Source organism: Tachyglossus aculeatus, chromosome X4 (assembly GCF_015852505.1).
Source record: "Tachyglossus aculeatus isolate mTacAcu1 chromosome X4, mTacAcu1.pri, whole genome shotgun sequence".
Taxonomy (NCBI): Eukaryota; Metazoa; Chordata; class Mammalia; order Monotremata; family Tachyglossidae; genus Tachyglossus; species Tachyglossus aculeatus.
This window is the reverse complement of record NC_052098.1, coordinates 33,938,416-34,226,773: the sequence shown is the minus strand read 5'-3', so window position 1 is coordinate 34,226,773 and position 288,358 is coordinate 33,938,416. Positions and strand designations below refer to the sequence as shown.

Sequence of the window (288,358 nt, the reverse complement as noted above, 5' to 3'; positions counted from 1 at the left end):
GATTGGGTGGTAAAGTATCTCCTCAATCACTTTTTAAAATGAGCTAATCTGAGAAACGGAGAAGTGAATTCATTTTCCCAGGGTCAGAGAAAGTCCCAGATGCAGAACCTAATATTTTTAGTTGACTCCTGTTACCACTGGAACATTCTTTCTGCCTTCTGCACCAACTTGGCAAATCTGTTATTTTTCTTCCTGGCCTTACCTCCTAGAATTTTTAATAGTTTTATACAGCTATTTTTGAGAGTGACACTACTTAGAGACATCCTAGCCATTCATGGAAGCATGGCTGAAAAGAGCAAAGTGAGACTAACAAATAACTCATCTTCATTGTGTGCACTCATACAACCTTATAGAAGGTGGGACACCACAACAAATTTAAACATGGTATGGAACTTGATGCCCCATTGTCACAAAACATTGTCAATTTTCCCAAAGCCAAGTTGTCCTTTTCTGTTTTGTTTTCTCCTTCTTTGTCCATCTGTGCATTATTGGGCAATGTACTGCTTAGGTAACAGAATTCGTGACAGCATTAATCCTGCGTTGCCCATGAAAATATTTTGCTGATGCACAACTTCTGTTTTCTTCATGTTCTGTGCCCAATCTGCAAAACGATTCAAAATCATTTTCATGCTTTCTTGTGCATATGATTCAAGAGCACAGATGTCACCATCCATTTAGCAATCCCTGAATGATTATCTCTAAAACCTTTGACGACGTCTGGGGCCTCTCGAGTTGAAAGAATTCCCCTCCGGTTACTTGGAAACACATTCTGACTCCAGCTTCCATATCTCTCACTGTATCCTCAGGCACAGCTTCATGCCATACTTGAGTAGAACTGGATCTACCCCACAGTCCGGCTTCACTCAAGTGTCTTGAAGTAGCCAAAGGATCTTGGTGAACTTCCCAGGGCAGTGCAGGTATAACAAGAGGCCTGTTTGATGATTGTGTCAATGTAGAGGTCCTACTTTCATTTCCTGCACTTTTCCTCCACTTGTTGCACTGCAAAGATCATATCTGGTCTGCTGGTCTTTGAAGCCATACTGCAATTCAAGTAGTGTGTGGTTGAAGGCCTCCCTTTTGTTACACTCAAGAGACATCATTCACACATTTCTTGCTCTGTTGCAAGTTAACTCAGTTTTGTCAGAATGTGTTTTGGATGGATTGTGACAGAAGAATTTAGGAATGTTCTGACAATGCCCATCTGTCTGGATACAGCACAACATGGTGTCAGAAGAAAGTGTTATGTGCATGTGCGTGACATTGCGTACAAGGTGATTATTACAAACTGAGTTGTTCTTAATGTGGGGCTCTGGAAGAATAAAACCCCCATGTTAAAGTAGAACTAGGGGTATGGTTTTAACCTCTGAGTCGTTTTAATCAAACCATACTTGAGATGTCTTCTTGCCCTAACACAGTCGTGATGGCTAGCTGACTGTTTCAGAGAAGCCCCCATTAATATTACCATCATGGTTATTATTATTATGACATTTGTAAGCACTTAGAATGGACCAGACACTTCTGCACTGTTCACATGACATCACTTAGGGCTGGAGTGTGTTGTTCCAGTAGGTCTGCAATGATGTATTCCCAGAGAATCCAGCTGGTTTCTTCATTCTCCAAGAGCTTGATGTATTTCTCTTATTCATAAGATGGAAGATAGTCTCAGTCTCCATTTCACAGATGAGGTAATCGAGGCACGGCAGGCAAGTGGCAGAGCTGGAATTAGAACCCAGGCCCATACTCTATCTACTAGGCAACACTGCTTCCCTATATATCATAATTTTTATTTCTCTTTGCAATTTGTCAATATTGGGGCATATGCACTGAAGATGGTGGCAAAATTATTTAGCTTTAGAGGCAAGCATAGTATCGAGTCAGCACTTATGCTTCTGGGAAGATTCAGGAGGCCAGAGACAAAGGACTACCATTCCACCCACAGTTTGGAATAGCTTCAGTCTCTCACTATCTTTCAGCACCCATGTTCACGCTACTGCTAAACTCCGCCAATTCTTCCTACCCAACGTGTCCTAGATCTACCTTTTCCTTTTCCACCCAAACAGCTACCACTCTGGTATAAAATCTGGTCATATCACAGCTAGATTATTATATCAGTCTTCTTACTGGTCTTCCAGCCTCCAGCCTCTCTCCCACCAATAAATACATATGTCACTCAGCACACATCTCTCCACTCCTCAATGGCCTCCACTGGCTTCCCATTTCCCTCCAAAAAAACCAAAATCTCCTCAGTTGGCATCAAGACCCTCCACAAATTTATCCTATCATACATATTTGTTCTTGCCACCACTACACCCCATCTCACTCTCTTCACTTCTCCCAAAGCAAGCTTCTACCCATACTTCACACTGGAGTATCCTCCTTCCATCATGCTGTTACCCCAGCTTGAAGTTACTTCACTCTCAAATATACCACAGTTCACCCATATTTAAAGCTCTCAAAATCCCAACTCCACCAGCAAGCCTCCCCCGATTTATTCCCTGTACTCCAATTTATAGAAGCCCATCAGGCATCTCTAGAACTTAAGTACTTATTTATACCCTTCCCCAGCCCTTTTGTATTATGTGTATTCAGCTGTATGTACACAAGGATTTATTTTGATCTGCTATTTAATCTACTAGATTGTAAACTCGAGGGCAAAGATCATGTCTACTTATTGTACTATCCTCTCCCAAGCACTTAGTATGTTGCTCTGCACAAATCAAAAGGTTACTAAATACCGCTGATTGATCATGTTATTTGTAAATATTTTTCTGTCCAACTCTTTCATTAGAGTGTGCTTACACTGTGGGCAGGGAACACGTCACTTTGTTTAGTACTTCCCAAGATTTAGTACAGTGCACTGCAACCAGTTGACAATCAATAAATACTATTATTACTACTACTACCACTAGTTCACAAACAACAAGCACTGTCCTTTGTGGATGACTGTGGTTTTCATTGTCAAGTTGCAACTCAGTGTTCTGTGATACAAAAAATGATCATTGTATATTCATTGGTTTCTTGTTTGCTATTCAATCCATCAGTGGTATTTACTGAGTGCTTACTGTGTGTAGAACACTGTACTAAACACTTGGGGGAGTAGCCCATTGTGGGCAGGGAAAGTGTTTACGAACTCTGTTGTATTGTACTCTCCTAAGCATTAGTACAGTGCTTAATAAATACCACTGATTGATTAAAGTGCAAAATGTTCTCTGCCCACAGGGAGCTTACAGTCTGGAAGCTATTGTACTACAAAATTAAAATTCACCAGGCACGGTCTGTTTTAGAGCCAGTTTTGAGTTTTTGTAGGCATGTTATGTTGAAGACACCTTTCCTAGCCCTCTCCCTCATTCAGGTGAACAATGTCTTCCTAAATAATGCTGTTCACACACCCACAGTGTCTCCAAATGCCCCTACTACTTGAGTAATCTAACGCCCAATATCCTGGGCCACCTACAAGCATAGGACTTTTGTTTAAGATAGGTTAGGGGAGATCCTACCATCAGTAGGGCATATGCTTAAATTATCTTTACAATAGTAGTGACAATTCACACAGACCCCTCCACATCCTGCACCTTGTGTGGCTGGTCATCAGGAGAGCAAGATGACACATCATCATCATCAATCGTATTTATTGAGCGCTTACTGTGTGCAGAGCACTGTACTAAGCGCTTGGGAAGTACAAGTTGGCAACATATCAAGGTTAGAGGCACAGTTTGAGACAGAACATTACTGTCCTCTCTCTGCAGCAGCAGATCCTACTATGCCCTTGTCTGCTTATCACACCATTATTGATGCTGGGACTCACTTGTGCCATAAAAACCACTGGGGTCTTTTTCCATCTACCAGAGGGATATTTTTATCAAAACTATTTAGCTGAGCATGTAGATCTTTGGAAATCAATTTCACCTGTAGGTGAATTGGACTGGTGCATTTACAGCACCAAGTGCAGCAAAAATACTCAAATTTTTCCAGTTGATGATAGATACTGTAATCACTATTTATGAACATTTTAAGAACTAAAAATTGCATAACATAGCACTAGCCATAAAAATATGAAAAAGTGTAAGGTCTTATAATGAAAGGGAAAGCAGCAATACAAACATTTCAATTTACAATAAGTCAGAGCAGTGTGGCCTAGTTGAAAGAACACAGGCCTGGGAGCAAAATATCTGGGTTCTAATCCTGACCCCACCCCTTGCCTGCTCTGTGACCTTAGGCAAGTAACTTAACTTTTCTATGCCTCAGTTTCCTCATCTGTAAAGTGGGTATTCAATACCTGTACTCCCTCCTATTTGACTGTGATCCCCTGAGGGAAAGGGACTTAATTATCTTTTATACACTCCAGCTCTTAGTATAGCACCTGGCACAGAGTTAAAGCTTAAAAAATTAATAATAACAATGATGATAATAATAATCCTACTCTGACTAAATTATCACAGATGCTCTCTCTCAATTTAGAGAAGATGCCACTCAAAGAAGATGTCCTTCAGACTCAAAAAAGGTAAGTGAAATTTACCTATTAGTGCAAACGTGACTGTGGAGGTGGAAGACAACGTGGGACCCACGGTCCAGGCTGCATTGTGCACACAACAGACACTCTACCCAACAGAGAAGGAACAGAGCATACAAATTTTATACTGAAATGCTCATCACTATAGGAAAACACAGGAAGACTAGCCAAGTCTCACAGCTCTGGTTCAGAGGAAGAGGAGCTTATGTTCTCTCCCTCCATATTTCCCTCCTTCTCTCTTTAAAGGCTGGGGGATTCTTCTCCAAAGATAAGGCTTTGCTTAGATCAATAAATCAGTGGTATTTATTGAGTGCTGTGTGCATAGCACTGTACTAAGCTCTTGGGAGAGTTCAATACAATAGAGTTGGAAGACAGGATCTCTGCCCTCAAGGAGCTTATAATCAGAGGAGTTTACAATCTAGTAAACAATCACTACAAGACTGGAGATAGAAATTATGGTATATCAAAGTTTCTTTCTGGTTAAGTGTGCAAGGATTTTCTCCATCAGTTCCGAACTGACAATCACTGTTGCCTTTTTGGGAAAGGGCTTTTGATCATTAATGACCCGATCATTTTTCCTAGAAGTTATCTCTTTGTTCCTCCTCTGTCCCCTTTTGTTACTCTTACGTATCACAGTAATTCTTAAGATTTCATCTCCAGCTCTGAATCCTGTCTGTCTCATCTTATTGCCTTGGATCAACATACTGCTATTTTCCCATGGCCCAGGCTTTTCTGGGTTTTCCTAGGCCTGTAGCCATATAGCCTGACAATCCAAGTTTCCTTTCCCAGCTTTGTATCTAGTAGGAATTGTACAACCTCGGGAAGCTGGTTAACTGAAAAAGCAAAGACATTTTAGATGGGAAACTGGGAGTTGGGAAGGGGGAAAAGGCAAAAAAGGGAAACCTATAAAGCAACCTATAAAGCAAAAAAGGGAAACTATAAAGCTGTATCCAAGGCAGACTTCAGCTCCACCCACTCTCTGTTCTCTAATATTCCTATCTGGGGTTGGGAAAAAAGCTGTAGCCTCTAAACAAATAGGCCCTTTCTGATGGAAACCCTCTCAAGCCTTCAAGCAGCTTTAATCCCAGAAACCCCGGAGGTGATCTTCTTTAAACCTCCAAGGCATTTAAGATAAGGAGAAAGGTGACAGTGAACTAGTATGAAATAGATGCTGTCTGAAAACAATGGACCTAAAATATTTTTACTTTTTTTTCAAAAATTCAATCAAAATCCCGAATAAATTGCACCATTACCTAGCAAATTGTTTCCTAACACACTGTAGTTCATCATCTGCAGATACTGTCAGAGCTTGATGTTTGAGTCATTATGCTTATGGTGTTTAATTTTTAACGATGCAAACCTTATGAATGATAGACCATAATTCCTCTCCAAAACCCAGAATCTGATACCTAATCATTGTTCTCTTATTTCATTTGTTAGCGCTACATGAATCAGAAAAGTGGCTCTGAAAATGACATTTCCACCAACCAAGCTCATTCTCTCTCAGGGATCTCCAGATTAAATGGGGTTCTGCATGTACAGATTTATTACTCTATTTTACTTGTACATATTTACTATTCTATTTATTTTATTTTGTTAATATGTGTTGTTTTGTTGTCTGTCTCCCCCTTCTAGACTGTGAGCCTGCTATTGGGTAGGGACCGTCTCTATATGTTACCAACTTGTACTTCCCAAGTGCTTAGTACAGTGCTCTGCACACAGTAAGCGCTCAATAAATACGATTGAATGAATGAATGAAAGTCAAAAGGAGATTTTTTTTTGCCTAATAGCCACTATTACAAGCTTAACCCAAGATCTAGAAAAATAAAGCAGTGTGGCTCAGTGGAAAGAGGCTGGGCTTGGGAGCCAGAGGTCATGGGTTCTAATCCTGGCTCTGCCACTTGTCAGCTGTGTGACTTTGGGCAAGTCACTTAACTCATCTGTAAAATGGGGATTAAGACTGTGAGCCCCACATGGGACAACCTTGATTACCTTGTATCCCCCCAACGCTTAGAACAGTGCTTCGCACATAGTAAGCGCTAAACAAATATCAACATTATTATTAAAGCATTACCATTTGCTTCCTTCCAGGTGGTACAAATTCAAGGGCCTGGGCAATATGCTCTGCACAGGGAATGATCTGAGGAAGGCTGATGGATTTTTCCCCAAAGGGCAAGATGGTACCCTTTGCAAACTTCCCTCAGGGCTCAGCTGCAATTTCTCTCCTGATGGTCCAGCTGGTTCAGAGACAGGGCTTCAAATAGGCAGCAGCTCAAAAGATGCAAGGCCTTTTTCTTTAGATCGGGTACCTTTTCAAATTATGATGAAAAGAAAGGGCGGAGAAAAGCACCTTCAGCTGCAGGAAGAAGAGGATCTAGTCTTCTCTTTTCTTCTTCATGTAGGCAGACTGGCCATACTAGCAGCATGGTCCAGTGGAAAGCACTTGAGCCTGGGAGCCAGAGGACCTGGGCTCTAATCCCTGCTCCTCCACTCATCTGCTGTGTGACCTTGGGAAAGTCACTTATCTGGGCCGTAGTTCCCTCATCTGTAAATTGGAGATTCAATACCCCCCTAATTACTCTGAAAGCCCCATGTGGGACCTGAGTATCCTGTATCTATCCTAGTGCTTAGTATATGCCAAGCACCATAATAAGCTCCTAACAAATATTATTATCATTATCATTATGTAGTCTGTGTCACTTTTGGCTTTTCACCTGGAGAAAACTAAGAATGCTGTGATACAATGGTCCAAGAAATACAGTTTATCTCACTTTACACCAATTCATTTTTGTGGGTAAGGGAATGTGTCAATCAACTCTGTTGTCACATACTCTCCCAAGTGCTCTGCACACAGTAATTGCTCAAAAAATACCACTGATTGATTGATTACATCATTTGGGGGATGTAACCTAACTACTTCCCCCTTTTCTTTTGAAAGCCTAGGTTTAACTGATATCTATTCACTTAGCATTGGCTCATCTCACAAAATGCCCCCAGCATAAAGCTAAGGACACCTGGAAGTGAGAAGCCTTAATTATTCAATTTCAAGTTGCTCCACTGACCACTGGAGTTCTTTCTGTGAGGTTCGATTAAGGTCAATCTATAGAACGAATGTGGTCCTCATAGTCAGTTGTCAGTATTTGTTCTGGGGACCCTGATTGCATTCCCTTAAATAAAATAATGCTCAGACAGATGAGGCTAGATGGTTCAAGAACCACACTTTCCAGTGACTCCCTCTCACCCCCATAGCAACTTCAACCGAGTGGGTGCTATAAATGTTTCCTTTCCCAAAAGTTTACATAAACTTTTGATATATTCTGATTGGTTGTTAAACAAAAGATCAAAATCAATTGGGAAAAGGGAAAGGGGAAAGAAAGGACAGCTCTAAGGAAAAACAAAGGATTCAAAAGCTTGGGGTCTTCAATTTTAGCTGAACACCCCAGGGAGCTGAACAATACACAAACTGGATTAGCAGTCCCTGAATAACTGAGACTTTCATATAATGTCACCACCATTCAACTCTCCAAGACTCTACAAGCCCTTTCCCAATATTAGTTCCCAGGCACAACTATAGAATAAACACATAGCCATGAATACTGTCATTTAATGGATTTTTTAAAAAAAAACTGAGATGAGAGTAAGAGGTTCAGGCAAAAGAGAAAAATCACACAAAGAATAAATTTGGATGCAATAATAGAGCTCAAGTCTTCTGCAACCAGTTTCCTCTCTAGCCAGCACACTAAAGGAAGAAAGCAAAAAACCACCATTGAGTCACCCACAATTCATAGAACCTTTTTTACTCTTTGCATATCAGCTCTTTCGGGGAAGCAATTTGTATTTCTTATATCTCTTGATCAACCAGAAGATCTGGAAAAGTACAAAAATTCATTTCGCTTACTTTATCTCTCTGTTTATATTAGATTATCGGCCCTGTCAATCAGTTTTCTTTTAAAGCATTAATAATAAGCAAAGACATTGTTTATTGTCCAGGATCTGCATATACAACATTTAATATCCCAAGACATGTTATCTCAAAGCTGTTTATGGAGAATACATTTCATTCCCAAAGGGCAGTGACACAGAAATAAATGCAACTTCCCCACCACCTGAACAGCCCATGCAGCCAAGAGCTTTTCTTGTTGCTGTTGATGTGAAATTTCAGTAACGGTACAACAGTATCAGTGAATTAGTTATTATCAGTGAATTAGCAGACCAAAACCCATTCCCTGCTGTTTGCTGATTGTTTTCTTTCAAAATGCATCTTATTTAACTGATATTTTCAGAGAAAGGGATACTGGAGTTTTAGAACTTTCTACTTTACACTTCCCTACAAACTTCATTGCTAATGTTCCAGTACGCAGATAGTTCCCTTATTGCTATAGGGGAAAAAAGGAGTTCTTTTTAGCAAAAGAGCTGAAGTGCTCTTAATGCAGCCTCAGAGAGCTGGTAGATAGGAGGACAAATATCAGTGTACATGTTCCCCCATCCAGCACCATCTACTTTACCACTCAGCTGTGTAGAGTGGGTTAGAAAAAGCATGGGGGAGGTCCGTGGTCACTGAAACTTGCCTTGTCCCAAACACAAAAGAATCTCTCATAGTTGATTTCCAAGAGGGAGAATGATGCCTGTTTTGCAGGAATACAAGTCTAGCTCAAACAAGGTTGTTGATACTGTTGAACCAGCTACATGTGTGATTTAGTATTTAAAGCGGCAAAGAAAAGTTGCCTTTCAGATGGTTATGGAAGCTTCTGGCCATAAGGAGAGCAATTTTCTGCATGAAAGGGGCATCAACCTGATCTGGAAGGCAAATTCAGGAGCAAGAAAGGAAAATGAGAGTGCTTTTTTCCTTCTGCCCTCAGGAGGCTCCTTTACTCATGCCCTCCCTTGGGATGATAGGAGATTTAGACAGAGCATGTGTGAACCTCTTTGGGTAGTTTGGAAGAAAGGGATTAAGAAATTCAGTCTGATTCTGAAATCATATTAATGTGCGGGGGGCAGGGAGGGCAATTCAACACAAAAATAGTCCTTTGCTGAGAATAATGCATTCCAAGGGGTGTTTTTGTCTATCAATCAATTATTAATACTAATTTATACTGAGCTTCTACTGTGGGCAGAACACTATACCAAGTGCTTGGGAGAGTACCATAGAGAGCAAAAACAACCTCTGCTTTCAAGGAATTGACGTGCTAATGGAGAACAGTCGTAGAATAAGTTACTGATAGGAGGAAGAAGTGCCAATTCAGCAACATTTGAAGGTTGATACATACACAAGTATGACTGGAATGGATAAGTGCTAAGGTAGGGCAAAAGAGCTGAGGTGAGAGTTGGAACAATGTAGCATGGGGAGAAGAAAAATTACTTAAGAAAACTCCCACACAAATGAAATTTCAGAAGGGCTTTGAAGTTGGAGAGAAGTGAGGTCTGGTAGCTGTGAAGGAATTACATTCCAGGCAGAGGGAAGGGCATGAGCAAGAGGTTGGCAGCAGAAGAGATAAGAGCAAGACATCGTGAGTAGATTAGCTTCAGAGGAATGAAGTGTGCAGAAGGCGCATACAACTCATTTGAGGTGTTCACAGAGGAACTGGAGGAGGGAGATAGTGGGGTAAGAGGAGTGACTGGATGGTGGAGTAGGGTCCAGAGAAGGTTTCTTTCAGGATAGGCTCCTGATTTTCCCTGCCTGAGCAGGACCAGGAGGGACTCCAGAAATTGCAGTGTGATCTTCACAGATTTCATATAGCTTTGAGCAGTCGTATTTATTGAGCGCTTACTATGGGCAGAGCACTGTACCAAGTACTAGTTGGTAGACATGTTCTCTGCCCACAATGAGCTTACAGTGTAGAGGGGGAGACAGACAATATAAATATGTACATAAGTGCTGTAGGGCCGAGGGAGGGGTGAATAAAGGGTGCAAATTCAAGGGCAAGGGCGACACAGAAGGAAGTGGGAGTTTGGATTGGACTCTGGACAACTGGGCATCAGCACCGAAAGCCTCCTCCTACTGAGCTACAAGGAGCCTGAAACTCTGTTCCTCAGGCCACATTATCCTATTGCTCTTATTCTATTTATCACCGCCCTTGTCTGGGATATTGTCTTTGTGTTTTATTGTTGCTATTTTTCCTCATCTGCCTGTCACCAAACTCTTTCTTTCCCAGACGGTCTTAGATTGTGAGCCTCCTGGGGGCCAGGAACTGTATGTAATTCCCCTCTGTGTGTTTTTCCCAGTACATAGTACAATGCTTTACAACTAGTAGCCATTTAATACATTCTATTTCTACTAAAACCAAAATTAGATAGCATTTCCTGGGGTAGAGAGTGGTCCATAGGGTGAAATACAGATGGAGGAGGATCACAATAGAGTGAGGACCATTCCACTGGGCAAGGTCGTCTTTTTTGGTGACCTTTTTTGGTGACCTTGGAAAGTGAGTTGCTGTGGAGTAAAGAGGGAGTGGAAAAAATCTTGTTGGGGGTTAAGAAGGGAGGTGGAGGAGAGGGTTGAAGAGATGATTCCTGTGGTCACGTCTAGCTCTGACCCTGACGACCTCTCCAGCTATCAGCTCATTTTCTGGCTCTCAATCCTGCACTCTATCCAGATGATCACATTAGATCTGTTTTTTTGTGCATGCAAGGAGCTACACTATGCCATTATGAATTACTATTTAACACTTCTCACAATAGCAACAATCACAAATACTGTAGTAGATGGAGATCTTTTGCATGTGCTAAAGTAACGCATGCATGTACTGGAGGACATTTGTCAAGGTAGATAGAAAATGGAGGGAGAAAAGTGTTTCATCTTTTACGATAAGGACATTTTCTTGCTAAGCAAACTGCACCAGTGATTATTTCCCAAAGCAATGAACAGGTTCGAGGTCCTGTATTATTGAACTTTAATTAGGAGCCTCATGTGCATGTATTTTAAATGTTAATCACTACTCAGTGAGCTGGCAGAATAGACTAGGTCATACACAACCTTCTCACTTACCTGAAATCTGTAGCCATCTCTTTCTGTAAAACTGCAAAGGGCAGTTGGGTGGATGGCAAAAAAAAAAAAAAAAAAAATTTGCCAACCCAAGGGAGTAGAATAACTGTGACATTCAAATTATTGGAACTAAATTTGTTTGGCCCGTTGGGACTACAGTATTGGTGCTTCATTGTTTACAGAGCAGAGAACAACCCCTGGGAAGGAAAGAAGGCAGCACATAAGAACTGTCAAGACTAGCAAATTGGCTTTTGTTACTGCTGCTTTGGGTTCCCCTTACTTGTTGAGACTAAGACAAGGCTGAAAAGTCAGGGTTTCCTCAACTCCCTGCTCTTGTTTTGATGAGTAAGGACAAACACTTGAAAAGTGCAGTAATACAAGGTGCTTGAAGACAGAAATTGTTTCCTCAAAGTGTTTTAATCATGTTTTCGAAAACCACTTCCTTTGGTGGCCTAATCACATAAATCATAGTAAAAGGTTAAAGACGAAGTTCAATTGCACCAAATTATGTGTGATGGTTTCTCTGAAATGGATTACTTTCTATTAAAGGGTGAACCCATTCCGCTAAATAACTGTGTTCTTTGGGTAGCCTCTGGACTACAGCTTTTGATATCCTGTCACACTTAATGTGTACAGATGTCTGCTTTGGGAAGCTTGGGTATTTTCTTTTTATATTGAACTCTATTTCCATAGAATGTCATTGTGTATCATTGGAGCTATCTGGCAAGAACTAGTTTGTGTAGAAGAAAAAGTAATGATCTAATTCTCTCTGCCTCCTCCCCACTGAAGGCCCTAGGTCCCGCTGAAGCTATAAAGGTGGAGCTGTCTAATAGTTAGCACACCAGTCCTGGTATCTGACAGGTTGAGTTCATTTCCTGGCATTAGCCTTTGCTTTGCCACCCCAGGAATGGAACTTCTCTGAGCTTTCACTATCTTATTGTTAAAAAAGGGAGTTTCTTCTGCCTTTGATTCCACCTTCTTAGCTCCCTAGAGGTTATAGTAATAATCTCAGAATTATAGGAATAGAGTCCGGCAGCGATATTTGGACATCTAGTTCATTCTGCTTCCTTCCTGGCAAAATACTCTTGCTTGAGCCTGATTTGAAGCTTAGTCAAAAGTCAGCCAAACCCTTTGGGGAGATCTGTTATGTTTAGAAAGAAATGAGATGTATGTGCCTGTGAGTGACATGAGGAAAGACTTTAGCCAGTGAACAAGAAATCAATCTTCTCCAATTTCCATTGTGGACACGGGAGGAGCATAAGGCTCAAGGTTGGGGGAAAATCTTTTTTCCCCCTAGCCAATTAATCAATTTCTGGGAACATACCTGAAGCAATAACAATTCATTAATACCCTTTCTTCCTCCCGTAATAAAAGGTGTTTAAATCATCCTGGGTTTGGGTGCAGTCTCCCCTCAACTCTTTAGCTAATGATTTCATTTCCCAGAATCCATATCTTAGTCACTCAAGGGATACTAAACAGGATCATTCAATCATATTTATTGAGCTTACTGTGTGCAGAGCACTGGACTAAGGATCATCATCCTTCACTCATATCTCAGGGCATAGAACCTTAGGGCAGAAAAAACCTAACAAAGTTATGGAGCCCACTCCCAGAAAGGGCTCTATTAGTGACTCTTTCTACCCCTTTCCTTAAAAAAAAATCCCAGTAAGGGCTTTTGAACAATTTTCCTTGTTAATTCATTGCAGGAAATTATAATTTTTATGGTCAATAAGTCTCTTTTTTCTGTCTCACCTGATGTCCTTTGAGCCAAGCTAAGCCAAAAAATGTACAGCGTTCATTTAAAAAATAGCAACATGGACCTGTGAAATGTTCACCCAAGAACATGAGATGGTTCAGGAATTGATCCTTCTAGTAAAAACAGCCATTCCCCTGTTAAGTTGTAAGTTCCTCAAGGACAAGGATCTTGTCTGCTAAATCTGTTATACTCTTTCAAGTGTTTATTACAGTGCTCTGCCCATAGTAGGTGTTCAATAAATATTATTGATCACGTGGACATACCATTCTTAGAGTAGTACTGTCCAATCGTTTAAGAATAGACAACAGTCTATCCCAAGTGGTTTAGTCATCCTCTTACCTATATAAATCCCAGTGATTGATATACATTTACACTCATTCCTGCCAGAACACATGTTTTTACTATGCATTTTTGTCTAGAACATCATTAGGGAACAAGAAATTAGCAACACAAGCCTGTTCGGATACAGCACATTGTAGTGTTAGGCAAAAATGTTCTAATGTGCATATGTGAAAGAGAGTGAAGAGGGGAGAGAGGCTGAAGGAAGGAGAGCCCTAAAGGAAGCAGCTTGAATAATACAAAACTGTTGCTATCATCCAGCTGGGAGATGATGAGAGTTCACACCAGGATATTGGCTGTAAAGGCAGAGAGGAAAGGGCAAATTGGTGAAGTATTAACATAACAGTTTAGATTCCTATAAGTTGAAGGTGCTGGTTGGGCATCCAGGTAAAGATGCCCTGAAAAAAAGAAAGAGGAAATACAAGATTGTAGAATAATGAGAGGTAAGGGCTAGAGATGTAAATCTGGGAGACAGTGCACAAAAGAAGCGGTTAATAACATGTGAGCTGAGAAACACTCAGAATGAGAGAATGTGGAGTGAGAAGGCCCAGAACCCAAGCTTGAGGCACAAGGAGAGAAATGAGAGCCAGCAAAGGAAATTGGAAAAGGGAGATAGGATGAGAACTTGGATACTTCATCTGTAAAATCAAGGATTTAGGAATAAGAAAGGATGTTCACACTCTTACTCCCACCTGGAAGGCACATCTCCTCCAAGAAGCCTTCCCTGACTAAACCCTCCTCCTCTTCTTCCATTCCTTTCTGCATCACCCTGACTTGCCCCCTTCATTTATCCTCCCTCCTATCCCCACAGCACGTATGTATATATCTGCAATTTATGTTTATTAATAATAATAATAGCATTTATTAAGCACTTACTATGTGCAAAGCACTGTTCTAAGCGCTGGGGAGGTTACAGGGTGATCAAGTTGTCCCAAGGGGGCTCACAGTTTTAATCCCCATTTTACAGATGAGGTAACTGAGGCCCAGAGAACTTAAGTGACTTGCCCAAAGTCACACAGCTGACATTTGGTGGAGCTGGGATTTGAACCCATGACCTCTGACTCCAAAGCCCGTGCCCTTTCCACTGAGCTATGCTGCTTCTCAGCATATTAATGTCTGTCTCCCCCTCTAGACTGTAAGATCATTGGGGGCAGGGAATGTGTCCGTTTGCTGTTGTATTGTACTCTCCCAAGCACTTATTACAGTGCTTTGCACTCAATAAATCAAATCTGCCAGGCCACAGCTCACCCTTCCCATCTTCAAAGCCCTTCTGATATCCGGAGGCTTTACCAGATTAATGTTTCTTCTTCTCAGGTCATAGCCCAGAAGCAGCATGGCATAGTGGCTAGAGCATGGACTTTGGAGTCAGAGGGCCTCGGTTCTAATCCCAGCTCTGCCACTTGTCTGCTGTGTGACCTTGGGCAAGTCACTTCCTTAGGCCTCAGTTACCTTATCTGTAAAAATGGGGATCGAGACTGTGAGCCCCATGTGGGACCCAGGGACTGTGTCCAACCAGATTTGCTCGTATCCATCCCAGCGCTTAATAAGCACTTAAATACCAGAATTATTGTTATTAACAACCACATCAGCACTTTTTCCTATTTTACTCTCCCAACCACTTACTGCACACAGTAAGCTTTCAGTAAATACTATTGTTTGATTGCTGTAATTGTGACTTCATTGTTATTAAATATGAGAACCTAAGATTGAGACGATGAGTTCATTAACCACTCCGTCTTTAAGTCGGTCCTTTCAATAAGAGATACAAATCTAAAACATATTCTAATTATTTACCCCCTACCCTATAAAGATTTTATACAACATATTTCTGCAAGATTAAGTCTCCAAAAATGGTACTTTGCACTCACAAAGCTTCAGTGGATCAATGAATCTCAAATGGCAGACCAAAGAAATATTGTATTGTCTTTGTTTTCCATAAGGTGGCAACTGAGGCAGAGCATTATGTGTTTCTCATAGTCAAGGAGCAAAGCTGGAAACAGAACCTAGGAATTCCACCTATACAACCAATATACTAGGGAGGCAACATGATGTAGTGGAAAAGCAAAGCTCTAATGAGAGTTTAGAGGACCTGGATTCCAGACCCAGGTCTGGCACTTGCCAGCTCTGTGGCCTTGTGTAAGACACTTTAACCTTTCTAAGTCTCCGTTTCCTCATCTGCAAAATAGGATTAATAATGCCTGTCTTTCCCTCAGAAACAGAGATGTTGTGGGAACAAAAATGAGCTGAGAATGTGGAAGTGCTTCGTGTAGAAAAACACTATAGAAAAATCAAGGTATCATTATCAAGGTACTTGGGTTAGCATTGTCATCGTTAGTCTTACAGATTGTGGACTCCCAGGCACAGAACTCTGAAGATGTCTTCCTGGCCATCGTAGCATGGTGGCTGTGGGCAAGGGGATGGAGTATCCCAAACCTGTCTGATCCTCCTCTCATCAGTCTGTCTCGGGAGCTAGGGTGATGACAGGGTTTCTCAACCATTTCCTGACAGCAGCTCTACTGCATAAGCTGAGCTCTGGTTGTCCAGGCACTAGTTCCGTGAACTGGGGAGATAGAAATGACTCTGTTCCTATTTTGGTCCTGGGGACATGCAGCTCTCAAGCAAAATGCTCCTGTGATACTACAGGTATCAATCAATGATATTTATTGAGTGCTTATTATGTGCAGAACACTGTACTAGATACCAGGGAGAATACAACAGAATTACTGGACACACTCCCTGCCCATAGTGACCTTACAGTCTAGAGGGGGAGACAGACTTTATTATGAATAAATAATTCATAATATATAATTTAAAGATATGTACATAAGTGTTGTGGGGTTGGGGCAAATATAAAATGTCCAAAGGTCACAGATCTAAGGGCTCAGATGACGCAAAAGGGAGAGTGAGCTGGGGAAAATATGTTGCCGATTTAATAATAATGATGGCATTTATCAATCAATTAATCAATCGTATTTATTGAGCGCTTACTATGTGCAGAGCACTGTACTAAGCGCTTGGGAAGTACAAATTGGCAACATATAGAGACAGTCCCTACCCAACAGTGGGCTCACAGTCTAAAAGGGGGAGACAGAGAACAAAACCAAACATACTAACAAAATAAAATAAATAGGATAGATATGTACAAGTAAAATAAATAAATAAATAGAGTAATAAATATGTACAAACATATATACATATATACAGGTGCTGTGGGGAAGGGAAAGAGGTAAGATGGGGGGATGGAGAGGGGGACGAGGAGGAGAGGAAGGAAGGGGCTCAGTCTGGGAAGGCCTCCTGGAGGAGGTGAGCTCTCAGCAGGGCCTTGAAGGGAGGAAGAGAGCTAGCTTGGCAGATGGGCAGAGGGAGGGCATTCCAGGCCCGGGGGATGACGTGGGCCGGGGGTCGATGGCGGGACAGGCGAGAACAAGGTACGGTGAGGAGATTAGTGGCGGAGGAGCGGAGGGTGCGGGCTGGGCTGTAGAAGGAGAGAAGGGAGGTGAGGTAGGAGGGGGTGAGGTGATGGAGAGCCTTGAAGCCCAGGGTGCTTTCTATGTGCAAAGCACTGTCCTTGTACTTCAAGCGCTTAATACAATGCTCCGCACACAGTAAGCACTAAATAATTACAATAGAGTGAATAAAAAAAAGGGTTTAATCAGGGAGGACCTCTTGGATGAGATATAACCTAAGACTGTTATGAAGGTGGAGAGAGTGGTGATCTGACATATATGGAAGGGGAGGGCATTCCACACCAGTGGGAGGATGTGGGAAAGTGGTCAGCAGCAAGACAGACAAGATCAGGGCACAGAGAGTAAGATGGCACTAAGGGAGCTGGGCTGCAGTAGGAGATGAAGTAGGATGGGGCAAGCTGCTCGAGTGCTTTAAACACGACGGTAAGGAGTTTGATGTGGAGCTGGATTGGCAGCCATTGGAGGTTCTCGAGGATGGTGGGGCAGTGGGGGAAGACATAGAATGAATGTTTCTGCTGAAAAACAATCCTTGCAGCAGAGTGAAGTGCAGAGAGACGAAAGTCAGGGAGGTCAGCGAGGAGACAGATGACCTAGTCAAGTGGGATAGGGTCTGTGCGTAGATCAACGTGGAAGCAGTTTGTATGGAGAGGAAAGGGAGATTTTTAGCAATATTGTGAAGGTAGAACCAACAGGATTTGGTTGACAGACTGAATGCATGGGTGGAATAAGAGAGTATCGCCAAGGTTACAGGCTTGTGAGTTAGGGAAGATAATGGCAGTGTCAACCATGATGGAAAGACAGGAGGAAGACAGGGCTTAGGTGAGAAGGTAAGTAGTTCAGTTTTTGATATGTTGAGTTTGAGGAATTGGTGGGATATCCAGGTATGGATGTCCTGAAGGCTGGAGGAAGTGTGAGACAGGTAGTAACTTGCTCTGGTCATGTTTAAGTAAAGTGCTGTGTGACCCACTAGTAATTCACCAGTCCCTAATGATTTAACATCCAAGTGTCTTTGCTGCAAGCAACATGTTAAAGATCCCTGTTTTACAAGTTAGATGCTGCTCCATTTAGCCCAAATTAAAAACTGAATTCACCTTTTCAAAAGTAAAAATTGTATAAATTGCAAAGGTGGGACAGGAACTACAGAACTTGCAGCTAGCAGCATCTCTCTGCTGATGTTTCACTAATTGTAATGTAGACTTAGCATAGAACCATAATTATTATCAGTTAATTAGGACATTAAAATGTATCTTTGATAACACTACTGGCATTTAATCATGTAACAGGTAACTTAGGAATGCTATTAAGGGGATACATGACTGCAGCAAACTGTAATTAAATTCCTTTTTGTTTCTGATACACTGATTGTGATAACAATTTTGCAATTAATGCACAGATGACATGAAAGTGAAGGTCATATAAAATGAATATTCTATAGAACAATTACCCATTTCAGTAAAGTGTCTTTCATGCTTAATTCAATGAGGTAAGCCAAAGGAAAATGGATCAAGTGGTTAATTATTCTTGGGCTTATTCATTTTGTAAACCAGGTCACCATAGACTTGGTTGAGGTTTTCAATGTAGACTCTACTAAGTGCCAACCATGAGAAGGTGTTTATAGCATCAGGCTAGTTCTAGGCTTGAGGCACAATTCTCTATGTTGGACATTGTGAAACACAGGGCAAATTCCTACCAGCATGGCTCTGTATAGTAGTTAATGCTGGATAAAACAATTTCTGAGAATTGTTCCACCATTAGCCCTCTATTAGCAAGGCAAAAACTCCTCATTCTCGGCTTCAAGGCTGCCCATCACCTCGCCCCCTCCTACCTCACCTCCCTTCTTTCCTTCTACAGCCCAGCCCACACCCTCCGCTAACCTCCTCACTGGGCCGAGTTCTCGCCCATCCCGCCATCGACCCCCGGCCCACGTCCTCCCCCTGTCCTGGAATGCCCTCCCTCCGCACATCCGCCAAGCTAGCTCTCTTCCTCCCTTCAAAGCCCTACTGAGAGCTCACCTCCTCCAGGAGGCCTTCCCAGACTGAGCCCCCTCTTTCTTCTCCCCCTCCCCACCCCCCGCCCTACCTCCTTCCCCTCCCCACAGCACCTGTATGTCTGTACAGATTTATTACTCTATTTTACTTGTCTACATTTACTATTCTATTTTGTTAATATGTTTTGTTGTCTGTCTCCCCCTTCTAGACTGTGAGCCCATTGTTGGGTAGGGACCGTCTCTATATGTTTCCTACTTGTACTTCCCAAGTGCTTAGTACAGTGCTCTGCACACTGTAAGTGCTCAATAAATATGACTGAATGAATGAAAGGAAAGCAGTGTGGGATACAGCACGGGCCTGAGAGGCAGGAGGATCTGGGTTCTAATCCCGGCTTCACCTCTTGTCTGCTGTGTGACCTTAGGCAAATTTCAGTTCTCTGTGCCTCAGTTACCTCATCTGTAAAATGGGGATTAACACAGTGAGACCCATGTAGAACACGGGCGAAGTCCAACCTGGTTACCTTGTATCTATCTCAGCATTTAGGACAGTGTCTGGCACATAGTAAACACTTAAATCTCAAAAATCTCCAGTGGCTACCAATCAATCTGTGCATCAGGCAGAAATTCCTCACCCTCGGCTTCAAGGCTGTCCATCACCTCGCCCACTTCTACCTCACCTCCCTTCTCTCCTTCTACAGCCCAGCTCGCACCCTCCACTCCTCTGCCACTAACCTCCTCACCGTGCCTCGTTCTCGCCTGTCCCACCGTCGACCCCCGGCCCACGTCATCCCCCTGGCCTGGAATGCCCTTCCTCCCCACATCCGCCAAGCTAGCTCTCTTCCTCCCTTCAAGGCCCTACTGAGAGCTCACCTCCTCCAGGAGGCCTTCCCAGACTGAGCCCCCTCCTTCCTCTCCCCCTCCTCCCGCCCCCCGTCTTACCTCCTTCCCTTCCCCACAGTACCTGTATATGTTTGTACATATTTATTACTCTTTATTTATTTTACTTGTACATATCTATTCTATTTATTTTGTTAATATGTTTGGTTTTGTTCTCTGTCTCCCCCTTCTAGACTGTGAGCCCATTGTTGGGTAGGGGCTGTCTCTATATGTTGCCAACTTGTACTTCCCAAGCGCTTAGTACAGTGCTCTGCACACAGTAAGCACTCAATAAATATGGTTGATTGATTAAACCCCCCCAAAAGGAGGAAACTGAGCATAAAGGGGTGGCAAAAATGTCCACCAAAGGGTCTGTTACCCTGTACTTTAATCCCATACTTCACAGTCTGGGAATGATTTGACCCCTCTTCAGCTGTATCATTTCTCTACACAGAGAGAGGCTCCAATAGGGAATAGGCAGGGTTGTATTGAAAGGAAGGATGTAGCCCTGAAACTAAGCAAGGACTGGTGACTACTCTGGTATGAGCCCAGCTGAGGAAGAGAATTCCCTGTTCCCCTGCCCATCCAAGAAGGTACCTATTCAGCATCATTGTGTCCCCTCCGTTGTTCTGAATGGCAGTCAAAAAGTAAACACAGGATCATGGAAAGAATCCCCCACCTGCCCAAGGTACTTAGGGATGAGAAATTCTAGTTCTTTTTCCATAGGGCACAGATTTGCTCTTAGCCTTTGGGAATTCACATAAACTATGATTTTTCTCGGACCTATGGATTCTGAAGTGTGGGCCCAGGTTGGGCCAGCACTGAGCAAATGCAGCCATTGACACCTTAATGATGGTCTCTAATTATCTACCTTTGCACAACTTGGAATACTTGAATGATCAGTCCTACAGCACAGGTAACTCCTTTGTTTCCTTCATTACTCTGTTGATGCACATAAGGAGCATGTACTGACGTTCAAAACGGAGCACCAGGCTAGTCTCCTCAACATCTAGAGAGCTACGGACACACCACCAGGAGGACAATGTCATACCACGTGTCCGGGCTGGGATTTCCAGTCAGTGGAAAGAGCACGGGCTGTGGAGTCGGAGGCCATTGGTTCAAATCCCGGCTTCGTCAAGTGTCAGCTGTGTGACTTTGGGCAAGTCACTTAACTTCTCTGTGCCTCAGTTATCTCATCTGTAAAAGGGGGATTCAGACTGTGAGCCCCCCGTGGGACACCATGATCACCTTGTAACCTCCCCGGCGCTTAGAACAGTGCTTTGCACATAGTAAGTGCTTAATAAATGCCATCATTATTATTATTATTATTATTATATTGAGCCATTTCAGGCCTGATCTTGTCTGAGGTTGTAAGGGTGTGGGGGCTGTATAACTGTACTTTGTTTTGGAAGATGATGCTGAGAAGTAGCATGGCCTAGAGGAAAGAGCCTGGGCATAGAGGACCTGGGTTCTAATCCTGGCTCCACCACATCTGCTGTGTGACCTTGAGCAAGTCACAACTTCTCTGTGCCACAGTTTCCTCAACTGAAAAGTGGGGATTTGATCCTCCTCCTTCCTAGAGTCCCATGTGGGACAGGGACTGTGTCCAACCTAATTAACGTGTATATCCCAGCACTTAGAATAGTGCTTGACTCCCAGGTGTTTAGTAAAGTGCTCTGTACACAGTAAATGCTCAATAAATGATTGATACATAGTAAGCCCTTAAAATAAATAATAATAATAATAATGTCATTATCCTAGTGAGGAGGAGAGTCTATCCTTGCAAATGAGTGTGACTGGAAAGACTAATGTGTGACTAACACTTCCTTCTGCATTGTTTGCCCATTATCCTTGCTGCTCTAATATCCCCTACAGACCCTGTCTCTGTTTTATCCCAATTTGTGCAAAGCCTTTCTTTGCTCAAGGAGAGCAACTGCTCTCCTAAATACTGCCCACCAGGATCGTCTGGCTGCTCCAGTTATCAAATCAATCAATGGCATTTACTGAGCACTTATTGTGGGCAGAGCACTGTATTAAGTGATTGGGAGAGTACAATATAATTGAATAGACATGATCCCTACCCATAAGGAGCAGTGTGGCCTAGTGGATAAAGGATAGGCCTGGGTTCTAATCCCAACTCCGACACTTGTCTGCTGTGTGACTTTGGACAAGTCACTTCACTTCTATGGCCCTCAATTACCTCATCTGTAAAGTGGGGATTAAAGCCATGAGCCCCATATGGGACACGGACCATTTCCAACCTGATTAGCTTGTATCTACCCCAGCGCTTAGTACAATGTGCTGTACACATAGTTAAGTGCTTAACTAAAACATAAAAAGGAAGTTTACAGTGATGTACCAATAGAGAAGCAGTGTGGCTCAGTGGAAAGAGCACGAGCTTTGGAGTCAGAGGTCATGGGTTCAAATCCTGGCTCCGCCAATTGTCAGCTATGTGACTTTGGGCACGTCACAATTTCTCTGGGCCTCAGTTCCCTCATCTGTAAAATGGGGATTAAGACTTATGAGCCCCCTGTGGGACAACCTGATCACCTTGTAACCTCCCCAGTGCTTAGAACAGTGCTTTGAACATAGCAAGTGCTTAATAGATGCCATCGTTATTAGTCATGTGCTCTGACATGCTGTTTGAGACAGTGTTTCACTATATCTCTAAATTGCTTATTCCCCTCTGAAGTTCGCATCTGGAGAGTACTCTACCAGTCTCCACTACAGGAGGGAGAGTCAAGCAGAGACATATCCATTCCATTCCTAACTTGGGCAGTGGCTAGCGAGTGGAAGGCAACCTGTTACAAGTCAAAACTGACCAGTGCTGGTCAGCAGCAGCATGGGAGAGAGTCAAGGGCAGAGATTTAAGTTTACTGCGCCGAAGGAGGCAATGGTAAACCACTTCTGTATTTTTACCAGGAAAACTCTATCGTTACGCTACCAGAACGATGGCAGATGGAGGTGGGGCGTTCTGGGAGAGATGTGTCCATGGCGTCGCTATGGGTTGGAGATGACTCGACAGCATAAGACAAGACAAAGTTACATCAGCCCTCTTTCAGTTCCCCACACAAGAGCTGCTCGGATATCCCGGTGTCATCCATTCTCCTTTCATCCCCACCACAGTGTAGTGTTGTGAACGTTTCCAGAAGGGAGCGGGAGAAGAAAAAATGAGGATGTAGTCAGGGAAGGCCTCTTGGAGAAGATGTGATTTAATAAGGCTTTGAAGGTGGAGAGAGTAGCGGTCTGTCAGAAGTAAAGAGTGAGGGAGTTCCAGGCCAGGTGCAGTAAGCTCTTGGGAGAGTACAATACAATAGAGGTAGTAGATATGATCCCTGCTCTCAAGGAGCTTACAGTCTAGTGAGTTTACAATTAAACTTCTGAGTTGCTAGTAAAAACCTTTGGCTATGGGTAGGGTTTCCTAGACATAGGCTGATACAGAACTTCAGTTTTCTTCACACCTACCGTCTGTTCATAACACCGTGCCAAATGACTTAATCATTTGCACTTCTTAAGTATGTACCTCCAGAGTACAGTCAACAGCATACTGCAGTTCCTGGATAATTGTCTTAAAGTCTCTTGATGATACTCATTGCCTCTTGAAAATTGTGCTCCCTGACCACCACCCCCAACACACACACACACACACACACACACACACCCCACTACATTAGTTAAGTGACCAAAGAATTCCTCAAAACCATTCACTGATCAACAACGTGTTGCAGTATGGAGTGGACTTGACCTTCTTGAGTGTGGGCATTGAGCCATTCAGGCAGATGGATGAGTGTATAGATTGCCAAGAGACAATGTGTAAATATGTGCACCAAGTGGGAATGTTTAAGAATCATTTCGCTTGAATTTGATCTGTGAGTCTGAATCCTTCAATGCACAAATTAAAAGGCAGTGTCAGTAATCCAGCACTAGGCCAGCCTCATTTTGAACAACATGAATAAGTATGGGTTCATTTCTACAGGACAGAGTGGGTCATAAAGGGGACAGACAAACTCTCCGTTGGGATCTCTTCCTATCCTTTTGTAATTTGGTAGAAGCCAAAACATGTTTTCATGTCCCAGCTGGTGTTTTGCTAAGTAGGTTATTAGAATGCAGAGCCATGCTCTTTGGCTATTCCTATACAAAAAAAAAAAAAAAAGAAAAAAAGAAAAAAAGGGGCACATAACATTTGATCAGGAACACTTATTTGCTAAGAAGTTTATGCAGTCACAAAAATTAAACACATTGCAGAGAATTTTGAACCCCCTTAACTCATGGGCTGGGACCCTCCTCATGATACCAAATCCTTTAAAAGTTGAAAAGGATACAATTCAGTAGTCAGGAGAAACATTCTCCTGCCCAGGGCTTCATTTGTAATCAAAAAGGCACTTGGGCTCAAGTAATCACAGAGTTTTACATTTTAAGTTTGTAATGACTTGGGAATATGCAACTGTATAATTGTCTGTAAAGTGACAATACTGCGACAATGTTATAATACGTTTATTTGAAGGAGCAGCCTGTTTGCACAGTATTGTAGAGTGTTTAATGTTTACCAACCTAAAATATACATTTTATTTTTACTTTGATTATTAGAAAGATAAGTTAGTGGGGCTGGGGTTATGAACTGTCAAATCCAGAGGTGCCAGGGCTATGAAATGGAAATTCTAAAAGGTGCCATCCCTGACTCAACTTGGCCCAAATTAAGAACTGCTCCTGCCTATTTTTTGCCAGTAGGGTGAGTGATAATTAGAAGGACTTCAGAAGAAGAAAGCAAAGTACAAATAAGGGTAGATTATTCGTGACAGCATTAATTTCAGACTAACAATATCAGCCAAATTTTGTCAGTTCTATCTCCACAAAATTTCCAGAACCTGCCTCTTCCTTTTACTTTTTTTTAAATGGTACTTGTTTAAGCACTATTAACAAAGCACCACACTAAACACTGCAGGAGATAAGATTAACAGGCTTGACAGAGTCCCTGTTCCACATGGGGCTCATAATCTAAATCAAAGGGAGGAGGATTCAATCCCCATTTTACAGATGAGGTGACTGAGGCACAGAGAAGTTAATCAATCAATCATATTTATTGAGCACTTACTGTGTGCAGAGCACTGTACTAAGCGCTTGGGAAGTACAAGTTGGCAACATATACAGTCCCTACCCAACAGTGGGCTCCTGCTGTGTGACCTTGAGTCAGTCAAGTCCCTCATAGACAGTGAGTCAATCATATTTATTGAGTGCTTACTGTGTGCAGAGCATTGTACTAAGCACTTGGGAAGTACAAGTTGGCAACATATAGAGATGGTCCCTACCCAACAGTGGGCTCACAGTCTAGAAGGGGGAGATAGAGAACAAAACAAAACAGATTAACAAAATAAATAGAATAGCTATGTACAAGTAAAATAAATAAATAGAGTAATAAATATGTACAAACATATATACAGGTGCTGTGGGGAAGGGAAGGAGGTAAGACGGGGGGGATGGAGAGGGGAGGAGGGGGGAGAGGAAGGAGGGGGCTCAGTCTGGGAAGTCCTCCTGGAGGAGATGAGCTCTCAGTAGGGCCTTGAAGGGAGGAAGAGAGCTAGCTTGGCGGATGGGCAGAGGGAGGGCATTCCAGGCCAGGGGGATGACGTGGGCCGGGGGTCAATGGCGGGACAGGCGAGAACGAGGCACGGTGAGGAGATTAGCCGCAGAGGAGCAGAGGGTGCGGGCTGGGCTGTAGAAGGAGAGAAGGGAGGTGAGGTAGGAGGGGGCAAGGTGATGGAGAGCCTTGAAGCCAAGGGTGAGGAGTTTCTGCCTGATGTGCAGGTTAATTGGTAGCCACTGGAGATTTTTGAGGAGGGGAGTAACATGCCCAGAGCGTTTCTGGACAAAGACAATATGGGCAGCAGCATGAAGTATGGATTGAAGTGGGGAGAGACATGAGGATGGGAGATCAGAGAGGAGGCTGATGCAGTAGTCCAAACGGGATAGGATGAGAGCTTGAATGAGCAGGGTAGCGGTTTGGATGGAGAGGAAAGGGTGGATCTTGGCAATGTTGTGGAGCTGAGACCGGCAGGTTTTGGTGATGGCTTGGATGTGAGGGGTAAAGGAGAGAGCAGAGTCGAAGATGACACCAAGATTGCGGGCCTGTGAGATGAGAAGGATGGTAGTGCCGTCAACAGTGATGGGAAAGTCAGGGAGAGGGCAGGGTTTGGGAGGGAAGACAAGGAGTTCAGTCTTGGACATGTTGAGTTTTAGGTGGCGGGCAGACATCCAGATGGAGATGTCCTGAAGGCAGGAGGAGATGCGAGCCTAGAGGGAGGGGGAGAGAGCAGGGGCAGAGATATAGATTTGGGTGTCATCAGCGTAGAGATGATAGTGGAAGCCGTGGGAGCGAATGAGGTCACCAAGGGAGTGAGTGTAGATCGAGAACAGAAGGGGACCAAGAACCGAACCTTGAGGAACCCCCACAGTAAGGGGATGGGAGGGGGAGGAGGAGCCTGCAAAAGAGACTGAGAATGAACGACCGGAGAGATAAGAGGAGAACCAGGAGAGGACGGAGTCTGTGAAGCCAAGGTTGGATAGCGTGTTGAGGAGAAGGGGGTGGTCCACAGTGTCGAAGGCAGCTGAGAGGTCGAGGAGGATTAGGATAGAATATGAGCCGTTGGATTTGGCAAGCAGGAGGTCATTGGTGACCTTTGAGAGGGCAGTTTCCATGGAATGTAGGGGACAGAAGCCAGACTGGAGGGGGTCGAGGAGAGAGCTGGTGTTGAGGAATTCGAGGCAGCGCGTGTAGACAACTTGTTCAAAGAGTTTGGAAAGGAATGGTAGGAGGGAGATGGGGCGATAACTAGAAGGTGAGGCGGGGTCAAGAGAGGGTTTTTTTAGGATGGGAAAGACATGGGCATGTTTGAAGGCAGAGGGGAAGGAACCAGTGGAGAGTGAGCGGTTGAAGATGGAAGTTAAGGAGGGGAGAAGGGACGGAGCGAGAGATTTCTGAGATGAGAGGGAATGGGGTCAGAAGCACAGGTGGCCGGAGTAGCACTTGAGAGGAGTGAGGAGAGCTCCTCTGAGGGTACTGCTGGGAAGGATGGGAGAGTAGCAGAGAGTGTTGAGAGCCGGGGGGTTGGAGAAGGTGGGGGGAGTGACTTTGGGGAGGTCGGACCTGATGGATTTAATTTTATTAATGAAGTAGGAGGCCAGATTGTTGGGGGTGAGGGAAGGAGGAGTGGGAGGAACCGGGGGCCTAAGAAGGGAGTTGAATGTACGGAAGAGCTGACGGGGATGATGGGCATGGGTGTCAATAAGGGAGGAGAAATAGTTTTGTCTGGCAGAGGAGAGGGCTGAGTTAAGGCAGGAAAGGATAAACTTGAAGTGAACGAGGTTGGCATGGTGTTTAGACTTTCGCCAGCAGCATTCGGCAGCTCAAGCATAAGAGCGAAGGAGACAGACAGTGGCGGTGATCCAGGGCTGTGGGTTAGTGGTACGAGAGCGGCGAAGGGAAAGGGGAGCGAGTAAGTCTAGCTGAGTCGAAAGGGTAGAGTTGAGAGCAGTAATCTGATCGTCAAGACTGGGTAGAGAGGAGAGGGAGGTGAGGTGGGGTGTGAGGCGCTCAGAAGGATGGATGGGGTCAAGAGAGCGGAGATCTCTGTGAGGGAGTAATATGGATTTACAGGGGAAAGGAGTGTGAGTGAGGAGGCAGGTGAGAAGATTATGATCAGAGAGAGGAATTTCAGAGTCCCATGAGGTACAGAGACTGTGTCCTACCTAATTCATTTGAACCTTCCCCAGCACTCAGAAAAGTGTTTTAGCCATAGTAGGCCCTTAACAAATACTAATTAAAAAAAAAAAAGGTGAAGGGCCAGAATTAGAACACAGGTCCTGCGACTCCAGGCTTGGGCTCTTTCCACAATCCATGCTGCTTCCTATCCAAACAGCCACTGCACTATTCTAGTGACTTGTCATAACCTGGCTTGACTACTGCTAAGTCTTTGTAAAAGCACAGCTCCATTCATTATTCAGAATGAACAATTCCATTCCAAAGGGAAAGGGCTTTCAACAATTGAATGCATGTCATTGCCTTTTTTTTTTTGGTAAAGGGTGTGCAGTGACTGGGACAGGATCCCGTTCCTTTCCCCACCTTGAATTCCTGAAACTTTTTTCCAGGATGTGGAGTGAGGGATCAAGAGAAGCCCTGCAAGCAAAATAAAAACCCTGAGAGTTGAAATGCCACAAATCTTTTTTCTTCTTTCTCTAGCTTGGGTTAACGGATGCCTAGCTTTGGGGTGAATCCTTTCAGATTTATATCTCAGCTCCGCAACATTGCCAAGATCCGCCCTTTCCTCTCCATCCAAACCGCTACCCTGCTCGTTCAAGTTCTCATCCTATCCCATCTGAACTACTGTATCAGCCTCCTCACCGATCTCCCATCCTCTTGTCTCTCCCCACTTCAATCCATACTTCATGCTGCTGCCTGGATTGTCTTTGTCCAGAAACGCTCTGGGCATGTTACTCCCCCGTCTAAAATCTCCAGTGGCTACCAATCAACCTATGCATCAGGCAGAAACTCCTCACCCTCGGCTTCAAGGCTGTCCATCACCTTGCCCCCTCCTACCTCACCTCCCTTCTCTCCTTCTACAGCCCAGCCCGCACCCTCCGCTCCTCTGCCACTAATCTCCTCACCGTGCCTCGCTCTCGCCTGTCCCGCCATCGACCCCCGGCCCACGTCATCCCCCTGGCCTGGAATGCCCTCCCTCCCAACATCCGCCAAGCTAGCTCTCTTCCTCCCTTCAAGGCCCTACTGAGAGCTCACCCCCTCCAGGAGGCCTTCCCAGACTGAGCCCCCTCCTTCCTCTCCCCCCTCCTCCCCCCTCCATCCCCCCTGCCTTACCTCCTTCCCTTCCCCACAGCACCTGTATATATCTGTGTACATATTTATTACTCTATTTTACTTGTACATATCTACTCTATTTTATTTTGTTAATATGTTTGGTTTTGTTCTCTGTCTCCCCCTTCTAGACTGTGAGTCCACTGTTGGGTAAGGACCGTCTCTATATGTTGCCAACTTGTACTTCAAGTGCTTAGTACAGTGCTCTGCACACAGTAAGCGCTCAATAAATACAATTGATTGATTGATTACCAGTCAAGGCCTTTCTACAGGAAAGGGAGATTTAATAACTGTGTCAATTAGCATCTCTCAGTACTTACTCTGTATAGCTATGATGTTCTGGTCCCTAGCTGCCTCCCCCAGCAATAGGAAAAGGAGAAAAGACTGACATTAGGCAGGTGAAATTGATCCAGCAATGCAATGCATAAATTAAAAAGAGCATTACAGTTCCCTGGCCAGGATGAAAAATGCTTCATACCTGAAGCAGAGGGGACTTTTTTTTGGTCTTTGTGGGCTTATCCAGGTGTAGGTTCTCATTTCCAAATGCTCACTTGTGTCATTTATCTCATCGCCCTACTATGTTCCATTTACACACTTATTGGTTTGACTTTTCAAAGAAGACTTTCAGAAGTTTGCTCTGCCCTACTCAAATGAGAAAGGTTAACCCATGCCAATAATTTTGCATATCATCCATGCACTCTTTTTTATTCATTAAACATTTCTATTTCTGTCAAGCAATTGGGAATTGTCTACATTTAACAGTTTAATGCATTTTGCAGTCACTGATATAAATTAATGTAAATGAAAATAAATTGGGTATTATGCCCAGTAGGGAAAGCACCCCAGATTGTATCCCTCATCTAATATGCTGTCTCAATCAAAGCATCACATTTGTAATGCAGAACAGCTTGCTCTTACTGTGGTGAAAAACACACCATTAGTGGCCATTTTAAGGGTGTTTTGCAAAGGGAGAATTCACATTTACTATTGCAGTCTGGTAATTGGTGTCCTCTATGTGGTATTAGGCTAGAACATTTTTCCAAAAGATTCAGTTGAGGAAACAAACAAACAAACAAGGAGGTAAGCCTCCTTTCCAACCTCCCAACCTCCTACCTCTCCCCACTTCAGTCCATACTTCACTCTGCTGCCTGGATTATCTTTCTACAGAAATGTTCAGGGCATGCCACCCCCCCTCCTCAAAAATCCCCAGTGGTTGCATATCAACCTCTGTAACACACAAAAACTCCTCACTATTGGCTTCAAAGCTGTCTATCACCTTGCCCCTTCATACCTCACCTCCCACAGCCCAGCCCACACACTCCACTCCTCTGGTGCTAACCTCACTGTGTCTTGATCTTGCCTGTCCTGCCATCGACCCCTGGTCCACATCCTACCTCTGGTCTGGAATACCAGAGGTCCCTCCTCTAATCCGCCAAAACAATCACTCTTCCCCCTCCCCCCCACCAAAGCCCTACTGGAGGTTCACCTCCTCCAAGAGGCCTTCCCAGAATAAGCCCCCTTTTCCTCAGCTCCCCCTCCCTTCTTTGACACCTCAACTCACTCCCTTTGCTCCCCTCCCCCCAGCACACACACACACACACACACACACATCTCAATAATTCTATTTATACTGATGCCTGTCTACCTCCTAGACCGTAAACCCGATGTGGGCAGGGATTGTCTCTTTATTGCCAAATTGAACTTAGTGCTCTGCATACAGTAAGTGCTCAATAAATGATTGAATGAGCACTTTGCTGCTCTCCTACTACAACCCAGCCAGCACACTGCACTCCTCTAATACCAACCTACTCCCTGTACCTCGCCATCTCACCGCCAACCTCTCACCCATGTCCTGCAACACCCTCCCTATTCATTTCTAAGGAGCAGTGTGGCTCAGTGGAAAGAGCACGGGCTTTGGAGTCAGAGGTCACGGGTTCTAATCCCGGCTCCACCACTTGTCAGCTGTGTGACTTTGGGCAAGTCACTTCAGTTCTCTGAGCCTCAGTTACCTCATCTGTAAAATGGGGATCAAGACTGTGAGCCCCACGTGGGACAACCTGATGACTTTGTATCCCCCCAGCGCTTAGAACAGTGCTTTGCACATAGTAAGTGCTTAACAAATGCCATTATTATTATTCTGACAATTACTCCCCTCACCGTCAAAGTCTTATTGAAGCAACATCTCTTGTAAGAGGCCTTCCCTGATTAAGCCCTTATTCCTCCTCTTCCACTCGGATTTGCTTCCTTTATTCACTCCTCCCTCAGCGCTTATATACACATCCTCTGAAACTAACCTGCTCTCTGTGCTTCATTATCATTTCTGCTATTGCTGACCTCATTCTTGTGTCAACAGAAGGGGGTGGTGAGGAAAGGTTTCTTCCCACACTGGGTGGCAGAGAGGGAAGAGGCCTCCTTGCTCTCACCAAGAGCCCAGGAGCTCTAAATTTCAAAATTTGGCTTCTGGGAAATACTACGGCATCACCTGGAAATCTTTAAGATTTAAGGAGGCAACTTCTCTGACGGACTGCTTAAATGCCATCCTTCTGGGAGGCTGAAGAATGGATTAGGTGACTTCTTGAGATTTCTTTCAACCTTATGACTTTGAAAAAGCTATTTTTTTGTCCTTCACATATTTTGATTTGTATAAAGAATTACCAATATTTTCATGTCCCTGTCAATTGATGGAATTCATAGGATTCTAGTGGCAGTGCTCCCTGTTATACCAGAAAAGGGAGTTGAAATCCTATAACCTTGAAACCTGAATGTGACTTGAAATCATCCCCTATGAGTCCTCTTTCCTTCCTTTGATCCATTGGACTTTCCAAGTGGCTAAGTACAATTTTACTTCTATTCAGCCAACTAAGGTCTTCAGCAGAACCCATAAATCCACCTATAATTTATTAAAGACTTTAACAGCTCTCCATTCAAACCACTTCACTTGGAATGTTGTTTTAAAAAATAACCTTGTCACTGAGAATGAGAGGAAACAAATAATGGCCACAATAGGTTCAGAGCGACTGCATTTAAGCATTTAAGCTCTGAAATGCCTAGTAAGGCTTCAAGGCTGACAGGGTGAATGGAACCATGCTTCACCCCAGCCAATGAAATGGGTGTCCATGGACTGACATTAGGAATGATTCCCAAGTGACTGTTTACCAATTACTTAAAATTGACAGTTTCAGCACTCCAAATAAAGAACTGGAACTTTCCCAAAGCAGTCTGAATATCTGTAGAGCCATGGATACCTTTTTAATCGTAAGCGTACTGTGTGCAAGAACATTTATTAGTTCTTAATGGTGTGCATCGTCCTTTGGGAAATAATGTTTTATGAGCATCCTACATGATTCCTGCATACCCAATAACTCAACTCTGAAACAACACATTGATATTTAGTTGATGTGGCTCAACAGTGAATGATACCACAAACTGAAAAGGATCTATAACTCTTGTAACTTCTTAGAGCCTTATTATCTGACTGATTTAATAATAACTCTTGTAGAAAGCAGTGTATTACCAGGTGCTCTAGTATATTACTGGAATCAGTGTTTTCCACAGAAGTCAAACCAGTTACCTTGGAGAAATTAAGCAACTGGTAACAAAAGCTGTCTAGTTGAGTGTTTAGTGAAAACCTGGACCCTTTTAAGAGGTAGGAGAAGGTTTTGGCTCTTCTGAGACAATGAAATCATTTTGCAAAGGTCTCCCAACGAATGCTTCTCCCCCCTCAAGTAACACCCAAGCAATCCCAGATCTTGAAAAACATGATGATGAGTTTGATGATCTAGACAAACCACTCCCACCACCACCATTTATGGCTCCACTGCTAGTTGGAAGGCAGTGGTAGAAATGGAAACAGTTTTCCATATAAATCCTACCTAAATTACAACCAAAACACTGAGATAGTGAGTTCCAACAACTGTACTTGCTGGTATTTTTTGTTCTCCCTCATTTCCACCACTGACCCTTGTAAGTTGAACGTGCGTATAATGTTTATTTTTCCCCCAAGGGCTTTTGCATGATTTTTTCCCCATTTAATTCCTGCCCTGAAGGGAGCAATACATCTTATTTAGGAGATACTTTAGCCCTTTGGTGGGATAGGGAGGCTTTCTAGAAATCAAGAGTCCCACCGCATCCACAGCTCTTCAGGGTGCAGAATGGCTAAGTGGGCACCTCTGTGTCCAGATGGGATGCTGGAAACCCCTGGAAAAGCAGAAAGCTTGTAGACCTCTGGGGAGAAGTGTTGATGCTTCACTAGGGGTAATTAGGTCAGATACAGCCCCTGTCCTCAACAGGGTGAACAGTCTAAGTAGGAGGGAAAATAGGGATTTAATACCCATTTTACAGATGAGGAAATGTAGGCACAGAAAAGTCAAATGCTTTGCCCATGGTCACACAGCAAGCAAGTAGAAGAGCCAGGATTAGAGCCTATGTTCTTTCCACTAAGCCATGTTGTTTCTCTTCCCTGAATCTTTAAATATAGAGTCACCTTGTTCCCCATCTTCAAATGGCATCTCCTCCATGAGGCCTACCGTGACTAACCTGTCATGTCCCCAATTACCTGCCCTTCTTTCTGCACCATCAGTGCACTTGTCTGTACCCCTTAAGCACTTTACTTCTCTCTGCCCCAGCCCCTCATCACCCTTAAGAACTTCAATAACCCACCCTCAGCCCCACAGCATTCATGTACATATCCTTATTCTCTGCCATTTCCCCATCTGTAATTTATTTTAATGACTGCCTTCTCCACTAAACTGCAAGTTCCTTGTGAGCAAGGAACGTGTCTACCAACTCTCTTGTAGTGTACTCCCCCAAGCCCTTGGTACACACTAAGAGTTGAATAAATACCACTGATTAACTGATCCAAGAGGCATTAGTGCCAGCATCCTTGGAGTCTGAGCAGCAAAGGATGCAAGATTCATTCAACAAACTAAATTCTGGAAAATGTGCTTTACTAAATCAGAGCACAAAGACTGTCTTTCACTACCACTGTGAAAGTGGGGTTCCACTTTAAGTAGGACTATCATCAGTTTACCATGGATTGCTAGGTTATCTCTATTTTATAGATGAGGCCTAAAAAGATTAAGAGACTAGCCTGTAATCAGGCAACAGGATAACAGCAAAGCTGGGATTAGAAGCCAAGTTTCTGACATCCAAACCTGGGTTTTTTCAGCTGCTCTGAAGCGGATAAAAGTTTGCTGCCCTTGCTGTTCCATATAACATCATTACATTACACTGAGTGTGCATGCAGCATAACCTAAATGACACCATAAGAAGTCCATTCAATCCCCTAAACCTAGAGCATTTATTCAGGGTGACCCCAGACCCCCACCCCACTTACTCCAGAACCATTGAATTCCCCTCCTAGGTCCCTGTTCAGGCAGATTTTGCTTCAGATTTTTAAACACCACCCATGCAACAATATACTCTAAGACAATTGTGTCCTTCATGACAGCCCTGCACTTGTGCCCCCAAAATGTGAGTCAGGTGTTTTATAGCATTCTGTTCTACCTTTGCAACATTGCTAAAATCTGCCCTTTCCTCTCCAAACTGATACCATGTTGATCCAAGCACTTATCCTATCCTGCCTTGACTACTGCATCAGCCTCATCACTGACCTCCCTTTCTCCTGGGTCTACCCACTCCAGACCATACTTCACTCTACTGCATTGATTATTTTTCTAAAAATAAATTTTAAAAAAATTAAAAAGTAGAAAAAAAAAAATCAGTCCAACCTTCCCCACTCCTCCAATGGCTGTCCATTCACTTCCACATCAAACAGAAACTCCTTACCAGTGGCTTTAAAGCACTCAATCACCTTACCCCAACCTACCTCACCTCAATCTCCTTCTACAGCCCAGCCCACACCTTCTACTTAAGTGCCAGTTTACTCATTGTGCCCCAATCTCATTTAATCTTACCACCAGCCCTCTTCCCATGATCTCCCCCTAACCTGAAACCCCCTCCCCCTATAGATACATGCACACACAGACACCCCCAGACCACCAACCTCCCCAACTTGAAAACATTAAGGTCACATCTCCTCCATGAGGCCTTCCCAGATTAAATCCTCTTTTCCAGCACCTTCTCCCTTCCACATCATTTATGCACTTGGATCTATGACCTTTAGGCATTTGATATTTGCCCCAACCTAAACCCCACTGCATTTATGTACATATCTAAAAACTATATTTTATAAATTATTTATTCTTCTTAACATCTGTCTCCCCTCCAGACTGTAAATTTGTTGTGAGCAGGGAGAGTGTCTGCTAATTCTGTTGTGCTCTCCCAAGCACTCAGTACAGTACTCTGCACCACTGGTTGATTATAGCTGATGATGCACATTTATTGCTTGCAGCTCTAACAAGAATCGCAACTTGAGTCAGGTGCACTACGTTTTCTTGCTGGCTGAAACAAATCTGGATCAGCTGAAGGATTTCTTCCCACCCCCCCCCCCCACCCCCGCCACTATGTGTTTACATTTGTCACACAGAAATGAAACTGCCTCCCAAGGGACAAATGAGCAAAAACATCCAAGACAAAAAGGAACTGACAATATAATATTAATAACTATGGTACTTGTTAAGCACTATGTGATAAGCACTGGGGTAGATACAAGATAATCAGGTCAGGCACAGTCCCTGTCCTACATGGGGCTCAGTCTTAATCCCCATTTTATAGATGAGGGAACTGAGGCTCAGATAATTTAAGTAACTTGCCCAAGGTCACAGAGCAGACAAGTGCTCTATACACAAGGCCATGCTGCTTCTCACTCTGACTCATAATGAAGCTATAATGTTACTGGTACATTTTCAAAAAAAGACTTGAAATATTGATGATAGGTCTCATTAAATAGCCGCTCTATACCCTAGGTGTTTAAAATCTTTAAAGACTGTGGACCATCTGATGGGAGTTAATGGTTAATGCTCCTCAGAACAGGAAGTTTTTGAGCCCAAGAACTGATGGTCTTATTCATTTGGGCATGAGGAGTAAATCTCAGCCTCCCCCATAATGGTATCATCATCAATCATATTTATTGAGCGCTCACTGTGTGCAGAGCACTGTACTAAGCGCTTGGGAAGTACAAGTTGGCAACACATAGAGACAGTCCCTACCCAACAGTGGGCTCACAGTCTAAAAGGGGGAGACAGAGAACAAAACTAAACATATTAACAAAATAAAACAAATAGAATAGATATGTACAAGTAAAATAGAGTAATAAATATGTACAAACATATATACATATATACGGGTGCTGTGGGGAAGGGAAGGAGGTAAGATGGGGGGGATGGAGAGGGGGACGAGGGGGAGAGGAAGGAAGGGGCTCAGTCTGGGAAGGCCTCCTGGAGGAGGTGAGCTCTCAGTAGGGCCTTGAAGGGAGGAAGAGAGCTAGCTTGGCGGATGTTGGGAGGGAGGGCATTCCAGGCCCGGGGGATGACGTGGGCCGGGGGTCGATGGCAGGACAGGCGAGAACGAGGTACGGTGAGGAGATTAGCAGCAGAGGAGCGGAGGGGGCGGGGTGGGCTGTAGAAGGAGAGAAGGGAGGTGAAGTAGGAGGGGGCGAGGGGATGGAGAGCCTTGAAGCCCAGGGTGAGGAGTTTCTGCCTGATGCGCAGATTGATTGGTAGCCACTGGAGATTTTTGAGGAGGGGAGTAACATGCCCAGAGTGTTTCTGGACAAAGACAATCCGGGCAGCAGCATGAAGTATGGATTGAAGTGGGGAGAGACACGAGGATGGGAGATCAGAGAGAAGGCTGATGCAGTAATCCAGACGGGATAGGATGAGAGCTTGAATGAGCAGGGTAGCGGTATGGATGGAGAGGAAAGGGTGGATCTTGGCAATGTTGCGGTATAAGATGGAAAGAGTTTTGACATAAGAAATACTGTAATAGTGTAGAAAAATAGTACAGGAAAATATTTCCCTTTTTCTTGCATTCTTTCTTGGGGTTCCAGATTACTTTTCCTTATGTCCTACTAAAGAAAAAGTGTCGGCCTGGGAGTCAGAACTCCAGGGTTCTAATCCTGCTTCCACTGCTTACCTGCTCTGTGGCCTTGGGCAAATCAATTAACTTCCCCATGTCTCTGTTTCCTTATCTGTAAAATGGTGGTGAAATACCTGTTCTCCCTCTTCCTTAGACTGTGAGCCCCACGTGAGGCAGGGACTGTGTCTAAACTGATTGTATTGTACCTACCCCAGCTCTTAACATAATACTTGGCACAGAGTACTTAAATACCACCATTATTATTATCATATTTATTGAGCATTGTTTTAAGTGCTTGGGAGAGTACAACAGAGTTGGCAGACATGCTCACTGCCCACAACAAGCTCACAGTCTAGAGGGAGAGAAAGACATTAATAATTTAATATAAAATTTAAAGATATATACAATGAATATATTAATAAGCAGTTTCTACAAAATCAGTGAGGGAAAAGTTTTAGAGGAAAATCAGGCTTATTTTTACTCCTATAATCCCCTCCAAGCTCTTGCCACCTAACAACTTCTCTCCTCCCCCCAGCCCAACAAAAAATAAAACAAAACCAAAACAAAAACATACATGGAGATGAAATTGTGCTCAGGGCAGAGGATCAAGGTTCCAGAAGTGTGGATACTTGCCTATTGCTCTTTTTCTGCATAAGGAACACAAAAGTCTTCATGATTCAGGCACAGCTGAATCACAAATTCTCATCTAAGATTTATAACACAAGAACATTCCTCACTAATGGAAGGAGACTATAATATCTCCTTCTGCCGAGTTTGACGCAATTCACGAACAGTGCTGTCTGCCAGAAAAGTCTTATTCAACTTACCTCTTTCTATCTCTTCTCACTCTGATCAATCTAAGCTAAATTCTCCTCACTTCCATTTCATCTTTGGGATCATAATTCTTGACTACTGGAAACTAATAATTCCTAATGGTCTCTTCCCCTTGATTAGCGGGGCTCACAGCCAGACTAACAGTGATATGATAGGCTTGAATGCTAGAGGAGGAAATTACAATTATCCCTGTGACAAGGTTTGAAGGCACATCCCTTGAAGGCCTTCCACAATTAATTTCTAATCTCCCCACTTTTTAATCACGCAACTGCCACATCACCTAACCACTTGGGTCCTCACACTCCACCTTACAATTCATGTGCCTATGCTTTATTGCTTTATTTATTTTACTGCTTCCTCCTAACTGGTACTTATTTTAGTATCTGTCACCTTGCTAGACTCTTGGCATCTGGTGGGCAGGGATCATACCTAGTAATTCGAGGAAAGCAGTATGGCCCAATGGAAAAAGCACAGGGGTGGGAGTCGGGCAACCTGGTTTCTACTCTCAGCTCTGCAGACCATGGACAAATCACACAACTTCTCTGGGCCTCGGTTTTCTCATCAGGAAAGTGGGGCTTCAATACCTGGTCTTCCTCCCTCTCCCCAGACTGTGTGCCCCATTGTGAGACTGTCACAGCTGTTGCAGTGTATCTGCCCCAGTGATTGGCACATAGTAAGTGCTTAACAAATACCACAGTTGTTGTTGTTGTTATCTCCATTGCTCTGTGTTCTGCTCACAATAGGTACTGAGTAAATATGACTGACACTGAATATTCATAGCCCATTGAATACCCACCAGGACACACTAACTCATAAAGCATAGAAAAATCCATTTAGGCAGCTCTCAATGTACTATGGAATTTACTGAATGCTTACTATGGGCAGAGCAACTGTACTAAGTACTTAATGAGAGTACAATTCAGTAGAGTTTAGGCACAACTTTATGACACTGGTTCAACTGCCTTCTCCTCTATCACCTAGTCCCTAGGAAACTGTTGTGGTAATCCACAGTAATAAACTTCTGTTGATTAATGATGGTATTTGTTAAGCACTTACTATGTGCCAAACACTGTTCTAAGCACTGACTTATGTGATTGGTACAGTATACGGCATTTGAAATTTAAATGTTACTCTTCCTGTAACTCACCAGTGAGGTTTGTCCTAAAGAGCAGATGGAGTGTGAAAACTGGAATTAAGCACAAGGCTGGTGGGGGAAGCAAACAAAATCATCTAGGCTGGATGAGAGAACTATCTTTCCAAGCTAAAAGATAAAGCATTCAGTGTGCAATGGAGCATCAGGAGTGCATAATCTAGTGCTCATTTCCCTGATTTTTGTTTAATTTTCTTAAATTTTACATTACTAAAAGAGTCTGAGTTACAAGCATGATAACCAGAATATGTGTTCTGATATAGATAGATAGATAGATAGGATAGAGTTTGCCTCTGGAGTAAGTCAGGCCATTGCTAATACACTTTGCTAGACCTTAAGGCTCTATGCTTGGTTCATGGACCAATTTACTAGATTGTAAGCAACTAGATGTTGCTTAAAATTCACTTTCTACAGCATACCCAAATGATCTGGGCTCATCTTCAATTATGCATTTCCTCCTACCTTCAAGACATCTTCAATTGAATGACCCACAGCACCTCAAGTCCCACCACCATCCTCTTTGCCCACGACCTAGGCATTATCCTTGGCTTCTTGCTCTCTTTCAATTCTCACATTCGGTTTGTCATTAAATTCTGTCAGTTATTCTTCCACAACATTCCATGGATCTCCCCTTATACTGTACTCTCAAGCACTTAGTACAGTGCCCTGTACTCAGTAATCCCTCAATAATATTAATTGGTTCACCAACCAAATGACCACTACAATGGTCCAGGAAGTCAGCATATCCCAACTTTACTCTGTCAGCCTCCACACCGGTCCTGCTACCTCTAGCTTTTCCCTTCTCCAGGCTTACTCTGTTACCTGGGCCATTTTTTCCTAAAAGGTTATTCTGCGCACATCTCTCCCCTCCTCAAAAATCTCCAGTGGTCGGCCATTCCTTTCCACATCAAGCATAAACTCATGACCACTGGTTTTAAGGTTCTCTCTCTGTTTTACGTTTCTGTCAATGGCATTTATTGACTTTGTGTGCAGAGCACTGTAGTAAGCACTTGGGAAAGTACAATCCAATACTTTTCACTCTCTTCTCCCACTAAATCCCAGCTTACAGTATTCACTCTTCTCAAGTCAAACCTATTCACTGTGCTCACACCTCCTCCAGTCTAGAACTTCCTCCCACTTCAAATCCATTAAACCCACTGTTCACCCCATCTTCCAAGCCCTTCTAAAATCCCACCTCTCCAGGAGGCTTAGATTAATTTTTTTCTCCCCAGGTCATATCCTCTCAACAGCTCAGCATTTTGCACAGTTCCACAGAGCAATAACACCTTCGTGGACAGTGATCCTCCGTTTGGTAGCCTCCTCCAAGATAATCCAATTCCATGCCATAATACTTTATCAGCCAATCCTTTCTCCGAGTGTTTCATGAGCAGATTTGCAATGGGGGTGGAGCAGGGGAAAGAGGCAGGGTTGAGCCTCTGGTGATCTTATCCAGCTAGGCAGTCAATCAATTGTATTTATTGAGTGCTTACTGTGCGCAGAGCACTGTACTGTTTGGGAGAGTACAATATGAGTTCGTAGACATGTTCCCTGTCCACAAGGAGCTTACAGTCTAGAGGGGGAGACCGACATTAATATAAATTACGGATTTGTAAATAAGTGCTGTGGAGTTGTGGGGAGGGGAGGTAGCCTTCTCACCCTGATCAATCCATCCATGGTATTTACTGAGCACTATGTGCAGAGCACTGTATTAGGCACTTGAGAGAGTACAGTATAGCAGAATTAGCAGTCAGGTGCAAAGAACAACCCTTCTGACTTTATGGATCACTTATGTGTGAGGTGGGCAGCACGGGCCTGTGACTTATCGAGTTTGTTGGAAGAGGGTGAGCTGGATGGGAATTTAGAGGCATGCTGCACGCTAATGCCTTTTATGTGGATTTTAATAAACGTTCAGCAAATGTAAACTGAAAAGCATTGAAAGAATATCCTTGGTTTTTCCCCCTCCCCACACACACAGGTCCACTAGGCACATCAGGGACCTTTGCCCTCGATTGGAGGCCACTTTAGGCATACTCCCACCTGGTTCTAGCTCAGAGTCCATCTCTCCATCAACCTTTCATGGACCAGGGGCTAAGTCCTCAGGGCTCTGTATGGGGTCAGCTCTAGAGAAAAGGTCCTTGCCAGGATTAAAGCCTGGTGGCTGACTACATAGCCTCTACACTGGCCAAAGGTCTTCCCCCCTAGTCCTCTCCCCTACTCTGGAAATACAACATGGAAATGTGGTTTCCAGACAGAGTCCGCTCTGGGGTGCCCACTCACCAGGTCACCCCCTCCACACATTCCCAGATCTCAGTTCAAGTCGGGGAAGACCAGGTATTTCCCATACCCTCCCTCAGTCAACTCTTCATGCAAGACATTAAGTCCCCAGGGCTCTGGCAACTGGCCATGGGTGTGCAGAACCTCTGGAGAACCCTCCAGCAGAATGCCCCCCACCCCCACACTGCTGCTGCCATTTTTTCCTCCATCCCACCAATCAAATCCTGTGTGAGCCAGTCAGAGGATGCAGGCCATGAGCATCTTGTCAAGCAATCCTTTCAACTAGGGGGCTACAATTAGCATGGCCGAAGCAGAGTAGCTTAGCGGAAAGAGCACAGGCTTGGGAGTCAAAGGAAGGGGGGATTCTAATCCCGGCTCTGCCACTTGTCTGCTGTGTCACTTTGGGCAAGTCTCAACTTCTCTGTGCCTCAGTTATCTCATCTGTAAAATGGTGATTAAGACTATGAGCCCCACGTGGGACAACCTGATGACCTTGTATCTATCCCAGTGCTTAGAACAGTGCTCAGCACATAGTAAGTGCTTAACAAATACCATAATTATTAATCAAAGAAGATTCTCCAAGGGACCAATCATTTATTTGGTCCTTCAAACCTTAGCAGATATCAATTTGTGTACCCCTTTGCTCCACCTCCACATTTATGCTCTCATAGTCCCCTTAGCACTTTTGTACATATCAATCTACATATTTTTATATAAAGCACTCACTGTTCCACATGCTCATTTTTCCATTCTCTTCCTCTCCCTGTGAATGATTTTGTCTCTGTCTCCCCCATTCAGTTGTATGCTGAGGGCAAGGATTGTATCTTCTACCTCAATTATACTCTTCCAAGCACTAAGAATAGTGTTCAAAAACACACAGTTGGCCCTCAAATAATAGCTTTTTTTTTTAAATGGTATTTGTTAAACCTTTATTATGTGCCAGGCACTGTACTAACTGCTGCTGTAGTTAATTAGGTTGGACACAGTTTATGTCTCACATGGGGCTCACAGTCTTAATCCCCATTTTACAAATGAGGGAACTGAGGCACAGAGAAGTTAAGTGACTTGCCCAAAGTCACACAGTAAACAAGTGGCAGAGCCGGGAATAGAACCCAGGTCCTTTTGACTTCCACTAGGCCATGCTGTCTCATCAATCAAGTAATAGAGAAGAGAAAGTATCACTCAGAAGCAAGTAATTGAGACCCAATTGGCTAAAATGTTTTTACCCCTATCCCATCCCAAAGGAAAAAATGGATGCTCAGGCTTTTGGATGCTTTCTGAATGTTGGAAAGCACCAAAGCACTTTCAGTCTTCAAGAAAACAGCAGGTAGCCAGCCATTTAGGGAGCTAGGGACCAAAATTGCCTCTACTACTTGATTGTGTCTACTTATTGTTGCTTTGTACTCTTCCAACTGCTTAGTAAAGTGCTCTGCACACAGTAAGTGCTCAATAAATACAATTGAATGAGTGATTGCAGGAATTTCTTCCAAAGGGGTCTTTACCTGGATTCTCCCTTGCAGTGGCATTCATTTCTTTTTCCAATTATTTTATTTCAGGAGCTATTCCTTAATCTGGGGTAATTTACAAATCAATCTTATTTTCAGTTTATGTCCCACAACAGAATTATTTGATACCTGCTTGAAATATATAAATCAAAAAAAATGTTAAAATATTAGGGCTGTCATAAGGATTATGATTTATTTCAGTACAGCTGATGTTCCTGATTTCCATTTATCAATAAGTTTCGAGGAAGAATAATGAAGGACTGTCTCTTCTTGCTCTTTTTATTTCAATTAGGAAATTGCATCTCAGTACCCAAACCATTTTTAATATTAAGATAATTTTTAACTGTTGGGTTTTTTAAAAAACATAAAATTGATTAAGATTCATTCATGCAGTTCCAGCTACAAACAAGGATTAGTCTATAGACTTATTTTGATTCATGGCTAATATTTTCTCTTTTTTTATTTCTGTAGTTCTTGCAAAATTTAGGTAATTTTTCCTAGATCACTACTTGTGTAAGTCTACAGACCTGAGACAAGCCTGAGGGTCTGCATTTGGCCACAGAGCTTCTCATATGGCCCAAGCTCCTCCACTCTTTTACAAAGATCTTAGACAACCATGGGCAAAACATGACCACTACTAATTAAAATACTAAAAAGGTCAAGATAAAGATGCCAACAAACCAAAGATGATGGAGTGACATTTGGCCTCCTGGAAAACAGAACAAGATTCTTGCCAGTTCGAACCACTAACAACTCACAGATAAGCCCCACAATCTAACAGGTAGTGTCTGGACTTTTACCACCTTACGAAAGCTCTACTTCCCATCTTGGCCTAAATGGCTCCCTGCACACATCATCCCTACCCCACCTCTCTCCACCCTGAGTCCTTTCATCCCCATCTACCTATTCCTACTTAATAGCTTGCCCCAATCTTCCCTGAGTCCAACTCCCTTCTCCACTGCCTCCCCACCTGCTGTCTCCCCCACAATTCCCCACTCAATCTCCCTACTCTGCCTTTTCCCTAGCCTCTCTGACTTATTTAACCTCTTCTTTTCTCTTTTTTCTTCTTTTTCCCTTCATCTATTGCCACAGTCCTGCTTCTATTCTGATCACTTCTGGCCTGTATCTTCTTGAGTGTTGAAAGTGGCTTTTTAGGGTTACACACCAGGATAAAAGGAAGAATGCCTCTTTTAGGGATTATTAAATCCCCTCACCTCCAGCAATTTGAAGAAAACATACGATCTGCCAATGCCCAGAGAGGCAAGAAGAGCATTTCAACTGTTCAGTATCTTTGAACCTCATAAACTCTTGAACTGCCAGATGGCTCCTTACTACATTTCCCATACGCCCAGGAATCTAAAGCAAATTTGGAAGCATTGGTGTTACGAGTTAAGGAACTGAGATTCCTGAGGCTCAAGAGGAAAAAAGAGGGAAAAGACAGAAGAGGCCAGAGAAGCACTGCATCAGCCTCCTCTCTGATCTCCCATCCTCCCGTCTCTCCCCACTTCAATCCATACTTCACACCGCTGCCCAGATTGTCTTTGTGCAGAAACGCTCTGGGCATGTTACTCCCCTCCTCAAAAATCCCCAGTGGCTACCAATCAACCTATGCAACAAGCAAAAACTCCTCACCCTCGGCTTCAAGGCTCTCCATCACCTCGTCCCCTCCTACCTCACCTCCCTTCTCTCCTTCTACAGCCCAGCCCGCACCCTCCACTCCTCTGCCGCTTATCTCCTCACCGTGCCTCATTCTCGCCTGTCCCGCCGTCGACCCCCGGCCCACATAATCCCCTTGGCCTGGAATGCCCTCCCTTCGCACATCTGCCAAGCTAGCTCTCTTCCTCCCTTCAAAGCCCTACTGAGAGCTCACCTCTTCCAGGAGGCCTTCCCAGACTGAGCCCCCTCCTTCCTCTTCCCATCCTCCCTACCTTACCTCCTTCCCCTCCCCTCAGCACCTGTATATATGTTAGGAGGTATTTATTACTCTATTTTATTTGTACATATTTATTCTATTTATTTTATTTTGTTAATATGTTTTGTTTTCTGTCTCCCCCTTCTAGACTGCGAGCCCGCTGTTGGGTAGGGACCGTCTCTATATGTTGCAAACTTGTACTTCCCAAGCACTTAGTACAGTGCTCTGCACACAGTAAGCGCTCAATAAATACAATTGAATGAATGAATGGTCTGAAGAGGATTTGAGACCTAAGGCCACGACTGAAAGAAAAAGGAGATTCATTCATTCAATCGTATTTATTGAGCACTTACTGTGTGCAGAGCACTGTACTACGCACTTGGGAAGTACAAGTTGGCAACATATAGAGACAGTCCCTACCCAACAGTGGGCTCACAGTCCAGAAGAGGAAGACAGAGCAAAACCAAAACATATTAACAAAATAAAATAAATAGAATAGAACAGAAGGGGACCAAGAACTGAACCTTGGGGACCCCCACAGTAAGGGGATGGGAGGAGGAGGAGGAGCCTGCAAAAGAGACTGAGAATGAATGACCGGAGATATAAGAGGAGAACCAGGAGAGGACGGAGTCTGTGAAGCCAAGGTTGGATAGCGTATTGAGGAGAAGGGGGTGGTCCACAGTGTCGAAGGCAGCTGAGAGGTCGAGGAGGATTAGGACAGAGTATGAGCCATTGGATTTGGCAAGCAGGAGGTCATTGGTGACCTTAGAGAGGGCAGTTTCCGTGGAATGTAGGGGAGATAGGGCGATAACTTAGAAGGTGAGGTGGGGTCAAGAGAGGGTTTTTTCAGGATGGGAGAGACATGGGCATGTTTGAAGACAGAGGGGAAGGAACCAGTGGAGATGAGAAATGATGAACAAAAAGGAGACAAGTCAGAGTGGGAGGATGTGAGCAACTATGGCCAAGGAGAAGCAGCATGGCCTAGTGGAAAGGGCACAGACCTTGGAATTGGAGGACTTGGGTTCTAATCCCAGCTCTGCCGCATGTTGATTGGGTGACCTTGGGCAAGTCACCTAACTTCTCTGTGCCTCAGTTCCCTCATCTGTAAAAGGGGTATTAAATTCTACTCCCTCCTACCTATACTGTGAGCCCTATGAGGAAGAGGGACAGTGTCCAAACTAATAACCTTGAATCTACCCCAACTTTTAGAACAGTGTTTAGCATACATAAAGTGCATAACATATACAATAGTAATAATAATAGTAATAATAAAAAAGGGAACTTTCAGGGGGACGGGGGGTGAAGAGAAAAGAGGCAGAAACAGAAGGTGGAGGTAGTAGGGAATCAGCAAGGTATGAGAAAAGGTAGCAGAGTGCCCTTAGCACATTGCTCTGCACAAGGTGACTGCTTAATAAATACCACTGATATATTGATTCAACTGGAAGAGGGCAGTGACGAAGAGGAAAATCTGGATAGGAAGACTCTTCAAGCAATGGGGCTAGATAGCAGGATGTGGGCAAAGTTGTGGAAATCATGAGGTGGTAAAAGTAGTTAGAAACTGTGAGAGAATGGAGAAGAGCTCCACAGCCCAGCTCCGGAGGTTTCCTGAGTGGTTGGAAGTGTCTGGTGATTACTTGGCAATCAGTGAACTTCCATGTTCAACTTTAAACAATCTGTTTTTTAAAGCTAGAAAATTAGTTGATTTATTTTCAGAGGTTTGTTATACATGACTCCCCAGGCATTAATCCTGACTACATACACACACACACACACACACCCCAAAAAAAAAAAAAAATCAGGACAGAGTCAGGCAAAAATCATCTTCTCCAAAAAAGTTCTTTTCAAAAATGGTCATGCCCATAGTATCTATCCCCTTGTGGGGTTCATTTTTTTAATTTCAGGGCAGGCACTTAATTCAAAAACGTGTCATTTCTGACTGCAGGGAGGACTCGAGTGTATCTGACAGGGAAAGAGAGGAGAAGGTTCAGAAAGAAAAATCCTAAGTGTCCCCTCTAGAAATTCACAAAGAAATTCCACTGCCAGTCTACAGGGTGTATACATTCTGAGAGTTGAAGAACATGTGACCCACAGATACGGAACATCTTATCTAAATAATGATCATGGTATTTGTTAAGTGTTTACTATGTGCCAGTCACTGAGGCTGAGTGCTTACTATGCACAGAGCACTGTACTAAGCCCTTGGGAGAGTACAATACAGAATCACTAGACACGATCCCTGTCCTCAGTGAGTTTACAGTCTAGAGGGTATGAGAATGAATTGGCTAAGGAAGGTTAGGAAAGTGGGAGGTATGGGTCTCAGAAAGATGTGTGGAAGAGCCTGTGCTGTGGTGGAGGCCTAAATCTCCTCTTACTGTGAAAGGAAAGAACTCGGATGGAGAGCAGGAAATTCCTAACCTCCTAACCCCCTGGTGTGATAGGACATGGAGTTGGCTCCAGGATGACAGCAAAGTTGTTTCCAACTTAGCTTCTGCGAGATGTTTCATTTTCACTACCTCCCCAAGCCAATTACTTTTGTTTAGCTACATAAAAAAGTGAGCCTATCCGCTGGTATCTGTAGAGATGCAGAACTTTACTCATCTCCACCCAACATCTTTTCATACTTCTTTCATGTGTGAGATTTTTCATTGACTTCAAAAGGTTTCTCCATGGAAGGATGAGATTCACAGGGGGTCAAAAGGATGAAAAGCAAGCCCTAACGAAAGAAATGATAGGGAAGCCCTTCAACCAAAGGGTTTTAAGATGAAGACTATACCAGGACAATAGTAATATTTCATCTAAGAATATTTAGCTAAATGGGATCTACCCCAAGTGAGAGACTATTCAAAAAGAACCGTTCTATGATTCCTTTGCCCAGAACCAATGGAAGCAGACTAACTAAATCCCTGTAATTTGGTTTCCCCGAATCTCCAGCTATTCCCCGTACTTCAGGTCTCCATTTCTGCTAAACGGGCCTGTTTATCATCCTAATCAACTTGGCACTTAGAGCACAACCATCTCTTCCCACATCACATTGCATTCCATCCTGAAATATGCAATCTTTGGGGAAACACACCCAACATCAAATGGCAGAATGAGATCATCACCAAGGTCCTAGGAAGCAAATAAGCTCATCAGCAGTGAAGCAATGCTTACAAATGCATAGTTTCACTGGGTGGGGACATATGAAGAGAATGGATGGTGGCAGGATCCCCAACTAGCTTCTTTCCTTGAGTGAGCCTCACTTCAGTAAAGGCAGGATGAAACTATTTCAACATATAGCTAAATCCACTCTTGAACACGACAACACAGTGGTGGATTCTTAGACAGACCAGCCTGGAAAGCAGCATGAGGGCAAAGGATGATCTCATTAAGCAAAGGCTTTATGAATGAGGGGAGACCCAGCAGAGCCAAAACCTTCCTATACTGGACAAAATCATCAGCACAGCAAGGAATTATCTTTTCATGGTGGGTGGGTGGGTGTGTGTGTCCCACTCACCGCTTGTAAGAGAATCCACAGAGAAAGGATTGCATCTCTGTCCACTGATTTATATTCTTCTCTGCTACATGCTTGCCTATGCCTAACAGACTATTAAAATATTAATAGGGTCTCAGTAACTGTCATTATTAAGTTAGAAAAGTATCAAGGACATGCTGTGTCATAATATTGATGTATTTGTAGAATATGTTAATTGTAACTCATTACTTAGCTCAGTTAACTATTTTTCTCAACAATCACATTTGATATTTAACAATTTATCAGCCAGAATTACTCCTGTTTACTCCTTGAAACTAACTTACTGATATATTTCTGCTGGGCCTTTATTACCCTTATTATTTACAATTTATTTAGCATCCTTGACATATTCCTCATTTGGGGGGTTCCATGACATATCACCTGAAATAGAGCAATTAAAATCAAATCATCTAAAAGCAACAAATCATTCAGGGTTCCTTAAAAAAATAAACTAGAAAAAGGTAAAATAGGACTTTCAGCCTCATCTTCCATACAAATGGCATTTAATATTACTGTATTTGGAGGCTTCAAGTATTCAGATTTGTAGATAACTTTTAGATATTTTTAGTTGTGATAATTTTGACAGTTTCTTATATACACTTATACTCCAACCAAAATTGTGTATATAATGGGATTTTGATCCAAAAAGACTGAATGTTGGGGATGATTCAGTGATGTCACATGAGCTATGGAAAGTGTGTTTGGTTATTGCTAATCATTCCTAATGGCTATGCTGCCTGCATAGGGAAGCAGCATGGCCTAGTGTATAAAAGCATAAGGCTGGGAGTCAGAGGACCTGGGTTCTAATCTCACCTCTGCCACTTGCCTGCTCTGTGACCTTGGACAAGTCACAACTTCTCTAGGCCTTAATTCCCATTTTGCAGATGAGGTAATAAAGACTGCATCAAATGTGGAACAGTGATGGTGTCCTACCTGATTTATTTATATCAACCCCAGCACTTAGAACAGTGCCTGGTACATAGTAAGTGATAAATATATATATATATATATGGTACATTCCTAACAAGATGAAAATAAAGGAAGGCAACCATCACATGGTTCCTCCAGGCATATTGTTACCAGTGTCCAAGACAAAAGGGATGGAGCAATGACCTGACCCAGCAATGACTTAGTACAGTGCTCTGCACACAGTAAGCACTCAATAAATATGATTGAATGGCATTATGTAAAGAAGACAAGCAATGCCAATTCTGGGGTTTATATTTGTAAGTCTACCCACCAACATTTCAGAAATCAAAGTTGGCGTTCTCTAATCTGAAGTTTTTGAAGAGGTCTTTAGATAGGCTAGGCCAATAACTGCATTATCACCACAATAGCTTTCTAATATTTCAGAATCTGGTTGAAAGTTTCATTTTGTATTGTTCTTAGTCACAGTCAAATCTCAACATTCTCATCTTGGGATCTGAAAGATCTGGATTTTATGTGAGGCTGTGTAATCTCTAAATCTTTTAGGATTAGTGCCCCTGAGTACTGAAAAGTTGGCAGGTGATGTCTATTACAAGAGCCATGATTTTAAAAAGGAATTAGAACAAGCCCATCCTTTTCTGGACATAAACAATGCTTTCTTTCTAACCACAGCCAGGAAGTGAAGAGCAACATGGACTAGTGGAAAGAGCACAGGCACTGGGAATCAGAGGACCTGGGTTCCAATGCTGGCTCTGCCAACTGTGTGCTGTGTGACCTTGGGTAAATCACTTCTCTTCACCTCATTTTCCTCAACTGTAAAATGGGGATTAAATATCTGTTAACCCTCCTACTTAGACAATGAACCCCATGTGGGACAGGGACTGTGTCTGACCTAATTAACTGCCCCAGTACTTAGAACAGTGTTTGACACATAATAAGCATTTAACAAACACTATTTAAAAAAATAAAAACCTTTCACTTTCCTCTGATACTCAAACTTTGCTGCTACCCTATCATCAGCAACAACACTTCTTAATGAACCCCTATGATAACGGATGAGAGTTTGTGGAAGAACTTTGTTACTGTCTGAGGGAAAGAGGGCTTGAAGGATCCCCAGGTCCAGATGGAGGCCTTTTCTAGTTTCCCTAGTTGTGACCCCTAGATTCTCTACAGAAGGTATAACACACCACCAAAGCCAGTGGAGGAGGGGCCCTGATAAAGAAAAATCGCATCCTTGTACCTGGTGCAAAACGTCCCAACTTCAGGAGTTTAGTTCTTAACTCATACAGAGGAGGGTTAGACACCACAGAACAAGGACAAACCCAGACATCTTAACTGTGGGAAAATAGTGGACTTGATCAAGAGAACATTTCCCAAGGCGATGACACACCCATAGCCCCCTCCCTCTCTTGTTCTGCCTGCAAAGCTCATATTCCTCACATTCAAGCCACCCTTTAGAGTAAACCAGCACGGTTTATAAAAACGCACTACTTACCCCTTGTTATTGAAACTCGCCATGGACCTGTTCCCCAACCACGGCAGCTTCGCAGAGCCATTGGGTCTCTCTCTGCTCGCTGAAGCACAAGCATCTACTCTTCCTACCTTGGAATAAATAAGCTAAGTACCTGCCTGCTTTCAGCTTGGTGTGGTTGCTCTAACTCTCACGTATCTCCCTGAAAACCTACTACAGAGATGCAAGAGGTAAAACAGGTGCGGGGTTAAAACAGGTGAAGTGGATTTGCGGCTTAATGGAAAGAACACAGGCTTGGGAGTCAGAGGTCTTGGGTTCTAATGCCGACTCTGCCACTTGTCAGCTGTGTGACTTTGGGCAAGTGACTTAACTTCTCTGTGCCTGTTATCTGTAAAAATGGGGGTTAAGACTGTGAGCCCCACGTGGGACAACCTGATTATCTTGTATCTACCCCAATGCTTAGAACAGTGCTTGGCACATAGTAAGTGCTTAACAAAATACCATAATAATAATGATAATTATTATTATTTGGAAGCCATCATTACAGGGGTGGTAAGTGAAACCAGGTGAGTGGATGAGCTTCTTGAGGAAACAAGTGCAGAGCAAGAGGAGTAGAGAACCCAGGACTGAACCATATGAAACAGCCTCAGTTTGAAGGTGAGGAAAGTATGATGAGCCAATGAGAGAGTATAGGACCCTCAGAGAGGTAGAACCAGGAAAGTACTCTATCAGTAAAACTAAAATTAAGTGAAGCAGTGTGGCTCAGTGGAAAGAACACGGGCTTGGGAGCCAGAGGTCATGGGTTCTAATCCTGGCTCCACCACTTGTCAGCTGTGTGACTTTGGGCAAGTCACTTAACTTCTCTGTGCCTCAGTTACCTCATCTGTAAAATGGGGATTAAGACTGTGAGCCCCATTTGGAACAACCTGATCACCTTGTATCCCCCCACCAGCACTTAGAACAGTGCTTTGCACATAGTAAGCGCTTAACAAAATGCCATTATTATTATTAAAACTGGAGGGAGTTTCTAGAAGTCTTCAAGTGGTAAGCAGTGTTAAAGGCAATTGAGAAGTTGAGGACTAGAACAGAATAGATAGAGCCCACTGGACTTAGCCAGAAGGAGAACAAGTGGAGACCTTGGTGAGTTAAATGAAGAGATCAAGGTTCAGAGTGCAGTGTGTTAGAAAGATGTTTAGTCAAGTGGGTATAAAGAACTCATTCAAGGAATTTAGATAGGAAGAGGGAGTGAGAGCTTGAGTTGTAGTAGAAACAGAGGGGTATTTCTTTCAGTGGTGAAAAGTGAAGAGGTGAGGTAGCAGCAAGAGGAGAAAGAAGAATGGGAGCAGGTATTTTTAAAAGATGAAAAGGTATGCAGTTCAGGACACAAGTAGAAGAATTCCATTGAAGATGAGGCTAGAAATCTTTTTCAGGGAGACAGCTGGACAAAAGGAGAAGGTGGATACTGGGGGAGAACACTGAGAAGGCAAGGCTGTCCCGGGAGGAAGTTCAGGTCTATTGGCCTCTATCTTACTGAGGTAAATGGGGTTAGAGAAGAAGGAGGTAGGGCCCTGGAGGCTTCATGAGGGAATTCAAGATCTGGAAGAGTTGGTGGAAGCTGTGAATGGGGGAGCCAATGAGAGTCTCCATTGACCTGAAAGCAGAATCCAGTGTATTTTGCTGCAAATAATAATGATGAGGAATTATTAAGAATACAAGTTGCATAAGAACAGAGATGTCCCAAGGGCTCTGGGAAATGTTGACAGTCAGTACGTATGGGGATCCTAAGTTCCTCACTTGTTCTCTTCTCCCCACAGTGCTGGGCCCTTAATGTTCCCTGTGGACTGAGGCTTCGGGCAGCTACTTTTCTTGCTCACCATCAGAACAGTGGCTGAGGCAGCATGAAAGTTAGTTCAAGAACCAGAATGTAGATTCAGCTGCTCTCTAGAGATACAGCAGTCAGTTCAATTTGCTGCCTGCCAAGTCCAATTGCAACTGCAGTAATTAGAAGTAAAGGAACTCCCTAATCTTAAACTGTTTAGACGAGGGAACTACTTGCCTGAAGCAGGGCCACTAGGGAAACCAAAGTGCAAGGAATTCAAGCTGCTCTAAACTAAGAATACATATATATTATACAGGCGGGAGTTTGTAACAACATTGCATTGCTCAAAAGCAACAGCAGATGCCTCTGTAGTGTCAGGTAAGAGGCAGTGACTTAAGCTAGAGGATCACATGCTAAATGGAATAAAATGCTAATTTTCTTTTAAATCCACTCCACAAGTACTCTGCTAGATGCAACTAGCTTGTAAGCAGCTACAAATGTTGGAGGGTTTTGTAGCTGCAGTTGTTGATCATTTGTTTTAACTATACTGTAAGTTCAAGGGGCACACAGTTGAAATTTCTATGCAATCGTGGAAGCTTTTGTTGTCCATGGGTTAATTAATTTCCAACAGAACAAGATTCCAAAATTGGGTACAGGAAAACATGAAATGGCAAGTGATGCTACTCCTACTGCTATAGTGCCATCCAAATTTTTTCTTTAACTGACGGTTCAATTTGATAGCTTTTCAGAAGGGCTGCATTTGATGCTTTCTGATATTTTTTGGTTTTGTTTTCCATGTGGGCCAAAGACGTACGGCTCTAGTGTTTTTCCACTGATACAACACAGTACTAGAAGAGTTAATCTAAGAAACCCTGAATGTTTAATCTGCCAGAAACATATGAGAAGAGCAATCAAATCTGGGATAAGTAGCTCCGAATGAGGTATGCCTGATTGCTTTAGGCCATGCTGTTTGTCAGTCTTTTAAAATTCAAGTCATTACCAGATGCTGATCTGCTATAATATTGTGATATTTTATCTGATTACACTTATCTGATTGTGCCATATCTGCTATTTGCCTTTCCATTTTTCCATGTATATTAAATGCAGGTGGTTTTATTATTCTGAGCGCTAGAAAGTGTTGACTGCTCTGAATATAAATGGGGATATTATATCATTAACTTGCTCTGAAAGCAGGGCCATTCAGTGGGTAAATCACATGCAAGGTACCTAGTGGAGACACAATAAACCATAATGTCTTGAGAGAGGAAGCAATGAGAAAGGGATGAGGAAATAAAAATTTAAGGCGTTGTTAAAGAAGGATAATCTTCATAATCCCATTTAGTTCTTTCAAAGTATCATTTGTTGATGATACAACCTTTATATTCGAAACTTTTTTTAAGTTCATAAAGGGTCTCTTGGGGGAGAAATCATAACATGGAATGTTATCAGTAATAGAATTGCACAATAACACTACTCCTCATATGCACTGTAGCTTGCCTAAATTGGAAGAAAATGTTGAAAGTACAAGAACTGAATGAGACTGGAATATGCACACATATATTGGCCCAACCAATACATTATTACTCCGCTTTGCTACACTGCTCAAAGAAGGCCAACATCTAAGAAAACACTGTGGAAGTTCCTTGGAGGCAACACATAAAATGAGTATTTTCAGCACTGGCTTCTAAATTGGGAGACTGAAAGATGGTAGCGTGACAAAGCCCTAATCCCAATCTGTATGTTATGCTTGTTTTCAACTGAATTAAGTTTGCTAATCCCAGCAACTTCAGTGAAAATGAAGTGCCATGGATATAAAATCCTTTGCCTAGGTTGTTGCTGGCTTATTGCCAACCAGAAAATTAATCTGATTAATTTATTTATTAATAGACATAGCTGAGGATATCAGTAATATTTTAAATCAGTTTTGTTATTTTAATTTAGTGTTTTAGGTACACTTTAAATTTATAGTTTCGTGTGGACATGCAATAATGTATGTGAGCCCACTGTTGGGTAGGGACCGTCTCTATGTGTTGCCAACTTGTACTTCCCAAGCGCTTAGTACAGTGCTCTGCACACAGTAAGTGCTCAATAAATACGATTGATTGATATACACATAATGTTCTTATGTAATATTAATCATGTAGAGAAGCAGTGTGGCTTAATGGAAAGAGCACGGGCTTTGGAGTCAGTGGTCATGGGTTCAAATCCCCGTTTCTGCCAATTGTCAGCTGTGTGACTTTGGGCAAGTCACTTAAATTCTCTGGGCCTCAATTCCCTCATCTGTAAAATGGGGATTAAGACTGTGAGCCCCCTGTGGGACAACCTGATCACCTTGTAACCTCTCCAGCGCTTAGAACAGTGCTTTGCACATAGTAAGTGCTTAATAAATGCCATCATCATCATCATCACATATAGCACCTGCATCATTATATATGTGGATATAAGATGAGTGCACAATGTACACAGAATGTTAACTAAACCCTCCATTTCTGAATCATTTGCTTATACAAGTGACTTCAATGAAAACAACTCAGGTGAAAAGATGACTTGCTGCAAAAATGTGTTGCATCAGCAAAAATGTGTTGCATCAACAAAAATGTGTTGCAGTACCTTTTGATCCTGACAAAAGTGAGACATCTTGGAACCGCCATCACATTGTTCATATCGAGTTAATTATGGGACATGAGCAACAAGTGGTGAAATAGAAGAATGGAAGTGATTCGGGGCCAGGCAAATCATCACCAAACCAAAATCTTTCATACATTTTTAATGGCATTTATTAAGCACTTCATATGTGCCAGACACTGTACTAAATTCTGGTGTAGATACAAGCTAATTGGGTTGGTTACAGTCCCTATCCCAAGTGGGATTCCCAGTCTTAATCCCCATTTTACAGATGAGGTAACTGAGGCACGGAAAAGTGAAATGACTTGCCCAAGGTCACACAGCAGACAAGTAACAGAGCTGGGATTAGAATCCAGGTCCTTCTGGCTCCCAGGTCTGTGCTCTATTCACTAGGCCACACTGCTTCATAAATTTGGCCACCCAGAGGAATTCATCAAGAGTCTGAGACTGTTCCTCAATGATATGACTCAGTATCAGAGCTGGAGTTGCCCTGCTTGATCCATCCCTCCCCATCAATGGGATAAAGAGAAGCAGTGTGGCCTAGTGGATAGAGCACAGGCCTGGGAATCAGAAGGATGTGGATTCTAATCCTGGCTCTGCCACTTGTCTGCTGTGTGATCCTGGGAAAGTCACTTCACTTCTTGTTACCTCGTCTGGAAAGTGGGGATTAAGACTGTGAGTCCCACGTAGCACAGGAACTGTGTCCAACCCAGATTGCTTGTATTCACCCGGGCACTTAGTACAGTGCCTGCCACAAAATTATTATTATTATTATAAAGCAGGTCTGCATAGAAGGTGCACCCCTCTCCAATTTATTCTATGCGACTAAACTGGAGGATCCACCCAGGACTTGGGCCCTGGCATTGGAATATACTTCAAATCCTCCTAAAATTCTTCCAGCTTAACAGGCTAAAAGCATCATGCAAAGTTTTAGAGGCGGTCCCGGAAGCAGTGTGGCTTAGTGGATAGATTACAGGCCTCAAAATCAGAAGGACCTGGGCTCTAATCCTGACTCTGCCACTTGTCTGCTGTGTAGCTTTGGCCAAGTCACTTAACTTCTCTGTGCCTCAGAACATCTGCAAAATGGGGAATAAGATTTTGAGCCCCATGTTGGACAGGAATGTGTCCAAGCTGATCAGCTTGAATGTACCCCAGCATTTAGTTCTCTGACTGGCACATAGTAAGTACTTAACAAATGCCATTAAAAAAAAAAAAGTGGTCAAGAGTTGTTACATGCAGATGACTGGGCCCTTAGTAGTACATCATGCCCATAATCATAGACCACTTTGCAGAGTCAGCTAGGCATCATGGACTAACAAGGCCTGAAGAAAATCAAAGTAATGCGTCAGCCTGCACCAGGAAAACTCAACACAGGGAAATGTGGCTGCTGTGTGACTTTGGACAAGTCACTTAACTTCTCTGGGCCTCAGTTCCCTCATCTGTAAAATGGAGATTAAAACTATGAGCCCCATGTGGGACATGGACTGTGTCTAACCTGATTAGCTTGTATCTACCCCAGAGTTTAGAACAGTGTTTGGCACATAGTAAGTGCTTAATACTATTATTATTATTATTATTATATCTACCTCAGCTCTTAGAATACAGCGCCTGGCACATACACATACAACCAAAGATCTTCACTGGTAACATGGAGCTAAATGTTTTTTTTTTCTTTTTTTTCTAATGGTATTTATTAAGCATTCATAATGTGTTAAGCAGGGTTCTAAGCACTGAGTGAGGTAGATAGAAGTTTATCAGCTTGGATGCAGTCCCTTTCCCACATGCGGCTCAGAGTCTAAATTGGAGGGAGGAGGATTTAATCCCCATTGTACAGATGAGGTAAGTGAGACACAGAGAAGTGAAGTGAGTTGCCCAAGTTCACACAGCAGACAGGTGGCAGAGTTGGAATTAGAACCCAGGTCCTCTAACTCCCAGGCCCGTGCTTTATCCACCAGGCGACACTGCTTCCACAAATTATTACAGAATTCTGTTTTCTGGGAAGTATACCGTCTAGTAATTCAACAGCAGGCCAGGAAAGAGAAAATTGAATCAGGAAGGCCTGTCCCACCCAGTGACACTGTGTTGCTGGGGGTGCTGCCTTGATTCTGGTGAGGCGTCTGTATTCTACGACCTGGGTGTTGGTAATCTTCCACCATTTGATGTGGAGAATGGTTCATAGGTGACACTAGTGAAATAGCTCTAGAAGCTGGATGTTCAATTGAATATACATGTGCACACAAGTGCTGAGAATAAATATGAATGAATATTTAAGTACTAGAGATGCCACTGGGCTGAAGACAGGAATAAAATACATTAGCGGCAAGGGTATGTTTTGGGCCAATGCAAATAGGGTCTTGGGAATCAATAGGGAAGCAGTGTGGCCTAGTGAAGAGAGCGCACGGATAACCTGTGAGCCCGTTGTTGGGTAGGGACCGTCTCTATATGTTGCCGACTTGTACTCCCCAAGCACTTAGTACAGTGCTCTGCACACAGTAAGTGCTCAATAAATATGATTGAACGAATAATCCCTGCTCTGCCACTTATCTGCTGTGTGACCTTCAGCAAGTCACCTAACTTCTCTGTGCCTGTTGCCTCGTCTGTGAAATAGGGATTAAGACTGTGAGCCCTGTGTGGGAAAGGGTCTGTGTCCAACGCCATTATCTTGTATCTATCCCCGCACTTAGTACAGTGTCTGGCACATAGTAAGTGCTTAACAAATACCATAAATATGAAAAGTTTCCTGGAGGAGGTGAGATTTTAGGAAGATTTGAAGATGGAAAGTCTATAATTAGGAAACTGCTTAGGGTCAGGTCAAAACATTTTTGAGAGTGGATCAAAGCTACTGCTTAAGCCTATGCAAATGTGGTTTAGGCCATAATGTTGTGCAGTTGTGTGCATCTTCTGAATGTCCCAAGAGTCTGGCCTGAATGGTGGCTGCCATCCATGAGTGTTGGAGATTGTGTACTGCTTCCTTCATTCCATTGCCTAGCTGCCCAAGTCCTAAGGATGACAATGATTCTTCCCCTAGTGCCAGAAAGCTGTGGAGAGAAGACTTATAGCTATGAAAGCCAATGATACTCCCCATTAGCCACAGGTGCTAATTGTCAGGGCACCCAGGACAGGCCCTGTGGCAGGACTAGTAGTATTTATTAAGCACACACTGTGTGCAGAGCACTGTACTAAGTGCTGGGGAAAGAAGGCACAGGTGGATGTTAGGCCAGTCCCTGACCCTCCAGGGAGCTCGCAGTCTAAGAATAAAATGGGGGACGAAGGAGGATTTAAGCCCCATTTTACAGATGAGGTAAGTGAGACACAGAGAAGTGAAGTGAGTTGCCCCAGGTCACAGAGCAGACAGGTGGTGGTGTTGGAATTAGAACCCAGGTTCTCTGACTCCCAGGGGATTGGAGACTGACAGACAAAGGAAACCTAAAAAATGAAAAAACAAAAACAGCATAAGAGGTAAGGACAGGGATAAATACAAAAAGTAAAATCAAAAAAGCCTTAGGATGTAGTGTGCCACATGTCCTCCAAGAGGCCTTCCCTGAACTAAAGCAGGGATTGTATCCTTATTACTGAATTGTACTTTCCAAGCGCTTAGTACAGTGCTCTGTCCACAGTAAGCGCTCAATAAAATGAATGAATGAACTAAGCCCTCCTTTCCCCTTCTTCACCACCCTGACTTGCTCCTTTTATTCATGGCTCAGTGGAAAGAGCACAGGCTTTGGAATCAGAGGTCATGGGTTCAAATCTCAGCTCCGCCAATTGTCAGCTGTGTGACTTTGGGCAAGTCACTTCACTTCTCTGGGCCTCAGTTACCTCATCTATAAAATGGGGATTAAGACTGTGAGCCCCCCGTGGGACAACCTGATCACCTTGTAACCTCCCCAGCGCTTAGAACAGTGCTTTGCACATAGTACCCACTTAATAAATGCCATCATTATTATTATTATTATTAATATTATTCATCCCACTCCAGCCCCACAGAACTTATGGAAGTATCTGTAATTTATTCATATTAATGTCTGTCTACCCCTCTAGACTGTAAGATTATTGTGGGCAGAAAATATCTGTTTTTTGTTATACTGTACTCCCCCAAGTGCTTAGAACAGTGCTTTGCCCACAGTAAGCACTCAATAAACAGGATTGAAGGAATGAATGTGGCTTAGAGGAGCAGAGTTTTGGACTCCTCTTGGATCAGAGTTGAACAGTCATAGTTGTGGCCTCGGTGACCACCGTAACTACGGCCTTCCCAACTTTCTACATTTCCCTGAGGCCTTGGGTGCCGCTGCTTCTGTCCTAACCACTGGGAAAGATGCCCCTGGGTGGCACGGGGCTAGTGGTAGTGACCCTACTCTGACATGCGTGCTCAACCCAAATGGGGAAGGGCCCTAAACTAGCCCCTCACTCCAGTTAAACTGGGCTCACCTGTAGACCCTTGACTGGTGGTCTGTACACTTGCAGTACTGAACTGTAGTCTAGTAAAACATGGGTGGGGCTGTGAGGGCCTAATTGGCCTTTTCAGCCACATAGACCTATAAGTGAATTTCACCATCAGCAGTGTTTTCTTTGAGTACAAAGAATGTGTATACATGTCTAAAGGTTGTATATATGTATATAATTGTATAGGCAGCATGTACATATAATTATGGTATTTAAGTACTTACTATGTGCCAGGCACTGTACTACGCACTGGGGTGGATTCAAGTAAATCGGGTTGGACACAGTCTCTGTCCGACACAGAACTCACCATCTCAATCCCCATTTTACAGGTGAGGTAACTGAGTCACAAAGAAGTGACGTGGCTCACCCAAGGTCATAGCAGACAAATGGTGGAGTTGGGATTATATGCCCCTATAATTATCCTTCTTGCCCACAGATGTATAGGTATATGGCTCTAGGAACAGTAGTCATATGTAAAGTTAGACGTCCATAATGAGAATGTTTTCATTAGTGTGGAATTCAACCGTTCTTAACGGGTCTTCTCCAAAGACAGTGATGGAAAAATTCCACCAAAACTGCCTTTATAAACCTTCTGACTTGTTCAAAAAACCTGCAGTTTCCTCAAAGTATTCACAATGATATTGAATAATGGCCCAAATAACTCTGGAAGTGACAGTTGCATTAAGTCCCTTATGCAGCCAGCATTTGAGGATTGTTGGGAAATCATTGTAAACTTTCATTTGCACCTTGAAAAGTAGATAGCCTGTACCAACTCTTAACTGTTATTCTTGCAGCTGTGAAAATGAAGTAAATAGTTTATTAAAGGGAGTGCTGGCAATCAATCCATCAGCATTCATCTTTTAAACAAACCCCAAAAGAAATGACGGGTACATAGAAAAAAAGGAATCGAAAATACAGAAAAGCAACCAAAAACCAAATGTTAAAAATATTTTAACGCAGTTTTCTAGTCCTTGAAGACGTAAGGTCTCACTTCCCTTTGGACTTTCTTCCTATGTGCAGAAGAACTGAGAGAGCGCAGTATTGTCATTTCATCTGGAAGTGGATTCCACTGAATCAAGGTGTTATCTGAACTACTGCAGAGCGAAAAACAACCCAGAAATTTACTGTGAATGTTCCTTGCTACTGGTTGCGGGAGCAAGAGAAATACCCTGCAAACACTTGTTTCCTAACCCAGGACGTCCCTATTTGCTCATAATCAATTCATTGACAATATTTATTGAGCACTTATTCTGTGCAGAACAAAGTACTAAGCATTTGTGAGAGGGCATAAGAGTTGGTAGAGTCCAACCCTGCCCCCAAGGCACTTACATAATCGAGTAGGGGTGATGGACATTAAAATACACTCTAGACAGGGGAAGGAACAGAATATAAGGATCTGCCCACAAATGCTGTTGGGGGGAAGGTGGGGTGAGAATCAAAACCAAGAAATTGCCAAAGAATTCAGTGCCGATCACTAGCCAAAGGCTAGCTAATTTCTTCCTACACTTAGACTGCTTATGCCACCTTTAATGGCAATGTGAAGGTTTAAAAAAATAGTCAAGCTGAGGTGCCTCTTCCACTGCTATGTTGTCTCTTTCAGGTACAGCCCCTTATATGCCAGCTTTGGAAATAACCGATCACCAACAGGAAATTAGTCCATAAATGAGTAAATCAATGCATACAGCAGTACACAAGCAGAGAATAGCATCTATTCAAGTTCTCCAAGTGGATAGGACGATCTCTCATAATTAGAATTTAGGAATCACTCTGATTTTGTTCTGTTACTGCCCTGATCTACTTTGTGACCCTCCATGGGCTCCCATTTTCTTTATCTTCTAAAGTGTCTACACTTACCATGTTAAATTTATGCTAGTATTGAAACAGATCATTGCGATTGAGAAAAGAAAGCCGTTCTTGGCACTAATAATAATTATGGTATTTAAGTGCTTACTATGTGCCAAGCACTGCATCAAATGCCAGGGATAGATACAAGATCATCAGGCCAGACACAGTCCCTGCCCCATGTGGGGCTCACAATCCAATTAGAAGGGAGTAGGCTTTAATCCCCATTTTGCAGAATGAGGAACCTGAGGCCCCAAAAAGTTAAACCACTTACCCAAGGTCACACAGCAGGCAAGTAGCAGAGCCAGGATATGCACTCAGGTCCTCTGACTCTCGGGCCTGTGTTCTATCCACTAGGCCACGTTGCTTCTCCTGTATCCTTTTTTTGGCTCGGGCAAAAGGAAGAAAAGCCATCCTTGCTTTTCAAAACTTGGTAGTGTCACTTAGCACTGGACAAATCTGTAAACGTGAATTCACTAGGTACTCTAATATACTCATTGTTGAATTAGTACTTCATAAGAACGTCTAGAAAAATCTGTTGTTCAATTTTTCCAACTTTATTCCTCTTCCTTCACCCACATTTGACAACCATCATAGATGTTTTCACCATTATACCGTGAGGTAGCTGTGAAAAATGCTGTCGAGCCACTATTTCTTCAGAGTTCTGCATTGATGAGTAGCCCAAATTAGGTTTAGTTGTGCATTTTTTTTAATTTTCCAAAAAATATCACTCTATTGTTTTAAATAAAGGCTTGCTGCGGCTGGAATGGAAACAGGATTGTTACACTATCAAATATCTCTCCTGGAGGCTGACAAAAAGAAGCTGTCTCTTAACCTGATGGCAATGAAAGGCAGAGGATGAATCATTGCCAGTAGAAACCAATTTATTTAGTCACTCCACACTGCTGTTATTTATTACTTGTCAGCACATGCTGTTAGTTCAATTAAATATAAAAACCTGACGTTCTCTCCTCCTCCCTACCTCGACCCATTTAGAAAAAAAGAGACAGAAAAAGAAAAATGACACAAATCTGAAACATTAAAGCAGAGCCCTTTAGGTTTATTGTGTTCCTCTTGTTTTAATTAAGCATTGTTTATTAAACCCTTTTGCAGGGAAGGGAAGGGGATTATTAATCTTTTTCACTAGCTAAAGATAAAAGTTTCCAAGCAAAGGGGGCATTATAAAAAATACAGCTTAGATTTTCCCAGTCAAGAAAATGCAAATTCATTTTTTCTTCCCTTTTAAATTAAGCAGTCAAAGTGTTTATTGCAATACTTTATCATTCGAGGGTGTTGGGTTGAGTAAACTAGTACCTAATAAAAGGGTTGCCTTCTTTGGTTTGATGCAATAAACTCTCCTGCAAATGAGTTTCATTAGCCACACAGGTTAACGCACCTATATTTTTCCTTCTATTTCAATGGAATTTCCCAATGAGAAGAGCAGATGAGCCTCAGTCCTGAGACTTCAGAATTAAGAACCTCTGTGAAGGAATCGATTGGCAGGAATGTGGCTGTTGTTATATTGTACTCTCCCAAGCACTGAGTACAGTTCTTGGCACACAGTAAGTGCTCGATAAATACAGTAGAATGAATGCATGCAATGAGTGAGTAGGTGGGCAAGGATCAGTCAGTGGTAGCTACTGAGCACTTACTGTGTGCCAAGCACTGTACTCAGCGCTTGGGAGACAATAGAACAGAGTCGGTCGACACATCCCCTGCTCACACACAGGATGTTTCCAAGTGCCAATAAAGGTTTTCTACATACAGGACCTGTTTACAGCTAAGGCATCTGCAGCACAATTTTGGATGCTGCTCCTTGGCCCCATGTCAGCCCCTTGAGCAGCATGACTTAGTGGAAAGAGCGTGGGTTTGGGAGTCAGAGGATGTGGGTTCTAATGCCCGCTCTGCCACTAGTCTGCTGTGTGACCTTGGGCAAGCCACTTAACTTCTCTGTGCTTCAGTTACCTCGTCTGTAAAATGGGAATTAAGACTGTGAGCCCCACGTGGGCAACCTGATTACCTTGTATCTACCCCAGTGCTTAGGATAGTGTGCTTAACAAATGCCATAATTATTATTATTAAGGATCAAATCTCCCTAATCTATTGTACTCTCCCCAGCACTTAGTACAGTGCTCTGCCCACAATCAATACCATGTTGTCTTGGCATCTGCTATGGTGTTCACCACTTACGTTAGCCAGCTGTTTTTCAGGATACCTGCTGGGTTTTTCCATCTTGTGGCTGTTCAGTCATGAACCTTCACCACTGATAGCATAGCTATCACCACTGAGAAGCAACGTGGCTCAGGGGAAAGAGCCCGGGCTTTGGAGGCAGAGGCCATGGGTTCAAATCCTGGCTCCGCCAATTGTCAGCTGTGTGACTTTGGGCAAGTCACTTCACTTCTCTGTGCCTCAGTTCCCTCATCTGTAAAATGGGGATTAAGACTGTGAGCCCCAAGTGGGACAACCTGATCACTTTGTATCCCCCCAGCGCTTAGAACAGTGCTTTGCACATAGTAAGCGCTTAACAAGTATTATTATTATTATAGCCCCTGCGGGCATCCCCCAATTTTTTTTAATGGACTTCGTTCAGCACTTACATGTCAGACACTGTCCTAAGTGCTGGTGTAGATACAAGGTGATTAGGTTGAACACAGTCCCTGTCCCACATGGGGCTCACAGTCTAAGTAAGAGGCAGAACAGAACATCTGTAGACTTGGCCCTAGAACCCAAGTTTCCTGACTCCCAAAGCCAGGCTCCTACCTTTCATTCATTCCATCATATTTACTGGGCACTTACTGTGTGCAGAGCCCTGTATTAAGTGCTTGGGAGTACAAAATAACAAAAAATGTCTACATGTTTTGTTTTGTTGTCTGTCTCCCCCTTCTAGACTGTGAGCCCGTTGTTGGGTAGGGACCGTCCCTATACGTTGCCGACTTGTACTTTCCAAGCGCTTAGTACAGTGCTCTGCACACAGTAAGCGCTCAATAAGTATGATTGAATGAATGAAATGGACATATTCCCTGCCCGCAACAAGCTTAGTCTCATGAAATGAGATATTCTCACTATTAAGACTGAGCCCCATGTGGGTCAGGGATTGTGTCCAACCCTATTTGCTTGTGTCTACCCCAGCACTTTGTACAGTACCTGGCACATAGTAAGTGCTTAACAAATGCCACAATTATTACTAACAATAATAATGACATTTATTAAGCACTTACTACGTGTCAAGCGCTGTATTAAGCACTGGGGGAGATAAAAGATAATCAGCGAAGAAACAGTTCCTGTCCCACAGAAGGCTCACAGTGTAAGAGTGAGGGAGAAGAGGTATTTAATTCCCATTTTACAGATAACAAAACTGAGGCATAGCGAAATGAGATGACGTGCCCAAGGTCACACAGCAGGCAATTGGTAGAGCCGGGATTAGAACCTAGGCCCTCTGACCCCCAGGTTCATTCTCGTTCCTTTAGGCCATGCTGCTTCTCAGTGTACGTTTGCATGCATGGAAAAGGTTAATGCTTGGAGAATTTGTTGAGGAAGTGGTCAGCAACATATGCTAATGATGATGGTGGTATTTGTTAAGCACTTACTATGTGTCAAGCACTGTTCTAAGCACTGGGGGAGGTAATCAGGTTGTTCCACATGGGGCTCACATTTGTAATCCCCATTTTACAAATGAGGTAACTGAAGCACAGAGAAGTGAAGTGACTTGCCCAAAGTCACACAGCTGACAAGTGGCGGAGCTGGGACTAGAACCCATGACCTCTGATTCCCAAGCCCATGCTCTTTCCATTGAGCCAAGCTGCTCCTCAAGTTGCTAAGCAACTTGACTATCTACCCTTGCAAAACATAAAGCGCCTTCTATTGTAAATTATGTTTCTCTTCAAGTTCACACCTTTAACATGTCACTCTCTGATTCTTTGGACCGATTTCAGCTTTCAGTGATGAGCATTTATTATACTCCAAACGGCTTTATGAGGCCTGCAGTTCTTCATCAACATCAACAAGTTCATTCCCCTGACCTACTGCTATTGAACGAACAGGAATGACATTATCACTGTAGCCCTCTGCAGCAAACTAGAAGGAAGATTCGCTGGTTGACCTAAGGCTCGGCTTTTTTAAAAAAATCTTAGTCATTGGATAGTTAATACAGAATGCAAACATAATTGGATAGTTTTCATGTCTTTTCATTTAGCTTCTTCAAAATGGTGCATGTAAAAATGATCAAATATTCATTTGGTGTCCAGGTTTCAATTTCAAGGAACATTATTTTTAATGAAAGTATCCAGAGTTGACGATTTGTGCCATTTTCTCCAATAGCTTCAAATATTTTTCCATAATTTCGTATTGTGCAATATTAGGAAAATGTCAAAAATGACACCTACTGAGTCCAGACATGGCTCTAATCTTTCCTTTATACTTTTCCAAGCGCTTAGTACAGTGCCTTGCACCCAATGGGCTCAATAAATACCGTTACTATTACTATGGCTGTTGATGGTAACTTACTTTCTCTACCGCTAGGAATAAATCCTCCTCTTCCTCCAGGCAGGGGTGCATTAACATCATGGCAAATTTGCTAACTCATAGTAGGGTCAACTTCCCTCAGTGCACACCGGATAATGCCGTTCATTCACTCAGTCGTATTTATTGAGCACTTAGTGTGTGCAAAGCACTGAACTAAGCGCTTGGGAGAGTACAACAGACACATTCCCTACCCACAACGAGCTCAAAGTCTAGAGGGGGAGGCAGACATTAATATAAATAAATAAATTATGGATATGTACATAAGTGTTGTTTGTGGCTGAATATGCTTAAAGGGTACAGCTCCAAATGCAGAGGCGATGCAGAAGGGAGGAAGGGTTGTGTAAAGCAGGAGAAAAGTCAAGGAGAAACAAAGCCAAAGCAAAGAACCACCACCAAAATGACAGTTGTCTTTAGTACAACTAAAAAGACCAGAGGTGGAAAACAGCAGTAAAATCAGAACAAGACCGAGAGAGCAGAGTGACGTCCCCAGTCACTTCTTGCTCTGAGCAAATTTGGAAGGCTCCATCCCAGCAACTGTCTGCCTGCCTGCCTGCCTGGGAAATCATCCAGCACTTAGAACAGTGCTTTGCACCTAGTAAGTGCTTAATAAATGCTATGATTATTATTATTATTCCCTCTCCACTCCACCGACACCCACCCAGCCAGCTGAGACTCAAATGAGCAAAGACTGCTCCGAAACAAGTCGCATCCGGATCCCATCTCCACAAGCCATTCTTCATCAGGCTGCTCAGTCTCACCCAGGGCTGTGATATTGAATTCATACACAGCCAGTACGTGGGCTGCAAGTGACATCTTCCTATTCGGGTGATGAATCTGTATCAGTCGTTGCCCCGTTTAGAAAGGGTAAGGAAGAGTGGTGACACTTTCAGCTAGTGAAGAAGCAGGGAAGGGAAAGGTAGGCCAGGAAGCCAGGAGACATGGAATCCCCAGAAGCTCCCTTTTCTAGGTCAGGCCAGTGGCAGGACCTGTAAAATAATAGTAAAAATGACAATGATAATGATAATAACAATAGTGATATTTACTAGGCACTTACTATCATCATCAATCGTATTTATTGAGCGCTTACTGTGTGCAGAGCACTGTACTAAGCGCTTGGGAAGTACAAGTTGGCAACATATAGAGACAGTCCCTACCCAACAGTGGACTCACAATCTAAAAGGGGGACTATGTACCAAGCACTGTACTAAGTACTGGAGTAGATGCAAGATAAACAGCATGGACACAGTCCCTGTCCCATCTGGGGCTCACAGTCTAAAATCAATCTCCATTTTACAGAGGCACAGAGAAGTTAAGTGACTTGCCCAAGGTCACACAGCAGACAAATTGTGGAGCAGGATTAGAACCCAGGTTCTCTGACTCCCAGGCTTGTCCTCTTACCACAAAAAGAGAGATAGCCAACCCTGCTTTACTGCCTTCCTGGATCTGGTAGGTACATTATTAGAGTTTCACTCACTAATGAATAGTAAGTGACACTCTCACTTCCAATCCCTGTAGACTGTGAGCTCCTTGTGGGCAGGGAACAGGTCTGCCAACTCTGTCGACCCAGTGGGTGAAGCACGGGCCTGGGAGTCAGAGGACCTGGGTTCTAATCCCGGCTCTGCCACTTGTTTGCTGTGTGACCTCGGGCAAGTCTCTCAACTTCTCTGTGTCTCAGTTACCTCATCGGTAAAATGGGAGTTAAGACTCTGAGCCCTATGTGGGACAGGGACTGTGCCTAACCCGATTTGCTTGTATCTTCCCCCAGCGCTTAGTACAGTGCCCGGCACATAGTAAGTGCTTAACAAATACCACAGTTATTATTATTATTACTTTCCCAAGCCCTTAGTGTGTAGTGGCTCTGCAGACAATAAGTACTCTATAAGTGCAACTGATTCAGTAACAGGGATGCTAGCTAAAGACAGCGAAAGAGTGGGAGATGAAAAAATATGTTCAAAATCTACCATTCTACTCCACCTCAGCCTGGGGAAGGGGAATCGCATTTCCCTAGAAGCTTCACCCTTTCTGAGCTAAGTCGGTGGAGGGCCATGGAGGTCAAAACATAAAGAGAGCAAGAGACAAACATATACAGCAGGTTGTCCTCTTTCATCATAGTCATACTAATGCTAGGATGGCCATATGCAGACTTGGCCATTTTCTCCTTTCTGGTATTTAATATTCATTGTTTAGAAGTGATCTGTATAGCTTAATGGTTATTTGTACAGTGCCTTGGGCTCTTTGAAGGAAAGGTGCTATGGAAAGCAAATAAAAGAAGCATTGATCTCCAATATGATGCAATTCAGTAAGGTACTTTTCATCTTTCCTGGAGTTTTACTTTCACAAGATATAATTATATTTCTCCGTAGATTTTCTTTGGAGGCTTAGAAAATGTTTCACCATCATTTCCTATATTTTACTAAAGATTTAGAGGAGATATGAGGGAAAATATTGGGGTTTTCATACTACCATTAATCAATCAAGTAAGAGTACAACGGAGTTGGTAGACACGTTCCCTGCCTATGAGGAGCTTACAGTCTAGATGGGGAGAAGACATTAAAACAGATTATGGATTTCTACGTAAGTGCTGCGGGTGAGGTTAATACCAAGTGGATAAAGGGTACAGATCCAAGGACATGGGTGATGCAGAAGGGAGAGGGAGTAGGGGAAAAGAGAGCTTCATCTGGGAAGGCCCGTTGGGGGAGATGTGATTTTAATAAAGCTTTGAAAGCAGGGGGAGCGGTGGTCTGTCATACCCGAAGAGGGAGGGAGTTCCAGGCCAGAGGGGGGACGTTGGGGAGGGGTCGGAGACGAGACAGACAAAGTCGAGAAATATTGAGCAGGTTGGCATTAGAGGAACGAAGTGTGCGGGCTGGGTTGTAGTAGGAAATCAGAGAGGTAGGATAGGAAGGGACGAATTGATTGATCGCTTTAAAGCTACTGTTTGACACAGAGATGAATGGGCAACCATTGGAGGTTTCTGAGGAGTGAGGGGGGGATGTGAACTGAACATTTTTGTAGAAAAATGATCTGGGCAGCAGAGTGAAGTATGGACTGGAATGGGGAGAAACAGAAGGCAGGGAGGTCAGCGAGGAGGCTGATAGTAGTCAAGGTGGGATATGATAAGAGGTTGGAGCAGTGGAGAGGCAGTTTGGAAGCAGCACTGGCTTAGTGGAAAGAGCACAGTCTTGGGAGTCAGAGGACCTGGGTTCTAATCCTGACTCTGCCACTTGTCTGCTGTGTGACCTTGGGCTAGCCACTTAACTTCCCTGTGCCTCAGTTACCTCACATAAAATGGGGATTAAGACTGTGAGCCCCACGTGGGACAACCTGATTAGCTTGGATCTACCCCAGTGCTTAGAACAGTGCTTGGCACATAGTAAGTGCTGTTAACAAATACCATAATTATTATTATATTTTTGTGTGCAGTGCAAAGGGCACCAATCTTCTCACTTGGTGATACAAATTCAAGTGAGGATGAAAAGTAAAATATATTTGGTATTATGGACAACACTGTCCATCCCACTGTCTTTCCCTTCACCATAGACAACACAACTAACCACCCTGTCTCACAAGCCCGTAATCTTGGCATGGTCCTCGACTCATCTCTCTTATTCAACTCAGGTATTCCATCTGTCACCAAATCCTGTCGGTTCTATCTTCACAACATTGCTAAAATCTGCTCTTTCCGCTCCATCCAAACTGCTACCACGCTGATCCAAACACTCATCTTATCCCGGCTTGTTGTGGGACAGTAACGTGTCTACCAATTCTGTTATATTGCACTCTCCCAAGCACTTAGTACAGTGTTCTGCACATGGTAAATGCTCAATAAATAGGATTGGTAGATCCCACCTTGACTACTGCAGCTGCCTCCTCGCTGACTTTCCTACATCCTGTCTCTCCCCACTCTAGTCCATACTTAGCTGCACAGATCATTTTTCTAAAAAAAAAATTCAGTTTATGTCTCCCCATTCCTCAAGACCCTCCAATGGCTGCCCATCCACCTCCACTTCAAACAGAAATGCCTTACCATTGGTTTTAAAGCACTCACCGCCCCCACTTACATCACTGATCTACTACAGGCCAGCTAGTCCACTCTGCTGCTTTAGTGCCAGTGTATTCACCATGCCCCAATCTCGTCTATCTCACCAACAACCCCTTTCCCGCATCCTCATTCATTCACTCATTCAATCGTATTCATTGAGCATTTACTGTGTGCAGAGCACTGTACTAAGCACTTGGGAGAGTACAATACAACAATAAGCAGGTACATTCCCTGCCCACAACGGGCTAACGGTCTATAGGTGGGGAGAAAGATGTGAAAGCAAATAAATAAAATTACAGCTATCTAAACAAGCGCTGTGGGGCTGGGAAGGGAGAAGAGCAAAGGGAACAAGTCAGGGTGTGAGAGATACTAATAATGTTGGTATTTGTTAAGCACTTACTATGTGCCAAGCACTGTTCTAAGCACTGGGATAGATACAAGGTTATTAGATTGTCCCACTTGGGGCTCACAGTCCTGAGCCCCATTTTACAGATGAGGTAACTGAGGCCCAGAGAAGTTAAGTGACTTGCCCAAAGTCACACGGCTGACAAGTGGCGGAGTTGGGACTAGAACCCACGACCTCTGACGCCCAAGCCCGGGCTCTTTCCATGGACTTAACCTGGGAAGGCGTCTTGGAGGAGACGTGCTTTCAGTAAGGTTTTGAAGCGGGGGAGAGTAATTGTCAGATTTGAGGAGGGAGGGCATTGCAGGCCAGAGGCAGGACGTGGGCTAGGGATCAGCAGCGAAACAGGTGAGACAGAGGCAAAGTGAGAAAGCTAACACTGGAGGAAAGGAGTGTCCTGCCCCTAGCCTGGAACTCCCTCCCCCTACAAATATACACCAGACCAACTCTCCCCACCTTCAGAGCATTATTAACGTCACATCTCCTCCAAAGAGGCCTCTTTTCCCTGGCTCCCTCCTCCCTTCTCCATCGTTTACTCACTTGGATCTGTGACCTTGGGACACTTGTTACTTGCCCCATCCCTCAACCTCACAGCACTTCTGTACATATCTATAGATTATATATCATACATTATTTATGTAAATTAATGTCTCCCCCTCTAGACTGTAAGCTCACTGTTGGCAGACACATTCCCTGCCCACATATTGTCATATTGTACTCTCCCAAGCGCTTAGTAGAGTGCTCAACACATAGTAAGCCCTCTATAAATGCCATAGATAATGATAAGTGGTATGTTATCTTTGAATAGAAGCATCAATTTGTAAGCGGTGATATTCCAGTCTACCCATGGACACATAAAGTAATATTTCCTTCAGGAAGCAGTGTGGTTTAGTGAATAGATTATGGGCCTGTGAGTCAGAAGATCACGGGTTCTAATCTCGGCCCCGCCATATGTCTGCTGTGTGACCTTGGGCAAGTCACAACTTCTCTGGGCCTCAGTTACCTCATCTGTAAAATGGGGATTACTACTACTGCTAATAATAATGATGATGATGGTATTTGTTAAGCACTTATTATGTGCCTGGCACTGTTCTAAGCATTAGGGTAGATCCAAGATAATCAGGTTGTCCCACGTGGGGCTCACAGTCCTAATCCCCAGTTTACAGATGAGGTAACTGAGGCCCAGAGAAGTTAAGTGATTTGCTCAAAGTCACACAGCTGACAAGTGGCAGAGCCGGGATTAGAACCCACAACCTCTGACTCCCAAGACCGTGCTCTTTCCACTAAGCCACGCTTGTCACTTCAAATTCTGTTACTCGTATTTTTTCATGTTGTTTCAGGTGGGTTTTTTAAATAATGCCTTGTCTTTACAGATTGTTACATTCAGCAAGCAACTGGATTTAGAGCATATTTTCCTTTGTTATTTCAGCAATTTTAATTGTCACTATGGAGGAGGTGGTAAAAGAAACCTGGTCCAGATGGGGTTTTTGTGTTTTTTTTCACCTTCACTAACCTCACCTTCTAGCTTCTCAACACTAGGCAAAACACTCTCAGTAAAGAGCAAATACTGTAATAAAAGAGAGATCAACAAACAAATCTAAATTTTTCAAAGGGAATGTCTATAATTTGTCTTTTAAAAGTGACATTGTGAAGTCTAATTATTGTTCTCTTTCAAATCACCATAAAAACAACATTAAAGTCTCTCACCAGGGATAATTGATACTTTTGGATCTCAGGGGAGTTGTACCTTTTTATTTCGCTAAAACCCCAAATGCGGGTTTTCCAACTGAGAGAAAAAGAAAGTAACTATTAGAAGAGAAAAGATTCATTTATTGAAATTGAATTCCTTTGCTACTAGGGAGCTATGCCAAGTTGCTTCACCTTCAGGCTGACCAACAAGCAAGTTTCCATCAAAGATGATAACAGGTTTCGGTTCTGAAACACAAAAGAACATTTTGTAAAGTACAGCTTCAAATGGGCTAGTCAAAAACCAACCAAATTATTTTAAGAATATTTCATAAATAATTCAGTTACAGATTTTACATACAAATAGGTCTCTTGCTGACAAGAAATACTAAATTATTATTTTTACACAAGGAGAAAAGGACACACATTTAAAAGTGGAACAATAAAAGTGTTCAAAGTTGACATTTCAATATAGAATGGTTTAATTGCACGGTGAGAACACTGAATATGAATCAATCCAGGGGCCCTCATTTCAGAGTTGATCATTTAAAACCAGCCCAGTGAGTTCAGAATCCCAAAAATTAATCAGTCTTGATAACCACAAGAATGGTTATGAAATACATAAAACAATTATAAAATGATTACTTTCTGGGTAAACATTCTTATTTAATTTTTTTTGGAGCCCCTCTCATTTTGCTTCAACTTCAATTATTTTTCTCTTCTCATGTGTACAATAAACATTCCTTTATGATGTCATTCCAAATACACCAAGCAAACGTAGCTTGTAAACCTTAAAATAGCCACCACGGAAAGACCATGGAATGCTCACTCTCAAGCTTGCGGACTGGGAGACTTCCATTATCTCTGGTCTAGAAATATCTAAAGGCCGGATTCTCGCTCTCTGTGGGGAAGAGGAAGCAACGTGGCCTAGCGGAAAGGGCACAGACCTGGGAGTTGGAGGACGTGGGTTCTCACCCCAGCATTGCTATTTGCCGGCTGTGTGACCTTGAGCAAGTTACTTCATTTCGCTGTGCCTCAATTTCCTCATCTGCAAAAAGTGGATTTACTACCTCCTCTCCCACTCCTTTAGTCTTGTGGGCCCCCATGTGGGACAGGGACTTTGAAGAATGTTTAGTACAGTGGCTGACAGAGTAAGAGCTTAACAAATGCCACAGTTATTATTATTATCATTGGTGGTGGTATTATGCCCCAAGGATAATACACCCAGAGAGAAAGAAGAAGTCTATGAGGATCTAGATGGATTCACCAGAACAACTCCACAATCTGACAAAAGATCTGCATGGGTTAATTCAATTCAAAGAGGCCCAACTGATGCCGAAACTTGGAAAGAAGTCACCAGACCTCACAGCACTGAAACACTAAATTCAGTCCCACTAGATTGTAAAGCTCCTAGAGGCCAGGGATCATGTCTACCAACTCTACTGTATTCATTCAATTGCATATATTGAGAGCTTACTGTGTGCAGAGCATTGTACTAAGCACTTGGAAAGTACAGTTCGGCAATAGAGACAATCCCTACCCAACAGTGGTCTCACAGTCTAGAACTGTACTATACTATTTCAAGCGCTTAATACAGTGATTTGCACACAGTAAGTGATTAATACCATGGATTGATTGATTAAATAGCAATCTTTTACCCTTTATTTTTACTTCCTCTAGACTGTAAGCTTATTATAGGCAGGGAACGGGTCTCCTAATTCTGTGGCCTTGTACTCTCCCAAGCGCTTAGCTTAGTACACTGCTTTGCACACAGTAAGCGCTCAATAAATATGATTGAATTGAATGAATGCTCTGCACACGGTAAGTGCTCAATAAATACCACTGCTTGACTGGACTCAGTGAATCTGCCAAACATTAACTCAACGCCATCCATCCTCCCAAATAAAATCCAAATAAAATCCACCCTCCCAAATAAAAGATATTGGATGATGCACACGAGAGCAAAACAATGGCATAATAAAGACGCTGTTATCGAGCAACAGCAGGACACCAAAGACCAAGGAGTGCTGGATTGATCCTCAGTTCGCGCGTGCCAAACTCCAGCAGGCGTCATAACCAGTGCATCAACAAGTGGCCCCCAAACCATCAAGGCAGCCAACTCTCAAGCCCCACGGAGAATGAAAGACACCTGTACGGGGCTCTGTGGGAACATCACAAGGGCTCCATCGAAACAACTCTAGCTACTTGAAACGAGGTGAATGGCAAACGGGGTGCTTCTCCGAGACATCAGGACTGTAGATTTCTCTCTCAAGCTTGGTGTGCTGAAAATGATTGATTCAAAAAATTACTCATAGTAAAGCAAGGGATGCATCCAACACCACCTTGCTGCTCACGCTCATCCTCAGGTGTCCGCTCGGGTTTTTCTTCCTCATCTGAGCAACGCTGAGGAAATGCCGTATGACTTCAAAGATGCCACCACAAACCCCACCTCAAGGGGAGAGAAATGACGGTGGAATTTTTTTCACTGTATTTGTTAAGCCTTATGTGCCAGGCACTGTACTAAGAGCTGGGGTAGATAAGAGCTACTCAGATTGGACACAGTCCCCATCCCACATGGGGCCCCCAGTCTTTATCCCCATTATACAGATGAGGTAACTGAGGCACAGAAGTGACTTGCCCGCGGTCACACAGCAGGCAAGTGGCAGAGCCGGCATTAGAACCTGGGTCCTCTGACTCCTACGCCCGTGCTTTTTCCACTGAGGCCAGACTGCTCCATATATCCTACAACCAACATTTCATTGACTCCCTCTGATCTTTTCATTTGCCCTAGCTGCTTTAAAAGTAAAGAGAAGGTGGTAGGAAAGTGGAAAAAGATGAAAGAGCACAAAGTGCTTTTAATGTGCCTTATAAAGAGGCTCCCTCCTCTTCCACTGAAGGGTGGACATTTATGGGAGGAGTCGGGCACGTGTCCTGCAAAAAAACAAAATAAAATCACATCAGGTGTTCTGCCACATAAAAGAGAAGTGGCTTTCTTGGGCAGTTGCTAATCCTGTTTACGACCTAATTTGTTCCACCTATTCTGCTTCACATATATCCACTCCAGATGCATGCCCTTCAACCACAACAAATCTTTTCCTTCCCTTAAAATGTATTAAGCATTTATTAGCTGCAAAGCACTAGGCTAAGCACAAGGGTAAAGACAGGATAATTAAAACCAGACACAGTCCAAGTCTCACACAGCTCTCACCATCTGAGGTAATTATTTAGCAAGTGCTTACTGGGGTCAAGCATCGTGATAAGCACTGGACTAGCTAGAGAATCAGGTCAGACACAACTTCCGTCCCAATCTACGAGGTAGGGAGCGGAAGCATAGGTGTTTTATCCCCATTTTACAGACGAGGAGATTGAGGCCCTGAGCATTAAGAGACTGGCCCCAGGTCACACAGCAGACCAACGGTAGCAGAGCCAGGATTAGTACTCAGGTCTCCTGAGACTCCTTGTCCCATTAGCTTTCCACAGCAGCGGCATGGGAGAGAGTCGAAGGCAGAGACTCAGGTTTACTGCGCAGGAGGCGGCAATGGTAAGCCAATTCCGTATTTTCACCAAGAAAACCCTATGGCTATACTATGAGAACGATTGCAGATGGAGGTGGGGTGCTCTGGGAGAGCTGTATCCATGGCGTTGCTATGGGTCGGCCATGACTTGACAGCGTAAGACAACAACAAGGCCATGCCAGCCAAAATTGAGGCCAGTAATGTGGTCATTTGAATCAGCTGCATTTCCTCAATTACCTCTATTACCCTTGCTACACGTGTCCACCAGATGAATTCCATGGGCTGAGGTCAATAATTCAGGAGAAGTATTAATTTGGATTTGAACAAATTAGCACACAAGGTTTATCGCGACAATAGACGATGCTTCATTTTAAGGCAGTCACAATGGGAATCTACTACTTAAATCACTAGCCACATTGGGGAAAATCTGTCGATTGTTTTTGGGGTTGTGTTTTACTCAAATCGAAGTGTCGTTATGATAACCGCCAAGCGTACGAAGTTCCAGTATCTTGAAAAGTCACCCTTTTTCCATAGGAAACGCCTTCAGATTTAATGTACAAAATGCAATCAGTACCAAGTGTAATTCAGTTCCTGCTAATTTTATTTTGTCTTTTCAAGAATCACTTCTCATACACCTAGGGGTTGCATTCTTGCAGAACATCCCACGTAGGCTACAGCATTCACCCCCTGTCCAGAACCACGTGCAGATGCACAATTTATTCCACCACCACATCACATTTTATCTGGACACACGTGCCTTGTCGGAAGAACATTTCCCAATTCCACGCTCACGTTCTCTCCGAAATGCACTCGGTGTTTTGGCAGAACTGAGTGTTCTTAAGGGGTGCATAGGAAATCAAGTACATCACATACAGTGCTCGGAGGAAAGTAGAAAAATAGCAGTACTACATCTGCTCCAAAAGACATAACTGCTCTAAGATAAGGCCCCTTGAATATAAAATGTTTCGTAGAAAAAGGGTATAATTATTGATACACAAGACATAAAATTAAGGATGGGGGATTTTTTCTTACAAAAACATCAATAGAGGAGTGTTGTGGAATTCAAGGTGATCCATAAACGATGAGTAATGAGTTAAATAATGGTAATGCTATTTGTTGAGTACCCACTGACTGCAACGCGCTCTATTAAGCGGTGGGAGAAGTACAAAAAAAGCACAAGACATACTCTCTGCCCATAGGGACAGATACTCTCTGGCAACATATCGAAAGCCTTCAAATCCAGAACCATGAGCAGTTCAATTTCAGATTCAAAACATCACGCTGTCCAAGCATCTGATACTTTGATAAACTGAAAAGGAATGCAAATGAAAACCTGATTATTTTGTGGCAAGAAAGAAGTTGAACAAAATGCCTGATACGATATAAATGTCTGTTAGAGAGCAGTTTGCCATAGTTTGGCATTTCTAGCTTGTTGTGAGCAGGGAACATTTCTACCAACTGTTGTACTTTCCCAAGCACTTAGTATAATGCCCTGCACATGGTATGCACTCAATAAATACGAGTGATTATCAATTACGGTTTGCGGCAATTTCAAATTTCAAAGAACTGAGAATGTCTTTAATCTCTAAGTGAATAGTCATTTAGTGAATAAACATTCTTAAAGTCTGGTTTCTATTGTGAAATAAGCCCCTGAAATCACATCACCTTAAAAGATGTCTGCAGATATTAGCACTAGGTAAAGCCACAAAAAACATTTTAAAAATCAGGGTATTTTTTTTTTTTACAAGTGCATAGATAAAATTACATTTCCTAAATTGTTAAAACGTTCATGAGAAGTAATACTTTGATTTAGAGCAACTTTAAAGATACCTGTTTGGTTTTAATCCATGCCCCATGATACAAATGTTTTAAGCTCTTCGATAATACAGTCGTACACCTAATTCTCCTATAAAGCAGGGGGGTATGTTCTTGCAAAATCTTGCATTCTGGAAAACTCAAACTGTAGTAGTCCCATTTTCAGCACTGTAGAAGGTTGTGCCAAAAGAGCTTTGCATTATTGGAGGAACACTCCCTATTCCCCTAAGAGAGTTCTAGCCAGAACACATAGTGAAAAAATGTGTCATAGCAGAACTGAATGCATCGTGTGGATCATGTATAGCTTTATCGTGGGGTGTGATTTCCTCTCTACTTACAGAACATCCCCAATGTGATGGCTGACTGTTGCAGGCAAGTAAAGGTGATACTTTAAATCCCTCTCTCTCATTTTTCCCTGCCAGCCCCCGCTGCTCTCCTCCTTCACACTCTGACGTTGATCTCCCATCTTTGCCTCCCCACCCGCGGTGTTCCAGTAGTTTTCTTTGTTCAAAATTTTGCCATTGAAACTGTTGCTTCGGAAGTGCAGCCACAACTACACCCTCCCCTCCCTGGCCAAAGGGGAACTGGGATGGATCAGGTCATGATGGGGAGAGAGAGAAGCGGCAGCTTGGATGGGGGCAGTGTCCCCGTCCCGTCCCCCCCCAGCCATCCTACCCCCACCAGTCTGTGTCTCCACAGCTTTGGTTGGGGCAGGGGTGTGTAGCTACAAGTGGGAAGGCGAAGGAGGTTGGCAACACAACAGTTGTACCTATGCTTGAAGTTTAACAAAGAAACGAGTGGGGAGAAGGGAGAACACAGACTGGGAGGCAGGGTACAGGAATCAGTCAATGATATTGATTGCTTAAATTCTTTTCTTTTGAGGGCGGGAGTGTGTGTGTGTGTGAGGGGGTGGTAATTTGTTAAGTGCTTACCATGTTCCTGGCACTGTACTAAGCACTGCGGTAGACACAGGCAAATCAGGTTGGACCCAGCCCATGTCCCGCATGGGGCTCACAGTCTTCATCCCCATTTTACAGATGAGGAGACTGAGGCTCACAGAAGTGAATTGACTTGCCCAGAGTCACACAGCAGACAAGCGGCAACCTCCGCTCCTCCACCGCTAATCTCCTCACTGTACCTCGTTCTCGCCTGTCCCGCCGTCGACCCCCGGCCCACGTCATCCCCCGGGCCTGGAATGCCCTCCCTCTGCCCCTCCGCCAAGCTAGCTCTCTTCCTCCCTTCAAGGCCCTGCTGAGAGCTCACCTCCTCCAGGAGGCCTTCCCAGACTGAGCCCCTTCCTTCCTCTCCCCCTCGTCCCCCTCTCCATCCCCCCATCTTACCTCCTTCCCTTCCCCACAGCACCTGTATATATGTATATATGGTTGTACATATTTATTACTCTATTTATTTATTTATTTATTTTACTTGTACATTTCTATCCTATTTATTTTATTTTGTTGGTATGTTTGGTTCTGTTCTCTGTCTCCCCCTTTTAGACTGTGAGCCCACTGTTGGGTAGGGACTGTCTCTATGTGTTGCCAATTTGTACTTCCCAAGCGCTTAGTACAGTGCTCTGCACATAGTAAGCGCTCAATAAATACGATTGATTGATTGATTGAAGCGGCAGAGCCAAGATCAGAACCCAGGTCCTTCGGGTTCCCAGGCCCGTGCTCTGGCCACTAGGCCACGCTGCTTCGCTACTCCGTGCAGAGCACTGTACTAAGCACTTGGAAGAGTACACTGTAATAGAGTTGGTAGACCCGTTCCTCGTCCACAGTGAGCTTACAATTTAGAGGGGGAGGAGGGACCAGAAAAGCTGCTGGGAAGAGGGAAAGGTGGGAAGTGATTTAACTGCAGCAACTGGACGTAACACTGCCTGTTCTATCCCCAGGGTTGCACGTAAGGTGGGGTGTGGTCAGACACCAGAGAAACAGGCCCAGAGTGGGTAAGTGACTTGCCCAAGGACACCCAGTTTGACAGTGGCAGAGCTGAGACCTGAGCCAGGGTCTCCTCAGTCCTGTGCTCTTTCCATCAGGCCCTGCTGCCTCTTCGACACCTTCCTGGCTTCTTGGGCAGAGTCGAACGGGAGGGTGGGGGCTGACCACTTCATTCGCTAAGAAAGAAAGGGTGAGGGAGGTGGGTTAGAAGCAGCTGCTGGAGTGGGCCCTCTAAATTCTGGCTGTCTTCCATTATTGCCTTCCAACCCACTGCTGCCTGGACCAGTGGAAGGCAGCTGTTTTTTTTTACAGGGGATCCTAAATGGTAACCTCCCGTTTAATCAGTTATCTATGAATGCGCTAGCCCATGAGCAGCAGGGTGGTGTAGTGGAAAAACTACGGGCCTGGGTCTCAGGGGACCTGGGTTCTAATTCTGGCTCTGCCACCTGTCTGCCGTGTGGCCTTGGGCAGGTCAAGGAACTCTGTGCCTCTGTTTCATCGGCAAAGTGGGGATTCAATAGCTGTTCTCCCCCCTCCTTGGACTGTGAGCCTGCTGAAGGACAGGGACTGGGCCTCACCCGATCGCACTGAATCTACCCTAGTACGTAGCAGAGTGCTTGGCACATAGTAAGCACTTAAGAAATACCATTATTATTATTGTTTATATTATTATTATTGTTTGTACATATTTATTACTCTATTTATTTTACTTGTACATATCTATTCCATTTATTTTATTTTGTTAGTATGTTTGGTTTTGTTCTCTGTCTTCCCCTTTTAGACTGTGAGCCCACTGTTGGGTAGGGTCTGTCTCTATATGTTGCCAACTTGTACTTCCCAAGCGCTTAGTACAGTGCTTGGCACATAGTAAGCACTTAAGAAATACCATTATTATTATTGTTTATATTATTATTATTGTTTGTACATATTTATTACTCTATTTATTTTAGTTGTACATATCTATTCCATTTATTTTATTTTGTTAGTATGTTTGGTTTTGTTCTCTGTCTTCCCCTTTTAGACTGTGAGCCCACTGTTGGGTAGGGTCTGTCTCTATATGTTGCCAACTTGTACTTCCCAAGCGCTTAGTACAGTGCTCTGCACACAGTAAGCGCTCAATAAATACGATTGATTGATTGATTACTCCTGTCCAGATTGATGCAACCTGAGACACATTGCTAGTGGGCATCGAGGATGACCAGGGACCGATAAGTAAGGATCCATGGAAGTAACAAGTCAGCCTATATGAGAGCCATGGTGAGAGTAAAACGGGGTTAAAAAATAGAAAAAAGGAAAAATAGAAAAGAAACCACAATCAACTTAAGCCACAGGTCATTACGCCAACGGGATTTGAATGAGAAACATCAAACGAGAAACAAAAACTGTCATCGCTCCCTTTGAAACAAACCGCAAAAACAAAGTAAAATGAAATAACCTTAGGCTATTTTTTTTACATCGCCAGCTTTCATTAGGGCCTTAATAGCCCTGGCCCTCATCTCAAGCTCCAGGAGTTCCAGCTGCTGGGCGGAAGGCTGAACATCTTCTGAGGGAGGAACAGTCAGGGCGGCTGCTGCTTTGGTCTCCTTTGGGCTGCACTCTGCCAGTCCCAATATCTCGTTTACACTTCTCTCAATGTCTTTCTGGAGGTCATCAATTTGACTGGCTCCGCTTCTGATGTGTTCTGGTACATCTGGAGCAGCTGCTTCTTCGGGGCACGGGCCTTCTATGTCACTGTCGTACGTGTCGGCATTGATGCTGAGTACATCGCTATCTTCTCCTTTGCCTGTAAGTACAGAAATGGAAAAAGCGGCGTATAATCCAAGTGGCCCGATTCCCCGATCTCCAAGTACTGCTTGCAGTTTTCTCGTACGGATACTCACGAAACCTCCCCTTCCCTCTCCCGACCCGGCTTCTCCTCGACTTTAAAAGCACATCTAATTTCGGCAAGTTTTAATGTATTTTTCATTCCAATTTAGTAGAACATGCAATATACCCAAGCAGCGGTGCCTGAAAAATTTATTCCATCATATGGAGTTCCATGATCTATTTTCCTAATTAAAATGTCATAAGGTTTTATATCACAGTGAAGCTTCTGCATTACCAAATGAGAGCTGATGTTTGGAACTTCTTGGATTGATTATTGCTTATTATTTTAGAAGTAAAATTTAATTCTCAGAGTGCAGCTTAAAATGCTTTTAAGATTGCTTTATAAATTACAAAACAGAAATACCACAGGCAAGCCGGACATCAGGTCGCACATTACAATTATCCCCAGACCCCGTCATACACCGTTCCGATCTCTTCTGCTCCGATTCAACAAATTAGTGGGGGAAAGCCCGGGGCCATCTTTTCAGTTAAAATAAGGCTTCGTCAAGGGGGATTTAATTAGGAAAGAACGATAAAATACAAAATACATTCGTAGCAAAACTTCCGTAACTGACGCTAGGAACCTGGCTGTAAAACAGAGACTATCACTCTCAGCACCTTGGCCTCGGTAATGACTACTGCTGAAGTTGTCATTTGTAACTTCGAACACTCACTAATAGTAGCACTGTTGTTTACGGCTTCAACGTATACACCCAACGAAAAGTAACCCGCTTCGATATTTATTATAATGGCTCGATTTCTGTGGTAAATCCCCCAACAGACGCTCTCTTTTCACAGCAGTCATAAAAAAAAATTCAAAAAAACCCTCCTCATACTAGTTTGAAGACAGACCCTCCCATCGTGAACAAAAGATGAGCCTCCATCCTGAGACTTCAGGAAGGAGAACGTGTGTGGAGGAAATGATTATAGCACCAGTGGTTTGCCCAACGCCATTCACGCTCTCCCCCTCTCAGGGTCGCACCTGGAGAGTTTCCAGGACTTTATCAGTCTCGACTACGAGCGGGAGAGTTGAGCAGAGGCATATTCATTCCATTCCTAGCTTGGGCAGTGGCTAGTGAGTAGCAGGCAATCTGCTACAAGTCAAAACTCACCTGTGCTGGGCAGCAGTGGCATGGGAGAGAGTCGAGGGCGGAGCCTCTACTTTACTGTGCGGAAGGAGGCAGTGGTAAACCACTTGTGGATTTCGACCATGAAAACTCTATGGATACACTACCAGAACGACTGCAGGTGGAGGTGGGGCGTTCTGGGAGAGCTGCATCCAGGGCATCGCTATGGGTCGGAGACGACTCGACAGCGTAAGACAAGACATTCACGCTCTCGTTCCTGACAAGTGAGTTCCCGCTGGGGCATGGAGTGCAACGAGTGAGTGGGTGGGCAGGGATGCAACACATTAGGAAACACACACAAAGGCATTTTCTGTCCAGGATCCACTAGTGACCGCAGCACGGTGCCAATGCTGGGCTGTGGCACCACGGCAAGGAGGTCAGCTGCCCTGGTGCTGACTGAAATCTTTGCTTCCCATATAGGTCAGCTTTTCTTCCAAGATTTCTGCTGGGCCTGTCCACCTCCCAAAACGCCCTAGGTCGTTCTTTGGTCCAAAACCTTCACCGCTGAGGACTTAATCTCAGCACGCAGAACCGGGACTAAGACCCAGGTCTCCTGATTCCCAGAATAATGGCTCTAGCCACTGAATCGATAGTTCGGGATTGTTTTTTTATAGTAAGCGTTCACTGTGTGCCAGGCACTGTACTAAGCGCTGGGATAGATACAAGCTAATCAGGATGGACACAGTCCATGTCCAACCCCAGGTTCACAGTCTTAATCCCCATTTTCTAGATGAGGTAACTGAATCAATCAATCGTACTTATTGAGCGCTTACTGTGTGCAGAGCACTGTACTAAGCGCTTGGGAAGTACAAGTTGGCAACATATAGAGACAGTCCCTACCCAACAGTGGGCTCACAGTCTAGAAAGGGGAGACAGAGAACAAAACCAAACATATTAACAAAATAAAATAAATAGAATAGATATGTACAAGTAAAATAAATAGAGTAATAAATATGTACAAACATATATACATATATACAGGTGCTGCGGGGAAGGGAAGAAGGTAAGATGGGGGGGACAGAGAGCGGGAGGAGGGGGAGAGGAAGGAGGGGGCTCAGTCTGGGAAGGCCTCCTGGAGGAGGTGAGCTCTCAGTAGGGCCTTGAAGGGAGGAAGAGAGCTAGCTTGGCGGATGGGCGGAGGGAGGGCATTCCAGGCCAGGGGGATGACGTGGGCCGGGGGTCGATGGCGGGACAGGCGAGAACGAGGCCTAACGGTGAGGAGGTGAGCGGCAGAGGAGCGGAGGGTGCGGGCTGGGCTGGAGAAGGAGAGAAAGGAGGTGAGGTAGGAGGGGGCGAGGGGATGGGCAGCCTTGAAGTCGAGGGTGAGGAGTTTCTGCCTGATGCACAGATTGACTGGTAGCCACTGGAGATTTTTGAGGAGGGGAGTAACATGCCCAGAGCGTTTCTGGACAAAGACAATCCGGGCAGCAGCGTGAAGTATGGATTGAAGTGGGGAGAGACACGAGGATGGGAGATCAGAGAGAAGGCTGATGCAGTAGTTCACACGGGATAGGATGAGAGCTTGAACGAGCAGGGTAGCTGTTTGGATGGAGAGGAAAGGGCGGATCTTGGTAATGTTGCGGAGCTGAGACCGGCAGGTTTTGGTGATGGCTTGGATGTGAGGGGTGAAGGAGAGAGCGGAGTCGAGGATGACACCAAGGTTGCGGGCTTGTGAGATGGGAAGGATGGTAGTGCCGTCAACAGTGATGGGAAAGTCAGGGAGAGGGCAGGGTTTGGGAGGGAAGACAAGGAGTTCAGTCTTGGGCATGTTGAGTTTTAGGTGATGGGCAGACATCCAGATGGAGATGTCCTGAAGGCAGGAGGAGATGCGAGCCTGGAGGGAGGGGGAGAGAGCAGGGGCAGAGATGTAGATTTGGGTGTCATCAGCGTAGAGATGATAGTGGAAGCCGTGGGAGCGAATGGGGTCACCAAGGGAGTGCGTGTAGATCGAGAACAGAAGGGGACCAAGAACTGAACCTTGGGGAACCCCCACAGTAAGGGGATGGGAGGGGGAGGAGGAGCCTGCAAAAGAGCCTGAGAATGAACGACCGGAGAGATAAGAGGAGAACCAGGAGAGGACGGAGTCTGTGAAGCCAAGGTTGGATAGCGTGTTGAGGAGAAGGGGGTGGTCCACAGTGTCGAAGGCAGCTGAGAGGTCAAGGAGGATTAGTATAGAGTATGCATTTACTATGTGCAGAGCACTGTTCTAAGGGCTGGGAGGGGAATACAAGGTCATCAGGTTGTCCCATGTGGGGCTCACAGTCAATCCCCATTTTACAGATGAGGTAACCGAGGCTCAGAGAAGTAACTTGCCCAAGGTCACACAGCAGACATGTGGCGGCACCAGGATTAGAACCCATGACCTCTGACTCCCAAGCCCATGCTCTTTCCACTGAGCCATGCTGCTTCTCTCAACATATAGCCCACATCCCAACCGTCACCCTATACAAGCACCCCAGGGTTTGATGCCTTACCCCATGCGCACATGCAACCGGCCTAGCGTTTGGCTGAACATTACCCGGGCAAGAAAAACACTCACCCCGCCCCGAGTGGAGATTAAGCAGCCAAGAATGGCTGGATCTTGGAGGAAGCTCGGCGTGGAGGACATATTTAATAGCTCCCACACTCAGGAGGGGCAAACAGAACCCAGGAGATGGACTCTGAAGTGCCTCTCCCTAACAGAAGTTCAACTGAACAACTACTAATGCCTTACAGGGTATTAACTCGGAGCTGAGCCAGTCAGAGGGAAGGATTGGGGAGGACAAAGGGGAAACAGGTAGTTGGGGCAACAGACCCTCAGCCATTTTTTAAAAGAGAAAGAAAAGTTAGGACACAGGAAAGGCTTGGAGCTATGACCCTGGGAAGGATCGGAGATGACCCATGTCAGGGTCAAGACTCAGAAGGTTTAGGGGTCCACAGATTAGGACTCTGGAGAAGCGAGACTCCTGCCCCTGAGGGAGAGAATCGATGCAGAACTGCCATGTCACCTAAAAGACTCGGAGAGGTGTTGACTGGAACCTGGGAAGTCCTGAGAGAAGAGGGGAAGAATGTGAGGAAGGTGAACCTGGCATCCCAAAGGGAAGTAACACAGGGTTCTGCGGGAGAAGTATTACATCTGGGGAAAGGCAATATGGACCAGAATCCCATGTCGCCTCATTAAGAATACTTGCCAAAACACTATTAAACCTGAGATCGCTGGACTTGGTGTCTCCCCTCAGGCAGACACAGGGGCCTGGGAAGCTGCAAGAGGGGAAAGGAGCACTTTCTCCACAAGCTTCCTATAAGCCAGCCCAGGGATGGGGGTGGTAGGTGAGTCCACAGATTACCCCCCTTGCTTTCAGGGAGACAGGGGGATTTGAGATCGTGGGTTGTGACAGCGATTAGGTGCAAGGACTTGAGGTGTTTTAGGCAGAGATACCTAAATTTGCCTGTCCTGGGAAGGTTAGAACTGGAAGGCTTTGGGGCCCAGCAGAAGTTAACAGGAGTCAGAGGTCCCCTCCTAAAGTGACTTCAGGGGCTATTTCGGCCAGGATTTAGGGTTGACAATTAACCCCCGCCCCCCCCCCACCCCCACTCACTTCAAAGACTTATTGAAGGCACATCTCTAAGAGGCCTTCCCTGACTAAGCTCCCCTTTCCTCTCCTCCCACTCTCTTCTGCATCCCCCTGACTGGCTCCCTTTATTCATCCCCTCCTCCCAGCCCCACAGCCCTTAGGTACACATCTGTAATTTGTTTATATTACTGTCTCCCCTCTAGACTGTAAGCTTGTTGTAGGAAGGGAATGTGTCTGTTTATTGTTGTACTGTACTCTCCCCAGTGCTTAGTCCAGTGCTCTGCACACCGTAAGCACTCGATAAATTCGACTGAATGAATTCATGAATGACTGACTTTCTAGACTGTGAGCCCGCTGTTGGGTAGGGACCGTCTCTATGTGTTGCCAACTTGTACTTCCCAAGCGCTTAGTACAGTGCTCTGCACACAGTAAGTGCTCAATAAATACGATTGAATGAATGAATGACCCCCTTCGGAAATGTCACAGTTGGTAACCGTTGGTGGGAACAACTCGCATGGTCCTGGTTTGGGGGTTGGTGATGTTCCACAACCTTAAAACGGTTAACCAGTAAGCAACTGGCTCAGTGGAAAGAGCATGGGCTTTGGAGTCAGAGGTCATGGGTTCAAATCCCGGCTCCACCACTTGTCAGTTGTGTGACTTTGGGCAAGTCACTTCACTTCTCTGTGCCTCAGTTACCTCATCTGTAAAATGGGGATTAAGATTGTGAGGCCCACGTGGGACAACCTGATCACCTTGTATACCCCCAGTGCTTAGAACAGTGCTTTGCACATAGTAAGTGCTTAACAAATACCATCATTATTATTATTATTATTCCAAGAGGAAAAAAAAAAACAGTTGATAGAAGCAATGTCACAAATGGCCACTCGAGGGCAGAAGAGAACCCAAAGGGGAAAAAAAAAACGGTCAAAAGGCTGAGAATTTTTTTTTTTCCTTTTTGAAACCACCACCACCACCATCATCAGTGGTACTTACTATGTGCAGAGCATGGTACTATGCTCTTGGAAGAGTACAATATAACTGAGTTGGTAGATGCATTCCCTGCCCACAAGGAGCTTCCAGTCTAGAGGGTGAGACCGATATTAATATGTGAATTACAGATTTTACATAAATGCTGTGGGGCTTAAGGAGGGATAAATAAAGGGTGCAAAACCAAGTGCAAGGGTGACGCAGAAGGCAGTGCGGGAGAGGAGGAAATCAGGACTTAGTCAGGGAAGGCCTCTTGGAAGAACGTGGTTTTAACAAGACTTTGAAGGTAGGGGGAGTGATCGTTTGTCAGATATGAAGGGGGGTTTTAAGAGAATGATGAAGTGGACAAGGGCCAAACAAACACTTTGACTGTCAGAGCTGGGCTGGAAAGTGAATGACAGCAGGCTGCCGAGGTTAAAAACAGGCTGGTTCTGGCACAAGGAAGGGGGTCAGGATGAGTACTTCACCGAGTCAGAGCTGGAACCGGAGGCAGAGAAAGGACTTACTGGGGTGGGGGGAGGCACTTCAGAGGATTTTTTCCCCAGGCAGTTCTGGGACCTTGGAACAGCTGATGGAAACGAACAGAGAGGGTGCGAAGCAGCTACAGAAACAGCTCGAGACCACGACCTACCAGGAGTGAGCTAATTCTGAATATGTGGCTACGAGCCAGGGAAGACAGCAAGAGGTACAGAGGATCGTTTTGGGACTGTGTCCAGAAATGCCTCGAAGAGAGGAGGTAAGCACACCTCACACCCAGAGAGTCGCAGGGGAGACGCTGTCATCTGCGGATGTAGATGGCCAGATTGCAAGAAGCTAAATGGGCTGTTGATGGTGGAGCGGACAGGTTTCTAACTTTCTCTTTTTTGGCTGAACTGCTCAAGAAAACCAGCTATGCAAAATTCCTCACATTCAAGAATCTGTTGGTCTTCCTGTTGCTCTAGTTAGGAATGGTCATTCCAGTCCATACCAGCAGGAAGAGACACGTATTTTTCATGTAGTTCCACCAGAAAAGAAACATGGGAAGCCAGGGGTGGCAGTAACTGCTGTGTTTTCTTCAGTTTGGAGCAGAGGAAATAAACGGGGCTGATGGGGGAAGTGGGGGGGGGGGGGGGAGTGAGGGGGAGAGATGGGCTCAACTACCTTTTTTTTTGTTAATGGTATTCGTTAAGGGCTTAGTATGTGCCTGGCACTAATCAGTTTGGACACAGTCCATGTCCCACGAGGAGCTCACAGGCTTAATCCCCATTTTACAGATGAGGGTACTGAGGCACAGAGACGTGAAGTGACTTGCCCAAGGTGACGCAAAAGTGAAGTGGAGGAGCAGCACTAGAACCCATGACCTCTGACTCCCTGCCCACGCTCTTTCCACTAGGCCCCGCTGCTTCTCTACTTCTTTCTAGTTCCTGCTGCCACTGGCAGAGGAAGAGAACCTGGGTGAGAGCATCTCCGATTTGTGTTCCTCCTCAGCATGTGCGCCTCTCTCCTCTGTGTCCGCATTTCTTTGGTCTGTCTCTATCTCTCATCTGTCTACAGGGATGAAATTAGGTAACCGCCAAACTGGAGGTAGTGTTGCCTAGTGGAAAGCGTTTGGGACAGAGTCAGGAGACTCTAATCCCAGCTAATCCAAGCACTGACCTGAGTGCTGTGTGGCTTTGGGCAAGTCACCTAACTGCTCTGCGCCTCAGTTTCCTCATCTGCAAAATTGGGATTAAATAGTTGCTCTCCCTCCCTCTTACAATGTGAGTCCTGTGTAGGACGGGGCTGTAACTGATCTGGCTGTATTGTATCTACCCCAGTGCTTAGCACCTAGAAATTGCTTAATAATCCATCAAGCAATGATATTTATTGAGCACTTTCTGTGTGCAGAGCACTGTACTAATCCCTTGGGAGAGTACAAAAGAAGAGAGTTCGTAGACATGTTCCCTAATCACAAGGAGCTTAGAGTCTAGACAAGGACCTTAGTCTAAATACCACCATTATTATTCATCATCATCATCATCAATCGTATTTATTGAGCGCTTACTATGTGCAGAGCACTGTACTAAGCGCTCGGGAAGTACAAATTGGCAACATATAGAGACAGTCCCTACCCAACAGTGGGCTCACAGTCTAAAAGGGGGAGACAGAAAACTTCTTTTTGTACTGTGTAGATACTGAAAAATGTTGAAATGTAATCCTGGGTTTCATCTCTTCAAAATAGTTACCCCATAGAGATCACCTATGTTGCAGTTCCAGATTTAGTTTGATCACAACTCATTAGCCTTTTTGCATAGTTTAACAGTTTAAATTATACAAGACAAGAAGACTGGAGCCTCCAAAGTGTTCCCCTAAGCATGAAAATTTTGTTGAGCTGAGTAAAGCATTTCACGCAGAACCCTTTCTGTTCTTTTGGAAAAAAAATGCATATTAACATTGAAGCAGAAAGCAAGAGAAGGAGCATGATTTCTAGGTGGAACACACTCAGAGAAGCAGTGTGGCCTAATGGAAAGAGCACATGCCTGGGAGTCAGAGGACCTGGGTTCTACTCCTGGATCTGCCACTTGTCTGCTGTGGGACCTTGGGCAAGTCACTTCATTTCTCTGTGCCTCAGTTCCCTCATTGGCAAAATGGGGGGTCAATACTTGTTCTCCCTACTACTGCTAGCCCCACGTGGGTCCTGATTATCGTGTGTCTACCCCAGCGCTTAGTACAGTGGTTGGCACATAATAAGTGCTTACCAAATACTATTATTAGTAGTAGTAATACTAGAGAAAGATGAAAAGGGCCAGTTTCAAGCACCTGGAACCCGAAGAGCTGGGCCTTGCCCAAAGTTTGCATCAAAGAGAACTGTGAGAGAGCCAGTCCTGAGGTGGACCTGTGGGAGGAAGTGCTCTACGGATCCTGGGGTGCCAAGAGAGAATGAGGAGCAATCACTGTGGGATACCTAGAAATGGGGGGGTCAATACTTGTTCTCCCTACTACTGCTAGCCCCACATGGGTCCTGATTATCTTGCTGAATCTTGCTGAAGTCAAGTCAGACTGAGGACCCGGGTGCTGGGTTCCCTTGAAGGCCCTCATTGGGTGGGAAGGAGAAAGTTGAGACCTCACTCAGTGAAGAAAGGTTTTTACAGGAACCCAGGTGCGCCCGTTCCATCTAGGAGACCTCTTCCACAAAGGCCCACGCCAGATGCCAAATGCTTGATTTTTAAAAAGCTCTGGATCGAGTTCTCTGTGATGTTTCACTCACACAACTGCTTCAAGTTGGGCTGGACGTCGCTCAACAATGAAAAATACCCAAAATGGTCAGAGGTAGGAGGTGGGTGACAGGTGGTACTGTAGATGTCTGGTCCGGTTTTAATTTACATTTATATTACTAGGAACAACAACAGCAATAACTATGGTATTTGTTAAGCACTTACTAGGTGCCAAGTGCTGTACTAAACCCCTGGGTGGATAAAAAGAAAATCAGGTAGGACACAGTCCCAGTCCCATATGGGGCTCACAGTCTAAATCGGAGGGAGAACAGGTATTTCATCCCCATTTTACAGATGAAGAAACAGAAGCATAGAGAAGTCAAAAGACTTGCCCAAGTCAAGTAAGCGCTTAATAAATGCCATAAAAAAAAGTGGCAGAGGTGAAATTAGAACCCAGGTCCTCTGATTCCCCAGGCCTGTGCTCTTTCCACTAGACCATGCTGCCTGAGAAAGTGGATAAACAGAACCATGAAATATAGAAGGGACTCTACATTGAAGTTTTCAAAGGCTCTTGGCAGGTAAAAATATATACATCTATCTATCTATCTATCTATACATATATATATATATATATATATGAATAGACTTAGGGATAGACCACAAAAACAATCAAATGAGATTCCACTGAAATAAATTACACAAGAGAAATAAGAGGAGAAAAATCACTTTAGGCAAAAGAAAACCAGAAAAGACAAAGTCCAGAGAGATTTGGGAGCAATGGTGGACTAAAAATTATATTTCAGGCTTCCAATGTGATACACCAGCAAAATCCATGAAATCATTTTAATGACAGAAAACAAAAGAGAAGCAAGAAGGAAGTGGTATTCCCTCCACTACTAATTTCATCTCTCCACAACTCTAGTGAGAATGATGAGATCTGAAACACTGTATTCCATTTTTAGGCACTTCAAAGAAGAGCCACACAAATGAAGGAAGAGACATATGAGAGGATTAGAGGAGATAAATATAAATAACTATGTGAAGAGATTTGACAATTTTTTCAAATGTGCAAACACCAGAAAAACGGCAGTGCAAAGGAGCATAACTAGGATAAAGAGAAAAATTTTGGATACACAATTTATTTTTCCATGGGTGAAAACCTCTTGACGGTGTGCCATGGGTAAAAGTGCAAATTCAGGATTTAGTAGTTCTTAAAATCTGACTAGCCAGACACTAATAAACCCATTGTGTATAATATGATTTTTAATTGGTTGGGAAATAAATGCTAGAGAAGCAAAATGTTTTCCAACTCTAAAATCTCTGACCATTAGACAAACTGGAAATATTGACAATATTAATGCAAAAGGGATATTGACTGGTTATTGGGAACTTCTGGACATGGGCAGAAGTTTCCAGCCAATCAACACCCACCGCCTAACAATTACAATAATTATAATACTAATTATAGTAGTTGTAGAATTTGTTAAGTGCTTACTATGTGCCAAGCACTCTGCTAAGCACTGGGGTAGATAGCATATAATCAGATCAGACACAGTTCCTGCCCCACATTCTAAGGAGGATGGAGACCGGCTATTCAATCCCCATTTTACAAATCATCATCATCATCATCAATCGTATTTATTGAGCGCTTACTGTGTGCAGAGCACTGTACTAAGCGCTTGGGAAGTACAAGTTGGCAACATATAGAGACAGTCCCTACCCAACAGTGGGCTCACAGTCTAAAAGGGGGAGACAGAGAACAAAACCAAACATACTAACAAAATAAAATAGAATAGATATGTACAAGTAAAATAAATAAATAGAGTAACAAATATGAGCAACAGGAGGCACATAGAGGATGAGTGACTCGCCTGAGGTCACACAGCAGACAAGGGGCAGAGTCGGAATGAGAGCCCAGGTGATGATTCCCTGGACTTTGCTATTTCTACTAAGCCACATTGCTGCCCTGTGTCTCCACGCTGCTTTGGCTAAGTGACGGCAAAGGAAAATTTTCAGGGTAAGAGGCCAGTGGAGCAGGAGGAGGCTGGTATTTAGCTAAGTGATCTGCCTTCTACCTCAGCTCAGCTCAACTGGGCTTCTTCCTGACCCCCTTGCTTCTCTCAACCCAAATTTCCCTGTGCTGATGTCAGGGCTGTGCTGAACCTCCGCTCTTTCCCAGCACAAGTCAGGATATTTTTATTTACAAAATTATAACTTAATGAAAGAGGCTCTATCAATCTGACCTTCAGAAAATCAGGACATCTAAATTACTGCCTAGCAAAGTTAAATGAAATATACAAATATGAGGCTTCAACACTCATCAATAGAAAAAGAACAAGTAATTTTGCTTTTTATTTTTTCCTTTAATTGATCTTTCCATACTGACTTAAAATGTTATTCCTTTTCAGTAAGGTCTACTTTTGAGAATGACTTGTTTCATCATTCTCTCCTCCAGCTCAAATCTCTAAGGCAGACGGCTATTGATCTGCCAGTATTGCTCATCAAAACAAAACCCCTGATATACTGGAAAGCAATGCTGCGTTGCCTCCGCAATGCTGCTCTTGGAAACATTTAAGCTTTACTGAGATTCAAGTTTTATAGAAAGATCTAAAGAAGTCGAACGGTAGGGAAACCCTGTCTGATACCATTTCTTTTTCTCACTGCACTACCCTCCCCAAAACCAATGCTCCGTTTTATGCATCAGAAGTTCATCTTTTAATATGCACTAATGGAAATTCATGTAAAGAGGGTATAATCTGACCTAACGTCAAGCCTTCGCCAACAAATCACAATAAGTCTACTGGAAAAGTAGACTGTTGGAAAGGGCGTGTGATGGATCTGATTATCTTATTTCCTCCAGTGCTTCGTATAGTGTCTGGCAAGTGCTTAAATACCACAATCATTATTATTAAAATGAAACAATCCATTGACTAATATCCATCAATCAATGGTATTTTTGAGCATTTACTCTATGCAGAGAACTGCACTAAGCATCTGGTAGAGTGCAAGAGAGTAAGTCGACAATTCTGTCCTTCAAGGATAATAATAATAATAACAATAATAATAATAATAATGGCATTTGTTAAGTGCTTACTATGTGTGAAGCACTGTTCTAAGTGCTGGGGCGAATACAGGGTGATCAGGTTGTCCCACGTGGGGCTCACAGTCTTAAGTCCCATTTTACAGATGAGGGAACTGAGGCACAAAAGTTAGGTGACCGGCCCAAAGTACACAGCTGACAAGCGGCAGAGATGGGATTAGAACCCTTGACCTTTGATTCCCAAGCCCACGCTCTTTCCACTGAGCCACGCTGCTTCTCTGTTTACAATCTAGCACAGTGAAATAAAGGACAGGTAGGGAAAGCAACCAAGTATAAAGATCTGTACCTATGTGCTCAGGGGTGAGAGTGGTGCTTACAGACTCAAGTGCATGGGTGACAGAGTAGGAAGGGAAAATAGAAAAGACGGAGGAGATGAAAGGTAATGATGTTTCAAAACGTAGGGCTGTTCAGTATACTACACTACGATTTGGGAGACTTTCTGTTAAGCATAAGGGCAACGGAAACACTCAAATTCAGAAAATAACCCTCTAGATTGCCAGCTTCTCCTCTAGACTGTAAGCTTCCTTGTGGGCAGGGAATGTACCTACCAACTTGGTTCCCAAGTTCAGAGTACACTGCTCTGACCCTAAGCGTTCTTTAGATACACTGGATTGATTGACTGAATCCAACAGGGTGTATGCTGGAAAGACTGCTATCTAGGTTGACAGCATATATTGGCCTAAGGCTGACTTTGACCCCGACAAGCAAGTCTAGCCATAAACCATCTTCAGACTTGCCCCACGCCCTGTCGCTAAACCCAAGAACGGGTGTGTACAAACTAGGATGGCCAGCTGCCCCGTTTTCAGCGGTTTTCACACATCTAAATAGGGGGAAAGAGGTCAGCAAAGGGGTGTTTGGTATTCTTGATCAGCCAGCACTCCCCCATCTTCAAAGTCCTATTAAAAGATATCTCCAGAAAGCCTTTCTGAGTAATCACTCATCTCCCTACCCTATCTTCCCTCCCTTCTGCAACATCTATGCATTTTAATCCATGGCCCACCTCTGTCCCCAGAGCACCTATGAAGAGCAATCAATAGTACTTACTGAGCACTCACTGTCTGAAGAACACACTACCTGCAATCTACCCATAACCTATTTTAATGTCTGTCTCACCAAACAGATTGTAAACTCATCATCATCACCAACATCATCAGTGGTATTTACTGAGAGCTCACTGTGTGCAAAGCACTGTACTAAGCACTTGGAAGAGTACAACACAATATAACCGACACATTCCCTGCCCACAACAAGCTTACAGTCCAGAGGGGGAGAACAGCCCTTAACATGAACTCCTTGAGGGCAGGAGCATGGCTTGCTCTACTGCCATTTCCCACGCATTTATAGAGTGCTCTGCATGCAGTCAATCAATGCAATAAATATCACTGATTGATTGACTGACTTGGGTGCCATCAATAATAATAATAATAACGATCATAATAATAATAGTACTTGTTAAGTGCTTACTATCTGCCAAGCACTGTTCTAAGCACTGGGGTGTATACAAGCAAATCGGGTTGGACACAGTCCCTGTCCCATGTGGGGCTCACAGTCTCAATCCCCATTTTACAGATGAGGTAACTGAGGCACAGAGAAGTTAGGTGACTTGCCCCAGGTCACACAGCTGACAAGTGACAGAACTGGAAATTTCACTAGAACAAAGGAAAAAAGAGTAAAAAAAAAAAAAAAGGGGGGGGGGGGGAATGGGTCTAAAGGAGCCAAGTGTCCAGAAAAAAGATTCCAGAACATGTTTACTTCCCAATTCCTACAGGGCAGGGTTCACCTCAGAATCTTAAGACAGCCATACAAAACTTCTGGCCAACAAGGGTTTAGTTCAAGTGGTATACACAGTATAAGTCTGATCTTTTTCTTATATTCCTCATTTTGATAACTTGTACTTATTCTTTCTGCCATAGCTGCAAAGCTAATATGCTCTGTCAATTTCCTTTACACCTAAATTTGGTCTCTTCTTCCTTTCTCCAGTCCCTTGTCTAGCTACCTTTTTCTTTAGCATCGGCTCAGAATGAAAACAATTACTAACTTAGGAAATCTGTACTTCCGTCCTGAGGACTCTAAGGTTCTTACATGCTAAAATCTTGAGTAGCACTGCTGTCACAGTGACCAAAGCCATCATGATGACTCGCTTGGTAAAGCTTTCAAAAATAACAAAGCAATCTCCTAGAGTGCTCATCAATTCCCTGTGATGGCATCAAATAGGTGGAAGAGCACTGCACAAAACTCAACTCTAAGGACAAATCATCCCGTTCAAACGATGCTTAAATATTCATTTTACAACATCTACCTTGCTGCCTACTTCTGACACCAATCCACTTAATCCTTCTAACAACTTTTCTTTCTAAGCTCATTTAACAAAGTCGAGGATTTGGTATGAGACAAAACTCAGATTATCAAACAACACTGGACTAGCACACCATCTCTGATCTAATTCTCCTACCTAGAAGACTGTGGGATGGGGAAGGTGGGGGTTTGAAAGGCAGAAGACAGAAAAAATAACTAGGGAGGCAAAGATGCAGTACCTTTGGAAAGTGAGAGAGATGAGACATTGCCTTAGGGACGAGCTCGGGGAATCAATCAAAGACAACATCCAGGAAGCACGACGGCACTATTGCAAGCTCCTTGTGAGCAGGGAATGTGTCTGCTAACTCTGAGAGGGAGAGAGGGAAGAGGGCCAACTCCTACCCCAGAGAGCATCCGGGTGGCAGTGCTGACAGGAACGTATGACTTACTGGTGGTGCCTGTCCCTCCGGGTCCTTGGGGATGGGACCCGTTCTCTTGGTCAGAGAATAGATCACATTCACCTCTTTGACCCCCATGAGCTTGGGGACCGGAGAAGTTGATCCAAGCCCGGGTATCGGAGCAGAGGATCGCGGGATATTCAGTCACAGACCAGGTCGGTCAGCTCGGGGCTAACCAAACCGGGGAAGGAACTGGGTTTGTCTAGTAAAGGAGTGAGTCCTTCTCTGGCTCTACGGGAGCTGCTTTATGAGAGACCCGGTGAGAGGCGGAGCAGGATTCCTCAGATGGGAAGCTGTAAAGTGCAATCATGGGGAGGGGCCTCTCAGGATCCTGGGGCATCAAGTATCTTGGATGGAGAATTGGGGTACTTATGGGGGGCTGGGACAATCACGGGGACCAAAGCATGTATTTAAATTAATATTAACCAAATTTCTGAAATAGCAAGCATCAATCCCAGCCTCATGAGAGATCAGTGTTTGCCCTAAGCAGAGAGCTCATGCTGCAACCTGATAGTCACCTCTGAAAGATGTGTGAGAGGGTCACAGTTTCAGCTAGATGGAGAAAAGTTATTGCATGAATGTGCTGGGGAAGGGTGCACCCTTGTGTTTAAGTGTGTGCAGAATCGGGATTATTATTATTACCGACAATAATAGTAATAGTACCAATCACTAGGTGAGACCGAGTGATCTCTGTTGTGAAACTGTATGCATGTCTCTCTTGTGGGGAGAAGTTCATAACTGTGTTGGAGTGGCTTCACAGGTTGCACCTCATCTGTCCAAGTCTGATGTTACTAATCTAAACCCCTTCTCTCAGCAATTCTTGAAATCGTCTGGCTTGTTGCAGAGAATCTAATCCAAGAGGCCTCCTTGAGAATAAGAAAAATACCCCGGGGGAGAGTGGGGGTTTGAAGTTCTCTCATTTTAAAAGAAAAAAAAAAAGGAAATCTTTTTGGGGTTTTTTTTTTTAACAAATCATTTGTTTAAGGGAAGATGACTCCCTCAATCAAATGTTTAACTTGCTTTTTGTGAGATAGGGACTTCCTTGCTTGGAAAGCTACTCCTCAAAAGATTAAGTGTGAGAATGCAAGAGAGTTACATGGGGGAGAAGAGTTTTAAAGTCTTTACAGGCTAGGAGTGCCTGAGGAAGTGTGGATCTGACTGCTCTGTATTTAGGATATCAGGAATTGTACTATACTGGGTGTGGCGTTCTTAGGGGGTGGGGGGGAGCGGGGAGAATTGGAAAAGTTTGGGTTTGGAAAAGGAGGCATATAAGCAAGCTTGGTTCACACTATCACCTTTCTATACGTTACGTGGTTTAGAGGCTACAGCAGGGGCCTGGCAGTCAGACGGTCATGGGTTCTAATCCCAGCTCTGTCACGTGTCTGCTGTGTGACCTTGGGCAAGTCACTTAACTCCTCTGAGCCTCAGTTCCCTCATCTGTAAAATGGGGATTAAGTCTGTGAGCCCGAGGTGGGACAGGGACTGTGTCCAACTGTGTACAACCAATCTTGTATCTACCCCAGCTCTTAGAACACTGCCTGGCACATTGTAAGTGCTTAACAAATACCATAAAAAAAATGTGATGGCTGAATATAAGGTCAAACCCGCTTTGTGATATGTTTACTATGGAGCTGGATGTGTGGGGAAAAAAGATGAGGGAGACACATGTTCCTTTTCTGTGTGATGATGGAACATGGAAATTAAGTGAACAGAAATGCTGGCTTTGGGGAGGAGAAAAAAGATTCGGGACAATGCCCACAGGAAGAATGGCTCACTCTCCTTTCAATTTCAAGCTAGTCTACAGCACTTACTACAGTGTTCTCAATCCCACTGGCTGGCTGACTGATTATAGCAAGAGGTTTTATTGTTTAGGGAATCAGCATGATCTTTTGGTTCAAATGGTCATTAGTAGAAGATTTCCAGGACATCGTGGTGACCTACAAATGGGGTAGACTTCATCATACTGCTAGCTAAGTTGGCAAGTCTACCATTGTACAGAATGCTATTAAACACCTAGCGGATTCAGCAAGTGAGTGACTTAAAATGAATGCCATATCAACAAACTACCAAACAGGACCCTAAGTCACTTTTTTCTACAGCATCAAACAGCCTGGAGCCAACAGAAGTGTTTTGGAACAATCTTAACGTTCAAAGTGCTTCTTGCATTCTTTATAAGAATGACCTGGGAGCTGTGGTAAGTAAGGTAAAGAAGAAAATGGCTTATTGATTGGAATTCTTTAAATTAGGAAGTCGCATACTGTAGACACGTGGGCTTAATCTGTACGGCAGCATACTGTAGCCACTGGAACATAGATTCAGCTCCCCAAATCACAAAATGGAATATTCAAATTTAAATGCAAATCAATATTTGGACATGTTGACAGAGTTTTTAAGAAGTTATACATTTTCTAACTAGGAACATATGGGAAAAGGATACAACATAAAAATAATCCCCCTTGGTATAGACATCGTTAGAGGAAATTGTCATTTTCTAAATAAAACAGTAGCTTTTTAGACAAACTGTGAATAGATGAAGTCCATTAGTCAATATTAGTTTTAAGGAATAAAGTGACTAAATACATACCCTCCCTCTTTCTGATGCAATAAAGAGCACAGTTGCTCAGGACATTGCCCCAACAACTTCCATCTTGGGGGCGGGAGGGGAAGGTTTAAGCCCCCAACCTCAACACAGAGTCCTTACTTTGCTATACCACCAATCCATCAAGCAAGAGATTGTATTAACATTGAAATAACGTTTACACTAAAAGGTAATTCATCAGCTATTAAGTGCAACATCACACTATGATGGAAATTGACCTCTGACTCCAAAGCCCGTGCTCTTTCCACTGAGCCATGCTGCTTCTCTAAGGAAGAAGGGGGAAGCAAAGAGAAGGCTAGACAGAAGGACAAGTACAATGCCTGCCTAACCCAGACAAAGACTGGGTATATTTGCTGGTAGGTCATAGGATGGGATTTGTTTTATTCTGCAATAGTGAAAGGAAAATCATATGTTAATATCAGTCTCCTGGACAACAAGTTATCTAGCGCAAAATTTCAATTATGCTGGAAACTCATATTTAATGTTATTGAAATTTAAGTTTGCCAGCAATTGTAACCTTTCTTTTTCAACCAGTTAAATTTCCATTAATGCCAACACACCATATTCGTGCAGAAGAAAATGAATCTCCCACAATTTGTATTCTCTTGAGAATTGAAAAAGAGCTGGGAGGAATCACCAGAATTAAATTGGCATAGCAAATATATTTACCTAGTACTTTTTAGGTGCATCTTTTTTTAAAAAAATTTAAATTGCTTGACCTGTGTTGCTTGAAGCGGGATAGTAGCTAGTGGTGGTTTGCTGAAGATATGAGATAGGGTGGGAATTTCCTTTGTGGTCTGACCAAATCCTGAATGTCCAAGGATTAGGTCCCCTCCTCAATAGCCTGAAAGCTCCATGAGGAGAGGGACCAACACAAATCCTGCTTCTGTTGTATTCTCCATGTAAATGCATTTTAAACTCAACAGGCACTCAAATACCATTGATTAACTGATTGATGGACAAGTTGTCTAGAGGAAAGAGTACGGGCCTCAAAGTCAGAGGACCTTGCCCAAAGTCACAAAGCTGATAAGTGGCAGAGCCAGGATTAGAACCCACGACTTCTAACTCCCAAGCCTGGGCTCTTTCCAATAAACCACTCTGCTTCTCATAGTAAGCACTTAATACAATACTACTACTAAAGCTAAGACAAGTTAGACAAAGGAAACACTTACAGGTGTCAACTTGAATTAACCCAGCCCAGGGGCAAAGGAGAGAGCTTCAGGAGGATAATGAAGATGGAGGGGAGTGGCAGGAGAGAGGCAATGTGGCTTAGTGGAAAGAGAACACTGGGAGTCAGGGAGATCTAGGTTCTAATCCCAGCTTTGCCAATTGTCTCGTGAGTGACCTTGGGTAAGTCACAACTTCTCTGTGCCTCAGTTACCTCATCTGAAAAATGGAGATTAAAAGTCTGAGCCCCACATGGGACAACCTGATTACCCCATATCTAACAGTGCTTGGAACATACCATAATTATTATTATTATTATTATTACCTGGTGTGAGCCCCATGTAGCCAATCTGATTATCTTGTATCTGTATCTTGCATCTATTTGGCATATAGTAAATATTTAATAAGTACCATCGTTTGGGGCAGGAGTGAGAGAACTGCAAAGTCTACAGTACTTTGCACAGAATAAGACCTTGATAAATACTATTACTACCATACTTAGGTATTTCACTCACGGAGCAGTGGCTAAGCTTGGACAACCTCGCACAGGGGAGAGTGGGAATTTAAGGAAGCTTCATGGCAACGGAACTGTGTGCGTGTGTATAAGTGTGTGGGCAAGCGCGTGTATTTCTGGCCATGCTGATCAATTATATTTATTGAGCGCTTAATGTGTGCAGAGCACTGTACTAAGTGCTTGGGAAGTACAAGTTGGCAACATATAGAGACAGCCCCTACCCAACAGTGGGCTCACAGTCTAGAAGGGGGAGACAAAGAACAAAACCAAACATATTAACAAAATAAAATAAATAGAATAGATATGTACAAGTAAAATAAATAGAGTAATAAATATGTACAAACATATATACATATATACAGTTGCTGTGGGGAAGGGAAGGAGGTAAGATGGGGGGATGGAGAGGGGGACAAGCGGGAGAGGAAGGAGTGGGCTCAGTCTGGGAAGGCCTCCTGGAGGAGGTGAGCTCTCAGTAGGGCCTTGAAGGGAGGAAGAGAGCTAGCTTGGCGGATGTGCGGAAGGAGGGCATTCCAGGCAATGGGGATGACATGGGCCGGGGGTTGATGGTGGGACAGGCGAGAACGAGGCACGGTGAGGAGATTAGCGGCAGAGGAGCGGAGGGTGCGGGCTGGGCTGTAGGAGGAGAGAAGGGAGGTGAGGCAGGAGGGGGCGAGGTGATGGAGAGCCTTGAAGCCCAGGGTGAGGAGTTTCTGCCTGATGCGCAGATTGATTGGTAGCCACTGGAGATTTTTGAGGAGGGGAGTAACATGCCCAGAGCGTTTCTGGACAAAGACAATCCGGGCAGCAGCGTGAAGTATGGGTTGAAGTGGGGAGAGACACGAGGATGGGAGATCAGAGAGGAGGCTGATGCAGTAGTCCAGACGGGATAGGATGAGAGCTTGAACGAGCAGGGTAGCTGTTTGGATGGAGAGGAAAGGGCGGATCTTGGCAATGCTGCGGAGCTGAGACTGGCTGGTTTTGGTGATGGCTTGGATGTGAGGGGTGAAGGAGAGAGCGGAGTCGAGGATGACACCAAGGTTGCGGGCTTGTGAGATGGGAAGGATGGTAGTGCCGTCAACAGTGATGGGAAAGTCAGGGAGAGGGCAGGGTTTGGGAGGGAAGACAAGGAGTTCAGTCTTGGACATGTTGAGTTTTAGGTGGCGGGCAGACATCCAGATGGAGATGCCCTGAAGGCAGGAGATGTGAGCCTGGAGGGAGGGGGAGAGAGCAGGGGCAGAGATGTAGATCTGGGTGTCATCAGCGTAGAGATGATAGTTGAAGCCGTGGGAGCGAATGAGGTCACCAAGGGAGGGAGTGTAGATCGAGAACAGAAGGGGACCAAGAACTGAACCTTGGGGAACCCCCACAGTAAGGGGATGGGAGGGGGAGGAGGAGCCTGCAAAAGAGACTGAGAATGAACGACCGGAGAGATAAGAGGAGAACCAGGAGAGGACGGAGTCTGTGAAGTCAAGGTTGGATAGCGTGTTGAGGAGAAGGGGGTGGTCCACAGTGTCGAAGGGAGCTGAGAGGTCGAGGAGGATTAGGACAGAGTATGAGCCATTGGATTTGGCAAGCAGGAGGTCATTGGTGACCTTTGAGAGGGCAGTTTCTGTGGAATGTAGGGGACGGAAGCCAGGCTGGAGGGGGTCGAGGAGAGAGTTGGTGTTGAGGAATTCGAGACAGCGCATGTAGACAACTCGTTCAAGGAGTTTGGAAAGGAATGGTAGGAGGGAGATGGAGCGATAACTAGAAGGTGGGGTGGGGTCAAGAGAGGGTTTTTTTAGGATGGGAGAGACATGGGCATGTTTGAAGGCAGAGGGGAAGGAACCAGTGGAGAGTGAGCGGTTGAAGATGGAAGTTAAGGAGGGGAAAAGGGACGGAGCGAGAGATTTCATGAGATGAGAGGGAATGGGGTCAGAAGCACAGGTGGCCGGAGTAGCACTTGAGAGGAGGGAGGAGAGCTCCTCTGAGGATACTGCTGGGAAGGATGGGAGAGTAGCAGACAGTGTTGAGAGCCGGGGGGTTGGAGAAGGGTGGGGAGTGACTTTGGGGAGGTCAGACCTGATGGATTTAATTTTATTAATGAAGTAGTAGGCCAGATCGTTGGGGATGAGGGAAGAAGGGGGAGGAACCGGGGGCCTGAGAAGGGAGTTGAATGTACGGAAGAGCTGACGGGGATGATGGGCATGGGTGTCAATAAGGGAGGAGAAATAGTTTTGTCTGGCAGAGGAGAGAGCTGAGTTAAGGCAGGAAAGGATAAACTTGAAGTGAACGAGGTTGGCATGGTGTTTAGACTTTCGCCAGCAGCGTTCGGTAGCTTGAGCATAAGAGCGAAGGAGGCGGACAGTGGCAGTGATCCAGGGCTGTGGGTTAGTGGTACGAGAGCGGCGAAGGGAAAGGGGAGCGAGTGAGTCTAGCTGAGTAGAGAGGGTAGAGTTGAGCACAGTAATCTGATCATCAAGATTGGGTAGAGAGGAGAGGGAGGCGAGGTGGGGTGTGAGGCGCTCAGAAAGATGGATGCCCAAAGGGGAGCAGTAATGGAAACATTTCTTTCCACAGGGTACTACCAATCGGTAGCAAAAATCGGAAGTTAAGTCAGACTAAGTGAGGGTATGCAAATCCGACACGAAACCTGCTGCTCACCTGGAGACATAGCTGCAGTGAAATACGGCCTAGGTAAAATGAGGACTTAACGGAATGTTGATTGGAGATGGGACTCTGGGAGAGACCCATGCTCGGTATCATGATCATCAATGGTATTTACTGAGCGCTTACTGTGTGCAGAGCACTGTACTAAGCACTTGGGAGAGTACAACACACCAGAGTTGGCAGGCACGGCTTACAGTCTAAAGGACGTGCTGTTTCTGAGGTATTCCGGCTCCAAAGCTCCCAACTGCTATCTCCCCCTTCCCCCTCCCCAGGAGGGGACAACTGAAAATACCCTGACTCTACCCATTACAGTACTTCCTGGGCCTCCACTTCCCAGTATCCTGGGGCAACAACCTCACCTGGGCCCCAGCTTCCCTTCCCTTAGGACATTCCACACTAATTGCTCTACTCCTGTGGAGAAGAGGTATCATGCCTGCAGTCGATCAAGGGTACTTACTGAGTGCTTACCATGTGCAGGCAAACACTTAGGAGAACAGCACAATACAAATAGCATCAATGGTGAAAACAACACTATCTGCAGCAGGATAGAGAGATCAGAATGTGGATATGCTTGGCCAATTGACTGGTTACGTGAGAGTATCTGGATGTATATCAATCAATCGATGGTATTTATTGAGGGCCTACTATGTGCACAGCACTGCACTAAGAGCATGGGAAAGTACAACACGGCAGAATTAGTGGACACATTCCCTGCCCATTACGGGCTTACAGCCCAGAGGGAATCAATCAATGGTAACTCTATTTGTTCTGATGACTTTGACACCTGTCTACATGTTTTGTTTTGTTGTCTGTCTCCCCCTTCTAGATTGTGAGCCCGTTGTTGGGTAGGGACCATCTCTATATGTTGCCAACTTGTACTTCCCAAGCGCTTAGTACAGTGCTCCGCACACAGTAAGCGCTCAATAAATACGACTGAAGGAATGAATGCTTACTGTGTACAGAGCACTGTATTAAGCACTTGGGAGAGTACAGTACAACAGAGTTGGTAGACACGTTCCCTGCCCACAACGAGCTTACAATCTAGAGTCCTGTGACCTGACCAAACCAAGGTATCGAGAGCAGGGCAAACAACTTGCGCATAGGTGCCAATTTCGGGCTTCTAGCTGAGGGTGCAGGTTTCAACCAGAGCTGTTTGGGCTGGACAGCCGATCTACAGAGCTGAGAGAATTCTGAGCAGTCCCAAGCCTTGAACCATGCACTCTCTCCCCCTAAAACCCTGCCCGCCGTTCAATCCAGCAACTAACAATGAAAAAATTGGCACGAGCGTACGCAAAACACAGTTATATTCCTGTGAAGTTGCATGGGTGTGAGCTACTATAGATTATATAATTACAATCATTTGCAAAGAGAGAACAACCATTTTAGAAAGGCAACTGCGCAGCCATTAATAACTTCAGTAGCAATACAATTTCAAGTCAAAGCCTGAAAAGAGCTTAGCAGCACATAGAAATCCACGAGTGACTTGCCTTACTGTCTTATGCCCAGTTTGGAACAAAAAATCTGCTGTGTAAACAGCATTATGCATTTGTTTTGTATTTCACCTAGCTACTAAGCATTAGGTAGTGACTTCTGACCAAAAGAATTCCTGACAAGATGGACAGCTCACCTCCTCCAGGAAGCCTTCCCAGACTGAGCCCCCCCTTTTCCTCTCCTCCTCCTCATCGCCCCCGCTCCCTCTGCCCTACCCCCTTCCCCTCCCCGCAGCACTTGTGTATATTTGTACATACCTATTACTCTATTTTATTAATGCTGTGTATATAGCTATAATTCTGTTTATTCTGATGGTATTGACACCTGTCTACTTGTTTTGTTGTCTGTCTCCCCCTTGCAGACTTTGAGCCTGGTGTTGGGTAGGGACCAACTCTATATATTGCTGATCTGTACTTCCCAAGCGCTCTGCACACAGTAAGCGCTCAATAAATATGATTGAATGAATGAATGAATGAATGACCGAGGATCAGATCCTCTGTGTCAAATCTTAAATTCTTCTTCTATAGGCCAAAGTAGATACTTACCATACTGAATTCATTTCATTAGGGAAAGTTGAAAAATGCCAGGCACCTAAGAGTTACTACCACTTTATTGTGCTTCTAATTTTTTTCCTATTGAGTCTAAAGGAGAAACAACAGGAAATCGCAAAAAAAAAAAAAAGACCATATTGATCCAGCACTAGGGAGGGCTCAGCTACATGAAATTCATACTTCTCGATGGTACTGCCACGGTTGCGTATACGGAAAAACAAATACTTGAAGAACAGAGAAAATAGGCCAAGAAGGAGTAACTGGTGATGACTTTCTGCAAGGAAAAGCTTTTTTTTTTTTAAATTTGCTATCCTTCTTTATATAACCCGGTACCACCCAAATGCCATAACAGTAGAGAACATTTGTTTTGCTGCAGATGCCTAATTGTGATTGGATTTACCTGACAGCACACTTCTGCTCGAATCTGTCACAAGATACACCAAGATAGAATTGGTGTGGTTAATGCAGAGGAACAGCAGGCGGGCCCTCCAAATTTGATTCCTATCTCTTCCACTGACTTTGATAGGATTTACCTCCCTGTACCACATTTCCCCATCTCCAAAATAGGGATAATGCTGCTGCTGGGGCATTATGAAAATGCATTATTATCGGTAAAGCGTTTAAGATACCCCGATGAATCGAGCTACACAGAATATATTAGTGTTCATTTCTGATCCATACCTTGTTTTAATTCCAGGCCTTCAGACTGCCTGCTGTCCCTCAGGGATGAGGTAGAATCCACGCTGTTGTCTTGCCTGGGAGAAGAAAGAAAAAAGAGTTTTAGTTTTAAAGCCCTGAACCCTGGAAAATACTGAAACAAAATTGAATAAGTTGATTTGCAGAGACCCTAGGAAAGAAAAGAAAAGAAAAAAAAAATAGCGAACTGAGCTGGAATCCCTCCAGAGCCTAACTAACGCTCAGGCAACGAATGGGGTGCCCTCTCCACCACTGCCAGACGAAACATTTGGGAATTGTAACCTCAATTCCCTGCGCATTCTTGGCCCTTCTCCGTCATGGCCAAGCAAACTGCTTTCCCTCCCCGCCATCCAGGACTCCTGCTCCCGACGTGCTCTGTGGGCACTAGGCCGTGGGGATAAAACCTCCTGCCACATACTCCCGGCGTTCTCCCACGCCGGATAATCGGTCATGAACCGGCACCCGCTCTCTTCTGAACCATCGCGGGGACTCCAGCCCAATTGGTCTTCCCCTACCCCAGCAGGAAAGAGAAAAATACCTGCAGCATGAGACCTCCACAAAGATCTCAGGAAGGTTGGGGGCCGCTGGATTCGTCGTGGTGGCTACCGGTGTGCCTTGAACTCTGAGCCAAGCAGCGTCTGAAATTCTGCTTCTACAATCACAGCGCCCTACTGACTTTGGCTTTTATTCTGTGCATTTGTGTATTAGTCCTTGACCTTAATCCTATTTTAGTGTTTTATTGTCTCATTGCTCTCAATGAGTCTGTCTCTAGTCTCATCTCCCCTACTGAGGGACAGGGTCTGCAGGTAAATTCCAATCTGTGTACTCTTTTCTAGTGCTTAGTACAGTACTCCGCACAAAGCAAGTGCTTAACATATACTATTTCTACTACTACTACCACCGAGAAGAATTCAAACTGCTACCAAGCTGGTCCACACACTCGTCTCTCACCTTGACTACTGCATCAGCCTTCTGCTGACCTCCCTGCCTCTCCCCACGCCAGTCTATACTTTATTCTGCTGCCCGAATCACTCTAACAAAAGAAAAAGCTTTCAGTCTATGCCTTCCCACTCCTCAGAAACCTCCAATTGCTGCCCAACCACCTCCACAGCAAACGGAAACTCCTTACCATTGACTTTGAGGTACTCAATCAGCTCTCCCCCTCCTACCTCACCTAGCTGATCTTCTACAACCCAGCCTGTGAACTTTGCTCACCTAAGGCCAACCTACTCACTTGTACTTTGACCTCACTGAGGTCAACCTACTCACTTGTACTTGGACCTCACTGGCCTCGCTGCTGACCCCTCGCCCAAGTCCTCCCTCTAGCCTGGAACTCCCTCCTCCTTTGTATTCGACGGTCCACCGCTCTCCCCATCTGCAAAATCTTATTAAAAATCACACGTACTCCAAGAGGTCTTCCCTAAACCTTCATTTCCCCCATCTGCCCTCCTTTCTGCATCACCTGTGCACAGTGATCTGTGCCCCTTAAGCACTTGCTATTCACCCCATCCGCCATCCCACAGCACTTATGTACACATCCTTATACACCGCCATTTCCCCTTATTTAGCAGCTATCTCCCCCTCTAGACTGTAAATTCCTTTGTGGGCAGGGGTCATATCTATCAACTCAATGATATTGTACTCTCTCAAGTGCTTAGTACAGTGCTCTGCACACAGTAAGAGATCAATAAATACCACTGACTGACTAACTGATAAATTGGGAGATCTGCAAGCCCCGAGTTATCTGGTGAAATAGTGTAGCCTAGTGGAAAGAGCAAAGGCCTGGGATTAAGAGGACCTGGGTTCTAATCTTGGCTCTACCACTTGCTTCCCCCTCCTCCCACCGCCCCCGCCCGGCCCCAAGGTATTTCTTAACTACTTACTCGCTGGGGAAGATACAAGATAATCAGGTTGGACTACAGTCCATATTCTGCATGGGGCTCACACTCAATCCCCATTTTACAGATGAGGTAATTAAGGAACAGAAAAGTTAAAGAGACGTGCCACAGGCAACACAGCAGACAAGTGGTGAAGCTGGGATTATAACTTGACTCTCTCACCCCCAGGCACCTTTCCACTTTCATTCATTCAATCGTATTTGAGTGCTTACTTGTGCAGAGCACTATAGTCTCACTTCACCTTCACACCTGCTTGCACTGTGATCTTGGGTGCCTCAGTTTCCTCATTTGTAAAATGGGGATTAAATACCTATCTAGACTGTGAGACTTCTAATGATGCTCCTAGCCTACTGAGCCGGAACAATCTCCTGGTGGACTGGATCTCTCAGTGTCTCCTCGAGGATGGCACTGAAGGATAGGTTGAACAGGATTGGCCCTACTATCCAGCCCATTGTGCTCCCATATGCTGAGAGCCTGAATTTACATGATCAAAATTTCCATTTTCCTGTGTTTATTTTTAGACCCTGATGATAATGTACTGAATTCCCAGAAAAGACTTTTAAAATAAATGGACTTCCCATTCATTCATTCAATCATATTTATTGAGCACTGTGTGCAGAGCACTGTACTAAGCGCTTGGAAAGTACAATTCGGCAACAGAGGCAATCCTTACCCAACAGCGGGCTAATCTGCCATCATTTCTCAGAGGTCTTCTGGCAGGGATGTGGTAGGGTGGGACGACAAAGGAGGAAGTGCCCAGAGCGGTCACTGAGATGGAGAGATGTGAGCAGCGCAGGACTAGGGACCGTCTCTATATGTTGCCAACTTGTACTTCCCAAGCGCTTAGTACAGTGCTCTGCACACAGTAAGCGCTCAATAAATACGATTGACGAAGCGCTTGAGAGAGTAAGTGCTCAATAAACATGACTGAATGAATACCCACCAGGTAGTTTCCAGTCGAGGCAGGGAGAGAGACATTAAAATAAATTATGGATAAAGACATAGGTGCTTTGGGGCTGAGGGAGGAAGGAGGAAAGTGAGCAAAGGGCAGAGGACATCTTCTCTCCTTTCCCCTTCAGAGAAACACATGAGTTCCCAGCTACTGTGCTCTTCCGGTTCTAAAATGGAGGAGGCGTCTCAGGCTTGCCTTTCTGTCTGTACTGCGAGGAGAGAGCTGGGAGTGTAGATCTTTGCAGGGACAGAGAAGAAAGTCATGCCTCTCCCTTTCATATGCTAGCAACTGCCTAGGGGGTAGACAACTTACCCAGCTGCCCTGATCCATTGTCCTTCCCTGCCATCCTCGAGCGGAAGTTGCTCATGTCCAACAACTATTTCCCTCGAAGCTCAATTCTCCTAGTTACTGGTAGCCAAGCATTTGGAGAGGACAGTAAACCCCTTCAGAGCAATGGAGGCTTGTTTAGTGGATTGCTGCAAACATTATAATACACAGCTGCAATGCAGTTAAGGGCCCCTGGTGGTCTGAAAGAATGAATATGCCTCCCAATGGGCCCGGCTTATCATCAGGGAGTGACACGCAGCTCGAGAGAATCAGGCTACTTGCTACACTTTCCCTCCAAGCTCCAGAAAAATGCCCAAGAGGGGTTTTGCTGTATAAAGTGTTTGCTTTTGTAGTGTTATTTATAGGATGTCGGTCATCCCTTGTCAGATGTCGACTACGAGGTGGTTTTGGTGGGGCTGCTCCTCCCAGATAACAGCAGCCCTCCCCAGGACCAGAGACTGGAGAGAGACATTCCCTCCGTCCCCGGTGGCGTCTTTCTCTGAGCTGGAGGTTAGTTTTAGCCAGCCCGCGCCTCAGGCTCCAGGATGGCCGCGTGACGTGGAAGTCAAAAAAAAGACCTAAGCACATTCTAGATTGTCCCTTCTGGTCCAACAGGCCTTCTTGGAACCGGGGATGGGCTGAAAACAGCACCCTCCACCTCTGAGAACCTGGCTGCAGGGAGTGGAGGAATGGAAGGGATTCCTGGATCCTTCCCACAAGTTAGGAAACAAAATGCCGGCATCAAAGTCAAGCCAGCCAATTATTAATGGAGGCTATTAGCAAGGTGTATATATATTAGCAAAGTATAAGAATGCCCATATATTACATATATACACACAGAAATATATGGACATTCTTTTAACTTCATAATTCACCATGGCATTATCAGTGTATTTCAAATGCACTCGTCGAGTACACTTAAAGAAAAAAAAAAAAAAGAACTTGTCTCCTGTAGTCCAACTACCATTTTCCATCTTTCTCTGACAACAATACGAAATAAATGGAACATTAGAAAATGCATATAATAGGGGAGGACAGTGATCACAGCAGTATCCAGCAACTGCTGAAGTCCAATTGCTGAATTTAATAAGCATTTTGGCAGTCAAATTATTTTGTATTCATCTAACCAATTTCATACCTCGACTGCTTTCTTGTCTAAAGTTTGTGTGAAGTATGTATTACATGAATACGTAATCAGTGCAACGAGACTGCTTGCCTGAGTTAGAGCACAGCAAGAGGAAAAAAATGTATTATTGTTTCCCTTCATTCTTTTTGCAGCCATAAGGTGACGATCTATTTGGGGGCGGGGGGGGGGGGGGGGGGGGGGGGGCGGGAACGTTTCTCCAATTTTAGGTACTACCACCTCTTCAAAGAGTAAGTAATGAAAAGACCATTATCTCTGGCTATACAGGTGCTAAGTCTCCATTTCCTTAAAAATCGGTATCTTCTGTCCTGCGAAACATCCACATTCCTCCTCGCATGCTGGCGTTCAACAGAGATTTAGACTAGCTTTAATGTTAGGACCATTCTAGCTTAGCAGCAATATTAAGTCCTTTACCCATGAGGGGAAAAATAAAAACAACCGGGGACATCTTATTTCTGGCAACATAGAGGGTAAGAGAGGCAATATACAGATACCACACCCTTAACCGCCCCCCCCCCCCATCTCTGAAGCATCTGCAAACATAGACACACATGATAATGGAGTCTCCCATAACTGTCGGTTGAGTCCGAGTCCAGTCCCCAAAACTCGGCGTCCGAGAAACTGGACCGAGGAATGGAATATACTGAAGGTCATTTGCTCAGCGCCATTCACACTCTCGCCTCCCTCCTGCCAATCGTACTGCCGCTGGGGCAACGGGTGTGACACATGAGTATGTGAGCAGAGATGCATGCAGGGCATTGCAGGGCGCACGTAAAAAATTTTACATTTAAAATCCATTTGTGGCCAGAGGGACCGCAGCCAAGTGCCAGTGCACCGTCCATGTTAGCCAGCTCTTTTCAGGATTCCCGCTGAGCCGGTCCACCATGCAAGACTCCCTGGGTGGTCCTTCCGTCAGAAGCCTTCACCACTGAAAGTCCAGCCCCACCTGGCACTGCCGCTACCACTGCAGCGAACAAGGCGCCCACTTTCTTCATTTGATCATATCTATTGAGCGCTTACTGTGTGCAAAGCACTGTACTAAGTGCTTGGGAGAATGGGAGAGTACAATACACAAATGCTTCCTCTGTTTCTCAGATTTAAAGAACAGTCCTCAATTCTCTAGCTCTCGAGCTAAGAATTTGAAAGAAGACCATTTTCAGTTGAAGAGAGACGCTTAAAAACCAGCCCTTCGGGACACCCCAACCCTACCCACCATAAAAATATAAACAAACAAAAAACCCCCCTACTTTTTAGCCAGGAGTTAATGAATACCTGTCTTCACAGTGGATATCAAAGCCACTCAGTAAGAAGACATCCATCTAACGCAAAATGGATGGTACAAGTCAACTGGGTAATGCTACAGGTCCAGATACCTAAAGCCTCACCAGGAAATCTTAGTCAGGACTTATAACCACCCACTGGGCAAAACTGGCAACCCTGTGACTGCTTTAATGAGCAGAAACGACCCCATCCCTTTTAAAGCCCAACGGCTTCCCCTCCTCACAAATACACACTAATCTCAATATACATAAAGGGACACCGTCACTCAAAGAAAATGAACTACAAAACCCGTCTCTTCTCTATTACTTGAAGCTGCCCATCTCAAACGTTTCAGATAAAATAAAATGTAGTCCTCTATAAAGCCTGCCTGCTATCTATAACTATTTTTTCTGGTCCCCAGAAGTGATCTTTTACAATACATTTTATTTTACCATAATAGGATGGGCTAGACTAGACTTCTGAGAAAACAGTCTCAACAGTATTTCCGCAAAGTAAGTGGACTGCACCACCTTGTGGCGACAGAGGAAAAGGACACGCATTTCCAGGTTTTTTGGAAGTGAAAAAAGATCGTCAACTCTTAAGGGAAAATTTTCCTGTTTAGTTCATTTTCCTACCTAAGATGCACTTCTTTACGAATAAGGGGCTTTAAAGTATTGTTTTAACTCAGAACTGATTAAGATCTCTGGTGTCCCACACACTCACATGTGGCTTCTTTCCTGTTCCTTTTCAGCAGTCACAACTCAAAAAGCCTTGAGAACCTCTGGAATTTACTTCCAACTGGAGAACCATTTCTCCTAACCTGAAGATAAATATGATTCTGCCCCAGTTTTACTAAGAGAAGGCAGTATGGTTACAGGCTGCAGAATGCTGCCACTTTATAAGACGTGAAGTACATCTCCGAATCGCCATTTGCAGAAAATACAGAAAGAGTTCGATTTTGGAGAGGCAGTGTGGTCTAGGTGAAAGCACGGGGGAAAGGAAGTCAGAAGACCTGCGTTCCGGTCCCAGCTCTGCTGGGTGTTCTGCGGCAGGTCACGTTACCTCTCTTTGCCTCAGTTTCATCATCAGTAAAGTGGGGATGAAACACCCCCCACTCTCCCTCCCTGTTGGGATGCGAGCCCCCTGAGGGACAAGGGTGATGTCTGATCTGCTTGTCTTGTATTTCTTCAGCACTTAAGAGTTCACACCGTGCGATAAAGTGTTGGAGAGAGATGCTGCTATATATTTTTATAAAATAGTTATCTATCTAATAGCAGGGAGACCAGATAGACAGGAAAGAAATAACAGGCTTACACTGATTACATTCACCTTTAAATTACACTGATGCAGGCACAACAAACGTACAAATAACACTGAGAAGCAGCATGGCCTAATGGATAGAGCGCAGGCCTGAGAGTCAGAAAGACCTGGCTTCTAATCCCAGCTCTGCCACTTGTCTGCTGTGTGACTTTGGGCAAATATCTTCACTTCTCTGTGCCTCAATGACCTCATCTGTAAATTGGAGATGAAGACTGTGAGTCCCATGTGGAACAGGGACTGTGTCCAACCCAATTTGCTGTATCCACCCCCCGCAATTAATACAGTGCCTGGCACACAGTAATCGCTTAAATACCACAGAAAAGTCTATTCTTCCTCTCCAGTCCAGGTTGCCCTCCCCAACCTGACAAGGAAAAATAACCTGTTGTTTGGTAAAGGGATCTTGTCAGGAGTGAACTGGAAGCCGTTCAATAAGTAAAAAGAAAAATACTACTCTCTAGGGAGGGAAAATAACACAAAGTGACTAACAGCAAAATAAAGTGGAGTACAAGCTGAACATGAAAAGGCCATGTTAGTGCTATTGCAATAGACAAGAGCGTAAGACAGAAGAACCATGAGGTGATAAGAAGAAATCCTGATTTTAACTCAAAAAGTCCTGGCTTGACTCACAGCATCCCCAAAGACTTATCCAAGTAGCCCGGAAAGGATGTACGCCTCACTTTTGCCTCCCCTAAAGGGGGAAAGTCACAGGTGCTGATGAAAAAAAAAATCTTAGATATGAGGGGAACCAGTTCAAGAAGCTAGAGGATGAAGTGTGACCACTGAGGCAAAAATGCTCAGTGGATCAATCTCTTTCAATCTCTCTCTTGCTCTCTCCTTTCTTCCTCCCTCCTTCTCTCCCCATCCTCAGCCCTGCTGGGACTTTGTTCCCCTTCCAGCTGTTCATGTGATTCAGGTGAGGCAGGGGCACTGTGAAATTAAACTAGGACAGACTAATGGCTATCTCTGCAGTTAGCCTGGGCCTGGAGACATAGGGTCAGAAAGGAATGTGTTGGTCCTAAAAAAAAAAAAAAACCTGGATATGGACAAGTAAAAATTTCATCAGAATTGAGACATGGCCCATAGCAGTAGAACTGTATATTTTTCAAACCATGGGCACTTGGGGTCTTTTATTCTTTTTAAATCCTATACTGTCTGTTGACTTTGGGTTCTGAGCCCATCTGTTAGCACAGAAGTGGGCAAATAAGATTTCTTAATCATAAGCCTCCTGGAGACCAGAGCTCGGGGGACTCTGAATAGCTGTTCTGTAATGGCAATGGCAATGGCTCTCTAGAACACCTCTATGTTTCCTGGGTGTTTTTCAGCTGTGGCTGTTGACGGTCTTGGAGCATCTGGGTGTTTTGCCCATTCCTCTTTTACAAGAGACGGGGGACACTATTCCCTAGGGCTCTCACCAGAAGAAACCCTTGCCGATAAGTGTACTTTTTAAGCGCTTAGTACAGTGCTCCCTGCACACAGTAAGCACTCAATAAATACGACAATGAATGAATCACTGCTGGCGGGATGCATTATTACTATGACTGTCAATGTGGAAAAGCCAGTGAAAATTTTGAGGTCTGACAGATTATTAAATCTTTCTGCAAGGTCGACCCGCCTTGTATTTAACAATTACTAAGAGAGGCGAGTCCACTGTGTTTCAAAAGTTTCCTGCAGACTCATTCTAAATCCCTCTTACTGCAGTCTAGACACATTCCCTTTGGCCCTGTCGTCCTTCATCTACTCTGATTAAGTTGCTTCGCATCCTTCCCTAGACAAAATCATTCCAATTCCTTTCAACATCACTCCAAGTTTTCCACATTGCTTTTAAAAAGAGCAGCCTAAAACTGGATTCACTGCTCTCTAAATGAGAATCCGAGCCTATTTTTCCCCTGCTGTCACTCCACTTCAACACTTCTGCAGCACCCTGAACCTGCTCCCTGTAGCACTTAGATACCTATCCTTAAGATTTTTTGTTCCCTCTTCCTACAATTTTAGTTTCTGTCTTTCCCCGCTAGACTGGAAACTCCTTGAGGCAGGGACCGTGTCTAATAGGGAAGCAACATGGCTAAGTGGAATTCAGTCGGCCAGTTGTATTTATCGAGCACATACCGTGTGCAGAGCAACTATACTAAGTGCTCGGGAGAGTAATACTCATAATCATAACTATGGTATTTGTTAAGTGCTTACTCTGTGTAAAGAGTAAGAGAACAAAACAAAACATGTAGATAACTGTATCTGACCTGATTATCTTGAATCTACCCCAGTGCTTAAGATATACCACAATTATTATTGTCACTGTACTCCCCAAAGTGCTTAGTTGGATTCTCTACACAGAGCAGTCAAGCACTGATTATCTTGAATCTACCCCAGTGCTTAAGATATACCACAATTATTATTGTCACTGTACTCCCCAAAGTGCTTAGTTGGATTCTCTACACAGAGCATGTCAAGCACTGTACTAAGCACTGGGGTAGATGCAGGAAAATCAGGTCCCGCCCGGGGCTCACAGAATAAGTAGGAGGGAGAACAGGTATAGAATCTCCATTTGGCAGATGAGGGAACTGAAGCACAGAGAAGTTAAGTGACGCCCAAAATCACACAGCAGATAAGTGGAGGAGTCAGGATTAGAACCCAGGGCCTGACAGAGGTCTGTGCTGTTTCCACTAGGCCATGTTGCTACAATAGAGTAGTGACATAATCTCTGCCCACAAGGATCTTGCAGACTAGAAAAGGCATGGGTCTGTCTAATCCCGGTTCTGCCACTTGCCCGCTGGGTGACCTGGGGTAAATTCCAACTCCTCTGTACCTGAGTTTTCTCATCAGTAAAATGGGAATTAAATAGCTGTTCTCCCTCCTCCTTAAGACTGTGAGCCCCAGGAACAGATAAAGGAACTGTATTCATTCAATCGTATTTATTGAGCGCTTACTGTGTGCAGAGCACCGTACTAAGCGCTTGGGAAGTACAAGTCGGCAACATATAGAGACAGTCCCTACCCAACAACAGGCTCACAGTCTAGAAGGGGGAGGCAGACAACAAAACAAAACATGTAGATAACTGTATCTGACCTGATTATTTTGAATCTACCCCATCGCTTAACATATACCACAGTTATTATTGTCATTAAGCACTGTACTCCCCGAAGTGCTTAGTTGGATTCTCTACACAGAGTAAGTACTCCATAAAGCTCCTTAAGGGAAGGGATCGTATGTAATTGCTCTACTGTACTCTCCCAAGCACTTAGCACAGTGTTCTGCACATAATAAGCACTCGATAAATATCCGTCAGAAGCCCTGGGCTTTATTCCTGGCTCGGCCAACTGCCCGCTATGTGACCCTGGGCAAATCACTTACCTTCTCTGTGCCTCGGGTTCCTCTTCTGCAAAATGGGACTACAATACCTGTTCTCCCTCCTACTTAAACAGTGAGCCCCATATGGGTCAGGGACTGTGTCTGACCTGATTAACTTGTATCTACCACAGCGCTTAGAACAGTGCTTGGTGCATAGTAAGCACTTAACAAATACTATAATTACTATTATTTTATCACTGATTGATTAATCACCATCAATTGGCTTCAAAGCACTCAGTCACCTTGCCCCCTCCTATCTTACCTTGCTGGTTTCCTACAACAACCCAACACGTTCACTTCGCTCATCTAACACCAACCTACTCACTGTACCTCTATCTCCCCTATCTCACCGCCAACCTCACTCACCCATGTCCTGTCTCTGGCCTGCAACTCTCTTCCCCTTCAAATCTGACACACCATCACTCTCCACCTTTAAAGCCTTATTACAAATCACATCTACTCCAAGAAGCCTTCCCCAACTAAGCCTTCATTTCCCCTACTCCTTCTCCCTTCTCTGTCTCCCCTGAATTTGGATTTGTACCCTTTATTCACCCCACCCTCAGCTCCACAGCATTTATGTACAGATCCATAGTTTGTTGTAACGTCTCCCCTTCTAGACCGTAAGCTCCTCACGGGCAGGGGACGTGTATACTCACTGTTGACAGCAGCATGGTCTAGTGTAAAGAGCACGGGCCTGGGAATCAGCGGACCTGGGTTCTAATCCCGCCTCTGCCACTTGCCTGCTGCGTGACCTTGGACAAATCACCTGTTTTGTGCCTCAGTTTCCCTCATCTGCAAAACGGGGATTCGATACCTGTTTTCCCTCCTCCTAAGACTATGAGTCCCCATGGGACCTGATGAATGACCTTTTATCTGTACCCCAGTGCAAAGTACAGTGCTGGACCCATAGTAAGCACTTAACAAAAACCCCAATTAGTATTACTCACCCAAGTGCTTAGTATACAGTAAATACCATTGGTTGATTGATTGATTGGTCCAATGCCAGCTTGGGGGGGCTAAAATTTAAGATGTGACAATGGTGGCATGTATCAAGGAGTTTCACGGTGTGCTCTAGCTGAGAAACAATCCCCAAATGGATGTAATAGAATCCCAAGGATTTCGGGGCTACCGATTCCAATTGGAGATAGTCTTGGTTTAACCAGGCAGTGCACTGGCTTAGCCCAGGCTCATTGAAGTCTTTGGGAATTTTGGCCCAAACTATCCCACACGTGGGGGAAACCTGATGAAGGAATAGAGGCACTATGGAGTCAGGATGGGGGCTGGAAGCCAGCAGTCAGTGCTAGGGAATCAGAAGCTGAGGAGAAACGGTGTGACTTAGTGGATAGAGCCCAGAGCCTGGGAGTCAGAAGGATCTGGGTACGAATCCCAGTTCTGCCACTTATCTCCTGTGTGACCTTGGGCATGCCATTTAGCTACTCTATGCCTCAGTTACCTCATCTGTAAAATGGGGATTAAGACTGTGAGCTCCATGTGGGACATGGACTGTGTCCAACCTGATTAGCCTGCACCTACCCTGGCGCTCAGTACAGTACCTGGGTACAGGGTAAGCACTTAACAGATACAAAAACAAAAAGCAAAAAGCAAAACAACTATCACAAGTAATAACCCTAAGGCCATTTGCAAATCAGGGGCCCGGGGTGGTGGGCCAAGTACATTTCAGTTCATGATGTCAGAAAGAGAAGAGGTGACTTTCCGAGACCCTTTCCAGTCCCGCTGTTTTAGGATTTCTCCAAGCAAGATGAACAGTGCATTGTAGCTTGAGAGTAATGCTATAAATAACTAGCCAAGTCTGACAGTAATTCTAGCAAATCTTTGGGAATGGGGAAAATATGTAAAGCACATAAAATTGCAATTTCTCCCACTCCCGTCATTCCAAGTGGCCAAGCTGGCTACCCACTGCTCAGAAACACCAAGGAGTAAAGAAAACACTACTTCTCACCAGCCCTGGCTTTACAAGTTGGCAGAGTGTGTAGAAAATTTAAGATAATTTATATTATCAATCGATCTATCAATGGTATTTGGTGAGGGCTTACTGTGGGCACAGCACACAAGCACTTGGGAGAGGATAATACACGAGAACTGGTAAATGTGATCCCTGCATTCAAGAGTTTTATAATCTAGTGGGGGAGACAGGCGCTAAAATAAATTACAGACAGGGGAAGCGGCAGAGTATAAGGAGATGTACGAAAGTGCTGTGGGAATTTGATTGGAGGAGTCGGCAAAAGAAACTGAGAAGGAACAGAGACAGAAGGAGAACCAGGAGAAGGCAGTGTCAGGGAAGCCGAGGTTGGTTGATGTTTCCAGGAGAAGGGGGTGGTTCACAGCACAGTCAGAGGCAACTGAGAGGTTGAGAAGGATTACGACGGAACACAGGCCGCTGGATTTGGAAAGGGAAGCAGAGTGGCCTAGTGAAAAAGGCAGGGACCTGGAAGTTAGAAAACCTGGGTTCTATTCCCGCCTCTGCCACTCGTTTGCTCTGTGACCTCGAGCGAGTCACCTAACTTCTCTGTGCCTCGGTTTCCTCATCTGTATAATGGGCATTAATTATACTGGTCCTCCCTCCTACTTAAACTGGGAGCCCCATGCGAGCCCCAGTGCTTAGGACAGTGATTGGTACGGTAAGTGGAGAGAGGGAAGCCGGATTGCAGGGGGTCACGGAGAGATTTGAAGGAGAGGAAGTGGAGGCAGTGGGTGTAAATAACTTGCTTGAGGAGTTTGGAAAGGAATGGTAGGAGGATGAGGGGTCATTAACCGGGGGAGCATTAATTCTCATTCATCAGCAATGGTATTTATGAGCACTTACTGTGTTGTGTGCAGAACACTGTACTAAGAGCTTGGGAGAGTACAACAGGTGTTCATTCAATCATATTTATTGAGCGCTTACTGCGTGCAGAGCACTGTACTAAGCATTTGGTAGACACGTTCCCTACCGACAATGAGATTACAGTCTAGAGACGAGTTTACTGTCTAGATTCAACCTGTTACCAAACCCTGTTGGTTCTACCTTCACATCCTTAGAGTCCACCCTTTCCTCTCCATCCAAACACTGATCCAAACATTTATCATATCCCATCTTGACTACTGCTTGAGTCTCCTTGCTGATCTCCCTGTCCCACCTTTTCCCACTCCAGTCCTTACTTTACTTTGCTGCCTGGACCATTTTTCTAAAACAAAATTCAGTCCAGGTCTCCCCATTCAAGAACCTCCAATGGTTTCCCGTCCACCTCCACATAATAATAATAATAATAATGATGGCATTTATTAAGCACTTACTATGTGCAAAGCACTGTTCTAAGCGCTCGGGAGGTTACACGGCAATCAGGTTGTCCCATGTCACGGTCTTAATCCCCATTTTACAGATGAGGGAACTGAGGCCCAGAGAAGTGAAGTGACTTGCCCAAAGTCACGCAGCAGACAATTGGCAGAGCCGGGATTTGAACCCATGACCTCTGACTCCAAAGCCCAGGCTCTTTCCACTGAGCCACGCTGCTTCTCCATCAAACAGAAGCTCCTTACCATCTACTTTAAGGAAGTTAATCAGCTCTCTCCCTCCCCGCTTACTTTGCTGATCCCTTACAACCCAGTCTGCACACTTCGCTCCTACTCCCTGCACCTTGACCTCACCTGTCTCAACGCCAAAGCCCTTGCCCACATCCTCCCCTTCATTTATTCATTCAATCGTATTCATTGAGTGCTTACTGGATGCAAAGCACTGCACTAAGAGCTTGGGAGAGAACAATATAACAATATCTGATAGATCGCCACTCTCCTCACCTTCAAAGCCTTAGTAAAATCACGCCTTCCCCAATTAAATCCTCATTTTTCCCTGCCCACTCTCCCTTCTCCATCACCTACGCCCTTGAATCTGTACCCCTTAAGCATTGAGAGTCACCCCAACCTCAGCCCCACAGCACTTATGTATACACCCTTATACCCTCCTAGTTCCCCTAGATGAAATTTATTTTAATATCCACCTTCCCCTATAGACTGCGAGCTCCCTGTGAGCGGGGATCGTGTCTATCAACTCAATTGTACTGTACTCTCCCAGGCACATACTCCACACATAGTAAATGCTCAATAACTACAATTGATTGATTGGGTGCATACGGGAGGGTTTATTTCAGGACAGGGGAAGCATGGGCATGTTTGAAAGCGGGGAGGAAGGAGTGTCACTGGGGAGTAAACAGTTGAAAATGGCAGTCACAGAGCGGCAAAGGGAGAGGGCAAGTGTTTTAATATTACCACCTAACTTTCAACTCTGATAGCTCAATTTACCATTTCAAGAATATAAACTCCTAGAGGAAAAGTCTCTTGAACTTATTCTGCAGAGCGTCCGTATACCAGACACAGGTGAGTGCTTAATGCTACAGTATTTGATTATGATAATTTTCTGATTCAAGTGACACCAAGCATGTTTATTAATAATGAAAGCCTTCTGAGGCCTCTTCACCCAGAGAAAGATGACAGAGATTAGGCTTATTCACTCACTGAGCAAAACTGAGCTCTGGGGTGCTATTAAACCTTTTCTTCACTCCCATTTTAAAACCTGGATCCTAGCACTCCATTACACTGTAGCACTGCGATATTACCTCAACACCGCGCTAAATCCTAAAGGGAAATACCGCTTCATTCTTTCTGACATTTCCCTTAACATCACTGCCTAAAAGAACATTCATTTAAAATTCATAAAGATATATTTATTGCAAAAAGCAATACCATGATGAAGATTTCCCCAAAGCATTTGCATTTTTATTCTTTATGTACTATCTCTCAATCCTGACTGTTTTATTGCACCAGTCAAGATTTACATTTCATTATCAACACATCCTCTCCTGAAAAATCCGTTAGCACTTTAGGCTGATTGTGTCCCAAGCCACATGTGACCCTCCTAAGAAGGTGGGGGGGAGCCCCATTCAGTGCTTAGGATGATGGGCTGGTCTCAGGATGAAAATGGCGATGCTAACCTCCTCAACACACCGTCCTTTTGCCCCCTAGTAATTTGGAACTTCTGCGCTGCTTGAGAAGCAGCATGGCCTAATGGAAAAAGCACAGGACTGGGAGTCAGAGGATTAAGTTCTAATCCCGGCTCTGCCACCTGTCTGCTATGTAGCCTTGGGCAAGTCGCTTTGCTTCTCTGTGCCTCAGTTCACTCAGCGGCAAAATGGGGATTCAATACCTGTTCTCGCTCCTACTTAGACTGGGAGCATGAGGGACCTGATTATCCTGTATCTACCCCATTAACATGACTCTTTTGTTACATCAGTCAAGATTTAAATTGGTACCAGCCATTTTGTACGTACCGTTAGGATTGAGAGATTACATACACAATAACAATGCAAATGTTCTGAGGAAATCATCAGGTTATTGCTTTTTGCCATAAATATATATTAAACTATACACTATAAATCTCTTATTACTTATTTATTCATATTAATGTCCGACTCCCCCTCTTGACTGTAAGATCCTTATGAGCAGGGAACTTGCCTACAAATTCTGTTGCACTGTATTCTCCCAAGCGGTTAGTACAGTGCTCTGCACATAGTAAGCACTCAATCAATATCATGGATAGAATGATTGATAACTCTATTGCACTGTACTTTAAGTGCTTAGTACAGTGCTCTGCACACAGTAAGTGCTCAATAAATATCACTGATTCATTCATTGATAAGGTCATTGCCTAAAAGGAAGCCTTACCCCAGTAAGGAAAAGAGCAGGAAAACAGTTCAGGGGCAGGAATGTGGGGAGAGAGAACAGACAGATGTCTCAGAGTAGCTGTCATATATAATACATCAGGCAGCCAGCCCAAGTACTGATTAATATTTCAAGTATTAGTACAGCTATTTTGCAGCCACTGTAATAATAATTACGGTATTTGTTAAGCGCTTTCCATGGGCCAGGCACTGTACTAAGCGCTGGGAATCCTAGTCTGCCTCCTCTCTGGGACAACACTGCCAAATTTCATGGTGTGACTCATCCACATCATTCACTTAATTGGAATTTGTCAAGCAAATTTGTCAACCTAAGATGACTGCAAAGCTTCCCATAAATCTCAAGCTCTAAAAGCTTTCAAAATGTTTAGCAGCTCACAAATGCCAAAAATTGCTTCAATTTGCTCATCTGCTTGTGTCACTTATGACTGCAAAGTTCTCTAAATAGATTTATCAAAATTCAATATTTTTATAAATTGGAGGTACTATACACTATGAAAAGGAGGAATCATTTTCAAAGTAAATCACTGCCTCATTCCTGGTGGAGTTGCTAAATCAACAGTATTTATTGATGAGGCCCTGCGGGGTGCAGAGCACTGTACTAAGCACTTGGGAGAGTATGATAAAACAGATCTGTTAGACACAATCCCTGCCTTGAGAGGGCTCACGGTGTAGTGGGGGACGCAAATATTAAAATAAGTTACAGGTAGGATCCACTATTTCCCCCAGCTGTAATTTATTTTAATGTCTGTCTCCCCCTTGCTCCTTGAGGGCAAGGTTCATGTCTACCAACTCTACTGTACTTTCCCAAGCGCTTACTACAGTGCTTTCAACACAGTAAGTGCTCACTATACGCTAGGGTTTGATTGACAAGGGAAATATGTACATGAGTTAGTGTTTAAGTAATGTGGCATGCATGCTATGTACGCATCTAAGTAATGGTGTATGCAAAGTATCTACGTAAGTGGTAATGGAGATTAAGAGTATTTACGTGGTTCAGAAGTGCTCAAGCAGCAGCTACGGAGATAAAAACTAAGGAGATTAGAAATTAATCTCCCGGGGGAAATAGAATTTCAGGAGGGCTATGATATGGGAAAAGCTGTGGACTGTCAGATTCGAAGTGGGAGAAAGTGAGCCTGAGGTAAGGGGCAAAAGAGAGGAACACAAGGCCCAGTGAGAGCAGGCCAGCTGAGGGGAATGAAGAATGAGAGGGGGAAAAGAGAGTGGATAAGTAGGAGAGAGCTGTTTGAGTGCTTTAAACCCACTGGTAATTTCTGCTTTATTTGGTCAGGAATGGGCAACCATTTGGTGTTTGAGGAGTGAGCAGCCCTAAGCAAAATAATGTTTTAGAAAAATCATTCAGGCAGCACTGTGAAGTCTGGACCGGAGGCAGGGAAATTTATTCATTCAATCGTGTTTATGGAGCGCTTACTGTATGCAAAGCACTGTACAAAGCGCTTATCACTGAGGAGGCTGGGGTCAAGCTGAATGAGGAACCCTGAGCTTCATTTCATAGTTGAAAATTGGGCCTCCCACCACAAGGCCCTTGCAAATACTGCTTTCACTCTACGAACTGGAAATTCCCGTACCATTTTTATGCCAAAGAAAGGAAGCGTGAAGACTATTCTATGTCCAGAGTAGAGGTACCATGGCACTTGCCTACGTTCAGAGTCCAGGCGAACTAAGGAGATGGTGGCAACATTAGCCGACTCATCAAATCTTGTGCTCCCACAACCTCTCGAAAGACAGCATATAAATTGAGAATCCGTATGCTCCGACTTCCTCCCTGCCATTCTGGGCAAGAGGGCAGCTACGGGCGGCCAGGCCGGCTCACCTCACCCCTTGGAATCAGATGGGGCTCAACGGGAAGCTCCAATTTTGGTCTGGTCTCTCACTCAGTAGGCCACAGGGAGACTGGGCAGTCTGCCTGGGCCTTAGCCAGAGAGGCCAGAGAAAGACCAGGAAGACTGCTCAACGTGGGAAGGGGCCAGATCTGGAACCCCAAGGGTCTGAGGAAGCCCGCCAGGCCTCAGCTATACAGTCAGAAAAGGGCCTTAATGTGGTGGTCAGGTTGGTTTGGCTTCTCTTGATCTCCAGCTCTTTGTCTCAGTGCTGGCAGAATCTGTTGGATCTTCATCACTGTCATCTGGGTCACTGCTGTGTGTTTTTCTATCAAAGTCTACGGGCAACTCTCTGCCCTACGCCCTGGAAACCCTGCCCCAAATTTGTCTGTTCTCAAAATGAGTTTTGCACCAAGTAGTCTTTTTTTCCACCCCAGATTATATCTTCATTCTTCTTCCTGCTCCCACTATTTGAGGATGGCTACACACTCATATCCAATTACGTATATTGTGTGTGTGTGTATAGATATATATGAATATATCTACACACACACACACACACACACACACACACACACACACTCTCCCTACTCATTCACTTATTTCTCAACGCATCTTTCCCTCCACTTCTATCCTTTTTTTTTTTTTAAAAAAAAGCATTTGTTAAGTACTTACTAGTGACAGGCACTGTACTAAGTGCTGGGTACTTACTATCCTAGTTGTATTTTCATCCTTTTTCTCTTCCCTCTAAATAAACTGTGTCTGTAAGTCTTCCTCTGTTGAAACTCAAAATTCCTTACACTCTAACAGATTTTTTTTGAGGGTTAACTTCAGTGCAAAACCAGAAGCTGCATTAGCTTGTGTTCTGTGGCTGCTGGACCCATGTATGCTTGGGACACAACACGCGCATGCTTCTCAGAGAGCATGTTCTGAGAAGGAGCGTGGCCTCATGGAAAGAGCCTAAACCTCAGAGTCGAGGGACCTGGGTTCTAATCCTGGCTCTGTCACTCGCCCACAGTGTGATCTTGGGCAAGTCACAACTTCCCGTGCCTCAGTTTCCTCATCGGTAAAATAAGGAGTAAACACCTATTCTCCCTTCTCCTTAGACAGGGAGCCCCTTGGGGGACAAGGACTGTGTCTCATCCAATTGTATACCCCAGCACTTACCACTCAGTAAGCACTTACCAAATACCACAATTAATATTATTCTGACAAAACAAGGAACTATCCCAAAGTGAGAGTGCTTTAAGAAATAACTGCCATTAAAATTCAATGGCACTAAAACAGAAAAGTAATGAAAGAAAGTGTTACAACAGGGGATGGATACAATTCAGAATTTCCTATATTCAGTGGACATATGCTCTCTATCTTTTATAAAGAAGAGACGCTTGAAAAAACACGGCTTCAGCTTTCATACACTTGAGTTGGAGTCGAATAAGAGAAGCTATGCAGTAAAATAGTCCTAAATAATTTATATGATTGCATTCTCGCCACTGTTAAACATTGACCTAAATCATATGGTTGTTTTCTAATGTATTTTTCAGAACAGCAGAGCTAAGGATTACAAGTGCTTAAAACACTCCAGTCCACTTGAATTCTAGAACCTATACATCTTCACTGCATGTTAAAGTTTTCTATTATTCAACAGCTAAAAATAATTTTGAAGATGTAGTGTAAGCACTTACAAGGATGAGGCGCTTTAAAAACAAAAACATGGCCTAACTGTATTTGATGGATTAAGAACCGTCCTACTTTTCCTTTAATTTTTTTATGAGCAAAATTCCCCAAAGGTAAACTTGCGACTGATTATATTCGGGCGGGCTTATTTTTTTTTTTTTCCTGCACTGGGCTGTTTTGGGGAAGTGTGGCAACATGCAGACGAAAGGCTAAGCTGCCCTAGGTGATGCACGGCATGACCCGGGTCAAGTCAGCCAGTGCCAGGGTTGGGAGGGGGAGAACGCGACAGCTCTGCTATTTCAACCGTGAGCTATGTTTTCACACAGTGAATTCAAGTCTTCCAAAAGGGCACCCCAAAACCCCAGGAAGCTCTGTTAAGGTGAGATGGGTGGTGGGGACTCCCACTGGCTGGATCCGAAAGGGATCATGGTGGAAGGAGAACGGCGAGGCTGAAGGGGTTTTCAGAGTTCAGGAATTCCATGAGCCAGGAATGACGCAGGCTACGGTAAGGTGCCCACTTCACGGGGGACAATGAGGGCGATGGCTCCCACAGCTTTCTGGGCTGGACTCGCAGGCTTGCCTATCCCAGGTCTCTCTGACAAGCCCCGGCGGGTGGCAACCAGAGAGGAAGAGACACGAAACTGTGGCTTCTCGCCTGTTGGTCTCTTTGAAGCCCGGCCCCTGCTCAAATTTCTGCTCCCATTTCACCCCTGTGCTCACAATGAAAATTTGGCCCCTCTGTCATAAACTGGTCTGCGGGTTACCAACCCTAGCTCTGGGAGTTCAGAGAAAGAGATATTCAAGGCGGATATTCAGGCACTGCTCCAACAGGGGATGAACTTAGCCAGAAGGCATCTGCAACCAACAGGCCGAATTAAGCTGGAATGTGGTGAGCTCACCAGTCCTAAACCGACAGGACTAAATGATCCATGCTCAAAAAAATATTAAACAGCAGAATGGTACAATCCTACCTTATCGTAGAAGGAAAGTCTTTAAATGTTCATGGACGCATATTCAAAACAAAGCATCTCAAACTTCACAGGCTATTTTTACTTACTGACTAATTGAGTCAGATGTTAACTTGAAGCCATCCTCTGCCTCGTCATCTGTATCAGAATCAATCCAATTATCACCTACAGAATGAAAATGAATTTATATGAGCTTAGGCTTTGAAAATGTCTATCAGCTGTATTTATTGAGCACTGCACTACGCACTTCAGACAGTACGATATAACAGAGTTGGTAGACACGTTCCCTGCCCTGAAAAGCCCTACTGAGAGCTCACCTCCTCCAGGAGGCCTTCCCAGACTGAGCCCCCTCCTTCCTCCCCCCCCTCCTTCCCCTCCCCATCCCCCCGGCCCTACCTCCTTCCCCTCCCCACAGCACCTGTATATATGTTTGTACAGATTTATTACTCTATTTTACTTGTACATATTTACTATTCTATTTATTTTATTTTGTTAATATGTGTTGTTTTGTTGTCTGTCTCCCCCTTCTAGACTGTGAGCCCGCTACTGGGTAGGGACTATCTCTATGTGTTACCAACCTGTACTTCCCAAGCACCTAGTACAGTGCTCTGCACACAGTAAGCGCTCAATAAATACGACAATGAATGAATGAAAGTACTTGTTGATTTTGTTTTAAACAGTTGCCACTGCCCTGAAAAAGATCAAAGTGCACTGTAAACACCACCACCATCCTCCCCATCTCACAAGGCATCTTCTTCGACATCTCCCTCATTCAACCTCCATATGCAGTCTGTCACCTGTCAGTTTTACCTCTACAGCATCTCTGGAATCATCCTCTCCTCTCCATCCAAATTGCTACCATGCTGATCCAAGCACTCATCAAAATCTGCTTTGACTACTCCATCAGCCTCCTCGCTGACCTCCCTGGCTCCTGTTTCTCCCCACTCTGCTCCTTACTTCATTCATTCAATCATATTTATAGAGCACTTACTGTGCACAGAACACTGTACTAAGCGCTTGGGAGAGTACAATATAACAATAAACAGACATTTCCTGCCCACAACGAGCTCTGCTGTCTGGGCCGTTTTTCTAAAACACCATTCTGCACATGTCTCCCCAATCCTCAAGAACTTCTAACCCATTCAGTTCCGCATCAGACGCTCCTTAAAATCAACTTTAAAGCACTCCATCAGCAAGGCCCCTTCCACCTTACCTCTCTGATTTCCTGCTACAGCCCAGTCAGCAAGCTTCACCTCAATCTTGTCTGTTTCACCGCTGACCCCCTCACCCATGTCCTCCCTTTGTCCTGGAACTCCCTTCTCCCTTCACACCCGACATACCACCACTGTCCCCACCTCCAAAGCCTTACTGAAAGAAAAAAAAAAATCCCCTCCAAGAGGCTTTCCCCCATTAAGCCCTCTTTTCCCTGAATGTCTCTCCCTTCTGTGTCACCCATGCATTTGGATCTGTACCCTTTGAGCACTTGATACCCTCAGCCCCACAACACAAATACAAACCCATAATTTATTTATATTAAAGTCTGTCTCCCCATCTAGACTGTAAGCTTCTGTTGGGCAGGGAATGTGTCCAATGATTCTTCTGTACTGTATTCTCCCAAGTATTAGTACAGTGCTCATTGTACAGTATTACACAGTAAGCATTCAATACGATTGACATATGTATACACCATTAATTGACTGATTACAATAGTGAAAAATGCATTTTAAGTGACTGCACCCTAAAGTATCAACCAGGCTTTCGTTCCCTTCAGGCTTTACTAAGTTGAAGACTGACAAAAATCCTTTTGTAAAAAAATTTACAACCCAAGTTGTAAAACACTGCAAAGCTTTTACGCCAAAGTTCACAAAATCCTGATCTCCTATAACTCCAGATTCTCCCATGGCCCTATACTTTCATTCTTTAGGCAAGTGACCAACCCATATGCAGCTCCAGAAAGGATTTCTAGTAACGGGAAAGGAGTAAATGTCACACTGAAATTCTGGCAAGGAAAGTGAATGTATACATGCCAGGTGTGCTCACTCCCACTAGGACAAGAGGCCTTACTCTATCTGTTGCCCTAAAATGTTCTTCTTTCTACAATTACTGATTCACCTCTGTTTGCTTTATGAAATCTGTCTGGCAGACAAAAACTTTTCGATTAACCAAGTCAATTTTCAATTGCATTTGACTTCTAAGATCCTCAAGCTCATTCTGTTTTGATCCATTTGCTTATCAGTCATATATTATTATTCAATCATTAAATATCCTTCAGAGGCACTTGCATTTGGTGTGAAACAAAAAAACTGATAACAGAACTGCTCAACTGGCATCTTTTTCCCCCGAGACATAGTTTCCAATTAGCAGGAACCAGCTCTTCTAATTCTATGGTATTACGGCATTTGTTAAGCGCTTATATGCCAAATTCTGCACTAATAATAATGATGATGGTATTTGTTGAGCACTTCCTATGTGCCAAGCACTGTTCTAAGCGCTAGGGCAGATACAAGGTAATGAGTTTGTCCCACACGGGGCTCACAGTCTTAATCCCCATTTTACAGATGAGGTAACTGAGGCACAGAGAAGTTAAGTGACTTGCCTAAAGTAACACAGCCGATAAGTGGAGGAGACGGGATTAGAACCCACGACCTCTGACTCCCAAGTCCGGGCTCTTTCCACTAAGCCACACTGCTTCTCATAAGCACTGGGGTAAATACAAAATAATCAGGGTGGACACAGTCCCTGTCCCACATGGGGCCCACAGTCTAAGTGGGAGGGAGAACAGGGACTGGATCACCGCTTCACAAATGAGGAAACCGCGGCCCAGAGAAGTGAAGTGAAAGGCCCAAGGTCACACAACAGGCAAGTGGCAGAGGCAGGATTAGAACCCAGGTCTTCTGACTCATTCATTCATTCAATCAATCAATCGTATTTATTGAGCGCTTACTGTGTGCAGAGCACTGTACTAAGCACTTGGGAAGTACAAGTTGGCAACATACAGAGACAGTCCCTACCCAACAGTGGGCTCACAGTCTAAAAGGGGGAGACAGAGAACAAAACCAAACATACTAACAAAATAAAATCAATAGAATAGATATGTACAAGTAAAATAGAGTAATAAATATGTACAAACATATATACACCCGTATTTACTGAGCGCTTACTGTTTGCAGAGAACTGTACTAAGAGCTTGGGAAGTACAAGTCGGCAACATATAGAGACGGTCACTACCCAATAACAGGCTCACAGTCAAGCCCATGCTCTTTCCATTAGACCACACTGCTTCTCATGTACTCTTGTACTCTCCCATATAACCCTAAAATCAGAACAGTGAAATGTGAAATAGTGTTTCACTGAATACAGCGCTCCACACACAGTAAGCACTCAATAAGTACCTGTGATTGATTCACTCTGAATAAAGGAAGGAATCATGTTTTGAAGATCAAGTATCAAAATGGAGAAAAGATATCCAATTCTTACCCTCAAGAATCTTCGAGAGTTTCTTCTCTGACAGAAGTTCTAACTGCTCTAGGCAGAGCTTTTTTATTTCTTCTATTGAACAGTTCTAAAGAAAATGACAGAGAAAGTTCATATATTTGGGAAAATTCTCACTGAAGCAGAATGCAGGTCACAAAAAATCTAGCTGAGCTGGCTGGAAGCCTTCCTGGTAACAGGAGAAAAGTTTTTAGCCTGCAGCAAAAATCAGAAGGACCTTCTCAAGGAGAAAAGAAGGCAAGTAGACCTTCGTTTACTATCAAAATAAAATGGCTCAAGAGTAGGTTTAAGATATACTGAACCATTAAGAGATATCTAATGAAAGGTCCATTCACGGTGCATTATCCATAAGCTAAATTTATTTCCAATATTCTCCCCTCCCCACACCTTTTCCTTCCTCCCTCCACTCCCCATCTCCAACTAGTCAGACTACGAAAGGTTTAGTGACACCAGATGCGATGACAGACTTTACCAATGCATAATATTCGGGTCTGCCCACTCTCTTGTACTCTCCTAAGTACAATACTGTAAGCGCTCTATAAATATGACTGACAGATTGATAGCTACACACTGTGATACCTTTAACACATCAGGGAGCATCTTCTGGAGTTTCCTCTCTCCTATGACACAAAAACACTGCTGGAGCATTTCTTTTTTATCAGATATGTAAAAGGAAACTGGTTTCAAGGACACTGTGAGGTCCAGTCCACCTTCTTCGATTTCACTGGGCTGCTCCACTTCTTTCTCCGTGGTTGCCGAAGAAAATTTCATATCCTAAAATGAAAGACATTGAAGTTCACTGGAAAAGATCTGTTTTCCAAACCAAAACGGTGAAATCCGGCAAGCCTCATCGCCTCCCCGTCAGAACCGGCCCTGAGGACTGTTCGAATTCTGGGGAATCAATCAGTATCATTTATTGAGTGCTTACTGTGTGCAAAGCACTGCACTAAGGCCTGGGAGGAGTATACTATAAGAGTTGGCAGACACGTTCCCTGCCCACAAAGAGCTTACGGGCTAGAGGAGGCCTCCCCCATGCTAGTACGGTGCCCAGCGCTTAGTACAGTGCTCGGCACAAAGAGCTGAGCAAATACCATCATCATTATTATTATCATTAGAACAGTGTGTAGTGACTTAGTTTAACGCTGCCCTCCTGCCCCTGTCCCCCTGGGAGTGCCTGGACCCAATGCTAATAATAATTATAATAATTATAGTATTTGTTAAGTTCTTACGATGTGCCAGGCGCTGTACTAAGCGCTGGGGTAGATACAAGTTAGGTTGGACACAGTCGCTGTCCCGCACGGGGCTCACGGTCTTAATCCCCATTTTACAGATGAGGTAGCTGAGGCCCAGAGAAGTGAAGTATATATGTATATCACCTGTAAATATGTACATTTGTATGAATTTATTACTCTATTTTATTTGTGCATATTTTTATTCTATTCATTTTATTTTGTTAATATGTTTTGTTTTGTTGTCTGTCTCCCCCTTCTAGACTGTGAGCCCACTGCTGGGTAGGGACCATCTCTATATGTTGCCGACTTGGACTTCCCAAGCGCTTAGTACAGTGCTCTGCACACAGTAGGCGCTCAATAAATATGATAGAATGAATGAATTTACATTCCTGCCCCTGTCCCCCTGGGAGTGCCTGGACCCAATGCTAATAATAATTGTAATAATTATGGTATTTGTTAAGTTCTTACGATGTGCCAGGCACTGTACTAAGCGCTGGGGTAGATACAAGTTAGGTTGGACACAGTCACTGTCCCGCACGGGGCTCACGGTCTTAATCCCCATTTTACAGATGAGGTAGCTGAGGCCCAGAGAAATGAAGTATATATGTATATCACCTGTATATATGTATATGTTTGTATGAATTTATTACTCTATTTTCTGTGTGCATATTTTTATTCTATTTATTTTATTTCGTTAATATGTTTTGTTCTCCGTCTCTCCCTTCTAGACTGTGAGCCCACTGTTGGGTAGGGACCGTCTCTCTATGTTGCCGACTTGTCCTTCCCAAGCGCTGAGTACAGTGCTCTGCACGCAGTAAGCGCTCAATAAATACGATTGAATGAATGAATGACACTATCCAGCAGAAACTTGGGGAAGGTTGGACTCAGACACAGCCCGCCGGAACAGCGTGAAGCTGGAAAATCTCCTCCTTTAGTTCCATCCGTACTTAGAACTGTTGTCCTCGTCTGGTTGTTTTTATCATTTCAAACTTGCCTTATGTATCTAGGCCGGGAGCTCCCTCTAGATAGAGCACCGGCCCGGGAGTCAGAAGGTCCCAGGCTCTAATCCCAGCTCTGCCACTTGCCTGCTGCGTGACCTTGGGTAAGTCACTTCACTTCCGTGTGCCTGAGTTCCCTCATCTGTAAAATGGGGAGGAAGACCGTGAGCCCATTATGGGGCAGGCACTGTGTCCGACTCAATTACCTTGTATCTACCCCAGCGCTTAGTACAGAGAAGCACTGTGGCTTAGCGGAAAGAGCCCGGGCTTGGGAGTCGGAGGTTGTGGGTTCGAATCCTGCCTCCGCCACTTGTTAGCTGTGTGACTTTGGTCAAATCACTTCATTTCTCTGGGCCTCAGTTCCCTCAACTGTAAAACGGGGATGAAGCCTGTGAGCCCCACGGGGGACAACCTGATTACCTTGTATCCTCCCCAGCGCTTAGAACTGTGCTTGGCACATAGTAAGTGCTTAACAAATACCATCATCATTATTATTCTTACAGTGCCTGCCACGTAGTAAGCGCTTAACAAGTACCACAATTATTATCAATACTGAGCTCATTCTGGACAGGGAACGTGTCCACCAACGGTCTGTTGCCAATTTGTCCTTCCCAAGCGCTTAGTACAGTGCTCTGCACATAGTAAGCACTCAATAAATACGATTGATGATGATGATGATGGGTTCAAATCCCAGCTCCGCCAATTGTCGGCTGTGTGACTCTGGGCAAGTCACTTCACTTCTCTGTGTCTCAGTTACCTCACTTGTAAAATGGGGACAAAGACTGCGAGCCCCCCGTGGGACAACCTTATCACCTTGTAACCTCCCCACCACTTAGAACGGTGCTTTGCATGTAGTAAGCGCTTAATAAATACCACCATTATTATTATTACCAACTCTGTTGCACTGTACTCTCCCAAGTACAGTACCCTGCACGCAGGAAGAGCTCAATAAATACCGCTGATTGATTAACAATAAATCATATTTATTGAGCACTTACTGTGTGCAGAGCACTGTACTAAGCGCTTGGGAAGTACAAGTTGGCAACATATTAAGTGCCTGAGTGTCAGTCATTAAGTGACTAACTGAATACGAGGAAGAAAGCTCAGGGTGGGGAGGGAGGGAAAAGGAGGGAAGAGAGAAGGCAGGAGGAAGGGAAGGAAACAGTACTGCCTAGTGGCTAGAGCCCGGCCCTGGGAGTCGGAAGGTCCTGGGTTCTTATCCTGGCTCCCTCCCATCTTACCTCCTTCCCTTCCCCACAGCACCTGTATATGTTTGTACATATTTATTACTCTATTTACTTTACTTGTACCTATCTATTCCATTTATTTTCTTTTGTTAGCATGTTTGGTTTTGTTCTCTGTCTCCCCCTTCTAGACTGTGAGCCCACTGTTGGGTAGGGACTGTCTCTATATCATCATCATCAATCGTATTTATTGAGTGCTAACTGTGTGCGGGGCACCATACTAAGCGCTTGGGAAGTATATAGAGACAGTCCCTACCCAACAGTGGGCTCACAGTCTATATGTTGCCAGCTTGTACTTCCCAAGCACTTGGTCCAGTGCTCTGCACACAGTAAGCGCTCAATCAACACGATTGATTGATTGATTGCCGTGTGACCTTGGGTGGGTCACTTCACTCCTCTGAGCCTCAGTTCCCTCATCTGAAAAATGGGGAGACTGTGAGCTCCACGTGGGGCCAGGAGCTGTAGCCACCCCAGTGCTCAGTGGGCCCGTTGAAAGTGCTTATCATCATCATCATCAATCGTATTTATTGAGTGCTTACTATGTGCAGAGCACTGTACTAAGAGCTTGGGAAGTACAAATTGGCAACATATAGAGGCAGTCCCTACCCACCAGTGGGTTCACAGTCTAAAAGGGGGAGACAGAGAACAAAACCAAACATACTAACAAAATAAAATAAATAGAATAGACATGTACAAGTAAAATAGAGTAATAAATATGTACAAACATATCTACAGGTGCTGTGGGGAAGGGAAGGAGGTAAGATGGGGGGGATGGAGAGGGGGACGAGGGGGAGAGGAAGGAGGGGGCTCAGTCTGGGAAGGCCTCCTGGATGGTCATTGTTAAATCATCATCATCATCAATCGTATTTATTGAGCGCTTACTATGTGCAGAGCACTGGACTAAGCGCTCGGGAAGTACAAATCGGCAACATATAGAGACAGTCCCTACCCAACAGTGGGCTCACAGTCTAAAAGGGGGGCCAGAGAACAAAACCAAACACACTAACAAAATAAAATAAATAGAATAGCTATGTACAAGTAAAATAGAGTAATAAATATGTACAAACATATCTACAGGTGCTGTGGGGAAGGGAAGGAGGTAAGATTGGGGGGATGGAGAGGGGGCTCAGTCTGGGAAGGCCTTCTGGATGGTCACTGTTAAATCATCATCCTCATCAATCGTATTTATTGAGCGCTTACTATGTGCAGAGCACTGGACTAAGCGCTTGGGAAGTACAAATCGGCAACATACAGAGACAGTCCCTACCCAACAGTGGGCTCACAGTCTAAAAGGGGGAGACAGAGAACAAAACCAAACATACTAACAAAATAAAATAAATAGAATAGATATGTACAAGTAAAATAAATAGAGCAATAAATATGTACAAACATATCTACAGGTGCTGTGGGGAAGGGAAGGAGGTAAGATGGGGGGGATGGAGAGGGGGCTCAGTCTGGGAAGGCCTCCTGGATGGTCACTGTTAAATCATCATCATCATCAATCGTATTTATTGAGCGCTTACTATGTGCAGAGCACTGTACTAAGCGCTTGGGAAGTACAAATCGGCAACATACAGACACAGTCCCTACCCAACAGTGGGCTCGCAGTCTAAAAGATAACAATGGCATTCATTAAGCGCTTACCACGTGCAAGACACTGTTCTAAGCACGGGGGGCGGGGTTACAAGGTGATCAGGTTGGCCCCCGGTGGGGGGGGGGGGGCTCCCAGTCTTCATCCCCATTTTACAGATGAGGGAACTGAGGCCCAGGGAAGTGAAGCGACCTGCCCAAAGTGGCTCTTTCCACCGAGCCACGCTAGTCGGGGTCGGGGGGGCAGGCTTGTCCTCACCGGTTTCGCGGGGGGCGGGGAGGCCGAGGAGGAGTCCATGCTTCGCCGCTTCCTCCGCTCTCCGCTGGAGGGGGCCATAGAGGCGGCCGCGGCCGCCGCCGCCGCCAGTTCCGAACTGGCCCGCTTGCGGCGCTTGTCGCGAGAGGACTTCTTCCCGGTCATGGCCCCGGCCCGCCACCCAGCCGCTCCGGAGCGGACTCCTTAAGGGCCGACCGACCGAACCGGCCCCCGACCTTCGCTTAGTGACGTCACCGCCGCTCCGGCCGCACTTCCGGGGGGCGCGGGCGGACGTGACGTCACCTGCCGCCGCCGCCGCCGCCGCGCTTTTTAAAAATCGCCAAGGCCGAGCGAGGGGATCCGCTCGAGCTCTTCGGTCATTCAGGCCTATTTTATTGAGCGCTTACTATGGAGTAGGCGCTGAGCTCTGGGGCGGGAGACGAGGTCAATCAATCGTAGTGATTGAGCGCTTACTATGCGCAGAGCACTGTGCTAAGCGCTTGGGAAGGACAAGTTGGCAACATATACAGTCCCTACCCAACGGTGGGCTCGCGCTTAGTCCAGTGCTCTGCACGCAGTAAGCGCTCAATAAATACGATTGAATGAATGAATGAATACGATTGATGATGATTTATTTATTTTACTCGTGCATATCTATTCTATTTATTTTATTATGTTAGTATGTTTGGTTTTGTTCTCTGTCTCCCCCTTTTAGACTGTGAGCCCACTGGTGGGTAGGGACTGTCTCTATGTGTTGCCAATTTGTACTTCCCAAGCGCTTAGTCCAGTGCTCTGCACATAGTAAGCGCTCAATAAATACGATTGATGATGATTTATTTATTTTACTCGTACCTATCTATTCTATTTATTTTACTATGTTAGTATGTTTGGTTTTGTTCTCTGTCTCCCCCTTTTAGACTGTGAGCCCACTGTTGGGTAGGGACTGTCTCTATGTGTTGCCAATTTGTACTTCCCAAGCGCTTAGTCCAGTGCTCTGCACACAGTAAGCGCTCAATAAATACGATTGAATGAATGAATGAATGAATCCGCGATTGTTGTGCTGTGTGACTCTGGGCGGGTCACTTCACTTCTCTGGTCCTCAGCCCTCTCGCCTGTAAACCTTCCTCTCCCCCTCGTCCCCCTCTCCATCCCCCCCATCTTGCCTCCTTCCCTCCCCCACAGCACCTGTATATATGTTTGTACATATTTATTACTCTATTTTACTTGTACCTATCTATTCTATTTATTTTATTATGTTAGTATGTTTGGTTTTGTTCTCTGTCTCCCCCTTTTAGACTGTGAGCCCACTGTTGCGTAGGGACTGTCTCTATATGTTGCCAACTTGTACTAACCAAGCGCTTAGTACAGTGCTCTGCACACAGTAAGCGCTCAATAAATACGATTGATGAGGATGATGATGACTAAGCGCTTGGGAAGTACAAGTTGGCAACATATAGAGACAGTCATCATCATCATCATCAATCATATTTATCATCAAATATTGAGCGCTTACTGTGTGCAGAGCACTGGACTAAGCGCTTGGGAAGTCCAAGTTGGCAACATATAGAGACGGTCCCTACCCAACAGTGGGCTCACAGTCTAAAAGGGGGAGACAGAACAAAACCATCATCAATCATATTTATTCAGCACTTACTGTGTGCAGAGCACTGGACTAAGCGCTTGGGAAGTACAAGCTGGGCAACATATAGAGACGGTCCCTACCCAACAGTGGGCTCACAGTCTAGAAGGGGGAGACAGAAAACAAAACCATCATCATCATCATCATCAATCGTATTTATTGAGCACTTACTGTGTGCAGAGCACTGGACTAAGCGCTTGGGAAGTACAAGTTGGCAACCTATAAAGTCCCTACCCAACAGTGGGCTCACAGTCTAGAAGGGGGAGACAGAACAAAACCATCATCATCATCGTATTTATTGAGCGCTTACTGTGTGCAGAGCACTGGACTAAGCGCTTGGTTAGTACAAGTTGGCAACATATAGAGATCGTCCCTACACAACAGTGGGCTCACAGTCTAAAAGGGGGAGACAGAGAACAAAACCAAACATACTAACATAATAAAATAAATAGAATAGATAGGTACAAGTAAAATAGAGTAATAAATATGTACAAACATATATCATCATCATCAATCGTATTTATTGAGCGCTTACTGTGTGCAGAGCACTGTACTAAGCGCTTGGGAAGTACAAGTTGGCAACATTAGAGATAGTCCCTACCCAACAGTGGGCTCACAGTCTAAAAGGGGGAGACAGAGAACAAAACCAAACATACTAACATAATAAAATAAATAGAATAGATAGGTACAAGTAAAATAAATAAATAAATAGAGTAATAAATATGTACAAACATATATTATCATCATCAATCGTATTTATTGAGCGCTTACTGTGTGCAGAGCACTGTACTAAGCGCTTGGGAAGTACAAGTTGGCAACATTAGAGATAGTCCCTACCCAACAGTGGGCTCACAGTCTAAAAGGGGGAGACAGAGAACAAAACCAAACATACTAACATAATAAAATAAATAGAATAGATAGGTACAAGTAAAATAAATAAATAAATAGAGTAATAAATATGTACAAACATATATTATCATCATCAATCGTATTTATTGAGCGCTTACTGTGTGCAGAGCACTGTACTAAGCGCTTGGGAAGTACAAGTTGGCAACATTAGAGATAGTCCCTACCCAACAGTGGGCTCACAGTCTAAAAGGGGGAGACAGAGAACAAAACCAAACATACTAACATAATAAAATAAATAGAATAGATAGGTACAAGTAAAATAAATAAATAGAGTAATAAATACGTACAAACATATATACAGGTGCTGTGGGGGAGGGAAGGAGGTAAGATGGGGGGGATGGAGAGGGGGACGAGGGGGAGAGGAAGGTTTACAGGCGAGAGGGCTGAGGACCAGAGAAGTGAAGTGACCCGCCCAGAGTCACACAGCACAACAATCGCAGATTCATTCATTCATTCATTCAATCGTATTTATTGAGCGCTTACTGCGTGCAGAGCACTGTACTAAGCGCTTGGGAAGTACAAGTTGGCAACATATAGAGACAGTTCCTACCCAACTGTGGGCTCACAGTCTAGAAGGGGGAGACAGAGAACACAACAAGACATTAACAAAATAAAATAAATAGAATAAATATGTACAAATAAAATAAATAGAGTAATAAATACATACAAACACAACAAGAATATTAACAAAATAAAATAAATAGAATAAATATGTACAAATAAAATAGAGTAATAAATACATACAAACATATATACAGGTGCTGTGGGGAGGGGAAGGAGGTAAGGCGCTAGGGAGGGGGAGGACGGGGAGAGGAAGGAGGGGGCTCAGTCTGGGAAGGCCTCCTGGAGGAGGTGAGCTCTCAGTAGGGCCTTGAAGGGAGGGATGAGAACACAGATCCTTCCGATTCCCGGGCCCGGGTTATAGCATTCGTTCATTCAGTCAATCGTCTTCATTCAGAGGCCGGGTGGGTGAGAAAATAATGATAACAATGGTTGAGTGCTTTACTGTGTTCTAATCGCTGGGGTGGGTACAAGTTCATCATGTCAGACACTGTCCCTGTCCCATAGTCTGCATTAGAGGCGAATGGGTAACGCATCCCCATTTTACAGATGAAGGAACTGAGGCACAGAAGTTAAGTGACTTGCCCGAGGTCTCACGTCTTATCCTGGCCAGGAGCCCCGGGAATGGGGTTTGGTTGAAGCAGCGACCGTCCAAGATTTCAGGGATGGGGGAATCAGGGATTTCAGGGATTTCAGGGATGGGGGAATGGAGGCCTTCCCAGACTGAGCCCCTTCTTTCCTCTCCCCCTCGTCCCCCTCTCCATCCCCCCGTCTTACCTCCTTCCCTTCCCCACAGCACCTGTATATATGTATATATGGTTGTACATATTTATTACTCTATTTATTTATTTATTTTACTTGTACATTTCTATCCTACTTATTTTATTTTGTTGGTATGTTTGGTTCTGTTCTCTGTCTCCCCCTTTTAGACTGTGAGCCCACTGTTGGGTAGGGACTGTCTCTATGTGATGCCAATTTGTACTTCCCAAGCGCTTAGTACAGTGCTCTGCACATAGTAAGCGCTCAATAAATACGATTGATTGATTGATTGATTGATCAGGACGGGGAGCTCACGGTGGGCAGGGGATGTGTCCGTTTATTGTTCTATTGCGCTCTCCCGAGCGCTTAGTACAGTGCTCTGCACGCAGTAAGCCCTCCACAAACAGGACTGAACGAATAAAAGAATGATTAGAACCCAGGTACTCTGAATCCCAGGCCTGGGCCACTGCTGCTCCTCTAAAAAAAAGATTAAGAAAGGGAGGTAGAAACTGAAGCGGATACAGGCGCCCGGGTACTTTCACAGATGCTCTTGGTAGGTAAGACCACACGCATACAAGAAACGTTGTGCCTTTGCCTCAGATTCCTCATCTGTAAAATGGGGATGAAATACCCACTCTCCCTTCCCCTTAGACTAATGAGCCCCACAGGGGACAGGGACTGTCTGATATGGTTCCATGATGATGCGCCAAGCCTGGTACTAAGCGCTAGGGTAGATAGAAGACGATCAGGTGGGCCAGTGATGGAAAAGCTTCCTGATGTTTTGCACACACAAAGTGCTCAATAAATACCATCATCATCATCATCATCAATCGTATTTATTGAGCGCTTACTATGTGCAGAGCACTGTACTAAGCGCTTGGGAAGTACAAATTGGCAACATATAGAGACAGTCCCTACCCAACAGTGGGCTCACAGTCTAAAAGGGGGAGACAGAGAACAAACCAAACATACTAACAGAATAAAATAAATAGAATAGATATGTACAAATAAAATAGAGTAATAAATATGTACAAACATATATACATATATACAGTATATATATGTATACTGTATATACAGCTCAGTCCTCTCACCTTTCTTCTTGAAGGTGGGAGGACCCTATATTGAAAAAGAGTCTATGCGGGTATAATTGAAGATTTGGTCCACTCTCCCATGATTATAAGCTTTCCTCAGGAGCATTATCAGAGCCAGGTACTTGATCATTTTTAAGGGCTGACTGTTCTGGGAGAGCGCTCTGCACAAGGTAGACACTCAATAAATACTATTACTCTTAACAGTGATTATTGACTGATGTGATTGATGGGTGATACTCATTTGCCTGCACACAGATGCAGAATTAGCCTCTTTTCCAAGAGTAGGGGAAACAGCGTGGCGAAGGGGAACAGCCCCAGTCTAGGAGCCAGAGGACCCGGGTTTGAGTCCAAGCTGTGCCGCTAACCTGCCACGCGACCTTGGGTGAGCCACTTACCTTTTCTGTACCTCAGTTCCCACATCTGTAAAATGGGGATGATAATACCCGCCTTCTTTCCCTACCTCACAGGGTTGTTGTGTGGGCTGAAATGAACTAATATGAGAACACTTTCGGACTAAAAGCACTAGAGAAAACTAAGGTATTACTGCGAAGCAGCATGGCCTGGGGGATAGAGCATTTGCTTGGGTGTCAGAAGGAACTGGGTTCTAATCCTGGCTTTGCCATCTGCTGTGTGACCTTGGGTAAGTCACTTCAATTCTCTGGGCCTCAGTCACCTCACTTAGACTCAAATAATCAATTCTAAACTCTGGGCTGTTGAATTGATGTAAATGGGGATTAAGACTGTGAGCCGATAGTGGGACATGGACTGTGTCCAACCTGATTAGCTTGCATCTATCCCAGGGCTTAGTACAGTGCCTGACACATGGTAAGCGCTTAGCAAATACCATTAAAAAAAAAAGAGTAAAAGGAAAAACACCAAGTAATTTGACAGGAACTTGCTATGCAAGTCTTTCTGATAAGTAACACACTTCTAACCATTTATTTCTTATGGCTGCAGGGTGGGAGGGCCGGCAATACGGTAGAATTAAGAGTGTTATCTGCTATTGTTTTGCAGGCTCTCACACTACAATAGCTGATAAACACTATTAATACTCCAGTGAAGTGTTTACCCCGTGCGAGCACTGGGCAGTAACCAGCTGCGACCCCTAGCTCCCAAGATGCTGAAAATTTAAGAATCATTCATTCAATCGTATTTATTGAGCGCTTACTGTGTGCAGAGCACTGTACTAAGCGCTTGGGAAGTACAAGTTGGCAACATATAGAGATGGTCCCTACCCAACAGCGAGCTCACAGTCAAGAAGAGGTGAGAATCAAGAGGTGAGAGGGCACCGGGAACAGACACGTGAAGCAATCGACACACTAAAACATTCAAAGAAAAAACATTCAAGCAGGAGGGCAGTGTGGCTAAAGGCGTGAAGAAATGAGAAAGGTAGTAAAGTCCCAGAGCAGCTCTGCTGGCAAAGGCACATCCATTTCCAAGACTTGTATAACAGTATTATGGCACTTTATTTGTATTTTTGAAAAGCTTGAGATCATTAATGGAAACTTTTATTTTTGCATATTACATAGGCTAACAATATAGCAGTGCAAAGCACATGTAAATTGTCTTACACTTAATGCTAACAGTAGACATTTGTATAGCAATGTATTAAGATGTAACTTAATTTGAACCCTTTCAGCATTTGCTTGTAATTACGTTTGAATATGCTTCCATTAGAAAAAGTAACCAATGTGTGCTCCTGATGCTTGCCATAAACAGCCAAATTTTGCTTGGGAAAGATAATCGTGAAATCTGAATTTACTAGCTTAAGGGCCAAAATTGAGAGAAAAAAAATGGAGCTAGCCCGAATAATGAACTGCAAATAAACTCCTGGAACACTAGACTCAAAAAATCAATTCTAAGCTCTGGGCTGTTGAATTGATGTGTGCTGTGGTATATTCACTTAACCTATATTTTTTTTTTTGGGGGGGGGGGGTTTAAATCTGGAAAAAAAATAAGAATAAACCTCAGGGAGATATTACTTACAAGACTACTAAAAGTGACAAAGAAGAATTCAACAAATATTATTCCTCATAAGACCTTGAGTTGGATCAGTAATGTTATTTTGAGAAATTAACACAATTGAACTTAAAGTGCATTGAAATTATGGTGTGTTAACAACAATCACACACTTTCATGCTATATTAATGACAAAAGCAAGTTAATTTATATGAGGAAATTTAACTCTAGAAATCAGTGATTTCATCTCTTCAATAAGGAAAGTGCTTTTTACAAATAAAATAGTCATAGTTCAAAAAAATGCTTATCGCACTGGCTTGTTTTTACGCACTTGAAATTCTTTCAGCTCTATCTTGCAGGAAATAATAATAATAATAATAATAATAATGGCATTTGTTAAGCACTTACTATGTGCAAGGCAGGAAAGTATCACACAGTTTACAATCAGTGCAAAAACATTTTATTTTTTGTCCCTATTCAACAAGCTTATCGAGTTGATATTTCTTCCACAGTATTATTTTGTCAACTCTATTTAGTCAGGTAAAATATGGAGGAAAAAAGCACTACTCAAGGCATAACCTTAGACTCTCGTGTGGTATAAACAACAGCTCACAGCAACTTAAGGACAAGCCTACAACATTCACTCACTTTAGCTGGTTCTGATACTGAGGCATATCTTTTTATTTGAGAATCTACCCCTAAGGACCTGGCTAATTCCACAGCATTCAGATCATCACTGATGAGAGTCCCAAGAGCCACGAGAAGTCTAAAAGTGGCTTCAAGGTCATTTACAACTTCCATGAGTGTGCTGATTCCTGATAAACACTGAGCTTTGCCTTCGATGTTATAGGTTTTATATAAAAAGACAGAGTAGTTCAGCGTCAGCGTTGCGAGGGCAATATGAATGTTCTTACTACTGCCTGATTTTAGCTCTATCGCTTGTGATACTATTGACTCCCTCCGTGACATCAACAGCCTCTGGCCTGCCTGGTTGATAAAACAATTGCAAAGAGTCCGGAGTGCAAGCAACTGGTTTGCAGGCTTTCCTTTAGGGTTTAGAAATTTGAGGAGATGAATGCTGAACTGTTCACCTTCCTTTTCACTGCAGAAACTCTCATTTACGCTGGGATTTTTGATTGACAACCGAAGAATGTCCAGCGCTGGAAATACGATATCTAGATTTCAAGGAAAGAAACATATTTATCACACAGGCACCCACAAAGGAAACAATTAACTGCATCTTAGTCACTGATTCTCACGAAAAGACATCCCCCAAATGGTAGCAACCGGACCCGATCTGATCACACCACCTTTCCGAGGTCCTCCAAGTAGTAGTAGCAGCATTTGGGCCGCTGGTTGGATGCAAATGCACTGTACTTAGCACTTAGGAAGTACCAAAAAAAAAGTGACATTTCCTGTGCACAGGGGGCTGACGCTAATGGAGGTGACAGAGAGAAGAATACTTTCAAAGACGTAATCAAAGTAAGTAATTGAACAAGCATATGCCCCAAAGTGTCCAAGATGGGGAGAAATAAGTCGGTACCCTAAACATTCCTGTTCTGTGGAGCAGATCACTAAGCCAAACCTCCTAGGTCACTGGGGAACAGTGAGGCTGCATCTCCTCTGCGGGGGCAAGGGACATGCCACCCAAAGCTGAAGCCAGATGGCCCTTAGAGCAGATCCCTCTCTCTCAGGCTCAAAACAGTGTGCTTAGCGATAGCTGAGTGGGGAGATGCACTTGCCAAGGGAGCACACTTTGGTGTGGGTTGTTCTAAGACTGGCGCACGAGCAAATGAATGAGTTTAGGCTACCAGAACAGATCTGTGGCCGTTCAAAATTTGGTGGTCACCGCCAATGGCTTTAGTGACCATACCCTGCAGGGCTCGATCATCTCACTTTAAGTGGGGAAAAGCAAGGGATACAAGTTAAGGAATCCGCCAGAGTCAAAGGGAATCGGGGATTGAAGACAAACGGAATCTGTCTCATGACCTAGTACGGTATCTTTCACTAAACCGATCTTCTGATTCAAGCCAGTTCTTTCCCTCACAGTCCAAAAATCAATCTGCAGTTAGAAGCCTGCTGAGCCAAAGAATAAGTGGCACGAAGACGCTTGCTATCCCAGGAGTACACGACAAGATAAACAAATGGGTTCACTTGGGTTTATTTGGCACTTGTCCCCCAACTTAGGACCCAACCTATTGCTGGTCACTGAGCCCACTACTCAGGGAAGGGAGATGTTTGCCCTGAGCATCTCTGCCCCCATTCTGGCAACACCAAAGCCAACAGAAGTGACAGCAACAAGGGGAGGCAGCAGCAGGGGAGGGGAAACTGTACGACAGCAGGGCACAGCTTCGTGCTTTGACCCCCTCATTGGGAGCAGGGAGCAAAGACAGGAAATCTTTGAGGGGCGGCAGGAGGGAGCAGGCCATGGCCAGTCTGGACTCTGGAATTCCAGGTCCACTAATGACCAAAATTCGAGCCGGTCACAATTCAGGAAAGCAAGCTCAATTTGTTTTGTTATGCAAAACCCTTTCAATCCATGGAGGAGATCGATTAGTGGGTTAGCAGAACTCGGCATACAAAAGTTAGCCTTATTAGCATGCACCGTGAATGATATCATGCATATTCAGCAAACTGTTCCTTATTGACTGGGAGGTTGGGAGTGCACAGGGAGTTGGGCTACAATATAACACACTTTACTGGAGGGCGTGTGTGTGTGTTTTGGGGGACGGGGGAGGAGAGGGGAGAGGAGGAGTGGTAGGACTAACGAGAAATAATTTTTTCCTTCTGGGGGAAGGGTTGAGGGCATGGGGTATAGGACGGAGCAATGGTAAGCGAAGATTTCAGGCTCCTGTCCACCCACATTTCAAAAATGAAATGCTTCACCCTTGATAAAGCCCCCCTCTCCACCACTCTCAACCATATTTATTGAGCATTTACTGTGTGCACAGCACTGCACAAAGCGCTTGGGAGAGTGCAATAAAACCACGTAGCAACCTCATTCCCTGCCCACAATGAGCTTCAGTCTAGAGGGACAGCAATCTCTTAGTTGTCATGGGGGAATCCTAGTATTCACCACTCCCTCCCCCTGGACACTCCTAGCCCTAATACCTACCAGTTTAGGTTGCTCCTAATTCCCATCATGCACACATGAAAAGAACAGAACAGAATTGAGTTGAAGAGGGGCTGGGTAGAGCACCCTTATTATCATAGATTCATGGGGCAAAAAGGGACCTCCAAGGGTCACTTTGTTGCACAGAGAGAGAAATCTTTCTTAACTTTTATGTCTGATTACCTGAATTAGTCAGGACCAAGCCGATTTTTGACAATCAGAACTTCTGCCTACTGACCACAATTATGTTTGGCTACTTCAGACAGAAACATATCCCACTTTAGTGGTCAAAACAGTTTTGGGGGAGGATTACCTTGACCAAGCCTCAGGCCAGATAATCGGTACAGGCCTGGACAATTGGCCCCTGATTAATTGGTTTTCCACTACACTTTGAGATAGTTCAACACCCTGTTTTTCAAATCAGTCTTCCCTTATACCAAAAGACATCACAAAACAGGGGGTGCTGGGACACAGCAAAACATACAGTAGCATCGCAGAAAGAATTTATACCTTCTGGCCAGTTAATAGCCTTCCACAAAATTTGAATTTGCTGAGGAGTGGGTTTTTCTGCAGAGCTAGCACAAGAGAGAAGCAGCATCTTTTCAAGAATTATCAAGTCATTTTCCGTCAACCTGTGTTCTGCTGCGGCAGTTCTATTAAGTTCCTTCAGTTTACCTGTAACAGAGCCCCCCCCCCAAAAGTGTCAAAGTCATCCTGTGTTTCGCAATTCAGTTTCACCAAAACAAAAGAAAAAGTACTGTTTCTATTCTGTTTAGTGATAGCTGTAGTAGCAGTAAATGGCATTTATTGCATATCCACTGGGTGCGATATACCGTACTAATCACTTGGGAAGCACTAAAAAAAGGTGATACTTTTCCTGCCCACAAGGAGCTTGCACTTTAACAGGGCAGGGAGAGGGACATAAAACTATATTTCCTGAGGAATAACAATAATTATGAAATACGGTAAACACTTACTATGTGCCAAGCACTGTACCAAGCGTGGGGTAGATACAAGGTCAATCAGGTGGGACACAGCCCACGCATTACCGTAATCAAAATAACTGACTAAAGGGACATATGTACATGCTAAATACAATTAAAAAGAAGTGCACAAATGCTAGAGATGGCCGTTGGGTTTATGTGACTTGGGATGCTGGGAACTTGTAAGGGTGGGATTTAAGGAGGGCTTTCATTATGGGAAAGGCTGTCGTGTCGGATTTCAGAGGGGAGGGTATAAAAGTTTTATGAAATAAAAGTTAGTATTACTGCAAGTAGACCAGACTTCAGCCTAGGCTGTAGACTAAGTTCCCTCTAGACTATATGCTTGTGGTGGACAGGAAACACTGAGGCTCTCAGCAGGTACTCGATAAGTGCCGAACTTAAATTCCCCTGAGTAGAAAAGTCGAACTGGGTCAACTTGCTAGAATTCAAACCAGAACTCCTCGAGTGGCCAGGCATTTCAAGTTTGCTATCAAAGGCCTGACGACTCAAAAGGTAAATATTACTTACAAGCAGCGGAACGGTTTTATTTTTTGAAATATAGGAATCGTTTTCACGATTAAACAACCTCAAAATGAGACTGAACCCCTGAGGTGATCAGCAGACGAAATGATTGACGATATGTACTCCTAGAGTTTTGGTTATTATGGCAGCAGCAACGGCTCCTTGGCAAGGTGAGACCCTCGGGAATCCAGCAAAAAAAGATCAGAGCAACGGCAGTTTTTCGCATTTGCTGGGCTCTACTTCCTTGGTTCCGGCTCTGGTGCCAGTGTGGGGTCTGTTTGTTCACTGAGTGTGCACATGTGTGCCCGTTGGGGGAAGGGGACAGTACATTAGGCGAAGCTTTGGTTTCTGTGAAAGGAGGAAAACTGTACATTTGAGAGATTCAGAGAGACTTTTTTAGATCAGTAAACCACCAACACACTCACCCAATATCTGTGCTGGATTGGCTTGGTCAAAAGTAACAGCCTCCTTCTTAGGAAAATAAATATTTACAGTCTTAAATGTAGCTGATCTGTAGGAAGCATTTCCTGAGACAAAGTCAGAAATATTGAAAGATTACTATTAATCACAAAAAGATTTCAAATAGCAGATATTTTTAACGCACAATCTTTTATTTTCATAATTACAAATTATCCAAAATGCCCATTATTCTCTTAATAACACAAACCAGACTGAAAGCGCTTTGTACTTCCCAGGCGCTTAGTACTCTGCACACAGTAAGCGCTCAATAAATATGATTGATTGATCAAAATTAAATTAACTGTTCAATACAGCTTTTAATTTTGGCAATCTGTTCATTTGGGACATATTTGATAAACTGCCCTACCTGGGGGGGTAGGAAATACCTAAATAAAAAGAATGCCCCTGCTATTAAATCATCTTCCCACTTTCAACATGTATGTTATCAACCATTCAAAAGGAAAAATAAGACTCCCACGCACTGCAAAACACACTTACTATTATAAAACTTTTTCAAAGGTGTGTGTAAATGAAGCCAGCTCATTAATTTCTAACTCCACAGGGAACAAAATAGGTTGAAAGCCCTGCTTTTAAAATCAGCCTTTCAGGCAAGTAACTAAATTAAAATACAGTGAAATTTGTTTGGAAGCTTTGTATGTGCAACATGCACACTAAAACCATTTTTTTTTTATTTTACTGCAACAATAAAAAAGTATATTTCTCCTATGAAAGCTGGTTTCCGTTCCATTTTATACAGGATACTAAGAGAGGGTAAATCTGAGGCTGGAAATGAAATAACAGTGTTATTGGAAGACAGGATACATCAGACTTTAGCTTAGGCTGTACACTAAGTTCCCTCTAAATTATAAGCTTGTGGTGGGCAGGAACCATGTCTGCCAACTCAGATTGTACTCACCCAAGCTCAGAACACAGTAAACGCTCAATAAACACAATTGATTGATCGACCAGAGAGATTGGGGGTGAGGGGCTGGTGGAGGATGGGGGAGAGGAGAAATGGGAATTGCTAGTGGGACTGTCCCCACTGCAGTGAATCTAACTCTCCTTCACTTCCCCTTCCTCTCCTCCTGCAAACAAAATGCCAGATCTACCTCTGCTATAACAATGGCACAACTCGACATGAGTAACAATCATGATCAAGCAAAGCCCATTTTTCCATCCCTCCAGGACTTTTTAGTTCCCAAGGGTTTCAACGGTCGATTTGAGAAGCATCACTTTATGCGATTCTCCCGCCTGACAACATCCTGTTGTCATGGAATCAGCAATTACTGTAGCATCGGAGGTGCCAATGGAGGCAATTCAGGTTAAGGCCCTTAGCTTCCTAGGGTTTCTACGGCCCTGAGAGGAAGAGATGGCTGTTTTTCCTGCTTGTACTTCCCCCTCCACCCTATCGCCTGCATCCTCCTCCCAATGCAAGCATCAGGAAGCCAGGATCCTCACACCCTAACGGAAAGCAAAGGATACGGCCCCGGCTTTCTAAGGGCCTCCACTCTATATCTTGTCACGGTGCCACCCTCCCAACCTGGAGCCACTAGTACTGCACGGAAAATGAAAACAGAATGAAAAACAAAGAAGGGACATTAATTACCTGTAAACGGATCAACTCCCACTGAAGAAGTTCCATTCCCTGCTGTCATACCAGGGACATAGCGGCCAGCACCTAAACAGATAGTACAGTGATTAGCCATAAATTTGCAGTTTAGGATTCTTAAAATTTAGGCAACTGCTTCTTCCATTCAGAGAGATCGTTTTATTTATTTATAATTTTCTCACTCCTCTCCAAAATGACCCTTCATTTGTGAAGTCAATCAATGAAGCTTTAAATCATGGTGATTTTATTTTTAGGCAATTGCTCCTTCCATTCAGAAAGACCACTTTATTTATTTTTTTTTTTTAGGATCGTCATTTCAGATAGCACGCGGTAACGATGTTGTCCACAAACATCTAGAAATCCTGAAAAGGGAGAATGTCGCCTTATGGGGTGCCTTCCCGATTATAGTCACAAATATAAGTGTTCTCATCTACAAAATCACGAATTCTAAAGTACTAATATGATTAAAGAAAACCAGAGACTAAAACGCAACAGACACTACACACCATTAAATATGACAAACTCCTTAGTACAAGTAACTGGTTTTCAGATTAGCTACCAAATCAATTTCCGGTATTAGTAAAGGTTTGGAAAATGAAAAGAAGCAGTGCCTTATTATCTAACCATGATTTAAAGCTTCACTGATTGACTTCACAAATGAAGGGTCATGTTGGAGAGGAGTGAGAAAATTATTTAGTTGGGAAGAGGAAAAAAGAAAAGGTTTCTGGAACAATGCACTGTGGAAAAATATCTTTAAGACTATGTGGATAAGTGTGAATAAGAGAAGGAATGACTCTCCCACAACCAAGAATAAAGTGAAACTACAAAAATGTACTGAAATATACCAAGTTTGCACCTCTTAAAATGACTGCACCTCCTTTTATGAGATCTACGAACTATGCTAAAGACTCTTCTAAAAGGACAATGGTATGTTCTGTAGAGTTCTGTAAAGTTATGGGCAATATCCTCAGTGGATATTCACTATATATTAACTGAACTTGGTACCTTAATATGGGTCTGTTCCAAGTAGGAAATCAAATCTAGATGAAGAACCTGGAATGTAACGACCACCATCTGGGCAGTTTGAAAACAAAGGGAAAAGTTATCAGTTCAGAGAAATCGTTACTAAACTTCAGCTGTGATTAAAATAGCCTTCCACGTTCAAATAGATAGCATTCACTATCTCCAAAAGGCCTCAGTAAATATGAAATCGGAGCTAATGTTCTACTGAGGCTACCTGGGCTTGGAATTCTTGCCTGGTTGTACTACAGGTGGTCCAAGTTTTAACCCTTAGCTTGGAGAAGATGAGCTCCTCCTGTGTTCCAATGTTACGGAGGCCAGGTGCTCCTCCTGGCCTCCTGAATTCTTCTCTCCCTGTGGGAGTCACTTTTCCAGGCATGGCGACCCTTGGACTCATTAATATTTGAGCAGGTAAGAGAGTGAGAGTGTGTGTCTGCGTTAGTCACGGATGAATGTATCAGTGTGAGGTGCAGAGGGGGAAGGGAAATTTTTTTTTTTAGGAGAACTTTAAGACAAACGATGAAAAAAGATCGCTGCTGTTACCTCACCTAACTCATCTAAATCATTCGATCAAATCAATAGCATATACTGGGCACTTACTGTGTGCAGAGGAACTAAGCACTTGGGAGAGTTTAACAGAGTTAGTACATATGATCCATGACCTTAAGGAGTTACAGTTTAGCAGGGGAGACAGACTCAAAGGTAGATTACAGATAGGAGGAAGAAGGAAAAGAAGAAGAAAAGAGGAAGAGGAAAGGAGTGCATGAGTTCCCAGTTAAGCAATGGGGTGTGTAACGTAAATACAAAGGTGCTTCGGTTGGTTGCTAATTACACATGCTTTGGTAGCATGGAAGTGCTGTGGTGGGAAGACACTAGGGAGATTCAAAACCAGTCGGGGAATGCCACTTGGAGGAAATGTGATTTCAGAAGGGCTTTAGAGATGGGGAAAGTTGTGGACTATCGAACACGAAGGGAGGAGCTCCAGGCATGGTGGGGGGGAGAAGAGGGATATGAGCAGGAAGTCGGTGGTGGAAAAGCCGAGAATGAGACAGTACGCGAGGAAGCTTGCGAGGAACACGGAGTGTGAGCTAGGCTGTTGTGGGAGAAGAGAGGGAGTAGGAGGGAGAGAGAACTGATTGAGGGCCTTCAAGCAAACAGTCAGGAACCTTTGCTTGAAGAGGAATGGAATGAGCAAGTATTTGAAGTACTGGGAAATGAGGAGACATGTAAAATGACTTTCAAAAATGAACTGGACAGCAGAGTGCAGTATGGACTGGAGAGGGAAGAGAATGGAGGCAGGAAGATCAGTGAGGAAACTGATGCAGTAGTCAAGCCCGGATATGATCAGAATGATGGCTTTTTTAAAAAAATGGTATTTAGGCATTTACCATTTGCCAGGCACTGTACTAAGCCCTGGAGGTAGCTACAAGCTAATCAGGTTGGGCACAGTCCATGTCCCACATGGGGTTCCCAGTCTTAATCCCCATTTTAGAGATGAGGAAAATGAGGCACAGGGAAGTGAAGTGACTTGCCCATGGTCACAAAGCAGATGAGTGGCGGAGCCAGCATTAGCACCCAGGTCCTTCTGACTTCCTTTTCACGTAAAACAAAAACTCCTAACCGCTAGATTCACGGCACTCTATCTCCCTCTTACCTATTCGGACATTCTCTTGCTAAAACCTAGCTTGCACTCTTTGCTCTGCCTATCCACACCTAAATGTACCTAGACTGCAACCCTCCCATCTCCAAGAGGAGCTTCGAGCATGGGAGTCTGGGGCCACTGGCTTCTGCCTGACCCCTGGCCAAGCTAAGAAGAGCTCTGGTCTTGGAGGACCTGGGGTAGGTTTGGCTGGCATTCGCCAACTCCCTAAGGGGCAGAGTTGCTTCCCAATTCCCTGCTACTTCTTCAGGAAGATTCTCTAGGCCAGCTCTGTTCCAGGTAGTATTAGTAGATTATAGAGCTCTTCTGAAATTCTCACTCAAACATCTTGGGGTGCGTCAAAGAAAGGCAGATGTGTTTTTTTGGAAGAAAAAAAAACACATCTTTGATCCTATCTGTAATGGATAAATTTTTGTAGATACCAAAGGAACTTTCACAGAGATTTTGCCGTGGAGACCAAAATCAGCTAGCAGCAAAATAGACCAACAAACAATCTATACCCCGGAAGCACAGCTCCAAATCAGGCAGTTTCAAACAATGGGTCAAAACTACTTTTTTATGGTATTTGTTTGGGGCTTACTATGTGAGCCCTGTACTAAGGGCTGGGACAGATGCAGGCTAATGAGGTTGGACATAGTCCATGTCCCTTAGTGGGGCACAAAGTCTTAATACCCCATTTTACAGGAGTTTAGCAACTTGCCCAAGGTCACACAAGAGACAAGTGGCAGTGCCAGGACTAGAACCCAAGTCCTTCTGACTCCCAGGCAAGTGTCTTTTCTGGATACTCCCTTCCTATCTCTTGGGCTTCCTGTGGGAACACTTAGCCCTACACTCTCCAAACCATCGGGCCTTTCTTTGGGGCTGTGCCACCTGGTCAACCATGTCACTTCCATTTCTTTCCCTTTCCTTCTTCTCCTCCTAACCACACATGCTCCACTAAGGTGGGGTGGGAGGGAGGGGAGAAGAGGAGAGGGAGGAAAGTGTCACCAGTATTACTCGCACACTTACCACCTTACCTGTAAATGGATCAGAAACCGTACTGTTTGCAAGTCCCAAAGTTTGTCCTTTTGTATTATCGATAATGAATTTGGCCACTTGATCCAAAAACATGGGATTCAGATCATTCTTCTGTAAGAAGTTGTACGCAGTTAACCAGGGGTCATCACAGGCATTATATGGCAGCTTATAGGAAGGTCCACTTTCATTAACATCAATCGAGAAGACATAGTCAAATTCCTTAAACAGAAAGACAAAAGGTAAATGGTTTTGTAATGCTGTATCCACTTCAGCTTAAAAAATTAGAGGAAGATAAACGAGACTAACAAGGTTTCCGATTTTTAGAGTATTCATTCATTCATTCAGTCGTATTTATTGAGCGCTTACTGTGTCCAGAGCACTGTACTGACCGCCTGTGAAGAACAAGTCAGCAACATATAGAGACGGTCCCTACCCAACAACGGGCTCAGACTATGATAAACTAATTTAAAAATCAATCATATTTATTGAGCGCTTACCATGTGCAGAGCACTGCACTAAGCACTTGGGAGAGTACGACGATACAACAGTCGAGAGACACTTTCCCTGCCCACAATGAGCTTAAAAAAAAAAGATCATAAGTTGAAGAAGAGTGTCAGCGAGGCCAGTACCAAACTAAAATATAGTCTTACAATTTTCTTACCGGTCAAAGAGGCTTAAGGTTTCAGAGGCAAGAATGCACAGACACAGTGTTTAAGGGACATTCATTAGAAATAATGAAGTAGACAAGAAAATTCAAACAGTAAACTCTTGATCATCTCTAATAACCGCATATCCTACAGACCAAAACCAAAGCTACTCAAGATTAATCTTCTAAATCAGCCTCAAGGCCCAAGTTGGAAGCAGTGTGGTCTACTGGAAATAGCCCAGGCCAGGGAGACAGAGGACCCGGGTTTTAATTCCAGCTCTGCCACTTGTCTGCGGTGTGATCTTGGGCAGGTCGCTTAACTTCTCTGTGCCTCAGGTACTTCATCTGAAAACAGGGATTAAGCCTATGAGCCCCATATGGGACAGGGACTGTGTCCAACCTTGTATCTACTCCAGCTCTTAGTACTGTGCTTGGCACATAGTGGGTGTTTAACAAATACCACTGAGAAAAAGTTTTGGTAAAAGCAACAGATCCTTTCTCTTCTTTACTAGGCTAATAATATTGTCTTTGTTGCCATACATTAATTGTCGCGTGTTCTTCCTCCATTGTCATTTTGCACCTTAAAAGTAGGGCATTTCCTCCATACACAAAAAATGAATCACTGCTAAATGTAGAAAAAAGTTGGAGTCCAAACAGTAAAAGAGAATACCTGAAAAGCAGCAATGCATTTGAAGCCTCTGGACCCAAATGTCAAGACTGCAGAGGCAAATACGGCCAGGGGGTAGAGTGCGCCTGCCCCGCTGGCCAACAAAATCAGACCAGAACCCTCCAAAAGGGGCAGCTAGGACATCAGAAGAGCACGTGGGCCGCAAGAAACTGGAACCCAATGGCAGGTCAGGCCACAAGCAGGTGGTAAGGAGGGCAGCCTACGAACACCCTCAAGTCACCCTGACCCCTAACTGCCGCTAAGGCCCAGCTGCCTTGGGGACCACGGACCGTGGACTTGTCCCACTCTTCTTGCCTGACTGAAATCACAGTGAGGGGCTTGTGACCCTCGGCACCCCCGCACCTCATTCACGTAGCATCGACCAGAGGCCCGCCCAACCAGGAGCTGGAGGCAGATGTGCGACCTCAACAGACCTAGGTTGCTGGGGCCCTTGGCCCTCCACACCTTAACCTACCATGACTTCGTGAGGAGAAGCCTTGAATCGTGACCTCGAGGTGCGCCGCGCCTCAGGCCAGAGCTAGTCAACGGGCCGAGAGAGACTCGTGACGACGGCAGCTCCAACCACCTCTCCGGCCCAGCACCGTGGCACGTGTGAACATACAGGGTCCCGTGGGGGCCGGGGACTGGGTCTGACCTGATTATCTTGAATCCACCCCTTGGGCTTAGTACAGAGTAAACGCTTAACTCCGCAATTATTACTCTAGCTCAACCTAACTCATATGGGTGTGCATGGGTGGGGAACAGCCTGTCTGCAAATTATACAGAATGGTGATTCAGACAGAGTAAAAAAAAAAAAAAAAATACAAAAATGCAAATGAAAAGAAAAGTGATGAGTCCAAAACAGGAAGAAAAAGGAAAACAAAAAAAAGAAAAGGTTCACTACGAGAATGTTTTACAGGTCTTGATTAGCAAAGTCCATATTACTCTATTTATTTTACTTGTACATATCTATTCTATTTATTTTATTTTGCTAATATGTTTGGTTTTGTTCTCTGTCTTCCCCTTCTAGACTGTGAGCCCACTGTTGGGTAGGGACCGTCTCTATGTGTTGCCAACTTGTGCTTCCCAAGCGCTTAGTACAGTGCTCTGCACACAGGAAGCGCTCAATAAATACGATTGATTGATTGATCAGCATACTGCTCCTGCTTCATCAGAACCAACGCATTTTAAAGCCCCACAGCTGTACAAATGTTTAAAAATACCCAAATCAGTGTCAGAAATTATGATCGTGACCGTGACAGATACGCCACACAACAGCTCTCCCCACCTTCAAATCCCTCCTCCTCCAGGAGGCTTCTTCCCCTGCCACTGAACTGCTTGTTGTGGGCAGGGAATGTGTCAGTTTATTGTTGTACTGTCCTCTCCCAAGCACTCAGTACAGTGCTTTGCACACAGCAAGCACTCAATAACTACGACTGAATGGTTAAATGCAATGAATTCTCCTCCTTCCCAACCACCTGGGCACTTATGCACTCAGCCACCTACACCACTTTTGAACATACTGATTTACATTACTACTGAAGCCCTTGCTTATTCCCTCATCAGGTCTTTTATCTTTGTGGCATGCTCTTGGTAGAGTGTACTACACACAACGGACACTTCAGAAATTCTATTGCTTGACTGATTGAATTGGCATATATTTCGGGAATAGAGGATCCCGCTAAAGTTTGGTCATTTACAAATGTCACCAACTGCTTTTTTCTGGGGTGACTTCTGTGCAGAATCAGGAATTTCCTCAGGTCATCCATGACCAGATTTTGCCCAACTGTAGACTGTAAATTCATACAGTTAGACTGTCTGTAAACTCCTGAAGGGCAGGGATCTCTATTGTGTTGTAGTCTCCCAAGTGCTTAGTCCAGTGCTGTGCACAAAGTAAGCACTCCAAAAATACCACTGAAGGAAGAGAGGCCACTGTTTGGCCAGCAGCTCCTCCTGTACCACATTCCACGCTCCATTGTTCAGACCCCAAACTTCTAATGACATTTCTTAAGCTCTTGAAAATTAGACAACGCTTCTAGTAGGGATGAACATACTTTGCCTTCAAAGAAAACTTTTCCAGATGGTTGCTGACTGCCTCCAGATGAGCCAACAACATCACCAATCTTCAGCCATCGTCCTTCACCAACACTCCACTGATAGGCTTCAATTTGACCCCCTTCTTTGATCAGACGCGTCTGTCCCTCTCTAGTACCTTGAAATAATAATAATAATAAATAATACCAATAATTATGGTACTTCTTAAACACTTACTATGTGCCGAGCACTGTTCTAAGTGCTGGGGTGAATACAAGTTCAATAAAATGAAAACTTATAGGTCACGAATTAGAGCACAGCACAATTCAAAAGCCTCCTGGAGGAGAGAAAACCCTTCTCATCAAATATATGGAGTGGAATGCATATTTGGCTTAAAAGATGTGTAGCAAAACCTTAAAGCAATACTGGGATTCCAACCTTAGAAAGAGCCACATAACCACGGCAGGTAAAAATTTAAAGCTAGGGATGTACAGTGAAATTCTTATTTCACTACACAACCGAGTTTCTATGGGAGAGTCCTTGGGTTGGTCAGTGTTTCTGTCCTTAGTGGCAAAGCGACCCATTCCGCCGCACATTAAAACAGAATTCATTTCTTAAGCAGCTGTGCAAGACTTTTGCGGTCGGCAGGTTGTCACATTAGGAAAATCTTCAGGGGAAGCTGCCGACGCCGATACTCTGAAAATGCGTCCAACTGCCTAATTCAGTGGATCAACAGTGGGAGGTAGCTGTTGGTCCATTTCTCTTCTAAAGCACAACCTATAGAGATGTGCCACATGGTTTGTCCCCAGTTTCTACAGACAGCAAGCTGAAAAGTGACTTATTTTCCCATTCCCAAGACCATTTGGAACAGGTTTGGAAACACACACCACCTTCAAAATCAAGTTGTATTTGTTCAGTACCCCACTCTACAGAAGGGGCACGGTGGTATTAAGCCCAACTACCAAAAGGTGTTGAAAATGTACATTTTTCTAACAATCATCTCACGTGCAGGGTCTAAATAACATAACTCCGCTATTGTCTCAAAGTTTTATAATACTACAAAGAAGTCGATGACAAAGTAGTGAGCAAAATTCAGACAAAAATAAGAACGAAACAAAGCAAAGAACATAATGCAAGCTCAAGTGGTATTTTCCATAATGGACATAAGCCCACATTTATTCTATGGGTTTCCAGACTTCTGATGGTGCATTCTGTGCTTAATTCAGTTATCCTTCAGCTATTCCCAAGTTGAATAGTACGGGATACTGCATTTAGCATTTTGATCGGAGAGTTGAACATAGTTACCAAATCTACCCCTGACTCTTCCAACCTTAATTTCCTAGAAGGCAAACACTGGACATTTATTTGGCAGCTGAAATCCTCTAGCAGCATGAAAGGAACAGCCCGGCCTTGTAGAATGAGCATGGGGCAGTGAGTCAGGAGACCTGGGGTCTAATCCTAGCTCTGCCACAGACCTGCTGTGTGACTTGAGCATGTCACTTAACCTCTCTGTGCCTCCGTTCCCTCATCTCTCAGATGCTCTCCCATCCCTTGTATTAATAATAATAATAATGATGGCATTTATTAAGTGTGTACTATGTGCAAAGCACTGTTCTAAGCGCTGGGGAGGTTACAAGGCGATCAGGTTGCCCCACAGGGGGCTCACAGTCTTAATCCCCATTTTACAGATGAGGTAACTGAGGCCCAGAGAAGTGAAGTGACTTGCCCAAAGTCACACAGCTGACAATTGGTGGAGCTGGGATTTGAACCCAAGACCTCTAACCCCAAAGCCCGTGCTCTTTCCACTGAGCCACGCTGCTTCTCAAGTCCTGTATTGCAAGTCCTGCATGAGATAGGAACTGCACAGTTTGCATAAACACAGTTCCGTCTTATTACGTACGCCCCAGCGCTTAGCACTTAAAAGCGTTTAACAAAAACCATTTATCATATCCTGAAACGCTTACCAGGCTCACTCAAATGTTCTTTTCCGGGAAGTTGTTCGGCATCGATATCTCCCAAATCACCAGTTTTCGGGTCAATGGTTGCCTGAGAAAGCTCACTGTCAAAAGCCTGGAGCTCCGCGACACTTGCTGTTCGGTCCAAGGAAGCTGTAAACACTCTGATGATGCCATCGCTGTAGAGCAGAAAAACAAACTGAATTCTTACTAGGGAAACGTCTTGCCATTACGGCCTTACAGATCCCTCGCACGTGAGTAATATTTGATTCTTCTAACTTTGTGACACACTAAAGGACCGATGCTACTACATAAGAATTACAAATAATCCAACCAGCAAGGACAACCAAAGAGTCTGGGTTTAGGTTAGATCTAAGTGTACAAACCCCTTTCTTCTGCCCGGCAGAATGACAAATTTCTAGCTATTTTGTGACACGGCATTTCACTGAAACCTTCAACCAAGTACTACCACTATCAGGCAGCACGTGAAGATTTACCAGAATTGTAGATTTACCAAATCTATTGCCATCCACTGCTTTGACATATGATTAGCAGATTGAGCTCTTCACCTGGAATCTTCCCCAATTTAAAGTGGAGTGTGTTTAGCTGAATGTGGATTAGACAGATTCAGTGAAATTGTGATACCTTGCACCAACCACGATGTCACCATTATCTAGCACACAGCAGCACCAAATAGACTGACATGGAAGTCGGATTGTTTGGGCACATTCCCCTTGTTTCCAGATTCTCAAAGACCTGTCTTCTGCAGTCGAAACAAAATCTAAAATGGGAAAGAAAATGAGATTTGCCCTGTGATATTAAATTTGCTCACGGCAACTTTATAAGTACCCTGGAATTGTTCTGCCTCGGTACATTTGGAAAACATCCTGCGGAAGCTCCACTACTTACCATGGAAAACAGTCCCTTCTGGAGAGCCCACATTCAGCAGTTCAACTACCAACACGATATTGATGTCTGTATATCAATTATTCAGCTGCACATAAAAAGGCTCCAAGTCTTTTTACCCTGCATTAATGGTGGCTCCTGATAAGCTTGGATGATCAGAGTAAATTCCCCTTCAAAAAAAGGAAACTCTGAACTATGTCCAAAGCCAAATTCATCATCTTCCCTCCCAAACTCCCTTTCCCATCACCATGGACAACCCCACCATCTTTCTTTTCCCAAGCCTGTAACCTAGGTGTTATTCTCAACTCATCCCTTCTCCTTCAACCCATGTAATTCAGCCAGTTAGCAAAATCCGGTCTCATTCTTTCTTCACAATCCCTCCCAAATCAATCCTTTCCTCTCCACCCAAACTGCTACCACACCGATTCAAGCATTTTCCACTTGGACTACTAGGGCAGCACCTCGCTGATCTCCCTGCCTCCAGCCTCTCCCCTCTCCGAGCCATAATTCACTCCACTGCCTGGATCATTAAAAGTTATTTCTAAAATCCCACGCTGCTCACTCCTCGAAAACTTCCAACAGTTGCCCATCCACCTCCACATCAAGCAGAACGCCTCACCTTTGGTTTTAAAGCACTCAGTCAGCTCTCTCCCCTCTACCTACGCTCGCTCCTCTTCCACTACAAACCTGCCCAAACAATTCGCTCCTCTAATGTCACCCTACTCATCTGTCTCATTTGCTACTCACTCGGATCTGTGATATTTGGCTATTTGATATCTGCCCCATCTCAGCCCCACAGTACTTATGTACATATCTTTAAATTCCCAAGCGCTTATTACAGTGCTCTGCATACAGTAAGCACCCAATACATATGGTTGATTGATTATACAGTCTTAAGTTACTTATTTATATTAATGTCTGTCTCCACCTCCAGACTGTAAGCCCGTTGTGGACAGAGAACGTATCTACCATCTCTGTTGTGCTTCATTTTCCCAAGCGCTTAGTACGGTGCTCTGCACATAGTAAACCCTCAACAAATACCACTGAAGATGATGATTTGCCACACTCTACTCTCATCTCTTTTGCCATCGAACTCTTGCTCACATCCTCCCTCCTGTCTGGAATGACCGCCCCCTCGGCATCCCACTTCTCTCCCCAACTTCAAATCCCTACTATAACCGCACCTCATCCACAAAGCCTTCCCTGACTAATCTTTCCTCTCCCTATCCTGTTTCCCCGCTTTGGCCTCACCTATGTACTCGAGTCCTTACCTTCTAAGCACTTGGGTATTCGCCCCTGAGCACTTAGGTGTGTATCTTTATAATCGGTTGCTTCCCCTGCCTGAAACTTATTTTAGTGTCTGTCTTTCATTCATTCAATCGTATTTATTGAGCGCTTACTGTGCGCAGAGCAACGTACTAAGCACTTGGAAAGTACAATTCAGCAATAAAGAGAGACAATCCATACCCACACCAGGCTTACAGTCTAGAAGGGGGGGATACAGACATCAAAACAAGTAAACAAGCATTAATATAAACAGAATTATGGATATATACACATCAAAACAAGTACACAGGCATCAATGTAAACAGAATTATAGATATATACATATATGTACACAAGCGCTCAATAGGGGGGTAGAGCAAAGGGAGTGAGTTGGGGCGACGTGGAAAGGAGGGGGAGTGGAGGAAAAAGGGGGCTTAGTCTGGGAAGGCCTCTTGGAGGAGGTGAGCCTTCAGTAGGGTTTTGAAGGGGGGAACTGTGATTGTTTGGCGGATTTGAGGAGGGAGGGTGTTCCAGGACAGAGGCAGGACGTGGGTCAGGGGTGGGACAGGTGAGAATGAGGCACAGTGAGGAGGTTAGCACCAGAGGAGTGGAGTGTGTGGGCTGGGATATAGAAGGAGAGAAGAGGGGGCAAGGTGATGGAGAGTTGTGAAGCCAATAGTGAGGAGTTTTTGCCACCACACCACTGCCCCCGCAACCCACTAGTCTGCAAGCTCCTTGACAACAGGAGTCACATCTAATTACGCTACTGTAAGCACTAAGTACAGTGCTCTGCACACAAGACGCCGAATAGGTACTGCTGAAATGACAGACTGAATTACCATGAAGTCACTGAAAAAAGCCAGCTTCTTAACAAGTTCTCAATCAGCCAATTTTTTCCCAAAAAGACAAATTCTCATTTAGGAAAATCCACACTCCTGTTCTGGTTATAAAGCATGAAGCAATCTTACCTTCACAATTTGGAAAGACAGATATGCTGTAAATATAATTCGTATGTCCATAGTACACTTCAAGGCACTCGCCATTGATGTGCCACTTTCGGATACTGGCATCATTAGCACAGGAAAGGAATTCAGTTTCATTTAGAATTGCTAAACCTCTCACACAATCTTCATGACCTGCAAAAGGCAAGAAAGAGAGTAATGCGTGAAGTGTATTACCTTCATTACCCGATATTCCTAATTCGCTCAGCAGTCTGTCCTCTGGAGCCCTGATTTTTAAATAATTGTGGCATTTGTTAAGTGCTTACTATGCGTCAGGCACTGTAGTAAGCGTTGGGGTGGATACAATCAAATCGGGTGGGCCACAGTCCCTGTCCCACATGGGGCTCGGTCTTAAATCCCATTTTACAGATGATGGAACTGAGGCACAGAGCAGTGAAGTGACTTGCCCAAAGTGGCACAGCAGATAAGTAGCGGAGCTGGGTAGGAATAGAACCCAGGTCCTTCTGACTCGCAGATCCATGCACTGTCCACTGAGCCATGATGTTTCTAAAGAAAAGTTGCACACAGTAAGACTACACGATTGAAAAGTCTGAATTCTTAAGCATTTCTTAAGCAGCTTGAATACAGCACTATGATTCTGGAGAGATGTGTCCATGGTGTCTCTATGGGTCGAAGATGACTCGACGGCATAAGACAAATGGTTGTGTGTCTGAGTGTGAGCTAGGGTGAGGTTAGCCTAATAGCTATAGCCACTGGATAGATCAAACATGTTCTTTGATAGTAGCAGAGTCAAATTATCACAAATTCGGAACGGGGAGACGGAGACCAAAGTAAGTTTTATGACATTTTCATTATCCGAGGTCTAGGAACCATCACAATGCATCTCAGCTTTGAGTCATTTGCATGGCTTCAAGCAAAGTGTTCGTGTCAAGGGGTTGTGTCTACGTAACTGACTTGAGGGTTTCCGGATGACGGTACTGAAATTGAAAATTTGGGGTTAGTGAGTGCTGCTAAGACTGTGACACCCACCTTCTGCACTGGGTGTATGCGATGATTGCTCCTCAGCACTGTTGTATTAACTAACCACTCTATCTGGCATTATTTGCATTCTCTGAGTCCCAATCTTCTCCTGGCTTCTGTTCTAAAATAGTCACCCATTTCTAATTTCTGTACACCATGCTAACGTACCTTCTGCTCTCTCCCAAATGTACAGGCTATATAACAATATTTAAAGTTTTCCTTCATTGAAGCTTAATGGTGTTTCTGCTGTCCACCCTGTTTAATTACCCCATTTCGGCTCATGATAACAGCATTATCTGGGTATTCTGCTGGCATCCCTTTCCCTCACCCAAGGAAGGGCTGTTGCAATGGGTAGAATTCGCAGGTACCTAACCTCAGTCCCTTTCAGCATAAATGGCAATCTATGTAGCGCTTTACTGCCTCCCTTTATTGACTTTGAAAAGTGGTTCATGATTATCCACAAGTCTTCCCGTATGTGCTTCTAGAGCTCAGTCATCAGCATAAGGGAGATCCTTTAACAAAGAACTTAAGGGTTTCTGATGATGCTCTCAGCGTCAGTTACCCCAGTGCTTCGTAAAGCGCTTCGCACACAGTAAGCACTTACACGTCCCAGCGCTCCCACCACCCCCACCATCACCCCCAGAAGATTGGAATCATATTCTGACACGTTACTATACTCCTTGAAGAGAACAGACTGGCATAGTACACAGTTCTACTTTATTCTGTTAATCATGGGACAAAGGATCTGACAGGGCCCCTCCAATTCTGATCATTCTATAATTATCCCAGGAGCTAGATAATTGCTTCAAGATGGACAGTTTCAAGAGGCTGAGACTACAAAAGCACCGACATGATCAGAACCATAAAAAATCTTGACGCTACTCCCTACCCTTCTACTGTATCTGATGCGTAGTAAAAAGCATGCCTGCTACGTTCTGCTATGGTCTATAGCCACAGTGATACTGGAGATGACTGTGTGTTAAGCACTTATTATGTACCAAGCACTGTACTGAGCACTGGAGTAGATACGAGATAATCAGGTCAGATACGGTCTCTATCCCACATGGGGCTCACAATCTAAGGGGGAGGGAAAACAGGTATTTAATCCCCATTTTACACATGAGGAAACTGAGGCACAGAGCTATTAAGGGGCTTGTCCAGGCTCTCAAACAGAAGTGGGATTAGAACCCCAGGCCCGTGTTCTTTCCGCTAGGCCCCGCTGCTTCTCACGTGGAGATCTGGGGAATGCACAGTTCAGTGAATGGTCCAAGAAAATGTGGCTAGAATCATTTCAGTACCGGAGAGCGGTGAGATCTCAGGATAAGTTTCCACAGCCAGCCCTCATTGCTTCTTGAAGATGGTGATAACGATGGGCTCCTTGGAATCCTGTTGCATTTCTTCAGCACGCCATCCCCTCCCTATTTGTGGCTCTCAGTAGGAACCCCGAATCCAGAAGGTTTGCTAGTCTTTAGGACTGTGATGTAACTCCATTAAATGTTGGGAGCGAAAGCCAGGTCTTCACTTGTTGCCGGGTAACTACTCTCTGTATGGCACCATCTTCAGTGGAAGGTAAGAACACTGTTGAAGCGTTGTTGCCATCGGTTTAGGCTTCCCGCCTGGCCTATGATGAAGGTTTGTGTTGTGTGCATACAGCAGTTAATCGGAAAAAATAAAGGGGGGGGGGGGGGCGGGGGGGGGGAACCACAAAAAATGCTTTCTAACATGCAGAAGCGGATCCTTAGAGAGGGACAACAAATCCCTGGACCATTTAGGGGTCTAACACCTTCCAGAAGTTGGCTCTGCCAAATGGCAGTCCTAGAAGCCTACCCATTCAGGAAAGGGAGAGAGGGCCATTTTAAGACTTCCATCCCCAAGAGCGGCACCTTTTAATCTCCAGTAACAGCACCACTTCACGTACTTGGCCCAATATACGTGATCGACAGGTAACCTTTGAGTTAAAAGGCTAGAATTTGATTATCTTCTTAGCTCAATATCATTGTTGGGTTTCTCATATTAGAGGAGTGGGTCATTGTAATTTTGATTTTCCTAAGCAACTTAGGAAAGGGGGTGGCCTTTTTTAAAAGAACCACAGAGATATAGTAACGGAAAGAAAAGAGTCCTTTCCCTTAAATATATTGGATACTTGGGCACAACCAAGGTCTCTCTGAATGGCCATCTTGAATGTCTCCGTAGCTCCTAGGTTTCCTGACACTCACGGGAGGATATCTACCTTCTTGAGTGGCAAAGCCTACTGGAGAACATCTTTGCCCATTCTCTCACCATCCCTCCAAACCTCTAGAAACTGGATACCCTCCCAATGTCAAGAGGATTATTGTTTGTAAATCACTTGACAGAATACAAGAAAAGCTCATGGACCCTTTATATTGTTGACGATGGATTCTCCTATAGAGAATGATGGACGAGTCTCGGTCCTGAGGTTTCAGGACCAAGAACCTATGCAAAAAAAATCGATTACAAGAAAGCCTTAGATGGACCACACGATGGGTTCCTGAGAACCGCATCCTAAGTTGAGACACTGTAAATCAGAACCAATTTTCCCTTGGGAACAATATTGTAAATTTGGACTTAAGGAATGATATGCTTTTTTTTTTTTTTTTTTTTACCAAAATTACCCAGAATTGGGCACTCGATGACAGATGAGTAATGTAGCTTCATTAATTTCTATTGTAAATAGCCATCATTGACAGTTACATGAAAAATTAGGTACAGCACATAACCGAGTATGGTACTGTACAATGTGCATTATCCCTACCTACGAATGACTTAAACACAGACTAACAGATTGCATAGTTTAGAAAAGTGTCTGGCAATTCTTCTGTTGTGGCTGTTGAAAAACGCCTGGCTTCCCAAAGCTTGTTTTATCCCAGACTGCCAGCTCCTCGTGGACAGGTAATGGGTCACTTGATTGTCTTGTCCTTCCCGAGCGCTTAGTACAGTGCATTGCACCCAACGGGCACTCAATAAATACTACTACGACCACCAAAAGGGTGGAGCGATGGTATGCTTTCGTTCCGACTCGGGCCATTTGGGGCACAGGGATAGAATACGGGAAAGTTCAGAGAAGCGGCAAGGTGCCGGATGTGGAGGGGCATGAAGAGACGGGGAGAGGCCTAATGCCGACTGCAGTGCGCTACAGGGCAACAGCCTGGGATCGCTACAACAGGCAATTCCACTCAGGGTCTGTGGCAGGGGGGAGAGGAAGGGTGTGTTTGCGTGTGTGGTTTTTTTTTGCGGGGGGTGGGGGTGTCAACTGGGTGGAGATTCCAGTCTGGGTCGACTGCAGGACTACACTGGGGCTGGAGGAGGTCCCAGATGCCACTGCTGCCAAAGCTACTACTTACCTCTCTCCAGCCCCTGGCATTTGGTTGTCCCTCCCCAGACCCGAGAGATCAACCAAGGTGGTGATCTAGTAGAGGCGTTTACAGCAGCTCCACTTCCTCTCTCTCTGCTCCTCCACCCCCTCACCCCCTCCCGCGGCCCACTGCAAAGAAAGGGGGCTGGGGTCCAGAGGGAGAAAGAAGCTGCCCGGCACCCCCACGGGGGCCGATGTTACTGCTGGGTGGAGCGAATGAGGGTCGGCTCTGAGGCGGGTGCCAACCTAGTCCCAGCCTCAAAGGACCAGAGAAGAAAAACGGGTAGGGGGCTGCAAGGCGTCCCCGCAATGGTTGCTGCCGCAAGGAAGTTGGGGGAGTGGAGCATCACGGCCGCCGGCTCCCTCCCCCAACTCCCCCCGACCCCCGGCTTTGTGGCCCCAGCGGGAGTGAGCGCCAGTGGCAGAAGGAGCGACACTGAGCTTAGGGAGGGGCAGGAGGCACGGAAAAGCTGCAAGGAGGTAGGTGACGGGGTTATGCGATACTTACCTTACGAGCCTGGTGTCGGAGTGAAAGGTGGATCTGGTGTCGTGAACCTGAAACAGGACGTAAATTCAGAGACGTCGGATGTTCGTCATAACTTGGGCGGTGGTAAAAAAATCAAGGACTTCCTGTAGAGTGCCAGTGGCTTGGGTAGTGCCACACACACACGCTCAATCCCTGCCAGTTGCATTCCTGCTAGGGCACGGAAGGCAACGAGCAGGTTGGTGGGCAGGGGCGTGGCCCACTGCCAAGTGCACGGTAAGGCTTTCACGCACAAGCTCCGTCTACATCCGAGGTGACTGCAGCACGGGGGCCGGTCCATGCCTTGTGCTGTCCTGTCACCACCTGGCAGGTGATTCGCCTTAGCAGCCGCTGCAGTCTTCGCTGCCCACATTAGCCAGCTATTTTTCAGGGTTCCTGGTTGGGCCCGTCCACCCCACGAAACGCCCTTGGGTGGTTCTTCCATCGGAAACCTTCACCGCTGATGACCCAGCCCCAGCAGGCACTCCCTTACTTGCAGAGCCGGGGCTAGAACCCAGGTCTCCTGATTCCCAGAGCCGCGCTCTTTCCACTGGACGGTGTAAAGATTAGCACTGTAACATCAGGAATAAAGCTCCTCAATTTATATCCAAATACAATTATTACACTGAAGTGCTTCCTGCTGATCTACGACAGCTACGCTAAAAGGCATGCTTTGTGGTGCCAACGGCAGGGATTATTGTAGGCATTAAAAAACCCCAGAGGACCCTCGCAGGCCAATCGGAAAACTTAGGCTACTGAAACGTGGTCAGATTCATTTAGGAAGACAGGTAAGCTAGCTGGCTTTGGAAAATAAAGCTTGCTACTGTGGTGCTAACTAAAATTAAAAGTTAATGGTTCTCACTTTCAAACGCCATATTCGAACTTGAGCTACCTGATCTGGAGTTCACAGCATTTCCAACTTCCTGTACTGGGTTAATGATTTCTTGGCAGTTATAACATGAAATACAAGTTTTACCCACAGGTAGACCTCCCCAGTCTTTGCCCAGGGTTAGGCATGCTCAGTCACATAATCGGCCTCCCATTTGTATGCTCCCACTCGGTGACGTGACCACACAAACTCCGAAGGATAGCCACTGAGGCTCAGGCCGTAGCCTCATGCTGCAGAGGACTAGATACACCAAGAGCAGGCAAGAGGACAAACCAGTCCCTGCAATGGTGGCATTCTTGCCCACTGTGGCTGAATGATTAAAGCGGTGATGACGCTCTCAGAGGGGGCCTGACTGGTCTCCTGGAGGTGGTGGCATGCCAGGGGCTGGTGGTTTCTTTCCTGACCGTAACCTTGGTTTGCTCCACTTTCTGCTGACCTCATTATTAGAGTTCTTGCCTTCAAAAGGAGCCCAGGAAGAAACGGAAGCAAATGAGGCAACATGTTGTGGCCTGCTCCGCCACAAGCAAAATGGCCACTGAGGCCAGAGTCATCATCCTAAGGTATGCCAGCACTCCCTCCCGAGCTGGCTCTGCGCCCTAGGATGCAACGAGCAAGCCGTGAAACAACTGCGGAGATGGTAACCACGGTCCACTTTTATTAGAGAAGGAGCGTGGCTTAATGAATAAAGCACGAGCCTGGGAGCCGGAAGGACCTGGGGTCTAATCCCGGCTCTGCCACTTGTCTGCTGTGGGACCTTGGGCAAGTTGCTTCACTTCTCTGGGCCTTAGTTACCTCACCTGTAAAATGGAGATTGAGACTGTGAGCCCCACGTGGGAGCGGGACTGTGTCCAACCCGATTTGTCGTAGCCACCCCGGCGCTTAGTACAGTGCCTGGCACATAAGGAAGCGCTTAAATACCACAATTATTATTATTTTATTATTAGATAGATTAGGATTCTGCTGCCTAGACATGCCCCAAGTGGGAGATTCCAAACGGGCAATCAGCTTCAGATGCCAGATTAACAAATGAAACCGCATTCTCCAAAGCAGAGGGAATTTGGTTCAGCTCTCACTATGAAGTTTTGCTCTGCGGCTAGCTAAACACACCACAGCATTCTCGCCGTGCATCTAAGGACAGCTGCTGGCTGAAGTTGACAATAATCAGGAGAAGTAAAGAGAATCAAATGAAAAGGAACTGTGAACGAGACTGAGAAGACCATTCACAATAGTTCTACTAAATTAATTCACAAAAGCAAATAGTCTCTAAATGGAATCATCACCGTTTTACCAAATGGAATGAAGTACGCTTAAAATTCTATCGACACATTTATCATGGTCACCTACCAAACCATAGCAAAGCCAAGTAACATATTTACAGAGACGCATGATCTTTTAGAAAGTACAATACTATCTACAATACCGTGGTAATTAAGTTCTTGAAGAACTCTGTGGGAAGACTGAGCTGGAATAGTCTTTGACTCAATTGGAGTACATGGGTTACGATACCGACAGCTCAATGATGCCACCATGACAGACATTTCCAGTGCAGATTCTTACGTTATCGCTATGTCCACCAAAAGCAGGATCCTTTTCCGCCCCGGACTCATCACAGCAAAACTCCTTATGCCAGTTTGTGGATCATATTATACCGAGAACACACTCGGTTTGCGGGGACGGTGTTCGCTAATATTTTCATCATGTGATATCCAAATCGTGCAACGGAAACCAACATTACAGAAAAACTGCCTGAATCCTTTAAGGCATCTGGACTTCTGCGATCCTCTTAATGCCACGATAACCCCAGTAGATTTCCGGGTCTTGTTATAGCTCCTTTAATTCACTTCTACACTAGTCTGACGATTTATACTTAAGACAGTAAAACGAGGCTCTTGTACCAACTGGTGGACCTATAAGCCTTCCAAGCTGGTTCACAGCTGGTGGGGAGGGGGGTCTACCAGCCCCACAATCCCTATTCCGAGTGCTCTCCTTGTCGTGGTCCCTGCTATTCATCCCTGTCTGCATTGCTGAGCCCGCAGAAGTCCCAGTCTCGACCCCTGCTTGCTTCACTGCTGGGACCAGTTTTGCCAACAGTCTTTCCCGACAAAAGTCATGAAGGCTCCATTCATTCAATGGTACTTATTGAGCGCTTACTGTGTGCAGAGCACTGTATGAAGCGCTTGGGAAGTACAAGCCAGCAACAGGTACCCAACAACGGGCTCACAGTCTAGAAGGGGAAGGCAGACAACGAAACAAAACATTTTCCATTTTACCAATGACTTCCTCCACCAAATCTAATAGGCTGTACCTTGTCCTCGTCCTCTTTAACCTCTTGGCTGCCTTTCACACTGCGGAGCATACTCGCCTCTTGGTAATGCTATCTAATCTTGGTTTCACCAGCAAAGCCCACTGTTGGGTAGGGACTGTCTCTATATGTTGCCACCTTGTACTTCCCAAGCGCTCAGTACAGTGCTCTGCACACAGTAAGCGCTCAGCAAATACGATTGATTGATTGATTCTGGTTCTCCTGCTACCTCTCTGGCTGCTCTTCATCCTTTCCTTTTGTTGGCTTTTCCTCCCACTTCCTAGCGAGGTGGCCCTCGAGGCTCTGCTTTCGGGGGTGAGGGGGGACTGGGGATTCCTTCCTTCTCCATTTCTCTCACTCTCTCTTTGAGTTCATCCACTCCCAAGGCTTCAACTAGGTGCTTTCTGTGCTCGTCTCCGAAATCCCAACCTTTGCCGCCATCTGCCATCTCGCTTTTTCTCTTGCCTGCAAGATATCTCCCTGTGGAAGTCTCCCAGGCACTCCAAGCTCAATATGTCACCAAACTACTCATCTTCCCTCCTAAATCCTCTCCTTCAACCAATCAATCAATTGTATTTATTGAGCGCTTACTGTGTGCAGAGCACTGTACTAAACCATCACAGTATACAACTCCACCATGTTACCTGGCTTCGCAGAAGGCCACAATCATCATCATCATCAATCCATCTTCTCAGACCCCCACCCATCTGCCTCTCTGGAGCCCTCCCACCTCCATTCCCTTTCTCCCTGCCCCTGCTCCACCTGGGGCCAGTCTGCCCGGCCAGTCCTAGCCCAAGGGCCATCTCTGAGACAGTCAAGGTAGACTAGACCACTTTTACGCAGCGTGGCGTAATACAGGCAAGCAGCATGGTGTAGTGGATAGAGTACGGGCCTGGGAGTTAGAAGGTCATGGGTTCTAATCCCGGCTCCACCACTTGTTTGCTGTGTGGCCTTGGGCAAGACACTTCACTTCCCTGTGCTTCAATTACCTCATCTGTAAAATGGGGATTAAGACTGTGAGCCCCATGTGGGACGTGGACTGTGTCCAATCCAATTTGCTTGTATCCACCTCAGCACTCAGTACGGTGCCTGGCACATAGTAAGCGCTTAATACCATAATTATTATTATTATTTAGATGGGACATTTTTTTAGAAATATTTTCCCGTGTATAAATGCACGTAAAGATGCATTAAAATCACAGGCTGCCAGTGTATACTGACTCTGAGCCCGGCCCATCTTTCTACAACATTCTCCCCACTCCTTAAAAATCTCCAATGGTTACCCATTCCTCTCTGCATCACGCAGAAGCTCCTGACTACTGGCTTTAAGAAAGCCCACTGGCTTTTTCGCCCCTACTTAACCACTCTCTTCTCCCATTACACTCCAAATGACCTAAGCTTATTTTGGGTGGGGAACATGTCTACCGACTCTCTACTGTACTCTCTCAAGTGCTCAGTACAGTGCTCTGCACACAGTAGGTGCTCAATAAATACAACTGACCAACCTACCCAATGTGGCTCATTCTCACCCCCACACTGCCAAGTTCTTGTGCATACCTTCCTTCTTCACGGCAACAGCTCCCTCCCCTTTCGCAACCAACATGCCCAGCTCCCCCAACTGCAAAGCCTTTCTGAAAAAGCATTCTCCCTTTCCTGATTGACCTCCCCAGTTTATAACACTCCCTCGCCACCCCCTACAATTCCCAGCAGACACTTAAGTACTTCTACGCCACCCTGTAGCACTTATATACATATCTTTGTACTCGATCGTTTCCTCCTGGTACCACTTTAGGGTCCATCTCCCTCACTAGATTGTAAGATTCTGGAAAGGGCTTATGTCTGCTAATTTCACTGTACTCTCTCCAACTTTTAATACAGTGCTCTGCACCCGGTAGGTGCTCCACAAATCCATCGGTTGATTAATGACTGAGACAGTATTAGGTCCACTGAATTTATATTTAGTTGAGAAATGTAGAAACTTCCATTTAATATTGATAAATCTAAATAATTAGGAATGAGTTGTTACTAAGCCCTAACAGAATTTTCCTCCATTTTACACTGACTTCCAGAATGGCTGGGGTGCCCTTTTCTGAGGACCTCGGGAACGTGGATTTCTCTGCTAAGTACATCCATCTGTCCAGCCCAGGAGTCTTTCAAGAAGCTGTATGAAGCCTTTTTTTTTTTTTTTTAATGCCTGGAGTCAAGGTGACATCAGCAGGAACAAAACAAAAAAAGGAGAGAAAATGTGCCAGCAACAACAGAGGAATGCCTGAAGAAAACATGCTCTAGAAAAATATAATGTAATCACATTTACTTCAACCAGAAAAATTATTCCTGACCTCATCAATAGTTCAAATATACTGCTGGGACTCTAATTCCACTCTAAATTCCCAGGAATAATGCACTAGAAAAATATACTGACTCAGACCAAGAAATACTACCAATCTTGTTATCCAATCTTACCCGAGAATGTCCTCTCACATCTTCCAGCCTTCCAGAGTTTAATGGTCTTGTCTGCTGATCCAGTCAACATTAAACCTTGTTCAGGTAATATCTTCACTGCCCACACCGCAGCCGTGTGACCCTACAAGATTAGTAGTTGCTTAAATAGACGCAAAACCATAAGGCACTTCCCAAAGATACTTAACTAAAATACTAGCATACTAACGCCAAGGTACCGTACCTGTAAGGTCATCATGCATTTGTCGTTCAACCAGACCTTGGCTGTAGTGTCCCAAGAGCCACTAAGTAACGTTCCAAATTTCCCAGAGGAAAGGCTGCAAACTGTAACGAAGTGTTTCAAATAGATACGATTAACATTTCCTCTGCCTAAAGCACAAAACATGGCAAGCCAACCAATGAGGTGGGCATACGTTTCTGTTCCCGTGAATTGCTCTTCGACTGATGGGGCACTGGTCAACCCTTCCACTCTGGAAAGGGGAATTCAGTCTTCCAAGTCCTCCCGTTCTTAAGCAGCCTGTGCTTCCTGCTCTCCCGAGCCTGGCTGCACCACAGACCCAGGAGGGAGGCTCTTCCCCACATGGGGCCTGGGGCTCAGGGAGCCACATCTGGCTCCAACGGAGAGCTGGATAAAGCTCGTGGGCCATTGGTTTGTCAACCTCTGCACCGGTCAATCACTCAGCGAAATTCATGAACCAGTGCAACGTGAAACAGAGAACTTAAAATCCAATGGCACTTAAAACTTACCAAAAATCAGAATTTGAAATGAGTTGGAAAATTCATCAAGTTTTCCCAGTTCTAACTTTCCAATAGTATTGTTGCTGTTGGAATGCGAAGACGTGAACAGGTAACTCACTATCCCCACCCCCACCCCCCAAAAAAAATCCCACAATAATTTCTCTTCACTTGGGGCAGAGGAGAAAAAAGTGATATTTGACTTTTCAAAGTTTCATTCTAAATTGCCTATTCCTTGTAGATCACTACACAAACTATCTTGTGTGCTTGAGCCTTTCTGTCACAGCCTCTCGCCAAGAGCCAAAAAAGATTCCAAGACATACTTTACCTTCTTCAGTGTAAATGAGTGGAGTAGAGTGAGGAAAAATTATACTGAATATTGCCAGAAGACAATCAGATGATGATGCAAAGTCTGCACCCGAAAATTTCTTCAAGACACATGCAATTGTAGTCATCACCATGAAGTGTCAGTATATTCCCTTGATTTTTGTGAGGGTAAAGGGAGTTAAGGGACTCTAAAGGAACACCCGTTTCCCCCAATTTAAAAACAAACATCAAAAATCCTTTCTTTTTTAGATTTTAAGCATTTGTTTTTAATGCTCATATTTTCGAGTTTTGGAAGGACCTTGAATAATGTTTTCAGACCTTATTTCTTATATAGATTTGTAAACCCGTTCATCCATATCAGCAATATGCCACGGAGAGTGGGCTGATATACTTTATCATTTTACACCACTACATCTTTACATGCCCCAGGAGAATCCACATTAAGCACAGGGTTCCCAAACACATTCAACTCAATTTGTTCGACCAACACAAGTTCAAGGCCAGATTATCTATGAAGGACAGCAAATCACTGCCTCAAACTGCATAATGAATGAATTAATTAATGATGGCATTTGTTAAGCGCTTACTATGTGCAGAGCACTGTTCTAAGCGCTGGGGGGGAGTACAAGGTGATCAAGTTGCCCCACGTGGGGCTCACAATCAATCCCCATTTTACAGATGAGGTAACTGAGGCTCAGAGAAGTTAAGTGACTTGCCCAAGGCCACACAGCCGTCATGTGGTGGAGTCGGGATTCGAACCCATGACCTCCGACTCCAAAGCCCGTGCTCTTTCCACTGAGCCACGCTGCATAAATCTAAGTGTCAATATGGAGCACTCACCACGAACTGGTCAACCCCCCCAATGTGGGAGTGCAAAATGGGAAGAGTTTATTCTCTAAACTGGATTCAGATTTCCAAGTGTTGACCGATGTAGAGAAGATTTACACTTATTATAAAAAACAGAGGCCACAGAGGGATTATTAAAGCAGGAATGGGCAAAATATGGCCCATTATGCCATTTTTGGCCTCTTCATGAGTCACTCTAACTCAAAGGTGAGATATGGCCCTCCGATCTCTCCCCGGCAGAAGCGGCTGTAAATTCACCCACGGCAAGTACCGTGTGCCCTCCCAGATGCCATCTGCATCCCTGCATTCTGCGGCCTCCAGAACTGCTGGACACAGTGGAGGCCACGGCACGATTCCATTAAAGGCCTGAAGGCAGTTGGAGCCTCCACAGAAAGAAGTACGCTAAGCTCTCCTGGAACACAAAGGCTGCATTCTTGCAAAACCCTGCATTAAGAAAACTCAAATTGTAGTCCCCCTTATGTCAATCAATGGTATTTACTGAACACTTACTGGATGCAGAGCACTGCACTAAGTGCTGGGGAGAACAAAACAGAACAATATAACGGAGCTGGTAGACACATTCCTGCCCACAGCAAGTTCACGGTCTAGAGGGCCAACATCATGCAAGCGAACTATTTCTTCCGAAACCACAAGGTGCTCTATCTGGCCAAGTCTGGGATGCCGGACCAACGCTCCTCTAGTCCCCAACAACGCTCTAGCCAAACCCCACATTATGGCAGAACTGAGGGGAGAGTCATTTCTGCGCCAACACCTCCCAGCCACTCTCCCTGTCGCCCTGGCAGTTGGACAAGTGTGCGTGCGGCCTGCAAAAGGTTTAGAAAATTCAGTCAATGGCACTCCATCTCAAGTTACTGCCCCCTCCCTACATTCAAGTATACCTACCAGTATTTTTGTGACCTTTCAGTACATAAAGGGGTGAGGACCTGTCCAGTGTGAAGACACAAATATTGTGGTCATTTCCTCCAGTGGCAACAAGTCCACGAGGATATATGTCACTTGCAGGTATGATGCACACGCAAGATACAAAATTGGAGTGGCCGCTCATAAGGTGTATCTCGGTAAATCCCCTGTTAGGACTGAAAAGACACAGATGCCGGTCAACGCTCATTTATGTAATTACAACCAAAGATTTGACAACCTGACATACTGTATTTGTCCCTGAATTGTACTTTCCAAGTGCTTAGTACAGTGCTCTGCACACAATAAGCGCTCAATAAATGTGATCGAATGAAAATTTCATCTGGGGGCTGCAGTTTTAGGAAAGAAACACTAAATGAAATAGTGGGAATCACCAGCCGCATTTTTGAGAGCCCCTTGTCAAACATGGGGGGTTGAGTGGAAGAGCAGAGGAAAGGAGCAAAACCTCTTTCTGCTCTAATTCTTTCTCCTGCTCTTCCTTTTCTTCCCATCCCCTCCTATTCTCACCCTTTTTCTTGGCACCAACAATCTCAATTGGCTATGGTGCTGCAGCTGCTTCTTTATGAGTGAAGTTCGCTTTGCTTCCCAGTCAACCGGGGTACTATCATAAATTTACATGTACTATCATAAACTTACAAGTTGAAAAGCGAGAGAATACAAACGGACACATGTAAAAATATAAATAGTGGGTAAATAGTTGGTGAGATGGCAAACAAACCCCAGGGAGGTGTGGGGGAGTCCGTTGAGAAATGGATCTTGAAGGTGGGTTTTTTTGGTTTTGTGTTTTAAAGGAGACCTTGGAAGGAGGAGAGGGACATGGACTGGCGAAGCTGGAAAGATAAAGCATTTCAAGCAGGGCAAAAGGCATACGTAATGAGTCAGAGGCTGAAGCAGCGAAAGCGAGGGGCAGTAAAGTTAGCTTGGGAGAGAGAAAGAGCACAAGTTGGAGTGCAGCAAAAGGAAACAGACAGGTGATAGTTAATAAAATGCCATGAAGCCGACGGTCAATTGTTCCCGCTTTATATGGCAAGCAACGCGAAGTCTTTGGAGATTTTCGAGGAGGGGAGTGAGATGTGCTCTCTGGTCAGTGTTTGAAAACATGATAAGGGCAGGTGTATCCAAGACACGCTGAACGAGGAAGAGGTTAGAGGGAAAGAACAGTAAGGAGGTTGTTGCAGTAATCTAGCTGGAAGGCAGCCAAATAACAAACCGGCCTAAAGGAGCATAGGCAGTCATAGCAGCTGTGGTAGAGAGCAGTAGCAACAGCAGTTATGTCAAGGACATCACCATATTTGAGTAATGCTGATTAGTCTTCAAAAAAGACACTGTTTCAGGCACATATTTAAGGATTCACCTAGAGCCTACCAGCACAACAGGGAGAAGGCACAGGGTGCAAAAGAGCAGAAAGAGACCTGGAGGTTAGACAGAGTTAATCGCAAGCTGAAAACGAGTCATCGGTGAAGTGTAGCTTAAAAAGCCGACACGGTCCTGGGATGCATTAGCAGGAGCACGACACAGAAGAGTGGGGACATAGTTCTTCCACTCTTCAATGCCCTGATTCATTCATTCAATCATATTTATGGAGCACTTACTGTGTGCAGAGCACTGTACTAAGCGCTTGGAAAGTACAATTCAGCAATAGAAACAATCCCTGCCAGCACCGGGCTTACAATCTATCAGATCGTTCTTAAGGATGTGGGTACGATTGGGTCTTATCACTTTATGAAGGAAAAGAAAATGGAAAGATTAAAAGGGAAAAGCAGCATGGCCTGATGGATAGAGCATAGGCCGGAGTCAAAAGGACCTGGGTTCTAATCCTGCCTCTGCCCACATGTCTGCTGTGTGACCGTGGGCATGTCGCTTACCTTCTCTGTGCCTCAATTACCTCATCTGTAAAATGGGGATTAAGACCGTGAGCCCAGTGTGGGACAGGGACCACGTTCAACCTGATTAGCCTGTATCTACCCTACCGCTTAGTAGTGTGTGGCACACAGTAAGCCCTTAAATACCATAAAAAAGGACAACAAAATTCATACAAGGTTAACAAAATTAGGGACTGCTTACACTATGGCTAAGGGGTCATTTGGTTGTCTTTTTGAAGGATTGTTGTTCTGTGCTCACTGAGGCCCAAACAAGAGGAAATGGGCTTCTACTCACGCGACCATGATAGCAATATCCCTAGTACTATCCTCATGTCCAGTAATATCCTCATATCCAGTAGCTATCAGGGTCATACTACAACGCAATGGACTACACCAAGGAAGTCCATCCCAAGATAGACTCAATTAAGTACTGTACTAAGGGCAGGGGAGAGTACAACAAATTTAACTGACGATCCTTGATCTTAAGGAACTTCACTCCATTCATTCAATCGCATTTATTGAGCACTTGCGTGCAGAGCACTGTACCAAGCGCTTGGGAAGTACAAGTTTGCAACATATAGAGACGGTCCCTACCCAACAGCGGGCTCCCAGTCTAGAAGGGGGAGACAGACAACAAAACATGTTAACAAAATAAAATAAATAGAATAGTAAATATGTACAAAATAGAGTAATAAATATGTGCAAACATACATACAAGTGCTGAGGGAAAGGAGGTAAGGCGGGGGGGGATGCGGAGGGGGAGAGGAAGGAGGGAGACACTAAAATAAATTATACAGGCAGCGAGAAGCAACAGAGTAACAATATACGTGTATTGATGCAGTGAGCTGAAATACACCCCAAGATAAATAAAAAATTAACATAGGGAGATGAAGTGATCTGCCCAAGATCACACAGAATTATTCCCAGTTATGCAATTAATTTGCTATTTCCAGTCTACTGCTTAGCCACTGAACTATTTCTCTTCCATGTAGAAGCTTAATATTGAAGCAAATACTTTAGAAAACTTCACCTTGCCTACTTCAGCTGTGGCCTAGCTCAGACAAAGTCTGCCTTCCATTCCATTTTTCGGTGGACCCAAGATTTTTTTTTGCCCCCAAACAGCCCACTGCTCTAAATCATCTCCCATCCAGAAAACACTACAGAAAACCAAGTCACTTCTAGGACTGGTCTGGGTTGCAGGTCAGTTTTAGCTGAAAAACCTGGGCTCAAGACATGGCTCTGAAAAATTGACTCATGGCAAAATCTTGGGCACATCACTTTATTTTTTGCCTCAGCTTAATTATAACATCTGCTCCTCTAAGTTACTGGAATGTTAGGATAAAATGAAATGGCATACAAATAAGCATTTTTTCGGCTACGTGTGTACCTCACCTTGGCACTCATGTACATCTCTTTATTCCCCTCCCCACAGCACCTGCATGCTTGTACAGATTTATTATTCTATTTATTTTACTTGTACGTATTTACTATTATTCTATTTATTTTATTTTGTTAATATGTTTTGTTTTGTCGTCTGTCTCCCCCTTCTAGACTGTGAGCCCTCTGTTGGGTAGGGACCGTCTCTATATGTTGCCAACTTGTACTTCCCAAGCGCTTAGTACAGTGCTCTGCACACAGCAAGTGCTCAATAAATACGATTGAATAAATAAATATTGCTTCTAGAGGCTGTCTTCTCTGCTAGATTGTAAGCTCCTTAATGGCAGGAACCATATCTACTAATTAACTGCTCTCTCTATTGTACTTAGAGCAGTGCTCTGCACGGGGTAGGAGCTCAAGAAATACTGCCGACTGCTCGAAGAAAAGCTTAAGTGGCATAACGAGAGCTACTTTTTTTTTTTTTAAACCTTCAGGCTTGCCTAAAAACTCTGTCAAACACCCAGGCAATGATTCCTGCTCCTATTCTCCATTCCTTTTGGGCAAATTAAACACATTTTAACGTAGAGAAGCCGGTAAAGAGGACCTCCTATTCTCAATTCCTTTCGAGCAAATTAAACACATTTTAAAGCAGAGAAGCCGGTAAAGAGGACCTCCTATTCTCAATTCCTTTCGAGCAAATTAAACACATTTTAAAGCAGAGAAGCCGGTAAAGAGGACCTCCTATTCTCAATTCCTTTCGAGCAAATTAAACACATTTTAAAGCAGAGAAGCCGGTAAAGAGGACCTCGGCTCCAAGAACCCCCCAAGTCACCTAGATACGGTTCTCCGACGCCACACGCCCAAAGCCACATGATGAAAAGCAATTTACAGTTGACCAAACCGCCTTCAATCATCATCATCAATCATATTTATTGAGCGCTTACTGTGTGCAGAGCACTGGACTAAGCGCTTGGGAAGGACAAGTTGGCAACATATAGAGACAGTCCCTACCCAACAGTGGGCTCACAGTCTAAGTATTGATAACTGCCACCCTTACAGCCGGTATGATCACCTCGCAGCACGGTGATCCACTCCAACCGCCGCAGGGATGCATGAAAAAATAATAATGAAAATAAATAATAATAATATTAATATAATTAATATTAATATAATTAATATTAATATTAAATAATAATCATCATCATCATCAATCGCATTTATTGAGCACTTACTATGCGCAGAGCACTGTACTAAGCGCTTAGGAAGTACAAATTGGCAATATATAGAGACAGTCCCTACCCAACAGTGGGCTCACAGTCTTATTGATAACTGCCACCCTTACAGCCAGTACGATCACCTCGCAGCACGGTGATCTACTCCAACCGCCGCAGGGATGCGTGACAAAATAATAATAAAAATAAATAATAATAATAATAATTTAATTAATATTAATATTATTAATACTATTAATATTAAATAATAATCATCATCATTAATCGTATTTATTGAGCACTTACTATGTGCAGAGCACTGTGCTAAGCACTTGGGAAGTACAAATTGGCAATATATAGAGACAGTCCCTACCCAACAGTGGGCTCACAGTCTAAGTATTGATAACTGCCACCCTTACAGCCGGTATGATCACCTCGCAGCACGGTGATCCACTCCAACCGCCGCAGGGATGCGTGAAAAAATAATAATAAAAATAAATAATAATAATATCAATATAATTAATATTAATACAATTAATAATGTTAATATTAAATCATCCTCATCAATCGTATTTATTGAGCGCTTACTATGTGCAGAGCACTGTGCTAAGCGCTTGGGAAGTACAAATTGGCAATATATAGAGACAGTCCCTACCCAACAGTGGGCTCACAGTCTAAGTATTGATGACTGCCACCCTTACAGCCGGTATGATCACCTCGCAGCACGGTGATCCACTCCAACCGCCGCAGGGATGCGTGACAAAATAATAATAAAAATAAATAATAATATTAATATAATTAATATTAATATAATTACTAATATTAATATTAAATAATAACCATCATCCTCATCAATCGTATTTATCGAGCACTTACTATGTGCAGAGCACTGTGCTAAGCGCTTGGGAAGTACAAATTGGCAATATATAGAGACAGTCCCTACCCAACAGTGGGCTCACAGTCTTATTGATAACTGCCACCCTTACAGCCGGTATGATCACCTCGCAGCACGGTGATCTACTCCAACCGCCGCAGGGATGCGTGACAAAATAATAATAAAAATAAATAATAATAATATTAATTTAATTAATAATATTAATATTAAATCATCATCATCATCATCAATCGTATTTATTGAGCGCTTACTATGTGCAGAGCACTGTACTAAGCGCTTGGGAAGTACAAATTGGCAATATATAGAGACAGTCCCTACCCAACAGTGGGCTCACAGTCTAAGTATTGATGACTGCCACCCTTACAGCCGGTATGATCACCTTGCAGCATGGTGATCTACTGCAACCGCCGCAGGGATGCGTGAAAAAATAATAATAATAATAATAAATAATAATAATATTAATATAATTAATATTAATATAATTAATAATATTAACATTAAATAATAATAATAATAATCAATCGTATTAATTGAGCACTTACTATGTGCAGAGCACTGTGCTAAGCGCTTGGGAAGTACAAATTGGCAATATATAGAGACAGTCCCTACCCAACAGTCGGCTCACAGTCTAAGTACTGATAACTGCCACCCTTACAGCCGGTAGGATCACCTCGCAGCATGGTGATCCACTCCAACCGCCGCAGGGATGCGTGACAAAATAATAATAAAAATAAATAATATTAATATTAAATAATCATCATCATCATCATCATCATCGTATTTATTGAGCGCTTACTATGTGCAGAGCACTGTGCCAAGCGCTTGGGAAGTACAAATTGGCAATATATAGAGACAGTCCCTACCCAACAGTGGGCTCACAGTCTAAGTATTGATGACTGCCACCCTTACAGCCGGTACGATCACCTCGCAGCACGGTGATCCACAGCAACCGCTGCAGGGATGCGTGACAAAATAATAATAAAAATAAATAATATTAATATTAAATAATAATCATCATCATCATCAATCGTATTTATTGAGCGCTTACTATGTGCAGAGCACTGTGCCAAGCGCTTGGGAAGTACAAATTGGCAATATATAGAGACAGTCCCTACCCAACAGTGGGCTCACAGTCTAAGTATTGATGACTGCCACCCTTACAGCCGGTATGATCACCTCGCAGCACGGTGATCTACTGCAACCGCCGCAGGGATGCGTGAAAAAATAATAATAAAAATAAATAATAATAATATTAATTTAATTAACATTAATATAATTAATAATATTAATATTAAATGATAATCATCCTCATCAATCGTATTTATTGAGCGCTTACTGTGTGCAGAGCACTGGACTAAGCGCTTGGGAAGTACAAATTGGCAATATATAGAGACAGCCCCTACCCAACAGTGGGCTCACAGTCTCAGTACTGATGACTGCCACCCTTACAGCTGGTATGATCACCTCGCAGCAGGGTGATCCACTCCAACCACCACAGGAATGCGTGACAAAATAATAATAAAAATAAATAATAACAATATTAATATTAAATAATAATAATCATCCTCATCATCAATCGTATTTATCGAGCGCTTACTATGTGCAGAGCACTGTGCTAAGCGCTTGGGAAGTACAAATTGGCAATATATAGAGACAGTCCCTACCCGACAGTGGGCTCACAGTCTAAGTATTGATGACTGCCACCCTTACAGCCGGTACGATCACCTCGCAGCACGGTGATCCACTCCAACCGCCGCAGGGATGCGTGACAAAATAATAATAAAAATAAATAATAATGTTAATTTAATTTATATCAATATTATTAATATTAAATAATCATCATCATCCTCATCAATCGTATTTATCGAGCGCTTACTATGTGCAGAGCACTGTGCTAAGCGCTTGGGAAGCACAAATTGGCAATATATAGAGACAGTCCCTACCCGACAGTGGGCTCACAGTCTAAGTATTGATAACTGCCACCCTTACAGCCGGTACGATCACCTCGCAGCACGGTGATCCACAGCAACCGCCGCAGGGATGCGTGAAATAATAATAAGAAATAACAATAATAATATAATTAATATCAATATTATTAACACCAACATAATTAACATTAATATTATCAATACTAACAAAATTAGTACAATCAATATTAATATAATCAATAATATCAATAGAATTGATATTAATGTAATTAATAATATTAATATAATTAATATTAATGTAATCAATAATATTAATATGATTAATATCAACGTAATTAATAATATTGATATAATTAATATTAATATAATTAATGATATTAATGTGATTAATATTAATGTAATTAATAATATTAATAGAATTGATATTAATGTAATTGATAATATTAATATAATTAATATTAATGTGATTGATAATATTACTATTTAATAATAATAGGTAATAAATAAATAAATCAAGGCATCAGCAGCAATCGGTTAAAGAGGAAGCGAGCTGCTGGAAATTCCTTCTAGAAGTCCCAAGGCTGAAGGACGTGGGCCTTCGCGTTAGACTGTGAGCCCACTGTTGGGTAGGGACTGTCTCTATGTGATGCCAATTTGTCCTTCCCAAGCGCTTAGTCCAGTGCTCTGCACATAGTAAGCGCTCAATAAATACGATTGATTGATTGATTGGTTGATTTGGCTAACTCGGTCCCAACTAGGGGGGTGGAGATGGAGTCCAAGCGACCGACCGTCTCCTCACCATCTCCCCGACTGGTCCCCCGATGGGGGGGGGGGGGGGGGGGGCGTGAGGGAAAACGGGCCCCTCCCCCGGCGAGGGCGCTTACCTGTCCGGGGCCCAGAGGCGGGCGGTGCGGTCCCGGGACACGGACACGAAGGTCCCCGGCGGGTAGAGGCCACACACCACGCCCCGCACGTCGAGGTCGTGGCCCGGGAGGGTGCAGCGCAGCCGATACCTGTTCCAACAGCTCGCCATGGCCGCCGCCCCCGACGGGAAAGTCGGGGAAGGGGTGAGGGAGGGGAAACGGGCACCGGACTCGCTCAACAGCCGAAAACACCCAACCACAACGGCGGAAAGCGATTCCGGCGGGGAAGGCGGAAGGAGAAAGAGACCGAGAACAAGGCCGGCGGGGCGACTGACACGGCGACCGCCTCCGCTACCGGAAGTCGTCATCAGCCGGGACTCCGCCCCAACTGGCGCCGTGAGCCAATCACTACGTTTCTCGCCCGACTCTAGGTCGGCCGAGACTACAAGTCCCACAATGCACAAGGGCGCCTCTCCCTGAAAAAAGGTCCGGTCGGTGGCCGGCGTGGAGGGTTTTGTAGTGGGCTTCTAGTCACTTGCCGAATCAAGGTTTCGAAGGCCACGTGCGCCGCTTTCATGATAATGATAATGATGGCATTTATTACGCGCTTCCTATGTGCGAAGCACTGTTCTCAGCGCTGGGGAGTTTACAAGGTGATCAGGTTGGCCCACGGGGGGCTCACAGTCTTCATCCCCGTTTTACAGATCAATCAATCAATCAATCAATCAGTCGTATTTATTGAGCGCTTACTATGCGCAGAGCACTGTACTAAGCGCTTGGGAAGTACAAATTGGCAACACATAGAGACAGACCCTACCCAGCAGTGGGCTCACAGTCTAAAAGGGGGAGACAGAGAACAGAACCAAACATACCAACAAAATAGAATAAATAGGATAGAAATGTACAAGTAAAATAAATAAATAAATAAATAGAGTAATAAATATGTACAACCATATATACATATGTACAGGTGCTGTGGGGAAGGGAAGGAGGTAAGACGGGGGGATAGAGAGGGGGATCAGGTAACTGAGGCCCAGAGAAGTTAAGTGACTTGCCCAAAGTCACACAGCTGACAAGTGGCGGAGCCGGGATTTGAACCAACTCCAAAGCCCGTGTTCTTTCCACTGAGGCATGCTGCTTCCCATGATAGGATGATATGATATACTAGGATTATATAGGATTAATTAGGATGATATACTAAAGGAAGACAATGACCGTGGGAGGCCCTCAAGGCTCAGGTCTGGGTGCTCCTCTATTCTCCATCTACACCTACATCCTTGGAGAACTCACTCCCACAGCGTCAGCCACCATCTCTATACAAATGACTCACAAATCTACCTCTCCAGACCCGCTTTCTCGCTTTCTCTGCAGTCTTGTATTACCTTCTGCCTTTACGACAGCTTTATTTGGTTGTCCTGCCGGCAGCTCAAACTTAACATGTCCAAAACAGAACTCCTCGCCTTCCCAACCAGACCCCTTCCTCCCTATGAATTTCCCACCGCTGTAGACAACACCACCATCCTCCCTGTCTCACAAGTCTGTAGCCTTGGCATTATTCTTGACTCATCTCTCTCCTTCAGCCCACATGTTCAATGTGTCACCAAATCTTGTCGGTTCTACCTTCAAGACATTGCTAAAACCCACCCTTTTACTCTCCATCCAAACTGCTACCATGCTGATCTAAGTATACGTAGAAGATGAATACCCTATTGTGGAGATGGCATGGAAGTGCTGAAGTGGATGTAGCAGGTGGGGAAATGAGTTAATCAGGGAAGGCCTCTTGGAGGAGATTCAAGGAAATTAGCAATTTGTTTTAAATGCAAAATCCTTCCTCCGTTATTTTTTAGAATTCGTAGTTCTCATCACTTGAGGCTTTATGCTGAGGGGGGTGTTCTCCCCAAATCTTCCCCTGCCGTGCCACATCATTTTTTTATGGTATTTGTTGAGTGTTCACTAGGTGCCAGGCACTGTACTAAGCACTGGGAAAGATACATACTAAACAGGATGGACATAGTCCCTGACCCACGTGGGACGCATAAACTTAATCTCTATTTTACAGATGAGATAACTGAGGCACAGGGAAGTGAAATGACTTGCCCACGGTCACATAGCGGACAAGTAGCAGAGCTAGGATTAGAAGCCAGGTCCTCCGATTCCCAGGCCCGTGCTCTACCCACTAGCTGTAAACCTCCTATCTCTTGAGGTTTTGTCAAATTATGTAAATCCCATCTTGGATAATTTGTGTTCTCTGAAGTTGTGCTCTGTGACATTTCACTCTAGTTCTAAGTTCACTCCACGCAGGGTTTACTTTGTAGATCCACTCTTGACTGAGACTTTGACTTCTACTTGCTAGCTTAGAGTAGGTGTCTTCTCATAGCTTGAACATGGTGTCAGTGAGTTCCCAGCCCAAGAAAATCAGCTGAAAATGCAGTTGGAGAACACCGTGTATCCACTGCCTTTTCTTCTTCTTTCAGAGGTCAAGACTAATTAGCTCTCTGGAGCATCTGGAAGACCAACCACCAGTGCTCCTTTGGCTCTGCACTGAAACGACAAATTGCAGTAATGAGAGGATTTAAACTCTAGGGAGGACTTTAAAGATGGGGACTTCAAGAAATATAGTATATAGCACTTGCAATGAAGATTTGGAAACTGACTTTGTTGGGATCCACGTGCCAGATGTGAACAGCTGCTTACGTACAACCGGATGGCCCTAAATAGAAAAGGCCGGTTGTTATGTTTTTGGGTGAGATGGGGTCGGGGAGAATATCTGGCTGAACAGTGGAGGTGCACAGTTTATGTTCATTATTTGTTGTCTTTAAGCTTTCTAGCACTCAAAGCTTTCAAGATGGAAGGAGTTCTATTCCACTTGCTTCTCTGGCTTCCAAAAGAGGATTTGGAGGAAGTTTGGAATTTGGTCAAGTTAAGCGAGCCCCTTTTAATTTTAATAATTTTTACTATAAGTGGGCCATCCTGCATTTTGGTTATGTATTTAGTCTAGGAAATGTTCAAAATACACAACACAAAGCGGCATCAGTAGCTACTCCTTCGAGCAGAGGTTTGGCTACCACATCGAGATTTTCATAAAATATGAGTAAATTGTTTTGTTTGTTAAACGCCACTGCTAAAGATGATATATAAAGTCGGACTAACATTTCTCTGGGGAAGGCTGCTGTTGAAAATGATCTACAATGACTTCTCCCTTACTGTAAGGGATAGGTTGGGTCTCTAACAAAAAGTAATTATTGCTTTTTTGTCATTTTATAGTTACAATTATAGATGCCACAGAAATGAGACATCATTTGCAGTAGTATTTAATACAAAAGCTTGATAGCCAGGGATTTTATCTGTTTTGTTTTTATCATTATTATTTGGAGGGTATTTTTTGTTCCTTGTTTTAATTGCCAATTTCCAGTCCTTTTTACCAACCAGTGAGAAGTTCCCTCACCCAAATATAATAATAATGATTATTATGATTATTATGGTATTTGTTAAGCACTTACTATGTGCCAAGCACTGTTCTAAGCACTGGGGTAGATACAAGGTAATCAGGTTGTCCCACGTGGAGCTCACAGTCTTAATCGTCATTTACAGATGAGGTAACTGAGGCGCAGAGAAGTTAAGTGGCTTGCCCAAGGTCACAGAGCAGACAAATGGTGGAGGCGCGATCGATTAGAACCCATGTCCTCTGACTCCCAAGCCCGTGCTCTTTCCACTAAGCCACACTGCTTCTCTATAATGATGGCGTTCATTATGCACTTGCTGTGTGCCGGGCTCTGGGGTTGAGAGAATCATGTTGGCTTACAGTCCCCATCCCAAACAGAGACCACAATCTAAGGAGTAGGCGTTTTATCCCCATTTTACAGATAAGGAAACTGAGAACTAGAGAGCTGAGGTGACTTGCTCAAAGTCCCCAAGCAAGCAAGGGGCACAGCTCAGACTGGAACCTGAGTCTCCTGACTCCTATAGGTCCCAGGGTCTTTCCACTACACGGACCCAACAGAGTCGCACTTTCAATAATGCTTGATGAGGTGGGTGAAGGCACAGCCATATTTGCTGGTGAAAGAAGCCCCAGAGAGATATTCTGATCCACAACCACAGACCACATCCTTTCTCCATGCCAGCCAACTTGCGATGCATGCTACTGGCTATTTGAGGATAAGCAAGAAGAGTGTGGGCTTCTAGCTGCACCCCATCATGACTACTGCAAACACAACACAAGTGCACATTTTGTGGGGATAAGACATCCTTCTCTCCAAACTTAACCTAAAGTCCTACGTAAATGGGCATCTCAGCATTGGCTACTTCGCATTACCTCCTTGGCTACTTCACCTCCTCCAGGAGGCCTTCCCAGACTGAGCCCCCCCTTCTTCTCCTCCTCCTCCTCCCCCTCCATCGCCCCCTCCACCCTACCCCCTTCCCCTCCCCACAGCACTTGTATATATTTGTACATACGTATTGCTCTATTTCATTTGTACATATTTACTATATTCATTTTATTAATGATGTATATATAGCTATAATTCTATTTATTCTGATGGTATTGACACCTATCTACTTGATTTGTTTTGTTGTCTGTCTCCCCCTTCTAGACTGTGAGCCCATTGTTGGGTAGGGACCGTCTCTATATGTTGCCAATTTGTACTTCCCAAGCGCTTAGTACAGTGCTCTGCACACAGTAAGTGCTCAGTAAATACGATTGAATGAATGAATGAATGAATGCTACAAGTCAAAACTCTCCCGTACTGGACAGCAGCGGCGTGGGAGAGAGTCGAGGGTGGAAAGGACAGGAGGGCTTGGTCAGGGAAGGCCTCTTGGAGATGCGCTTTCAATAAGGCTTTGGCCAAATGGGTGAGGGGCTGAGGTGGAGGGAGGTTGGTGGAGTTGATGAGTGAGAGGAATTACCATAATAATAATGATGATGATGATGATGATCCCAGCTTTGCCACTTATCTGCTGTGTGAACTTGGGCAAATCACTTTACTTCTCTATTCTTCAGTTTCCTCATCTTTAACATGGGGATTAAGACTGCGAGCCCTATGTGAGGCAGGGACCGTGTCCAACGAGACTAGCTTGTATCTAACCCTGCACTTAATATAGTGCCTAGTACATTGTAAGTGCTTAATAAATACTATTAAAAAAGTGACTCCCAGGTGTCATTAGAAACCTGCCCAAATACGAGGGAAAAACACTTTATTGTTGTTAAAAAATATTTTAACATCTTTATTAATGCATCCAATAAAGTAAATTCATTTAAAAAATGCGTTTGATGCGTTACGCTGCATTCAAAGCCGATACATCGAATTCTTCATCTCCCACCTGGCAGTTAGTACACTACAGCGTTCTATTTATTGAGTGTTTAAAAGTACTCGAGGTAGTAGCGCCTGACAACCTTCTGGGTCTACAGATGTCTCCGAAAGTCTAGTGATAAATAGTCTTCATTTGTTCAATCGTATTTCTTGAGCGCTTACTGTGTGCAGAGCACTGTACTGAGCGCTTGGAAAGTACAAGCGCAAGTAAGAATTCTTTTCAATAAAGACCTCCTTTAGGTGGGCTCCGTTTTAATCATGAAAGCAAAAGATTTGCCTTTTGCCCAGGGCGGTTAGAAAATGATGCCAGTTTGGTGAAAGATATGAAGACACGAGAAACAGCATGGCCTAGTGGATAGAGCACGGCGGGCCTGGCTGTCAGAAAGTTATGGTTCCTCTTCCGGCTCTGCCACTTGTCATCTGTGTGACGTTGGGCAAGTCGCTTTGCTTCTCTGGGCCTCAGTTCCCTCATCTGTAAAATGGGGATTGAGACAGCCCCATGTGGGACCGGGTCTTTGTCTAATCTCCTTCCCCGCCCCACAGCACCTGAATATACGTTTATGTGTTTGTACGTATTTATTACTCCATTTATTTTACTTGTACATCTTTATTCTATTTTGTTAACATGTTTTGTCGCCTGTCTCCCCTTTCTAGACTGCGAGCCCTCTGTTGGGCCGGGACCGTCTCTAGATGTTGCCGACTTGGACTTCCCAAGCGCTCAGTACAGTGCTCTGCACACAGTAAGCGCTCAATAAAATGCATACAATTCGGCAACAGTGACAGTCCCTACCCAACAATGGATATCCGCTTTCCATTACAGTCTTGGCACATAGTAAGCGGTGAAGAAACGCCATTCAAAAAAAAGTCCAAAACTTTTTCACTGGTTTGGCCTGAAGCTGAAGGAGAAGAAGCATGAGGAGGGAGAAGAAGCTCTCGCGAGATATGCGGGAAAGGGAGGGGGCGCGTTCTGTGCAGGGGCAATCGGTTGCTAGGATACGGGAGCGACTCGCGTTGGCCGGGGCCCGCCACGTTCGCTTTAAGGCGGTTTGGGCGCGCGTGCGCGGTTGGGGCTCCTGCTTTAGGCCGAAACCTCCACCTTCCTTACGATCGTTCCCTTCTATCGCCCGCTCGGCCCGAACGACAACGACGACACCGATTTCTAGGCCTTGTCCGCAGAGGGATCCGACTCTCCCGGCCCAGAGGTGCAGGTTCCTTTGTCTTTCTTGTTCCCGCACGGCACGAGGCTAGAGTGGGAAGGATCCAGTTGTTAGACCTTTTTTTTTTATTGCTTTTACCTTGTTTTTTTCTTTTAAATTCCTCCTCGGCCTTCCTCTGCCCCGGGGCAATGGATCTGTTGCGATGGGGCTGCGTGCCAAAAAGGCGCAGAGACCAGGAGTATGTGCGTGTGTGTGTGTGTGTGTATGTGTCTTTGCTTCATCATCATCATCATCATCGATCATATTTATTGAGCGCTTACTGTGTGCAGAGCACTGGACTAAGCGCTTGGGAAGTACAAATTGGCAACATATAGAGACAGTCCCTACCCAACAGTGGGCTCACAGTCTAAAAGGGGGAGACAGAGAACAAAACCAAACATACTAACAAAATAAAACAAATAGGATAGATGTGTACAAGTAAAAGAAATAAATAGAGTAGAAAATCTGTACAAACATATATCCATATATACAGGTGCTGTGGGGAAGGGAAGGAGGTAAGATGGGGGGGATGGAGAGGGGGACGAGGGGGAGAGGAAGGAAGGGTGCCCCCAAAACTGCCGGTCCTCGTTCATTCATTCAATCGTACTTATTGAGCGCTTACTGTGTGCAGAGCACTGTACTAAGCGCTGGGGGGGGAATGGGTTACCGCTCCAAGCTATAATAATAATAATGGCATTTATGAGCCCACTGTTGGGTAGGGACTGTCTCTATATGTTGCCAATTTGTACTTCCCAAGCGCTTAGTCCAGTGCTCTGCACATAGTAAGCGCTCAATAAATACGATTGATGATGATGATGATGATGATGATGATGAAGCGCTTACTATGTGCAAAGCACCGCAATCAATCGTATTTATTGAGCGCTTACTGTGTGCAGAGCACTAGAGTAAGCGCTTGAGGGAGGACAGTACAACAGGTGATAGACGCGTTTTGTTTTTTGTTCTGGAGATTTTTTTAATGGTATTCGTTGAGCGCTTACTATGTGCCAAGTACTGTTCTAAGCGCTAGGGGAGATCCAAGGTAATCAGGTTTTAGACTGTGAGCCCACTGTTGGGTAGGGACTGTCTCTATATGTTGCCGACTTGTACTTCCCAAGCGCTTAGTACAGCGCTCTGCACACAGTAAGCACTCAATAAATACAATTGATGATGATGTTGATGATGATCAGGTTGCCCCACTTGGGGCTCACAGTCTTAAACCACATTTTACAGATGAGAGAACTGAGGCCCAGAGAAGTTAAGTGACTTGCCCAGAGTCACATAGCTGACGTGTCGGAGCCGGATTAGAACCCACGACTTCCGACTCCCAAGCCCGGGCTCTTTCCACTATGTTTCCATAGACAACACAAGTTCCAAAGTGTTCAGAGGGTTTATATTGGTTGGCTAGTTGTCAACGCTCTTCCCCACTTTTTTTTTTTTAACAATAATAACTAGTGTGGTTATTGTTAAGCGTTTGTTTTAGTCCAAGCACGGCACTAAGCGCTGGGGTAGACACAGAGTAATCAGGTCCCTCGTGGAGCTCACAGGGAGAAGAGGTATTGAATCCCCATTTTACAGAGGAGGGAACCGAGGAACAGAGAAATAGCTTGACAGGTCGCTCGGCAGAGACGTGGGGGAGCAGGATTAGAACCCAGGTCCTCTGACTCCCAGGCCTGTGCTCTATCACTAGGACACACATATCTATTCTATTTATTTTATTTTGTTAGTATGTTTGGTTTTGTTCTCTGTCTCCCCCTTTTAGACTGTGAGCCCACTGGTGGGTAGGGACTGTCTCTGTATGTTGCCAATTTGTACTTCCCAAGCGCTTAGTACAGTGCTCTGCACATAGTTAAGCGCTCAATAAATATGATTGATGATGATGATGATGATGATGACACACCGCTTCTCTCTTTGGACCATGAACACACAGCTTGAGTGTGTGGGGTGGTTGTGATCCCAAATCCCATTCGACTGTGTTAGTTGTATAAAATCTGCCATGTGGCAGGGAGAATTCATGCTGCTGTGAGCTCGTTGTGGGCAGGAGTGTATCTGTTTGTTGTTATATTGAACTCCCACAAGTGCTTAGTAACAGTAAGCACTCAATAAATACGATTAAATGAATAAATTAACCTCTATAGACATTTCCTCCGGGAGTAGAAAGCAGCACTGCGTAGTAATAATGATGGCATTTGTTAAGTGCTTACTGTGTGCGAAGCACTGTTCCAAGCGCTGGGGGGATATAACAATAATAATAATAATAATTATGGTATTTGTTAAGCACTTACTATGTGCCAAGCACTGTTCTAAGCACTGGGGTAAATACAAAGTCAAGGTGATCAGGTTGCCCCACGTGGGGTTTGCAGTCTTAATCCCCATTTTACAGATGAGGTAACTGGCTCAGAGACATTAAGTGACTTGCCCAAAGTCACACAGCAGACAAGTGGTGGAGCCGGAATTAGAATCCGTGACCTTTGACTCCCAAGCCCGTGCTCTTTCCCCGGAGCCACACTGCTTCTCTTAGTAGATAGAGCACGGGCCTGGGAGTCAGAAGGTCAGGGGTTCTAATCCTGGCTCCACCACTTGTCTGCTGGGTGACCTTGGGCAAGTCATTTCACTTCTCTGGGCCTCGGGTACCTCATCTGTAAAATGGGGATTGAGATTGTGAGCCCCACTTGGGACAGGGACTGTGTCCAACCCGATTTGCTTGTATCCACCCCAGTGCTTAGTACATTGCCTGGCACCTAGGAAACGCTTAAATACCACAATTATTATAATTTGTCTATAGAGTTATTCCCTTTCCAGGATGATACTAATGACAGTTGGGTTCATGCAGGTGTGGATGAATAAGCGATCCACATGTACACGCATAATCGCCACTTCATTCAACACTGGGAATTAGTGCAGTAATACATTTGCCAGGAGCAAATGCTCTTGTTGCTTTCAAAATGGCCTCTTAGGAACCCTGCCTCCCCCAAAGTCTCTGCTCAGGGAGAGCAAACCCTCTGCTGATTTCTTTTTTTCTTTAATGGCATTTGTTAAACGCTTACTATGTGCCTGGCACTGTACTAAGCGCTGCAGTAGATACAAGATAGGTTGGACCCAATCCATGTCCCACTTGGGGCCTCACAGTCTTAATCCCCATTTCACAGGACATCTCCATCTGGATGTCTGCCCGCCACCTAAAACTCAACATGTCCAAGACTGAACTCCTTGTCTTCCCTCCCAAACCCTGCCCTCTCCCTGACTTTCCCATCACTGTTGACGGCACTACCATCCTTCCCGTCTCACAAGCCCGCAACCTTGGTGTCATCCTCGACTCCGCTCTCTCGTTCACCCCTCACATCCAAACCGTCACCAAAACCTGCCGGTCTCACCTCCGCAACATTGCCAAGATCTGCCCTTTCCTCTCCATCCAAACCGCTACCCTGCTCGTTCAAGCTCTCATCCTATCCCGTCTGGATTACTGTATCAGCCTCCTCTCCGATCTCCCATCCTCCTGTCTCTCCCCACTTCAATCCATACTTCATGCTGCTGCCCGGATTGTCTTTGTCCAGAAACGCTCTGGGCATGTTACTCCCCTCCTCAGAAATCTCCAGTGGCTACCAATCAATCTGCGCATCAGGCAGAAACTCCTCACCCTGGGCTTCAAGGCTGTCCATCACCTCGCCCCCTCCTACCTCACCTCCCTTCTCTCCTTCTCCAGCCCAGCCCGCACCCTCCGCTCCTCTGCCGCTAATCTCCTCACCGTACTTCGCTCTCGCCTGTCCCGCCATCGACCCCCGGCCCACGTCCTCCCCCTGGCCTGGAATGCCCTCCCTCCGCCCATCCGCCAAGCTAGCTCTCTTCCTCCCTTCAAGGCCCTACTGAGAGCTCACCTCCTCCAGGAGGCCTTCCCAGACTGAGCCCCCTCCTTCCTCTCCCCCTCCTCCCCCTCGCCTTACCTCCTTCCCCTCCCCACAGCACCTGTATATAGATATATATGTTTGTACGTATTTATTACTCTATTTTATTTGTACATACTTATTCTATTTATTTTATTTTGTTAATATGTTTTGTTTTGTTCTCTGTCTCCCCCTTCTAGACTGTGAGCCCACTGTTGGGTAGGGACCATCTCTATACGTTGCCAATTTGTACTTCCCAAGTGCTTTGTACAGTGCTCTGCACACAGTAAGCGCTCAATAAATGCCATTGAATGAATGAATGAAACTGAGGCACAGAGAAGTGAAGTGACCTGCCCAAAGTCACAGAGCAGACAAGTGGCGGAGCTGGGATTAGAACCCAGATCCTCCGGCTCCCAGGTTCCCTCTCTTTACACTAGGCCACACTGCTTCCTCTTTATGCCATTTCTACATGCCAGGGCTGTCCTAGTGATTGCCTCTGAATCGAATTGTTTGGGACTACTACTTCACAACGTCTTTAAAACATTTGTTGATGTACTTGTTTGCATGTGACTCCTTTCAGTTCACTCAAACCACAGGTACTTGGGAAACTTCTCCCGTCCCCCCCCCATCCAACAAGGCTATGAACTGGAGAGTTGACTGCATTCCCAGACTAAATCATTTCTTAAAATTTACCCTGCCATTTTTTTGTTGAGGATGGTTTAAGGAGATACCCAGGCATCAACTGAATGGCTGAAGGATTTTAGTTCATCATTATAAAGAGATCATGTCTTCAACTGTTAACTAATTTGGGCACGGTTACATTGAGCTCAATTCCAACTCCAATTTGAGTAGAAACTACGGAATTCAGTTGAACAGCGTTAGAAATAAAGGCACGATCTTAATGATACCAATTTTTCATTTCATGTCCAAATTAATTTTTTTTAATTATCAAGGTTACTTCAATTTTATGTCAATTTTTTTTCCATCAGGTGAAATCATAAATCCAAATTTATATTCAGTTCAATCACAGATGTAAAATTAAGAATGCACTAAAAGTATAACGAAGTGTACTTCAACCGTGCAATGCTGTAAGATTTAAAATGTTTGTCAGACTTTTTTTCTGTACATTAGAAATTTTCTAAGTGGGGTTTTCCATGATAGTCCAAAAAAAATTGAATTAGGTAGATTAATCTACCCTGGGCTTACTGATGTTACATGGTTTGCTTAATTTTCCTAGTAATGCCATGATAATTCTTTACCATAATTTTGATTCTTACTTCATTCACTAGAATGTTTTCATTTACTATGTAGACCATTGGTCTTTGGTTTTGAAAATGATGTTAATGTTGAGCATCATCTGTGTGAGTCAGTGTGGCAGAAAAAAACTGATGTATAAATGGCAGTCTCTTCCCCACCATTCCCCCTCAAAGATTGAGCTTTGTTGGGCTGTTGCAGCGCCTGTGTGAAGCCCTTGGCCCTATTGTTGATTCTTCCTTTTAGTCCTCATTTCCCACTCCCTTCTGCATTGCCCTGACTTGCTCCCTTTGCTCTTCCCCCCTCCTATCCCCAAAGCCCCTATGTATATAACTGTAATTTTCTTTATTTGTATTGATGCCTGTCTCCCTCATTCTCGAGTGTGAGTTTGTCATGGACAGGAATGTCACTGTTTATTGTTGTATTTTCCCAAGTGCGAGTACAGTGCTGTGCATACAGTAATAAATATGATGGAATATGATGGAATGAATGAATCCCACTCACTCATGAATCGGTATTAGTTGAGGGTCTACTACTGTGGGCAGAGCACTGAACAAAACACTTGGTAGAGTACAAGGGAATCGAAACAGTGTAAGACCCAATCCTTGCCTTTACTGAGTTTAAAAATCTAATGGCAGAAAAAAAGCAGATTTAAGTTACTGCAAAGATATTACTGGTAGAAGCAAGAGCAGGTAAAAGATATTAACCAGTGGACTGGAGTACTTAAATTGCTGTATTAGTGCTGAGACTGACTGCAGATACGTCTGCTTCCCCTACCCTAGACGGTGAGCCCGTTGTGGGCAGGGAATGTGACTATTTATTGCAGTATTGTACTCTCCCAAGCACTTAGTACAGTGCTGTGCACACAGTAAGTGCTCAGCAAGTACAGTTGAATGAATCAAAGTGTCAAGAATGGCTGTTGAGCTGACATAACCTGGGTAGTCAAAATTATTTCAATTGCACTGCCGTTTGATTTTTAAGTGGCTCATAGGTGATGCTGATTCACTGCTTAAGCCAGGTTTGATGTCCCTGGTGGGGCTAGGTCTCAGAAATATAGAAAGTTGTGCACTACCAGAAGGCTCCAGCTCTCCCCACTTTTAAAGCCCACCTAAACCCCCACCTTCTCCAACAAGCTTTCCTCAATTAATTTCCCAGAACCTTGAGTCATATCATCCCTCCAGCCAATTCTAGCAGTTATGAATTTATGTACAAACATCCTCAGCACTCAATTATGTACATATCTCTACACACACCCACACCAAATTATTTGTTTTAACCACTCGTAAATATTTGTATGTCTGTCTCCCCTGTTAGGGTATAAACCCTTACTGGGCAGGGAACACATCACTTCCCAAACGCCTAGTACAGTGCACCACATGCTCTCTAAATGCTACTATTCCCACTACTACCAGTTTGACGCTGCATCCGCAGGCCTTTATTTCAGGTACCCCAAGGACCTGTTGTCTTTCTCCATTTTTTCTTTAACTGAGCAAGTGCAGTGTTGAACAACGTACTGCCTGGGTGGCAAAATTCAGGGGCAGCTTTCAGCTTCGCATCACTGATGGAAGTTTTGGGTTGTTAGGAGGTCCCAAGAAACAAGTGCAAACTCCACAGGGTGATTGGTAATCATTTCTAGCATTTGGGCTTCCAGACTTCTGATGTTTCTTTTTTGGTCTGTTGAGTTGGAAGTGTTTCCCTGCTGTACTTTTCTTCTATAGTAGTTGATTTACAGCCAAGATCACGGTTCCTGTGTTACATCTTAGTTTAAAGCCACACTGCATTTGTAGGAGTGTCAGATCTTTCTGTTTTGTTAGACCTCGTAAAACATATTATTTGCCAGGGAATGTGTCTTTACCTCTATTGTTATTATTGGTATTATTACTAAACATTTAGCGGGCACATAGTAGGCATTCAGTAAGTACTATTGATTTTTTTTTTAAACCTGGGATCTAATAAGCAGGTTAGGTCGCTGTAACAAACATCCTAAAGCTATAATTTTGGACCGGTGGACTCAAAGTGGAAAATATCTAATTGAATTTAACTGCTTCAAAAAGTAATTTAATCTACTAAATAGATTATTTTAAATCCCCATAATCCTTGACTGTTGGTTGTAGTTTTTAATCTACCCTGATTAAGTCAACTATTTGGGCGAGGTCTATTGGTCACAGAACTGTGTTGATCTTGGGGAAATATTGTTTCCCCAAAGACAGAAGTTTACTCTTAAGGCCATAAACTTTTATATTCTTTACAAGCAGAGGTTTCCAGTGAAGGAGAGATGGCCAGCAATCACAAATCCCCATTGTCTCGCCCTGCTACAAGAGGTGGCGTGGGGTTGACAGGAAGGCCTCTCTCTGGAATGTGGCCTTCATCGGAAAATGCTCGGTTGGCGGCAAGAGTAAGTTAAAGAGAAATATTTATTTGTTTAAATGCTCTGCTTAATAATTGTGGCATTTGTTGAGCCCTTACTATGTGCCAGGCACTGTGCTAAACGCCGGGGGGGACACAAGCAAATCAGGCAGGGCACTGATCCTGTCCTACATGGGGTTTCACAGTCTTAATCCTCATTTTCCAGATGAGGTGACTGAGGCCCAGAGAAGTGAAGTGACTTGCCCCAGGTCACACAGCAGACAAGTGGCTGTGCTGGGATTAGAACCCAACTCCTTCTCACTCCCAGGCCTGTGCTGTATCCACTAGGCCATGCTGCTTCTGCTCATCCTTCTAGACTGTGAGCCCTTTGTTGGGTAGGGACCGTCTCTGTTGCCAACTTGTACTTCCTAAGTGCTTAGTACAGTGCTCTGCACACAGTAAGCGCTCAATAAATACAATTTAATGAATGAATGAATGCTGTGCACACAGTAAGCACTCAATAAATAAGATTGGTTGAATGAATGAATCTATTTGCTCATTTATTGTTAGGAAGGAACCCTTTCTTGGTACAGAGTATTTTTATGATTTACTTTTAGCCATCCCGTGATTCAAAATCATTTTTCCCTTGTATGTTAGAGCCCAGTCTGAGCTCAGGGAAAGATCATGACCTGAGCCTGTTCAGGGTCTCCCTGGAGCGAATCATTTTTCTTTGCTCCCTTCATCCCCTGCTGAATAGGACTGGGCTGAGAGCTGCCTAGATCAAGATAAAACAAAGAATCTTAATTTATCTGTTTACTTTCCTGCTGCTTTATATTTACCCTCTCTCCTGTTTCCAATAGCTAAGTGGCTAGGAGACAGTCCCCTTCAAGCTTCTCAAACAGAACCATTTAAAGGAGCCTGGCCTCCAGTAGCAACTTGACCGAGCCAGGAGCTGGGTTCTAATCCCACCTCTGCCAAATGCTTGCTGTGTGACCTTGGACAAGTCACTTAACTTCGCTGTGCCGCAGTTCTCCTGTTCTCCCTCCTACTTAGACTGTGCACCCCATTCATTCATTCAATCGTATTTATTGAGCACTTACTGTGTGCAGAGCACTGTACTAAGCGCTTGGGAAGTACAAGTTGGCAACATATAGGAACAGTCCCTACGAGGGACTGTGTCCAACCTAATTAATTTATATATCTACCCTACTGCATAGAACAGCGTTTGACTCACAGTAAGCGCTTAACAAATACCGTAAAAAAGCAGCCAAGCTGCTTCCCACGTGCCAGGGAAGGAGATTTTCTGACAGGTAACATGCTCAAGTGCTTTGAACCATCTAAGTTTCTGTTTAATATTTGCACTTTTAGCCTCTAGGTAGAGAAAAGCTTGTGTTTGTTTAACTATTGAAATGAGTACTTGAACCTTAAATTTGTTAAGGCAGGCTTGGGTCAGGCTATGTCAACTAGGGTTTAGGCTACCACCCTGACCCCCACCCAAATCAGCCCTTGCAGAGCTCCGTTACCTGCTACTTTTTGAACAAATAGCAAAACATGAGTATTTTTAGATGTCAGATAGAAACCTATCCATTAGATGCTTTGGCATCCTAAAGAAAGCTCTCCAATCACTAATACAGTCAGTAATCTCATTACCTCTTCTGAAATTCCTGGTATTTCCTGAAGGACTCTTATCTTAATGATAAGAGTTTGATCCACTTCACCCTCCTTAAACCAGCATTATTAAGCAAGTACCTCCTGCTGAAGTAGATGCTGAAGTAACCCCATTTCACATATTGTGGTGAAGGTTCCTGCCAATTGTAATTAAGGATTATAAAGTTTGTTGAGTACTTCAGGGAAAAAAAGACTCTTTGTCAATTAATAATGTCAGTAATTTTGGTATTTGCTAAGCATTTTGTGTGTGTCAAGCACCATTCTAAATGATGGGGGTAGATACAAGATAATCAGGTTGGGTATGGGCCTTGTCCCACATGGGGCTAATGGTCTGAATGAGAGGGAGAATCTGAGGCCCAGGGAAGTTAAGTGACTTGCCCAGTGTCACCCAGCAGACAAGTGGCAGAGCTGGGTTAAGAGCATAGGTCTTCTGACTCCCAGGACCGTGCTCTCTCAGCTACACCAAGCTATTTTCCGCATGCCTGGGAAGGAGACTTTCTACCATGTAACATGCTCAGGTGCTGTGAACCATCTAAATTTCTGTTTTATATTTGCACTTTTAACCTTTAAATAGAGAAATGATCGTGTTGGTTTAACTATTAAAATGAGTACTTCTATTTTATCTTCTTCTTCTTATTTTTTAATCCAGATGACTCCTACGTCAAGGCCTGGTTCTCGTGGTGGAATCTTAGGACCTTCAGGACTGCTTACCTCTCACATTAAAGTTGTAGATCGCCCGGTGACCCAGCAAGGTTTGCGTGGAATGAAAACTACAGTGAAAGGTATCGACGTAGGATGGTTCTCAAATGCCATGCCAAAGCATTCAGAATTACAGCTTTAGAGGACAGTCACCTCTTCTTTTGTGAAAGAAGCTGTATTCCAATTTTCATCCCCTTTGGATGAAATTTGAATGTGGAAATGTTGTACCTCCACTGTAGCTTCAGACTCAAGGTATATCCCAAGTTTAATGGCACCATAGTAAGTACTTAAGTAGCATAGTTATCACATTGATTGAGTCTTCCTTCTACATCCTTTCTCCCTTTTTCTTCTGTGCAATTGGATCTGTGACCTTTGGACATGACTAAGATCGTTTTGGGCAGGGAATGTGTCTGTTACGTTATACTCTCCCAAGCACTTAGTACAGTGCTCTTCACATGGTAAGTGCTCAATAAATACAATTGAATGAATGAATAATGGGTAATAAAGAGGAGCAGCGTGGCCTAGTGGATAGAGCATGAGCCTGAGAGTCAGAAGGACCTGGGTTCTAATCCTGGCTCTGCCACTTGACTCCTGTTTGACTTTGGATAAGTCACTTCACTTCCTCTGTGCCTCAGTTACCTCATCTGTAAAATGGGGATGAGGACTGTGACCCCTATGCGGGGCACAGACCGTGTCCAACCTGAAAATTCTTCAAGATAATGAGAAGCAGCAGGGCCTAGTGGAAAGAGCGTGGGCCTGGGAATCAGAGGACCTGGGTTCTAATCCCGGATCCATTATTTATCTGTTATGTGACCTTGGGCAAGTCACTTCACTTCTCTGATCCTCAGTTTCCTCATCTGTAAAATGGGGATTAAGACTGTGAGCCCTATGTGGGGCAGGGCCTGTGTCCAACCTGACACAGCTAGTATCTGCTCCAGCACCGAGTACAGTGCCTGGCACATAGAAAGTGCATAACAAATACCATAAAAACGGTTAAAAACTCCTAAAGTAGTCAATCAATGGTATTTATGGAGCGCTTATGCAGCAGAGAACACTGTATTAAGCTCTCGGGAGAGTACAGTCTTAACAGAGTTGGTAGGTACGTTCCCGGCCCACGAGGAGCCCAAAGGGCCTCGTTAAATGAAAGGGTCGGGAGGAGGTGACGGGAGGAAGGAAAGAGTTGGGATGGGGCGGGGCATGGCAGGGGCAGTAGAAGAAGCAAGATGACCAATGAGAACCTGTGAGCAAGGCTTTGATGTTCTCTCCCTGTCAAGCCAGGGAGAGACCCAACTGTGAGGAGTTGGTTCCTTCCCCTCTGCCTTCAAACATGCCCATGTCTCTCCCATCCTAAAAAAACCCTCTCTTGACCCCACCTCACCTTCTAGTTATCGCCCCATCTCCCTCCTACCATTCCTTTCCAAACTCCTTGAATGAGTTGTCTACACGCGCTGCCTCGAATTCCTCAACACCAACTCTCTCCTCGACCCCCTCCAGTCTGGCTTCTGTCCCCTACATTCCATGGAAACTGCCCTCTCAAAGGTCACCAATGACCTCCTGCTTGCCAAATCCAACGGCTCATATTCTATCCTAATCCTCCTCGACCTCTCAGCTGCCTTCGACACTGTGGACCACCCCCTTCTCCTCAACACGCTATCCAACCTTGGCTTCACAGACTCCGTCCTCTCCTGGTTCTCCTCTTATCTCTCCAGTCATTCATTCTCAGTCCCTTTTGCAGGCTCCTCCTCCCCCTCCCATCCCCTTACTGTGGGGGTTCCCCAAGGTTCAGTTCCTGGTCCCCTTCTGTTCTCGATCTACACTCACTCCCTTGGTGACCTCATTCGCTCCCACGGCTTCAACTATCATCTCTACGCTGATGTCACCCAAATCAACATCTCTGCCCCTGCTCTCTCCCCCTCCCTCCTCAGCCTCCTCAGGAGGCTCACATCTCCTCCTGCCTTCAGGACATCTCCATCTGGATGTCTGCCCGCCACCTAAAACTCAACATGTCCAAGACTGAACTCCTTGTCTTCCCTCCCAAACCCTGCCCTCTCCCTGACTTTCCCATCACTGTTGACGGCACTACCATCCTTCCCATCTCACAAGCCCGCAACCTTGGTGTCATCCTCAGCTCCGCTCTCTCCTTCACCCCTCACATCCAAGTCGTCACCAAAACCTGCCAGTCTCAGCTCCGCAACATTTCCAAGATCCGCCATTTCCTCTCCATCCAAACCGCTACCCTGCTCATTCAAGCTCTCATCCTATCCCGTCTGGACTACTGCATCAGCCTTCTCTCTGATCTCCCATCCTCATGTCTCTCCCCACTTCAATCCATACTTCATGCTGCTGCCCGGATTGTCTTTGTCCAGAAACGCTCTGGGCATGTTACTCCCCTCCTCAAAAATCTCCAGTGGCTACCAATCAATCTGCGCGTCAGGCAGAAACTCCTCACCCTGGGCTTCAAGGCTCTCCATCACCTCGCCCCCTCCTACCTCACCTCCCTTCTCTCCTTCTCCAGCCCAGCCCGCACCCTCCGCTCCTCTACCGCTAATCTCCTCACCGTGCCTCGTTCTTGCCTGTCCCGCCGTCGACCCCCGGCCCACGTCATCCCCCAGGCCTGGAATGCCCTCCCTCCACACATCCACCAAGCTAGCTCTCTTCCTCCCTTCAAGGCCCTACTGAGAGCTCACCTCCTCCAGGAGGCCTTCCCAGACTGAGCCCCCTCCTTCCTCTCCCCCTCTTCATCCTCCCCGTCTTACCTCCTTCCCTTCCCCACAGCACCTGTATATATGCATATATGTTTGTACATATTTATTACTCTATTTATTTTACTTGTATATATCTATTCTATTCATTTTATTTTGTTAATATGTTTAGTTTTGTTCTCTGTCTCCCCCTTCTAGACTGTGAGCCCACTGTTGGGTAGGGACTGTCCCTGTATGCTGCCAATTTGTACTTCCCAAGCACTTAGTACAGTGCTCTGCACACAGTAAGCGCTCAAATACAATCGATTGATTGATTGATTGAGGTAATGTCCCCTCAGCTCCCTGTTTCTCCACTCATTGGTAAGAAACTCCCAACGTGTCAATCAACATCCGGCCTGCATTAGAATGTGATCACCTGTACTAATTCCTCAGTGGAGTATAATTTCGGCAGGCCCTCTCGCGGAAGCAGAATCATCTCTTCCAACCGTAATCTGCTTTGTTTTCATCCTTAGGTCCTCAGAGGCAGATTTTGGATAAGTCTTACTATCTTGGTGTACTGAGGTATGTAAACCAGAGTTTGGAAACTACGGCATGGGTATTGAAAGTTCTTGTTTCCATGAAATATAACTAATCTAAACAGGGATAGAGCAGGGGCCTGCGAGTCAGAAGGACCTGCGTTCCATTGTCTCCTGCGTGACCTCGGGTAAGTCATTTGACTTGCCCGTGCCTCAGTTACCTCATCTGTACAATGGGGATTACTATTGTGAAGCCCCATGTGGGACAGGGACTGAGTTCAACCAGATTATATCTACCCCAGTGCTTAGTACAGTGCCGGGCAGCGCTTAACAAATACTATTAAAAAAACCCGAGTGATCATAATCATAATTATTACTTTGGCATGTGGTTAGGCAGCTTATTTTTAAGCGGTATTTCTAAGGCTCTTTCAATACCCTAACACCAAGGCCAGTGGAAGAGTTGGCACACCTCCTGCTCCCACCCCCAACACTGGGAGGATCTTGTCTTCCTCCTCAGAGTGAGACAAGCAGAAGGTAATATCTGCAGCTCACGTTGCAACGTTTGGACTGTTAGATTCTGGACCATTCAGCCAGAGCAGCTAGGAGTTGGGAAAGCTCCCTTTAACCACTATGTACTGGAGCTCTAGTTTTTGCCGTCCTTGTTTTCTTAACTTGTTTTGCTGTACGTCTCATGTCCTTTACTCGTCTCTTGCCAAACCATCCTCTCTCTTATTCTTCGACTGTGAGCTGCCTGTGGGTCAGGGACTCTAAGTGATCCTCCTGGTACTTTCCCCCGTGCTCAATCCAGTGCTCTGCAGAGATTCAGCACTAAGGAAATTCTGTTCCACTCCTGCATCGGATATTCTAAGCTATGGGGCTACTGAAGGCCGAAACTTAGTCTCCCTATCCTCCCACCCTGCCCGGAGGAGTCGGAGAGTGCATATGTTAAAAACATTTTTTTTTCCCACTTGGTTTAAAATACTAGCATGCAATGAAAATCTTGGGGCCCTGAATTGGAAGTTTCCCTTAGGAATACTATTCAAATTTTGAGCTGCCTTCATTGCTACTGTTTTTGAATTTATTTTTTTCCTTGGGCCACATATCATGGCTAGAACATCGTTGGGGAATTAGGGGCTGTTTTTGCATCTGTCTGGAGAGAACGGCTGTGTGCATACAAGTGGCGGCATTGGACAGGGCATGATAATTCCAATGACAGTTTGCCTTAAAGTGGGACTCTTCCAGAATATAACCCTGCATTATCTGAAAACTGACTATTTTCCCTAGTGCTGAGAAGCAGTGGGGCCTGATGGATAAAGCACAGACCTGGGAGTCTGCCACTTATCTGCTGTGTGACCTTGGGCAAGTCACTTCACTTCTCTGGGCCTCAGTTACCTCATCTGTAAAAGGGGGATTAAGACTGTGAGCCCCATATGGAACATGAAATGTGTCCATGTACTCACATTTGGATTTGCACCCTTGATTCACCCTCCCTTAGCCCCACGGTACTTATGTACCTACCCATAACTTATTTTATATTATTGCCTGTCTCCCCGTCTAGACTGTGGGCAGAGAATGAGCCTACCAACGCTGATACATTGTGCTCTCTCAAGTACATAGTACCGTGCTCTCTACAAAGTAAGCATTCAGTAAAAATGGTTAATTGATTGTGTTCAGCCTGATTAGCTTTTATCTACTCCATCGCTTAGTATAGTTCCTGACACATAGTAAGCACTTAAATACTATAAGGAAAAAACCCAATACCGGCATGTTGTTAGTATGCTTAATAAATAATTACGAGGGTGATGATTCTGGTTATGACAGCAGTCCCAGGCCGTCATTGCTGGGCACCACCACGAACCAAGAGGTTGAGTAAGCTGTGCTTTTTTGTTTCTTCAATCATACCTGTGGAGAAAAACTTGAAGATAATAATTGTGGTATTTGTTAAGCACTTACTATGTGACAGGCACTGTACTAAGTACTGAGACGGATAGGAGCAAATCGGGTTGGACACAGTCCCTGTCCCACATTGGGCTCACAGTCTCAATTCCCATTTTGTAGATGAAGATAAAGTCCAGTTGTCTTAGAAGACAACTGGGACACGCAGGGTGGTAAAAATTAAAGATCTTTCATGGTCACCTCAGGTTGAATTGTACTTTCCAAGCGCTTAGTACAGTGCTCTGCATACAGTAAGTTCTCAGTAAATATGATTGAATGAATTGTAAGCTCCCTGAGGGCAGGGATTGTATCTACCAAGTCTGTTGTATTCTCCCAAGTGTTTTGTGCAGTCCTCTGCCTGCTGTGAGCACTGAATAAATTCCATTGAGTGATTGATCCCTCCCCTGGCTGACCTAGCAGGTACATTGCTTCTTTCCCTTTCCAATCCTCCTGATAACGGGAGTCTAGGACTTCGGTCACGTGAGTAAAGTCTCCTAATATAGCCTTATCCTGCGGTATCGTTAACCAAAGTACTTGAAGGCCCACTGTGAGCAGAACACCAACCGTGTTGTAAACTCCTTGTGGACAGGGATCAAGTTTATGAATTCAATTATTCTCTTTCAAGTGCTTAGGACAATGAACTACACAAGGTAAGCACTCGGAAGACATTAATGAATGATTGGAAAGTACAATAGAAGTGAGAAGCAGAATAGTGAAGTGGCTGAAGCAGGGGCCTGGGATACAAAGCCCTGGATTCTAATCCTGGCTCTGCCACTTGCCTGTTGTGTGACTTTGGGCAAGTCTCTCAACTTCTCTGGGCTTCAGTTTCATGAACTGCAAAATGGAGATTCGATACCTATTCTCCCTCCTACTTAGACTGTGAGCCCCATATGGGACAGGGACTGTCTGACTCTGTATATCCCAGCACATAAAACAGTGCTTGACACATAGTAAGCATTTAACAAATAGTAAGCACTTAAATACCATAAAAAAAAGTAAAAGACACAATCCCTGCCCTCAGTGAGCTTACAATCTTAGCGGTGACCAACCCAAATTACTGTCAGATGGTGGGATCTGGAGAGAAAACAAAGCTACAACTGGTAAGTAGCAGGAGTGTTAAGAAAGGAGTAGATGAATAGGTGAAAAAACAACAAGTGTAAGAACATTCATAAGTCCTAAAGATTGCTTTAGGAACAAGTGCTAAAGATGACTGGAGGAGGTTATAGTAAAGGTATTTATTGAGCTTTCACTAGGTGCAGCACACTATCCAGTTGCTGGGGAAAGAACAACAAAAGCAGGAGCCTTACATTCTAATGGGAAAGATGGACATAAGAATATAAATGAATTGATCACATATAAGTGCTGAGGGGGAAAAATATATATATGTAAATGCTCGAGGGGGCTTCTGAGTTAATGTGACTTTGGGGCGTTGGAAGTTAATCGGGGAAGGTTTGTTGGAGGAGGTGGGCTTTGAAGGTGGGGAAAGCTTTGGTCTCTTCCCTGGGGAGGAGAGGCATTCCAGGCTGGTGGAACATCAAGAGCAAGGGGAAAGAAGAGAGAGTCGAGAACGAGGTACAGCTAGAAGAGTAGCGTGGTAGGCTCAGGGTGATTGCAGAGTAGCAGCTAAAGAGAGCAGAAATGTAAAATGGGGAGATGTGGAGAGCTTGAGGAGTTTTTGCTTGATGTAGAGGGAGATGGGAGCCCATTGGAAGGTTTTGGAGAAGCAGCGTGGCTCAGTGGAAAGAGTCCGGGCTTTGGAGTCAGAGGTTGTGGGTTCAAATCCCGGCTCTGCCACTTGTCAGCTGTGTGACTTTGGGCAAGTCACTTAACTTCTCTGGGCCTCAGTTCCCTCATCTGTAAAATGGGGAAGAAGACTGTGAGTCCCATGTGGGACAACCTGATTACCTTGTATCTACCCCAGCGCTTAGAACAGTGCCTTGCACATAGTAAGCGCTTAACAAATACCAACATTATTATTATTATTATTATTATTATTTTGATGAAGTGGGTGACACTTCAAGAGATGCATAGTGAGTGATGTTTCAGAAAGATGATTCACAAGTGTTTGCACCAGAAATGAGACAACAGTAAATCCACTCGTTTTTTTTTTTGAGTAATAGCAAAATCCTATGGAAGAGATTTTGAGATGTTTACAGCACAATTAAGACAAAATAGGCACTATCAAAGTACTGTGAAATTCTGGACTTCATGTGTGATTCTGAGAAGCAGCATGGTTTAGTGGATTAATACCGTGAGCCCAACCTGGGATGACCTGATTATGAAGCAGCGTGGTTTAGTGGAAAGAGCCCGGGCTTGGGAATCAGAGGTCGTGGGTTCTGATCCCAGCTCCACCACTTATCAGCTGTGTGACTTTGGACAAGTCACTTAACTTTTCTGGGCCTCAGTTCCCTCATCTGTAAAATGGGGATTAAGACTGTGAGCCCCACATGGGACAACCTGATTACTTTGTATCTACCCCAGCACTTAGAACAGTGCTTTGCACATAGTAAGTGCTTAGCAAATACTATTATTAGTATTATTATAATTTTACAATTTCTTTTCTATAGAATGAAAATAAGTGAATTCATAGCAGAAATAAATAAACTGCAAAAAGAAATTGAAGTGTTCAACCAAGAGAATGCTGTGTATTCATCATATGAAAAAAGGTGAGTAATTTTGCAGGAGATCCAATGTTAACATGAAAACAATAATAATAATTATGGTATTTGTTAAGCGCTTACTATGTGCCAAGCACTGTTCTAAGCGCTGGGGAAGATACGGAAGACTTCTAGACTGTGAGCCTGTTGTTGGGTATATGTTGCCGACTTGTACTTCCCAAGCGCTTAGTACAGTGCTCTGCACACACCAAGCGCTCAATAAATATGATTGAATGAATGAATAGAGGGTAATCAGGTTGTCCCATGAGGGCTGACGCTTTTAATCCCCATTTTACAGATGAGTTAACTGAGGCACAGAGAAGTTAAGTGACTTGCCCAAGGTCACACAGCAGACAAGTGGCGGAGCCGGGATTGGAACCCATGTCCTCTGACTCTCAAGCCCGTGCTCTTTCCACTAAGCCACGCTGCTTCTCTGTTAGAAAATATTAGTCAATCGGTGTTATTTATTGAGAGCTTACTGCATGCAGAGCACTGTATTAAATGCTTGGGGGAGTTCGGTAGGGTAGGTAGATCTCTACCTCAAAGGGATCCTACAATCTAGCAGAGGGGAGGGGAAGGCGGACATTAAAATAAATTATAGGAATGTGGAAGCGAGTATAAAGATATAAACATGTGTGGTAGGGGTAGAATTAGTACTGAAGTGCTTAGTGGGCACAGGCTCAAATTCATAGGTGTCGCCAAAGGAAGGAAAAATAGGGTGGGGAGATGAGAGATTATTGAAGGAGGGCTTCCTGGAGAAGATAGTATTTTAGTAGGGCTTTGAAAATGGCGGGAGAGATGGTCTGTCAGATATGAAGGGGGATGGAAGTTCCAGGCAGGAGGAAGGGCATGAGCAAACAGTTGACAGGGAGAGAGATGAACTCAAGGCCTGGTGAGTAGGTTGATTTTTAGAGGAGTGAAGTGTGCAAGCTGGGATGTGTGAGAGAGGAGAGGGTAGGTAGCAGGGAGATAGCTGATTAAATGCCTTTAAGGGGATGTTGAGACATTTTGCTTGAGAACCAGGTGTGGACGGTCAACCATTGGAGGTTTTTGATGAATGAACAGATAGGCATAGAGAGATTTTTTTGTTTTGGTTTTTGTTGTTTTTTTAAGAGTAATGATACAGGGAGTGGAGAAGTGCGGACTAGGGAGGGTGGAGGCTACAGGCAGGGAGATCAGCGAGGAGGCTGTTGCATAGTGGAGACCATATTGTACTCTCCCAAGAGCCTAGCACAGTGCTCTGCACACAGAAAGTGCTCACTAAATGCTATCGGTTGGACGATTGAGATGAGAAAAGTGCTTGGATCAGAGTGGTAGCAGTTTGCGTGCAGAGGAAGAGGCAGAGTCTGGAGATGTTGTGAAAGTAAGGATTTGTTATCTGACTGAGTATGGGTTGAAGGAGAGAGGTGAGTCAAGGATAATGCCAAGGTTGCGAGCTTGTGTGAGAGTCAAGAGCTAGTCTTTTCATTTGCTTTTTATTTAGAGAAGCAGTGTGGCTTAGTGGAAAGAGCATGGGCTTTGGAGTCAGAGGTCATGGGTTCAAATCTCGGCTCCACCAATTGTCAGCTATGTGACTTTGGGCAAGTCACTTAACTTCTCTGTGCCTCAGCTACCTCATCTGTAAAATGGGGATTAAGACTGTGAGCCCCCCCATGGAACAACCTGATCACCTTGTAACCTGAACAGTGCTTTGCACATAGTAAGTGTTTAATAAATGCCATTATTATCATTATTATTTGTCTGCTTTCCGTAGGCAGTGATTTCAGAATCTCCAAAACAGATATTTGTTATTAGTTTTCCATTTAAACTATTCCCTTTAAACTTTTCTAATTTATCTTTTATGCAGGGCAGAGATTTTAGCTTGTGAAATCAAAGAATTTCAAGGACAACTGGCAGACTACAACGTGGTATTTGCCCTTTTCAAGATGATTATCCTCATATGCTTTCATAGCTTTTGTTTTTTGAACATACTTGGTTTTCCCAGCAGTTCAGCCATAAATTAATACAGTGCTTAGTACAGTGCTCTGCACACAGTAAGCGCTCAATAAATACGATTGACGATAAATTGCAAGCTTGGATTTTCATCATAAATAGAACATTTTAAGGCATTTCTCCATAGCACTAACACAATCCCAATGCAGACTATGAGGAGAAAAATTCCCTTGACAGGGTAGAGTTATGGTGTCGGGGAATTCCAGTACTACAGTCTTCATCCCGATAATCTAGGTAGCCAAAGGTGGTCAAACCTTGATTTGATACCTCTCCTCGGGCTGCAAGCAGTAAGTGACTGCAGAAAGCAAAAATTAAAAGAATTAATGGGAACAAAGCTGCTCCATCCTCCTATAAGAGACAGTAATCAATTAATGATATTTACTGAGCACTTACGTGCAGAGCACACTTGGGAGAGTAAAGTACAATGGAATTAGCAGACACATAGAGGTGATTTTGTGTATCCCAATGAGGGGAGATGTGTCAGAAAAAGTGCAACACCCTGTTTTCCAAACACGTGCCATTTCCAATGTTAATTGATCCCATGCATCCTTCCTTTCCCCCCTCTTCCTGATGGTGTACAAAATTCTTTACTTTTCACTTAAATCATTACTCACAATGGTTATTTGTTAGTCTAGATGTGTGCATCATAGCTTACACCCCCAGGAAGTAATTACTAATGTTTTTTAATCTTTTTGTATTTGTTTTTAAGTTAGTGGATAAGCTCAATACCAACATTCAGATGGAAGAAGTAATGAATGATTACAATGTGGTAAGATCTGTTTTTTGAACACCAGTAGTTTGCACTGTGAAAAGTGATTGTTGAATGGCTATTTGCTACGTATCCTTTTGCTTGTCATTTGGATCCCCAAATGGAGCAACCTAAAAAGTTAATCAGGTTGGACACAGTCCATGTCCCATGTGGGGCTCACAGCCTTAATCCCCATTTTACAGATGAGGTGAGGCACAGAGAAGTGAAGTGACTTGCTCATGGTCACACAGCAGACAAGTTGCAGAGCTGGGATTAGAACCCAGGTCTTCTGGCTCCCAGGCCTGTGCTCTTTCCACTAGGCCACACTGCTTCTCTACTCTTTCTACTCTTAACCCTTCTGAATTTGTGAACATAATTGGACATTACTCAAATTCAGGAATCCCTCTTTTGTGAAAATTTTAATAACCATGAGGGGACGTGATCTAGAAAGCCGTGGGTAATAACGATAAAAACCTTTCAGATGAATGACAAGATAAATAGAAATCCTATAGGTAAAATATCACAGATGTTACACCCAACACAGCACAGCAATTAATCCAAAAATATTTGTATTTCAATTCTCTCCACAATAAAAGCATACAACAAGTCTCAAAGCTTCGGTTCAGGTGAAGCGAAAAGGATTCAGACTGGAAATCTCTCTCTCCTCTGGATTCTTTAAGATTTTACGCTATAAATGTAGATCAGTCATGCCATTTCCTTATACCCTAAATCTTGCTTTGTTCCTCTATGTGGCCATTATTACTTATCACAAATTGAGGCTTATTGTGATTCTTGGCCTGGTGAATGAGCGACATTTTAGATAAATTGTTCTTAAGAGTCATTTGTCCTGATGTTTTAGATAACTATAACTTGTATGAAATGTTTAATTGCCACTTATTGCTTCATCCCTGGAGAGGGGCCTTGGCCATAAGAGATAGCATTTTTCTTTGCAAGTTATCGCCATTTGTTTCCCACAATACCACAACATTCGAATACATTCCTATTGTATGACCTTGGCCCTTTTGCGCTGTGTCCTCGTCCTCTTAGTGATAATGTTCTCTCCCCTTGGTTCACTGTTGTTTCCTCCCCATCGTTCTTTCTAGTGTTTCTAAAGCCTCTGGCTCTTTAGCCACATACTAGATCTGGTACTTGGCATCTGGGGCCTGGTAAATTCGTTTTTCCTTTCACTCTGGCTCCAGAGGAGAATGAGTTAGAACGAAGGAGGCTGGGGTCAAGCTGATTCTCAGTTATTAAATAAATGCCATCTCCTTTATGACCACATTTTACTAGGTCCTATAATCTCCAGCTATTTTTTTGCAAATAGTGTGCTTCAGTATGCCATGGCAGCAGGGGTTGTAGCTTGATAATGATTTGTGTGGTCTATGCTCTCTTGATGTAGCTTAGTACAGTGCTCTGCACACAATAAGCGCTCAAATACGATTGGTGATGTAGCTGAATGAAATGTAACTTGCTTATCATTTGCTTAACTTTTCATGTAAAAATGCAGTTAAATTCATGCCCAGCTTTGGCTTCATGGTTTCTGCTCTCGCTAACACCCGTGTTTATACCTACACCTTTTATACAGCTGAAAGCCGAAAATGACCGAGAAGCCCAAAGAATGGATGCCATTTTTATGGAAAGACAAGGGTAAGTACATAATAACAAATTGATTTTTTAGTTCAACTTCATGAGATGTGGAGACCAGTGATGGCTCCAAGTGATGTCTTTGAATCTTGTGAAGCAAATAGGACTTCTACTCACCATTTTCCTTCCTTTACCTTTTTTTGGTGAACTTTTCTTCAGTGTACTGGAACCCCAGTTAATCTTTCAGTGGTCACCTAGTCAATTGATACCAGCAGGACACAGGCGTATACACACTTAGCTAGGCAAATGGGGAAAGTTCCCCCCTCCATTCAGCCATTGGGCAGTAGTTGTCAAAGCAACAGACACCCAAGGAAGCATGAAGTTGGAACCAAGTGGGTGGAAGGGACTTCTCTCTCTTGGTTAGGCTTTTTTAAGAGGCATGGGTGTTCCCCCTCATCCCATCCTCTCAGCTGACAGGCATGTTTTAATCCAAGCAGCTGGAGGTGGGAAGCTAATTTCCCCCTCTCAGCTCAATGAGGCAGTGGACTGACGTTTTAGCGGCCTATTCTCTTCCTGGCAATACACGGCTTTTGCATGGTAGTGTTTCATACACAAGTTGTAAAGAATAATAATTATGGCACTTGTTATGCACTTACTATGTGCCCCACACTGTTAAAAGCATTGGAGTAGATACAAGTTAATCAAGTTGGACACAGTCCCTGTACTACAGACTAAAGAGAAAGGAACCTATCCTCTCTTCCCTTATTCTTATCATTATTGTATTTAATCACTTACTGTGTGTCAAGCACTGTTCTAGGCGCTGGGGTAGATAGAAGTTAATCGGGTTGGACATGGTCCCTTATATGAAGTAAACACTGGAGGCTAAAGTTGGCATGCTCAGTTCTCCCGGATTGTATTTTCATTATGTGTTTTGATTAGAAAATTTTTAGGGAATTAGGAAACTTTCTTCTGACAACACGTGTATCTGGGTAGAACAGTGTGTGGTGCTGCTGGAAGATATGGTTGAGGGCATGTGTGAAGTGCAGATAAAGAAAGGTGCGTATACTGCTAGACTGTAAATTCCTTGAGGGCAGGAATCAAATCTAGTCACTGTTGTACCTGTGGGCATGAAATGTGTCTATCAATTCTGTTGTACTCTCCCAAGTGCTTAGGACAGTGCTCTGCACACAGTAAGCACTCAATAAATACTATTGAAGAGCATTGTGGCCTACTGAAAAGAGCCCAGGCCTGAGAGTTAGAGGATCTGGGTTATAATTCCGGCTCCCCAACTTGTCTGCTGTGTGACCTTGGTCAAATCACTTCACTTCTCTGTATCTGTTACCTCATCTGTAAAATGGGGATTAAGACCGTGAGCCATATGTGGGACATGGACTGGGTCCAACCCAATTATCTTGTATCTACCCTAGTGCATAGTACAGTGCCTGGCACATAGTAAACACTTAACAAATACCATAAAAAACCAGTGTTGGTTAGTATAAAGATCATGGGCCCTGGAGTCAGAGGACATGGGTTTTAATTCCAACTCCTCCACTTTTCTGCTGCGTGACCTTGGGCAAGTCACTTAACTTCTTTGTGCCTCAGTTTTACCATATGTAAAATGGTGATTAAATCCTACTCCCACCTACATAGACTCTGAGCCCACATGTGGGACAGGGATTGTGTCAAATCTGATCATTTTATAGCTACCCCAGTGCTTAGTACAGTGCTTGGCACCATAGTAGCATAATTATTAGTTATTATTGATTGAGTCTCCCTTCTTCGTCATCTCTCCCTTCCATGTCATCTATGTACTTGGATCTGTGACCTTTGGACATTTGACATTCACCCCAGCCCCAACCCCACAGCACTTAGGTCCATATCTTTAAATTATATATTATAAATTATTCATATTAATTCTGTTTCCCCCTCCAGACTGTAAGCTTGTTATGGGTAGGGAACATGTCTGCTAATTTTGTTGTACTCGAGGCTTTAATGCAGTGCTCTGCACATAGTAAGCACTCAATAAATACCATTGATTGATTGACAGTGCTGTGCACTGAATAAGCACTCAATTATTGATTGCAGCCTGAGTTTTCCTTAATTTGGCATCTGTCAAAAACCTAACTCGTTCACTATAGAAGAGCTGAGTGTATGAAGTTTCATGGAAAAAGCACAGGGAATGTGTCTACCAACTCTCTTGTACTCTCCCAAGCACTTAGTACAATGCTCTGCAAACAGCAAATCTTCAATAAATACCATTGATTGACTGTTACACGAAAATCTGGAAGCATTTAATTCTTAACCTGGGAAGGCTAGTGTTTAGAGGGAGAGGCAAAAAAAATCTTTTTAGGAGCTTTGTGAATTCCCCTTGTCCACTGCCCCATCGAATGAGAGGTGCAAAGTAATAAATTGGAAAGCACATGAAACTGCTAGTTGAGAGACTTTGGTTCTTGTTCCAGCTTACTACAGGCTTGCTTTGTGACCTTGGGCAAGTCACCTAACCTTTCTGGGAATCAGGTTCCTCATCTGTAAAATGGGGATAAGATACCTGTTCTCCATACTAATACTAATGATGGTATTTGTTAAGCGCTTACTATGTGCAAAGCACTGTTCTAAGCACTGGGGTAGAACAACGCGATCAGGTTGTCCCACATGGGGCTCACGGTCTTAATCCCCATTTTACAGATGGGTAACTGAGGCCCAGAGAAGTTAAGTGACTTGCCCAAAGTCACACAGCTGACAAGTGGTGGAGCCGGGATTAGAACCCATGACCTCTGACTCCCAAGCCTGGGCTCTTTCCACTGAGCCACACTGAGCCACAATCTAAGATACCTCTTAGATTGTGTGTGGGACAGGGCCTGGATACAGTCTGATTATCTTGTATCTATCCTAGGGATTAGTCCATAATAGCGGGTTTTGCTAAGAGTTTACTTTGGGCCAAGCACTGGGGTGGATCCAATACAATCAGATCAGTCACAGTCCGTGTCCTGTATGGGACTCACGGTAATGGGGAGGGAGAACAGATGAGGAAACTGGAGCACAAAGAAGTTCAGTGACTTGCCCAAGTTCACACAGCAGGCAATTGGTGGAGGCAGGATTGGAACTCAGGTCTCCTTACCCCCACCTGCACCTCTCCAACCCTTATTTTTCTAATTTGCTGCCGAAACATGCTCTTAAAATTGCATTGGACATTGTGGTTTCCCTGGTCGGTTAATTTTTTTTATTACCTCAATGCTGAAAAGTTCATTTCTGAGCAAATATTTGAAATGTATGATTCTGCAATTAAGGTTTTGGAACTATAATACAACTGATCAGATGGCAAATGTCATGCAGTGCTTAAGCATAAACCAGTACACCTGTTATATAGTTAATTGAAAATATCCTGAACAATAAGAAAATGTTTAATATTGCAAAAGATAAATTTCAGTTCTTTCCATTTTCCAAAGGTAAATATTCCCCAAAGCAAGCTGTTTCTGGATTCTTGAGTACTGTATTTTAATAAAGTATATTAAAAAGATATTAACCCAGTGACAAATTTTGTTAACCTAAATGAGGGCAGAGTGGTGCAGATTTTTTAGTCCCATTTCTTCCTTGCTGGCCTTGTAAAATTCGTTTGTATGTGTATTTGCTTAAACTACGTATGTTGGGCACCATTCCGTACTATTCTACATTTTGAACAGTTTCTAGGGAGCATTTTATTTAGGGTTTGCACACTTGTCACGCTGAATGTGGCTTGGAGTAGGAAACAGATATAGGTAAGAGGGTCAATTCTATTCTCTGCTGGATAAATTGAAACTTTAGAGTTTTTCAATCCATTTGTCCCGTTCCTTCGACTCTAATAGTGCACTTCAGGTCTGGGCTCGGCTAGTTTTGCACCCAGGGTCCAATTCTCTGCATCCGTAATGTTGTGCCCCTCCTGCTTTTTCCCCTGGGGTAGCACTCCCCAGCAGCGTACATATATAAGTTTCAAAGCATGCCCCTTCTTCCTAAAAGTAACGATTGCGCGGGAGGCAGAGGGGAGTTTGAAAACCCAGGGAGGTATGTCCTGAGGTATGTCTTTCCCTGAGGTATGGGAGGTGGGCATGTGCCAAGCCCCGAATGTGGAAGTGTGAGTGTTTTAGCAGCCCCCACTATACCAGAAGGGACTAGCACATCCATAACTTCCATAGACCATGTCTAATTCCCACCAGCGTACTCTCTCCCTGCGCTTACTATGGTGCTGTGCACACAGTTAGCACGTAATAAATACTTCTACTAGTGAGCCTTAGTTAAGGAGGAAGCCTAGTACCTCAGATAGGCACCCCAGCTGCCATTCCACCCCTGCGTGGGAAGCAATCTGAGAGAGGTTACGAAGCAGGGAAAGGATATGAATTGCGGCAGAGACCTATGAGTCACTTACTTTGTGTGTGCTCTTCGATCGTACCTGCGACATGGGGGTGGAGATCACCGTGACCGCACCACTCCCTGTTCATGGCCACCTACAGCCACTGCTAAAGTTTCAGCACCTGCAGAATGGCCCCGTAGCTGGTCCTAAAGGAATCGACATTATAAAGACTATCTTTACAACCAGCAGGGCTGAAAGGGCAGTCTGAGGATGGGACATCTTTGTCGGCTGAATTTAAATCCATTTCACTAAGGAAGTATGTATCTTAAAAAGATGGCAGTTACCAATTCTAGGTAGCCATACTTGTATTGTTCATCATGGGCTTACAGCACATGCCCACCCCCTGAAAGAAAAAAAAAAGTGTTTTATTTTGAATTCAGGTGAAATTAAGTTGAATTGGTACTTACACACCTCATTTAATAAGTACGTGAATGACATTTCAGAAGTTATCATGTGGCATTAATATTTTCCAGGGAAGAAATTTATATAGTGGATGAAGACTAGAATTTCTATTTCTTCATTAGGATTTCTCCTTAGTGATTTGCAGTGTGGTAAACCTCAAGTGATTAAAAAAAATGTGCCTACCCTGGCCTGGTGAAGCCTCAGAAACTAAAGCTTAAGCTAGTGTTTTCACTTATTACATGAGCAACTGAGATGGAAAGTGAATGGTTCAATATATTGTCACTGCCACACTGCTAAACTTGGATACAAAGTGGTGATGAAGTGACAAAATTTACCTCAGACCTTTTACACTACTGTAGTTTCCAGCAACAGTGGTGACAACATACAATATTTTATACTGACAGAATCAGTGGTAATTTTGTTTGCTTTTGCCAAGAAATTCATTTGCTTGTTCCAGTTTCTCGTGCCTTTCACTAAAGACTGTCGTCGGTTTAGTATAATCCCATCGTGCCAATGGAGAAAGCACCCTGGGATGTCTCCCAAATCCATCACTTTATATTGCCACTAAAGTAACCACTGTAAAGCTTTATTAATTACAGACACCACTTTTCCATTGTATTTGTTCAGGCAGAGGAGAATGTTTGGAAAAACCTCAGGCTCCCAACCGTTGTATTTTAATGGACATTTGCTATTACTTGGTTCCTAGTTAGGTATATCAGTTTGCTGCCATATGCTTGCTCATTACCATTCTCTAAGTGTATGCGTGGTACAGTATACCAACTCTGAGAGGTTGATCTTGTGGATCTGGGATTTAATGGCCCTATTCAGACTAAATTGTGGTGGGATGAACACCAAGTTAGAAGGTCAAACCTGGAAACACATTAGCTTTCTTCATGTAACTCGTGGGTGTCGATATACTTGTCTTCAATAAACCCATCGTCATCTACCACAAATGAATGGATTTGTTCAAATATCACAATAGTTTCACCATCTTGTGTTTGTGGCAGGGAAATGGAGTGAGCAGTAAAATCCTCTTCAGGTATGTCAGGATCATTCTCTTTCAGGCGTTGGTGATTGTAGCTAAGTAAAAAGTTGTACCACATTGGGCATTTAATAGCAATACAAATCAACAGTGAGGTTGTCAAGACAACTACTACAACACCCACGAGAAAGGCCCAGCTTTTGCCAAGACGTTCAGGTTCTTAAAATAAGAAAAAAAAGAAAAAAAGATTTGGTTACCTTAAAAATAGTAAAATGAAGGAAACCTCCCCCCCACCACCCTCCAACCCGACTGTCCCTCAAAATTCAGTAACTAGACTGCTGGAACCATTGAAAATCCAAGAACGGCTATGACTGCTCATTATTTTAGCAGTCAAGGAAATGGGGGAGAAAGCTTTACTTTCTCGAGTGGGCAGTTAGAGAAAGAAGTAACACTACTGTTTTTGTCTCTTTGAATTGGACAGCTAGTCAGTGGAATATAATAATTTTATTCTTAGGAATTTACCAACAGTGGTAAGCGTTTAGTTGAGTAATTTATGTTAAGATTTTTTTGACGGGGTTTAGGCATTTGGTACACAACTGGTGAAATTACTTCATATTTTGAAGTGTTAATCCATTTGAATCAGTGGCATAATACGAAGCTTTGGTTGTATTCTTGAATGTGTTTTTCGTGTTCCTATAATGCCACTGTCCGCCTCCCTCGCTCTTATGCTTGAGCTGCTGAACGCTGCTGGCGAAAGTCTAAACACCAAGCCAACCTCGTTCACTTCAAGTTTATCCTTTCCTGCTTTAACTCTGCCCTCTCCTCTGCCAGACAAAACTATTTCTCTTCCCTTATTGACACCCATGCCCATCATCCCTGTCAGCTCTTCCATACATTTAACAATAAACCCATCGTCTGGCCCCCTGTTCCTCCCCCTCCTCCTTCCCTCACCCCCAACGATCTGGCCTCCTACTTAATTACTAAAATTAACTCCATCAGGTCTGAGCCCCCCAAAGTCACTCCTCCCCCTTCTTCAACCCCCCAGCTCTCAACCTTCTCTGCTACTCTCCCATCCTTCCCAGCAGTATCCTCAGATGAGATCTCCTCCCTCCTCTCAAGTGCTACTCCGGCCACCTGTGCTTCTGATCCCATTCCCTCTCATCTTATGAAATCTCTTGCTCCATCCCTCCTCCCCTCCTTAACTTTCATCTTCAACCGCTCACTCTCCACTGGTTCCTTCCCCGCTGCCTTCAAACATGCCCATGTCTCCCCCATCCTAAAAAAACCCACTTGACCCCACCTCCCCTTCTAGTTATTGCCCTGTCTCCCTCCTGCCATTCCTTTTCAAACTCCTTGAATGAGTCGTCTACACCCACTGCCTCGAATTCCTCAACACCAACTCTCTCCTCAACCACCTCCAATCTGGCTGCCGTCCCCTACATTCCACCGAAACTGCCCTCACTAAGGCCACCAATGACCTCCTGCTTGCCAAATTCAACGGCTCCTACTCTATCCTAATCCCCCTCGACCTCTCAGCTGCCTTCGACACTGTGGACCACCCCTTTCTCCTCAACATGCTATCCAACCTTGGCTTCACAGACTGTCCTCTTCTGGTTCTCCTCTTATCTCTCCAGCCACTCATTCTCAGTCTCTTTTGCGGGCTCCTCCTCTCCCTCACATCCCCTTACTCTAGGGGTTCCTCAAGGGTCAGTTCTTGTTCCCCTTCTGTTCTCTATCTACACTCACTCCCTTGGTGACCTCATTCACTCCCACGGCTTCAACTATCACCTCTACGCTCATGACACCCAAATCTACATCTCTGCCCCTGCTTTCTCCCTCTCCTTTCAGGCTCGTGTCTCCTCCTGCCTTCAAGTCATCTCCATCTGGATGTCTGCCCGCCATCTAAAACTCAATATGTCCAAGACTGAACTCCTTATCTTCCCTCCCAAACCCTGCCCTCTCCCTGACTTTCCCATCACTGTTAACAGCACTACCATCCTTCCCGTCTCACAAGCCCGCAACCTTGGTGTCATCCTCGACTCTGCTCTCTTGTTCACCCCTCACATCCAATCCGTCACCAAAAACTGCTGGTCTCACCTCCGTAACATCGCCAAGATCCACCCTTTCCTCTCCATCCAAACCGCTACCCTGCTCGTTCAAGCTCTCATCCTATCCCGACGGGATTACTGCATCAGCCTCCGCTCTGCTCTCCCATCCTCCTGTCCCTCCCCACTTCAGTCTATACTCCATGCTGCTGCCCAGATCATCTTTGTGCAGAGTGCTCTGGGCTGTTACTCCCTCCTCAGAAATCTCCAGTGGCTACCAGCCAACCCACACATCAGGCAAAGACTCCTCACTCTCGGCTTCAAGGCTGTCCATCACCTCGCCCCCTCCTACATCACCTCCCTTCTTTCCTTCTACAGCCCAGCCCACACCCTCCGCTCCTCTGCTGCTAACCTCCTCACTGTGCCTCATTCTTGCCTGTCCTGTCGTCGACCCCCGGCCCACGTCCTCCCCCTGGCCTGGACTGCCCTCCCTCCGCACATCCGCCAAGCTAGCTCTCTTCCTCCCTTCAAAGCCCTACTGAGAGCTCACCTCCTCCAGGAGGCCTTCCCAGACTGAGCCCCCTCCTTGCTCTCCCCCTTCCCACCCCCCCCGCCCTACCTCCTTCCCCTCCCCACAACACCTGTATATATGTTTGTACAGATTTATTACTCTATTTTACTTGTACATATTTTACTATTCTATTTATTTTATTTTGTTAATATATTTTGTTTTGTTGTCTGTCTCCCCCTTCTAGACTGTGAGTCCGTTGTTGGGTAGGGACCGTCTCTATATGTTGCCAACTTGTACTTCCCAAGAGCTTAGTACAGTAGTAAGCACTCAATAAATACGATTGAATGGATGAGTGAATGGTACTGGAGTGCTTAATGTGTGCAAGGGTACTGTACTAAGCACTGGAGAGAGTACACTATAACAGAGTTGGTAGACGTGTTCCCTGACAACAATGAGCTTACAGTCTAGAGGGGGAGACAGACATTGCTGTAAATAAGTAATTGATAGATGGGTATGTAAGTGCTGTAGGGCTGAGGGTGGGATGAACACCAAGTGCCCAGTGGATACAGATTCACATTATATGCTTTCTTTCTGATTATATTCTATTAAGTTCCCCCAACCCTAAGTCACCCTGGGGATCATACTCTAAGATGATATATGGAATAGGTGAGGGCAAAGTAGGGTGATTCTGGTCTGTGACCACAGGCTCAGCCCCTCATGCCCAGAAGCAGGTATTAAGAGATGGCTGAGAGGGAGAGTAGGCAAAGTGAGAGAGTGTGGATGGCTCAGTACAAACCAGTACCACTACTCCATGAAACAGCTCAATCACATGTCCTGCTGGTGTAGGACATCCCTTTCCCCTGCTAATAATAATAATAACGGTAATAATGATAGCATTTGTTAAGCGCTTACTATGTGCAAAGCACTGTTCTAAGCGCTGGGGGGATACAAGGTGATCAGGTTGTCCCACATGGGGCTCGCAGTCTTAATCCCCATTTTACAGATGAGGTAACAGGCTCGGAGAAGTTAAGTGACTTGCCCAAGGTCACAGTGCCCACCCCAATGGCTAGGAACTAGGAAAGGTGCACTTCTGTATGTTCCTGGGCACAGTGTGCAAGTGAGTAAAAGATTCTCAATATGACTCCCATGGCCAGGGATTCAAGTTTACCATCGGTAGTGTCGTCCTTCTCTGACCACTTCCCCCCAGATCCTGGCCATCTCCCTGTCAAATCCAGTACCCTTCAATCCTTCTGCTCCCTGGGGATCATCAAGTGCGCTGGTGGCTGTGGCTGCTGGAGGTTGCCCCGGGAGCAGAGACATTCTGGGAGCCGTGGACAGGGAGGATCCCGTAACATTCCCAACTTTCCCATCCAGGAATCCTATCCCCTAGAGTGGTGGGCAGAAGGCAGGCAGCTATGCTCGTAGGGCTAGTGTCCTGCTGTTTGGGCACAGTAAGTGCATTTTGTGCGTGAATCTGCCACTTCAGCCAATTTGGAGTTAAAGAGCCAGCTGCTACACAGACACCAGCCCCCTCCCCCCAACCATTTACATAGATGTACCCAAGCTACAGTAGAAATAAAAAATTCCAGTGTGTGTGTGTGTGTACAGGAATATATATATATATATATTCACAGTTTAAATGAGAGGGAGAACAGGTGAAGGAACGGTGACACAGAGAAGTTAAATGACTTGCCAAGGTCACATAGCAGGTACATAGTGGAGTCAAGATTAGAACCCAGGTCTTCCGACTTCCAAGCCCATGCTTTTTCCATTAGGCCATGCGGCTTCTCAGGTTACTCAGGATACTCTCATTACTCAGGTTTAAAATGTCCAGTCAATGGTGAAATCATCCTGAACTGTGAGATAATTTGCCACTTAAATAACCATAAAATTAAAAACCAGTATCTTACCTGAATTGTTTGAGTGATTTTTAGTGTCATTAAAATTAGTTACAAATGCAGAGGAAGATCCTAAAGGACAGTCGAGTACTTTTTTGATGCTGTGGCTCTTCAGCAACTGTGGATTTCTACACATAGTTGTGTTCTCATTTTCTATAAATGGAAAAAATAGCTTCTGTGATGAAATTGGCATAATTTGCTGTGACGAATAGAATTATTTTCTAGACTATAATATTGCTTTCCAACAATAATGATATTAATCACTAGGTCCCAACACTGTGCTAAGCACTAAAGTAAATAGGAGATAATCAGATCATTCATTCATTCACTCATATTTATTGAGCGCTTACTCTGGGCAGAGCACTGTACTAAGCGCTTGGGAAGTACAAATCGGCAACATATAGAGACAGGCTCACAGTCTAGAAGGGGGAGATAGACAACAAAACAAAACAAGTAGATAGATCAGACACAGTGCCTGTCCCACATAAGGCTTTCAGTCTGAGGAGGAGGAAGAACATGCATTTTATCCCCATTTTACAGATGAGGAAACTAAGTCACATAATTAAGTGACTTACCCAAGGTTAACACAGTAATCAGTCAATCAATGGTATTTATTGAGTGCTTACTGTGTGCAGAGCATTGTACTAAGTGCTTCAGAGAGTACAGGGCAACAGAATCGGTCAATGCATTCCTTACTCACAAGGAGCTTACAGCCTAGGGGGGAGACAGACTTTAAAATGAATTATGGATATGTTCATTAAGTGCTGTTGTGCTCAGTATTGGTATTGGTATTGGTATTTGGTATTGAATACCAAATGCTTAAAGAAGCAGCATGGCTTGGTGGAAAGAGCACGGGCTTGTGAGTCAGAGGTTGTGGGTTCTAATTCCGGCTCCGCCACTTGTCAGCTGTGTGACTTTGGGCAACTCACTTAACTTCTCTGTGCCTCAGTTACCTCATCTGTAAAATGGGGATTAAGGCTGTGAGCCCCATGTGAGACAACCTAATTGTCTTGTATCTACCCCAGTGCTTAGAATAGTGCTTAGCACATAGTAAGCGCTTAACAGATACCAACATTTGCATTATTAAAAGGTAAAGTTCCACGTGCATAGACAACACAGATGGAGAGGGAGTGGGAGAAGTGAGGGCTTAGTTAGGGAAGGCCTCTTGGAGGAGATGGGATTTTTAATAAGGCTTTGAAGGTGGGGAGAGTGATAGTCTTTTGGATATGAAAAGGGAGGGAGTTCATGGGCACAGGGTCAGTGAGATTGTTGAGATCGAGCTATAGCGAGTAGGTTGGCATTGGAAGAATGAAGCAGCGAACAGGCTGGATTGTAGTAAATCAGCAAAATAAGATGGGGGGGCAAGCTGATTGAGAACTCCAAAGCTGTCGGTAAGGCGTTTCTGTTTGTGGAGGCGGGTGGAGGTTTTTTGAAGAGTGGGGAGAGACGTGGACTGAACTTTTTTTTAAGAAAAATGATCTAGGCAACAAATAATAATAAGGATGGTATTTGTGAAGCGCTTTCTATATGCAGAGCATTGTTCTAAGCGCTGGGGAGGTTACAAGGTGATCAGGTTGTCCCACGGCGGGCTCACAGTTTTAATCCCTATTTTACAGATGAGGTAACGGAGGCACAGAGAAGTTAATACTGGAGAAGGGAGAGACAAGAGGCAGGGAGGTCAGCGAGGAGGCTGATGCAGTATTAGTCAAGTAGTAGTATAGCCTTTCTTTTAGTCGTTTCTCATCTCCCTTTCCTCCCTTCAGTCCCTGTAACTGAAATTTGGCCTTTTGATGTCGTCTTTCACTTTCTCTTCCTCCGTCCTTTTCTCTGCCTTCCCTTTTCCTCTGTATTCATCCCTTACTCTTTTTCAGTTTCCCTTTTGCTCCCTCCCCGTGTTGGGGAGTGACTATAAATCCACAGTTTCCAGGAATCCCAGAGTTTAGTTCTGTTCTGATTTTATCCCTGGGGTTAAGATAGCTAGCTCAGTTCTTCTTGGGGCTGGAGGTGAAAGGTTAGTCTGCCAGACTGCAACCCTGATTTAACTCAGCTGATACGGGAACCCTACCTCTATTGCAACAAATGCCCCGTACAGCTCTCCAGAAGTTGATGAGGTGAAATCAGTACTGCCCTGATTTCACTCAACATCTCCTCTAGCTTTTCTATTATTCAGCAACCCTTACATTAGGTCTCCTAACACCACAACAGTGTTGCTGTTAAAATGGCAACTTACCTAGTGTCACATTTGAACTGATTAACCAGTTCTGAAAATCGAATAGACCACAAGAGCAGTTCCATGGGTTTCCATTTAAAGCGATTGTTTTCAGACCAAGAGGCATTTGGTCATCCAGGTTACTTAATATATTTTCTTCCAGATTCAAAGTCACAAGGCTAGTTAGAGATGCAAATGTTCCAGGCTCCACTTGAGATATTTTGTTTTGGCAGAGATATAATTGTTTTAGATTATTCAGTCCTGTAAAAGCAGCCCATTCAATTAGATAGATGGAGTTGTTAGCGAGATTTAGAATTTCCAGATGAGATAGGGTACTGAAACTGTTGTTTCGAAGTATAACAATTTTGTTGTCATTCAGATAGAGTTCATTCAAAAAAATGTATGTCTGTAGGATCTTTACGTCTGCAGCATTTAAAGTAATGTGGTGATTACTGAGGCAGAGTGTCGTAATATTTTTATTGAGATCCATAGGAACTGAAGAATACTTCTTGGGGAATTTACCATCAGTCTGCTAAATAAGAACAAAAATATGTCAACTGGGGAAAAATGATCAGAATCTTATAGCATCTTTGCTCTAATACTAATTTCTGGTAGATAAGTTATTGGAGAAGGGGGATCCGCCCCCTCACTTTTTTTGGTGTTAATGTTTTGATGTCGGTACAGAAAATTGTTTTCCTCATTTTAGGGGTGAGAAGCCTAATCTAACTCTAAGCTATCAAGATTAGACACTGACTTGTTTTACTAAAAATTTCCAGTTGTACTAACTTTCCAGCTACCTCCCAATCTCCCTCCTACCATTTTTAGCGCAACTCCTTGAACGAGTTGTTTACTCCCATCTCTCCACTTCCTCTCCTCCATTTTCCTTCTCGACCCCCTGCAATCTGGTTTACTCTGCCTCCACTCCCCTGAAACTGTTCTCTCCAAAGTCACCAATGACCACCTTCTGGCTAAATGTGGCAGACTCTATCCTAATTATCCTTGACCTCCCAGCTGATTTTGACGTTGTGGACCACCTCCTTTTCATTCATTCATTCAATCGTATTTATTGAGCGCTTACTGTGTGCAGAGCACTGTACTAAGCGCTTGGGAAGCCTTCTCCTGGAAACACTATCAAACCTACCATCTCTACACCAGTGATTCCCAAATCTACCTCTCCAGCCCCAACCTCTGCCCCCCTCTTGCAATCTCAAATTTCCTCCAGCCTTCAGGACATCTCTACCTGGATGTCCCACATGTCTAAAATTGAACTTCTCATCTTCTCTCCAAACTCTCTCTTCCACCTGGCTTTCCCATCATTGTGGACACCTCCACCGCCATTCTTGTTTCGCAACCCTGCATCCATGGCATTATCCCCGACTCATATCCATTTCAACCCACATATTGTCAGGCACTAATTCTTCTCAATTCCTTCTGCACACCATCTCCAGAATTCTTTCCTCGCCATCCAGATTGTTACCACGCTGGTTCAAGCACTTGTCATATCCCATCTTGACTGCTGCAAGGGCCTCCTCACGGCCTTCCTGCCTCCATCCTCTCCCCTCTCCGGTCAGTATTTCCCTTTGTTGCCTGGATCATTTTTCTAAAAAACCATTCGGTGCATGCCTGCCCACTTGTGAAATCCCTCCAATGGTTGCTCATCCATCTCGACAACAAGCAGAAGCTTCTCACCATTGGATTCAAGGCACTCAATGAGCTCTCTTCCCCCTTGCTTATCCTTTCTCCTCTCCCACTACAACCCAGTCACTTTGCTCCTTTAACACCAACATACCCACTGTTCCTCATTCTCACCTCACTCGCCATCGACCTCTTGTTCACACCCCTCCCTCCTGCCTGGAACTCCCGCCCCTAATATCTGAAAGACCAGCACTCTCCCTGTCTTCAAAGTCATACTCCCTCACCGTTGCATTTAATTCCACCCACTAAGCACTTAGGTATTCACCACACCCTCACAGCATTTATGTACCGTATCCTTATACTCCTTTTGTTTTAGTATCCGGTCTGTCTCCCCCACTAGGTTCCTCGAGGGCAGGTATTGTGTCTACCAACTGTATTGTACTCTCCCAAGCACTGAGTACAATAGTCAAAGATGTACCATTGATTGATAGTGAATCTGTCTGCAAGTCCAATTTAAAGGGACCTAAATAACAGCCATAATTGAGTTAGGGGAGGTCTTGAGCCACTAGATGCCACTGGTAAAAGGATACCAAATACCCCTCTTCTGTCTTGGGAATACAGCAGTCCCCTGATTATAGTGCTGTTGCATAGTGTTATTGAATTTAATGAAAACATTACTGTCAACACTCTCTCACTTTGCTCTAACCCTGCCAATTTTGTTTTTGTTTGAGCCACCCCCCTTCCCAGCCACTGTTCTAAGTGCTGAGGTAAATACAAGCTAAACAGGTTGGACACAGTCTGTGTCCCACATGAGGCTCACACTCTTAATCCCCATTTTACAGATGAGATAAGTGAGGCACAGAGAAGCAAAGTGACTTGTCCAAGGTCACACAGCAGACAAGGGGCAGAACCGAGATTAGAACCCAGGTCCTAGTGACTCTCACTAGTGACTATCCACTAGCCAGGCTGCTTCACATTTACCAAACTCTTACTGTGTGCAGAGCACTGTACTAAGCACTTGGAAGAGTACAATTGATTTGGTAGACAAAATCCCTCAAGAATCTTACAATCTAGCGTACATCTGTAAATACAGTTCTTAATTTTCAAATTAATACAAAATCTTTCATCATTGGCATATTGCTACCAAGGGAAGTGAGAGAAAGGGACCAAGGCCTGATGTACGGGTCTCTATGAAACATTGCGAAGGCCTTGGCTACCTGCTGTGCAACCTAGTGCTAAATTGTATTCCAAAATACTAGTTGTCAGATTCCTGTGGATAAATATGAAGGAGAGCGGCTATCACACTCTGGTCACTGTTAGAGATAAAATACTGGTCTGGCTGGACCCAATATGGCATTTCTTAGTTTCTTATGTTCTTTCGCCTCCCTTTCTTTATCTTGAAAATGAGATTAGGATTAAAAAGTTGGTGAGAGTCATGAACTGGTTTTTTTGTCTTTAAAAAAAACTGGCCACCAGATTTACAGGTTCAGTGATTATAAGAATAAGTTTGCATGGTGTATTAAATACAATCAGTTCTTCTATTTCCCGGGATTGCACTCTTAGAACACTGTGAAAAGAAAACGTACGTTTTAGCCCTCACCCTTGTGTCCAGTGCCACGCACCTGCACTCAGCTATTTCTTCTGTCCCCCCAACCCCCATTAGAGCAGAACTGACTGTATGTTACTTTAAAGGTCAAACAGGCCCAAACATTAATTGAGTCAATCACGTGGTTGAATTTTGGGCAAGGGAGAACCACTTGGTTAGAGAACAAGTAGGATCTCTGTGGGTTCAGGCTCCACGAGGCATTCCTTCCAAAATTTAATCTAATCTGCTGTAACCTTTTGAGCGTTTTGCGTGTTGCTGCTCTTCCCTGTTTGAATACAAGCCCGGCATCTGCCAAGATCGGGTCCACAAAGACTTGCCCCGTTTTATGGAAGTTGATCCTTGTGGAGCAACTGGGCCCTGCTTGTTGATTTCAAATTAGACGACTGCCGAGATCGAAGAGGGCATGGTCTTTCCTACCTAAGCCTAGTCACGAAGGATCAATAATTGAACTAAAAGTAGATAATAATAATAATAATAGTGATATTTGTAAAGTGCTTACCATTTGCCAGGCACTGAGCTAAGCGCTGGGGTGGATACAAGCAAATCGGGTTGGACACTGCCCCATATGGGGCTCACAATCTTACTATCCCAAAAGCCCAATTTTTGAAATACATACTTCTCTAACAACCTCCTGCAAAGTAAACTCTGTTCAGGGTTCTCCAGCAACATGATATCATACAAAAATCCTGAGAAAGGTCCTGCACATAAATAATATAGAAGCCTAATTTTGGTCCATACCTCTCCATCTTTTCCAAAATACTGTACATTAACGGGCAGTTTGGCAAACTTGGCCCTTATATCTTACACCTCTCTCTATATTTTCTATATATCTATATACCTCTATATCTTTAGGTGTTTTCATGTACATAGCCTTCTATGGGAACTCAACCCAGATTTTATTTAATCAAGTTCAAAGTTTGATGAGCCTTTTGACAGTGAATTGACTTTTACAATAGTGGACATATCTTTCAAAGGGAGGTATGTTTTTTCTTTATCCTAGGGCTTTTCCCTCTCTAGTTTCTCTCCTTCTCTTTCCTTAAAACTAAATGGAATATTTTTCCTCAGTAGGTTAGTTAAAATGCAGTCATTGTAGAATCACCAGGTTACTGTCATCAGTCAATCACAGGTATTTACTGCATGCTTATGGTGCACAGAGCATGGTATGCTTGGGAGTACAATGCAGTAGAGTAGTAGACAAGATCCTTGCTCTTAAGTATCTTAAAGTCTAATGGAGGAGTTTATAATCTACTATAGCACCTATGCTATCCTTCAGTTGTGCCGTTTAAGTTACCTAAATTTAAAATATAACCAGATGTGGTTGGGATGGGATAAAGCAAGTTCTATTTCTATCATTATGACTGTATTAGATTACATGTAAAAGTCGTGTTGTTGATTTTTTTCCATTCCTTTTAGCATTTATAATATCTGAGGTAATCACACCTTTCATATTGAAAAACTACTGAGGGTTTAAAGTCATTGACAGAAATCACAAAAGCACTTTTTTACATCTAGACTTTTTTACATCTAGACTGTAGCCTTCTAGACTGTGGGCCCACTGTTGGGTAGGGACCATCTCTATATGTTGCCAACCTGTACTTCCCAAGCGCTTAGTACAGTGCTCTGCACACAGTAAGCGCTCAATAAATACGATTGATTGATGGATTACATCCAGAATTTTACTTGGCCTCTTTTTGATCTGTGAAATATCACATTGAATTAACTAAAATTAATCTTTGCTACTGTATTTTATTTGCTCTGATTTCAGAACTTACTCTTTCAGCAGTACAGTTGGTGGCCATTACTGGTGGTAGTAAAGAGAGTTCTCCAACCAAGATCATGATGTATATGACTTTCATGTTCAGAACCTAGTAGAAACAATATTTTATGTTAAATGTTGCAGTCAGAATTGAAGATGGACTGTTCAGTCTCCTGCCAAATCCTGACCATTCTTCCTATGCAGTATTAATATCACCCTCCTTAGCAGTCACATATGTAGGTGTACTCAGTTATTCATTTTGATCACTCTTGATAAATATTTTTATGTTTATCTCCCCTACTAGGATGTAAGCTCCTTGTGGACAGGAGCTGTGTCACTTTTTTTTATTCTGTACTTCCCCAGCTGCAAGTACAGTGTACCCGCACCAAGTGAGCACTCAGTAAATGTTACTAGTACATAAAGCGACTATTATATCCACTTTCTTGCTGATTGCCTCCAGCCACTTCCCCCACCTCCAATCTGTACAGCACAGATCGTCTTGAAGTGTCACTCAGCACACATATCTCAACCCCTCAAAGCTTTTCAGTCAATCAACCATATTTCCTGAGCTCTTACTCTGTGCAGGGCACTGTACTAAGTGCTTGGGAGAGTACAACACAGTATAACACATTTCTTACCCACAACGAGCTTATAGTCTAGAGGGGAAGACAGACATTAATATAAATAAATTTCAGAAGTATACAGAAGTGATGTTGGGGGAGGTGCGGTGAATGAAGGGGCAACTCAGGGCGACAAGGAAGGGAGTGAGAAGAGAAGGAAATGATAGTTTAGTCAGGGGAGGCCTCTTGGAGGAGATATGCCTTCAGTAAGGCTTTGAAGGTGGGGAGAGTAATTGTCTGTTGGATATGAAAAGGGAGGGTGTTCCAGACCAGAGGCAGAAGTTAGGTGAGAGTTTTTCAGTGAGATAGATGAGATTGAGGTACAGGAGTAGGTTGGCATTAGCAGGGAGAGAGGCTAGAGTGGGGAGATGAGAAGACAGTCAGGTATGGCTTTCTGGAGAAGAGGAGAAGATGTAAATTATTTTAGGAGGGCTTTGAAGATGGGGAAAGTGGTGGTCTGTCAGATATGAAGGGGAAAGGAGTGTTGGAGCTAGGGGTTGACGGTGAGAGAGGTGAGATGGAGGCACGGTAAGTAGGTTGGGGTAGAGGAGCAGAGTATGTGGGCAGGGTTGTAGTGGGAGAAGGGTAATGATAGGTTTGAGGGAGAGAGCTGTTTGCCTTAAACATGAAGGGGAAGAGTTTCTGCTTGATAAGGAGATGGATTGGTAACCATTGAAGGTTTCTGAGGTGCAAGGAGATGTGTGTAGAATTATTGTGTGTGTGTGTTGGGGGGGATTTTTAATTTTTTAATTTTTTTTTTGAAAAAACTGATCTGGGTAGCAGAGTGCTGGAGTCAGGTTGGTCAGCAAGGAGGCTGATGTAGTAGTCAAAGTAGGACTCGACAAGAGCTTGGACCAGTGCAGTAGCAGGTAGGATGGAGAGGAAGAGGTGGATTCTAGACCTGTTGTGAAGGTGGAATTGGCAGGATTTGGTGACTTATTGAATTGCAGATTGAATGAGAGAGATGTTGAAGATAATGCCAAGATTAAGCACTTTATTCACCCCACCCTCAGTCCTGCAGGCCTTATTCAAATATCCTTATGCTCTGCCCTTTCCCCTTATCTGTAATTTATTTGAATGTGTGTCTCCCCTGTAGATTGTAAGCTCACATCTACCAACTTTGTTGTAATCAATCAGTGCTTTTTATTGAACGCTTACTGTGTGAAGAGAACTGTACTAAGCGCTTGGGAGAGTACAGTGCAACAGAGTCGGTAGACACGTTCCCTGCCCACAAGGTCCTTATAGCCTACAGTCCACTGTACTCTCCCAAGTGCTTAGTAAAGTGCTCTGCATACTGTAAGCACTCAATCAACACCATTGATTGATTGACTGATGGTTGCAGGCTTATGAGATTGGGAGAATGGTGGTGATGTGAAGTTCAGGGGGAGGACAGGATTTGGGTGGGAAGAGGAGGAATTCAGTTTGGGATATGTTAAGTTTGAGGGGTCAGTGGGACATCCAAGTAGAGGTGTCCTGAAGGCAGGAGGAAATGAGAGAGAATCATCTGCATAGGAATGGTAGAAACAGCCCCGGGAGGGAATGAGCTCACTAACTGGGTGAGTGTAGGTGGAGAAGAGAAGGGCACCCAGAACTGAGCCTCAAGGGATCCCCATGGTTAGAGACCTCCCAGGCTAAGCCCTTTGTTTTCCCTCCGCCCTTCCCTCTGTGTTGACTATGCACTTGAGCGCAGACCTCTTAAGCACTTTGATACTCACCCCAACCCCCCCCATACTTCTGTAAATATTATCCTCTACTATCTCCCCATCCCTAACCTCTTTTAATGTCTGTCTCCCCCTCTAGACTGTAGGCTTCTTGTGGGCGAGGATGGCACTGACCAACTCTGTAGTATTGTACTTTCCCAAGCGCTTAATACAGTACACTGCACACAATAAGCACTCAATAAATACCACTGATTGATTGAGGCAGAGGAGCTAGTGAAAGGGGCTGAGAAGAAGCAGCCAGAGAGGAAGGAGGAGAATCAGTAGAGATCTGAGTCAGGGAAACCCAAGTTAGGTAGTGTTTCAGTTAATACTGTCTTAAGGGCTCAACTCTAGCCTCAACCAGTGACCCTAAAATGCACCAACTTTATATTCATTCATCTTTATTCTAACATTTCATCAATTAGGGGTGCTTATTGTGTGCTTACTGTGTGCAGTGCACTATACCAAGCATTTGGGAGAGTTCGATCAATCAATGGTATTTATCTTTTCAGAGAAACAGCGTGGCTCAGTGGAAAGAGCATGGGCTTGGGAGTCAGAGGTCACGGGTTCTAATCCCAGCTCCGCCACTTGTCAGCTGTGTGACTTTGGGCAAGTCACTTAACTTCTCTGAGCCTCAGTTACCTCATTTGCAAAATGGGGATTAAGACTGTGAACCCCACGTGGGACAACCTGATCACCTTGTATCCCCCTAGCGCTTAGAACAGTGTTTCGCACATAGTAAGCACTTAACAAATGCCATCATTATTATTGTTATTATTATTATCGAGTGGTTACTATGTGCAGAGCACTGTACTGAGCGCTTGGGAGAGTACAGTACAGCAGAATTAGCGGATATGTTCCCTGCTTATAACAAACTTTACAGTCTAGAGGACAATACAATAGAATAGGTGGTTCCTGCCCACCAGTATCCCTTTTACATGGCTTCTCATTGCCAACTACTTCAAAAATCCTTTGCACTTGAAGGAATTTTAAGTCAGTGAAAGACAGAATATTTGTTTAATACAGAACAACTGATTTTCACATTTCAGTCATGCACGCAGTAAGTGCCCCATAAATACCATTATTATTTTCTTTAGAAAACTGCAGTTTTCCCAAGGTGATAAAGCTTCAGGCAAGTTACTGCTGTTTGTACAAATTCATAATGACTCGATAGTTTCTTAACCAAAGTAAATATGATTTTTTCCCCTAAAGTACTGAGACAAATTAGTTTGTGTGTAACATATTTAATGACATTTTTGACATCCCAGTTCTTCTGATATGATTCTAGATGCATGAAGTGAATTACTTGAAATTTGTTTTTATCAGTGTGATTTTAAGAAATATTCATCCCATTCAGGTATCTTGTGACTAACAAGCTTCACAAATGAGAAGAATATGAGAATTATTGAAGCAGATCTGGGAAATCTAAGTGGAAAGGTCACAGCATGCATCTTGCTAATGGTCAGAGTGTCCTAAAACAGTCTTTTTAATCATGCATAACTTTATCAGGAGCATGGTAGTTTAGCTTTGTCCAAGGTTCACACTGTCTCTAAATAGCAGGCTGTGTGAAAAAAGAATTATATTTCCTCCCGTCTATTCAAAGGATAAAAATGAGATTTCACTACAAACTTAAAATTGTGCTGCTAAGTCTTAAAAAATAAAATCTACAAATGATAAAGGCTTTTTACCTTTCCTCTGTTTCTTTTCTCCGCTGGGTAGGAATGCGATCCTCCGTTGTTTCTTCGACTACATTAAAGAAGTTATGTGGTGCAATAACATTTCACTTTGTTTCAACCTTTGTACCGTATGAACAGGTGATTAAAAAACAGGAGGCTAGAACTTCTTTAGCAAAAGATTGACTAAGGAAGAAGTTACTTATGTTCATTTTTGCTTAGTTCAATAGAGTGAATGAAACATTGTGGTATGCTGGGTGGTACTTGGTCAGCAGTAAAAATTCTAAAGAAATGTGCCAAAGGGTTTCCAAGTTAGCTAACAATCCTGTAACAACAGAAAGACCATTTTAAAAAATGAATACTCGTTCACAAGCTATTTCCAGTTTAATTCTTTCTGTGGTTTATGGGGAAATACGCAAATGCTAAGAAGTTGTTTCTCCTCATGTAAATTCAATTTTTGCAGCTTATTTAATTTTAAAACAGAGAGAACTTTTTAGCCTTTCCCACAATGGTGAGGTTGCAGTAAAGGTATAGACACAGATTACTCTGGCCTGCAGGTTTGCATTATTTTTATATTTATGGAGAGAAAGAGAGGGAGAGAATGAATACGAATGTCCTTCAGGTTTGAAATACCAATACCAAGAGTGAGATTTTAGCAGAGGGTACGGATGCTACTCAGGAGTGGAAGTAAGCCAGAATGGTCCTGACCTGCTAAAAGAATAGAGGCTGGTGTGCCCTTTCCAGTTTGAATTCTCTCAAAGTAGATTCCTTTTTTAATTTTTTTTTGGGGGGGCGTAGGGGGCATCGAGCCACCCGGACCAGGAACTTCGTGGTCGTCTGGGGGCTGTGCTGCCTCTCACTGGCTTGTGTGCCAAAAAGTGGACTAAACTCCGATGTACCATCAGCCTCCACCCAATGCCACTCTAGAAGGGCTAAATTCCTACGTGCCAGTCACCCAGTTGGCCACCAGCAGACTGTCTGCTCCCACAGCATGCCGGCATGACTGAGTGGAGTGTGGGGGTGCAGGAAAAGTTGTCTCAGTTTCTTCAGTTTGCTCACACCCACCCTCCGCCCGCACCTCCGCAATGCCCACTTGCCCAGTGGAGATGCTGCTAAACTGGGAGGTGGGAATTGGAGATTGGGAGGAGGAGAGGTCGGGAGGCTGCTCATGAGGGTTAGCCCCACCTGCAGAAAGAGAAGATCTAGGAAATACTGGGGAGAAAAAAAATGACAGGATTTAGCAAGAGATTGAGTGTAAAAGTTGAAAGAATGCAAGGAGTCCAAAATGATGCCATGGTTGTGGTTTTGGGAAAGCAAGAGGATGGCGGTACTGCCAACTGTGATGCAGTGTTAGAGGGAGGAGTGGTTTGGGGAGGAAAAATGAGGGGTTCAGTTTTACACAGGGTGTGTACCACTGTCCTCTAGATCGTAAACTCTTTGTAGGTGGGAAACATGTCTACCGACTGTGTAGTCTCCCAAGTGCTTGGTACAGTGCTGTGCATACAATAAGTGCCATTGATTGATTACATATACTGAGCTTGCAATCCCAACATGACGTGCAGATGGAGAAAACCACCTGGAGGCAAAATGTAAGACTGAAAAGGAGGAGAGACGATGGAATTAGCGAGAGTACTTTTGAGAGTCACCTGCTTAGAGGTGGTAGCTGAAGCCGTGAGAACAGATGAGCTACCTGAGCAAATGAGAGTAGAGAGAGGAATAGGGAACTCAGAAAAGAGTCAAGATGGACATCCAAAATTAAGGAGCGAGAGACAGAAGAGCCAGAGGAGTAGGAAGAGAATCAAGGTTGGAGAGCATTTCCAGGGTAAGGGAGTGGTCTTCAGTTTTGGAAGTATCAAGGATAATTAACATGTAGGCATCCATTTGATGACCACGGCAGAAGACTTAGAGAGTTTCTTGTTCGCAAAAGACTGCTTTGATGTCAGAATTTTTTGCATAGTTCCTCTTTCTCCAGATGTTTGGGATTATTACCTGAGGGACACTTTGAAATACATCAGCTTTATCATTAATGAAAAATTATTGCCTTGCTTACATTTCCAGTCCAGTGCTTTAAGCTCCATGCAAACAGCAGGGCTTGCTACAGGACCTGAATCCAAAATGTCTTCCTCATATTTGGTCAGTGGAAAAACTGTGTGGTTATTACAATCGTAGTTCATTCCAACCTTATATACAAGTCAGAATACCTGGATTCTGATTCCAGTTCTTCTGTTTATTGGCTGAATCTGTTTATAGTAAATGCCTTTAGGTGAGGAATTTTCAAGTGGAAACATTTCTTTGGGGCCTGAATAAGACGCAACATGGAAAGGGCATCGGGTCTGGAATCAGTAGACTTGGGTTCTAGACCCAGCGCTGTTACTGGTATAGTACTGATCCAAGCCTGATCCTAGCTCTCCTTGTCCACTACATCTGCCTCCTTGCTGGCCTCCCTGCCTCCTGTCTATCCCTACCTCATTCTATGTATCACCCTGATGTCTGGGTCATTTTTCTACAAAACGGTTCAGTCCATGTCTCCCCTATCCTCAAAAAACTCCAGTGGTGGCCATCCACCTCCTCATCAAACAGAAACTCCTTGCCATTGGCTTTAAAACACTCAGTCTCCTTGCTCCTTCCTATCTTACCTCACTGATTTCATCAACAGTGGTATTTATTGAGTGCTTACTGTAATAAGTGCTTGGCAGAGTACAACAGAGTTAGTAAACATGTTCCCTACCCACAGTGAACTTACAGTCAGAGGATTTCCTACGACAACCCTTACCAAATGCCATAAAAAAAATTGTGACGTTTCAGCCTTCTTCATCAGAGAAATTTCCAGATGGTATTGGCCAATTGCTCAGCCCAGTGGGGTGCCTGATGAGAGGTGAGAAAGTATCAGTTGTAGTGGGGCTCCATGCTGCCAGGAACAATGATTTCAGAGGAGGAAAACAATATTTCCTTCCTAAGAGCTTCACTTTTCAGTACAAACCCTTCCTGCCATAGATCTGAATTTGCCACGTATGGCCCAGACATACAGATATACTGTAGAAGAGAGGGAAGGTAGTAGACGAAGAGCTGTTTTGTTTTTGCTTTTTTAGGAGACACTTCTGGTCTCATCATTTAGGGTGCATGAGAGTAGTATGGATGGACAAACTGACACCTGGCATTTTCAAAATTAGAGGCATATTCTACACCTACATTGGATTCCCTTTTTTGTTTGACTTCTACAGCTGTATTTGTTGAAAGCAGTAGCTAAGGGGTGAGTGGCTCCAATCACGGAGTTCGTGAGCCAAATAGAATGAGCTTTGGAAACAATTTGCAAAAGCTTCCCTTTACGGTTCTAAATATAGTCTTGGAAAATCGGACAAATGTAGTTCATTTTAGAGTTGTTTTGGTTGTAAGGGCCACACCAGAATTCACTGGCAACTTCAATTATAGAAGAGCCGTAATTCAGTCTGTTTGCCGAAAAAGAGAGCTCGTCCTACTCATGAAATTGCTTACTTGGAGGAAATGACTTCAAATTTCCAGGCCTTTCTCCTCTTGGAACCCTCAGAGAGTTTTTAGTCAGGTGTGCCACGTTGAAGGAGCTGAGTGCAGTGGAGTTTAAAGGGGTCTCAGGCCTCAATGTCAATGAGCAATGCCCAGCTCTCTACCTCTCCTCCCCCACAATAATCTAAGCAAGGCCTGAGGACTGGCAGTAGACTTTGGCCTTTTCCTTTTCCTCTTCCAAAGTATGTGGGAGTGAGAGAAAGAGAGAGAGAGAGTGTGTGTGTGTGTGTGTGTGTGTGTGTGTGTGTGTGTGTGTCAGTGCAGCATGGGTTTGACCGAGTATGTCTGTGTGTTAAAGAAACAAGAGTTGAATGTGTGCTACAAAAGTATGGTGAGTTGAGTAATTTTTCAAAGCAGAGATTGTGATAATTAATGTACACACTGAAAAACAGTAGAAATATAAGTGGAAAAAGCAGTAAGAGTGTGAAAGGGAAAGGGTGGGGGGGGGTTGGGGGAGGAAATAGGGAAAAGGACTAAACCAGAGACAATCTACTTCAAAATTCCATGAGTGAATCCTACTAAAAAGACAGGAAGAGAGGAAGGGAATTGGAATAAGGAGAAGGATGAAGAGAAGCAGCGTGGCCTAATAAAAATAAAAAAACCCAAATCAAATTGATCCATCCATAAGATGATCCATGCTTTGACCATATCTTAACCTGATACATCATAATACTGTAGTTTTTGGAAGGGTTTGTTCTGCCAAAGAGAAGTTCCTCTTTACAGCTGATTGTTCTGTCTACCATCCATATGTTGGGGTTATTTTGAGTACTACCTCTGGTAGTCTGAGGTTTCTTACCTTGGCTGTGCCACTTGCCTGTGCTCTGTGACCTTGGGCAAGATGTTTAACTTCTCTGTGCCTCAGTTTCTTCATTTGCAAAATAGGGATTCAGTGCCTGTTTTCCCTCCTACTAAGACTCTTATCTTGTAGCTACAGATAGATACAGATACAGTAGGATAGGGACTGTGTCTGATCCAATTATCTTGTATCTACCCCAGCACTTAGTACAGTGCTTGGCACATGCTAAGTGCTTAACAAATAGCACTATAATACTAATTCTAGATATTTCTGCTAATCAGAATAACCTGGGTTCTTATCCCAGCTCCCCCACTTGTCTGCTGTGTGACCCAGGGCAAATCGCTCAACTTCTCTGTGCCTCAGTTACATCATCTGTAAAATGGGGATTAAGTCTGTGAGCCCCATGGGGGACATGGACTGTGTCCAACCTGATTAGCTTACATCTACCGCAGCGCGCAATATAATGCCTAGCACGTAGTAAGTGCTTAACAGAATCCATAAAAAAATCATCTTTTAATTGAAGGTGATGATGCTGTTAAGTGCAATTCTTGCGGGAAGATTCCCTGCCTATTTCGTGCCTGCCATTTGCACAATTTTTGTAGTTAATTGTTAATGATCAGTATATTTGCATGCAATTTTATAGTGGTAAAAGAAAATGGAAACATACTCATTTCTTGCATTTAAAATTAATATTAAGGAAGAAATAGCTTAGCCTGAAGAGTAGAATCGTCTGGCAAAGTAATAACCATGAACATAAAATCCCTGGTCTACAGGGCCAATTTCTTAAAAAAAAAATACCCTCAAAACAAAAAAAAAAAACCCAAGGTTTGTCTAAAAAAGAAATCAGGCAATAAATAAAGTGAAGGAAAGGGAGTAAAATAAATGGAATGTATAGCCAGTGCCCTAATCCTGTTTCCACTGTGGGTTTGGGGAAGAATATGGCAGTAGAAGTAGGGAACATTCCTCCAAAAGCATTCTTCTATCTGGATGCAACATGACACACTAATGGAAACAGCATCGGACACAAGGGAAGCACAATGGTGTGCGTTTTTCTTAACACTGGGTTCTGCAGAAATGCAACACTCACATTACAGGAAAACTCTCCATCCTGCTTTCTGTTTGAGAGGCAATGGTACCTGTGAGATGCTTTCCGATATGTGGAAACCAGAGGGTAGGAAGATACTTGGATGGGCGCAAGTTACCTGTTTTTCTTGTTGATGGAATTATATTCTTGTTTTTTGGGCCCTGTTAGATTTTAGTTACCTTATGGACTAGGGATTGATTCTTGTGTAAACAGTTGTATGCTTGGTTCAGTGCTTTGTACAGTGTACTTGAAAGTATTAGAAATAACGATGATCACATGAGGAAGAAAGCATGCTCTATATAAACAATAGTAATAACAGTTGTGGTATTTAAGTGCTTACTATGTGCCGGGCACTGTACTTAGCACTCGGGGGAATACACGCAAGTAGGGTTGGACACAGTCTCTGGCTAACATCGGGCTCATAGTCTTCATCCCCATTTTACAGATGAGGTGACTGAAGCACAGAGAAGTGAAGTGACTCACCCAAGGTCACACAGCAAACAGGTGGTGGAGGCAGGATTAGAACCTGTAACCTTCTAACTCCCAGGCCCATGTCCTATCCACTAGGCCATGAAAATTATGCGTACCAAGTAGGACTGCGATGGACCTCATGATTGTTGAAAGCTATTTGTGAGGCTGGGTAGAAGATTCAGATTTACAGGAGAGGTGATACCGTGGAAGGGATTTTCTCCGCAAGCAGCAGTCTGTCAAGAGGTCATCATGCCTTTCTGTGTGCTTGATGTTGAGATTGCCTGCAAGGCAGAGTTGCCACCCTCGTCCAGCTGCATGGCACCAGCTTCACGATGACCCACTTCAGCAGCTTATGCCTGTGTCAAATTTCTGGTTTCTCCTTTCTTTTGAAGTTCAGTGCCTCTCACTTTTCTACGAAGGAGGGCAGAGCTAATGGGGATAATAGAGAAGCAGCAGGGCGTAGTGAATATAGCACAGGCCTAGGAGTCAGAAGGACTTGAGTTCTAATCCCAGCTCTGCCACTTGTCTGCTTGTGACCTTGGGCAAGCCACCTCCCTTCTCTCTGCCTCAATTACATCATCTATTAAGTGGCAATTAAGACTGTGAGCCCCATGTGGGACAGGGACTGTGTCCAACCCAATTTGCTTTTATCGACCCCATGCTTAGTAAGGTGCCCGGAGCATAGTAAGAGCTTAACAAATATTGTTATTGAAGATGCAGATTCCCACAGGTGAACATGGAACCCAGATTCCTAGATCAGATGTGCAAATTCATCCTCAAACAGTCACACTCTGTGCAGAGCACTGTACTAAGAACTCAAGAGAATACACAACACAGAGTTGATAGACATGTTCCCTGCCCACTAGAAGCTTACAGTCTAGAGGGGGAGACAGACATTAAAATAAATTAAGGATATGTACATGAGAGCTGTGGGGCTGAGGGTAGGGTGAATACCAAGTGCTTAAAGGGGACAGGTCCACATACAAAACAAAGCAGAAGGGAGAGGGAGGAGGGGAAGCAAGGGCTTAGTGTAGGAAGGCCTCTTGGAGGAGATCAATCAATAAATCAATCATATTTATTGAGCACTTACTGTGTGCAGAGCACTGTACTAAGCGCTTGGGAAGTACAAGTTGGCAACATATAGAGACAGTCCCTACCCAACAGTGGGCTCACAGTCTAAAAGGGGGAGACAGAGAACAAAACCAAACATACTAACAAAATAAAATAAATAGAATAGATATGTACAAGTAAAATAGAGTAATAAATATGTACAAACATATATCCATATATACAGGTGCTGTGGGGAAGGGAAGGAGGTAAGATGGGGGGATGGAGAGGGGAACGAGAGGGAGAGGAAGGAAGGGGCTCAGTCTGGGAAGGCCTCCTGGAGGAGGTGAGCTCTCAGTAGGGCCTTGAAGGGAGGAAGAGAGCTAGCTTGGCGGATGGGCAGAGAGAGGGCATTCCAGGCCCAGGGGATGACGTGGAGGAGATGTGATTTTTATAAGGCTTTGAAGGCGGGGAAAGCGGTGGCCTGTCGGATATGAAGGGGGAGGGAGAGAGAGGCCAGAGGGAGTTGTGGGCAAGATGTCGGGATCAAGATAGATGAGACCATGGTACAGTGAGTAGGTTGGCTAAGTTTGTGGGTTGGTTTGTAGTAGGAGAGTAGCGACGTGAGGTAGGAGGGGGACGAGCTGATTGAGTGCTTTAAAGCCAATGGTAAGGAGTTTTGATTTAACGAAAAGGAGGATGGGCAACCACCGGAGGCTCTTGAGAAAAGGGGAGATTTGCACAATTTTTTTTAGAAAAATGATCTAGGTAGCAGAGTGAAATTAGGACTGGCTTGGGGGAGAGACAGGAAGCGGCAGGGTGGGGGTGGGGTCAGCTGGAAACTGCTGCATTAGTCAAGATGGGATAGGATTAGTCTTTTCGTCAGGATTTGGTGCCAGATTAAATAGCTGGGTTGAATGAGAGAGATGAAGTGAGGATAATGCCAAGGTTACAAGGCTTGTGAGACAGGGAGGATCGTGATGCTGTCTACAGTGATGGGAAAGACAGCGGGGAGGATAGGGTTTGGATAGGAAGATGGGGAGTTTTGGACAGACTTAGTTTGAGGTGTCAGCAGGACATGCAGGTACAGATGTCCTAAAGGCAGGAGGAAATGCGAGACTGCAGAGAGGGAGCGAGATCTGGCCACTCATCAGCTACGTCTGTTTTCAAGAAAAGGGGACATCAGTGGGCTTGGCACTTATACATCAGTGTTCCTGCCTCCAAGTGGATAGGATCCTGGGTGGCAGTGTTTCAGGTCTTCCTGGGTCCCTTTTGCCCAAAAGCAGGGTAGAAGACAACTTTCGGACAAATCTCAAAGTTACAAGTTGCAGCCAACAAGGGACCGCTTAGGACGAGCCATAAGCGCACTAGTTTCTCAAGGCTGTGCTGCTCCCGTGAGTTCCATTCTAAAAGCAGGACCCCACTTTGTTCATTAGCGTGAAAATGCCGTAACTGATTTCAACCCACTTCTTGAGATAGAGGAGGAAAACCTCTCCAGAATTTCAAAATTTTCATTTTGTTTCAGAAAGGAAAAGTTAATTCGAGAAGTAGAAGAAGATATAGAAAAGGAAGTGCAAGCGGTTGATGACGTTATTAAAAATATGTCTACAGAAAAACAAGGCACATACTTTGGGATGAAGGCTACAAATGAAAGACTGTTGCAGGTGATATGGTTTTCCTTTTGTTTTTCCAAGAAATGTTTATTAGTTTCAGAATTTGAAGTTGAACTGTTATTTGTTGGGCCCAGATATCCCTTTTCTTCTACAAAAGTAAGGTCGTGGGCAGGGAACGTGTCTACCAACTCTGTTATATCGTACTCTCCCAAGTGCTTAGTACAGTGCTCTGCACTCAGTAAGCACTCATTAAATACAATTGAACGATGGATTGGGAAGTGGGATGGAAAGAGGAGCTGTTATTCAATGCATGGTGCTTATTGAGCAGCGTGGCTCAGTGGAAAGAGCACGGCCTTGGGAGTTAGAAGTCATGAGTTCTAATCCCGGCTCCACCACTTGTCAGCTGTGTGACTTTGGGCAAGTCACTTAACTTCTCTGTGCCTCAGTTACCTCATCTGTAAAACGGGGATTAAGACTGTGAGCCCCATATGGGACAACCTGATCACCTTGTATCCATCCCAGCGCTTCGAACAGTGCTTCTCACATAGTAAGTGCTTAACAAATGCCATTATTATTATTATTGAGCGCTTACTGTGTCCAGAATACTGTACTGAGTGCTTGGGAGAGTACAGTACAGCAGAGTTGGCAGACCCGATTCCTAGGCACAAGCAGGAATTTTTGTGTGTCCTTTTGAATGGGGCATGGGCGAAGGATTACTCCCCAACCCTGAAAGGGGGCAGGACGGGGAGTCATCAGTCCTTCCACCCAGAGTTCCTAGATCTCCCTTCACTGTACATCCCCAAAGACGAAGAAGGTTCTGTAGAGCTAGCAACCAACATATGTCTTCCCTTCATCCCTGTACAGACGGTTTGGGGCTGCTTTCAGGCCACCACGTGTCCTCCTTACAAACTTTCCAAACTTTGGGAGAGAATAGCCGCAAGTGTGAAACTTCACTTAACACACTACAGCTCCCTCTTAAATGGAGATGAGAGAATCGGCTGTTCTGTGGAGAAGTGGAAACAGCATCCCTCTGAGAGTTGGAGGACCCTCACCTAACGGTTCTATCCCTCAGTTTCCACAACTGTAAATGGGACAATAAAAGTGAGATGGCTCTCACTAATATACTAGATGCATCATTTCTCCTGCCTTCTCGTTAACGCACAGAAATGGGGAGGGTCACTGCTTAGGTGGCAGACAAAGCTTTATAAGGAATTTTGAGCTCCTTAGAGAAAAGGCATTATAGCACTCCAAAACGATTGTTTGCCATTGAACTTTTAAGGCAGTCCATCAGATCATGTTTAAGTAACAATCAATCAATCAATCGTATTTATTGAGCGCTTACTATGTGCAGAGCACTGTACTAAGCGCTTGGGAAGTACAAATTGGCAACACATAGAGACAGTCCCTACCCAACAGTGGGCTCACAGTCTAAAAGGGGGAGACAGAGAACAGAACCAAACATACCAACAAAATAAAATAAATAGGATAGAAATATACAAGTAAAATAAATAAATAAATAAATAAATAGAGTAATAAATATGTACAACCATATATACATATATACAGGTGCTGTGGGGAAGGGAAGGAGGTAAGATGGGGGGATGGAGAGGGGGACGAGGGGGAGAGGAAGGATTAACTTTGATTTTGCATTTTATTTTTCTCTCCCAGCAATTAGATGTACTTCAGCAGGAGCTAGATACCCTGAACGTGAAGAAGGAGAACCTGGAAATTGTATGTATGAATGTAAATAAGAGATCCTTTGTCACCTAAGTTATAAGGTCTGCTCTGCATAAGCATACAGTGAATTGCTCCTGTGGAACCGTATATCAGGGACTGTAAAGAGACTGTCTTTATGGACCATATGGGTTATATAATCTAAGTACTAGGCAGTAACTTTAGGCACCAAGGAACTTGCTCATAGTATTGGAATAAATTCTTTCAAGGAAGCATTGTTTTAAATGCAATGCAGTGTTAATGGTTATCTGTAATTTAGCATCTTAATCACCCGGATATTTTCGCAGCAACCACAGACAGTGGGTAATTAGGACATTTCTCAACTATGTTTTTATGTTACAATTCATTTCAGTGCTGGTGGCATGGGCATACCTGGTTTAAGTAAATTGTATTTGGTAATAACATCTAAATACCTACATATTTCATTCTCACTCATCCTTTTTTTTAAGGAATTGGGAAACTCCCAAATAAAGCAGGAGGCTATCCTGCTGTATGAAAAACTTGATGAACTGGAGTCCCATCGAGATAAAATCATTTCAGAAAGCAAAAATGTAGGATCGCCAATGGGAGAGAGAGAACAGTTACTCAAACAGGTACGGAAAAAATCAGTCCATTACATTATATGAAATCATTTTTCAAGATCTGAATTCATTCAGAGAGAGCAGAACAGATGCTTCCTGCTGAAAGACAATAATTCAAGGGTTGTGGGGCTTAAAAAAGAATTGGGCAGAAGAACTTTATTCAGATCACTGAATATACTGATCTTCAGTTGAGGGTCTCTCCTTTTAACAATGAGCTCATCTTATAGTTGAATGAATTATGTGAATATTGTTATCCCAGATATCTTTGATTGGCACTATGACTTAGTGGAAAGAGCAAGGACCAGGGACTCAAAAACCCTGGGTTCTAATCCCAGTTTGCCATTAGTCTGCTGTGTGACCTTGGGCAAGTCACTTAACTTCTCTGTTCCGCAGTTTCCTTATCTGTAAAAATGGGGGTGAGGTACCTGTTTGCCCTCCCTCTAAGACTGTGACCCCCATGTAGGACAAAGATTGTGTCTGATCTGCTGATATTGTACTTACCCTAGTGTTAAGCACAGTGTTTATCACTTAGTAAGCACTTAACAAATACCACAATCATTAGGTAAAAGCCTTTTCTTTATATGAAGCTGAATTTTGGGTTAACTTGTGTTTTTATGCTCCCCCTCCCCACACACACACGAAAAAAAGAATCATTGTGCATGGATACTGTCCATATGCTTACCATATTCTGTGCCCCACCCTTCTCTCTCAAAAAAAATCAGTGGTATTTATTGAGTGCTTATTGTTTGCAGAGCACTGTATTAAACACATGGGAGAGTCCAATACAATAGGGTTGGTAGACACAGACACATTCCCTTCTATTAAAGAGCTTACAGTCCAGAGGGGGAAACAGACATTAAAATGAATTACAGAAAAGGAGATTGGTCCCTCTAAGCTTGTTGTGGGCGAGGAACACGTCCACCAACTCTATTATACTGTTCTCTCTCAAACGCTTAGTACAGTGCTCTGCATACAGTAAGCTCTCAGTAAATACGATTGATCGATTAATTGTCTGGAGAAATAGATTTGGGAATCATCTGCTTAGAAATGGTAGTTGAAGCCATGGGGGCAAATGAGTTCTCCAAGGGAGTGGGTGTAGAAGAGAAGAGGACCCAGAAGTGAGCTTTGGAGGGACTCCCCACAGTTGTAGAGTGGGAGGCAGAGGAGGAGCCCCCAGAATGAGTCCCCTCCTTCCTCTCCCGCTCCTCCCCCTCCCCATCCCCCCCGCCTTACCACCTTTCCCTCCCCACAGCACCTGTATATATGTATATATGTTTGTACGTATTTATTACTCTATTTATTTATTTATTTATTTTATTTGTACATATTTATTCTATTTTATTTTGTTAATATGTTTTGTTTTGTTGTCTGTCTCCCCCTTCTAGACTGTGAGCCCGCTGTTGGGTAGGGACCGTCTCTGTATGTTGCCAACTTGTACTTCCCAAGCGCTTAGTACAGTGCTGTGCACACAGTAAGTGCTCAATAAATACGATTGAATGAATGAATCAATGAATGAAGGAGCCTGCAAAAGAGACTGAGCAGGAGCGGTCACAGAAGTAGGAGAAGAACCAGGAGGGAGAACAGTATTGGTGAAGCCAGGGTTAGATAGTATTTCAAGGAGAAGGGGGTGGTCCACAGAGATGAAGGCAGCTGAGAGGTGGAGGAGGATTTGGAGGAAGAGAGTACATCGGATTTGGTGAGAAGGGCCCTTAGAAGGGGCTGTTTCCGTGGAATGAAGGGGGAGGAAGCCAGATTGCAGGGGGTCGAAGAGAGAATTGGAGGAGAGAAAGTGGAGGTAGAAAAAATTCTCCTTAATACTTTTCGCACGCTAGCCCTGGATAACATAACAAGTATTGACCGTGTTTAGCATGTGATGGCTTAACTGGTCTGTTCCTTTTTGTCCTTTTATTGGAAAAGATTTTGGGGGCAGCTATGGAAAAATGCCTTCTTGTGATTTTTGGAACTGGCAGTATTTTCCTTAGAGTGGATGGGATCAGATTATCTTAGTCATATATTTCTGAACCCGTAAACTGAATTGGGTTAATAATAATAATAGTGGTATTTATTAAGCGCTTACTATGTGTAAAGCACTGTTCTAAGCACTGGGGAGGTTACAAGGTGATCAGGTTGTCCCACGGGGGGCTCACAGTCTTAATCCCCATTTTACAGGTGAGGTAACTGAGGCCCAGAGAAGTTCAGTGACTTGCCCAAAGTCACACAGCTGACAATTGGCGGAGCTGGGATTTGAACCCGTAACCTCTGACCCCAAAGCCCGTGCTCTTTGCACTGAGCCACGCTGCTTCTTATTATGGCCCTTATCAATCAATCAATCGGATTTATTGAGCGCTTACTGTGTGCAGAGCACTGTACTAAGCGCTTGGGAAGTACAAGTTGGCAACATATAGAGACAGTCCCTACCCAACAGTGGGCTCACAGTCTTATGGCCCTTAGTAGGCATTTACTATGTATCAGACACTGTGGCGAGGGCTCGGGTAGGTAGGAGAAGCAGCACGGCCTGCTGGAAAGAGCATGGGCCTAAGAGTCAGGACCTGGGTTCCAGTTCCGGCCCCACTACTTGCCCGTTTGTATGGCCTTGGGCAAGTCATTTAACAACTCTGTGCTTCAGTTTCCTCTTATGTAAAATGGGAATTCAACACCTGTTCATCCTCCTACTTCAACAGCGAGCTTCTGGCGAGGTTGGGCCTGTGTCCAACCTCATTTTCCTGTCTCTACCCCACTGTTTAATACAGTGCTTGGCACGTAGTAAGTGCTTAACAAATATCATTATTCTTATTATTATTACAAGATAACGAGAAGCCGTGTGGCGTAGTGGATAGAGCCTGGGAGTCAGAAGGACCTGAGTTCTAGTCCTGGCTCTGCCACCTGACTGCTGTGTGACCTTGGGCAAGTCACTTACCTTCTCTGTGCTCCAGTGACCACGTCTCTAAAATGGGGATTCATTCATTCATTCATTCAGTCGTATTTATTGAGTGCTTACTGTGTGCACAGCACTGTACTAAGCACTTGGGAAGTACAAGTTGGCAACATATAGAGACGGTCCCTACCCAACAGCGGGCTCACAGTCTAGAAGGGGGAATTCAGGCTTTGAGCCCTGTGTGGGACAGGGACTGTGTCCAACGTGATTAACTCCTATCTACCCCATTTCATGTACCGTGCCTGGCACATAGTAAACGCTTAACAAATACCACAATTGTTATTATTATGGTTTCTCCACTTCTCCCTCCTACTTAGACTGTGAGCCCCATGCCGGACAGGGCCTGCATCCAACCTAATGAACTTGTATCTACTCCAGTGCTTAGAACAGTATTTGACACATAGTAAGCACTTAATAAATACCATAAAAAAAATCAGATCAGACCCAGTCCTGTCTCTCATGGGGCTCACAGTCTAAGGTAATAATAAAAATGATGGTGTTTGTTAAGCGCTTACTATATGTCAAGCAATTTTCTAAGCACTGGAGTAGATTCAAGTTAGTGTAGTAAGGTAAGGTGTAGAGAAAGCTGGTATTTTATCTCCATTTTGCACATGAGGAAACTGAGACCCGGAGAGGTTAAGTAAGTTATTCAAGGTCCCACCGCAGAACCCAGGTCTCCTGACTTGAAGTCCTGTGCTCTTTCCAGTAGGCTACTCTGCCTCCCCAATACATTCCTTCGCCTGGAGAAAGCCCAAAACTAGAATAGACTGATCTTAGTTTATTCCATTACAGGGACTCCTGGGATAGCCTTCTCAGTTGATTCCATGAAAATAGAATGCTAAGCAAAATAGTGCTATACAAACCATAGTTTTCCATAGGAAAAATGTAAAGTGCAGTAGCGCATTCCCAAATGGTCTGCTAGCTACATAACTATGTACCAATAGTAAAAGATTGTGACATTCAGTTTTCAAAGTATTGTCTTTCACATCCTATTCCGCAAAGACACCTTGTCCTAATACACTAAAAATCTAGCATCAAATGCCAGACAGAACAAACAGCTGTTGAAATGGGCTTTTAATCTCTCCTTTCAAGAAAGTTAATTTTAAAGGTTGAGAGCTGGAGACAGAGTGAAGGTATCTGAGCCAAGGTAATCTTTGCATCCTCTGGATTATCGTAGCATTCTTGTGAAGCGAGCACTGCCTGCAAGCCATACAAGTATAACAGTTCGGTGGCACGGAATGAAGGTTGTTCTGTATAGTCGATGATCCTCGTATTTAGTTCTTGTTCACCCACAAACTTGAATAACTTTTTCTGAAATCGGATTATGTGTATTTTGCCTTTGTAGGTTAAAGATGATAATCAGGAAATATTGTTAATGGAGAGACAGTAAGTACCATTTGCCTACAAATAAAAAATTCCACGCATCTCTCATCAAGGTTGTCACCTCTCTAAGCCTGTTCCAACTTGGCTGGCATGTGAATTGGTGAAGGGTATCTTGCTCTCAAAATGCTCCACTAGAGTCAGCTTGACTAATGCCAAGGCCGGGGCCTTGCGGGGAGGAGAAAAATGTCATACCGATTTAGCTTTCAGAGAGATTCTTTCAAGCTTTTCCCTTTGTAGCCATAAAAGTATTTCTCTGAACAAAAACTTCGATAACATAATTGTGGCTTGGAAAGAATGACTTATTTTTAGCTTTCTTCCAGTGACTACCCTTTTCAGATTATTTCTCCCTTGGAATTGTTTTGCATTTTTAACCCATTGATTCTTTAGTATTTGGTTGACATATTTCTATTATCTCCAGGTCATTTATTGTTTTTCTGCATTGTGGTTTCCTGATTTAGTATTGTGGGCAAGTCTGTGTTTTGTTCCCATATCATGAAAAATTCTTGGTAGAATAGTGTAGCAGCAATAATATTTAACTGAGTGCATACTGAATGTGATGCACTCTTCTAAGCATTGGGGGAAAGTGCCCCAGAGAAGCAGAAGACAGGTTCCCTACCCATTAGGACCTTATTGTTTAATGAGTTTACACTATAGGACATAAAATTTATCTTTTGGCATGCCACAGTACACTGTCTCCATCATTGTGTATTTACAGTTATTTTTAAGCACTTTCTTTTCTTGACTCTTTTTAACCATTTTTACTAGTAAAATTAAAGATCATTCCATGCTCTATTGAAACTCTAGATTTTCTACTCCCTTTGTTTTATAATACTGAACATTACTATTATTTGATCCTGTAGGCTAGCCGATATAAAAGAAACAATTATCAATTATAGTGAAGAAGTACGACAGCTGGACATGGAAATAGACGAGCACCAAGGTAATGGTTAGAACACTTGTCAGAACAATGGAAATATTAACGTGAAATTGTTTGTTACGTGGGATTCCCTAACAAACAGATTAATACCGTCAAAGTCATATAGAAAAAAGGGGTTATTTAAAGATTTTCATTGAATATTCTGTAAGGCCAAGCTGTCTTAAGCACTGACAAATTTTGAGCATTCCAGAATTTCAAGTGGTGTTTAATCCTTAAACCCATATTATGAGACTGGTATGCTACAGATTCCTTAATCCAGACATATCTTGTTCTAAAGAACCCCTCCTTTAAAGAAATCACCCCCAAAAAAGTCACCCAATCAGAACAGAAGCAATGCCACTTGATTTTTAGAATCTTGTTTTCAAGGAAATTACAGTAATTTGGCTTCTCCAAAAAGAAATTCGGTAGTAAGTCAGTCAGTGGTATTTAGTGAGTGCTTACTGTGTACAGAGAGCTGTACTAAGCACTTGGGAGACTACAGTACAACAGAGTTGGTAGACATGTTTTCTGCCCACAAGCGCTTAGTGTACTTCCCAAGCGCTTAGTACAGTGCTCTGCACATAGTAAGCGCTCAATAAATACGATTGATGATGATGATGATGAAGAAGCTTACAGTCTAGAGGGGGAGACAGACAATGAAGTGAATTATGGATATGTACATAAGTGCTGTGGGGCTGAGGGTAGGGTGACGGTCAAGTGTTTAATGGGTACAAATTCAAGTGCATAGTTAATGCAAGAGGGAGAGGGAGTAGGGGAAATGAGGGCTTAAGCTGGGAAGGCCTCTTGGAGGAAATGTGATTTTAATAAGGCTTTGAAGGTGGGGAAAGTGGTGGTCTGTCATATATGAAGGGGGTGGGAATTCCAGGCCAGAGGGAGGTTGTGGATGGTGGTGAGATAGATGAGATTAGGGTATAGTGAGTAGGTCAGCATTAGAAAAGGCAAGTGTGTAGACTGGGTTGTAGTAGGAAATCAGCGAGGTAAGGTAGGAGAGAGAAAGCTGATTGAGTGCCCTAAAGTCAAGGGTAAGGAGTTTCTATTTGATGTGGAGGTGGATGGGCAGCCACTGGAGGTTTCCGAGGAGTGGGGAAAGAGGAACTGAAGCGTTTTTCAGAAAATGATTCTGGCAGCAGAGTGAAATAGGGACTGGAGTGGGAAGAGACAGGAGGTCAGCGAGGAGGCTGATGCAGTAGTTAAGGTGGGATATATGATAAGTGCTGGGAATCTACGCAGAGGTGACAGTTGAAGCCATGGGAGAGAATGAGTTCTCCAAGGGAGTGGATATTGATGGAGAGTAGAAGGGGACCCAGAACTGAGCCTTGAGGGACCCCCACAGATTGAGGGTGGGAGGCAGAGCCCGTTCTAGACTGTGAGCCCGTTGTTGGGTAGGGACTGTCTCTATATGTTGCCAACTTGTACTTCCCAAGCGCTTAGTACAGTGCTCTGCACACAGTAAGCACTCAATAAATATGATTGAATGAATGAGGAGAAGGCTGCAAAAAAGACCGAGAAGGAGTGGCTGGAGAGATCAGAGGAGAACCAGGCTAGGACAGTGTCAGTGAAACCGAGATTAGATAGCGTTTTCAGAATTGGGTGGTCCATAGTTTTGAAGGCAGTAGAAAGGTTGAGGAGGTTTAGGATGGAGTAGAGGCCATTGGATTTGGCAAGAAGGAGGTCATTGATAACCTTCAAGAGGGCTGTTTCCATAGAGTGAAGAGGACAGAAGCCAAATTGCAGGGTGATGAGGAGAGAAGTGGAGGAGAGAAAATGTCGGTAGCTGGTGTAGACAACTCTCTCAAGGAGTTTGTAGAGACATGGTAGGAGAGAGATGGGGTGATAATGGAGGGAGCTGTGGGGTCAAGTGAAGGATTTTTTAGGATAGGGGATAAATGGGCATGTTTGAAAGCAGTGGGGAAAGAGCCACTGGAAAGTGAGTGGTTGATGGCAATCAGGAAAAGAAGGGAGGGGGCAGTTGTTTTGGTAAAATGGGAAGGGATTTGGTTGGAGATGCAGGTATAGGGGTAGAATTTCAGAGAATTTGAGATCTCTTGAGATACCGCTTGGCAGAATGGTAGAGTCAAAGAGGGGGCAGGAGGAGAGGAAGGGTCTGAAGAGGTTTCAATTTTATCGACGAAGTATATGGCAAGGTAATTATTCATTCCTTCAATCATTCAATCATTTAAGCACTTACTGTGTGCAGAGCACTGTACTAAGTGCTTGGGAGAGTACAATACAGCAATAAAGAGGCACATTAAGGGTAAGAGATGGAGGCACGGAGGTACAGGAGTTTGAAGAGGGAGTTAAAAGTCTGAAACAGCTGTTGGGGAAGTAGGCATGGGCATCAATGAGAATGGAGCTTAAGTATTGGTGCTGGGCGGAGGAGAGGGCATCATTAAAGCAGGTGAGGACGAAGTTGAGATGGACAAATTCTCTTAGATCTGTACCCTTTGGGAACTTGGTATTCACCCGACCCTCAGCCCCACAGCACTTATGTACAAAGCTGTAATTTATTTAGTAATATTAACGTCTGTCTCTCCCTCTAGACCATAATCTTGTTGTGGGCCGGGAATATGTCTACCAACTTGTTGCACTTAGTACAGTGCTGTGCACACAGTAAGCACTCAATAAAACCACTGACCGATTGATTGAAAAGGCCCGCCTGGTGTCTAGATTTCCACCAGCAGTACTAAATATTTTGTTATGCTGCAACTTATTATATGACCTCTTAGAAGGAGGGACGGTGTCTATTTAACCCTGCTTTGAATTAGGCCTTTTCTAGTACAAAACATCTGTTGGCATTTAATATAGTATTATAATGTGGTATCTGGGGTAGGAATTATATTACAAATGAACAGAGCAGTTTGAATCGATCAATGGTATTTGTTGAGTGCTTATAGTGTGCAGAGCACTATACTAAGCACTTGGGAGAGAACAGTACAGTAAAGGGACAGGATCCCTGCCCACAGGGAGCTTATAGATTAGAGGGCAGGACAGACATTAAAATAAATTACAGATGGATGTGTTCATAAGTGGGGCTGGGGTGGGGTGAATAGGGTCATATAAGAGGTACCACCAGAAAAATAGATTTGGAGTCATCTGCAAAAAAGTGGTAGCCAAAGTCATATGAGCGATCATGAGTTCCTCAAGTGAGTGTTAAGCAAGAGGAAGCAAGGGACCCAGCACAGAGCCTTGGGGGTTGCCCATAATGAGAGAACAAGGTTTAGAAGAGGAACCAGAGGGAGAAACCGAGACGGAACGGTCAAAGAGGTAGGAAAACCAGATTAGTACTGTGTCAGCAAAACCGAGGCCTGATAGTATTTCAAAGGGGGGGAAAGTGGTCCGTGGTGTCAAATCAGTGAAGAGATTGAGGAGGATCAAGATGGAGTAGAGCCCTTTGGATTTGGCTATGAGGTCATTGGTGATTTTTTTATGGTATTTGTTAAGCGCTTACTTTATGCTAGGCACTGTAACTCAGCACTGGCGTAGATAGATACAAGATAAGTGGGTTGGACGCAGTCCCCGTCCCACATAGGTAACTGAGGCACAGAGAAGTTAGGTGACTTGCCCAAGGATACATAGCAAACAAGTGGCGGAGCTGGGATTAGAACCTAGGTCCTCTGACTCCTAGGCCTGTGCTCTTGCAGAGTAGTCTAAGTGGAGTGAAGGGGTAACAAGCCAGACTGCAGGGCTGAGAAGACTGAGTTGAGAAAAAAGTAAAGCCATGGCTATATATGACCCATTCTAGGAGTTGGATAGGGATTGGAGTAGGGAGACGGGGCAATAGCCAGAGGGGCCCTGGGAATCGAGAGAGGGCTTTTAAAAAAAAAATGGAGGTGAAACTCATGCCTGTTAAAAGGTATGGGGAAAAGAGGGGTTTGAGCATGAGAGTTTGAAGATGGCAGTAAGGGAGGAGAGGAAGCGCTAAATAAATATGATTGAATTGAATGAATGAAAGGAGAGTAAGAGCCAGCGATTTTTTTGTGAGGTGAGGGGATACGGTCAGATGCTCAGGTAGAGGAGGTGGATTTATAGAGCAGGTAGGCAGTCTCCTCTCAGGAGTGTTGAAGGGGTGATGGGAGACCATCAGCCTATTTGGTGGGGTCCTCAGAGGTTGGGAGGGATGCAGTTGGGGAATTGGGGGCTTCAGTTGAATGTTTGGAAGGGCTAGTTGGTGTTGTGGGCATATGAGTTGGTGAGGTATGACTAGTAGAACTGTTGAGCAGAAAACAGCTGAATGCTATCTGCTCAGTAAATGTTTACCTAGATATTGTTTCATAGTCCTGCATTTGCTTTGTTGATCCTTTGCTGTATTTTCTTCGCATTAATTTCTGTTTCAAATTTACCTTTCAATTTTCCATTTTTAACTCTTTCTTATTTTTGTATGCTGGAACAATAAAGAAGGTATGTAGTAGTTGTTGCTGTAGATAATTTAATAGTGGTAAAGAGGTTTAGTCAGCCTGGACACCAGTGTTAAATGTATTTGTTATTCAGCATCTCCATATCAGTCAGTGGCATTTAAGGAGCATTTACATGCTCAACATGTATGTATGCTCAACATGCTCAACAGTGCAGCGTACTGTTCTAAGCACTTGGAAGAGTACAATACAACAGAATAGCAAATGCTCTCAGTTTAGGTGGGTCTGTAGTCCAGAATGAAGTTTGTAAACTTACCTCTAAATCAGAAGTGCCTTATTGTCTCTTCTCTTTTCATTCCCAGGAGGATGCTAGCTGATGTTTGCTATGTTTGAGCTGTGTGCTCTGCACACAGTAAGCGCTCAATAAATACGACTGAATGAATGTTTCCTGGGCATAGAGAGAAAAGGAAATATCTATAGGTTCAAGTGTGATTGGATAAACTGAGGGGGCCAAAATAGGTTTTTAGAGGAAACATTAGGATATTAGGTGATCAATCAACCAACCAGAAGCAGTGTGGTCTAGTGGAAAGAGCATGAGCCTAGGAGTCAAAAAACTTGGGTTCTAATACCGGTTTGCCATTAGTCTGCTCTGTGACCTTGGGCAAGTCACTTAACCTCTCTGTGCCTCAGTTCTCTCATCTGTAAAATGGGGATTCAATACCTGTTCTCCCTCCTACTTAGACTTTAAGCCCCATGTGGAACCTTATTATCCTGTATCTACCCCAGCACTTAGCAAAGTGCATGGCACATAGTAAGCACTTAACAAACACCACAATTACTATTTATTGAGCACTTACCGTGTACCAAGCACTGTACTAAATGCTTGGGAGAGTATGCACTTGAGAAGCAGCATGGACTAGTGGAAAGAGCATGGGCCTGAGTTCTAATCCCAGCTTTGCCGTTTGTGTGACCTTGGGCAAGTCACTTAACTTCTCTGTGCCTCAGCTTCTTCAACTTAAAATGGGGATTCAATACTTAGACTGTAAGCCCCATGTGGGACAAACTATGCCGAACTGATTACCCTGTATCTATCCTAATGCTTAGAACAATGCTTGGCATATAGTATGTGCTTTAACAAATATCATTATTATTATTATTCCAATACAATAGAGTTGGTAGACATAATCGCTGCCCAGAAGGAGCTTGCTGCTTAGAGGGGGAGACCAACATTAAAATAAGTTACAGAAAGGGGGAAAAGGCAGAGAATATAAGGCTGTGTACATAAGTGCTGTGGGGCTGAGGGTATCAAAGTGCTTAAAGTGCCTAGACAACACAGAGTGGGGATGAATGGAGTGGGGAAATGCGGGATTAGTCAGGGAAGACCTTTGAAGAGGGGGAGAGTGGCCGTATTCTGTATATGGATGAGGAGGGAGTTGCAGGCCAGAAGGAGGCTTATTAAAATCACATTGCCTTAAAGGGCCTTTCCCGACTAAGCCCTCATTTCCGCTTCTCCCTCTCCCTTCAATGTCGCCCCGTACTTGATTTGTATCCTTTAAGCACTAGATATATTCACCGTACGCCTCACAGCTCTTACGTACATATCCATAATTTATTTTAATGTTTGTCTTCCCCTCTAGATTGTATGCTCTATGTGGGCAGGGAACATAATAATAATAATAATAATGGCATTTGTTAAGCGCTTACTATGTGCGAAACACTGTTCTAAGTGCTGGGGGGATACAAGGTGATCAGGTTGTCCCATGTGGGGCTCACAATTTTAATCCCCATTTTACAGATGAGGTAACTGAGGCACAGAGACGTTAAATGACTTACCCAAAGTCACACAGCTGGTCGGTGGTGGAGCTGGTATTAGAACCCATGACCTCTGACTCCCAAGCCCGTGCTCTTTCCACTGAGCCGTGCTGCTTCTACCTACTCTGTTGTATTCTCTCTCTCCAGCACTTAGTACAGTGCTTTGCTCACATTAAGTGCTCAATAAATACCATTGATTGATTGATTGAAGATTAAAGTGAAACAGTACTTCTCCAGGGGCCCACAGTTCAAATGTAAACTCAGCCATAAAATTTTGTATGGACCCCAGAAAACTCGAGAAATGGTCATTTCTGAAGGCCCCCAACCTGAGGCAAATCTGGTCAACTGATTCCTTGTGGAGAAAGAATTTACAATGTTTGAGTCCTCCTAGAAAGGAATGCAGCTCCCAGGCTTGGCAGGGTTATCAGGATAGCAAACAGTTCTGCTATTCTGCTTAGCCGATAGTATTGTTCCTCCATCAGCTTGAGCACCAGGTTGTTTCCTGATCTCATCGACAAGCATCAGATGGTCAGGGAAGCTCACATCTCCCTAAAGCACTGGCCCTGCTGGATCAGTAGGGAAAATCTCTACTGTAGGGAATCTCTACTGTAGTAGGGAAGATCAAAAATCTCCAGTGGCTACCAATCAATCTGCGCATCAGGCAGAAACTCCTCACCCTGGGCTACAAGGCTGTCCATCGCCTCGCCCCCTCCTACCTCACCTCCCTTCTCTCCTTCTACAGCCCACCCCGCACCCTCCGCTCCTCTGCTGCTGATCTCCTCACCGTACCTCGTTCTCGCCTGTCCCGCCGTCGACCCCCGGCCCCCGTCATCCCCCGGGCCTGGAATGCCCTCCCTCTGCCCATCCGCCAAGCTAGCTCTCTTCCTCCCTTCAAGGCCCTACTGAAAGCTCACCTCCTCCAGGAGGCCTTCCCAGACTGAGCGCCTTCCTTCCTCTCCCCCTCGTCCCCCTCTCCATCCCCCCCATCTTACCTCCTTCCCTTCCCCACAGCACCTGTATATATGTATATATGTTTGTACATATTTATTACTCTATTTATTTATTTATTTTACTTGTACATATCTATTCTATTTATTTTATTTTGTTAGTATGTTTCGTTTTGTCTCCCCCTTTTAGACTGTGAGCCCACTGTTGGGTAGGGACTGTCTCTATATGTTACCAATTTGTACTTCCCAAGCGCTTAGTACAGTGCTCTGCACACAGTAAGCGCTCAATAAATACGATTGATGATGATGATCAGGCAATAAACCTTACTGAATCCCATTTGTGATGCCTGCCTGTTGGAGAAAGTTGAGGGATCTTAGTTGGTGGAGAGTCCTATATCTCTAATACCTGAATTAGAAGCCTAATTAGCAAACAATCCTCTTGGACAACAGACCATGCCAGAGGGATTGTTAAGCACTTAATAATAATGCTAGTGGTATGTGTTAAGTGCTTGCTATGTGTCAGGCACTGTACTAAGCTCTGGGATGGATAAAAGCAAATTGGGTTGCATACAGTCCCCCTGTGCCACATGGGGCTCACAGGCTCAATCCCCACTTTACAGATGAGGTAACTGAGCCACAGAGGAGTGACGTGATTTGCCCAAGGTCACACAGCAGACGAGTGGCGGAGCCAGGATTAGAGCCCATGACCTTCTGACTTCGAAGCCTGTCTCCATCCATTATACCATGCTGATTGTGCCTGGCACTGTACTAGGGGCTGGAGATAATTGGGTTGGACACAGTCCCTGTCCCACACAGGGCTCACAATTTTAATCCCCATTTTGCGGATGAAGGAACTGAGGCACAGAGAATCAGTTAATCATATTTCTTGAGTGCTTACTATGTGCTGAGCATTGCCCATAGTCACACAGCTGACGAGTGGCAGAGCCGGGATTAGAACCCATGACCTCTGACTCCCAAACCCGTGCTCTTTCCACTGATCCATGCTGCTTCTCCAGATTAAGACTGTGAGCCCCACGTGGGACAACCCTATTACCTTGTATCTACCCCAGCGCTTAGAACAGTGCTTGGCACATAGTAAGCACTTATCAAATACCATAATTATTAATTATTATTATTAGAACCTAGGTCCTCTGACTCTCAGGCACATGCTCTTTCCACGAGGCCACGTTGCTTCCCATTTACTTGAGCCCTCAGCACGATTACAGAATGCGCCTCCTTGTCAGCCCCCACTCCCAGTTATCGGCATATTTGGCTAACTGGCACCTACCAGTCCCCAGGTATGTCAGATAAAGATTTTACACTGGTTAGGTGGGTGGACCTAATAGCCAAATGTTAAATTTGTGCAAAGTGAGTACATTTCCACAGTGGCTAACGTCTGCCTATACGAAAGGATGCTGTTTCTCATTTCTAAAATTATTTTTGGAATCTGTAAAAATGTGGAGAGAACAAAGAATGCTAAAATTTGAGGTACAGGATGTCACATGACGACAATCTTATGTCACATATAGAATGACTTTGAAAGATAGCAGTGGTGATAGTTTGGAAACAAAGTGATAGCATGTTATTTTAAATTTTTCACAGAATTTTACTTGAAAATTTGTGACTACTAAAACTATTCAAAATGGTATTGGAATATGCCTAACAGATACCTGGTGTTTGTGAAGTCAGAGCTGTTTTATTTTTATCTCTTGCAGGTGAAATGAGACAGAAATACAAAGAGCTGAAGAAAAGGGAGGAAAACATGGACTGTAAGTTGTTATGCTTTTTTGTAGAGCACATCCTTGGATTGCAATCCAATACTAATGTCTTTATTTTTTGACCTGACATTGATCAAAACAGGATCTCATTGTCTTGTGAGGTAAAGCACTGTTATTGAGTATAATAATTAATACTTATGGCAGTCATTAAGCACTTTTTGCCAAGTGTACTGATAACTGGGGTAGGCTTAAGGTAATCAATTCAGACACAGTCCCTGTCTGACATGAGGCTCACAATCTAACCCTGATTTTACAGAGGAGGAAACTGTGGCACAGAGAGGTTAAGTGACTTGTTCGGGATCACACAGCAGGCCGGAGCCAGACCTGAGATTAGACCCTATGACTCCTGACCCCCAGAATCATGTTTTGTCCATTAGGCAATACTGTCTCCTTGGTTACTTCAATCTGGCTAGTTTCAAAAAGAAGCATTAGATGTGAAATGTGTACTCCAACTCTCAAACAATTCTTTGATCGGTTTTCCAGTTCCTTTAGAAGTTTCTCAAATACAAATCAAAAACAAAATACAGACAATTTTCTTTCCTTGTGGACTCTTTATTTCATACCCCTTCTGCTCTCAGAAACCTGGAGCACCAGTGGATGCTGAGTCCTCAACAGACAATCCAACTGGCAGGTATAATCAATCAATCAGTCAATCGTATTTATTGAGCGCTTACTGTGTGCAGAGCACTGTACTAAGCACTTGGGAAGTACAAGTTGGCAACATATAGAGACGGTCCCTACCCAACAGTGTGCTCACAGTCTAGAAAATAAGGAGAGTTGAATATGTGTTAACAGGGTCACTAAGACACACCCCCAGTCAATAAGTCAATCAATCTAACCATCAATACTCTAGATTTAATCACAGAACACAGTTCAATTTCCCTGTTCAAGGCCATAAGAGTCAATACTGTTACCTGGAAGGAGGGTACCTGAATATTTACTAATAATAATAATAATAATGATGGCATTTGTTAAGCGCTTACTATGTGCAGAGCACTGTTCTAAGCGCTGGGGGGATACAAGGTGATCAAGTTGTCCCATGTGGGGCTCACAGTCTTAATCCCCATTTTACAGATGAGGGAACTGAGGTTTAGAGAATCAATCAATCAATCAATCAATCGTATTTATTGAGCGCTTACTATGTGCAGAGCACTGTACTAAGCTCTTGGGAAGTACAAATTGGCAACACATAGAGGCAGTCCCTACCCAACAGTGGGAAGTTAAGTGACTTGCCCAAGGTCACACAGCAGACGTGGCGGAGCCGGGATTCGAACCCATGACCTCTGACTCCAAAGCCCGGGCTCTTTCCACTGAGCCACGCTGCTTGGTTCTGGAAGTACTGATCTCTTGAACTGCTGTTCACTGGGTATCAAGTCAACAAGCCTGTGCCCTTCATTCATTCATTCACTCGTATTTATTGAGCGCTTACTGTGTGCAGAGCACTGTACTAAGCGTTTGGAAAGTACAGTTCGGCAACATACAGAGACAGTCCCTACTCAACAGTGGGCTCAGAGTCTAGAAGTCTCCTGTGATGTGTCCTTCTATTTCCCGGGTCAGGCCTTCAAGGGGTCCTTTCCAATTAGCCCAGTAGGACCATCTTTTCCCTTGAGCCTCATTTGGGGTCACCCCAGAATCACCAAAGACCCCAGGATTGTGCCAATTAGGAAATTTCTGGAACAGCCAAACCGATTTTGGCTCTGTTTAGCCACTGCGTGGCAGCAGAAAACTGAGCAAGAACTTCCTTTTCGAATTGTTTTATAGCATTTCCTCGGTTTGTCTTTGACACAATGACTTTTCCTCTTAGAGTAGATTTCCAGTATCACACAGTTGGATCTCTTATCACAAAATGAATTAATTACTGCCCTTCCCCGGAGACCACGGCTATCTGTATTAGACACAATGGGATCCTAGCCGAGCTAGTGAGGCTGGAGTTCCAGTACTGGCTGATGATTGACGAGCAATGTCACCAGGGTTCCTGTGCACTTGGCAGTAGCATTCGGGCTTTTCGTCTTTGCCCACAACAAAAGCAAGCCCAGAAAGGTTTTTTTATTTTGTTTTTTTTAAATGGTATTAAGCGCATCAAACGCTATTCTAAACACTGGGGTAGGTACAAGTTAATTAGATGGGACACAGTCCCTGTCCTGCATAGGACTCACAGTCTAAGTAGGAGGGGCGTATCTGATAATTCTGTTGTATTGTTCTCTCCCAAGCACTTAATACAGTGCTCTGTGCAAAGTAAGTGCTCAGTCAATACCGTTGATTGATTAAGGGAGAACAGGTATTTAATTCCCGTTTTACAGTTGAGGGAACTTAGGTCACAGAGAAGTGGAGTGGCTTGCCCAAGGTCACACAGCAAGCAGTTGGCAGAGCTGGGATCAGAACCCAGGTCCTCTGACTCCTAGGCTCTTTCCATTAGGCCTGGCTCCTTCTCCAAACCTTTCTACAAAATCCCACCACGAAAGGCCTGATTATCTACTTTGCTCGCTTTTGGTGTTGGGATGTTAATTTTGCGTGCCACAAGCTCACTCGGTCAATCAGTTGGTATTGAGCATTTGGAGTGCACAGAGAGAACTTGGGAAAGTACAAGTCAATAAAGGTGGTAGACACGATCCCTCCCAGGCGCTTATGGTCTAAAGGCGGAGACTGACATTAAAATAGATTATTCATTCATTCAATTGTGTTTATTGAGCGCTTACTGTGTGCAGAGCACTGTACTAAGCACTTGGGAAGTATAAATCGGCAACATATAGAGACGGTCCCTACCCAACAACAGGCTCACAGACTAGATTAGATAAATAGGATAAGACTATAAGTGCTGTTGAGCTGGGGTAAGCATCAAAATACTTAAAAGGCACATAGCCAAGTGCAGGCTGTATACCCTGCTCCTAATTGTTTGAGGGACACTCCTGTATCAACCCCAAATCCAGACTTCATTTTACAGGCCTGAAATAGAGACACCTGCATAAGGATAGTAAAGAGCAACTGGCCTTGCCACTTCCCTTCTCCTCAACACGCTATCCGACCTTGGTTTCACAGACTCCGTCCTCTCCTGGTTCTCCTCTTATCTCTCTGGTCGTTCATTCTCAGTCTCTTTTGCAGGCTCCTCCTCCCCCTCCCATCCCCTTACTGTGGGGGTTCCCCAAGATTCAGTGCTTGGTCCCCTTCTGTTCTCGATCTACACTCACTCCCCTGGAGACCTCATTTGCTCCCACGGCTTCCACTATCATCTCTACGCTGATGACACCCAGATCTCCATCTCTGCCCCTGCTCTCTCCCCCTCTCTCCAGGCTCGCATCTCCTCCTGCCTTCAGGACATCTCCATCTGGATGTCTGCCCACCACCTAAAACTCAACATGCCCAGGACTGAACTCCTTGTCTTCCCTCCCAAACCCTGCCCTCTCCCTGACTTTCCCATCTCTGTTGACGGCACTACCATCCTTCCCGTCTCACAAGCCCGCAACCTTGGTGTCATCCTCGACTCCGCTCTCTCATTCACCCCTCACATCCAAGCCGTCACCAAAACCTGCCGGTCTCAGCTCCGCAACATTGCCAAGATCCACCCTTTCCTCTCCATCCAAACCGCTACCCTGCTCGTTCAAGCTCTCATCCTATCCCATCTGGACTACTGCATCAGCCTTCTCTCTGATCTCCCATCCTCGTGTCTCTCCCCACTTCAGTCCATACTTCATGCTGCTGCCCGGATTGTCTTTGTCCAGAAACGCTCTGGACATGTTACTCCCCTCCTCAAAAGTCTCCAGTGGCTACCAATCAATCTGCGCATCAGGCAGAAACTCCTCACCCTCGGCTTCAAAGCTGTCCATCCCCTCGCCCCCTCCTACCTCACCTCCCTTCTCTCCTCCTACAGCCCAGCCAGCACCCTCCGCTCGTCTGCCGCTAATCTCCTCACCGTGCCTCGTTCTCACCTGTCCCGCCGTCGACCCCCGACCCATGTCATCCCCCAGGCCTGGAATGGCCTCCCTCTGCCGATCCGCCAAGCTGGCTCTCTTCCTCCCTTCAAGGCCCTACTGAGAGCTCACCTCCTCCAGGAGGCCTTCCCAGACTGAGCCCCTTCCTTCCTCTCCCTCTCATCCCCCTCTCCATCCTCCCATCTTACCTCCTTCCCTTCCCCACAGCACCTGTATATATGTATATATGTTTGTACATATTACTCTATTTATCTTGTACATATCTATTCTATTTATTTTATGTTGTTAGTATGTTTGGTTTTGTTCTCTGTCTCCCCCTTCTAGACTGTGAGCCCTCTGTTGGGTAGGGACTGTCTCTATATGTTGCCAACTTGTACTTCCCAAGCGCTTAGTACAGTCTCTGCACACAGTAAGCGCTCAATAAATATGATTGATTGATTGATTCCCTCTGGTTCCCTCCTTCAGAGCAGGTCCGTCAGTCAGTCAGTCGTATTTATTGAGCGCCTGCTGTGTGCAGAGCAGTGTACTAAGTGCTTGGGAGAGTGCAATACAACAACAGACACATTCCTTGCATTCTGGAGCACAAGTAATCCCACTGGTTCCACCATCTCTGTGGCATATCTGCCTCAGGAGAATCTCACTGGTTCTGTACAAATTGGGCCCTGGCTGACTGAGAAATTAAAGACAACCCATTCCAACTCTATTCTAGTTAGTTTAGCTCCATAGCAGCCCCATCCTTCCAAAGCCCGTCCTCCACAAAAATCAGAAACGTGGTTGCAGTGATATCGTGGTCCCAGGAAGGTAGGGATATTGGCCAGCTGAAATCCCCTCTCAGTAATCACCCTCCCATTACTGGACAGTCTGCTTAAAAGCGGAAAGAATTCCCACAAAATTTAGAATAATAATGATGGTATTTGTTAAGCGTTTACTATGTACCAAGCACTGTTCTAAGCACGGGGGTAGATACAAAGTAATCAGGTTGTCCCATGTGGGGCTCACAGTCTTAATCCCCATTTTACAGATGAGGTAACTGAGGCACAGAGAAGTCAAGTGACTGGCCCAGTCACACAGCTGATAAGTGGCAGAACCGTGATTAGAACCCAAGATCTCTGACTCCCAAGCCCGTGCTCTTTCCACTAAGCCACACTGAGCTTGTGGGGAATCACACAGATTCTTCTTAGGGTGAATGAGGTACATTTGCAGAAATTGTCCGTCTACCTGGCAAATGTAGGAAATCTACCTTGAGGAAAAGTTGGATTTGTGGGGGAATGTGTTTTAAGTAGACAGTGAGAGGATTATTTTTAAAAGATCCATTTGCAATGATAGAACTAGCCAACTAGGTCAGCAGTACAATGTAATTTTTTTTTCTATCTGCAGCCTTTCTTGAGTCTTTTGAAGAAATGAGGAATCAGGAACAAGATCGGAAAACCCAGATAGAAACCAACATTGTTTCACTGTTGGAGCATTCTAGTAGAGTAAGTTGTTGGTTGGGGAGAATAGACAGGGGATTTCATCTACTTAAAAATATATGTAAAGCTGCCCTTCACCTTTGAAGATGATGTTACTGAAGGTTAGATCCTGTCCGTATGTGCCACTGGGGCTGAAGAGAATGCTGTGACCAACATTCCTCCCCTCAGTGTTCGTCCATAAAAATAGTTCCTTGTTGTGTTAATGTGTTTGCCACTTACAGGGCCTGCTGCTGTTTTTGAGACTTCCTCTTGCTGTCCCAGTCTTCCTGAAAACTCTGCTCAAGGATAGCAACTCCTGTCTTGATTACTGTAACAATCAATCAATCCTATTTATTGAAAGCCTGTGGGTGGGGCACTGAACTAAACATGTGAGAGAGTACAATGGAGGTCAAAGAATTGATCCTGCCCTCGAGGAGTTTATGATCTAAAGGGGGAAGGCAGCAGTGAAAAATGTTTTACAGTTAGGAGGAAAAACAGAAGCACAACTAGTAATAACAAGAGTAGGGGAAGATAGATGGGTGGATAACATTATGTAATAAAATAATAGACTTTGGACATCAGTCCGTACAAAAGTAATAAGATGGCAGCTGGGACGACCCAACCTGAGGAGAGGAAATTGATCAGGGAATGCTTACTGGAGGAGATGAGATTTCAAGGAGGCTTTGAGACTGGGGAGGCTTGAGGTCTGACCGATTCAAAGAGGGAGGAAGTTCCAAGCGTGGGGGTGGGTATGAGCAAAGGGCTGGAGGGTGTAACTGCTTGGCAGGAATAAAGAATGTGAGGTGAAGAGAGTGGAGAATTAATCAGTGGTATTCGTTGCATGCTTACTGTGTGCAGAGGAGTAAGGAAAGACAGCTGAACTCAGTAGTCAGGAATTTCTGCTTGATGCAAAGGGATGTCAATTAGAAGTTTCTGAAGAGTGAAGAGACGTGCTATATGACATTTTACCAAGATGATCAATCAATCAGTGGTATTCATTGACCGCTTATGTGCAGAGCATTGTGCTAAGCACTTGACCAGACTGCAGAGTGTAGTGTAGACTGAAGATGGGACAGGTTGGAAGTAGCGGCATGGGAGAAGTTGGGAGCAGTTGAGAGAAGCATGGCCTTCTGGACAGAGCGCTGGCCTGGGAGTCAGAAGGACGTGGGTTCTAATTCCGGCTCTGCCACTTGTCTGCTATGTGACCTTGGGCAAGTCATTTTACTTCTCTGTGCCTTAGTTCTCTCAACTGCAAAATGGGGATTAGGACTGTGGGACAGGGACTGTGTCTAACCCTGACTAACTTGTGTCTGTCCCAGCGCCGGGAACAGTGCCTGGCCCATAGCAGTCAACAAATGCCATTTTTTAAAAAAAGCCTGACCCCAGTAGTCAGGTGTTTCTGCTTGATGTGAAGGGAAGGGGAAATGAGTAGTCAACCTAGAAGTTTCTCAAGAGTGAATAGACATGTGCCGAATGACGTTTTAATAAGATGACCAGACTACAGAGTGAAGAGGGAACAGATTGGAAGTAGGGAGATCAGTGAGGAGGCCAGTTGGAAGATGAGAGATGTATGCCAGCGTGGCTTAGTGAGAAGAACAGAGCCTAGAAGTCAGCAGACCTGGATTCTAGTCACAGCTCTGCCAGTTATCTGCTATGTGACCTTAGGCAAGTCACTTACCTTCTCTGTGCCTCAGTTTCCTCACCTGTAAAATGGGGATGTAAGGTGTGTTCTCCCTCTTTAGACGTGGAGCTCCATCTGGGACAGAGACTATATCTGATCAGCATATATTGTCACTACCCCGTCACTTAGTACAGTGCTTAGCACAGAATAAGCACTGAACAAATACCATTATCATTAGTAGTTGTAGTATTTTATTTTTATTATTATTATTATTGTTCCAGCTGAGAATCTCGTATGTAGCAGCTTTTCTAGTGCTGGTCCCCTGGTAAATTGCAGTATTCAGTGGTAATTATAGTAACAAATGTCATATTTGTTAGCACTTACTATGTGCCAAACACTGGGGTAAGTATAATACAATCCAGTCGGACGTAGCCCCGTCCCAAACTGCAGCCAAGTGGTCAAGATCAGATTAGAACCCAGATCTTCTGACTCTACTTGTGGGCCCTTTCCACTAGTCCACGCTGCTTCCCCAAGACTGTTCAAGACTGTAAAATCCTTGAGGGCAGGGACCGCACTTTTGACCGCCACTGTACTCTCCCAAGTACAGTAGGACAGTGCTCAGCACACAGTGAGTGCGTAATACTGAATGACTAATAAGAACCTTGAAATAATCAGTTCAGTTATTCAGCAATAGACGATCCGGCCTTTCCTCTCCATCCAAACCGCTACCCTGCTCGTTCAAGCTCTCATCCTGTCCCGTCTGGACTACTGCATCATCCTTCTCTCTGATCTCCCATCCTCGTGTCTCTCCCCACTTCAATCCATACTTCATGCTGCTGCCCGGAATGTCTTTGTCCAGAAACGCTCTGGGCATGTTACTCCCCTCCTCAGAAATCTCCAGTGGCTACCAATCAATCTGCGCATCAGGCAGAAACTCCTCACCCTGGGCTTCAAGGCTGTCCATCCATCCCCTCGCCCCCTCCTACCTCACCTCCCTTCTCTCCTTCTACAGCCCAGCCCGCACCCTCCGCTCCTCTGCCGCTAATCTCCTCACCGTGCCTCGTTCTCGCCTGTCCTGCCGTCGACCCCCGGCCCACGTCATCCCCCTGGCCTGGAATGCCCTCCCTCCGCACATCCGCCAAGCTAGCTCTCTTCCTCCCTTCAAGGCCCTGCTGAGAGCTCACCTCCTCCAGGAGGCCTTCCCAGACTGAGCCCCCTCCTTCCTCTCCCCCTCGTCCCCCCCCGCACCCCCCCGTTTTACCTCCTTCCCTTCCCCACAGCACCTGTATATATGTATATATGTTTGTACATATTTATTACTCTATTTATTTTACTTGTACATATCTATTCTATTTATTTTGTTAATATGTTTGGTTTTGTTCTCTGTCTCCCCCTTCTAGACTGTGAGCCCACTGTTGGGTAGGGACTGTCTGTATATGCTGCCAACTTGTACTTCCCAAGCGCTTAGTACAGTGCTCTGCACAAAGTAAGCGCTCAATAAATGCGATTGATTGATTGATCAGAGTGATCATTTAGGGTTTCTATCTTTATAGAGTGCATTTCTCTTCATTAAAAGGCAGCCCACAGTTATTCTATTGCTCTACTTAACATGCCTTCTCATTTCTCTCACGAGTTGTGTTAAAATAAATTCTGATGGATTTTTCCACCCTTATTTCTCTTAAAATGTAGAACATAAATCGCATGAAACAGATTTCTTGTGTCACTAATCAAGATCTGAAGTTGATGCAGGAAGACCTCAATTTCAAATCCAGCGAAATGGAGAAATCACGGAGTACAAATAGAAATCTGAATTCAGGTGAGGACGAACTATAACATAACTTCAAAAAGTCCCTGCATGGATGGGATAGGAAGTCTTCCTAGTGACCCTTCCTAATGTTCTAAATCTTACCTGATTACGGACCGTCACCATTTTCCCAATCTATGGAGTAGTATTTGAATAAGCAGATTTGGAGCTTTAATAAATTAGGTCAATCAGGCCAAATTAACAGGACACCATAGACGGGGGACCTGAAAGAAATTAGGCTGAACCTAGATGTTTGTTGCACCATTAAATGGCAGAAGGCTGGGGACAATTTTTGGGACTGGTAAAAACATTTCCTTCAGTTTTCCCATCTTCAAAGCCCACCTGAAAAGCCATGTCCTTCAGGCATTAAGTTCTACCTTCCCAGATCACATTCCCTTCTGCATCACCCTGATTTCCTCCCTTTATTCACCCCCCACTCAGCCTTGCTTATGTACGTATACATAATTTTATTTATTTATATTAATGTCTGTGTCCACTTCTAGAGCATAAGCTCATTGTGGGCTGGGAACGTGTCTGTTATACTGTATACTCCCAGTCACTTAACACAGTGCTCTGCACCCAGTAAGTGCTCAGTAAATACTGTTGATTGATCACATCCAACAGCCATCCTTTGCACCCATTATTGCAGTTATGTCTACTATTTTTTCTGTTTATACTGCTACTCTCCTTTTATCAACTGTTACCTCGTTGCTCTTTCTCCTACCTCTGTTTGTGGTTTTCAGTCTCCCTCATTTGATAGAAAGCTCCTTGAGTTCACCGACTAGGTCTCAAGTGCTTAGTACAGTAATCTGCACACATTATTACTACATAATACCAGTTGTTTTGAATATGCTGATTAAATCCATGTTCTGTCAATGAGAAATGGTTTGGGTTTTTTTTGCATGATGGCAATCTACAATTTGTAGACATTGATAGTTGCGCAGTTGCCCAGTTTAAATGGATTTTGGTTCATTGATTTTTCTTACGCTCCTTAGTTATTTTTGGTGATTTAGAGCTTTATATTTATCTGTTGGGATCACATGACCAGCAGCTAGAGAATGTATATTACAACCATGGCTTGTTAAATGTTTAAAGCTGTTCTTTCCTATTTTGCTTAGAAGCCACTCTAAGGAACTTCTGGTTTTAGTTATTTCAATTAGACATCCCACTTTGTATAATTGTTATGCATTCTATACCATATTGTAGTTCCAGCATCCCTTAGTTATCTTAAAACCACAGCCAAGGTCAATATTGACTCAACATTATTTAGGGCCTTCTGTAATCAGCCCTTTACACACCAGTTCAGGAATCATTTAGAAATGTTGGAAGCTACATTTACAAAAGCAATAGAGAAATAATGAGGGAATATCACTGTGGCCGAAAGTAAAGTTCTAAAATTGGCCTGATAAGGGTTACAGCATTTTAAATGTATAGATCACTCAATCTACCCAGTCAGTTGTGCTTCTTTAGTTATGATGATCAGATACAGGAAATTTGTTTTGGACAACAGGAGTTTGATAAACATAGTCCCTTTTTAAGGGATATTGGATCCTACATTCTCCTTTTTCCAACCTAGAATTAGAATATATCATTTTGAATTCCAGTTCTGGTGGTTGAAATAGAGAGCCTCCTATTTTTCTTAGTGCCCTGTCTTAAAGAGCTAAGGAGTCTGTCCACTTCAGCTTTTATTTGTATTTTTAGAAAGGAAACTCCAGGGAGTAAACAAAAGTACGGATGGCATAGTTTCTCAGAAACATTTCCGTGGGTCAAAGTAGTTTGGCCTCAGATTTCGCTGCTGTGTATACACTGCTTACTAAACTTTGCAACTTCATGGCATATCAGAAGGAACTGGACTGCATCCTCTTCCTGTCTCTTCCCCTAGAGAAGGGGTTTTTTTTTTTTTTTTTGCTTTTCATTAAAATTGTTGTTTAAGGAGGATCAACTTTGCTCTTTACAAACCATTCTTTCCTCAATATATAAAGGCTAGGTTGGAACTCATCGAGGTTGTCCATAGGTAGACAACTGACCAGCAGACTAGCCAGGCTGTTTCTTAGCTACAAGCTTCCATGCCCTCTGATTGTTTTCCTCGACTCTCTATCACCCTTTTATTTTGTTTTCACGGGCAGCTAGCGTACTCCCGCTCATGTCTCTTGAATAGCCGAGAGAAATGGCCACCAAATTGTCTCAAGCCCAGTGTGGCTCAGTGGAAAAAAGAGCACAGGCTTTGGAGTCAGAGGTCATGGGTTCAAATCCCAGGTCCGCCAATTGTCAGCTGTGTGACTTTGGGCAAGTCACTTAACTTCTCTGTGCCTCAGTTACCTCATCTGTAAAATGGGGATGAAGACTGTGAGCCCCACGTGGGGCAACCTGATCACCTTGTAACCTCCCCAGTGCTTAGAACAGTGCTTTGCACATAGTAAGCGCTTAATAAATGTCATCATTATTATTATTAAACCCAAAATTGCAGCATTGGCAGGGACTCCCTCTCAACCAGCCCGGACAACTTTTTTAGTAGTATTGGCCAGCGCATATCTAAGGTTGGCTTTCATCAGAACTCCTTTCTTCCTATTGTGTTAATTAGAAAATCCCTCTAAACTATAAGCTCGTTGTGGGCAGGGAACATGTCTACCAACTCTGTTCTTTCATTCATTCATTTATTCATTTGTATTTATTGAGCACTTACTGTGTGCAGAGCACTGTACTAAGCATTTGGAAAGTACAGTTCAGCAATAAAGAGAGACAATCCCCACCCACACCATTCATTCATTCATTCATTCAATCGTATTTATTGAGCGCTTACTGTGTGCAGAGCACTGTACTAAGCGCTTGGGAAGTACAAGTTGGCAACATATAGAGACGGTCCCTACCCAACAGTGGGCTCACAGTCTAGAAGGGGGAGACAGAGAATAAAACAAAACATATTAACAAAATAAAATAAATAGAATATGTACAAGTAAAATAAATACATAGAGTAATAAATACATACAAACATATATGCATATATACAGGTGCTGTGGGGAAGGGAAGGAGGTAAGGCGGGGGGATGCTTACTCTGTTGTATTGAACCTCCCAAGTTTCTAGTACAGTGCTGTGCCCCCAGGAAATGCTCAATAAATATGATTGATAAAAGTTTGTAAAACTAAGTTCATCAGAGAAAGTATGCCTTGGCATTTGTTCAGTCTTTGACCCATACTGAATATATATTTGTGACTGGCATTAAGGGCTGTTATGCATATTTTGAAATATTGATGCAGCTTAATCTCTGTCACATTAATGAAAGTCTCGTTTTATTCATAAATGTGTCTTTGCCATACCTACAATGGAAATGATGTGCCTTCTTTCTATTCCTCCTGCACTAAATTCCCCCAACCCTTCCTAAACCATCCTGAGTGAGGGTTCAGTGCTTTCTATTTCTGTTGAGGTCTCAGAGATATTCAGTTCCCTGACCCCAGACTGCATCCCTTCTCCCTACAAGCCGGCCGAGAAAGCCTGGGTGGCTCAGCACAAACGACCACCAATGATAACTGGTATCCGTTAAGCACCTACTGTGTCCCAAGCACCGTACTCAGCTCTCAGGTAGATAGGGACACAAGTCCCTGTCCCTCATGATGCCCACAGCCCAAGTAGGAGGGAGAACAGGTATTGAAATCCCCCATCGACAGATGAGGAAATGGGCCCAGAGAAGTGAAGTGACTCGCCCAAGGTCACAAAGCAGGCAAGTGGCAGAGGTGGGATTAGCACCCAGCTCCTCTGACTCCCAGGATCGTGCTCTTTCCAGTATGCTGCTTCTCATCACTACTGCACAGAACAACAACGCATGCACTGCTGGTGGTAGGACATATCTTTGCCTTCTTAACAATTGGTGTCTGAACAATGTCCACAAATGGCAAGGGACCATAATAGGTGCACTACCATATTTTTCTGGGCATAGTGCACAAGAGATTTTCAGTGACACTCACAACCAAGAATAAAGTCTCACCATTAGCATGTTCTTTAAATTAAAGGTCGAGGCTATATCTGTAAGCTACCACAGGTGCTTGTGGAATTCCCTCTGGAAGCCTTTAGAAATATAATAAGCTCTCATCTGTGTGACATAAGGTGAAATTTAGCTTGAAAGTGAAGGACAGCAGAGATCTTAGTTGTGTTCTCTGTTGTGTCTCAAATGTCATCTGCTTTTGTAAGGACTAACAAGAGTTTAGTTTATTAAGAACTTACTATGTGCCAGATGCTGTGGTAGATGCCAGAGAAGCAGACTGAACACAGTCCTTGTCCCAAACGGGGCTCATAGTATGAGGTTAGGGAGAGCAGATACGTTATCCCCATTCTACAAATGAAGAAACTGATACAGAGAGGTTAAATGAGTCATCCAACAGGTCAGTGGAAAAGCTGGAAATATAACTCTGACTCCCAGTTCCATAGTCTTTTCACTGAGTTACATTAGTCATTAGAGCTTTTTAAAAGTAATTTTGTCATAACATAGGCATGCAAAAGCTTGTTTGATATTTTGACAAATTCAGTATGCTAAGAATAAGAAAAGTGTGGTTATGAATTCTGACCACACTCTGTCAGGACAATCAATCAATGGGTTCTAATCCCGGCTCTGTCACTTGTCTGTTGTGTAACCTTGGACAGGTCACTTCTCTTCTCTGTGCCTCAGTTACCTCATCTGTAAAGCGGGGATTGAAGCTGAGGGACAGGGACTGTGTCCAACCCAATTGGCTTGTATCCACCCCAGTGCTTAGTACAGTGCCTGGCACATAGTAAGCCCTTAAAAAATACCACTGTTATCAGTCTGCATTTGTTTCCTCATGACATGTGCTTCCTGCATTTCAGATAGCCAACGTCTGCAGTTGGATCTGCAGAAGATGGAGCTCCTGGAGAGTAAGATGAGTGAAGAACGGAGTTGTCTGAAGAATAAAATTGAGCAGATGACGAAGGACTTGGAGATTTATGGAGACATAATGTCTTTGAAGATGTCAGGTGAAGAAAATAGGAAGGTAAGTGTTAGTAGAATCGTGTTGAATCACAGGCTAATGATTCCTTAGTTGGCTATAAATATTGTCTTTCCAGATGAAATTCAGCGTGTGGTGGTATTTAGTAGCAGAGCACTGTACTAAGCGTTGGGAAATAATTATACAGTGGGAATTAGACCTGGCCCCTGGCACGTAACCTAGTTGGGAAATTTAAACAAGATGAGTGTGATTGAAAGCAAATTAATTTAAAATATTGATTTTAAAAGCACTATTTCAGCTATGATGCAGTCACTGTTGTTCACAAAATAGTGAATTATTGTTGCTATAGCCTAAATAGGCCATCTCACTGTCAGAAGTGTCTTCTTCAAACTGAAGAACAACTCTCTTAATATATATCATTCACAATTTAGAGCTAGATTAGATAGTCATACTTTATCTCTTTTTGCACCCCACATCATATATGTGTCTCATCTATTTTGACCATCGCTGTGGAGGGAGGGAGACACATCTGTTGTATCAATCTTTATTGTCTTTTTGGGGAAACCAGGTGTGCTGTGTGTCCATGGAACAGAGTATCTATCCCTCTGTGCCCTCTCAGCAGCAGGCCCCATGTTGCTTTTATCGTCACTGGGGCACACATCCACTGTTCAATGTATTGGGGAGCCAAAAGAGCGAGATAGTGTCAGTTGTAGGTAGTGAAGGAGAAGCAGTGTGGCCTAGCGGACAGAGCACAGGCTTGGGAGTCAGAAGGACCTGGGTTCTAATCCCGGCTCCACTGTTTGTCTGCTAGGTGACCTTGGGCAAGTCACTTGACTTCTCTGTGCCTCAGTTCCCTCATCTGTAAAATGGGGATTAAGACTGTGAGCCCCCCATGGGACAACCTGATTACCTTGTATCTACCCCAGCACTTAGAACAGTGCTCGGCACAGAGTAAGTGCTTAACAAATGCCCTCATTATCATTTCACTTCTCGGGGCCTAAATTCCCTCATCTGTAAAATGGGGATTAAAACTGTGAGCCTTATGTGGGACAGGGACTGTGTCCAACCTGATTAACTTGAATCTACTCCAGCGCTTAGTACAGTGCTTGGTGCAGAGTAAGCATGTAACAAATACCATAAAAACAAAGACGAAAAGGAGTGGAAAACTAAAAATCAAATTGGGCACTCTGTATTTGTATTTGTACATATTTATTACTCTATTTATTTATTTATTTTACTTGTACATATCTATTCTATTTATTTTATTTTGTTAGTATGTTTGGTTTTGTTCTCTGTCTCCCCCTTTTAGACTGTGAGCCCACTGTTGGGTAGGGACTGTCTCTATATGTTGCCAATTTGTACTTCCCAAGCGCTTAGTACAGTGCTCTGCACATAGTAAGCGCTCAATAAATATGATTGATGATGATGATGATGTATTCTCCATGCTAGCCAGGGGGCTAGGGGCAGAGGAACTACACTTCTCCAAAAGCCCCCCGTTTCTGGGCCTAAGCTTGTGCAAGGACATGGAGGATGAAGTAGTAACCAAGCCAAGACAGAGAGGCTTTAAACTTACTCTCCCTCCTGATTTTAGAGAAGCAGCGTGGCTCAGTGGAAAGAGCCTGGGCTTTGGAGTCAGAGGTTATGGGTTCAAATCTCGACTCTGCCAATTGTCAGCTGTGTGACTTTGGGCAAGTCACAACTTCTCTGTGCCTCAGTTACCTCATCTGTAAAATGAGGATTAAGACTGTGAGTCCCCTGTGGGACAACCTGATCACTTTGTAACCTCCCCAGCGCTTAGAACAGTGCTTTGCACATAATTAGTGCTTAATAAATGCCATTATTATTATAATTGTTATTATTTACTATCTATAAATCCTTTGTATCTGTCTCCCCGCTCATTGTCAATCAATCGTACTTACTGAGCACTTACTATGTGCAGATCACTGAACTAAGCACTTCGGAGAGTACAATACAACGGAATTAGCAGACATGTCGCCTGCCCATAACGATCTTACACGGAGTGGGAAACTAAACATCAAAATGTTCACTCTGTATTCTCCATGCCAGCCATAGAGATTGTAAGATCTTCAAGGGCAGGGAGCCTGTGTCTTGCTACAGTTGTCCTTACTCTACTATGTGCCCAATACCTGCCATTGATTGATTGATTGGGACTCATTTTGTTTGCTACCCTCCTGTTTGCATATGGATCCAGATTGGGCTTTTTGTCCCTCTTGTATCCAGATTTATCCCTCCATCCCACATTCCCTGCCTAGGTTCTTACTAGAAATATATACTAAGAGGATAGCATCAGTGAGAAGCATCGTGGCATAGCAGATAGAGCATGGTCCTGGGTGTCAGAGGACCCGAGTTCTAATCATTCATTCATTCATTCAATCGTATTTATTGAGCGCTTACTGTGTGCAGAGCACTGTACTAAGCGCTTGGTAAGTACAATTCGGCAATAATCCTGGCTTTGCCACTTGTCTGCCATGTGACCTTGAGCAAATCTGCTCTGTACCTCAGTTTACCTCATCTGTAAAATAGGGATTAAGACTGTGGGACCCATGTGGATCATGTACTGTGTCCAACCTGATTAAATTGTATCTACTCCAGTGTTTAGTACAGTGCCTGACACATAGTAAGCACTTAAATACCAGTTTTTTAAAAAGTATTCCTTTTGTGGATATTCTGCCCAGTTACTCTGAATTTAACCCATTTGAGTTTACCTCTAGATACTCTACCAGGAGAAAGCAAAATTTTCTAACCGTAAAATCTCCTTTAACAATGTAATGGAAAAGCTGAATGCCAAGTGTGAGGCTCTCAAGCGACAATTGCAAGAGAATGAGACATATTGTCAGGTAAGAAGAAAAGGGGGTTACATTTAGTTTTTAATCCTGTATCTTCAAAAGAGTAGTCTGATTTTCTCCAGGAAGTACGGAATCATAGCTTTACTGTGATTCCCCATCTCCTGATTTGGTGATCAAAGCAGCTTGTTGCAGAGAAGCAGTGTGGTGTAGTGGAAAGAGAGTGGGCCTTGGAGTCAAAAAACCAGGATTCTAATCCCAGCTTTATCAACTGCTTGCTGTGTGACCTTGGGCAAGTCACTTGAGTTCTCTGTGCTTCAGGTTCCTCAACTGTAAAATGGGGATTCAATCCCTGTTCTCCCTCCTACTCAGACTGTGAGACCCATGCAGGACAGGGATTGTGTCCAACCTAATTGACCCGTACTTGCTCCAGTGCTTAGAACAGAGTTTGACACATAGTAAATGCTTAACAAATACCACCAAAAAAAAAAAAAAAGAAGACACCTGCCTGGCAAATGCATGCAGTGTTCTGTAGAAGCAGCCTTGACTTAATCATGCTGCCCTGACTTAATCATGCTGTTTCGACAGCACAGCATTCACTCTTCAAGAGTGCCAAACCTCAATTACCCTTTGCCACTGTGGAGCTCAGTTCCAAGACCAGCTGACACCCCCAGGGAAATCAAGGCACTCAGATTCCTGTTTTCCATTCATTCATTCAATCATATTTATTGAGCACTTACTGTGTGCAGAGGACTGTACTAAGCATTTGGGAGAGTACAATACAACAAAAAACAGACACATTCCCTGCCCACAGCGAGCTTACAGTCTAGAAGGGATGACAGACATTACCAATATCTCCATATGAAAAGTGGGGTGACTTTGTAGGACAAGGAGCTTATGAACTCTGGGCCCCCCATGCCCTAGCTAAGTGCCCCAGAAGAGAGATACCTAGGATGTACAAAAAGATGTCTAAGGTAGGTCTTCTTGAGCTTTGGACTCGTCCACAGATGGGCCTATATTGGCTCCAAACAGTGCTGCATTCCTTCTGGTCAAGCCATGTATAAGGGTGGTGCCTATGCAACTAGGCACTGCTAATAAGCAGGAGTCTGCTAAGACCATGGGAAGAAGGGAGGCATCTGCTGTTCTAAGTTGTCCTCTTTTGGAAATACGAGTACTTTCCATCTTGATTCTACACTCCAAACCTGGAAATTCCCTCGAATCTATCAGTGTGCATCAGTGTGGCTGAAAAGACAATGCGGGACCTTGTTGCATCAATTAGTTTAGTCCATATGGGCCACTTCTTTCAACTAACTTGTTTTAAGCCTGCTAGGGCATTCAAGTGTAAAGGCTAGCTCCCCTAGGGCAAAGCAGTGAATTCAGCCTGGTCCTGAAATTTCCCATTTTGGAGAGAGGTACCTCAAAAGGTTCAGCACTCCCATTATCAGCACTTCCTTGGATTTGTTGCCATTGTCAGAGGACTAAGGAAGAGAGAAGAGCTAAGAGGTGCTTAAATGGCCAATAGAAAAATGGGTTGTAGACAGGGAATGTGTCTGTAATAATGTTGTGTTGTACTCTCTTAGTAGTACAGGGCCCTGCACTCAGTAAGCACCCAGTAAATACAATTGATTGATAATGGTCTTTCCACTACTGTGCTGATTTTTTTTTTCCTTTTAGGGGGCTTCTTCCTCTCCCATTTTAATGGTTTCAGAGTTGATATGCCCCTTTGGGGAAAATGACATATAAGATGACCTACACCAGTTTCTTTTAAAACTTCTTATTTTTACAAAGTAATACTAATATTTTATTAAGCGCTTACTGTGTGCAGGGCACAGTACTGTGCTCTGGGAGACGATACACAGGTCCTTCAGCAGGCTCACAATCTAAGAACTAAAGAACTCTATGGGGTTTCTGAATTTATTCCACTTGCTGCCAGTCTGTACAACATTTTAATAATTTTAAGACCCAACAGGATGACCCCCTCTCAGAGTCGCACCTGGGGAGTTTCCAGTACTCTACCCATATTGACTGTGGGAGGGAGAGACAAGCGGAGGCGTATCCATACCATTCCTAGCTTGGGGCAGTGGCTAGCGAGCCAGGGGAAGACAATCTGCTACAAGTTAAAACTCCACTGTGCTGGGCAGCAGCAGCATGGGAGAGAGTCGAGGGTGGAGACTCAAGTTTACTGCACGGAAGGAGGCAATGGTAAACCACTTCTGTATTTTTACCAAGAAAACTTTCTGGATACACTACCAGAATGATTGCAGATGGAGGCGGGGCGTTCTGGGAGAAATATGTGCATGGAGTCGCTATGGGTCGGACATGATAAGACAATGACAGTAACAACAGGATGTAGACCTAAATAGCTGACACTTCACCTTTGGGCTTCACGCATTAAGGGGTGCTATATTTAAGCAGTCATTAAAGAAAAGAGCAGGAGTTTTGCCAAAATTCATATCTGCTTGAACTTCCTGGTGGCTTAGTTTTCAAACACAAAACTAGGATTTTTAAGCCAGGTTTATGCAGGCAGATAATTACTGGCCATAGTCAAGCTGTGCAGAATGACTGAAAAGGTTAACTCTGGCCTAAAGCTGGATTTACTCAGTTTGGCTACACATACAATCCAAATTAATCAGATAATTGCCAACTCTCTACAAAGGATTATGTAGACCTAGCATTAGGGATATATTTGAAAATATGTATTTTTCGTGGAGGAAAAAAAGGGGAGGAAGAGGGGTTATTAAAAGGCTCAAAAGGACACCCAGAAAAAAATATCTTTAGGTGAAATAGTTCATTTAGAAAGGTGAATTCCATTAATTCAGAAACATTACTAGAAACTGATTTTGAAGATCTGTATGTTTTTGAGTTTTCCAAACTCAGAACTTCTCCCACTGGAAGCAGGAGCTTCCCTAGTGGTATTTTTTTTTCCTCAGTTACATGCCTCCTTATAATTCCCTTGAAATTTTTGGTTACAATGAAGTACTATCCCAAAGGAACTGACATTTGACTTCAAAAATTCCATGAACAGTATACATCCTCTGCAGACCCACTCATTAGGTATTCCAGAGGTCCAGTGCATATCAGGAAGGCCATCGATTGTATGAAAAATGAAAAAAATCCTGGCACTTGAGCGTCCAAGGATAAAACATACAAGGAGTTACTGCAAAAAAGTGCTGACTGTTCTCCCCTCCCACACACACACACCTTCCTCTCTTGAATTTCAAGGTCCAGCCTGAGGCCCTGAATGTGAAGATTAGTAGGTTAGTCCAAATAGGATACAGCCCACATAATTCCTTAGTTAAAACTTACTCTAATATCTGGATTTCTTGCTGCCTGTAAAACTTCAATGAGATGGATGTTCCGTTGAGACTGTCAAAATTCCTTTTCATGATGAAAATTCACAATAGAATGATTGTTGCTAATTAGGGACATTCCTGGAGGGGCTGTGGAAAGCCCCGAAGCTTTGGTAGTGGTGTACCACAGTGCTTATTGTTTTTATTCCTTTTTTGTTTGGTTAAAGCAAAAATCAATAAATTATCTTATTATTCTTTCCTGGCGTGGGAGTCAACACCCCACCCCCCCACCCCCACTTTTCCTCTCTTTTCCCCCTTCCCCTCACCCCAGGCACCTTATTCTTAGCCTGGAAACCCGCTGTGGGCCTGAAAAGGTATCTGAATGCCCAGTAACATTCAGCGTGGCTTAGTGGATAGAGCACAGGCCTGGGAGCCAGAAGGCCATGGGTTCTAATTCCGGCTCCAACACATGTCTGCTGTGTGACCTTGGGAAAGTCGCTTCACTTCTCTGTGCCTCAGTTTCCTCGTCTGGAAAATGTGGATGAGAGTGTGAGCCCCATGTGGGACAGGGACTAGGTCCAGCCTGATTAACTTGCATCTACCCCAGTGCTTAGAATAGTGCTTGGCACATAGTAAGTGCTTAACAAGTACCATTAGGACTATTGTTATCATGCAATAAATAATGAAAACAACTCCAGCCTCAATTATCAGCTCTTTAGGATTGAAAATGAAAACAAGTTTCTATCAGCTGCATGAGAATAATCACAATCTAATTAACTTTCCTGGAATACATTTGTAGGCTAAATGCTATTTAATTTCAGACTATCCTTTGTTTAATATAAGAAAATATGTCTCAATAGAGGTATATGAAAAACAATGTAATATTATACTAGTAAAATTGTCTTGTGAGGAAGCAACCGTCAATATAATATCCACATTAGTTTCCTGTTGATGCTGAAAGTACTGAAGCAGTGCCAACATTTAACCAGCACTCTTATAATCTTCTCCCTGCAGCTCTGCTCTTATCACAGCTTCTGGCATTAGACAGGAAACTCAGATCTGGCAATAAGGAAGTTTCTCCTTATAGCCAAGTCTTTGACAGTGTCTGGATATACCATGTCATCTGGTGTGTTAAATCTTACAGATGTTAATTAAGAGATTAATCTCAAGGATATATGAAGAAACCTGAACTTTTGTCTTCTTCCAGTATCCATCTCCCTATAAAGTCCCCCCCCCACCTTCTGTTGGAGAAATGAGAAACAATCAAATCTTTCACTTCACAGGTTATTATATTCATTATCCTCTGTTTTTAAAGCCTAAGCCAATAACATTGTTACTGGATGTTTTCAAAAGTATTCTTATTATTTATTCCTTTCCTTTTTTTTTTTTCTGGTCTCAACTATGATCTTACGTGTGAGATCAAATGCAAGGAACTGGCAAGATTTAAAGGTGGGGACTTCTTTTCTCCTCTTCAAGGAGTCTAATTAGTTTAAATTGTATTTGTTTTTATTTTTTATGTTTTCAGCTTATCAATTTGCAAAAGAGGTGGCAACACCATGAGCAAAATAACTTTGTGATGAAAGAATGTATCCTTCAAAAAGTGTAGAAATGAGTTTGACTAGGAGCCTATCTAAAGATCCAACCATGATGTGAGCAGTCTTCCACAAGGACAGTGAGAGAAGAGTGCTGTAGAATTTAGTGCTCTCAATATTTTATTTAATGTATTTTTACATTATAACATTTTTTTCTTTCTATCAGCCTTAAATCCGGAAAGTCTGAGTTATGACTGTTCTTAAGCTTGCAAAGAGTCTAGCATTTTCTCATGATCTTTCGATGGCACCCAGCTAAAAAGTTTTACAGATATTTGGATTTGAATACCTTAAAATGCTAGTCATTTTATTTGTTTCTTTGGGGACTATAAAGCTTAATACCTCTAAATAATACCAATTAGCATTGAAATAAAACAATATTTTACTATTATCTTAATCTTTCTATTGGCCTTGGACCTTTTGAAAGACATTTGGCTTCTATCCTTTGGATATGAGCAAATGGCACAATTTAAAAAATTTTACTGTGCAGGTTTTTCAGTTATTCTCACCTCCTGCAGGATTCTAGAAGGAAAAACACATTTGGGTATGGTTCCTTTCTAATGTATTTTCAGATTAATATTTTAATGGCTAGTTTTCTTTTTCTTAACTCTTTAATCAGTTATAGCAACCAGGATTCAAGAAAGTGATTATCTCTCGATAATGAAGAATGTGACTAAGCAGATTGAAGACTATAACAAAAATATCATAGATGTTTTACATGGCTGTGGTAGAAATTGAACCTGAATCACTTTCTACCTATGTAATTTAGCAGTCCAAAATCTTCTACCATTGAAGATGTTCACAAGTACCACAAAACACTGAATTGCCTGAATTCCTGAAGCCCAGCTTCTATATGGAGAGAAAGGGAATGCTTGACACTTAAGAATTGCTCTAAAATGATTCCTTTATATAAGCTACTCGTCAATTGCAGTCTCTGTGCAACTTTCATTTTTGAAAACAATAGATATTAGTCAATAATAAAAGAGACCAGAAAAGTGGTAGTGTGTTTGCTTTTTTTCCCCGACTTTCTGCTAGCCATGTGACTTGCCGTTAAAGTAGATTTTAATTTCATCAGCCCATTGAATAGTTAGGTATGTCCAATTAAATGCAAAGTCCAGTTAATAGTTCAACTAGTGAAAGTGCCATTTCCTCCTTGCTCTCACTTTCTTCTGTTTGCCTACCATTCGCATTTCAGATTTGAAAATGCTCATCGAACTTGTTGACTATGTGCACCCCCAAAAAAAAATCTATCGAACTATTTTTAACAGGAAGATTGGGCTTTAAGTTGAAATGAAAACATCTGTATGAAAAGGCACTGAAGAATGGCCACTTTGTTCAGAGTAGCAACCAGCCATGTGATAGGGGGACAGAGAGGGATCAGAGGCAGGGCTAAGACGTGGGGAATGGTAAGAGCGTGGGTGTCAGAAATCGAAGCACCATAGAGCCACTCAGAATATTTAGCCCTTTCCACCTCATGTAAGGTTGCCCCAAGATTTAGAGTCATGCCACCTTGACTACCGCATCAGCCTCCTCACTGCCCTTCCTGTCTCCTTCCTCTCCCCACTCCAGTCCCTCTTCACTCTGATGCCTGGATCGTTTTTCTAAAAAAAATAATAATAATAAAAATAAAATAAATCAGTCATCAGTCCGCATTTCTCCACTCCTCAAGAACCTCAAATGGTTGCCCATCCACCTGTGTATTAAATAGAAACTTCTTAGCATCGATTTTAAGGCACTCAGTCAACTCTACCCATCATAAAGTACCTTGCTGATCTCCTACTACAACCCAGCCCATACACTTTGCTCCGCTAATGCCAACCTACTAACTGTACCTCATTCTTGTCTGGCTCATCTCCAACTTCGCACCCATGTCCTCCCTCTGGCCTGGAAGTCTCTCCTCCTTCCTATTTGACAGCCCACCACTTATCCACCTTCAAAGTCCTCCTAAAGTCACACCTCCTCTGAGACCTTCACCAAGACCTCGTTTCCCCTACTTGCTCTTCTGTGTCACCTATGCACTTAGTTCTGTATTCTTTAAGCACTTACCCTCAGCCCCACAGTGTTTATGTATGTATCCTGATACCCTGCCGTTTCCCCTCTCCAGAGTTCATTGCAATGTCGGTCTCCCCTTCTAAACTATAAAGGTCTCAGAGGGCTAATCTTTCAAGTCCTTAGTACAGTGCTCTGCACATAGTAAGTGCTTAATAAATGTCACTGTTTGATTGATTGGAGTATAGGGACCATGGCAACTAGTGGGGAATCCTGTCAGTCTGAGATGGTAATTAAAAAACAGATGATTTGCCCTTAAATTTGCCCCTTCCTCCCTCTCCCTAATGTTGGACAGTGGTGGGACTCTCAGAACACATGCTGCTGCTGTATTGTATTCTCCCACACACTTAGTAAAGGGCTTGGCACATAGTAAGTGCTCGATAAATACCATTAACAATGCCGCTGCAGCTGCTGCCATCTCCCTTACCCGGCTCCGTCACTTGCCTGCTGTGGGAACTCGGGCAAGTCACTTAACTTCTTTGTGCCTCAGTTACCTCATCTGTAAAATGGGGATTAAGACATGAGCTCCACGTGTGACAACCTGATTACCTCATATCTATCTCAGTGCTTGGAACAGTGCTTGGCACACAGTAAGCGCTTAACGAATACTGTAATTATCATTATGATTACCCCTTTTAGCAGGACTCCTGATAATCCTAATCCCCACACTCTCTGGGATTCTGGAAAGTTACCATCACTTGGCCTGGTGGCGGGATGGAGCGAGGAAGCACTGGATCAGAGAGTAGCCAGAGGGCTCCTGGGTCACTGCCTGGATGGGCCTCTCCTCTCCCTCCAAGCACCATGAGACCCAAACCTGCCTTTCCAAACAGTGGGAAGATTGCAGCGGTTTGTAACCAAAGACTGTTGGCCTGGAACCATGAGGTACCTGGCCACTGCCTTCTCCAGTACAATCTGGTTGACATATTTACTGCTGTCCCTATTTTTGCTTTCAGTATGTTGGCTTGTTATCCCTTCTGTTAATGTTGCCCTCCTCCTCCTACTTCCTTACTCCCACTTAGATTGTGAGCTCCTTGAGAGCCAGGGATTATGTCTTAATTTTATTGTATTTACCCCAATACTTAGTACAGTGCTCTACATGAGTAGTAAACTCTAGCACATTATAGGCAGGGAACGTGTCTGTCAACTCTTGTACTGTTACTCTTCCAAGTGCTTACACAGTGCTCTGCACATACTAAGCACTCAATAAATACCATTAACAACTGTTCATAATTGCCCAGTGCAGAGGCAGCTCTTTGGTGACCATCCCACTCACGAGGGAAGTGCAGAGTATGTCCAACAAAATCCTTATTTTTTTCCCCCATCACTTTCTTGTTTCTACTTAAGGATTCTTAACCATTTCTGTCCCCCTTTCCACCGCTGAGAAGCCAAGCTAATCATGATGTTTATGGCTGCAGAGAACAGGTACTGAAGTTGATGGCTCTGTGAACTGAATTGGTGTTTGCCCCTAAAGGTAAATAGCAGCAAAACCCACTGATAAAACCCCACGCCCATCTGCGATATAAGTGGAAAGTGAAATCTTGAAAAACACCTATTGAGATTTTCTTTAAAAATCTAGCATTTCCAACCTCCATTCCAAAATAATCATCCATTTCACATATATATTTGGGGAGCATAATTGAAAGGGATTCCTTTCGACTAGAAATCTGTTATCTGGGGGAAATTCTCACTAATGCCTCTTCCTTCCTCTCAGAGAGCTTTAGCTCCTCTAATGAGAATACGGTGTTTGCTGTGATAAAGTTGGAGACTAATATCCTCACCGGTCAGACTCTTCCTCAGCCAGTCGCATAGCTCGTTGAGCTCCATTCATGTAAGAATAACATGTGGCAAGTAATAATGGAAAGAAGCTGCAAACTGAATAAACATTGCAACTGAAATCTCTTTTCATTTGCTACTTGGTGATCTTTTTTTATGCTAGACTGCTGATAGTGAATAATAGTATGGGAAAGTTCTCAGGCCTTTTGTTTTGTCCTTCACTGCACTTTATCATAAACAAACATGAGCTCTTGATGCTCTTTGTCCCTTTAGTTCCCTCTTTTACCCCATTTTCAACATCTGTGCAAAGTCCCATCTCTTATTGTGCATCTACCCTTGGGTACAGGAAAACATTTTGGTTTTTCAAACTGTGCCCTAATGGCAAGTCATTAGTTTCTGAGAAAAGGTTGGTTTTGCATAGCTTTGGCTATTCATCCTCACTTATCAGGACTCCTTGCTTCTCCCCCCAGTTTATGCTTCTTGGATCAATAAACTTGATTTTCAGAATTAGCACTTTCACGTGTTTTTCTACCTTCCCTCAGCACTGATGTATATGTGCACGATCGATTCTACAGTCCATGTATTCATTCTGAATACTCCATTGGTAAATACTGTTGTTATCTCTCTCCCCCTTTAGATCACAAACTCCTTGTGAGCCAGAAATATGTCTCATGCTTCTGCTGTGCATTCCCAAATCCTTGCTACAGGGCATTGCACCCAGTGGGAACTCAATAAATAGCTTTACTACTATTTCCTCCTCCAGCCACCCTTAGCACTTATTGGGGGAAAATTTTAGTCTCCTGTTTCTCTATCCAACTGCTGTTTCCTCTCTCGGCATACTTCGTTGGTTCATTATTCCCCCTAATATCAACTGTCTCTGCGGAAGTCCAGATTACTTCAGCAATTGCAGCATTTGACGCAGTAAAAATCAAGATTAGTTTTCATCCTAAGAAGCATCTAAGTGTTTTAAAATCCCCTTTCACCCCTTTGCCCTTTCCCTTACTTCTAAGAATTGCCTTGGGAGCTGCCGGTCTCTTCCCTTCCCTCTCCACCCACCTCCTTCCCCCTCCCAGGTCTAAAGCAGGAAATTTGTGTCTCCGGGTTAAGGAGAAGAAAATAAATGTGCTTTTCCAGCTTCTCAAATAATGGCCCATGACCTGAGAGAGTGAAGAAACTGTCCCTCAAGAGGAAACCACAAAAGTGCCAAGCAGAGATGGATAGTCAAAGCCTGAGACCTCTACTTTTACTGAAACTCCTTGCTCCTAGGCTGTCACCACAGGAACTCACAGAAACAAATATAACTTGACACTGGGTGTGGCCTCACTTCTCACTCCCCCCCCCCCCCCGCCCCCCCAGCCTATCCCAGTGAAAAAAACACCCTATAAGGGTCTGGAGGTAGCAGGACCCACTAATAACAGTGCTTTTTATTAAGAGCTTACCTTGGGCTAATCACTGAGGTAGATACAAGATAGTCATCAACAATGATACTTATTGTGTGAAGAGCACTGTATTACTAAGCACTTAGGACAATACAACAGAGTTGGGAGCCGTGTTCCCCATCCACAACGAGTTTACAGTCTAGAGGGATTAGACACAATTTCTGTCCCACATGGGATTCACAAAGGGAGAGCAGGTCAGTGTTGTTCATTGGGTGCTCACTGTGGGTAATAATAATGATGTCATTTATTAAGCACTTACTATATGCAAAGCACTGTTCTAAGCACTGGAGGGTAGAACACTGTACTACATGCTCAACAACACTGTACTCCATACTAGAAGCAGCATGGCTCAATGGAAAGAGCATGGGCTTTGGAGTCAGAGGTCGTGGGTTCAAATCCCGGCTCCGGCAATTGTCAGCTGTGTGACTTTGGGCAAGTCACTTAACTTCTCTGTGCCTCAGTTACCTCATCTGTAAAATGGGGATTAAGATTGTGAGCCCCACGTGGGACAACCTGATCACCTTGTAACCTCCCCAGCGCTTAAAACAGTGCTTTGCACATAGTAAGTGCTTAATAAATGCCATTATTATTATTATTATTATTATTACTAAGCTTGAGAAAGTACAATAGCTTACAGTCTAGAGGGGCAGATAGACATTAAAATATATTAGAGCTAGGTGAAGCAGCACAGTATAAGGATATGCACATTAGTGCCGTGGGGCTGGGGTGCATTCTCTCCTGGAATAACCCCGCCTCCATCTGCAATCGTTCTGGTATTGTAACCATAGAGTTTTCTTGGTAAAAATACAGAAGTGGTTTACCATTGCCTCCTTCCGCACAGTAAACTTGAGTCTCCACCCTCAACTCTCTCCCATGCTACTGCCCACCACAGGGGAGTTTTGACTTGTAGCAGATTGTCTTCCCCTCGCTAGCCACTGCCCAAACTAGGAATGGAATGGGTAAGCATCTGCTTGACTCTCCCTCCCATAGCTGAGACTGGTAGAGTACTGGAAACTCTCCAGGTGCGACTCTGGGGGGAGTGGGGGGTGGGCTGGTAGGGGGAAATAATTGTTAAACAGGGAGGGCCTCTTGGAGGAGATGTTATTTTAGGAGGGCTTTTAAGATGGGGAGAGGGAAGGGTTTCTAAATAGGAGGAAGAGGAGTAAGGATAGGTAGGAGGAACTCGATGGATTTTATTGAGCACTTACTGTGTGTAGAGCACTCTATTAAGCACTTGGGAGAGTGCAATAGAGTGGTTAGACCTGATCCCAGCCTTAGGGGGGTTTACAGTCCAGCAGGGGTGACAGACACTAACATAAGTTACAGGTGGGGGGAATCAAGCAATCAAATTGTATTTATTGAGCACCTACTGTGTGCAGAGCACTGTACTAAGCACTTGGGAGAGTACGATGCAACAATAAACAGACACATCCCCTGCCCACAATGAGCTCACAGTCTAGAGGTGGGGAAGCAGTGGAGAGTATAGAGGGATCAACATAAGAGTTAGCTGGGTGTGTGAGTATGAAAGGGAGCACACCCAAGGGAATCTCCATTCATCAAGGTGTCCAGAACTACCAAAACCCCCAAGGTATCTTGGAGAAACTGGATCAAGCGAAAGAACAGTTACCAAAGTGGGAAAATCCCGGGAAATAGGATTCGTGCAAACTGTAAGCTCCTTGTGGGCAGGTATCACATCTACCAATTCTGTCGTACCATACTTTTCCAAGTCCCAGTACAGTGTTCTATCTACATACACTAAGCCCTTAGTAAATACCTTTGATTGATTGACTGATGATTCTGTGGTACAGCAGAATCCAAGCACCCTATCCAGCCTTGTTTACCATATCAGCCTCCTCGCTGACCTCCCTGACTCATGTCTCTCCCAACTCCAGTCCATACTTCATTTTGCTGCCCAGATCATTTTTCTACAAAAATGTTCAATCCATATTTCTCCACTCTACAAGAACCTCCAGTGGTTGCTCATCCACCTCCATATCAAACAGAAACTCCTTACCATCGGCTTTAAAGCCTTCAATCACCTTGCCCCCCTCCTACCACAACTCAGCCTGCCCACTTCGCTCCTCTAACACCACTGTACCTCGATCTCATCTCTTCTCAGCGCTGACCTCTCACCCACATTCTTCCTCCGGCCTGGAAAGATCACTCTCCCCACCTTCAAAGCTTATTGAAGGCGCAGCTTCTCCAAGAGGCCTTCCCTGACTAAGCCCTCATTTCCTCTTCTCCCACTCCCTTCTGCCCCCACCCTTGCACTTGGATCTACACCCTTTATTCATGCCTCCCTCAGTCCGACAACACTCAAGTACGTATCCATAATCTATTTATTTAGATTAATATCTGCTACCCCCTCTAGAATGTAAGCTTGTTGTGGGCAAGGAGCATGCCTACCAACTCTATTACATTGTACTCTCCCAAGCACCCAGTACAGTGTTCTGCAAACAGTAAGTGCTTAATAAATACGATTAATAAAATCAGTGAAGAAAATTTTACATTTTGTTTCTAGAATCCCCTTGGCTGCGGCTACCTCTCAATGTCTCACCCAGTAGCACCAAGTCAGTAGCAGCGAGAAGGTCGGACTGCCTGCGCTGCCTTCGGTCTTCCTCCTACTTGTAATGAAACAAAGTTTTGTCTGCCTCCCCCTTTAGACTGTGAACTCCTTGAGTGGGGAATGTGAGTCTTGTTCTGTTATACTCTTTCAAGTCCTTTGTACAGTGCTTTGTATTCAGTAGGTACACAAAAAATGCCACTGATTGTTGGACGGCAGTTACACACCGAAGGCTACCTTCACTAAATGGAGAATTGACCATTTACGAAAGACAGCCTGAGTGTACTAGAAAGAATACCACATTTACACCCCACAGCAACCCAACCCTCCCTGATTCTAAGTCTTGGAACCGCATGGAGTTCGAAGAACTGAAGTCTTTACACATAATGTTAATTGTGGTATTCGTTAAGTGCTTACTATATGCCAGATACTGTACTAAGTGCCGAGTAAGACACAAGATAATCAGGTCAGTTTTTTTATATGTACACACACACACACACACACACACATATAATATATAGCTGTACATATATATTTTTTAAATTTATATTAACGTCTGTCTCCCCCTCTAGATGTGAGCTTGTTGTGGGTAGGAATGTGTCTGTTGTTATATTGTATTCTCCCAACTGCTTAGTACAGTGCTTTGCACACAGTAAGCGGTCAATAAATATGATTGAATGAAAGGCCAAACATAGTCCTGTCCCACATGGAGTTCACAGGCTAAGTAGGAGGGAGAACAGGTATTGATTCCCATTTTTACAGATGAGAAAACTGAAGCCCAGAGAAGTTAAGTGACTTTCCCCAAGGCACACAGCAGGCAAATGGCAGAGCAGGTTTTAGAACCCAGCTCCTCTAAGCTCCTAGGCCTATGTTCTTTCCTCCAGGCCACACTGCTGTTGTAAGCATGGTGGCATAGAACAGGTAGAACAGCACTGTACCTACCCGACAGCCCTGCTTCTTTCTGACAGTGACGAGGAAAGAGTCAGATGGGGCACTTTCAACTCCGATTCAACTTACCATACCACTGTGTAGTAGCTAAAGATCTTGGTAAATTTCTCAAGATCTCCAGCAACTGCCAGAGCCCTGTTCTGTTGATGGTGTCCAATATTTTTGTACGTTCTATAAAAACAGAATAGAGGACTTAGGGTTGTTCTCTGTGCTTGTCCAGTGTCAGCTAGGCTGCAAAGACCATAATAACTGTGCTTCATTTTGTGTTGCACTTCAGGTCTCATTGTGATTCAGGTAGTCTGGCCAGAATCTTGTTGGTGCCATGCCTTGGCACCATATTTCTATTTTATTCATATTTCTAGATAAAGTGTACAGGGTTATATAGCCACAAAGCAAGCTAATATTCAATTAATTCTTAGCAATTGAATTTCATCATTAGTGTTGAACATTACAATTCAACTAACAATTGTGGGGTTTATTAAGCACTTCCTGCAGGTCAAGCACTGTTCTAAGTGCTGGGGTAGAAACAAGAAAATCATTTCGGACACAGTTCCTGTTTCACAGGGGGCTCACAATCCAAGTGTGAGGGTGAACAAGTTTTGAATCCCCATTTTACAGGTGAGAAGACAGAGGCACAGAGAGGTTAAATGACTCAGTCAAGGTCACACAGCAGGCAAGTGGTGGGGTCGGGATTAGAACCCAGGTCCTCTGATTCCCAAGCCCATGCTCTTTTCACTAGGCCACGCTGCTTCAAATAAATATCTGAAAAGCCAAATTGGGGTCAGGCTGACGATTAAGGCAAGGGCCAAGGTTTAATAGTTGGTTCATTCATCCATTTAGTGGCATTTATTGAATGCTTACTGTGTGCAGAGCACCATACTAAGTGCTTGGGAGAGTACAATAGAACAATTAACAGACACGTTTCCTGCCCACAACGAGCTTACGGTCTAGGCCAGTTTGGTGGAGAGATGTTGCCGATTTGTACTTCCCAAGCACTTCGTACAGTGCTCTGCACACAGTAAGCGCTCAATAAATACGATCGAATGAATGAATGAATGAGACAGACATCAATTCAAAAAAATAAATTACAGATATATCCATAAATGTAGTGGGGCTGGAAGGGGGAGAAGATCACAGGGAGCAAGTTGGGGCAACACAGAAGGGAGTGGGAGAAGAGGAAAGTGGAGGCTTAGACTGGGAAGGCCTCTTGGAAGAGATATGCCTTCAATAAGGCTTCTGAGGGCAGGGGGGAGAGTAACTGTTTGTCAGATTCAATCAACCCTTGGCATGGTCATGATTTGATTCATATGTGTTTATGCTTAAACCATCAGCTGCTTGATTATTGATAATTTGTGATTGCATCATTTAAGCATTGCTTTCCTGGTCACAATAGCTGGCAGACCCATCCTCTTCGCTATTCCTTTGGGAATCAGCCCTGCTTCATTCACGCCAGTGATAAAAAGAAC

At 44.1% G+C, this 288,358-nt stretch overlaps 4 protein-coding genes and 1 non-coding gene across 6 annotated transcripts; 1 reads left to right on the top strand and 4 right to left on the bottom strand.

The window, feature by feature from the left end:
* Positions 1-80,306: 80,306 nt before the first annotated feature.
* CAAP1 (caspase activity and apoptosis inhibitor 1) lies at positions 80,307-134,687 on the bottom strand. The gene is made up of 6 exons (XM_038769952.1): positions 134,490-134,687; positions 129,746-129,940; positions 129,152-129,236; positions 125,764-125,839; positions 105,199-105,272; positions 80,307-80,769 (listed from the first exon to the last, which is right to left on the bottom strand). The coding sequence occupies exons 1-6, from the start codon at positions 134,649-134,651 to the stop codon at positions 80,423-80,425; spliced, it is 939 nt and encodes a 312-aa protein (XP_038625880.1). The 5' UTR covers positions 134,652-134,687; the 3' UTR covers positions 80,307-80,422.
* Positions 134,688-141,850: 7,163 nt separating this feature from the next.
* PLAA (phospholipase A2 activating protein) lies at positions 141,851-182,082 on the bottom strand. 2 transcript variants are annotated; one of them, XM_038769791.1, is made up of 13 exons: positions 181,797-182,082; positions 173,604-173,797; positions 171,016-171,116; positions 170,796-170,916; positions 160,232-160,399; positions 157,737-157,872; positions 157,101-157,270; positions 155,157-155,314; positions 151,789-152,008; positions 148,090-148,161; positions 146,450-146,551; positions 145,030-145,194; positions 141,851-142,582 (listed from the first exon to the last, which is right to left on the bottom strand). In XM_038769791.1, exons 1-13 carry the CDS (start codon positions 181,943-181,945, stop codon positions 142,017-142,019), a joined length of 2,322 nt encoding a protein of 773 aa, XP_038625719.1. In that variant the 5' UTR covers positions 181,946-182,082; the 3' UTR covers positions 141,851-142,016. The 2 variants fall into 2 exon arrangements, with proteins under 2 accessions (XP_038625719.1, XP_038625720.1); XM_038769792.1 differs by lacking the exons at positions 173,604-173,797; positions 181,797-182,082 and adding an exon at positions 171,856-172,079.
* Positions 182,083-188,137: 6,055 nt separating this feature from the next.
* Positions 188,138-279,106, top strand: IFT74 (intraflagellar transport 74). Its single transcript, XM_038769882.1, has 20 exons — positions 188,138-188,283; positions 195,665-195,804; positions 198,073-198,205; positions 201,337-201,385; positions 205,842-205,940; positions 207,778-207,838; positions 208,633-208,692; positions 210,257-210,318; positions 240,140-240,278; positions 241,896-241,958; positions 242,411-242,554; positions 246,823-246,863; positions 247,721-247,800; positions 256,624-256,677; positions 261,990-262,087; positions 265,371-265,497; positions 270,319-270,482; positions 273,170-273,295; positions 278,057-278,117; positions 278,740-279,106. The coding sequence occupies exons 2-20, from the start codon at positions 195,685-195,687 to the stop codon at positions 278,856-278,858; spliced, it is 1,800 nt and encodes a 599-aa protein (XP_038625810.1). The 5' UTR covers positions 188,138-188,283; positions 195,665-195,684; the 3' UTR covers positions 278,859-279,106.
* On the bottom strand, positions 215,612-231,738 carry LRRC19 (leucine rich repeat containing 19). The gene is made up of 5 exons (XM_038769881.1): positions 231,692-231,738; positions 227,700-227,792; positions 222,708-223,218; positions 220,490-220,630; positions 215,612-216,242 (listed from the first exon to the last, which is right to left on the bottom strand). Exons 2-5 carry the CDS (start codon positions 227,781-227,783, stop codon positions 215,923-215,925), a joined length of 1,056 nt encoding a protein of 351 aa, XP_038625809.1. The 5' UTR covers positions 227,784-227,792; positions 231,692-231,738; the 3' UTR covers positions 215,612-215,922.
* Positions 279,107-284,283: 5,177 nt separating the features above from the next.
* LOC119948245 lies at positions 284,284-284,421 on the bottom strand. Its single transcript, XR_005456655.1, has one exon. It is a non-coding gene; the product is annotated as a small nucleolar RNA SNORA7 (small nucleolar RNA).
* Positions 284,422-288,358: the final 3,937 nt, after the last annotated feature.

Coding starts and splice junctions, on each gene's coding strand:
- CAAP1 (XM_038769952.1), bottom strand. CDS start 134,651: ATGACCGGGAAGAAGTCCTCTCGCGACAAGCGCCGCAAGCGGGCCAGT. Junction 129,941..134,489: donor CCCCGCCCCCCGCGAAACCG/GTGAGGACAAGC, acceptor CTTTCATTTTAG/GATATGAAATTTTCTTCGGC. Junction 80,770..105,198: donor AGGCCTGGAATTAAAACAAG/GTATGGATCAGA, acceptor CTGTACTTACAG/GCAAAGGAGAAGATAGCGAT.
- PLAA (XM_038769791.1), bottom strand. CDS start 181,945: ATGGCGAGCTGTTGGAACAGGTATCGGCTGCGCTGCACCCTCCCGGGC. Junction 160,400..170,795: donor ATGTGAGAGGACATTCTCGG/GTAAGATTGGAT, acceptor TGCCTTTTGCAG/GTCATGAAGATTGTGTGAGA. Junction 142,583..145,029: donor GGCTATTAACTGGCCAGAAG/GTATAAATTCTT, acceptor CTTGAAATCTAG/ATATCGTATTTCCAGCGCTG.
- IFT74 (XM_038769882.1), top strand. CDS start 195,685: ATGGCCAGCAATCACAAATCCCCATTGTCTCGCCCTGCTACAAGAGGT. Junction 207,839..208,632: donor AACTGGCAGACTACAACGTG/GTATTTGCCCTT, acceptor TTTGTTTTTAAG/TTAGTGGATAAGCTCAATAC. Junction 278,118..278,739: donor TAACTTTGTGATGAAAGAAT/GTATCCTTCAAA, acceptor CTCTTTAATCAG/TTATAGCAACCAGGATTCAA.
- LRRC19 (XM_038769881.1), bottom strand. CDS start 227,783: ATGAAAGTCATATACATCATGATCTTGGTTGGAGAACTCTCTTTACTA. Junction 223,219..227,699: donor CCAACTGTACTGCTGAAAGA/GTAAGTTCTGAA, acceptor GTTCTTATTTAG/CAGACTGATGGTAAATTCCC. Junction 216,243..220,489: donor AAATCACTCAAACAATTCAG/GTAAGATACTGG, acceptor TCTTATTTTAAG/AACCTGAACGTCTTGGCAAA.